The following is a 288,358-nucleotide window of genomic DNA, read 5'->3' as shown; positions in this document are numbered from 1 at the left end:
GATTTACTTGATGGCACTCCAGAGAAAACCCAAGATCACTGGCTCAGGTGTAGAGGGATCCTGAGGTGACTGGAGCAACAAGAAAGGGCTCTGTGGACCCCAAATCAACTCGAGATGAGAGCTTAGTCCTTGGCTTCGACTCAAGAGGAATACCAACGTTCCACAAGCACCTCAAGAGGAGGCTTCTCTCAGCTACAGGTATGTGAGAGGGACCCTGAATTTGTGGCCTCAAGTGAAATGGACACCGAGATGCTCTGACTCGAAGTAAGGCCGGATATCCCTGCAGTGAATTGAATGCCGGCTCGTCTTGCATCTTCCAAGACGAAGGGATGTCTGAATCCCCTGTGGAGAAGACAGAGAAAGACCTAGTCCTCCGCCTCATCGCGACCGGAGGCCTCACATCCTTTGAAAACTCGAGAGGTCTGCCGAGATCAATGCTTCCAAAGGAGACGATGCCTGACTCCTCTTGAAAATGGATAGAAGTCATAGGATCACTGTGGCACGTGGAAAGGGACACTGGGTCTCCCGACTCATGTGGAGACGCGTCCCAATTGCCATGCCAAGACTCGAGGAGAATCCCGAGGTGTCCCTCGCACCTAGGCAGGAGTCATGACGTTGCTGAACAAACACGTGTCTGGAAGGGCCCTACCCGTCGTAACTCGAGAATATACCCCAGGTTCCGGCCGCAACTCGAGAAAAACCATGAGACTTCCCCCTCGCCGCGAGATGAGACCCGATTTCCCCGCAGTGCGTGCAGAGCAATTCCGTGTTCCACATCAAACGTGAAAGGAGCCTTGATTTCCTTGATGGCACTCCAGAGAAAACCCAAGATCACTGTCTCAAGTCTAGAGGGATCCTGAGGTCACTGGAGCAACACGAAAGGGCTCCGTGGACCCCAAATCAACTCGAGATGAGAGCTTAGTCCCTGGCTTCGACTCAAGAGGAATACCAACTTTTCACAAGCAGCTCAACGGGAGGCTTCTCTCAGCAACAGGTATGTGAGTGGGACCCTGAGTTTGTGGCCTCAAGTGGAATGGACACCGAGATGCTCTGACTCGATGTAAGGCCAGATATCCCTGCAGTGAATTGAATGCCCGCTCGTCTTGCATCTCCCAAGACGAAGGGTTGTCTGAATCCCCTGTGGAGACCAGAGAAAGACCTAGTTCTCCGCCTCATCGCGACCGGAGGCCTCACATCCTTTGAAAACTCGAGAGGTCCGCGGAGATCAATGCTTCCAAAGGAGACGATGCCTGACTCCTCTTGAAAATGGATAGGAGTTCCAGGATCCCTGTGGAACTTGGAAAGGGACACTGGGTCTCCCGCCTCACGTGGAGACACGTCCCAATTGCCATGCCAAGACTCGAGGAGAATACCGCGGTGTCCCTCGCACCTAGGCAGGAGTCCTGACGTCGCTGAACAAACACGTGTCTGGAAGGGCCCTCCCCGTCGTAACTCGAGAATATACACCAGGTTCCTGCCGCAACTCGAAAAAAACCATGAGACTTCCCCCTTGACGCGAGATGAGGCCCAATTCGCCAGCACTGCGTGCAGAGCCATTCCGTGTTCCACATCAAACGTGAAAGGAGCCTTGATTTCCTTGATGGCACTCCAGAGAAAACCCAAGATCACTGTCTCAAGTCTAGAGGGATCCTGAGGTCACTGGAGCAACACGAAAGGGCTCCGTGGACCCCAAATCAACTCGAGATGAGAGCTTAGTCCCTGGCTTCGACTCAAGAGGAATACCAACTTTCCACAAGCACCTCAAGAGGAGGCTTCTCTCAGCTACAGGTATGTGAGAGGGACCCTGAGTTTGTGGCCTCAAGTGGAATGGACACCGAGATGCTCTGACTCGAAGTTAGGCCGGATATTCCTGCAGTGAATTGAATGCAGGTTCGTCTTGCATCTCCCAAGACGAAGGGATGTCTGAATCCCCTGTGGAGACCACAGAGAAAGACCTAGTTCTCCGCCTCATCGAGATAGGAGGCCTCACATCCTTTGAAAACTCGAGAGGTCCGCGGAGATCAATGCTTCCAAAGGAGACGATGCCTGACTCCTCTTGAAAATGGATAGGAGTCCAAGGATCCCTGTGGCACGTGGAATGGGACCCTGGGTCTCCCGCCTCACGTGGAGACGCGTCCCAATTGCCATGCCAAGACTCGAGGAGATTCCCAAGGTGTCCCTCGCACCTAGGCAGGAGTCCTGACGTCGCTGAACAAACACGTGTCTGGAAGGGCCCTCCCCGTCGTAACTCGAGAATATACCCCAGGTTCCGGCCGCAACTCGAGGAAAACCATGAGACTTCCCCCTCGCCGCGAGATGAGGCCCGATTCCCCTGCACTGCGTGCAGAGCCATTCCGTGTTCCACATCAAACGTGAAAGGAGCCTTGATTTCCTTGATGGCACTCCAGAGAAAACCCAAGATCACTGTCTCAAGTCTAGAGGGATCCTGAGGTCACTGTAGCAACACGAAAGGGCTCCGTGGAACCCAAATCAACTCGAGATGAGAGCTTAGTCCCTGGCTTCGACTCAAGAGGAATACCAACTTTCCAAAAGCACCTCAAAAGGAGGCTTCTCTCAGCTACAGGTATGTGAGAGGGACCCTGAGTTTGTGGCCTCAAGTGCAATGGACACCGAGATGCTCTGACTCGAAGTAAGGCCAGATATCCCTGCAGTGAATTGAATGCAGGCTCGTCTTGCATCTCCCAAGACGAAGGGATGTCTGAATCCCCTGTGGAGACGACAGAGAAAGACCGAGTTCTCCGAATCATCGCGAGCGGGGGCCTCACATCCTTTGAAAACTCGAGAGGTCCGCGGAGAACAATGCTTCCAAAGGAGACGATGCCTGACTCCTCTTGAAAATGAATAGGAGTCCCAGGATCCCTGTGGCACGTGGAAAGGGACCCTGGGTCTCCCGCCTCACGTGGAGACGCGTCCCAATTGCCATGCCAAGACTCGAGGAGAATCCCGCGGTGTCCCTCGCACCTAGGCAGGAGTCCTGACGTCGCTGAACAAACACGTGTCTGGAAGGGCCCTCCCCGTCGTAACTCGAGAATATACCCCAGGTTCCGGCCGCAACTCGAAAAAAAACATGAGACTTCCCCCTCGATGAGAGATGAGGCCCAATTCCCCAGCACTGCGCGCAGAGCCATTCCGTGTTCCACATCAAACGTGAAAGGAGCCTTGATTTCCTTGATGGCACTCCAGAGAAAACCCAAGATCACTGTCTCAAGTCTAGAGGGATCCTGAGGTCACTGTAGCAACACGAAAGGGCTCCGTGGAACCCAAATCAACTCGAGATGAGAGCTTAGTCCCTGGCTTCGACTCAAGAGGAATACCAACTTTCCACAAGCACCTCAAGAGGAGGCTTCTCTCAGCTACAGGTATGTGAGAGGGACCCTGAGTTTGTGGCCTCAAGTGGAATGGACACCGAGATGCTCTGACTCGAAGTAAGGCCGGATATCCCTGCAGTGAACTGAATGCAGGCTCGTCTTGCATCTCCCAAGACGAAGGGTTGTCTGAATCCCCTGTGGAGACCAAAGAGAAAGACCTAATCCCCCACCTCAAAGCAGCCGGAGGCCTCATATCTTTTGAAAACTCGAGAGGTCCGCGGATATCAATACTTCCGAAGGAGACGATGCCTGACTCCTCTTGAAAATGGATAGGAGTCCCAGGATCCCTGTGGCACGTGGAAAGGGACCCTGGGTCTCCCGCCTCACGTGGAGACGGGTCCCAATTGCCATGCCAAGACTCGAGGAGAATCCCGAGGTGTCCCTCGCACCTAGGCAGGAGTCTTGACGTCGCTGAACAAACACGTGTCTGGAAGGGCCCTCCCCGTCGTAACTCGAGAATATACCCCAGGTTCCGGCCGCAACTCGAAAAAAAACATGAGACTTCCCCCTCGACGCGAGATGAGGCCCAATTCCCCTGCACTGCGTGCAGAGCCATTCCGTGTTCCACATCAAACGTGAAAGGAGCCTTGATTTCCCTGATGGCACTCCAGAGAAAACCCAAGATCACTGTCTCAAGTCTAGAGGGATCCTGAGGTCACTGGAGCAACACGAAAGGGCTCCGTGGACCCCAAATCAACTCGAGATGAGAGCTTAGTCCCTGGCTTCGACTCAAGAGGAATACCAAGTTTCCACAAGCACCTCAAGAGGAGCCTTCTCTCAGCTATAGGTATGTGAGAGGGACCCTGAGTTTGTGGCCTCAAGTGGAATGGACACCGAGATGCTCTGACTCGAAGTAAGGCCGGATATCCCTGCAGTGAATTGAATGCAGGCTCGTCTTGCATCTCCCAAGACGAAGGGATGTCTGAATCCCCTGTGGAGACCACAGAGAAAGACCTAGTCCTCCGCCTCATCGCGACCGGAGGCCTCACATCCTTTGAAAATTCGAGAGGTCCACGGAGATCAATGCTTCCAAAGGAGACGATGCCTGACTCCTCTTGAAAATGGATAGGAGTCCCAGGATCCCTGTGGCACGTGGAAAAGGACCCTGGGTCTCCCGCCTCACGTGGAGATGCATCCCAATTGCCATGCCAAGACTCGAGGAGAATCCCGAGGTGTCCCTCGCACCTAGGCAGGAGTCCTGACGTCGCTGAACAAACACGTGTCTGGAAGGGCCCTCCCCGTCGTAACTCAAGAATATACCCCAGGTTCCGGCCGCAACTCGAAAAAAAACATGAGACTTCCCCCTCGACGCGAGATGAGGCCCAATTCCCCTGCACTGCGTGCAGAGCCATTCCGTGTTCCACATCAAACGTGAAAGGAGCCTTGATTTCCTTGATGGCACTCCAGAGAAAACCCAAGATCACTGTCTCAAGTCTAGAGGGATCCTGAGGTCACTGGAGCAACACGAAAGGTCTCCATGGACCCCAAATCAACTCGAGATGAGAGCTTAGTCCCTGGCTTCGACTCAAGACGAATACCAAGTTTCCACAAGCACCTGAAGAGGAGCCTTCTCTCAGCTACAGGTATGTGAGAGGGACCCTGAGTTTGTGGCCTCAAGTGGAATGGACACCGAGATGCTCTGACTCGAAGTAAGGCCGGATATCCCTGCAGTGAATTGAATACAGGCTCGTCTTGCATCTCCCAAGACGAAGGGATGTCTGAATCCCCGGTGGAGACGACAGAGAAAGACCTAGTCCTCCGCCTCATCGCGACCGGAGGCCTCACATCCTTTGAAAATTCGAGAGGTCCACGGAGATCAATGCTTCCAAAGGAGACGATGCCTGACTCCTCTTGAAAATGGATAGGAGTCCCAGGATCCCTGTGGCACGTGGAAAGGGACCCTGGGTCACCCGCCTCACGTGGAGACGCGTCCCAATTGCCATGCCAAGACTCGAGGAGAATCCGAGGTGTCACTCGCACCTAGGCAGGAGTCCTGACGTCGCTGAACAAACACGAGTCTGGAAGGGCCCTCCCCGTCGTAACTCGAGAATATACCCCAGGTTCCGGCCGCAACTCGAGAAAAACCATGAGACTTCCCCTTCGCCGCCAGATGAGGCCCGATTCACCTGCACTGCGTGCAGAGCAATTCCGTGTTCCACATCAAACGTGTAAGGAGCCTTGATTTCCTTGATGGCACTCCAGAGAAAACCCAAGATCACTGTCTCAAGTCCACAGGGATCCTGAGGTCACTGGAGCAACACGAAAGGGCTTCGTGGACCCCAAATCAACTCGAGATGAGAGCTTAGTCCCTGGCTTCGACTCAAGAGGAATACCAACTTTCCACAAGCACCTCAAGAGGAGGCTTCTCTCAGCTACATGTATGTGAGAGGGACCCTGAGTTTGTGGCCTCAAGTGGAATGAACACCGAGATGCTCTGACTCGAAGTAAGGCCGGATATCCCTGCAGTGAATTGAATGCAGGCTCGTCTTGCATCTCCCAAGACGAAGGGTTGTCTGAATCCCCTGTGAAGAACACAGAGAAAGACCTAGTCCTCCTCCTCAACGCGACCGAGGCCTCACATCCTTTGAAAACTCGAGAGGTCCGCGGAGATCAATGCTTCCAAAGGAGACGATGCCTGACTCCTCTTGAAAATGGATAGGAGTCCCAGGATCCCTGTGGCACGTGGAAAGGGACCCTGGGTCTCCCGCCTCACGTGGAGACGCGTCCCAATTGACATGCCAAGACTCGAGGAGAATCCCGAGGTGTCCCTCGCACCTAGGCAGGAGTCCTGACGTCGCTGAACAAACACGTGTCTGGAAGGTCCCTCCCCGTCGTAACTCGAGAATATACCCCAGGTTCCGGCCACAACTCGAGAAAAACCATGAGATTTACCCCTCGCAGTGAGATGTGTCCCGATTCCCCTGCCCTGCGTGCAGAGCAATTTTGTATTCCACATCAAAAATGAAAGGAGACTTGATTTCCTTGATGGCACTCCAGAGAAAACCCAAGATCACTGTCTCAAGTCTAGAGGGATCCTGAGGTCACTGGAGCAACACGAAAGGGCTCAGTGGACCCCAAATCAACTCGAGATGAGAGCTTAGTCCCTGGCTTCGACTCAAGAGGAATACCAACTTTCCATAAGCACCTCAAGAGGAGGCTTCCGTCAGCAACAGGTATGTGAGAGGGACCCTGAGTTTGTGGCCTCAAGTGGAATGGACACCGAGATGCTCTGACTCGAAGTAAGGCCGGATATCCCTGCAGTGAATTGAATGCAGGCTCGTCTTGCATCTCCCAAGACGAAGGGATGTCTGAATCCCCTGTGGAGACCACAGAGAAAGACCTAGTCCTCCCCTCAACGCGAACGGAGGCCTCACATCCTTTGAAAACTCGAGACGTCCGCGGAGATCAATGCTTCCAAAGGAGACGATGCCTGACTCCTCTTGAAAATGGATAGTAGTCCCAGGATCCCTGTGGCACGTCGAAAGGGACCCTGGGTCTCCCGCCTCACGTGGAGACGCGTCCCAATTGCCATGCCAAGACTCGAGGAGAATCCCGAGGTGTCCCTCGCACCTAGGCAGGAGTCCTGACGTCGCTGAACAAACACGTGTCTGGAAGGGCCCTCCCCGTCGTAACTCGAGAATATACCCCAGGTTCCGGCCGCAACTCGAGAAAAACCATGAGACTTCCCCCTCGTCACGAGATGAGGCCCGATTCCCCTGCACTGCGTGCAGAGCAATTCCGTGTTCCACATCAAACGTGAAAAGAGCCTTGATTTCCTTGATGGCCCTCCAGAGAAAACCCAAGATCACTGTCTCAAGTCTAGAGGGATCCTGAGGTCACTGGAACAACAGTAAAGGGCTCTGTGGACCCTAAATCAACTCGAGATGAGAGCTTAGTCCCTGGCTTCGTCTCAAGAGGAATACCAACTTTCCACAAGCACCTCAACTGGAGGCTTCTCTCAGCTACAGGTATGTGAGAGGGACCCTGAGTTTGTGGCCTCAAGTGGAATGGACACCGAGATGCTCTGACTCGAAGTAAGGCCGGATATCCCTGCAGTGAATTGAATGCAGGCTCGTCTTGCATCTCCCAAGACGAAGGGATGTCTGAATCCGCTGTGGAGACCACAGAGAAAGACCTAGTCCTCCGCCTCAAGGCGACCGGAGGCCTCACATCCTTTGAAAACTCGAGAGGTCCGGGGAGATCAATGCTTCCAAAGGAGATGATGCCTGACTCCTCTTGCAAATGGATAGGAGTCCCAGGATCCCTGAGGCACGTGGAAAGGGAACCTGGGTCTCGCGCCTCTCGTGGAGACGCGTCCCAATTGCCATGCCAAGACTAGAGGAGAATCCTGAGGTGTCCCTGGCACCTAGGCAGGAGTCCTGATGCCGCTGAACAAACACGTGTATGGAAGCGCCCTCCCCGTCGTAACTCGAGAATGTACCCCAGGTTCCGGCCCAACTCGAGAAAAACCATGAGAATTCCCCCTCGCCGCGAGATGAGCCCCGGTCCCCCTGCACTGCGTGCAGAGCAATTCCGTGTTCCACATCAAACGTGAAAGGAGCCTTGATTTCCTTGATGGCACTCCAGAGAAAACCCAAAGTCACTGTCTCTAGACTAGATGGATCCTGAGGTCACTGGAGCAACACGAAAGGGCTCCGTGGACCCCAAATCATCTCGAGATGAGAGCTTAGTCCCTGGCTTCGACTCAAGAGGAATACCAACTTTCCACAAGCACCTCAAGAGGAGGCTTCTCTCAGCTACAGGTATGTGAGAGGGACCCTGAGTTTGTCGCCTCAAGTCGAATGGACACCGAGATGCTCTGACTCAAAGTAAGGCCGGATATCCCTGCAGTGAATTGAATGCAGGCTCGTCTTGCATCTCGCAAGACGAAGGGATGTCTGAGTCCCCTGTGGAGACCACAGAGAAAGACCTAATTCTCAGCCTCATCGCGACCGGAGGCCTCACATCCTTTGAAAACTCGAGAGGTCTGCGGAGATCAATGCTTCCAAAGGAGACGATGATTGACTCCTCTTGAAAATGGATAGGAGTCCCAGGATCCCTGAGACACGTGGAAAGGGACCCTGGGTCTCCCGCCTCACGTGGAGACGCCTCCCAATTGCCATGCCAAGACTCGAGGAGAATCCCGAGGTGTCCCTCGCACCTAGGCAGGAGTCCTGACGTCGCTGAACAAACACGTGTCTGGAAGGGACCTCCCCGTCGTAACACTAGAATATACCCCAGGTTCCGGCCGCAACTCGAGAAAAACCATGAGACTTCCCCCTCGCCGCGAGATGAGGCCCGAATCCCCTGCACTGCGTGCAGAGCAATTCCGTGTTCCACATCAAACGTGAAAGGAGCCTTGATTTCCTTGATGGCACTCCAGAGAAATCCCAAGATCACTATCTCAAGTCTAGAGGGATCCTGAGGTCACTGGATCAACACGAAAAGGCTCCGTGGACCCCAAATCAACTCGAGATTATAGCTTAGTCCCTGGCTTCGACTCAAGAGGAATACCAACTTTCCACAAGCACCTCAAGAGGAGGCTTCTCTCAGCTACAGGTATGTGAGAGGGACCCTGAGTTTGTGGCCTCAAGTGGAATGGACACCGAGATGCTCTGACTCGAAGTAAGGCCGGATATCCCTGCAGTGAATTGAATGCAGGCTCGTCTTGCATCTCCCAAGACGAAGGGATGTCTGATTCCCCTGTGGAGACAACAGAGAAAGACCTAGTCCTCCGCCTCAACGCGACCGGAGGCCTCACATCCTTTGAAAACTCGAGAGGTCCGCGGAGATCAATGCTTCGAAAGTAGACGATGCCTGACTCCTCTTGAAAATAGATAGGAGTCCCAGGATCCCTGTGGCACGTTGAAAGGAACACTGGGTCTCCCGCCACACGTGGAGACGCGTCCCAATTGCCATGCCAAGACTCGAGGAGCATCCCGAGTTGTCCCTCGTACCTAGGCAGGAGTGTTGACGTCGCTGAACAAACACGTGTCTGGAAGGGCCCTCCCCGTCGTAACTCGAGAATACACCCCAGGTTCCGGCCACAACTCGAGAAAAACCATGAGACTTCCCCCTTGCCGTGAGATGAGGCCCAATTCCCCTGCACTGCGTGCAGAGCAATTCCGTGTTCCACATCAAACCTGAAAGGAGCCTTGATTTCCTTGATGGCACTCCAGAGAAAACCCAAGATCACTGTCTCAAGTCTAGAGGGATCCTGAGGTCACTGGAGCAACACGAAAGGGCTCCGTGGACCCCAAATCAACTCGAGATGAGAGCTTAGTCCCTGGCTTCGACTCAAGAGGAATACCAACTTTCCACAAGCACCTCAAGAGGAGGCTTCTCTCAGGTACAGGTATATTTGAGGGACCCCGAGTTTGTGGCCTCAAGTGGAATGGACACCGAGATGCTCTGACTCGAAGTAAGGCCGGATATCCCTGCAGTGAATTGAATGCAGGCTCGTCTTGCTTCTCCCAAGACGAAGGGATGTCTGAATCCCCTGTGGAGACCACAGAGAAAGACTTAGTCCTCCGCCTCATCGCGCCAGAGGCCTCACATCCTTTGAAAACTCGAGAGGTATGCAGAGATCAATGCTTCCAAAGGAGCCGATGCCCGACTCCTCTTGAAAATGGATAGGAGTCCCAGGATCCCTGTGGCACGTGGAAAGGGACCCTGGGTCGCACCCCTGACATGGAGTCGCGTCCCAATTGCCATGCCCAGACTCGAGGAGAATCCCGAGGTGTCCCTCGCACCTAGGCAGGAGTCCTGTCGTCGCTGAACAAACACGTGTCTGGAAGGGCCCTCCCCATCGTAACTTGAGAATATACCCCAGGTTCCGGCCGCAACTAGAGAAAAACCATGAGACTTCCCCCTCGCCGCGACATGAGGACCGATTCTCCCGCACTGCGTGCAGAGCAATTCCGTGTTCCACATCAAACGTGAAAGGAGCCTTGATTTCCTTGATGGCATTACAGAGAACACCCATGATCACTGTCTCAAGTCTAGAGGGATCCTGAGGTCACTGGAGCAACACGAAAGGGCTCCGTGGACCCCAAATCAACTCGAGATGAGAGCTTAGTCCCTGGCTTCGACTCAAGAGGAATAGCAACTTTCCACAAGCACCTCAAGAGGAGGCTTCTCTCAGCTACAGGTATATTTGAGGGACCCTGAGTTTGTGGCCTCAAGTGGAATGGACACCGAGATGCTCTGACTTGAAGTAAGGCCGGATATCCCTGCAGTGAATTGAATGCAGGCTCGTCTTGCATCTCCCAAGACGAAGGGTTGTCTGAATCCCCTGTGGAGACCACAGAGAAAGACCTAGTCCTCCACCTCAACGGAACCGGAGGCCTCATATCCTTTGAAAACTCGAGAGGTCCGCGGAGATCAATACTTCTGAAGGAGACGATGCCTGACCCCTCTTGAAAATGGATAGGAGTCCAAGGATCCCTGTGGCACGTGGAAAGGGACCCTGGGTCTCCCGCCTCACGTGGAGAAGCGTCCCAATTGCCATGCCAAGACTCGAGGAGAATCCCGAGGTGTCCCTCGCACCTAGGCAGGAGTCCTGACGTCGCTGAACAAACACGTGTCTGGAAGGGCCCTCCCCGTCGTAACTCGAGAATATACCCCAGGTTCCGGCCGCAACTCGAGAAAAACCATGAGACTTCCACCTCGCCGCAAGTTGAGGCCCGATTCCCCTGCACTGCATGCAGAGCAATTCCGTGTTCCACATCAAACGTGAAAGGAGCCTTGATTTCCTTGATGGCACTCCAGAGAAAACCCAAGATCACTGTCTCAAGTCTAGAGGGATCCTGAGGTCACGGGAGCAACACGAAAGGGCTCCATGAACCCCAAATCAACTCGAGATGAGAGCTTAGTCCCTGGCTTCGACTCAAGAGGAATAAAAACTTTCCACAAGCACCTCAATAGGAGGCTTCTCTCAGCTACAGGTATGTGAGAGGGCCCCTGAGTTTGTGGCCTCAAGTGGAAAGGACACCGAGGTGCTCTGACTCGAAGTAAGGCCGGATATCCCTGCAGTGAATTGAATGCAGGCTCGTCTTGCATCTCCCAAGACGAAGGGATGTCTGAATCCCCTGTGGAGACCACAGAGAAAGACCGAGTTCTTCGCCTCATGGCGACCGGAGGCCTCACATCCTTTGAAAACTCGAGAGGTAAGGGGAGATCAATGCTTCCAAAGGAGAAGATGCCTGACTACTCTTGAAAATGGATAGGAGTCCCAGGATCCCTGTGGCACGTGGAAAAGGACCCTGGGTCTCCCGCCTCACGTGGAGAAGCGTCCCAATTGCCATGCCAAGACTCGAGGAGAATCCCTAGGTGTCCCTCGCACCTAGGCAGGAGTCCTGACGTCGCTGAACAAACACGTGTCTGGAAGGGCCCTCCCCATCGTAACTCGAGAATATACCCCAGGTTCCGCCCGAAACTCGAGAAGAACCATGAAACTTCCCCCTCGCCGCGAGATGAGGCCCGATTCACCTGCACTGCGTGCAGAGCAATTCCGTTTTCCACATCAAACGTGAAAGGAGCCTTGATTTCCTTGATGGCACTCCAGAGAAAACCCAAGATCACTGTCTCAAGTCTAGAGGGATCCTGAGGTCACTGGAGCAACACGAAAGGGCTCCGTGGACCCCAAATCAACTCGAGATGAGAGCTTAGTCCCTGGCTTCGACTCAAGAGGAATACCAACTTTCCACAAGCACCTCAAGAGGAGGCTTCTCTCAGTTACAGGTATGTGAGAGGGAACCTGAGTTTGTGGCCTCAAGTGGAATGGACACCGAGATGCTCTGACTCGAAGTAAGCCGAATATCCCTGCAGTGAATTGAATGCAGGCTCGTCTTACATCTCCCAAGAAGAAGGGATGTCTGAATCCCCTGTGGAGACCACAGAAAAAGACCGAGTTCTCCGCCTCATCGCGACCAGATGCCTCACATCCTTTGAAAATTCGAGAGGTCCGCGGAGATCAATGCTTCCAAGGGAGACGATGCCTGACTCCTCTTGAAAATGGATAGGAGTCCCAGGATCCCTGTGGCACGTGGAAAGGGACACTGGGTCTCCCGCCTGACATGGAGTCGCGTCCCAATTGCCATGCCAAGACTTGAGGAGAATCCCGAGGTGTCCCTCGCACCTAGGCAGGAGTCCTGACGTCGCTGAAGAAACACGTGTCTGGAAGGGACCTCCCCGTCGTAACTCGAGAATATACCCCAGGTTCCGGCCGCAATTCGTGAAAAACCATGAGATTTCCCCCTCGCCGCGAGATGAGGCCCGATTCTCCTGCACTGCATGCAGAGCAATTCCGTGTTCCACATCAAACGTGAAAGGAGCCTTGATTTCCTTGATGGCACTCCAGAGAAAACCCAAGATCACTGTCTCAAGTCTAGAGGGATCCTGAGGTCACTGGAGCAACACGAAAGGGTTCCATGGACCCCAAATCAACTCGAGATGAGAGCTTAGTCCCTGGCTTCGACTCAAGAGGAATACCAACTTTCCACAAGCACCTCAAGAGGAGGCTTCTCTCAGCTACAGGTATATTTGAGGGACCCTGAGTTTGTGGCCTCAAGTGGAATGGACACCGAGATGCTCTGACTTGAAGTAAGGCCGGATATCCCTGCAGTGAATTGAATGCAGGCTCGTCTTGCATCTCCCAAGACGAAGGGATGTCTGAATCCCCTGTGGAGACCACAGAGAATGTCCTAGTCCTCCACCTCAACGGAACCGGAGGCCTCATATCCTTTGAAAACTCGAGAGGTCCGCGGAGATCAATACTTCTGAAGGAGACGATGCCTGACCCCTCTTGAAAATGGATAGGAGTCCAAGGATCCCTGTGGCACGTGGAAAGGGACCCTGGGTCTCCCGCCTCACGTGGAGACGCGTCCCAATTGCCATGCCAAGACTCGAGGAGAATCCCGAGGTGTCCCTCGCACCTAGGCAGGAGTCCTGACGTCGCTGAACAAACACGTGTCTGGAAGGGCCCTCCCCGTCGTAACTCGAGAATATACCCCAGGTTCCGTCCGCAACTCGAGAAAAACCATGAGACTTCCCCCTCGCCGCAAGTTGAGGCCCGATTCCCCTGCACTGCATGCAGAGCAATTCCGTGTTCCACATCAAACGTGAAAGGAGCATTGATTTCCTTGATGGCACTCCAGAGAAAACCCAAGATCACTGTCTCAAGTCTAGAGGGATCCTGAGGTCACTGGAGCAACACGAATGGGCTCCATGAACCCCAAATCAACTCGAGATGAGAGCTTAGTACCTGGCTTCGACTCAAGAGGAATAAAAACTTTCCACAAGCACCTCAATAGGAGGCTTCTCTCAGCTACAGGTATGTGAGAGGGCCCCTGAGTTTGTGGCCTCAAGTGGAAAGGACACCGAGGTGCTCTGACTCGAAGTAAGGCCGGATATCCCTGCAGTGAATTGAATGCAGGCTCGTCTTGCATCTCCCAAGACGAAGGGATGTCTGAATCCCCTGTGGAGACCAAAGAGAAAGACCGAGTTCTCCGCCTCATGGCGACCGGAGGCCTCACATCCTTTGAAAACTCGAGAGGTAAGGGGAGATCGATGCTTCCAAAGGAGAAGATGCCTGACTACTCTTGAAAATGGATAGGAGTCCCAGGATCCCTGTGGCAGGTGGAAAGGGACCCTGGGTCTCCCGCCTCACGTGGAGAAGCGTCCCAATTGCCATGCCAAGACTCGAGGAGAATCCCTAGGTGTCCCTCGCACCTAGGCAGGAGTCCTGACGTCGCTGAACAAACACGTGTCTGGAAGGGCCCTCCCCATCGTAACTCGAGAATATACCCCAGGTTCCGCCCGAAACTCGAGAAAAACCATGAAACTTCCCCCTCGCCGCGAGATGAGGCCCGATTCCCCTGCACTGCGTGCAGAGCAATTCCGATTTCCACATCAAACGTGAAAGGAGCCTTGATTTCCTTGATGGCACTCCAGAGAAAACCCAAGTTCACTGTCTCAAGTCTAGAGGGATCCTGAGGTCACTGGAGCAACACGAAAGGGCTCCGTGGACCCCAAATCAACTCGAGATGAGATCTTAGTCCCTGGCTTCGACTCAAGGGGAATACCAACTTTCCACAAGCACCTCAAGAGGAGGCTTCTCTCAGCTACAGGTATATTTGAGGGACCCCGAGTTTGTGGCCTCAAGTGGAATGGACACCGAGATGCTCTGACTCGAAGTAAGGCCGGATATCCCTGCAGTGAATTGAATGCAGGCTCGTCTTTCATCTCCCAAGAGGAAGGGATGTCTGAATCCCCTGTGGAGACCACAGAGAAAGACTTAGTCCTCCGCCTCATCGCGACCTGAGGCCTCACATCCTTTGAAAACTCGAGAGGTCTGCAGAGATCAATGCTTCCAAAGGAGCCGATGCCCGACTCCTCTTGAAAATGGATAGGAGTCCCAGGATCCCTGTGGCACTTGGAAAGGGACCCTGGGTCTCCCACCTAACGTTGAGACGCGTCCCAATTGCCATGCCAAGACTCGAGGAGAATCCCTAGGTGCCCCTCGCACCTAGGCAGGAGTCCTGACATCGCTGAACAAACACGTGTCTGGAAGGGCCCTCCCCGTCGTAACTCGAGAATATACACCAGGTTCGGGCCGCAACTCGAGAAAAACCATGAGATTTCCCCCTCGCCGCGAGTTGAGGCCCGATTCCCCTGCACTGCGTGCAGAGCAATTCCGTGTTCCACATCAAACGTGAAAGGAGCCTTGATTTCCTTGATGGCACTCCAGAGAAAACCCAAGAACACTGTCTCAAGTCTAGAGGGATCCTGAGGTCACTGGAGCAACACGAAAGTGCTCCGTGGACCCCAAATCAACACGAGATGAGAGCTTAGTTCCTGGCTTAGACTCAAGAGGAATACCAACTTTCCACAAGCACCACAGGAGGAGGCTTCTCTCAACTACAGGTATGTGAGAGGGCCCCTGAGTTTGTGGCCTCAAGTGGAATGGACACCGAGATGTTCTGACTCATAGTAAGGCTGGATATCCCAACAGTGAATTGAATGCAGGCTCGTCTTGCATCTCCCAAGACGAAGGGATGTCTGAATCCCCTGTGGAGACCACAGAGAAAGACCGAGTTCTCCGCCTCATCGCGACCGGAGGCCTCACATCCTTTGAAATCTCGAGAGGTCCGCGGAGATCAATGCTTCCAAAGGAGAAGATGCCTGACCCTTCTTGAAAATGGATAGGAGTCCCAGGATCCCTGTGGCACGTGAAAAGGGACCCTGGGTCTCCCGCCTCACGTGGAGACGCGTCCCAATTGCCATGCCAAGACTCGAGGAGAATCCCGAGGTGTCCCTCGCACCTAGGCAGGAGTCCTGACGTCGCTGAACAAACACTTTTCTGGAAGGGCCTTCCCCGTCGTAACTTGAGAATATACCCAAGGTTCCGGCCACAGCTCGAGAAAAACCATGAGACTTCCCCCTCGCCGCGAGATGAGGCCCGATTCCCCTGCACTGCGTGCAGAGCAATTCCGTTTTCCACATCAAACGTGAAAGGAGCCTTGATTTCCTTGATGGCACTCCAGAGAAAACCCAAGTTCATTGTCTCAAGTCTAGAGGGATCCTGAGGTCACTGGAGCAACACGAAAGGGCTCCGTGGACTCCAAATCAACTCGAGATGAGAGCTTAGTTCCTGGCTTTGACTCAAGAGGAATACCAACTTTCCACAAGCACCTCAAGAGGAGGCTTCTCTCAGTTATAGGTATGTGAGAGGGACCCTGATTTTGTGGCCTCAAGTGGAATGGACACCGAGATGCTCTGACTCGATGTAAGGCCGGATATCCCTGCAGTGAATTGAATGCAGGCTCGTCTTGCATCTCCCAAGACGAAGGGTTGTCTGAATCCCCAGTGGAGACCACAGAGAAAGACTTAGTCCTCCGCCTCATCGCGACCGGAGGCCTCACATCCTTTGAAAACTCGAGAGGTCCGCGGAGATCAATGCTTCCAAAGGAGACGATGCCTGACTCCTCTTGAAAATGGATAGGAGTCCCAGGATCCCTGTGGCACGTGGAAAGGGACCCTGGGTCTCCCGCCTCACGTGGAGATGGGTCCAAATTGCCATGCCAAGACTCGCGGAGAATCCCGAGGTGTCCCTCGCACCTAGGCAGGAGTCCTGACGTCGCTGAACAAACACTTGTCTGGAAGGGCCCTCCCCGTCGTAACTTGAGAATATACCCAAGGTTCCGGCCGCAACTCGAGAAAAACCATGAGACTTCCCCCTCGCCGCGAGATGAGGCCCGATTCCCCTGCACTGCGTGCAGAGCAATTCCGTTTTCCACATCAAACGTGAAAGGAGCCTTGATTTCCTTGATGGCACTCCAGAGAAAACCCAAGTTCATTGTCTCAAGTCTAGAGGGATCCTGAGGTCACTGGAGCAACACGAAAGGGCTCCGTGGACCCCAAATCAACTCGAGATGAGAGCTTAGTTCCTGGCTTTGACTCAAGAGGAATACCAACTTTCCACAAGCACCTCAAGAGGAGGCTTCTCTCAGTTACAGGTATGTGAGAGGGACCCTGATTTTGTGGCCTCAAGTGGAATGGACACCGAGATGCTCTGACTCGATGTAAGGCCGGATATCCCTGCAGTGAATTGAATGCAGGCTCGTCTTGCATCTCCCAAGACGAAGGGTTGTCTGAATCCCCAGTGGAGACCACAGAGAAAGACTTAGTCCTCCGCCTCATCGCGACCGGAGGCCTCACATCCTTTGAAAACTCGAGAGGTCCGCGGAGATCAATGCTTCCAAAGGAGACGATGCCTGACTCCTCTTGAAAATGGATAGGAGTCCCAGGATCACTGTGGCACGTCGAAAGGGACCCTGGGTCTCCCGCCTCACGTGGAGATGGGTCCAAATTGCCATGCCAAGACTCGCGGAGAATCCCGAGGTGTCCCTCGCACCTAGGCAGGAGTCCTGACGTCGCTGAACAAACAAGTGTCTGGAAGGGCCCTCCCCGTCGTAACTCGAGAATATACCCCAGGTTCCGGCCGCAACTCGAGAAAAACCATGAGACTTCCCCTTCGCCGCAAGATGAGGCCCAATTACCCTGCACTGCGTGCAGAGCAATTCCGTGTTCCACATCAAACGTGAAAGAAGCCTTGATTTCCTTGATGGCACTCCAGAGAAAACCCAAGATCACTGTCTCAATTCTAGAGGGATCCTGAGGTCACTGGAGCAACATGAAATGGCTCCGTGGACCCCAAATCAACTCGAGATGAGAGCTTAGTCCCTGGCTTCGACTCAAGAGGAATACCAACTTTCCACAAGCACCTCAAGAGGAGGCTTCTCTCAACTACAGGTATGTGAGAGGGACCCTGAGTTTGTTGCCTCAAGTGGAATGGACACCGAAATGCTCTGACTCGAAGTAAGGCCGGATATCCCTTCAGTGAATTGAATGCAGGCTCGTCTTGCATCTCCCAAGACGAAGGGATGTCTGAATCCGCTGTGGAGACCACAGAGAAAGACCGAGTTCTCCGCCTCATCGCGACCGGAGGCCTCACATCCTTTGAAAACTCGAGAGGTCCGCGGAGATCAATGCTTCCAAAGGAGACGATGCCTGACTCCTCTTGAATGTGGATAGGAGTCCCAGGATCACTGTGACACGTGGAAAGGGACCCTGGGTCTCCCGCCTCACGTGGAGAAGCGTCCCAATTGCCATGCCAAGACTCGAGGAGAATCCCGAGGTGTCCCTCGCACCTAGGCAGGAGTCCTGACGTCGCTGAACAAACACGTGTCTGGAAGGGCCCTCCCCGTCGTAACTCGAGAATATACCCCAGGTTTCGGCCGCAACTTGAGAAAAACCATGAGACATCCCCCTTGCCGCGAGATGAGACCCGATTCCCCTCCACTGCGTGCAGAGCAATTCCGTGTTCCTCATCAAACGTGAAAGGAGCCTTGATTTCCTTGATGGCACTCCAGAGAAAACCCAAGATCACTGTCTCAAGTCTAGAGGGATCCTGAGGTCACTGGAGCAACACGAAATGGCTCCGTGGACCCCAAATCAACTCGAGATGAGAGCTTAGTCCCTGGCTTCGACTCAAGAGGAATATCAACTTTCCACAAGCACCTCAAGAGGAGGCTTCTCTCAGCTACAGGTATGTGAGATGGACCCTGAGTTTGTGGCCTCAAGTGGAATGGACACCGAGATGCTCTGACTCGAAGTAAGGCCGGATATCCCTGCAGTGAATTGAATGCAGGCTCTTCTTGCATCTCCCAAGACGAAGGGTTGTCTGAATCCCCTGTGGAGACCACAGAGAAAGACCTCGTTCACCGCCTCATCGAGACCGGAGGCCTCACATCCTTTGAAAACTCGAGAGGTCTGCGGAGATCAATGCTTCCAAAGGAGAAGATGCCTGACTCTTCTTGGAAATGGATAGGATTCCCAGGATCCCTGTGGCACGTGGAAAGGGACCCTGGGTCTCCCGCCTCACTTGGAGACGCGTCCCAATTGCCATGCCAAGACTCAAGGAGAATCCTGAGGTGTCCCTCGCACCTAGGCAGGAGTCCTGACGTCGCTGAACACACACGTGTCTGGAAGGGCCCTCCCCGTCGTAACTCGAGAATATACCCCAGGTTTCGGCCGCAACTTGAGAAAAACCATGAGACATCCCCCTTGCCGCGAGATGAGACCCGATTCCCCTCCACTGCGTGCAGAGCAATTCCGTGTTCCACATCAAACGTGAAAGGAGCCTTGATTTCCTTGATGGCACTCCAGAAAAAACCCAAGATCACTGTCTCAAGTCTAGAGGGATCCCGAGGTCACTGGAGCAACACGAAAGGGCTCCGTGGACCCCAAATCAACTCGAGATGAGAGCTTATTCCCTGGCTTCGACTCAACAGGAACCCCAACTTTCCACAAGCACCTCAAGAGGAGGCTTCTCTCAGCTACAGGTATGTGAGACGGACCCTGAGTTTGTGGCCTCAAGTGGAATGGACACCGAGATGCTCTGATTCGAAGTAAGGCCGGATATCCCTGCAGTGAAGTGAATGCAGGCTCGTCTTGCATCTCCTAAGACGAAGGGATGTCTGAATCCCCTGTGGAGACGACAGAGAAAGACCTAGTCCTCCGCCTCATCGCGACCGGAGGCCTCACATCCTTTGAAAACTCGAGAGGTCCGCGGAGATCAATGCTTCCAAAGGAGACGATGCCTGACTCCTCTTGAAAATGGATAGGAGTCCCAGGATCCCTGTGGCACGTTGAAAGGGACCCTGGGTCTCCCGCCTCACGTGGAGACGCGTCCCAATTGCCATGCCAAGACTCGAGGAGAATCCCGAGGTGTCCCTCGCACCTAGGCAGGAGTCCTGACGTCGCTGAACAAACACGTGTCTGGAAGGGCCCTCTCCGTCGTAACTCGAGAATATACCCCAGGTTCCGTCCGCAACTCGAGAAAAACCATGAGACTTCCCCCTCGCCGCGAGATGAGGCCCGATTCCCCTGCACTGCGTGCAGAGCAATTCCGTTTTCCACATCAAACGTGAAAGGAGCCTTGATTTCCTTGATGGCACTCCAGAGAAAACCCAAGATCACTGTCTCAAGTCTAGAGGGATCCTGAGGTCACTGGAGCAACTCGAAATGGCTCTGTGGACCCCAAATCAACTCGAGATGAGAGCTTAGTCCCTGGCTTCCACTCAAGAGGAATACCAACTTTTCACAAGCACCTCAAGAGGAGGCTTCTCTCAGCTACATGTATGTGAGAGGGACCCTGAGTTTGTGGCCTCAAGTGGAATGGACACCGAGATGCTCTGCCTCGAAATAAGGCCGGATATCCCTGCAGTGGATTGAATGCAGGCTCGTCTTGCATCTCCCAAGACGAAGGGATGTCTGAATCCCCTGTGGAGACCACAGAGAAAGACCTAGTTCTCCGCCTCATCGCGACCGGAGGCCTCACATCCTTTGAAAACTCGAGAGGTCCGCGGAGATCAATGCTTCCAAAGGAGACGATGCCTGACTCCTCTTTAAAATGGATAGGAGTCCCAGGATCCCTGTGGCACGTGGAAAGGGACCCTCGGTCTCCCGCCTCACGTGGAGACGGGTCCAAATTTCCATGCCAAGACTCGAGGAAAATCCCGAGGTGTCCCTCGCACCTAGGCAGGAGTCCTGACGTCGCTGAACAAACACGTGTCTGGAAGGGCCCTCACCGTTGTAACTCGAGAATATACCCCAGGTTCCGGCCGCAACTCGAGAAAAACCATGAGACTTCCCCCTCGCCGCGAGATGAGGCCCGATTCCCCTGCACTGCGTGCAGAGCAATTCCGTTTTCCACATCAAACGTGAAAGGAGCCTTGATTTCCTTGATGGCACTCCAGAGAAAACCCAAGTTCACTGTCTCAAGTCTAGAGGGATCCTGAGGTCACTGGAGCAACACGAAAGGGCTCCGTGAACCCCAAATCAACTCGAGATGAGAGCTTAGTCCCTGGCTTCGACTCAAGAGGAATACCAACTTTCCACAAGCACCTCAAGAGGAGGCTTCTCTCACCTACAGATATGTGAGAGGGACCCTGAGTTTGTAGCCTCAAGTGGAATGGACACCGAGATGCTCTGACTCGAAGTAAGGCCGGATATCCCTGCAGTGAATTGAATGCAGGCTCGTCCTGCATCTCCCAAGACGAAGGGTAGACTGAATCCCCTGTGGAGACCACAGAGAAAGACCTCCTTCTCCGCCTCATCGAGACCAGAGGCCTCACATCCTTTGAAAACTCGAGAGGTCGGCGGAGATCAATGCTTCCAAAGGAGAAGATGCCTGACTCCTCTTGAAAATGGATAGGAGTCCCAGGATCACTGTGGCACGTGGAAAGGGACCCTGGGTCTCCCGCCTCACGTGGAGAAGCGTCCCAATTGCCATGCCAAGACTCGAGGAGAATCCCGAGGTGTCCCTCGCACCTAGGCAGGAGTCCTGACGTCGCTGAACAAACACGTGTCTGGAAGGGCCCTCCCCGTCGTAACTCGAGAATATACCCCAGGTTTTGGCCGCAACTTGAGAAAAACCATGAGACATCCCCCTTGCCGCGAGATGAGACCCGATTCCCCTCCACTGCGTGCAGAGCAATTCCGTGTTCCTCATCAAACGTGAAAGGAGCCTTGATTTCCTTGATGGCACTCCAGAGAAAACCCAAGATCACTGTCTCAAGTCTAGAGGGATCCTGAGGTCACTGGAGCAACACGAAAGGGCTCCGTGGACCCCAAATCAACTCGAGATGAGAGCTTAGTCCCTGGCTTCGACTCAAGAGGAATATCAACTTTCCACAAGCACCTCAAGAGGAGGCTTCTCTCAGCTACAGGTATGTGAGAGGGACCCTGAGTTTGTGGCCTCAAGTGGAATGGACACCGAGATGCTCTGACTCGAAGTAAGGCCGGATATCCCTGCAGTGAATTGAATGCAGGCTCTTCTTGCATCTCCCAAGACGAAGGGTTGTCTGAATCCCCTGTGGAGACCACAGAGAAAGACCTCGTTCACCGCCTCATCGAGACCGGAGGCCTCACATCTTTTGAAAACTCGAGAGGTCCGCGGAGATCAATGCTTCCAAAGGAGAAGATGCCTGACTCTTCTTGGAAATGGATAGGATTCCCAGGATCCCTGTGGCACGTGGAAAGGGACCCTGGGTCTCCCGCCTCACTTGGAGACGCGTCCCAATTGCCATGCCAAGACTCAAGGAGAATCCCGAGGTGTCCCTCGCACCTAGGCAGGAGTCCTGACGTCGCTGAACAAACACGTGTCTGGAAGGGCCCTCCCCGTCGTAACTCGAGAATATACCCCAGGTTTCGGCCGCAACTTGAGAAAAACCATGAGACATCCCCCTTGCCGCGAGATGAGACCCGATTCCCCTCCACTGCGTGCAGAGCAATTCCGTGTTCCACATCAAACGTGAAAGGAGCCTTGATTTCCTTGATGGCACTCCAGAGAAAACCCAAGATCACTGTCTCAAGTCTAGAGGGATCCTGAGGTCACTGGAGCAACACGAAAGGGCTCCGTGGACCCCAAATCAACTCGAGATGAGAGCTTAGTCCCTGGCTTCGACTCAAGAGGAATACCAACATTCCACAAGCACCTCAAGAGGAGGCTTCTCTCAGCTACAGGTATGTGAGAGGGACCCTGAGTTTGTGGCCTCAAGTGGAATGGACACCGAGATGCTCTGACTCGAAGTAATGCCGGATATCCCTGCAGTGAATTGAATGCAGGCTCGTCTTGCATCTCCCAAGACGAAGGGATGTCTGAATCCCCTGTGGAGACCACAGAGAAAGACCTAGTTCTCCGCCTCATCGTGACCAGAGGCCTCACATCCTTTGAATACTCGAGAGGTCCGCGGAGATCAATGCTTCCAAAGGAGACGATGCGTGACTCCTCTTGAAAATGGATAGGAGTCCCAGGATCCCTGTGGCACGTGGAAAGGGACCCTGGGTCTCCCGCCTCATGTGGAGACGCGTCCCAATTGCCATGCCAAGACTCGAGGAGAATCCCGAGTTGTCCCTCGCACCTAGGCAGGAGTCCTGATGTCGCTGAAAAAACACGTGTCTGGAAGGGCCCTCCCCGTCGTTACTCGAGAATATACCCCTGGTTCCGGCCGCAACTCGAGAAATACCATGAGACTTCCCCCTCGCCGCTGGATGAGGCCCGATTCCCCTGCACTGCGTGCAGACAAATTCCGTGCTCCACATCAAACGTGAAAGGAGCCTTGATTTCCTTAATGGCACTCCAGAGAAAACCCAAGATCACTGTCTCAAGTCTAGAGGGATCCTGAGGTCACTGTAGCAACACGAAAGGGCTCCGTGGACCCCAAATCAACTCGAGATGAGAGCTTAGTCCCTGGCTTCGACTCAAGAGGAATACCAACTTTACACAAGCCCCTCAAGAGGAGGCTACTCTCAGCTAATGGTATGTGAGAGGGACCCTGAGTTTGTCGCCTCAAGTGGAATGGACACCGAAATGCTCTGACTCGAAGTAAGGCCAGATATCCCTGCAGTGATCTGAATGCAGGCTCGTCTTGCATCTCCCAAGACGAAGGGTTGTCTGAATCCCCTGTGGAGACCACAGAGAAAGACCTAGTCCTCCACCTCAACGCAACCGGAGGCCTCATATCCTTTGAAAACTCGAGAGGACCGCGGAGATCAATACTTCCGAAGGAGACGATGCCTGACGCCCCTAAAAATGGTTAGGAGTCCCAGGATCCCTGTGGCACGTGGAAAGGGACCCTGGGTCTCCCGCCTCACGTGGAGACGCGTCCCAATTGCCATGCCAAGACTCGAGGAGAATCCCGAGTTGTCCCTCGCACCTAGGCAGGAGTCCTGACGTCGCTGAACAAACACGTGTCTGGAAGGGCCCTCCCCGTCGTAACTCGAGAATATACCTCAGGTTCCGGCCGCAACTCGAGAAAAACCATGAGACTTCACCCTCGCCGCTGGATGAGGCCCGATTCCCCTGCACTGCGTGCAGAGCAATTCCGTGTTCCACATCAAACGTGAAAGGAGCCTTGATTTCCTTGATGCCACTCCAGAGAAAACCCAAGAACACTGTCTCAAGTCTAGAGGGATCCTGAGGTCACTGGAGCAACACAAAAGGGCTCCGTGGACCCCAAATCAACTCGAGATGAGAGCTTAGTCCCTGGCTTAGACTCAAGAGGAATACCAACTTTCCACAAGAACCTCAAGAGAAGGCTTTTCTCAGCTCCAGGTATGTGAGAGGGACCCTGAGTTTGTGGCCTCAAGTGGAATGGACACCGAGATGCTCTGACTCGAAGTAAGACCAGATATCCCTGCAGTGAATTGAATGCAGGCTCGTCTTGCATCTCCCAAGACGAAGGGATGTCTGAATCCCCTGTGGAGACCACAGAGAAAGACCTAGTCCTCCGCCTCATCGCGACCGGAGGCCTCACATCCTTTGTAAACTCGAGAGGTCTGCAGATATCAATGCTTCCAAAGGAGACGATGCCTGACTCCTCTTGAAAATGTATAGGAGTCCCAGCATCACTGTGGCACGTGGAAAGGGACCGTGGGTCTCCCGCCTCACGTGGAGACGCGTCCCAATTTCCATGCCAAGACTTGAGGAGAGTCCCGAGGTGTCCCTCGCACCTAGGCAGGAGTCTTGACGTCGCTGAACAAACACGTGTCTGGAAGGGCCCTCCCCGTCGTAACTCGAGAATATACCTCAGGTTCCGGCCGCAACTCGAGAAAAACCATGAGACATCCCCCTCGCCGCGAGATGAGGCCCGATTCCCCTGCACTGCGTGCAGAGCAATTCCGTGTTCCACATCAAACGTGAAAGGAGCCTTGATTTCCTTGATGGCACTCCAGAGAAAACCCAAGATCACTGTGTCAAGTCTAGAGGGATCCTGAGGTCACCGGAGCAACACGAAAGGACTCCGTGGACCCCAAATCAACTGGAGATGAGAGATTAGTCCCTGGGTTCGACTCAAGAGGAATACGAACTTTCCACAAGCCCCTCAAGAGGAGGCTTCTCTCAGCTACAGGTATGTGAGAGGGACCCTGATTTTTTGGCATCAAGTGGAATGGACACCGAGATGCTCTGACTCGAAGTAAGGCCGGATATCCCTGCAGTGAATTGAAAGCAGGCTCATCTTGCATCTCCCAAGACAAAGGGATGTCTGATTCCCCTGTGCAGAACACAGAGAAAGACCTAGTCCTCCGCCTCAACGCGACCGGAGGCCTCACATCCTTTGAAAACTCGAGAGGTCTGCAGAGATCAGTGCTTCCAAAGGAGACGATGCCTGACTCCTCTTGAAAATGGATAGGAGTCCCAGGATCACTGTGGGACGTGGAAAGGGACCCTGGGTCTTCCTCCTCACGTGGAGACGCGTCGCAATTGCCATACCAAGACTCGAGGAGAATCCCGAGGTGTCCCTCGCACCTAGGCAGGAGTCCTCACGTCGCTGAACAAACCCGTGTCTGGAAGGGCCCTCCCCGTCGTAACTCGAGAATATACCCCAAGTTCCGGCCGCAACTTGAGAAAAACCATGAGACTTCCCCTTCCCGGCGAGATGAGGCCCGATTCCCCTGCACTGAGTGCAGACCAATTCCGTGTTCCACATCAAACGTGAAAGGAGCCTTGATTTCCTTAATGGCACTCCAGAGAAAACCGAAGATCACTGTCTCAAGTCTACAGGGATCCTGAGGTCACTGGACCAACACGAAAGGGATCCGTGGACCCCATATCAACTCGAGATGAGAGCTTAGTCCCTGGCTTCGACTCAAGAGGAATACCAACTTTCCACAAGCACCTCAAGAGGAGGCTTCTCTCAGCTACAGGTATGTGAGAGGGACCCTGATTTTGTGGCCTCAAGTGGAATGGACACCGACAAGCTCTGACTCGAACTAAGGCCGGATATCCCTGCAGTGAATTGAATGCAGGCTCGTCTTGCATCTCCCCAGACGAAGGGTTGTCTGAATCCCCTGTGGAGACGACAGAGAAAGACCTAGTCCTCCGCCTCAACGCGACCGGAGGCCTCACATCCTTTGAAAACTCGAGAGGTCCGCGGAGATCAATACTTCCGAAGGAGACGATGCCTGACTCCTCTTGAAAATGGATAGGAGCCCCAGGATTCCTGTGGCACGTGGAAAGGGACCCTGGGTCTCCGGCCTCACGTGGAGACGCGTCCCAATTGCCATGCCAAGACTCGAGGAGAATCCCGAGGTGTCCCTCGCACCTAGGCAGGAGTCCTGACGTCGGTGAACAAACACGTGTCTGGAAGGGCCCTCCCCGTCGTAACTCGAGAATATAACCCAGGTTCCGGCCGCAACTCGAGAAAAACCATGAGACTTTCCCCTCGCCGCGAGATGAGGCCCGATTCACCTGCCATGCGTGCAGAGCAATTCCGTGTTCCACATCAAACGTGAAAGGAGCCTTGATTTCCTTGATGGCACTCCAGAGAAAACCCAAGATCACTGTCTCAAGTCTAGAGGGATCCTGAGGTCACTGGAGCAACAGGAAAGGGCTCGGTGGACCCCAAATCAACTCGAGATGAGAGATTAGTCCCTGGCTTCAACTCAAGAGGAATACGAACTTTCCACAAGCCCCTCAAGAGGAGGCTTCTCTCAGCTACAGGTATGTGAGAGGGACCCTGAGTTTGTGGCCTCAAGGGAATGGACACCGAGATGCTCTGACTCGAAGTAAGGCCGGATATCCCTGCAGTGAATTGAATGCAGGCTCATCTTGCATCTCCCAAGACGAAGGGATGTCTGAATCCCCTGTGCAGAACACAGAGAAAGACCTAGTCCTCCGCCTCAACGCGACAGGAGGCCTCACATGCTTTGAAAACTCGAGAGGTCAGCGGAGTTCAATGCTTCCAAAGGAGACTATGCCTGACTCCTCTTGAAAATGGTTAGGAGTCCCAGGATCCCTGTGGTACGTGGAAAGGGACCCTGGGTCTCCCGCCTCACGTGGAGACGCTTCCCAATTGCCATGCCAAGACTCGAGGAGAATCCCGAGGTGTCCCTCGCACCTAGGCAGGAGTCCTGACGTCGCTGAACAAACACGTGTCTGGAAGGGCCCTCCCCGTCGTAACTCGAGAATATACCCAAGGTTCCGGCCGCAACTCGAGAAAAAACATGAGATTTCCCCCTCGCCGCGAGTTGAGGCCCGATTCCCCTGCACTGCATGCAGAGCAATTCGGTGTTCCACATCAAACGTGAAAGGAGCCTTGATTTCCTTGATGGCACTCCAGAGAAAACCCAAGATCACTGTCTCAAGTCTAGAGGGATCCTGAAGTCACTGGAGCAAAACGAAAGGGCTCCGTGGACCCCAAATCAACTCGAGATGAGAGCTTAGTCCCTGGCTTCGACTCAAGAGGAATACCAACTTTCCACAAGCACCTCAAGAGGAGGCTTCTCTCATCTACAGGTATGTCAGAGGGACTCTGAGTTTGTGGCCTCAAGTGGAATGAACACCGACATGCTCTGACTCGAACTAAGGCTGGATATCCCTGCAGTGAATTGAATGCAGGCTCGTCTTGCATCTCCCAAGACGAAGGGTTGTCTGAATCCCCTGTGGAGACCACAGAGAAAGACCTAGTCCTCCGCCTCAACGCGACCGGAGGCCTCACATCCTTTGAAAACTCGAGAGGTCCGCGGAGATCAATACTTCCGAAGGAGACGATGCCTGACTCCTCTTGAAAATGGATAGGAGTCCCAGGATCCCTGTGGCACGTGGAAAGGGACCCTGGGTCTCCCGCCTCACGTGGAGACGCGTCCCAATTGCCATGCCAAGACTCGAGGAGAATCCCGAGGTGTCCCTCGCACCTAGGCAGGAGTCCTGACGTCGCTGAACAAACACGTGTCTGCAAGGGCCCTCCCCGTCGTAACTCGAGAATATACCCCAGGTTCCGGCCGCAACTCGAGAAAAAACATGAGATTTCCCCCTCGCCGCAAGTTGAGGCCCGATTCTCCTGCACTGCATGCAGAGCAATTCTGTGTTCCACATCAAACGTGAAAGGAGCCTTGATTTCCTTGATGGCACTCCAGAGAAAACCCAAGATCACTGTCTCAAGTCTAGAGGGATCCTGAGGTCACTGGAGCAACACGAAAGGGCTCCGTGGACCCCAAATCAACTCGAGATGAGAGCTTAGTCCCTGGCTTCAACTCAAGAGGAATACGAACTTTCCACAAGCCCCTCAAGGAGAGGGTTCTCTCAGCTACAGGTATGTGAGAGGGACCCTGAGTTTGTGGCCTCAAGTGGAATGGACACCGAGATGCTCTGACTCGAAGTAAGGCCAGATATCCCTGCAGTGAATTGAATGCATGCTCGTCTTGCATCTCCCAAGACGAAGGGTTGTCTGAATCCCTTGTGGAACCCACAGACAAAGACCTAGTCCTCTGCCTCAACGCGACCGGAGGCCTCACATCTTTTGAAAACTCGAGAGGTCCGCGGAGATCAATACTTCCGAAGGAGACGATGCCTGACTCCTCTTGAAAATGGATAGGAGTCCCAGGATCCCTGTGGCACGAGGAAAGGGACCCTGGGTCTCCGGCCTCACGTGGAGACGCGTCCCAATTTCCATGCCAAGACTCCAGGAGAATCCCGAGGTGTCCCTCGTACCTAGGCAGGAGTCTTGACGTCGCTGAACAAACACGTGTCTGGAAGGGCCCTCCCCGTCGTAACTCGAGAATATACCCCAGGTTCTGGCCGCAACTCGAGAAAAACCATGAGACTTCCCCCTCGCCGCTAGATGAGGCCCGATTCCCCTGCACTGCGTGCAGAGCAATTCCGAGTTCCACATCAAACGTGAAAGGAGCCTTGATTTCCTTGATGGCATTCCAGAGAAAACCCAAGATCACTGTCTCAAGTCTAGAGGGATCCTGAGGTCACTGGAGCAACACGAAAGTTCTCCGTGGACCCCAAATAAACTCGAGATGAGAGCTTAGTCCCTGGCTTTGACTCAAGAGGAATACCAACTTTCCACAAGAACCTCAAGAGGAGGCTTCTCTCAGCTACAGGTATGTGAGAGGGACCCTGAGTTTGTGGCCTCAAGTGGAATGGACACCGAGATGCTCTGACTCGAAGTAAGGCCGGATATCCCTGCAGTGAATTGAATGCAGGCTCGTCTTGCATCTCCCAAGACGAAGGAATGTCTGAATCCGCTGTGGAGACCACAGAGAAATACCTAGTCCTCCGCCTCATCGCAACCGGAGGCCTCACATCCTTTGAAAACTTGAGAGGTCCGCGGAGATCAATGCTTCCAAAAGAGACGATGCCTGACTCCTCTTGAAAATGGATAGGAGGCCCAGGATCCCTGTGGCATGTGGAACGGGACCCTGGGTCTCCCGCCTCACGTGGAGACGCGTCCCCATTGCCATGCCAAGACTCGAGGAGAATCCCGAGGTGTCCCTCACACATAGGCAGGATTCCTGACGTCGCTGAACAAACACGTGTCTGGAAGGGCCCTCCCCGTCGTAACTCGAGAATATACCCCAGGTTCCGGCCGCAACTCGAGAAAAACCATGAGACTTCCCCCTCGCCACTGGATGAGGCCCGATTCCCCTGCAATGCGTGCAGAGCAATTCCGTGTTCCACATCAAACGTGAAAGGAGCCTTGATTTCCTTGATGGCACTCCAGAGAAAACCCAAGATCACTGTCTCAAGTCTAGAGGGATCCTGAGGTCACTGGAGCAACACGAAAGGGCTCCGTGGACCCCAAATCAACTCGAGATGAGAGCTTAGTCCCTGGCTTCGACTCAAGAGGAATACCAACTTTCCACAAGCACCTCAAGAGGAGGCTTCTCTCAGCTACAGGTATGTCAGAGGGACCCTGAGTTTGTGGCCTCAAGTGGAATGGACACCGAGATGCTCTGACTCGAAGTAAGGCCGGATATCCCTGCAGCGAATTGAATGCAGGCTCGTCTTGCATCTCCCAAGACGAAGGGATGTCTAAATCCCCTGTGGAACGACAGAGAAAGACCTAGTCCCCTGCCTAATCGCGACCGGAGGCCTCACATCGTTTGAAAACTCGAGAGGTCCGCGGAGATCAATGCTTCCAAAGGAGACGATGCCTGACTCCTCTTGAAAATGGATCGGAGTCCCAGGATCCCTGTGGCACGTGGAAAGGGACCCTGGGTCTCCCGCCTCACGTGGAGACGCGTCCAAATTGCCATGCCAAGACTCGAGGAGAATCCCGAGGTGTCCCTCGCACATAGGCAGGAGTCCTCACGTCGCTGAACAAACCTGTGTCTGGAAGTGCCCTCCCCGTCGTAACTCGAGAATATACCCCAGGTTCCGGCAGCAACTCTAGAAAAACCATGAGACTTCCCCATCGCCGCGAGATGAGGCCCGATTCCCCTGCACTGCATGCAGAGCAATTCCGTGTTCCACATCAAACGTGAAAGGAGCCTTGATTTCCTTGATGGCACTCCAGAGAAAACCCAAGATCACTGTCTCAAGTCTAGAGGGATCCTGAGGTCACTGGAGCAACACGAAAGTTCTCCGTGGACCCCAAATCAACTCGAGATGAGAGCTTAGTCCCTGGCTTCGACTCAAGTGGAATACCAACTTTCCACAAGCACCTCAAGAGGAGGCTTCTCTCAACTACAGTTATGTGAGAGGGACTCTGAGTTTGTGGCCTCAAGTGGAATGGACACCGAGATGCTCTGACTCGAAGTAAGGCCGGATATCCCTGCAGTGAATTGAATGCAGGCTCGTCTTGCATCTCCCAAGACGAAGGGATGTCTGAATCCGCTGTGGAGACGACAGAGAAAGACCTAGTCCTCCGCCTCATCGCGACCAGAGGCCTCACATCCTTTGAAAACTCGAGACGTCCGCGGAGATCAATGCTTCCAAAGTAGACGATGCCTGACTCCTCTTGAAAATGGATAGGAGTCCCAGGATCCCTGTGGCACGTGGAAAGGGACCCTGGGTCGCCCGCCTCACGTGGATACGCGTCCCAATTGCCATGAAAAGACTCGAGGAGAATCCCGAGGTGTCCCTCGCATCTAGGCAGGAGTCCTGACGTCGCTGAACAAACACGTGTCTGGAAGGGCCCTCCCCGTCGTAACTCGAGAATATACCCCAGGTTCCGGCAGCAACTCTAGAAAAACAATGAGACTTCCCCCTCGCCGCGAGATGAGGCCCGATTTCCCTGCACTGCGTGCAGAGCAATTCCGTGTTCCACATCAAACGTGAAAGGAGCCTTGATTTCCTTGATGGCACTCCAGAGAAAACCCAAGATCACTGTCTTAAGTCTAGAGGGATCCTGAGGTCACTGGAGCAACACGAAAGGGCTCCGTGGACCCCAAATCAACTCGAGATGAGAGCTTAGTCCCTGGCTTCGAATCAAGAGGAATACCAACTTTCCACAAGCACCTCAAGAGGAGGCTTCTCTCAGCTACAGGTATGTCAGAGGGACCCTGAGTTTGTGGCCTCAAGTGGAATGGACACCGAGATGCTCTGACTCGAAGTAAGGCCGGATATCCCTGCAGCGAATTGAATGCAGCCTCGTCTTGCATCTCCCAAGACGAAGGGATGTCTGAATCCCCTGTGGAACGACAGAGAAAGACCTAGTCCCCTGACTAATCGCGACCGGAGGCCTCACATCGTTTGAAAACTCGAGAGGTCCGCGGAGATCAATGCTTCCAAAGGAGACGATGCCTGACTCCTCTTGAAAATGGATCGGAGTCCCAGGATCCCTGTGGCACGTGGAAAGGGACCCTGGGTCTCCCGCCTCACGTGGAGACGCGTCCCAATTGACATGCCAAGACTCGAGGAGAATCCCGAGGTGTCCCTCGCACCTAGGCAGGAGTCCTCACGTCGCTGAACAAACCTGTGTCTGGAAGTGCCCTCCCCGTCGTAACTCGAGAATATACCCCAGGTTCCGGCAGCAACTCTAGAAAAACCATGAGACTTTCCCATCGCCGCGAGATGAGGCCCGATTCCTCTGCACTGCATGCAGAGCAATTCCGTGTTCCACATCAAACGTGAAAGGAGCCTTGATTTCCTTGATGGCACTCCAGAGAAAACCCAAGATCACTGTCTCAAGTCTAGAGGGATCCTGAGGTCACTGGAGCAACACGAAAGGGCTCCGTGGACCCCAAATCAACTCGAGATGAGAGCTTAGTCCCTGGCTTCGACTCAAGTGGAATACCAACTTTCCACAAGCACCTCAAGAGGAGGCTTCTCTCAACTACAGTTATGTGAGAGGGACTCTGAGTTTGTGGCCTCAAGTGGAATGGACACCGAGATGCTCTGACTCGAAGTAAGGCCGGATATCCCTGCAGTGAATTGAATGCAGGCTCGTCTTGCATCTCCCAAGACGAAGGGATGTCTGAATCCGCTGTGGAGACGACAGAGAAAGACCTAGTCCTCCGCCTCATCGCGACCAGAAGCCTCACATCCTTTGAAAACTCGAGACGTCCGCGGAGATCAATGCTTCCAAAGTAGACGATGCCTGACTCCTCTTGAAAATGGATAGGAGTCCCAGGATCACTGTGGCACGTGGAAAGGGACCCTGGGTCTCCCGCCTCACGTGGATACGCGTCCCAATTGCCATGAAAAGACTCGAGGAGAATCCCGAGGTGTCCCTCGCATCTAGGCAGGAGTCCTGACGTCGCTGAACAAACACGTGTCTGGAAGGGCCCTCCCCGTCGTAACTCGAGAATATACCCCAGGTTCCGGCCGCAACTCGAGAAAAACCATGAGACTTCCCCCTCGCCGCGAGATGAGGCCCGATTTCCCTGCACTGCGTGCAGAGCAATTCCGTGTTCCACATCAAACGTGAAAGGAGCCTTGATTTCCTTGATGGCACTCCAGAGAAAACCCAAGATCACTGTCTTAAGTCTAGAGGGATCCTGAGGTCACTGGAGCAACACGAAAGGGCTCCGTGGACCCCAAATCAACTCGAGATGAGAGCTTAGTCCCTGGCTTCGAATCAAGAGGAATACCAACTTTCCACAAGCACCTCAAGAGGAGGCTTCTCTCAGCTACAGGTATGTCAGAGGGACCCTGAGTTTGTGGCCTCAAATGGAATGGACACCGAGATGCTCTGACTCGAAGTAAGGCCGGATATCCCTGCAGCGAATTGAATGCAGGCTCGTCTTGCATCTCCCAAGACGAAGGGATGTCTGAATCCCCTGTGGAACGACAGAGAAAGACCTAGTCCCCTGCCTAATCGCGACCGGAGGCCTCACATCGTTTGAAAACTCGAGAGGTCCGCGGAGATCAATGCTTCCAAAGGAGACGATGCCTGACTCCTCTTGAAAATGGATAGGAGTCCCAGGATCCCTGTGGCACGTGGAAAGGGACCCTGGGTCTCCCGCCTCACGTGGAGACGCGTCCAAATTGCCATGCCAAGACTCGAGGAGAATCCCGAGGTGTCCCTCGCACCTAGGCAGGAGTCCTCACGTCGCTGAACAAACCTGTGTCTGGAAGTGCCCTCCCCGTCGTAACTCGAGAATATACCCCAGGTTCCGGCAGAAACTCTAGAACAACCATGAGACTTCCCAATCGCCGCGAGATGAGGCCCGATTCCCCTGCACTGCGTGCAGAGCAATTCCGAGTTCCACATCAAACGTAAAAGGAGCCTTGATTTCCTTGATGGCACTCCAGAGAAAACCCAAGATCACTGTCTCAAGTCTAGAGGGATCCTGAGGTCACTGGAGCAACACGAAAGTTCTCCGTGGACCCCAAATCAACTCGAGATGAGAGCTTAGTCCCTGGCTTCGACTCAAGTGGAATACCAACTTTCCACAAGCACCTCAAGAGGAGGCTTCTCTCAACTACAGGTATGTGAGAGGGACTCTGAATTTGTGGCCTCAAGTGGAATGGACACCGAGATGCTCTGACTCGAAGTAAGGCCGGATATCCCTGCAGTGAATTGAATGCAGGCTCGTCTTGCATCTCCCAAGACGAAGGGATGTCTGAATCCGCTGTGGAGACGACAGAGAAAGACCTAGTCCTCCGCCTCATCGCGACCAGAGGCCTCACATCCTTTGAAAACTCGAGACGTCCGCGGAGATCAATGCTTCCAAAGTAGACGATGCCTGACTCCTCTTGAAAATGGATAGGAGTCCCAGGATCCCTGTGGCACGTGGAAAGGGACCCTGGGTCTCCCGCCTCACGTGGATACGCGTCCCAATTGCCATGAAAAGACTCGAGGAGAATCCCGAAGTGTCCCTCGCATCTAGGCAGGAGTCCTGACGTCGCTGAACAAACACGTGTCTGGAAGGGCCCTCCCCGTCGTAACTCGAGAATATACCCCAAGTTCCGGCCACAACTCGAGAAAAACCATGAGACTTCCCCCTCGCCGCGAGATGAGGCCCGATTTCCCTGCACTGCGTGCAGAGCAATTCCGTGTTCCACATCAAACGTGAAAGGAGCCTTGATTTCCTTGATGGCACTCCAGAGAAAACCCAAGATCACTGTCTCAAGTCTAGACGGATCCTGAGGTCACTGGAGCAACACGAAAGGGCTCCGTGGACCCCAAATCAACTCGAGATGAGAGATTAGTCCCTGGCTTCAACTCAAGAGGAATACGAACTTTCCACAAGCACCTCAAGAGGAGGCTTCTCTCAGCTACAGGTATGTGAGAGGGACCCTGAGTTTGTGGCCTCAAGTGCAATGGACACCGAGATGCTCTGACTCGAAGTAAGGCCAGATATCCCTGCAGTGAATTGAATGCAGGCTCATCTTGCATCTGCCAAGACGAAGGGGTATCTGAATCCCCTGTGGAGACCACAGAGAAAGACCTAGTGCTCCGCCTCAACGCGACCGGAGGCCTCACATCCTTTGAAAACTCGAGAGGTCCGCGGAGATCAATGCTTCCAAAGGAGACGATGCCTGACTCCTCTTGAAAATGGATAGGAGTCCCAGGATCCCTGTGGCACGTGGAAAGGGACCCTGGGTCTCCCGCCTCACGTGGAGACGCGTCCCAATTGCCATGCCAAGACTCGAGGAGAATCCCGAGTTGTCCCTCGCACCTAGGCAGGAGTCCTGACGTCGCTGAACAAACACGTGTCTGGAAGGGCCCTCACCGTCGTAACTCGAGAATATACCTCAGGTTCTGGCCGCAACTCGAGAAAAACCATGAGACTTCACCCTCGCCGCTGGATGAGGCCCGATTCCCCTGCACTGCGTGCAGAGCAATTCCGTGTTCCACATCAAACGTGAAAGGAGCATTGATTTCCTTGATGCCACTCCAGAGAAAACCCAAGAAAACTGTCTCAAGTCTAGAGGGATCCTGAGGTCACTGGAGCAACACAAAAGGTCTCCGTGGACCCCAAATCAACTCGAGATGAGAGCTTCGTCCCTGGCTTTGACTCAAGAGGAATACCAACTTTCCACAAGAACCTCAAGAGGAGGCTTTTCTCAGCTACAGGTATGTGAGAGGGACCCTGAGTTTGTGGCCTCAAGTGGAATGGACACCGAGATGCTCTGACTCGAAGTAAGGCCGGATATCCCTGCAGCGAATTGAATGCAGGCTCGTCTTGCATCTCCCAAGACGCAGGGATGTCTGAATCCGCTGTGGAGACGACAGAGAAAGAACTAGTCTTATGCCTCATCGCGACCGGAGGCCTCACATCCTTTGAAAATTCGAGAGGTATGCGGAGATCAATGCTTCCAAAGGAGACGATGCCTGACTCCTCTTGAAAATGGATAGGAGTCCCAGGATCGCTGTGGCACGTGGAAAGGGACCCTGGGTCTCCAGCCTCACGTGGAGCCGCGTCCCAATTGCCATGCCAAGACTCGAGGAGAATCCCGAGGTGTCCCTCGCACCTAGGCAGGAGCCCTGACGTCGCTGAACAAACAAGTGTCTGGAAGGGCCCTCGCCGTCGTAACTCGAGAATATACCCCAGGTTCCGGCCGCAACTCGAGAAAAACCATGAGACTTCCCCATCGCCGCGAGATGAGGCCCGATTCCCCTGCCCTGCGTGCAGAGCAATTCCGTTTCCACATCAAAAATGAAAGGAGCCTTGATTTCCTTGATGACACTTCAGAGAAAACCCAAGATCACTGTCTCAAGTCTAGAGGGATCCTGAGGTCACTGGAGCAACACGAAAGGGCTCCGTGGACCCCAAAACAACTCGAGATGAGAGCTTAGTCCCTGGCTTCAAATCGAGAGGTATACCAACTTTCCACAAGCACCTCAAGAGGAGGCTACTCTCAGCTAATGGTATGTGAGAGGGACCCTGAGTTTGTGGCCTCAAGTGGAATGGACACCGAGATGCTCTGACTCGAAGTAAGACCAGATATCCCTGCAGTGAATTGAATGCAGGCTCGTCTTGCATCTCCCAAGACGAAGGAATGTCTGAATCCCCTGTGGAGACCACAGAGAAAGACCTAGTCCTCCGCCTCATCGCGACCGGAGGCCTCACATCCTTTGTAAACTCGAGAGGTCTGCAGATATCAATGCTTCCAAAGGAGACGATGCCTGACTCCTCTTGAAAATGTATAGGAGTCCCAGCATCACTGTGGCACGTGGAAAGGGACCGTGGGTCTCCCGCCTCACGTGGAGACGCGTCCCAATTGCCATGCCAAGACTTGAGGAGAATCCCGAGGTGTCCCTCGCACCTAGGCAGGAGTCCTGACGTCGCTGAACAAACACGTGTCTGGAAGGGCCCTCCCCGTCGTAACTCGAGAATATACCCCAGGTTCCGGCCGCAACTCGAGAAAAACCATGAGACTTCCCCCTCGCCGCGAGATGAGGCCCGATTCCCCTGCACTGCATGCAGAGCAATTCCGTGTTCCACATCAAACGTGAAAGGTGCCTTGATTTCCTTGATGGCACTCCAGAGAAAACCCAAGATCACTGTGTCAAGTCTAGAGGGATCCTGAGGTCACGGGAGCAACACGAAAGGGTTCCGTGGACCCCAAATCAACTGGAGATGAGAGATTAGTCCCTGGGTTCGACTCAAGAGGAATACGAACTTTCCACAAGCCCCTCAAGAGGAGGGTTCTCTCAGCTACAGGTATGTGAGAGGGACCCTGATTTTGTGGCATCAAGTGGAATGGACACCGAGATGCTCTGACTCGAAGTAAGGCCGGATATCCCTGCAGTGAATTGAAAGCAGGCTCATCTTGCATCTCCCAAGACAAAGGGATGTCTGAATCCCCTGTGCAGAACACAGAGAAAGACCTAGTCCTCCGCCTCAACGGGACCGGAGGCCTCACATCCTTTGAGAACTCGAGAGGTCTGCAGAGATCAGTGCTTCCAAAGGAGACGATGCCTGACTCCTCTTGAAAATGGATAGGAGTCCCAGGATCACTGTGGGACGTGGAAAGGGACACTGGGTCTCCAGCCTCACGTGGAGACGCGTCCCAATTGCCATACCAAGACTCGAGGAGAATCCCGAGGTGTCCCTCGCACCTAGGCAGGAGTCCTCACGTCGCTGAACAAACCCGTGTCTGGAAGGGGCCTCCCCGTCGTAACTCGAGAATATACCCCAGGTTCCGGCCGCAACTCGAGAAAAACCATGAGACTTCCCCTTCCCGGCGAGATGAGGCCCGATTCCCCTGCACTGAGTGCAGACCAATTCCGTGTTCCACATCAAACGTGAAAGGAGCCTTGATTTCCTTAATGGCACTCCAGAGAAAACCGAAGATCACTGTCTCAAGTCTACAGGGATCCTGAGGTCACTGGACCAACACGAAAGGGATCCGTGGACCCCAAATCAACTCGAGATGAGAGCTTAGTCCCTGGCTTCGACTCAAGAGGAATACCAACTTTCCACAAGCACCTCAAGAGGAGGCTTCTCTCAGCTACAGGTATGTGAGAGGGACCCTGAGTTTGTGGCCTCAAGTGGAATGGACACCGACAAGCTCTGACTCGAACTAAGGCCGGATATCCCTGCAGTGAATTGAATGCAGGCTCGTCTTGCATCTCCCCAGACGAAGGGTTGTCTGAATCCCCTGTGGAGACGACAGAGAAAGACCTAGTCCTCCGCCTCAACGCGACCAAAGGCCTCACATCCTTTGAAGACTCGAGAGGTCCCCGGAGATCAATGCTTCCAAAGGAGACGATGCCTGACTCCTCTTGAAAATGGATAGGAGCCCCAGGATCCCTGTGGCACGTGGAAAGGGACCCTGGGTCTCCGGCCTCACCTGGAGACGCGTCCCAATATCCATGCCAAGACTCCAGGAGAATCCCGAGGTGTCCCTCGCACCTAGGCAGGAGTCCTGACGTCACTGAACAAACACTTGTCTGGAAGGGCCCTCCCCATCGTAACTCGAGAATATACCCCAGGTTCCGGCCGCAATTCGAGAAAAACCATGAGATTTTCCCCTCGCCGCGAGTTGAGGCCCGATTCCCCTGCACTGCGTGCAGAGCAATTCCGTGTTCCACATCAAACGTGAAAGGAGCCTTGATTTCCTTGATGGCACTCCAGAGAAAACCCAAGATCACTGTCTCAAGTCTAGAGGGATCCTGAGGTCACTGGAGCAACATGAAAGGGCTCCGTATAACCCAAATCAACTCGAGATGAGAGCTTAGTCCCTGGCTTTGACTCAAGAGGAATACCAAATTTCCACAAGCAGCTCAAGAGGAGGCTTCTCTCAGCTACAGGTATGTGAGAGGGACCCTGAGTTTGTGGCTTCAAGTGCAATGGACTCCGAGATGCTCTGACTCGAAGTAAGGCCGGATATCCCTGCAGTGAATTGAATGCAGGCTCGTCTTGCATCTCCCAAGACGACGGGATGTCTGAATCCCCTGTGGAGACCACAGAAAAAGACCTAGTCCTCCGCCTCAACGCGACCGGAGGCCTCACATCCTTTGAAAACTCGAGAGGTCCGCGGAGATCAATGCTTCCAACGGAGAAGATGCCTGACGCCTCTTGAAAATGGATAGGAGTCCCAGGATCCCTGTGGCACGTGGAAAGGGACCCTGGGTCTCCCGCCTCACGTGGAGACGCGTCCCAATTGCCATGCCAAGACTCGAGGAGAATCCCGAGGTGTCCCTAGCACCTAGGCAGGAGTCCTGACGTCGCTGAACAAACACTTGTCTGGAAGGGCCCTCCCCGTCTTAACTCGAGAATATACCCCAGGTTCCGGCCGCAACTCGAGAAAAACCATGAGACTTCCCCCTCGCCGCGAGATGAGGCCCGATTCCCCTGCAATGCGTGCAGAGCAATTCCGTGTTCCACATCAAACGTGAAAGGAGCCTTGATTTCCTTGATGGCACTCCAGAGAAAAACCAAGATCACTGTCTCAAGTCTAGAGGGATCCTGAGGTCACTGTAGCAACACGAAAGGGCTCCGTGGACCCCAAATCAACTCGAAATGAGAGTTTAGTCCCTGGCTTCGACTCAAGAGGAATACCAACTTTCCACAAGCACCTCAAGAGGAGGCTTCTCTCAGCTACAGGTATATCAGAGGGACCCTGAGTTTGTGGCCTCAAGTGGAATGGACACCGAGATGCTCTGACTCGAAGTAAGGCCGGATATCCCTGCAGTGAATTGAATGCAGGCTCGTCTTGCATCTCCCAAGACGAAGGGATGTCTGAATCCCCTGTGGAGACCACAGAGAAAGACCTAGTTCTCCGCCTCATCGTGACCAGAGGCCTCACATCCTTTGAATACTCGAGAGGTCCGCGGAGATCAATATTTCCAAAGGAGACGATGCCTGACTCCTCTTGAAAATGGATAGGAGTCCCAGGATCCCTGTGGCACGTGGAAAGGGACCCTGGGTCTCCCGCCTCACGTGGAGACGCGTCCCAATTGCCATGCCAAGACTCTAGGAGAATCCCGAGGTGTCCCTCGCACCTAGGCATGAGTCCTGACGTGGCTGAACAAACACGTGTCTGGAAGGGCCCTCCCCGTCGTAACTCGAGAATATACCCCAGGTTCCGGCCGCAACTCGAGAAAAACCATGAGATTTCCCCCTCGCCGAGAGTTGAGGCCCGATTCTCCTGCACTGCGTGCAGAGCAATTCCGTGTTATACTTCAAACGTGAAAGGAGCCTTGATTTCCTTGATGGCACTACAGAGAAAACCCAAGATTACTGTCTCAAGTCTAGAGGGATCCTGAGGTCACTGGAACAACACGAAAGGGCTCTGTGGACCCCAAATCAACTCGAGATGAGAACTTTGTCCCTGGCTTAGACTCAAGAGGAATACCAACTTTCCACAAGCACCTCAAGAGGAGGCTTCTCTCAGCTACAGGTATGTGAGAGGGACCCTGAGTTTGTGGCCTCAAGTGGAATGGACACCGACAAGCTCTGACTCGAACTAAGGCCGGATATCCCTGCAGCGAATTGAATGCAGGCTCGTCTTGCATCTCCCAAGACGAAGGGATGTCTGAATCCCCTGTGGAGACCACAGAGAAAGACCTAGTCCTCCGCCTCAACGCGACCGGAGGCCTCACATCCTTTGAAAACTCGAGAGGTCCGCGGAGATCAATACTTCCGAAGGAGACGATGCCTGACTCCTCTTGAAATGGATAGGAGTCCCAGGATCCCTGTGGCACATGGAAAGGGACCCTGGGTCTCCCGCCTCACGTGGAGACGCGTCCCAATTGCCATGCCAAGACTCGAGGAGAATCCCGAGGTGTCCCTCGCACCTAGACAGGAGTCCTGACGTCGCTGAACAAACACGTGTCTGGAAGGGCCCTCCCCGTCGTAACTCGAGAATATACCCCAGGTTCCGGCCGCAACTCGAGAAAAACCATGAGATTTCCCCCTCGCCGAGAGTTGAGGCCCGATTCCCCTGCACTGCGTGCAGAGCAATTCCGTGTTACACTTCAAACGTGAAAGGAGCCTTGATTTCCTTGATGGCACTCCAGAGAAAACCCAAGATCACTGTCTCAAGTCTAGAGGGATCCTGAGGTCACTGGAGCAACACGAAAGGGCTCCGTGGACCCCAAATCAACACGAGTTGAGAACTTAGTCCCTGGCTTAGACTCAAGAGGAATACCAACTTTCCACAAGCACCTCAGAGGAGGCTTCTCTCAGCTACAGGTAAGTGAGAGGAACCCTGAGTTTGTGGCCTCAAGTGGAATGGACACCGAGATGCTCTGACTCGAAGTAAGGCCGGATATCCCTGCAGTGAATTGAATGCAGGCTCGTCTTGCATCTCCCAAGACGAAGGGATGTCTGAATCCCCTGTGGAGACCACAGAGAAAGACCTAGTCCTCCGCCTCATCGTGACCGGAGGCCTCACATCCTTTGAAAACTCGAGAGGTCCGCGGACATCAATGCTTCCAACGGAGAAGATGCCTGACGCCTCTTGAAAATGGATAGGAGTCCCAGGATCCCTGTGGCACGTGGAAAGGGACCCTGGGTCTCCCGCCTCACGTGGAGACGCGTCCCAATTGCCATGCCAAGACTCGAGGAGAATCCCGAGGTGTCCCTAGCACCTAGGCATGAGTCCTGACGTGGCTGAACAAACACGTGTCTGGAAGGGCCCTCCCCGTCGTATCTCGAGAATATACCCCAGGTTCCGGCCGCAACTCGAGAAAAACCATGAGATTTCCCCCTCGCCGAGAGTTGAGGCCCGATTCCCCTGCACTGCGTGCAGAGCAATTCCGTGTTACACTTCAAACGTGAAAGGAGCCTTGATTTCCTTGATGGCACTCCAGAGAAAACCCAAGATTACTGTCTCAAGTCTAGAGGGATCCTGAAGTCACTGGAGCAACACGAAAGGGCTCCGTGGACCCCAAATCAACTCGAGATGAGAACTTTGTCCCTGGCTTAGACTCAAGAGGAATACCAACTTTCCACAAGCACCTCAAGAGGAGGCTTCTCTCAGCTACAGGTATGTGAGAGGGACCCTGAGTTTGTGGCCTCAAGTGGAATGGACACCGAGATGCTCTGACTCGAAGTAAAGCCGGATATCCCTGCAGCGAATTGAATGCTGGCTCGTCTTGCATCTCACAAGACGAAGGGATGTCTGAATCTGCTGTGGAGACGACAGAGAAAGACCTAGTCTTCTGCCTCATCGCGACCGGAGGCCTCACATCCTTTGAAAATTGAAGAGATATGTGGAGATCAATGCTTCCAAAGGAGACGATGCTTGACTCCTCTTAAAAATGGATAGGAGTCCCAGGATCCCTGTGGCACGTGGAAAGGGACCCTGGGTCTCCCGCCTCACATGGAGACGCGTCCCAATTGCCATGCCAAGACTCGAGGAGAATCCCGAGGTGTCCCTCGCACCTAGGCAGGAGTCCTGACGTCGCTGAAGAAACACGTGTCTGGAAGGGCCCTCCCCGTCGTAACTCGAGAATATACCCCAGGTTCCGGCCGCAACTCGAGAAAAACCATGAGATTTCCCCCTCGCCGAGAGTTGAGGCCCGATTCCCCTGCACTGCGTGCAGAGCAATTCCGAGTTACACTTCAAACGTGAAAGTAGCCTTGATTTCCTTGATGGCACTCCAGAGAAAACCCAAGATCACTGTCTCAAGTCTAGAGGGATCCTGAGGTCACTGGAGCAACACGAAAGGGCTCCGTGGACCCCAAATCAACTCGAGATGAGAGCTTAGTCCCTGGCTTAGACTCAAGAGGAATACCAACTTTCCACAAGCACCTCAGAGGAGGCTTCTCTCAGCTACAGGTAAGTGAGAGGAACCCTGAGTTTGTGGCCTCAAGTGGAATGGACACCGAGATGCTCTGACTCGAAGTAAGGCCGGATATCCCTGCAGTGAATTGAATGCAGGCTCATCTTGCATCTCCCAAGACGAAGGGATGTCTGAATCCCCTGTGGAGACCACAGAGAAAGACCTAGTCCTCCGCCTCATCGTGACCGGAGGCCTCACATCCTTTGAAAACTCGAGAGGTCTGCAGAGATCAATGCTTCCAAAGGAGACGATGCCTGACTCCTCTTGAAAATGGATAGGAGTCCCAGGATCCCTGTGGCGCGTGGAAAGGGACCGTGAGTTTCCCGCCTCAGGTGGAGACGCGTCCCAATTGCCATACCAAGACTCGAGGAGAATCCGGAGGTGTCCCTCGCACCTAGGCAGGAGTGCTGACGTCTCTGAACAACCACGTGTCTGCAAGGGCCTTCCCCGTCGGAACTCGAAAATATACCCCAGGTTCCGGCCGCAACTCGAGAAAAACCAAGAGACTTCCCCCTCGCTGCGAGATGAGCCCCGATCCCCCTGCACTGCGTGCAGAGCAATTCCGTGTTCCACATCAAACGTGAAAGGAGCCTTGATTTCCTTGATGGCACTCCAGAGAAAACCCATGATCACTGTCTCAAGTCTAGAGGGATCCTGAGGTCACTGGAGCAACAAGAAAGGGCTCCGTGGACCCCAATTCAACTCGAGATGAGAGCTTAGTCCCTGGCTTCAACTCAAGAGAAATACCAAGTTTCCACAAGCACCTCAAGAGGAGGCTTCTCTCAGCTACAGGTATGTGAGAGATACCCTGAGTGTGTGGCCTCAAGTGGAATGGACACTGAGATGCTCTGACTCGAAGTAAGGCCGGATATCCCTGCAGTGAATTGAATGCAGGCTCGTCTTGCATCTCCCAAGACGAAGGGATGTCTGAATCCCCTGTGGAGACCACAGAGAAAGACCTAGTTCTCCGCCTCATCGCGACAGGAGGCGTCACATCCTTTGAAAACTCGACAAGAACACAGAGATCAATGCTTCCAAAGGATACGATGCCTGAATCCATTTGAAAATAGATAGGAGTCCCAGGATCCCTGTGGCACGTGGAAAGGGACACTGGGTCTCCCGCCTCACGTAGAGACGCGTCCCAATTGCCATGCCAAGACTCCAGGAGAATCCCGAGGTGTCCCTCGCACCTAGGCAGGAGTCTTGACGTCGCTGAACAAACACGTGTCTGGAAGGGCCCTCCCCGTCGTAACTCGAGAATATACCCCAGGTTCTGGCCGCAACTCGAGAAAAACCATGAGACTTCCCCCTCGCCGCTAGATGAGGCCCGATTCCCCTGCACTGCCTGCAGAGCAATTCCGAGTTCCACATCAAACGTGAAAGGAGCCTTGATTTCCTTGATGGCATTCCAGAGAAAACCCAAGATCACTGTCTCAAGTCTAGAGGGATCCTGAGGTCACTGGAGCAACACGAAAGTTCTCCGTGGACCCCAAATAAACTCGAGATGAGAGCTTAGTCCCTGGCTTTGACTCAAGAGGAATACCAACTTTCCACAAGAACCTCAAGAGGAGGCTTCTCTCAGCTACAGGTATGTGAGAGGGACCCTGAGTTTGTGGCCTCAAGTGGAATGGACACCGAGATGCTCTGACTCGAAGTAAGGCCGGATATCCCTGCAGTGAATTGAATGCAGGCTCGTCTTGCATCTCCCAAGACGAAGGAATGTCTGAATCCGCTGTGGAGACCACAGAGAAAGACCTAGTCCTCCGCCTCATCGCGACCGGAGGCCTCACATCCTTTGAAAACTTGAGAGGTCCGCGGAGATCAATGCTTCCAAAAGAGACGATGCCTGACTCCTCTTGAAAATGGATAGGAGGCCCAAGATCCCTGTGGCATGTGGAACGGGACCCTGGGTCTCCCGCCTCACGTGGAGACGCGTCCCCATTGCCATGCCAAGACTCGAGGAGAATCCCGAGGTGTCCCTCACACATAGGCAGGATTCCTGACGTCGCTGAACAAACACGTGTCTGGAAGGGCCCTCCCCGTCGTAACTCGAGAATATACCCCAGGTTCCGGCCGCAACTCGAGAAAAACCATGAGACTTCCCCCTCGCCGCTGGATGAGGCCCGATTCCCCTGCAATGCGTGCAGAGCAATTCCGTGTTCCACATCAAACGTGAAAGGAGCCTTGATTTCCTTGATGGCACTCCAGAGAAAACCCAAGATCACTGTCTCAAGTCTAGAGGGATCCTGAGGTCACTGGAGCAACACGAAAGGGCTCCGTGGACCCCAAATCAACTCGAGATGAGAGCTTAGTCCCTGGCTTCGACTCAAGAGGAATACCAACTTTCCACAAGCACCTCAAGAGGAGGCTTCTCTCAGCTACAGGTATGTCAGAGGGACCCTGAGTTTGTGGCCTCAAGTGGAATGGACACCGAGATGCTCTGACTCGAAGTAAGGCCGGATATCCCTGCAGCGAATTGAATGCAGGCTCGTCTTGCATCTCCCAAGACGAAGGGATGTCTAAATCCCCTGTGGAACGACAGAGAAAGACCTAGTCCCCTGCCTAATCGCGACCGGAGGCCTCACATCGTTTGAAAACTCGAGAGGTCCGCGGAGATCAATGCTTCCAAAGGAGACGATGCCTGACTCCTCTTGAAAATGGATCGGAGTCCCAGGATCCCTGTGGCACGTGGAAAGGGACCCTGGGTCTCCCGCCTCACGTGGAGATGCGTCCAAATTGCCATGCCAAGACTCGAGGAGAATCCCGAGGTGTCCCTCGCACATAGGCAGGAGTCCTCACGTCGCTGAACAAACCTGTGTCTGGAAGTGCCCTCCCCGTCGTAACTCGAGAATATACCCCAGGTTCCGGCAGCAACTCTAGAAAAACCATGAGACTTCCCCATCGCCGCGAGATGAGGCCCGATTCCCCTGCACTGCATGCAGAGCAATTCCGTGTTCCACATCAAACGTGAAAGGAGCCTTGATTTCCTTGATGGCACTCCAGAGAAAACCCAAGATCACTGTCTCAAGTCTAGAGGGATCCTGAGGTCACTGGAGCAACACGAAAGTTCTCCGTGGACCCCAAATCAACTCGAGATGAGAGCTTAGTCCCTGGCTTCGAATCAAGTGGAATACCAACTTTCCACAAGCACCTCAAGAGGAGGCTTCTCTCAACTACAGTTATGTGAGAGGGACTCTGAGTTTGTGGCCTCAAGTGGAATGGACACCGAGATGCTCTGACTCGAAGTAAGGCCGGATATCCCTGCAGTGAATTGAATGCAGGCTCGTCTTGCATCTCCCAAGACGAAGGGATGTCTGAATCCGCTGTGGAGACGACAGAGAAAGACCTAGTCCTCCGCCTCATCGCGACCAGAGGCCTCACATCCTTTGAAAACTCGAGACGTCCGCGGAGATCAATGCTTCCAAAGTAGACGATGCCTGACTCCTCTTGAAAATGGATAGGAGTCCCAGGATCCCTGTGGCACGTGGAAAGGGACCCTGGGTCTCCCGCCTCACGTGGATACGCGTCCCAATTGCCATGAAAAGACTCGAGGAGAATCCCGAGGTGTCCCTCGCATCTAGGCAGGAGTCCTGACGTCGCTGAACAAACACGTGTCTGGAAGGGCCCTCCCCGTCGTAACTCGAGAATATACCCCAGGTTCCGGCCGCAACTCGAGAAAAACAATGAGACTTCCCCCTCGCCGCGAGATGAGGCCCGATTTCCCTGCACTGCGTGCAGAGCAATTCCGTGTTCCACATCAAACGTGAAAGGAGCCTTGATTTCCTTGATGGCACTCCAGAGAAAACCCAAGATCACTGTCTTAAGTCTAGAGGGATCCTGAGGTCACTGGAGCAACACGAAAGGGCTCCGTGGACCCCAAATCAACTCGAGATGAGAGCTTAGTCCCTGGCTTCGAATCAAGAGGAATACCAACTTTCCACAAGCACCTCAAGAGGAGGCTTCTCTCAGCTACAGGTATGTCAGAGGGACCCTGAGTTTGTGGCCTCAAGTGGAATGGACACCGAGATGCTCTGACTCGAAGTAAGGCCGGATATCCCTGCAGCGAATTGAATGCAGGCTCGTCTTGCATCTCCCAAGACGAAGGGATGTCTGAATCCCCTGTGGAACGACAGAGAAAGACCTAGTCCCCTGCCTAATCGCGACCGGAGGCCTCACATCGTTTGAAAACTCGAGAGGTCCGCGGAGATCAATGCTTCCAAAGGAGACGATGCCTGACTCCTCTTGAAAATGGATAGGAGTCCCAGGATCCCTGTGGCACGTGGAAAGGGACCCTGGGACTCCCGCCTCACGTGGAGACGCGTCCAAATTGCCATGCCAAGACTCGAGGAGAATCCCGAGGTGTCCCTCGCACCTAGGCAGGAGTCCTCACGTCGCTGAACAAACCTGTGTCTGGAAGTGCCCTCCCCGTCGTAACTCGAGAATATACCCCAGGTTCCGGCAGAAACTCTAGAAAAACCATGAGACTTCCCAATCGCCGCGAGATGAGGCCCGATTCCCCTGCACTGCGTGCAGAGCAATTCCGAGTTCCACATCAAACGTAAAAGGAGCCTTGATTTCCTTGATGGCACTCCAGAGAAAACCCAAGATCACTGTCTCAAGTCTAGAGGGATCCTGAGGTCACTGGAGCAACACGAAAGTTCTCCGTGGACCCCAAATCAACTCGAGATGAGAGCTTAGTCCCTGGCTTCGACTCAAGTGGAATACCAACTTTCCACAAGCACCTCAAGAGGAGGCTTCTCTCAACTACAGGTATGTGAGAGGGACTCTGAATTTGTGGCCTCAAGTGGAATGGACACCGAGATGCTCTGACTCGAAGTAAGGCCGGATATCCCTGCAGTGAATTGAATGCAGGCTCGTCTTGCATCTCCCAAGACGAAGGGATGTCTGAATCCGCTGTGGAGACGACAGAGAAAGACCTAGTCCTCCGCCTCATCGCGACCAGAGGCCTCACATCCTTTGAAAACTCGAGACGTCCGCGGAGATCAATGCTTCCAAAGTAGACGATGCCTGACTCCTCTTGAAAATGGATAGGAGTCCCAGGATCCCTGTGGCACGTGGAAAGGGACCCTGGGTCTCCCGCCTCACGTGGATACGAGTCCCAATTGCCATGAAAAGACTCGAGGAGAATCCCGAAGTGTCCCTCGCATCTAGGCAGGAGTCCTGACGTCGCTGAACAAACACGTGTCTGGAAGGGCCCTCCCCGTCGTAACTCGAGAATATACCCCAGGTTCCGGCCACAACTCGAGAAAAACCATGAGACTTCCCCCTCGCCGCGAGATGAGGCCCGATTTCCCTGCACTGCGTGCAGAGCAATTCCGTGTTCCACATCAAACGTGAAAGGAGCCTTGATTTCCTTGATGGCACTCCAGAGAAAACCCAAGATCACTGTCTCAAGTCGAGAGGGATCCTGAGGTCACTGGAGCAACACGAAAGTTCTCCGTGGACCCCAAATCAACTCGAGATGAGAGATTAGTCCCTGGCTTCAACTCAAGAGGAATACGAACTTTCCACAAGCACCTCAAGAGGAGGCTTCTCTCAGCTACAGGTATGTGAGAGGGACCCTGAGTTTGTGGCCTCAAGTGCAATGGACACCGAGATGCTCTGACTCGAAGTAAGGCCAGATATCCCTGCAGTGAATTGAATGCAGGCTCATCTTGCATCTGCCAAGACGAAGGGGTATCTGAATCCCCTGTGGAGACCACAGAGAAAGACCTAGTGCTCCGCCTCAACGCGACCGGAGGCCTCACATCCTTTGAAAACTCGAGAGGTCCGCGGAGATCAATGCTTCCAAAGGAGACGATGCCTGACTCCTCTTGAAAATGGATAGGAGTCCCAGGATCCCTGTGGCACGTGGAAAGGGACCCTGGGTCTCCCGCCTCACGTGGAGACGCGTCCCAATTGCCATGCCAAGACTCGAGGAGAATCCCGAGTTGTCCCTCGCACCTAGGCAGGAGTCCTGACGTCGCTGAACAAACACGTGTCTGGAAGGGCCCTCACCGTCGTAACTCGAGAATATCCCTCAGGTTCTGGCCGCAACTCGAGAAAAACCATGAGACTTCACCCTCGCCGCTGGATGAGGCCCGATTCCCCTGCACTGCGTGCAGAGCAATTCCGTGTTCCACATCAAACGTGAAAGGAGCATTGATTTCCTTGATGCCACTCCAGAGAAAACCCAAGAAAACTGTCTCAAGTCTAGAGGGATCCTGAGGTCACTGGAGCAACACAAAAGGTCTCCGTGGACCCCAAATCAACTCGAGATGAGAGCTTCGTCCCTGGCTTTGACTCAAGAGGAATACCAACTTTCCACAAGAACCTCAAGAGGAGGCTTTTCTCAGCTACAGGTATGTGAGAGGGACCCTGAGTTTGTGGCCTCAAGTGGAATGGACACCGAGATGCTCTGACTCGAAGTAAGGCCGGATATCCCTGCAGCGAATTGAATGCAGGCTCGTCTTGCATCTCCCAAGACGAAGGGATGTCTGAATCCGCTGTGGAGACGACAGAGAAAGAACTAGTCTTCTGCCTCATCTCGACCGGAGGCCTCACATCCTTTGAAAATTCGAGAGGTATGCGGAGATCAATGCTTCCAAAGGAGACGATGCCTGACTCCTCTTGAAAATGGATAGGAGTCCCAGGATCGCTGTGGCACGTGGAAAGGGACCCTGGGTCTCCAGCCTCACGTGGAGCCGCGTCCCAATTGCCATGCCAAGACTCGAGGAGAATCCCGAGGTGTCCCTCGCACCTAGGCAGGAGCCCTGACGTCGCTGAACAAACAAGTGTCTGGAAGGGCCCTCGCCGTCGTAACTCGAGAATATACCCCAGGTTCCGGCCGCAACTCGAGAAAAACCATGAGACTTCCCCATCGCCGCGAGATGAGGCCCGATTCCCCTGCCCTGCGTGCAGAGCAATTCCGTTTCCACATCAAAAATGAAAGGAGCCTTGATTTCCTTGATGACACTCCAGAGAAAACCCAAGATCACTGTCTCAAGTCTAGAGGGATCCTGAGGTCACTGGAGCAACACGAAAGGGCTCCGTGGACCCCAAAACAACTCGAGATGAGAGCTTAGTCCCTGGCTTCAAATCGAGAGGTATACCAACTTTCCACAAGCACCTCAAGAGGAGGCTACTCTCAGCTAATGGTATGTGAGAGGGACCCTGAGTTTGTGGCCTCAAGTGGAATGGACACCGAGATGCTCTGACTCGAAGTAAGACCAGATATCCCTGCAGTGAATTGAATGCAGGCTCGTCTTGCATCTCCCAAGACGAAGGAATGTCTGAATCCCCTGTGGAGACCACAGAGAAAGACCTAGTCCTCCGCCTCATCGCGACCGGAGGCCTCACATCCTTTGTAAACTCGAGAGGTCTGCAGATATCAATGCTTCCAAAGGAGACGATGCCTGACTCCTCTTGAAAATGTATAGGAGTCCCAGCATCACTGTGGCACGTGGAAAGGGACCGAGGGTCTCCCGCCTCACGTGGAGACGCGTCCCAATTGCCATGCCAAGACTTGAGGAGAATCCCGAGGTGTCCCTCGCACCTAGGCAGGAGTCCTGACGTCGCTGAACAAACACGTGTCTGGAAGGGCCCTCCCCGTCGTAACTCGAGAATATACCCCAGGTTCCGGCCGCAACTCGAGAAAAACCATGAGACTTCCCCCTCGCCGCGAGATGAGGCCCGATTCCCCTGCACTGCATGCAGAGCAATTCCGTGTTCCACATCAAACGTGAAAGGTGCCTTGATTTCCTTGATGGCACTCCAGAGAAAACCCAAGATCACTGTGTCAAGTCTAGAGGGATCCTGAGGTCACCGGAGCAACACGAAAGGGTTCCGTGGACCCCAAATCAACTGGAGATGAGAGATTAGTCCCTGGGTTCGACTCAAGAGGAATACGAACTTTCCACAAGCCCCTCAAGAGGAGGGTTCTCTCAGCTACAGGTATGTGAGAGAGACCCTGATTTTGTGGCATCAAGTGGAATGGACACCGAGATGCTCTGACTCGAAGTAAGGCCGGATATCCCTGCAGTGAATTGAAAGCAGGCTCATCTTGCATCTCCCAAGACAAAGGGATGTCTGAATCCCCTGTGCAGAACACAGAGAAAGACCTAGTCCTCCGCCTCAACGGGACCGGAGGCCTCACATCCTTTGAGAACTCGAGAGGTCTGCAGAGATCAGTGCTTCCAAAGGAGACGATGCCTGACTCCTCTTGAAAATGGATAGGATTCCCAGGATCACTGTGGGACGTGGAAAGGGACACTGGGTCTCCAGCCTCACGTGGAGACGCGTCCCAATTGCCATACCAAGACTCGAGGAGAATCCCGAGGTGTCCCTCGCACCTAGGCAGGAGTCCTCACGTCGCTGAACAAACCCGTGTCTGGAAGGGCCCTCCCCGTCGTAACTCGAGAATATACCCCAGGTTCCGGCCGCAACTCGAGAAAAACCATGAGACTTCCCCTTCCCGGCGAGATGAGGCCCGATTCCCCTGCACTGAGTGCAGACCAATTCCGTGTTCCACATCAAACGTGAAAGGAGCCTTGATTTCCTTAATGGCACTCCAGAGAAAACCGAAGATCACTGTCTCAAGTCTACAGGGATCCTGAGGTCACTGGACCAACACGAAAGGGATCCGTGGACCCCAAATCAACTCGAGATGAGAGCTTAGTCCCTGGCTTCGACTCAAGAGGAATACCAACTTTCCACAAGCACCTCAAGAGGAGGCTTCTCTCAGCTACAGGTATATGAGAGGGACCCTGAGTTTGTGGCCTCAAGTGGAATGGACACCGACAAGCTCTGACTCGAACTAAGGCCGGATATCCCTGCAGTGAATTGAATGCAGGCTCGTCTTGCATCTCCCCAGACGAAGGGTTGTCTGAATCCCCTGTGGAGACGACAGAGAAAGACCTAGTCCTCCGCCTCAACGCGACCGGAGGCCTCACATCCTTTGAAAACTCGAGAGGTCCGCGGAGATCAATACTTCCGAAGGAGACGATGCCTGACTCCTCTTGAAAATGGATAGGAGCCCCAGGATCCCTGTGGCACGTGGAAAGGGACCCTGGGTCTCCGGCCTCACCTGGAGACGCGTCCCAATATCCATGCCAAGACTCCAGGAGAATCCCGAGGTGTCCCTCGCACCTAGGCAGGAGTCCTGACGTCACTGAACAAACACTTGTCTGGAAGGGCCCTCCCCATCGTAACTCGAGAATATACCCCAGGTTCCGGCCGCAATTCGAGAAAAACCATGAGATTTCCCCCTCGCCGCGAGTTGAGGCCCGATTCCCCTGCACTGCGTGCAGAGCAATTCCGTGTTCCACATCAAACGTGAAAGGAGCCTTGATTTCCTTGATGGCACTCCAGAGAAAACCCAAGATCACTGTCTCAAGTCTAGAGGGATCCTGAGGTCACTGGAGCAACATGAAAGGGCTCCGTATAACCCAAATCAACTCGAGATGAGAGCTTAGTCCCTGGCTTTGACTCAAGAGGAATACCAAATTTCCACAAGCAGCTCAAGAGGAGGCTTCTCTCAGCTACAGGTATGTGAGAGGGACCCTGAGTTTGTGGCTTCAAGTGCAATGGACTCCGAGATGCTCTGACTCGAAGTAAGGCCGGATATCCCTGCAGTGAATTGAATGCAGGCTCGTCTTGCATCTCCCAAGACGACGGGATGTCTGAATCCCCTGTGGAGACCACAGAAAAAGACCTAGTCCTCCGCCTCAACGCGACCGAAGGCCTCACATCCTTTGAAAACTCGAGAGGTCCGCGGAGATCAATGCTTCCAACGGAGAAGATGCCTGACGCCTCTTGAAAATGGATAGGAGTCCCAGGATCCCTGTGGCACGTGGAAAGGGACCCTGGGTCTCCCGCCTCACGTGGAGACGCGTCCCAATTGCCATGCCAAGACTCGAGGAGAATCCCGAGGTGTCCCTAGCACCTAGGCAGGAGTCCTGACGTCGCTGAACAAACACTTGTCTGGAAGGGCCCTCCCCGTCTTAACTCGAGAATATACCCCAGGTTCCGGCCGCAACTCGAGAAAAACCATGAGACTTCCCCCTCGCCGCGAGATGAGGCCCGATTCCCCTGCAATGCGTGCAGAGCAATTCCGTGTTCCACATCAAACGTGAAAGGAGCCTTGATTTCCTTGATGGCACTCCAGAGAAAAACCAAGATCACTGTCTCAAGTCTAGAGGGATCCTGAGGTCACTGTAGCAACACGAAAGGGCTCCGTGGACCCCAAATCAACTCGAAATGAGAGTTTAGTCCCTGGCTTCGACTCAAGAGGAATACCAACTTTCCACAAGCACCTCAAGAGGAGGCTTCTCTCAGCTACAGGTATATCAGAGGGACCCTGAGTTTGTGGCCTCAAGTGGAATGGACACCGAGATGCTCTGACTCGAAGTAAGGCCGGATATCCCTGCAGTGAATTGAATGCAGGCTCGTCTTGCATCTCCCAAGACGAAGGGATGTCTGAATCCCCTGTGGAGACCACAGAGAAAGACCTAGTCCTCCGCCTCATCGTGACCGGAGGCCTCACATCCTTTGAAAACTCGAGAGGTCTGCAGAGATCAATGCTTCCAAAGGAGACGATGCCTGACTCCTCTTGAAAATGGATAGGAGTCCCAGGATCCCTGTGGCACGTGGAAAGGGACCCTGGGTCTCCCGCCTCACGTGGAGACGCGTCCAAATTTCCATGCCAAGACTCGAGGAGAATCCCGAGGTGTCCCTCGCACCTAGGCCGGAGTCCTCACGTCGCTGAACAAACCCGTGTCTGGAAGGGCCCTCCCCGTCGTAACTCGAGAATATACCCCAGGTTCCGGCCGCAACTCGAGAAAAACCATGAGACTTCCCCATCGCCGAGAGATGAGGCCCGATTCCCCTGCACTGAGTGCAGATCAATTCTGTGTTCCACATCAAACGTGAAAGGAGCCTTGATTTCCTTGATGGCACCCCAGAGAAAACCCAAGATCACTGTCTCAAGTCTAGAGGGATCTTGAGGTCACTGTAGCAACACGAAAGGGCTCCATGGACCCCAATTGAACTCGAGATGAGAGCTTAGTCCCTTGCTTCGACTCAAGAGGAATACCAACTTTCCACAAGCACCTCAAGAGGAGGCTTCTCTCAGCTACAGGTATGTGAGAGGGACCCTGAGTTTGTGGCCTCAAGTGGAATGGACACCGAGATGCTCTGACTCGAAGTAAGGCCGGATATCCCTCCAGTGAATTGAATGCAGGCTCGTCTTGCATCTCCCAAGACGAAGGGATGTCTGAATCCCCTGTGGAGCCCACAGAGAAAGACCTAGTCCTCCGCCTCAACGCGACCGGAGGCCTCACATCCTTTGAAAACTCGAGAGGTCCGCGGAGATCAATACTTCCGAAGGAGACGATGCCTGACTCCTCTTGAAAATGGATAGGAGTCCCAGGATCCCTGTGGCACATGGAAAGGGACCCTGGGTCTCCCGCCTCACGTGGAGACGCGTCCCAATTGCCATGCCAAGACTCGAGGAGAATCCCGAGGTGTCCCTCGCACCTAGGCAGGAGTCCTGACGTCGCTGAACAAACACGTGTCTGGAAGGGCCCTCCCCGTCGTAACTCGAGAATATACCCCAGGTTCCGGCCGCAACTCGAGAAAAACCATGAGATTTCCCCCTCGCCGAGAGTTGAGGCCCGATTCCCCTGCACTGCGTGCAGAGCAATTCCGTGTTACACTTCAAACGTGAAAGGAGCCTTGATTTCCTTGATGGCACTCCAGAGAAAACCCAAGATCACTGTCTCAAGTCTAGAGGGATCCTGAGGTCACTGGAGCAACACGAAAGGGCTCCGTGGACCCCAAATCAACACGAGATGAGAACTTAGTCCCTGGCTTAGACTCAAGAGGAATACCAACTTTCCACAAGCACCTCAGAGGAGGCTTCTCTCAGCTACAGGTAAGTGAGAGGAACCCTGAGTTTGTGGCCTCAAGTGGAATGGACACCGAGATGCTCTGACTCGAACTAAGGCCGGATATCCCTGCAGTGAATTGAATGCAGGCTCGTCTTGCATCTCCCAAGACGAAGGGATGTCTGAATCCCCTGTGGAGACCACAGAGAAAGACCTAGTCCTCCGCCTCATCGTGACCGGAGGCCTCACATCCTTTGAAAACTCGAGAGGTCCGCGGACATCAATGCTTCCAACGGAGAAGATGCCTGACGCCTCTTGAAAATGGATAGGAGTCCCAGGATCCCTGTGGCACGTGGAAAGGGACCCTGGGTCTCCCGCCTCACGTGGAGACGCGTCCCAATTGCCATGCCAAGACTCGAGGAGAATCCCGAGGTGTCCCTAGCACCTAGGCATGAGTCCTGACGTGGCTGAACAAACACGTGTCTGGAAGGGCCCTCCCCGTCGTATCTCGAGAATATACCCCAGGTTCCGGCCGCAACTCGAGAAAAACCATGAGATTTCCCCCTCGCCGAGAGTTGAGGCCCGATTCCCCTGCACTGCGTGCAGAGCAATTCCGTGTTACACTTCAAACGTGAAAGGAGCCTTGATTTCCTTGATGGCACTCCAGAGAAAACCCAAGATTACTGTCTCAAGTCTAGAGGGATCCTGAAGTCACTGGAGCAACACGAAAGGGCTCCGTGGACCCCAAATCAACTCGAGATGAGAACTTTGTCCCTGGCTTAGACTCAAGAGGAATACCAACTTTCCACAAGCACCTCAAGAGGAGGCTTCTCTCAGCTACAGGTATGTGAGAGGGACCCTGAGTTTGTGGCCTCAAGTGGAATGGACACCGAGATGCTCTGACTCGAAGTAAAGCCGGATATCCCTGCAGCGAATTGAATGCTGGCTCGTCTTGCATCTCACAAGACGAAGGGATGTCTGAATCTGCTGTGGAGACGACAGAGAAAGACCTAGTCTTCTGCCTCATCGCGACCGGAGGCCTCACATCCTTTGAAAATTGAAGAGGTATGTGGAGATCAATGCTTCCAAAGGAGACGATGCTTGACTCCTCTTAAAAATGGATAGGAGTCCCAGGATCCCTGTGGCACGTGGAAAGGGACCCTGGGTCTCCCGCCTCACATGGAGACGCGTCCCAATTGCCATGCCAAGACTCGAGGAGAATCCCGAGGTGTCCCTCGCACCTAGGCAGGAGTCCTGACGTCGCTGAAGAAACACGGGTCTGGAAGGGCCCTCCCCGTCGTAACTCGAGAATATACCCCAGGTTCCGGCCGCAACTCGAGAAAAACCATGAGATTTCCCCCTCGCCGAGAGTTGAGGCCCGATTCCCCTGCACTGCGTGCAGAGCAATTCCGAGTTACACTTCAAACGTGAAAGTAGCCTTGATTTCCTTGATGGCACTCCAGAGAAAACCCAAGATCACTGTCTCAAGTCTAGAGGGATCCTGAGGTCACTGGAGCAACACGAAAGGGCTCCGAGGACCCCAAATCAACTCGAGATGAGAGCTTAGTCCCTGGCTTAGACTCAAGAGGAATACCAACTTTCCACAAGCACCTCAGAGGAGGCTTCTCTCAGCTACAGGTAAGTGAGAGGAACCCTGAGTTTGTGGCCTCAAGTGGAATGGACACCGAGATGCTCTGACTCGAAGTAAGGCCGGATATCCCTGCAGTGAATTGAATGCAGGCTCATCTTGCATCTCCCAAGACGAAGGGATGTCTGAATCCCCTGTGGAGACCACAGAGAAAGACCTAGTCCTCCGCCTCATCGTGACCGGAGGCCTCACATCCTTTGAAAACTCGAGAGGTCTGCAGAGATCAATGCTTCCAAAGGAGACGATGCCTGACTCCTCTTGAAAATGGATAGGAGACCCAGGATCCCTGTGGCGCGTGGAAAGGGACCGTGGGTTTCCCGCCTCAGGTGGAGACGCGTCCCAATTGCCATGCCAAGACTCGAGGAGAATCCCGAGGTGTCCCTCGCACCTAGGCAGGAGTGCTGACGTCTCTGAACAACCACGTGTCTGCAAGGGCCTTCCCCGTCGGAACTCGAAAATATACCCCAGGTTCCGGCCGCAACTCGAGAAAAACCAAGAGACTTCCCCCTCGCTGCGAGATGAGCCCCGATCCCCCTGCACTGCGTGCAGAGCAATTCCGTGTTCCACATCAAAGGTGAAAGGAGCCTTTATTCACTTGATGGCACTCCAGAGAAAACCCAAGATCACTGTCTCAAGTCTAGAGGGATCCTGAAGTCACTGGAGTAAAACGAAAGGGCTCCGTGGAACCCAAATCAACTCGAGATGAGAGCTTAGTCCCTGGCTTCGACTCAAGAGGAATACCAACTTTGCACAAGCACCTTAAGAGGAGGCTTCTCTCAGCTACAGGTATGTGAGAGGGACCCTGAGTTTGTGGCCTCAAGTGGAATGCACACCGAGATGCTCTGACTCGAAGTAAGGCCGGATATCCCTGCAGTGAGTTGAATGCAGGCTCGTCTTGCATCTTCCAAGACGAAGGGATGTCTGAATTCCCTGTGGAGACCACAGAGAAAGACCTTGTTGTCCCCCTCATCGCGACCGGAGGCCTCACATCCTTTGAAAACTCGAGAGGTCCGCGGAGATCAATGCTTCCAAAGGAGACGATGCCTGACTCCTCTTGAAAATGGATAGGAGTCCCAGGATCCCTGTGGCACGTTGAAAGGGACACTGGGTCTCCCGCCTCACGTAGAGACGCGTCCCAATTGCCATGCCAAGACTCGAGGAGAATCCCGAGGTGTCCCTCGCACAGAGGCAGGAGTCCCGACGTCGCTGAACAAACACGTGTCTGGAAGGGATCCTCCCCGTCGTAACTCGAGAATATACCCCAGGTTCCGGCCGCAACTCGAGAAAAACCATGAGACTTCCCCCGCGCCGCGACATGAGGCCCGATTCTCCTGCACTGCGTGCAGAGCAATTCCGTTTTCCACATCAAACATGAAAGGAGCCTTGATTTCCTAATGACACTCCAGAGAAAACACAAGATCACTGTCTCAAGTCTAGAGGGATCCTGAGGTCACTGGAGCAACACGAAAGGGCTCCGTGGACCCCAAATCAACTCGAGATGAGAGCTTAGTCCCTGGCTACAACTCAAGAGGAATACCAACTTTCCACAAGCACGTCTAGAGGAGGCTTCTCTCACCTACAGGTATGTGAGAGGGTCCCTGAGTTTGTGTCCTCAAGTGGAATGGACACCGAGATGCTCTGACTCGAAGTAAGGCCGGATATCCCTGCAGTGAATTGAATGCAGGTTCGTCTTGCATCTCCCAAGACGAAGGGATGTCTGAATCCCCTGTGGAGACCACAGAGAAAGTCCTAGTGCTCTGCCTCATCGCGACCGGAGGCCTCACATCCTTTGAAAACTCGAGATGTCTGCGGAGATCAATGCTTCCAAAGGAGACGATGCCTGACTCCTCTTGAAAATGGGTAGTAGTTCCAGGATCCCTTTGGCACGTGGAAAGGGACCCTGGGTCTCCCGCCTCACGTGGAGACGCGTTCCAATTGCAATGCCAAAACTCGAGGAGAATCCCGAGGTGTCCCTCGCACCTAGGCAGGCGTCCTGACGTCGCTGAACAAACTCGTGTCTGAAAGGGCCCTCCCCGTCGTAATTCGAGAATATACCCCAGGTTCCGGCCACAACTCGAGAAAAACCATGAGACTTCGCCCTCGCCGCGAGATGAGGCCCGATTCCCCTGCACTGCCTGCAGAGCAATTCCGTGTTCCACATTAAACGTGAAAGGAGCCTTGATTTCCTTGATGGCACTCCAGAGAAAACCCAAGATCACTGTCTCAAGTCTGGAGGGATCCTGAGGTCACTGGAGCAACACCAAAGGGCTCCGTGGACCCGAAATGAACTCGAGATGAGAGCTTAGTCCCTGGCTTCGACTCAAGAGGAATACCAACTTTCCACAAGCACCTCAAGAGGAGGCTTCTCTCAGCTACAGGTATGTGAGAGGGACCCTGAGTTTTTTGGCCTCAAGTGGAATGGACACTGAGATGCTCTGACTCGAAGTAAGGCCGGATATCCCTGCAGTGAATTGAATGCAGGCTCGTCTTGCATCTTCCAAGACGAAGGGATGTCTGAATCCCCTGTGGAGACCACAGAGATAGACCTAGTCCTCCGCCTCATCGCGTCCGGAGGACTCACATCCTTTGAAAACTCGAGAGGTCCACGGAGATCAATGCTTCCAAAGGAGACGATGCCTGACTCCTCCTGAAAATGGATAGGAGGCCCAGGATCCCTGTGGCACGTGGAATGGGATCGTGGGTCTCCCGTCTCACGTGGAGATGCGTCCCAATTGCCATGCCAAGACTCGAGGAGAATCCCGAGGTGTCCCTCGCACCTTGGCAGGAGTCCTGACGTCGCTGAACAAACACGTGTCTCGAAGGGCCCTCCCCATCGTAACTCGAGAATATACCCCAGGTTCCGGCCGCAACTCGAAAAAAACCATGAGACTTCCCCCTCGCCGCGAGATGAGGCCCGATTCCCCTGCACTGCGTGCAGAGCAATTCCGTGTTCCACATCAAACGTGAAGGGAGCCTTGATTTCCTTGATGGCACTCCAGAGAAAACCCAAAGTCACTGTCTCTAGACTAGAGGGATCCTGAGGTCACTGGAGCAACACGAAAAGGCTCCGTGGACCCCAAATCAACTCGAGATGAGAGCTTAGTCCCTGGCTTCGACTCAAGAGGAATACCAACTTTCCCCAAGCACCTCAAGAGGAGGCTTCTCTCAGCTACCGGTATGTGAGAGGGACCCTGAGTTTGTGGCCTCAAGTGGAATGTACACCGAGATGCTCTGACTCGAAGTAAGGCCGGATATCCCTGCAGTGAATTGAATGCAGGCTCGTCTTGCATCTCCCAAGACGAAGGGATGTCTGAATCCCCTGTGGAGTCCACAGAGAAAGAACTAGTCCTCCGCCTCATTGCGACTGGAGGCCTCACATCCTTTGAAAACTCGAGAGGTCTGCGGAGATCAATGCTTCCAAAGGAGACGATGCCTGACTCTTCTTGAAAATGGATAGGAGTCCCAGGATCCCTGTGGCACATGGAAAGGGACCCTGGGTCTCCCGCCTCACGTGGAGACGCGTCCCAATTGCCATGCCTAGACTCGAGGAGAATACCGAGGTGTCCCTCGCACCTAGGCAGGAGTCCTGACGTCGCTGAACAAACACGTGTCTGGAAGGGCCCTCCCCGTCGTAACTCGAGAATATACCCCACGTTTCGGCCGCAACTCGAATAAAACCATGAGACTTCCCCCTCACCGCGAGCTGAGGCCCGATTCCCCTGCCCTGCATGCAGAGCAATTCCGTGTTCGATATCAAAAGTGAAAGGAGCCTTGATTTCCTTGATGGCACTCCAGAGAAAACCGAAGATCACTGTCTCAAGTCTAGAGGGATCCTGAGATCACTGTAGCAACACGAAAGGGCTCCGTGGACCACAAATCAACTCGAGATGAGAGCTTAGTCCCTGGCTTCGACTCAAGAGGAATACCAACTTTCCACAAGCACCTCAAGAGGAGGCTTCTCTCAGCTACAGGTATGTGAGAGGGACCCTGAGTTTGTGGTCTCAAGTGGAATGGACACCGAGATGCTCTGACTCGAAGTAAGGCCGGATACCCCTTCAGTGAGTTGAATGCAGGCTCGTCTTGCATCTCCCAAGACGAAGGGATGTCTGAATCCCCTGTGGAGACGACAGAGAAAGAGCTAGTCCTCCACCTCATCGCGTCCGGAGGACTCACATCCTTTGAAAACTCGAGAGATCTGCAGAGATCAATGCTTCCAAAGTAGACGATGCCTGACTCCTCCTGAAAATGGATAGAAGTCCCAGGATCCCTGTGGCACCTGGAAAGGGATCCTGGGTCTCCCGCCTCACGAGGAGACGCGTCCCAATTGCCATGCCATGACTCGAGGAGAAATCGAGATGTCCCTCGAACCTAGGCAGGAGTCCTGACGTCGCTGAACAAACACGTGTCTGGAAGGGCCCTCCCCGTCGTAACTCGAGAATATACCCCAGGTTCAGGCCGCAACTTGAGAAAAACCATGAGACATCCCCCTTGCCACGAGATGAGGCCCGATTCCCCTGCACTGCGTGCAGAGCAATTCCGTGTTCCACATCAAACTTGAAAGGAGCCTTGATTTCCTTGATGGCACTCCAGAGAAAACCCAAGATCACTGTCTCAAGTCTAGAGGGATCCTGAGGTCACTGGAGCAACACGAAAGTTCTCCGTGGACCCCAAATCAACTCGAGATGAGAGCTTAGTCCCTGGCTTCGACTCAAGAGGAATACCAACTTTCCACAAGCACCTCAAGAGGAGGCTTCTCTCAGCTACAGGTAAGTGAGAGGGCCCCTGAGTTTGTGGCCTCAAGTGGAATGGACACCGAGATGCTCTGACTAGAAGTAAGGCCGGATATCCCTGCAGTGAATTGAATCCAGGCTCGTCTTGTATCTCCCAAGACGAAGGGATGTCTGAATCCCCTGTGGAGACCACAGAGAAAGACCTAATTCTCCGCCTCATCGCGACCGGAGGCCTCACATCCTTTGAAAACTCGAGAGGTCCGCGGAGATCAATGCTTCCAAAGGAGACGATGCCTGACTCCTCTTGAAAATGGATAGGAGTCCCAGGATCCCTGTGGCACGTGGAAAGTGAACCTGGGTCTCACGGCTCACGTGGAGCCGCGTCCCAATTGCCATGCCAAGACTCGAGGAGAATCCCGAGGTGTCCCTCGCACCTAGGCAGGAGTCCTGACATCGCTGAACAAATACGTGTCTGGAAGGGCCCTCCCCGTTGTAACTCGAGAATATACCCCAGGTTCCGGCCGCCACTCGAGAAAAACCATAGGACTTCCCCCTCGTCGCGAGATGAGGCCCGATTCCCCTGCACTGCGTGCAGAGCAATTTCGTGTTCCACATCAGACGTGAAAGGAGCCTTGATTCCTTGATGGCACTCCAGAGAAAACCCAAGATCACTGTCTCAAGTCTAGCGGGATCCTGAAGTCACTGGAGCAACACGAAAGCGCTCCGTGGACCCCAAATCAACTCGAGATGAGAGCTTAGTCCCTGGCTTCGACTCAAGGGGAATACCAACTTACCACAAGCACCTCAAGAGGAGGCTTCTCTCAGCTACAGATATGTGAGAGGGACCCTGAGTTTGTGGCCTCAAGTGGAATGGACACCGAGATGCTCTGACTCGAAGTAAGGCCGGATATCCCTGCAGTGTATTGAATGCAGGCTCGTCTATATCTCCGAAGACGAAGAAACGTCTGAATACCCTGTGGAGAGCACAGAGAAAGGCCTAGTCCTCCGCCTCAATGCGACCGGAGGCCTCACATCCTTTGAAAACTCGAGAGGTCCGCGGAGATCAATGCTTCCAAAAGAGACGATGCCTGACTTCTTTTTAAAATGGATAGGAGTCCCAGGATCCCTGTGGCACGTGGAAAGGGACCCTGGGTCTCCCGACTCACGTGGAGACGCGTCCCAAATGCCATGCCAAGACTCGAAGAGAATCCCGAGGTGTCCCTCGCACCTAGGCAGGAGTCCTGACATCGCTGAACAAACACGTGTCTGGAAGGGCCCTCCCCGTCGTAACTCGAGAATATACCCCAGGTTCCGGCCGCAACTCGAGAAAAACCATGACATTTCCCCCTCGCCGCGAGTTGAGGCCCGATTCCCCTGCACTGAGTGCAGACCAATTCCGTGTTCCACTTCAAACGTGAAAGGAGCCTTGATTTCCTTGATGGCACTCCAGAGAAAACCCAAGATCACTGTCTCAAGTCTAGAGAGATCCTGAGGTCACTGAAGCAACACAAAAGGGCTCCGTGGACCCCAAATCAACTCGAGATGAGAGCTTAGTCCCTGGCTTAGACTCAAGAGGAATACCACTTTCGACAAGCACCTCAAGAGCAGGCTTCTCTCAGCTACAGTTAAGTGAGAGGGACCCTGAGTTTGTGGCCTCAAGTGGAATGGACACCGAGATGCTCTGACTCGAAGTAAGGCCGGATATCCCTGCAGTGAATTGAATGCAGGCTCGTCTTGCATCTCCCAAGACGAAGGGATGTCTGAATCCCCTGTGCAGAACACAGAGAAAGACCTTGTCTTCCGACTCAACGCGAACGGAGGCCTCACATTCTTTGAAAACTCGAGAGGTCCGTGAAGATCAATGCTTCCAAATGAGACGATGCCTGACTCCTCTTGAAAATGGATAGGAGTCCCAGGATCCCTGTGGCACGTGGAAAGGGACCCTGGTTCTCCCGCCTCACGTGGAGACGCGTCCAAATTGCCATGCCAAGACTCGAGGAGAATCCCAAGGTGTCCCTCGCACCTAGCTAGGAGTCCTCACGTCGCTGAACAAACCCGTGTCTGGAAGGGCCCTTCCCGTCGTAACTCGAGAATATACCCCAGGTTCCGGCCGCAACTCGAGAAAAACCATGAGACTTCCCCCTCCCCGCGAGATGAGGCCCGATTCCCCTGCACTGAGTGCAGACCAATTCCGTGTTCCACATCAAACGTGAAAGGAGCCTTGATTTCCTTAATGGCACTCCAGAGAAAACCCAAGATCACTGTCTCAAGTCTAGAGGGATCCTGAGGTCACTGTAGCAACACGAAAGGGCTCCGTGGACCCAAATTCAACTCGAGATGAGAGCTTAGTCCCTGGCTTCGACTCAAGAGGCATACCAACTTTCCACAAGCACCTCAAGAGGAGGCTTCTCTCAGCTACAGGTATGTCAGAGGGACCCTGAGTTTGTGGCCTCAAGTGGAATGGACACCGAGATGCTCTGACTCGAAGTAAGGCCGGATATCCCTGCAGTGAATTGAATGCAGGCTCGTCTTGCATCTCCCAAGAGGAAGGGTTGTCTGAATTCCCTGTGGAGCCCACAGAGAAAGACCTAGTCCTTCGCCTCAACGCGACCAGAGGCCTCACATCCTTTGAAAACTCGAGAGGTCCGCGGAGATCAATACTTCCAAAGGAGACGATGCCTGACTCCTCTTGAAAATGGATAGGAGTCCCAGGATCCCTGTGGCAGTTGGAAAGGGAAACTGGGTCTCCCGCCTCACGTAGAGATGCGTCCCAATTGCCATGCCAAGACTCGAGGAGAATACCGAGGTGTCCCTCGCACCTAGGCAGGAGTCCTGACGTCGCTGAACAAACACGTGTCTGGAAGGGCCCTCCGCGTTGTAACTCGAGAATATACCCCAGGTTCCGGCCGCAACTTGAGAAAAACCATGAGGCTACCCCCTCGCCGCGAGATGAGGCCCGATTCCCCTGCACTGCGTGCAGAGCAATTCCGTGTTCCACATCAAACTTGAAAGGAGCCTTGATTTCCTTGATGGCACTCCAGAGAAAACCCAAGATCACTGTCTCAAGTCTAGAGGGATCTTGAGGTCACTGGAGCAACACCAAAGTGCGCCGGGTACCCCAAAACAACTGGAGATGAGAGATTCGTCCCTGGCTTCGACTCAAGAGGAATACCAACTTTCCACAAGCACCTCAATAGGAGGCTTCTCTCAGCTACAGGTATGTGAGAGGGACCCTGAGTTTGTGTCCTCAAGTGGAATGGACACCGAGATGCTCTGACTCGAAGTAAGGCCGGATATCCCTGCAGTGAATTGAATGCAGGTTCGTCTTGCATCTCCCAAGACGAAGGGATGTCTGAATCCCCTGTGGAGACCACAGAGAAAGTCCTAGTGCTCTGCCTCATCGCGACCGGAGGCCTCACATCCTTTGAAAACTCGAGATGTCTGCGGAGATCAATGCTTCCAAAGGAGACGATGCCTGACTCCTCTTGAAAATGGGTAGTAGTTCCAGGATCCCTTTGGCACGTGGAAAGGGACCCTGGGTCTCCCGCCTCACGTGGAGACGCGTTCCAATTGCAATGCCAAAACTCGAGGAGAATCCCGAGGTGTCCCTCGCACCTAGGCAGGCGTCCTGACGTCGCTGAACAAACTCGTGTCTGAAAGGGCCCTCCCCGTCGTAATTCGAGAATATACCCCAGGTTCCGGCCACAACTCGAGAAAAACCATGAGACTTCGCCCTCGCCGCGAGATGAGGCCCGATTCCCCTGCACTGCCTGCAGAGCAATTCCGTGTTCCACATTAAACGTGAAAGGAGCCTTGATTTCCTTGATGGCACTCCAGAGAAAACCCAAGATCACTGTCTCAAGTCTGGAGGGATCCTGAGGTCACTGGAGCAACACCAAAGGGCTCCGTGGACCCGAAATGAACTCGAGATGAGAGCTTAGTCCCTGGCTTCGACTCAAGAGGAATACCAACTTTCCACAAGCACCTCAAGAGGAGGCTTCTCTCAGCTACAGGTATGTGAGAGGGACCCTGAGTTTTTTGGCCTCAAGTGGAATGGACACTGAGATGCTCTGACTCGAAGTAAGGCCGGATATCCCTTCAGTGAATTGAATGCAGGCTCGTCTTGCATCTTCCAAGACGAAGGGATGTCTGAATCCCCTGTGGAGACCACAGAGATAGACCTAGTCCTCCGCCTCATCGCGTCCGGAGGACTCACATCCTTTGAAAACTCGAGAGGTCCACGGAGATCAATGCTTCCAAAGGAGACGATGCCTGACTCCTCCTGAAAATGGATAGGAGGCCCAGGATCCCTGTGGCACGTGGAATGGGATCGTGGGTCTCCCGTCTCACGTGGAGATGCGTCCCAATTGCCATGCCAAGACTCGAGGAGAATCCCGAGGTGTCCCTCGCACCTTGGCAGGAGTCCTGACGTCGCTGAACAAACACGTGTCTCGAAGGGCCCTCCCCATCGTAACTCGAGAATATACCCCAGGTTCCGGCCGCAACTCGAAAAAAACCATGAGACTTCCCCCTCGCCGCGAGATGAGGCCCGATTCCCCTGCACTGCGTGCAGAGCAATTCCGTGTTCCACATCAAACGTGAAGGGAGCCTTGATTTCCTTGATGGCACTCCAGAGAAAACCCAAAGTCACTGTCTCTAGACTAGAGGGATCCTGAGGTCACTGGAGCAACACGAAAAGGCTCCGTGGACCCCAAATCAACTCGAGATGAGAGCTTAGTCCCTGGCTTCGACTCAAGAGGAATACCAACTTTCCCCAAGCACCTCAAGAGGAGGCTTCTCTCAGCTACCGGTATGTGAGAGGGACCCTGAGTTTGTGGCCTCAAGTGGAATGTACACCGAGATGCTCTGACTCGAAGTAAGGCCGGATATCCCTGCAGTGAATTGAATGCAGGCTCGTCTTGCATCTCCCAAGACGAAGGGATGTCTGAATCCCCTGTGGAGTCCACAGAGAAAGAACTAGTCCTCCGCCTCATTGCGACTGGAGGCCTCACATCCTTTGAAAACTCGAGAGGTCTGCGGAGATCAATGCTTCCAAAGGAGACGATGCCTGACTCTTCTTGAAAATGGATAGGAGTCCCAGGATCCCTGTGGCACATGGAAAGGGACCCTGGGTCTCCCGCCTCACGTGGAGACGCGTCCCAATTGCCATGCCTAGACTCGAGGAGAATACCGAGGTGTCCCTCGCACCTAGGCAGGAGTCCTGACGTCGCTGAACAAACACGTGTCTGGAAGGGCCCTCCCCGTCGTAACTCGAGAATATACCCCACGTTTCGGCCGCAACTCGAATAAAACCATGAGACTTCCCCCTCACCGCGAGCTGAGGCCCGATTCCCCTGCCCTGCATGCAGAGCAATTCCGTGTTCGATATCAAAAGTGAAAGGAGCCTTGATTTCCTTGATGGCACTCCAGAGAAAACCGAAGATCACTGTCTCAAGTCTAGAGGGATCCTGAGATCACTGTAGCAACACGAAAGGGCTCCGTGGACCACAAATCAACTCGAGATGAGAGCTTAGTCCCTGGCTTCGACTCAAGAGGAATACCAACTTTCCACAAGCACCTCAAGAGGAGGCTTCTCTCAGCTACAGGTATGTGAGAGGGACCCTGAGTTTGTGGTCTCAAGTGGAATGGACACCGAGATGCTCTGACTCGAAGTAAGGCCGGATACCCCTTCAGTGAGTTGAATGCAGGCTCGTCTTGCATCTCCCAAGACGAAGGGATGTCTGAATCCCCTGTGGAGACGACAGAGAAAGAGCTAGTCCTCCACCTCATCGCGTCCGGAGGACTCACATCCTTTGAAAACTCGAGAGATCTGCAGAGATCAATGCTTCCAAAGTAGACGATGCCTGACTCCTCCTGAAAATGGATAGAAGTCCCAGGATCCCTGTGGCACCTGGAAAGGGATCCTGGGTCTCCCGCCTCACGAGGAGACGCGTCCCAATTGCCATGCCATGACTCGAGGAGAAATCGAGATGTCCCTCGAACCTAGGCAGGAGTCCTGACGTCGCTGAACAAACACGTGTCTGGAAGGGCCCTCCCCGTCGTAACTCGAGAATATACCCCAGGTTCAGGCCGCAACTTGAGAAAAACCATGAGACATCCCCCTTGCCACGAGATGAGGCCCGATTCCCCTGCACTGCGTGCAGAGCAATTCCGTGTTCCACATCAAACTTGAAAGGAGCCTTGATTTCCTTGATGGCACTCCAGAGAAAACCCAAGATCACTGTCTCAAGTCTAGAGGGATCCTGAGGTCACTGGAGCAACACGAAAGTTCTCCGTGGACCCCAAATCAACTCGAGATGAGAGCTTAGTCCCTGGCTTCGACTCAAGAGGAATACCAACTTTCCACAAGCACCTCAAGAGGAGGCTTCTCTCAGCTACAGGTAAGTGAGAGGGCCCCTGAGTTTGTGGCCTCAAGTGGAATGGACACCGAGATGCTCTGACTAGAAGTAAGGCCGGATATCCCTGCAGTGAATTGAATCCAGGCTCGTCTTGTATCTCCCAAGACGAAGGGATGTCTGAATCCCCTGTGGAGACCACAGAGAAAGACCTAATTCTCCGCCTCATCGCGACCGGAGGCCTCACATCCTTTGAAAACTCGAGAGGTCCGCGGAGATCAATGCTTCCAAAGGAGACGATGCCTGACTCCTCTTGAAAATGGATAGGAGTCCCAGGATCCCTGTGGCACGTGGAAAGTGAACCTGGGTCTCACGGCTCACGTGGAGCCGCGTCCCAATTGCCATGCCAAGACTCGAGGAGAATCCCGAGGTGTCCCTCGCACCTAGGCAGGAGTCCTGACATCGCTGAACAAATACGTGTCTGGAAGGGCCCTCCCCGTTGTAACTCGAGAATATACCCCAGGTTCCGGCCGCCACTCGAGAAAAACCATAGGACTTCCCCCTCGTCGCGAGATGAGGCCCGATTCCCCTGCACTGCGTGCAGAGCAATTTCGTGTTCCACATCAGACGTGAAAGGAGCCTTGATTCCTTGATGGCACTCCAGAGAAAACCCAAGATCACTGTCTCAAGTCTAGCGGGATCCTGAAGTCACTGGAGCAACACGAAAGCGCTCCGTGGACCCCAAATCAACTCGAGATGAGAGCTTAGTCCCTGGCTTCGACTCAAGAGGAATACCAACTTACCACAAGCACCTCAAGAGGAGGCTTCTCTCAGCTACAGATATGTGAGAGGGACCCTGAGTTTGTGGCCTCAAGTGGAATGGACACCGAGATGCTCTGACTCGAAGTAAGGCCGGATATCCCTGCAGTGTATTGAATGCAGGCTCGTCTATATCTCCGAAGACGAAGAAACGTCTGAATACCCTGTGGAGAGCACAGAGAAAGGCCTAGTCCTCCGCCTCAATGCGACCGGAGGCCTCACATCCTTTGAAAACTCGAGAGGTCCGCGGAGATCAATGCTTCCAAAAGAGACGATGCCTGACTTCTTTTTAAAATGGATAGGAGTCCCAGGATCCCTGTGGCACGTGGAAAGGGACCCTGGGTCTCCCGACTCACGTGGAGACGCGTCCCAAATGCCATGCCAAGACTCGAAGAGAATCCCGAGGTGTCCCTCGCACCTAGGCAGGAGTCCTGACATCGCTGAACAAACACGTGTCTGGAAGGGCCCTCCCCGTCGTAACTCGAGAATATACCCCAGGTTCCGGGCGCAACTCGAGAAAAACCATGACATTTCCCCCTCGCCGCGAGTTGAGGCCCGATTCCCCTGCACTGAGTGCAGACCAATTCCGTGTTCCACTTCAAACGTGAAAGGAGCCTTGATTTCCTTGATGGCACTCCAGAGAAAACCCAAGATCACTGTCTCAAGTCTAGAGAGATCCTGAGGTCACTGAAGCAACACAAAAGGGCTCCGTGGACCCCAAATCAACTCGAGATGAGAGCTTAGTCCCTGGCTTAGACTCAAGAGGAATACCACTTTCGACAAGCACCTCAAGAGCAGGCTTCTCTCAGCTACAGTTAAGTGAGAGGGACCCTGAGTTTGTGGCCTCAAGTGGAATGGACACCGAGATGCTCTGACTCGAAGTAAGGCCGGATATCCCTGCAGTGAATTGAATGCAGGCTCGTCTTGCATCTCCCAAGACGAAGGGATGTCTGAATCCCCTGTGCAGAACACAGAGAAAGACCTTGTCTTCCGACTCAACGCGAACGGAGGCCTCACATTCTTTGAAAACTCGAGAGGTCCGTGAAGATCAATGCTTCCAAATGAGACGATGCCTGACTCCTCTTGAAAATGGATAGGAGTCCCAGGATCCCTGTGGCACGTGGAAAGGGACCCTGGTTCTCCCGCCTCACGTGGAGACGCGTCCAAATTGCCATGCCAAGACTCGAGGAGAATCCCAAGGTGTCCCTCGCACCTAGCTAGGAGTCCTCACGTCGCTGAACAAACCCGTGTCTGGAAGGGCCCTTCCCGTCGTAACTCGAGAATATACCCCAGGTTCCGGCCGCAACTCGAGAAAAACCATGAGACTTCCCCCTCCCCGCGAGATGAGGCCCGATTCCCCTGCACTGAGTGCAGACCAATTCCGTGTTCCACATCAAACGTGAAAGGAGCCTTGATTTCCTTAATGGCACTCCAGAGAAAACCCAAGATCACTGTCTCAAGTCTAGAGGGATCCTGAGGTCACTGTAGCAACACGAAAGGGCTCCGTGGACCCCAATTCAACTCGAGATGAGAGCTTAGTCCCTGGCTTCGACTCAAGAGGCATACCAACTTTCCACAAGCACCTCAAGAGGAGGCTTCTCTCAGCTACAGGTATGTCAGAGGGACCCTGAGTTTGTGGCCTCAAGTGGAATGGACACCGAGATGCTCTGACTCGAAGTAAGGCCGGATATCCCTGCAGTGAATTGAATGCAGGCTCGTCTTGCATCTCCCAAGAGGAAGGGTTGTCTGAATTCCCTGTGGAGCCCACAGAGAAAGACCTATTCCTTCGCCTCAACGCGACCAGAGGCCTCACATCCTTTGAAAACTCGAGAGGTCCGCGGAGATCAATACTTCCAAAGGAGACGATGCCTGACTCCTCTTGAAAATGGATAGGAGTCCCAGGATCCCTGTGGCACGTGGAAAGGGACCCTGGGTCTCCCGCCTCACGTGGAGACGCGTCCCAATTGCCAGTCCAAGACTTGAGGAGAATCCCGAGGTGTCCCTCGCACCTAGGCAGGAGTCCTGACGTCGCTGAACAAACACGTGTCTGGAAGGGCCCTCCCCGTCGTAACTCGAGAATATTCCCCAGGTTCCGGCCGATACTCGAGAAAAACATGAGACTTCCCCCACGCCGCGAGATGAGGCCCGATTCCCCTGCAATGCGTGCAGAGCAATTCCGGGTTACACATCAAACGTGAAAGGAGCCTTGATTTCCTTGATGGCACTCCAGAGAAAACCCAAGATCACTGTCTCAAGTCTAGAGGGATCCTGAGGTCACCGGAGCAACACGAAAGGGCTCCGTGGACCCCAAATCAACTCGAGATGAGAGATTAGTCCCTGGCTTAAACTCAAGAGGAATACGAACTTTCCACAAGCCCCTCAAGAGGAGGCTTCTCTCAGATACAGGTATGTGAGAGGGAACCTGAGTTTGTGGCATCAAGTGGAATGGACACCGAGATGCTCTGACTCGAAGTAAGGCCGGATAGCCCTGCAGTGAATTGAAAGTAGGCTCATCATGCATCTCCCAAGACGAAGGGATGTCTGAAGCCCCTGTGCAGAACACAGAGAAAGACCTAGTCCTCCGCCTCAACGAGACCGGAGGCCTCACATCTTTTGAAAACTCGAGAGGTCTGCAGAGATCAATGCTTCCAAAGGAGACCATGCCTGACTCCTCTTGAAAATGGATAGGAGTCCCAGGATCCCTGTGGCACGTGGAAAGGGTCCCTGGGTCTCCCGCCTCACGTGGAGACGCGTCCCAATTGCCATGCCAAGACTCGAGGACAATCCCGAGGTGTCCCTCGCACCTAGGCAGGAGTCCTGACGTTGCTGAACAAACACGTGGATGGAAGGGCCCTCCCCATCGTAACTCGAGAATATACCCCAGGTTCCGGCCGCAACTCGAGAAAAACCATGAGACTTCCCACTCGCCGCGAGATGAGGCCCGATTCCCCTGCACTGCGTTCAGAGCAATTCCGTGTTCCACATCAAACGTGAAAGGAGCCTTGATTTCCTTGATGGCACTCCAGAGAAAACCCAAGATCACTGTCTCAAGTCTAGAGGGTTCCTGAGGTCACTGGAGCAACACGAAAGTTCTCCGTGGACCCCAAATCAACTCGAGATGAGAGCTTAGTCCCTGGCTTCGACTCAAGAGGAATACCAAGTTTCCACAAGCACCTCAAGAGGAGGCTTCTCACAGCTACATGGATGTGAGAGGTACCCTGAGTTTGTGGCCTCAAGTGGAATGGACACCGAGATGCTCTGACTCGAAGTAAGGCCGGATATCCCTGCAGTGAATTGAAAGCAGGCTCATCTTGCATCTCCCAAGACGAAGGGATGTCTGAATCCCCTGTGGAGACCACAGAGAAAGACCTAGTTCTCCGCCTCATCGCGAACGGAGGCCTCACATCCTTTGAAAACTCGAGAGGTCCGCGGAGATCAATGTTTCCAAAGGAGACGATGCCTGACTCTTCTTGAAAATGGTTAGCCGTCCCTGGATCCCTGTCCACATGGACGGGGACCCTGGGTATCCCGCTTCACGTGGAAACGCGTCCCAATTGCCATGCCAAGACTCGAAGAGAATCCCGAGGTGTCCCTCGCACCTAGGCAGGAGTCCTGACATCGCTGAACAAACACGTGTCTGGAAGGGCCCTCCCCATCGTAACTCGAGAATATACCCCAGATTCTGGCCGCAACTCGAGAAAAACCATGAGACTTCCCCCTCGCCACGAGATGAGGCCCGATCCCCTGCACTGCGTGCAGAGCAATTCCGAGTTCCACATCAAACGTGAAAGGAGCCTTGATTTCCTTGATGGCACTCCAGAGAAAACCCAAGATCACTGTCTCAAGTCTAGAGGGATCCTGAGGTCACTGGAGCAAAACGAAAAGGCTCCGTGGACCCCAAATCAACTCGAGATGAGAGCTTAGTCCCTGGCTTCGACTCAAGTGGATACCAACTTTCCACAAGCACCTCAAGAGGAGGCTTCTCTCAGCTACAGGTATGTGAGAGGGACCCTGAGTTTGTGGCCTCAAGTGGAATGGACACCGAGATGCTCTGACTCGAAGTAAGGCCGGATATCCCTGCAGTGAATTGAATGCAGGCTCGTCTTGCATCTCCCAAGACGAAGGGATGTCTGAATCCTCTGTGGAGACCACAGAGAAAAACCTAGTCCTCCCCCTCAACGCGAACGGAGGCCTCACATCCTTTGAAAACTCGAGAGGTCCGAGGAGATCAATGCTTCCCACGGAGACGATGCCTGACTTCTCTTGAATGTGGATAGGAGTCCCAGGATCCCTGTGGCACGTGGAAAGGGACCCTGGGTCTCCCGCCTCACGTGGAGACGCGTCCCAATTGCCATGCCAAGAGTCGAGGAGAATCCCGAGGTGTCCCTCGCACCTAGGCAGGAGTCCTGACGTCGCTGAACAAACACGTGTCTGGAAGGGCCCTCCCTGTCGTAACACGAGAATATACCCCAGGTTCCGCCCGCAACTCGAGAAAAACCATGAGACTTCCCCCTCGCCGCGAGATGAGGCCCGATTCCCCTGCACTGCATGCAGAGCAATTCCGTGCTCCACATCAAACGTGAAAGGAGCCTTGATTTCCTTGATGGCACTCCAGTGAAAACCCAAGGTCACTGTCTCAAGTCTAGAGGGATCCTGAGGTCATTGGAACAACATGAAAGGGCTCCGTGGACCCCATATCAACTCGAGATGAGAGCTTCGTCCCTGGCTTCGACTCAGGAGGAATACCAACTTTCCACAAGCACCACAAGAGGAGGCTTCTCTCAGCTACAGGTATGTGAGAGGGACCCTGAGTTTGTGGCCTCAAATGGAATGGACACAGAGATGCTCTGACTCGAAGTAAGGCCGGATATCCCTGCAGTGAATTGAATGCAGGCTCGTCTTGCATCTACCAAGACGAAGGGATGTCTGAATCCCAGTGGAGACCACAGAGAAAGACCTAGTTTTCCGCCTCATCGCGACCGGAGGCCTCACATCCTTTGAAAACTCGAGAGGACAGAGCAGATCAATGCTTCCCAAGGAGACGATGCCAGACTCCTCTTGAAAGTGGATAGGAGTCCCAGGATCCCTGTGGCACGTGGAAAGGGACCCTGGGTCTCCCGCCTCACGTGGAGACGCGTCCCAATTGCCATGCCAAGACTCGAGGAGAATCCCGAGATGTCCCTCGCACCTAGGCAGGATTCCTGACGTCGCTGAACAAACACGTGTCTGGAAGGGCCCTCCCCGTAGTACCTCGAGAATATACCACAGGTTCCGGCCGCAACTCGAGTAAAACCATGAGACTTCCCCCTCGCCGCGAGATGAGGCCCGATTCCCCTACACTGCGTGCAGAGCAATTCCGTGTTCCACATCAAACGTGAAAGGAGCCTTGATTTCCTTGATGGCACTCCAGAGAAAACCCAAGATCACTGTCTCAAGTCTAGAGGGATCCTGAGGTCACTGGAGCAACACGAAAGTTCTCTCTGGACCCCAAGTCAACTCGAGATGAGAGCTTAGTCCTTGGTTTCGACTCAAGAGGAACACCAACTTTCCACAAGCACCTCAAGAGGAGGCTTTTCTCAGCTACAGGTATGTGAGAGGGACCCTGAGTTTGTGGCCTCAAATGGAATGGACACCGAGATGCTCTGACTCGAAGTAAGGCCGGATATCCCTGCAGTGAATTGAATGCAGGCTCATCTTGCATCTCCCAAGACGAAGGGTTGTCTGAATCCCCTGTGGAGACCACAGAGAAAGACCTAGTCCTCCGCCTCATCGTGACCGGAGGCCTCACATCCTTTGAAAACTCGAGAGGTCCGCGGAGATCAATGCTTCCAAAGGAGACGATGCCTGACTCCTCTTGAAAATGGATAGGAGTCCCAGGATCCCTGTGGCACGTGGAAAGGGACCCTTGGTCTCCCGCCTCACGTGGAGACGCGTCCCAATTGCCATGGCAAGACTCGAGGAGAATCCCGAGGTGTCCCTCGCACCTAGGCAGGAGTCCTGACGTCGCTGAACAAACACGTGTCTGGAAGGGCCCTCCCCGTCGTAACTCGAGAATATACCCCAGGTTCCGGCCGCAACTCGAGAAAAACCATGAGACTTCCCCCTCGCCGCGAGATGAGGCCCGATTCCCCTGCACTGCGTGCAGAGCAATTCCGTGTTCCACATCAAACGTGAAAGGAGCCTTGATATCCTTGATGGCACTCCAGAGAAAACCCTAGATCACTGTCTCAAGTCTAGAGGGATCCTAAGGTCACTGGAGCAAAATGAAAGGGCTCCGTGGACCCCAAATGAACTCGAGATGAGAGCTTAGTCCTTGGCTTCGACTCAAGAGGAATACCAACTTTCCACAAGCACCTCAAGAGGAGGCTTCTCTCAGCTACAGGTATGTGAGAGGGACCCTGAGTTTGTGGCCTCAAGTGGAATGGACACCGAGATGCTCTGACTCGAAGTCAGGCCGGATATCCCTGCAGTGAAGAGAATGCAGGCTCGTCTTGCATCTCCCAAGACGAAGGGATGTCTGAATCCCCTGTGGAGACCACAGAGAAAGACCTAGTCCTCCGCTTCATCGTGACCGGAGGCCTCACATCCTTTGAAAACTCGAGAGGTCCGCGGAGATCAATGCTTCCAAAGGAGACGATGCCTGACTCCTCTTGAAAATGGATAGGAGTCCCAGGATCCCTGTGGCACGTGGAAAGGGACCCTTGGTCTCCCGCCTCACGTGGAGACGCGTCCCAATTGCCATGGCAAGACTCGAGGAGAATCCCGAGGTGTCCCTTGCACCTAGGCAGGAGTCCTGACGTCGCTGAACAAACACGTGTCTGGAAGGGCCCTCCCCGTCGTAACTCGAGAATATACCCCAGGTTCCGGCCGCAACTCGAGAAAAACCATGAGACTTCCCCCTCGCCGCGAGATGAGGCCCGATTCCCCTGCACTGCGTGCAGAGCAATTCCATGTTCCACATCAAACGTGAAAGGAGCCTTGATATCCTTGATGGCATTCCAGAGAAAACCCTAGATCACTGTCTCAAGTCTAGAGGGATCCTGAGGTCACTGGAGCAAAATGAAAGGGCTCCGTGGACCCCAAATGAACTCGAGATGAGAGCTTAGTCCTTGGCTTCGACTCAAGAGGAATACCAACTTTCCACAAGCACCTCAAGAGGAGGCTTCTCTCAGCTACAGGTATGTGAGAGGGACCCTGAGTTTGTGGCCTCAAGTGGAATGGACACCGAGATGCTCTGACTCGAAGTAAGGCCGGATATCCCTGCAGTGAATTGAATGCAGGCTCGTCTTGCATCTCCCAAGACGAAGGGATGTCTGAATCCCCTTTGGAGACCACAGAGAAACACCTAGTTCTCCGCCTCATCGCGACCGGAGGCCTCACATCCTTTGAAAACTCGAGAGGTCCGCTGAGATCAATGCTTCCAAAGGAGACAATGCCTGACTCCTCTTTAAAATGGATAGGAGTCCCAGGATCCCTGTGGCACGTGGAAAGGGACCCTTGGACACCCCCCTCACGTGGAGACGCGTCCCAATTGCCATGCCAAGACTGGAGGAGAATCCCGAAGGGTCCCTCGCACCTAGGCAGGAGTCCTGAGGTCGCTGAACAAACACGTGTCTGGATGGGCCCTCCCCGTCGTAACTCGAGAATATACCCCAGGTTCCGGCCGCAACTCGAGAAAAACCATGAGACTTCCCCCTCGCCGCGAGATGAGGCCCGATTCCCCTGCACTGCGTGCAGAGCAATTCCGTGTTCCACATCAAACGTGAAAGGAGCCTTTATTTCCTTGATGGGACTCCAGTGAAAACCCAAGATCACTGTCTCAAGTCTAGAGCGATCCTGAGGTCACTGGAACAACAAGAAAGGGCTCCGTGGACCCCAAATCAACTCGAGATGAGAGCTTAGTCCCTGGCTTCTACTCAAGAGGAATACCAACTTTCCACAAGCACCTCAAGAGGAGGCTTCTCTCAGCTACAGGTATGTGAGAGGGACCCTGAGTTTGTGGCCTCAAGTGGAATGGACACCGAGATGCTCTGACTCGAAGTAAGGCCGGATATCCCTGCAGTGAATTGAATGCAGTCTCGACTTGCATCTCCCAAGAGGAAGGGTTGTCTGAATCCCCTGTGGAGACCACGGAGAAAGACCTAGTCCTCCGCCTCAACGCGACCAGAGGCCTCACATCCTTTGAAAACTCGAGAGGTCCGCGGAGATCAATGCTTCCAAAGGAGACGATGCCTGACTCCTCTTGAAAATGGATAGGAGTCCCAGGATCCCTGTGGCACGTGGTAAGGGAACCTGGGTCTCCCGCCTCACGTGGAGACGCGTCCCAATTTGCCATGCCAAGACTCGAGGAGAATCTCGAGGTGTCCCTCGCACCTAGGCAGGAGTCCTGACGTCGCTGAACAAACACGTGTCTGCCAGGGCCCTCCCAGTCGTAACTCGAGAATATACCCCAGGTTCCGCCCGCTACTCGAGAAAAACCATGAGACTTCCCCCTCGCCGCGAGATGATGCCCGATTCCTCTGTGCTGCGTGCAGAGCAATTCGGTGTTCCACATCAAACGTGAAAGGAGCCTTGATTTCGTTGATGGCACTCCAGAGAAAACCCAAGATCTCTGTCTCAAGTCAAGAGGGATCCTGAGGTCACTGGAGCAACACGAAAGGGCTCCGTGGACCCCAAATCAACTCGAGATGATAGCTTAGTCCCTGGCTTCGACTCAAGAGGAATACCAACTTTCCACAAGCACCTCAAGAGGAGGCTTCTCTCAGCTACCGGTATGTGAGAGGGACCCTGAGTTTGTGGACTCAAGTGGAATGGACACCGAGATGCTCTGACTCGAAGTCAGGCCGGATATCCCTGCAGTGAATTGAATGCAGGTTAGTCTTGCATCTCCCAAGACGAAGGGATGTCTGAATCCCCTGTGGAGACCACAGAGAAAGACCTAGTCCTCCGCATCATCGCGACCGGAGGCCTCACATCCTTTGAAAACTCGAGAGGTCCACGGAGATCAATGCTTCCAAAGGAGACGATGCCTGGCTCCTCTTGAAAATGGATAGGAGTCCCAGGATCCCTGTGGCACGTGGAAAGGGACTCTTGGTCTCCCGCCTCACGTGGAGACGCGTCCCAATTGCCATGGCAAGACTCGAGGAGAATCCCGAGGTGTCCCTCGCACCTAGGCAGGAGTCCTGACGTCGCTGAACAAACACGTGTCTGGATGGGCCCTCCCCGTCGTAACTCGAGAATATACCCCAGGTTCCGGCCGCAACTCGAGAAAAACCATGAGACTTCACCCTCGCCGCGAGATGAGGCCCGATTCCCCTGCACTGCGTGCAGAGCAATTCCGTGTTCCACATCAAACGTGAAAGGAGCCTTGATTTCGTTGATGGCACTCCAGAGAAAACCCAAGATCACTGTCTCAAGCCTAGAGGGATCCTGAGGTCACTGGAACAATACGAAAGTTCTCGGTGGATCCCAAATCAACTCGAGATGATAGCTTAGTCCCTGGCTTCGACTCAATAGGAATACCAACTTTCCACAAACACCTCAAGAGGAGGCTTCTCTCAGCTACAGTTATGTGAGAGGGACCCTGAGTTTGTGGCCTCAAGTGGAATGGACACCGAGATGCTCTGACTCGAAGTCAGGCCGGATATCCCTGCAGTGAATTGAATGCAGGCTCGTCTTGCATCTCCCAAGACGAAGGGATGTCTGAATCCCCTGTGGAGACCACAGAGAAAGAACTAGTTCTCCGCCTCAACGCGACCAAAGGCCTCACATCCTTTGAAGACTCGAGAGGTCCCCGGAGATCAATGCTTCCAAAGGAGACAATGCCTGACTCCTCTTGAAAATGGATAGGAGTCCCAGGATCCCTGTGGCACGTGGAAAGGGACACTGGGTCTCCCGCCTCACGTGGAGACGCGTCCCAATTGCCATGCCAAGACTCGAGGAGAATCCCGAGGTGTTCCTCGCACCTAGGCAGGAGTCCTGACGACGCTGAACAAACACGTGTCTGGAAGGGCCCTCCGTGTCATAACTCGAGAATATACCCCAGGTTCCGGCCGCAACTCAAGAAAAACCATGAGACTTCCCCCTCACGGGGAGATGAGGCCCGATTCCCCTGCACTGCGTGCAGAGCAATTCCGTGTTCCACATCAAACGTGAAAGGAGCCTTGATATCCTTGATGGCACTCCAGAGAAAACCCTAGATCACTGTCTCACGTCTAGAGGGATCCTGAGGTCACTGGAGCAAAATGAAAGGGCTCCGTGGACCCCAAATGAACTCGAGATGAGAGCTTAGTCCTTGGCTTCGACTCAAGAGGAATACCAACTTTCCACAAGCACCTCAAGAGGAGGCTTCTCTCAGCTACAGGTATGTGAGAGGGACCCTGAGTTTGTGGCCTCAAGTGGAATGGACACCGAGATGCTCTGACTCGAAGTAAGGCCGGATATCCCTGCAGTGAATTGAATGCAGGCTCGTCTTGCATCTCCCAAGACGAAGGGATGTCTGAATCCCCTGTGGAGACCACAGAGAAAGACCTAGTTCTCCGCCTCAATGCGACCGGAGGCCTCACATCCTTTGAAAACTCGAGAGGTCCGCGAAGATCAATGCTTCCAAAGAAAACAATGCCTGACTCCTCTTGAAAATGGATAGGAGTCCCAGGATCCCTGTGGCACGTGGAAAGGGACTGTGGGTCACCCCCCTCACGTGGAGACGCGTCCCAATTGCCATGGCAAGACTCGAGGAGAATCCCGAGGTGTCCTTCGCACCTAGGCAGGAGTCCTGACGTCGCTGAACAAACACGTGTCTGGAAGGGCCCTCCCCGTCGTAACTCGAGAATATACCCCAGGTTCCGGCCGCAACTCGAGAAAAACCATGAGACTTCCCCCTCGTCGCGAGATGAGGCCCAATTCCCCTGCAGTGCGTGCAGAGCAATTCCGGGTTCCACATCAAACGTGAAAGGAGCCTTGATTTCCTTGTTGGCACTCCAGAGAAAACCCAAGATCACTGTCTCAAGTCTAGAGGGGTCCTGAGGTCACTGGAGCAACACGAAAGGGCTCTGTGGACCCCAAATCAACTCGAAATGAGAGCTTAGTCCCTGGCTTCGACTCAAGAGGAATACCAAGTTTCCACAAGCACCTCAAGAGGAGGCTTCTCTCAGCTACAGGTAGGTGAGAGGGACCCTGAGTTTGTGGCCTCAAGTGGAATGGACACCGAGATGCTCTGACTCGAAGTAAGGCCGGATATCCCTGCAGTGAATTGAATGCAGGCTCGTCTTGCATCTCCCAAGAGGAAGGGTTGTCTGAATCCCCTGTGGAGCCCACAGAGAAAGACCTAGTCCTTCGCCTCAACGCGACCAGAGGCCTCACATCCTTTGAAAACTCGAGAGGTCCGCGGAGATCAATACTTCCAAAGGAGACGATGCCTGACTCCTCTTGAAAATGGATAGGAGTCCCAGGATCCCTGTGGCACGTGGAAAGGGACCCTGGGTCTCCCGCCTCACGTGGAGACGCGTCCCAATTGCCAGTCCAAGACTTGAGGAGAATCCCGAGGTGTCCCTCGCACCTAGGCAGGAGTCCTGACGTCGCTGAACAAACACGTGTCTGGAAGGGCCCTCCCCGTCGTAACTCGAGAATATTCCCCAGGTTCCGGCCGCTACTCGAGAAAAACAATGAGACTTCCCCCACGCCGCGAGATGAGGCCCGATTCCCCTGCAATGCGTGCAGAGCAATTCCGGGTTACACATCAAACGTGAAAGGAGCCTTGATTTCCTTGATGGCACTCCAGAGAAAACCCAAGATCACTGTCTCAAGTCTAGAGGGATCCTGAGGTCACCGGAGCAACACGAAAGGGCTCCGTGGACCCCAAATCAACTCGAGATGAGAGATTAGTCCCTGGCTTCAACTCAAGAGGAATACGAACTTTCCACAAGCCCCTCAAGAGGAGGCTTCTCTCAGATACAGGTATGTGAGAGGGAACCTGAGTTTGTGGCATCAAGTGGAATGGACACCGAGATGCTCTGACTCGAAGTAAGGCCGGATAGCCCTGCAGTGAATTGAAAGTAGGCTCATCATGCATCTCCCAAGATGAAGGGATGTCTGAAGCCCCTGTGCAGAACACAGAGAAAGACCTAGTCCTCCGCCTCAACGAGACCGGAGGCCTCACATCTTTTGAAAACTCGAGAGGTCCGCGGCGATCAATGCTTCCAAAGGAGACGATGCATGACTCCTCTTGAAAATGGATAGGAGTCCCAGGATCCCTGTGGCACGTGGAAAGGGACCCTGGGTCTCCCGCCGCACCTGGAGACGCGTCCCAATTGCCATGCCAAGACTGGAGGAAAATCCCGAGGTGTCCCTCGCACCTAGGCAGGAGTCCTGACGTCGCTGAACAAACACGTGTCTGGAAGGGCCCTCCCCGTCGTAACTCGAGAATATACCCCAGTTTCCGGCCGCAACTCGAGAAAAACCATGAGACTTCCCCCTCGCCGCGAGATGAGGCCCGATTCCCCTGCACTGCGTGCAGAGCAATTCCGTGTTCCACATCAAACGTGAAAGGAGCCTTGATATCCTTGATGGCACTCCAGAGAAAACCCTAGATCACTGTCTCAAGTCTAGAGGGATCCTGAGGTCACTGGAGCAAAATGAAAGGGCTCCGTGGACCCCAAATGAACTCGAGATGAGAGCTTAGTCCTTGGCTTCGACTCAAGAGGAATACCAACTTTCCACAAGCACCTCAAGAGGAGGCTTCTCTCAGCTACAGGTATGTGAGAGGGACCCTGAGTTTGTGGCCTCAAGTGGAATGGACACCGAGATGCTCTGACTCGAAGTAAGGCTGGATATCCCTGCAGTGAATTGAATGCAGGCTCGTCTTGCATCTCCCAAGACGAAGGGATGTCTGAATCCCCTGTGGAGACCACAGAGAAAGACCTAGATTTCCGCCTCAATGCGACCGGAGGCCTCACATCCTTTGAAAACTCGAGAGGTCCGCGGAGATCAATGCTTCCAAAGGAAACAATGCCTGACTCCTCTTGAAAATGGATAGGAGTCCCAGGATCCCTGTGGCACGTGGAAAGGGACTGTGGGTCACCCCCCTCACGTGGAGACGCGTCCCAATTGCCATGCCAAGACTCGAGGAGAATCCCGAGGTGTCCTTCGCACCTAGGCAGGAGTCCTGACGTCGCTGAACAAACACGTGTCTGGAAGGGCCCTCCCCCTCGTAACTCGAGAATATACCCCAGGTTCCGGCCGCAACTCGAGAAAAACCATGAGACTTCCCCCTCGTCGCGAGATGAGGCCCAATTCCCCTGCAGTGCGTGCAGAGCAATTCCGGGTTCCACATCAAACGTGAAAGGAGCCTTGATTTCCTTGATGGCACTCCAGAGAAAACCCAAGATCACTGTCTCAAGTCTAGAGGGGTCCTGAGGTCACTGGAGCAACACGAAAGGGCTCTGTGGACCCCAAATCAACTCGAAATGAGAGCTTAGTCCCTGGCTTCGACTCAAGAGGAATACCAAGTTTCCACAAGCACCTCAAGAGGAGGCTTCTCTCAGCTACAGGTAGGTGAGAGGGACCCTGAGTTTGTGGCCTCAAGTGGAATGGACACCGAGATGCTCTGACTCGAAGTAAGGCCGGATATCCCTGCAGTGAATTGAATGCAGGCTCGTCTTGCATCTCCCAAGAGGAAGGGTTGTCTGAATTCCCTGTGGAGCCCACAGAGAAAGACCTAGTCCTTCGCCTCAACGCGACCAGAGGCCTCACATCCTTTGAAAACTCGAGAGGTCCGCGGAGATCAATACTTCCAAAGGAGACGATGCCTGACTCCTCTTGAAAATGGATAGGAGTCCCAGGATCCCTGTGGCACGTGGAAAGGGACCCTGGGTCTCCCGCCTCACGTGGAGACGCGTCCCAATTGCCAGTCCAAGACTTGAGGAGAATCCCGAGGTGTCCCTCGCACCTAGGCAGGAGTCCTGACGTCGCTGAACAAACACGTGTCTGGAAGGGCCCTCCCCGTCGTAACTCGAGAATATTCCCCAGGTTCCGGCCGCTACTCGAGAAAAACAATGAGACTTCCCCCACGCCGCGAGATGAGGCCCGATTCCCCTGCAATGCGTGCAGAGCAATTCCGGGTTACACATCAAACGTGAAAGGAGCCTTGATTTCCTTGATGGCACTCCAGAGAAAACCCAAGATCACTGTCTCAAGTCTAGAGGGATCCTGAGGTCACCGGAGCAACACGAAAGGGCTCCGTGGACCCCAAATCAACTCGAGATGAGAGATTAGTCCCTGGCTTCAACTCAAGAGGAATACGAACTTTCCACAAGCCCCTCAAGAGGAGGCTTCTCTCAGATACAGGTATGTGAGAGGGAACCTGAGTTTGTGGCATCAAGTGGAATGGACACCGAGATGCTCTGACTCGAAGTAAGGCCGGATAGCCCTGCAGTGAATTGAAAGTAGGCTCATCATGCATCTCCCAAGACGAAGGGATGTCTGAAGCCCCTGTGCAGAACACAGAGAAAGACCTAGTCCTCCGCCTCAACGAGACCGGAGGCCTCACATCTTTTGAAAACTCGAGAGGTCTGCAGAGATCAATGCTTCCAAAGGAGACGATGCCTGACTCCTCTTGAAAATGGATAGGAGTCCCAGGATCCCTGTGGCACGTGGAAAGGGTCCCTGGGTCTCCCGCCTCACGTGGAGACGCGTCCCAATTGCCATGCCAAGACTCGAGGACAATCCCGAGGTGTCCCTCGCACCTAGGCAGGAGTCCTGACGTCGCTGAACAAACACGTGGATGGAAGGGCCCTCCCCATCGTAACTCGAGAATATACCCCAGGTTCCGGCCGCAACTCGAGAAAAACCATGAGACTTCCCACTCGCCGCGAGATGAGGCCCGATTCCCCTGCACTGCGTTCAGAGCAATTCCGTGTTCCACATCAAACGTGAAAGGAGCCTTGATTTCCTTGATGGCACTCCAGAGAAAACCCAAGATCACTGTCTCAAGTCTAGAGGGTTCCTGAGGTCACTGGAGCAACACGAAAGTTCTCCGTGGACCCCAAATCAACTCGAGATGAGAGCTTAGTCCCTGGCTTCGACTCAAGAGGAATACCAAGTTTCCACAAGCACCTCAAGAGGAGGCTTCTCACAGCTACATGGATGTGAGAGGTACCCTGAGTTTGTGGCCTCAAGTGGAATGGACACCGAGATGCTCTGACTCGAAGTAAGGCCGGATATCCCTGCAGTGAATTGAAAGCAGGCTCATCTTGCATCTCCCAAGACGAAGGGATGTCTGAATCCCCTGTGGAGACCACAGAGAAAGACCTAGTTCTCCGCCTCATCGCGAACGGAGGCCTCACATCCTTTGAAAACTCGAGAGGTCCGCGGAGATCAATGTTTCCAAAGGAGACGATGCCTGACTCATCTTGAAAATGGTTAGCCGTCCCTGGATCCCTGTCCAAATGGACGGGGACCCTGGGTATCCCGCTTCACGTGGAAACGCGTCCCAATTGCCATGCCAAGACTCGAGGAGAATCCCGAGGTGTCCCTCGCACCTAGGCAGGAGTCCTGACATCGCTGAACAAACACGTGTCTGGAAGGGCCCTCCCCATCGTAACTCGAGAATATACCCCAGATTCTGGCCGCAACTCGAGAAAAACCATGAGACTTCCCCCTCGCCACGAGATGAGGCCCGATCCCCTGCACTGCGTGCAGAGCAATTCCGAGTTCCACATCAAACGTGAATGGAGCCTTGATTTCCTTGATGGCACTCCAGAGAAAACCCAAGATCACTGTCTCAAGTCTAGAGGGATCCTGAGGTCACTGGAGCAAAACGAAAAGGCTCCGTGGACCCCAAATCAACTCGAGATGAGAGCTTAGTCCCTGGCTTCGACTCAAGTGGATACCAACTTTCCACAAGCACCTCAAGAGGAGGCTTCTCTCAGCTACAGGTATGTGAGAGGGTCCCTGAGTTTGTGGCCTCAAGTGGAATGGACACCGAGATGCTCTGACTCGAAGTAAGGCCGGATATCCCTGCAGTGAATTGAATGCAGGCTCGTCTTGCATCTCCCAAGACGAAGGGATGTCTGAATCCTCTGTGGAGACCACAGAGAAAAACCTAGTCCTCCCCCTCAACGCGAACGGAGGCCTCACATCCTTTGAAAACTCGAGAGGTCCGAGGAGATCAATGCTTCCCACGGAGACGATGCCTGACTCCTCTTGAATGTGGATAGGAGTCCCAGGATCCCTGTGGCACGTGGAAAGGGACCCTGGGTCTCCCGCCTCACGTGGAGACGCGTCCCAATTGCCATGCCAAGACTCGAGGAGAATCCCGAGGTGTCCCTCGCACCTAGGCAGGAGTCCTGACGTCGCTGAACAAACACGTGTCTGGAAGGGCCATCCCTGTCGTAACACGAGAATATACCCCAGGTTCCGCCCGCAACTCGAGAAAAACCATGAGACTTCCCCCTCGCCGCGAGATGAGGCCCGATTCCCCTGCACTGCATGCAGAGCAATTCCGTGCTCCACATCAAACGTGAAAGGAGCCTTGATTTCCTTGATGGCACTCCAGAGAAAACCCAAGGTCACTGTCTCAAGTCTAGAGGGATCCTGAGGTCATTGGAACAACACGAAAGGGCTCCGTGGACCCCATATCAACTCGAGATGAGAGCTTAGTCCCTGGCTTCGACTCAGGAGGAATACCAACTTTCCACAAGCACCACAAGAGGAGGCTTCTCTCAGCTACAGGTATGTGAGAGGGACCCTGAGTTTGTGGCCTCAAATAGAATGGACACAGAGATGCTCTGACTCGAAGTAAGGCTGGATATCCCTGCAGTGAATTGAATCCAGGCTCGTCTTGCATCTACCAAGACGAAGGGATGTCTGAATCCCAGTGGAGACCACAGAGAAAGACCTAGTTTTCCGCCTCATCGCGACCGGAGGCCTCACATCCTTTGAAAACTCGAGAGGACAGAGCAGATCAATGCTTCCAAGGAGACGATGCCTGACTCCTCTTGAAAATGGATAGGAGTCCCAGGATCCCTGTGGCACGTGGAAAGGGACCCTTGGTCTCCCGCCTCACGGGGAGACGCGTCCCAATTGCCATGGCAAGACTCGAGGAGAATCCCGAGGTGTCCCTCGCACCTAGGCAGGAGTCCTGACGTCGCTGAACAAACACGTGTCTGGAAGGGCCCTCCCCGTCGTAACTCGAGAATATACCCCAGGTTCCGGCCGCAACTCGAGAAAAACCATGAGACTTCCCCCTCGCCGCGAGATGAGGCCCGATTCCCCTGCACTGCGTGCAGAGCAATTCCGTGTTCCACATCAAACGTGAAAGGAGCCTTGATATCCTTGATGGCACTCCAGAGAAAACCCTAGATCACTGTCTCAAGTCTAGAGGGATCCTAAGGTCACTGGAGCAAAATGAAAGGGCTCCGTGGACCCCAAATGAACTCGAGATGAGAGCTTAGTCCTTGGCTTCGACTCAAGAGGAATACCAACTTTCCACAAGCACCTCAAGAGGAGGCTTCTCTCAGCTACAGGTAGGTGAGAGGGACCCTGAGTTTGTGGCCTCAAGTGGAATGGACACCGAGATGCTCTGACTCGAAGTAAGGCCGGATATCCCTGCAGTGAATTGAATGCAGGCTCGTCTTGCATCTCCCAAGAGGAAGGGTTGTCTGAATTCCCTGTGGAGCCCACAGAGAAAGACCTAGTCCTTCGCCTCAACGCGACCAGAGGCCTCACATCCTTTGAAAACTCGAGAGGTCCGCGGAGATCAATACTTCCAAAGGAGACGATGCCTGACTCCTCTTGAAAATGGATAGGAGTCCCAGGATCCCTGTGGCACGTGGAAAGGGACCCTGGGTCTCCCGCCTCACGTGGAGACGCGTCCCAATTGCCAGTCCAAGACTTGAGGAGAATCCCGAGGTGTCCCTCGCACCTAGGCAGGAGTCCTGACGTCGCTGAACAAACACGTGTCTGGAAGGGCCCTCCCCGTCGTAACTCGAGAATATTCCCCAGGTTCCGGCCGCTACTCGAGAAAAACAATGAGACTTCCCCCACGCCGCGAGATGAGGCCCGATTCCCCTGCAATGCGTGCAGAGCAATTCCGGGTTACACATCAAACGTGAAAGGAGCCTTGATTTCCTTGATGGCACTCCAGAGAAAACCCAAGATCACTGTCTCAAGTCTAGAGGGATCCTGAGGTCACCGGAGCAACACGAAAGGGCTCCGTGGACCCCAAATCAACTCGAGATGAGAGATTAGTCCCTGGCTTAAACTCAAGAGGAATACGAACTTTCCACAAGCCCCTCAAGAGGAGGCTTCTGTCAGATACAGGTATGTGAGAGGGAACCTGAGTTTGTGGCATCAAGTGGAATGGACACCGAGATGCTCTGACTCGAAGTAAGGCCGGATAGCCCTGCAGTGAATTGAAAGTAGGCTCATCATGCATCTCCCAAGACGAAGGGATGGCTGAAGCCCCTGTGCAGAACACAGAGAAAGACCTAGTCCTCCGCCTCAACGAGACCGGAGGCCTCACATCTTTTGAAAACTCGAGAGGTCTGCAGAGATCAATGCTTCCAAAGGAGACGATGCCTGACTCCTCTTGAAAATGGATAGGAGTCCCAGGATCCCTGTGGCACGTGGAAAGGGTCCCTGGGTCTCCCGCCTCACGTGGAGACGCGTCCCAATTGCCATGCCAAGACTCGAGGACAATCCCGAGGTGTCCCTCGCACCTAGGCAGGAGTCCTGACGTCGCTGAACAAACACGTGGATGGAAGGGCCCTCCCCATCGTAACTCGAGAATATACCCCAGGTTCCGGCCGCAACTCGAGAAAAACCATGAGACTTCCCACTCGCCGCGAGATGAGGCCCGATTCCCCTGCACTGCGTTCAGAGCAATTCCGTGTTCCACATCAAACGTGAAAGGAGCCTTGATTTCCTTGATGGCACTCCAGAGAAAACCCAAGATCACTGTCTCAAGTCTAGAGGGTTCCTGAGGTCACTGGAGCAACACGAAAGTTCTCCGTGGACCCCAAATCAACTCGAGATGAGAGCTTAGTCCCTGGCTTCGACTCAAGAGGAATACCAAGTTTCCATAAGCACCTCAAGAGGAGGCTTCTCTCAGCTACAGGTATGTGAGAGGGACCCTGAGTTTGTGGCCTCAAGTGGAATGGACACCGAGATGCTCTGACTCGAAGTAAGGCCGGATATCCCTGCAGTGAATTGAAAGCAGGCTCATCTTGCATCTCCCAAGACGAAGGGATGTCTGAATCCCCTGTGGAGACCACAGAGAAAGACCTAGTTCTCCGCCTCATCGCGACCGGAGGCCTCACATCCTTTGAAAACTCGAGAGGTCCGCGGAGATCAATGTTTCCAAAGGAGACGATGCCTGACTCATCTTGAAAATGGTTAGCCGTCCCTGGATCCCTGTCCACATGGACGGGGACCCTGGGTATCCCGCTTCACGTGGAAACGCGTCCCAATTGCCATGCCAAGACTCGAGGAGAATCCCGAGGTGTCCCTCGCACCTAGGCAGGAGTCCTGACATCGCTGAACAAACACGTGTCTGGAAGGGCCCTCCCCATCGTAACTCGAGAATATACCCCAGATTCTGGCCGCAACTCGAGAAAAACCATGAGACTTCCCCCTCGCCACGAGATGAGGCCCGATCCCCTGCACTGCGTGCAGAGCAATTCCGAGTTCCACATCAAACGTGAAAGGAGCCTTGATTTCCTTGATGGCACTCCAGAGAAAACCCAAGATCACTGTCTCAAGTCTAGAGGGATCCTGAGGTCACTGGAGCAAAACGAAAAGGCTCCGTGGACCCCAAATCAACTCGAGATGAGAGCTTAGTCCCTGGCTTCGACTCAAGTGGATACCAACTTTCCACAAGCACCTCAAGAGGAGGCTTCTCTCAGCTACAGGTATGTGAGAGGGACCCTGAGTTTGTGGCCTCAAGTGGAATGGACACCGAGATGCTCTGACTCGAAGTAAGGCCGGATATCCCTGCAGTGAATTGAATGCAGGCTCGTCTTGCATCTCCCAAGACGAAGGGATGTCTGAATCCTCTGTGGAGACCACAGAGAAAAACCTAGTCCTCCCCCTCAACGCGAACGGAGGCCTCACATCCTTTGAAAACTCGAGAGGTCCGAGGAGATCAATGCTTCCCACGGAGACGATGCCTGACTCCTCTTGAATGTGGATAGGAGTCCCAGGATCCCTGTGGCACGTGGAAAGGGACCCTGGGTCTCCCGCCTCACGTGGAGACGCGTCCCAATTGCCATGCCAAGACTCGAGGAGAATCCCGAGGTGTCCCTCGCACCTAGGCAGGAGTCCTGACGTCGCTGAACAAACACGTGTCTGGAAGGGCCCTCCCCGTAGTACCTCGAGAATATACCACAGGTTCTGGCCGCAACTCGAGTAAAACCATGAGACTTCCCCCTCGCCGCGAGATGAGGCCCGATTCCCCTGCAGTGCGTGCAGAGCAATTCCGGGTTCCACATCAAACGTGAAAGGAGCCTTGATTTCCTTGATGGCACTCCAGAGAAAACCCAAGATCACTGTCTCAAGTCTAGAGGGGTCCTGAGGTCACTGGAGCAACACGAAAGGGCTCTGTGGACCCCAAATCAACTCGAAATGAGAGCTTAGTCCCTGGCTTCGACTCAAGAGGAATACCAAGTTTCCACAAGCACCTCAAGAGGAGGCTTCTCTCAGCTACAGGTAGGTGAGAGGGACCCTGAGTTTGTGGCCTCAAGTGGAATGGACACCGAGATGCTCTGACTCGAAGTAAGGCCGGATATCCCTGCAGTGAATTGAATGCAGTCTCGACTTGCATCTCCCAAGTGGAAGGGTTGTCTGAATCCCCTGTGGAGACCACGGAGAAAGACCTAGTCCTCCGCCTCAACGCGACCAGAGGCCTCACATCCTTTGAAAACTCGAGAGGTCCGCGGAGATCAATGCTTCCAAAGGAGACGATGCCTGACTCCTCTTGAAAATGGATAGGAGTCCCAGAATCCCTGTGGCACGTGGAAAGGGAACCTGGGTCTCCCGCCTCACGTGGAGACGCGTCCCAATTGCCATGCCAAGACTCGAGGAGAATCCCGAGGTGTCCCTCGCACCTAGGCAGGAGTCCTGACGTCGCTGAACAAACACGTGTCTGGAAGGGCCCTCCCCGTCGTAACTCGAGAATATACCCCAGGTTCCGGCCGCAACTCGAGAAAAAAAATGAGACTTCCCCCTCGTCGTGAGATGAGGCCCGATTCCCCTGCACTGCGTGCAGAGCAATTCCGTGTTCCACATCAAACGTGAAAGGAGCCTTGATTTCCTTAATGGCACTCCAGAGAAAACCCAAGATCACTGTCTCAAGTCTAGAGGGATCCTGAGGTCATTGGAGCAACACGAAAGGGCTCCGTGGACCCCAAATTAACTCGAGATGAGAGCTTAGTCCCTGGTTTCGACTCAAGAGGAATACCAACTTTCCACAAGCACCTCAAGAAGAGGCTTCTCTCAGCTACAGGTAGGTGAGAGGGACCCTGAGTTTGTGGCCTCAAGTGGAATGGACACCGAGATGCTCTGACTCGAAGTAAGGCCGGATATCCCTGCAGTGAAGTGAATGCAGGCTCCTCTTGCATCTCCCAAGACGAAGGGATGTCTGAATCCCCTGTGGAGACCACAGAGAAAGACCTAGTCCTCCGCATCATCGCGACCGGAGGCCTCACATCCTTTGAAAACTCGAGAGGTCCACGGAGATCAATGCTTCCAAAGGAGACGATGCCTGGCTCCTCTTGAAAATGGATAGGAGTCCCAGGATCCCTGTGGTACGTGGATAGGGACTCTTGGTCTCCCGCCTCACGTGGAGACGCGTCCCAATTGCCATGGCAAGACTCGAGGAGAATCCCGAGGTGTCCCTCGCACCTAGGCAGGAGTCCTGACGTCGCTGAACAAACACGTGTCTGGATGGGCCCTCCCCGTCGTAACTCGAGAATATACCCCAGGTTCCGGCCGCAACTCGAGAAAAACCATGAGACTTCCCCCTCGCCGCGAGATGAGGCCCGATTCCCCTTCACTGCGTGCAGAGCAATTCCGTGTTCCACATCAAACGTGAAAGGAGCCTTGATTTCGTTGATGGCACTCCAGAGAAAACCCAAGATCACTGTCTCAAGTCTAGAGGGATCCTGAGGTCACTGGAGCAATACGAAAGGTCTCCGTGGATCCCAAATCAACTCGAGATGATAGCTTAGTCCCTGGCTTCGACTCAATAGGAATACCAACTTTCCACAAACACCTCAAGAGGAGGCTTCTCTCAGCTACAGTTATGTGAGAGGGACCCTGAGTTTGTGGCCTCAAGTGGAATGGACACCGAGATGCTCTGACTCGAAGTCAGGCCGGATATCCCTGCAGTGAATTGAATGCAGGCTCGTCTTGCATCTCCCAAGTCGAAGGGATGTCTGAATCCCCTGTGGAGACCACAGAGAAAGAACTAGTTCTCCGCCTCAACGCGACCAAAGGCCTCACATCCTTTGAAAACTCGAGAGGTCCCCGGAGATCAATGCTTCCAAAGGAGACAATGCCTGACTCCTCTTGAAAATGGATAGGAGTCCCAGGATCCCTGTGGCACGTGGAAAGGGACACTGGGTCTCCCGCCTCACGTGGAGACGCGTCCCAATTGCCATGCCAAGACTCGAGGAGAATCCCGAGGTGTCCCTCGCACCTAGGCAGGAGTCCTGACGACGCTGAACAAACACGTGTCTGGAAGGGCCCTCCGTGTCGTAACTCGAGAATATACCCCAGGTTCCGGCCGCAACTCAAGAAAAACCATGAGACTTCCCCCTCACGGGGAGATGAGGCCCGATTCCCCTGCACTGCGTGCAGAGCAATTCCGTGTTCCACATCAAACGTGAAAGGAGCCTTGATTTCCTTGAAGGCACTCCAGAGAAACAAAAAGTCACTGTCTCAAGTCTAGAGGGATCCTGAGGCCACTGTAGCAGCATGAAAGGGCTCCGTGGACCGCAAATCAACTCGAGATGAGAGCTTAGTGTCTGGCTTCGACTCAAGAGGAATACCAACTTTCCACAAGCACCTCAAGAGGAGGCTTCTCTCAGCTACAGGTATGTGAGAGGGACCCTGAGTTTGTGGCCTCAAGTGGAATGGACACCGAGATGCTCTGACTCGAAGTAAGGCCGGATATCCCTGCAGTGAATTGAATGCAGGCTCGTCTTGCATCTCCCAAGACGAAGGGATGTCTGAATCCCCAGTGGAGACCACAGAGAAAGACCTAGTCCTCCGCCTCAACGCGAACGGAGGCCTCACGTCCTTTGAAAACTCGAGAGGTCCGCGGAGATCAATGCTTCCAAAGGAGACGATGTCTGACTCCTCTTGAAAATGGATAGGAGTCCCAGGATCCCTGTGGCACGTGGAAAGGGACCCTGGGTCTCCCGCCTCACGTGGAGACGTGTCCCAATTTCCATGCCAAGACTCGAGGAGAATCCCGAGGTGTCCCTCGCACCTAGGCAGGAGTCCTGACGTCGCTGAACAAACACGTGTCTGGAAGGGCCCTCCCCGTCGTAACTCGAGAATATACCCCAGGTTCCGGCCGAAACTCGAGAGAAACCATGAGACTTCCCCCTCGCCGAGTGATGAGGCCCGATACCCTAGCACTGCGTGCAGAGCAATTCCGTGTTCCACAACAAACGTGAAAGGAGCCTTGATTTGCTTGATGGCACTCCAGAGAAAACCCAAGATAACTGTCTCAAGTCTAGAGGGATCCGGAGGTCACTGGAGCAACACGAAATGGCTCCGTGGACCCGAAATCAACTCGAGATGAGAGCTTAGTCCCTGGCTTCGACTCAAGAGGAATACCAACTTTCGACAAGCACCTCAAGAGGAGGCTTCTCTCAGCTGCAGGTATGTGAGACGGACCCTGAGTTTGTGGCCTCAAGTGGAAGGGACACCGAGATGCTCTGACTCGAAGTAAGGCCGGATATCCCTGCAGTGAATTGAATGCAGGCTTGTCTTGCATCGCCCAAGACGAAGGGATGTCTTAATCCCCTGTGGAGACCACAGAGAAAGACCTTGTCCTCCGCCTCATCGCGACCGGAGGCCTCACATCCTTTGAAAACTCGGGAGGTCTGCGGATATCAATGCTTCCAAAGGAGACGATGCCCGACTCCTCTTGAAAATGGATAGAAGTCCCAGGATCCCTGTGGCACGTGGAAAGGGACCCTGGGTCTCCCGCCTCACGTGGAGACGCGTCCCAATTGCCATGCCAAGACTGGAGGAGAATCCCGAGGTGTCCCTCGCACCTAGGCAGGAGTCCTGACGTCGCTGAACAAACACGTGTCTGGAAGGGCCCTCCCCGTCGTAACTCGAGAATATACCCCAGGTTCCGGCCGCAACTCGAGAAAAACCATGAGACTTCCCCCTCGCCGCGAGATGAGGCCCGATTCCCCTGCACTGCGTGCAGAGCAATTCCGTGTTCCACATCAAACGTGAAAGGAGCCTTGATTTCGTTGATGGCACTCCAGAGAAAACCCAAGATCACTGTCTCAAGTCTAGAGGGATCCTGAGGTCACTGGAGCAGTACGAAAGGTCTCCGTGGATTCCCAAATCAACTCGAGATGATAGCTTAGTCCCTGGCTTCGACTCAATAGGAATACCAACTTTCCACAAACACCTCAAGAGGAGGCTTCTCTCAGCTACAGTTATGTGAGAGGGACCCTGAGTTTGTGGCCTCAAGTGGAATGGACACCGAGATGCTCTGACTCGAAGTCAGGCCGGATATCCCTGCAGTGAATTGAATGCAGGCTCGTCTTGCATCTCCCAAGTCGAAGGGATGTCTGAATCCCCTGTGGAGACCACAGAGAAAGAACTAGTTCTCCGCCTCAACGCGACCAAAGGCCTCACATCCTTTGAAAACTCGAGGGGACCCCGGAGATCAATGCTTCCAAAGGAGACAATGCCTGACTCCTCTTGAAAATGGATAGGAGTCCCAGGATCCCTGTGGCACGTGGAAAGGGACACTGGGTCTCCCGCCTCACGTGGAGACGCGTCCCAATTGCCATGCCAAGACTCGAGGAGAATCCCGAGGTGTCCCTCGCACCTAGGCAGGAGTCCTGACGACGCTGAACAAACACGTGTCTGGAAGGGCCCTCCGTGTCGTAACTCGAGAATATACCCCAGGTTCCGGCCGCAACTCAAGAAAAACCATGAGACTTCCCCCTCACGGGGAGATGAGGCCCGATTCCCCTGCACTGCGTGCAGAGCAATTCCGTGTTCCACATCAAACGTGAAAGGAGCCTTGATTTCCTTGAAGGCACTCCAGAGAAACAAAAAGTCACTGTCTCAAGTCTAGAGGGATCCTGAGGCCACTGTAGCAGCATGAAAGGGCTCCGTGGACCCCAAATCAACTCGAGATGAGAGCTTAGTGTCTGGCTTCGACTCAAGAGGAATACCAACTTTCCACAAGCACCTCAAGAGGAGGCTTCTCTCAGCTACAGGTATGTGAGAGGGACCCTGAGTTTGTGGCCTTAAGTGGAATGGACACCGAGATACTCTGACTCGAAGTAAGGCCGGATATCCCTGCAGTGAATTGAATGCAGGCTCGTCTTGCATCTCCCAAGACGAAGGGATGTCTGAATCCCTTGTGGAGATGACAGAGAAAGACGTAGTCCTCCGCCTCATCGCGACCGGAGGCCTCACATCCTTTGAAAACTCAAGAGGTCTGCGGAGATCAATGCTTCCAAAGGAGACGATGACTGACTCCTACTAAAAATGGATAGGAGTCCCAGGATTACTGTGGCACGTGGAAAGGGACCCTGGGTCTCCCGCCTCACGTGGAGACGCGTCCCAATTTCCATGCCAAGACTCGAGGAGAATCCCGAGGTGTCCCTCGCACCTAGGCAGGAGTCCTGACGTCGCTGAACAAACACGTGTCTGGAAGGGCCCTCCCCGTCGTAACTCGAGAATATACCCCAGGTTCCGGCCGAAACTCGAGAGAAACCATGAGACTTCCCCCTCGCCGAGAGATGAGGCCCGATACCCTAGCATTGCGTGCAGAGCAATTCCGTGTTCCACAACAAACGTGAAAGGAGCCTTGATTTGCTTGATGGCACTCCAGAGAAAACCCAAGATAACTGTCTCAAGTGTAGAGGGATCCGGAGGTCACTGGAGCAACACGAAAGGGCTCCGTGGACCCGAAATCAACTCGAGATGAGAGCTTAGTCCCTGGCTTCGACTCAAGAGGAATACCAACTTTCGACAAGCACCTCAAGAGGAGGCTTCTCTCAGCTGCAGGTATGTGAGACGGACCCTGAGTTTGTGGCCTCACGTGGAATGGACACCAAGATGCTCTGACTCGAAGTAAGGCCGGATATCCCTGCAGTGAATTGAATGCAGGCTTGTCTTGCATCGCCCAAGACTAAGGGATGTCTTAATCTCCTGTGGAGACCACAGAGAAAGACCTTGTCCTCCGCCTCATCGCGACCGGAGGCCTCACATCCTTTGAAAACTCGAGAGGTCCCCGGAGATCAATGCTTCCAAAGGAGACGATGCCTGACTCCTCTTGAAAATGGATAGAAGTCCCAGGATCACTGTGGCACGTGGAAAGGGACCCTGGGTCTCCCGCCTCACGTGGAGACGCGTCCCAATTGCCATGCCAAGACTCGAGGAGAATCCCGAGGTGTCCCTCGCACCTAGGCAGGAGTCCTGACGTCGCTGAACAAACACGTGTCTGGAAGGGCCCTCCCCGTCGTAACTCGAGAATATACCCCAGGTTCCGGCCCCAACTCGAGAAAAACCATGAGACTTCCCCCTCGCCGCGAGATGAGGCCCGATTCCCCTGCACTGCGTGCAGAGCAATTCCGTGTTCCACATCAAACGTGAAAGGAGCCTTGATTTCGTTGATGGCACTCCAGAGAAAACCCAAGATCACTGTCTCAAGTCTAGAGGGATCCTGAGGTCACTGGAGCAATACGAAAGGTCTCCGTGGATCCCAAATCAACTCGAGATGATAGCTTAGTCCCTGGCTTCGACTCAATAGGAATACCAACTTTCCACAAACACCTCAAGAGGAGGCTTCTCTCAGCTACAGTTATGTGAGAGGGACCCTGAGTTTGTGGCCTCAAGTGGAATGGACACCGAGATGCTCTGACTCGAAGTCAGGCCGGATATCCCTGCAGTGAATTGAATGCAGGCTCGTCTTGCATCTCCCAAGACGAAGGGATGTCTGAATCCCCTGTGGAGACCACAGAGAAAGAACTAGTTCTCCGCCTCAACGCGACCAAAGGCCTCACATCCTTTGAAAACTCGAGAGGTCCCCGGAGATCAATGCTTCCAAAGGAGACAATGCCTGACTCCTCTTGAAAATGGATAGGAGTCCCAGGATCCCTGTGGCACGTGGAAAGGGACACTGGGTCTCCCGCCTCACGTGGAGACGCGTCCCAATTGCCATGCCAAGACTCGAGGAGAATCCCGAGGTGTCCCTCGCACCTAGGCAGGAGTCCTGACGACGCTGAACAAACACGTGTCTGGAAGGGCCCTCCGTGTCGTAACTCGAGAATATACCCCAGGTTCCGGCCGCAACTCAAGAAAAACCATGAGACTTCCCCCTCACGGGGAGATGAGGCCCGATTCCCCTGCACTGCGTGCAGAGCAATTCCGTGTTCCACATCAAACGTGAAAGGAGCCTTGATTTCCTTGAAGGCACTCCAGAGAAACAAAAAGTCACTGTCTCAAGTCTAGAGGGATCCTGAGGCCACTGTAGCAGCATGAAAGGGCTCCGTGGACCCCAAATCAACTCGAGATGAGAGCTTAGTGTCTGGCTTCGACTCAAGAGGAATACCAACTGTCCACAAGCACCTCAAGAGGAGACTTCTCTCAGCTACAGGTATGTGAGAGGGACCCTGAGTTTGTGGCCTCAAGTGGAATGGACACCGAGATGCTCTGACTCGAAGTAAGGCCGGATATCCCTGCAGTGAATTGAATGCAGGCTCGTCTTGCATCTCCCAAGACGAAGGGATGTCTGAATCCCCAGTGGAGACCACAGAGAAAGACCTAGTCCTCCGCCTCAACGCGAACGGAGGCCTCACGTCCTTTGAAAACTTGAGAGGTCCGTGGAGATCAATGCTTCCAAAGGAGACGATGTCTGACTCCTCTTGAAAATGGATAGGAGTCCCAGGATCCCTGTGGCACGTGGAAAGGGACCCTGGGTCTCCCGCCTCACCTGGAGACGCGTCCCAATTGCCATGCCAAGACTGGAGGAAAATCCCGAGGTGTCCCTCGCACCTAGGCAGGAGTCCTGACGTCGCTGAACAAACACGTGTCTGGAAGGGCCCTCCCCGTCGTAACTCGAGAATATACCCCAGTTTCCGGCCGCAACTCGAGAAAAACCATGAGACTTCCCCCTCCCCGCGAGATGAGGCCCGATTTCCCTGCACTGCGTGCAGAGCAATTCCGTGTTCCACATCAAATGTGAAAGGAGCCTTGATATCCTTGATGGCACTCCAGAGAAAACCCTAGATCACTGTCTCAAGTCTAGAGGGATCCTGAGGTCACTGGAGCAAAATGAAAGGGCTCCGTGGACCCCAAATGAACTCGAGATGAGAGCTTAGTCCTTGGCTTCGACTCAAGAGGAATACCAACTTTCCACAAGCACCTCAAGAGGAGGCTTCTCTCAGCTACAGGTATGTGAGAGGGACCCTGAGATAGTGGCCTCAAGTGGAATGGACACCGAGATGCTCTGACTCGAAGTAAGGCCGGATATCCCTGCAGTGAATTGAATGCAGGCTCGTCTTGCATCTCCCAAGACGAAGGGATGTCTGAATCCCCTGTGGAGACCACAGAGAAAGACCTAGTTCTCCGCCTCATCGCGACCGGAGGCCTCACATCCTTTGAAAACTCGAGAGGTCCGCGGAGATCAATGCTTCCAAAGGAGACAATGCCTGACTCCTCTTTAAAATGGATAGGAGTCCCAGGATCCCTGTGGCACGTGGAAAGGGACCCTTGGACACCCCCCTCACGTGGAGAGGCGTCCCAATTGCCATGCCAAGACTGGAGGAGAATCCCGAAGTGTCCCTCGCACATAGGCAGGAGTCCTGAGGTCGCTGAACAAACCCGTGTCTGGAAGGCCCCTCCCGTCTTAACTCGAGAATATACCCAAGGTTCCGCCCGCTACTCGAGAAAAACCATGAGACGTCCCCCTCGCCGCGAGATGATGCCAGATTCCTCTGTGCTGCGTGCAGAGCAATTCCGTGTTCCACATCAAACGTGATAGGAGCCTTGATTTCGTTGATGGCACTCCAGAGAAAACCCAAGATCACTGTCTCAAGTCTAGAGGGATCCTGAGGTCACTGGAGCAACACGAAAGTTCTCCGTGGACCCCAAATCAACTCGAGATGAGAGGTTAGTCCCTGGCTTCGAGTCAAGAGGAATACCAACTTTCCACAAGCACCTCAAGAGGAGGCTTCTCTCAGCTACAGGTATGTGAGAGGGACCCTGAGTTTGGGCCTCAAGTGGAATGGACACCAAGATGCTCTGACTCAAAATCAGGCCGGATATCCCTGGAGTGAATTGAATGCAGGCTCATCTTGCATCTCCCAAGACGAAGGGATGTCTGAATCCCCTGTGGAGACCACAGAGAAAGACCTAGTTCTCCGCCTCAATGCGACCGGAGGCCTCACATCCTTTGAAAACTCGAGAGGTCCGCGGACATCAATGCTACCAAAGGAAACAATGCCTGACTCCTCTTGAAAATGGATAGGAGTCCCAGGATCCCTGTGGCACGTGGAAAGGGACCGTGGGTCACCACCCTCACGTGGAGACGCGTCCCAATTGCCATGCCAAGACTCGAGGAGAATCCCGAGGTGTCCTTCGCACCTATGCAGGAGTCCTGACGTCGCTGAACAAACACGTGTCTGGAAGGGCCCTCCCCGTCGTAACTCGAGAATATACCCCAGGTTCCGGCCGCAACTCGAGAAAAACCATGAGACTTCCCCCTCGTCGCGAGATGAGGCCCAATTCCCCTGCAGTGCGTGCAGAGAAATTCCGGGTTCCACATCAAACGTGAAAGGAGCCTTGATTTCCTTGATGGCACTCCAGAGAAAACCCAAGATCACTGTCTCAAGTCTAGAGGGGTCCTGAGGTCACTGGAGCAACACGAAAGGTCTCTGTGGACCCCAAATCAACTCGAGATGAGAGCTTAGTCCCTGGCTTCGACTCAAGAGGAATACCAAGTTTCCACAACACCTCAAGAGGAGGCTTCTCTCAGCTACAGGTATGTGAGAGGTACCCTGAGTTTGTGGCCTCAAGTGGAATGGACACCGAGATGCTCTGACTCGAAGTAAGGCCGGATATCCCTGCAGTGAATTGAATGCAGTCTCGACTTGCATCTCCCAAGAGGAAGGGTTGTCTGAATCCCCTGTGGAGACCACGGAGAAAGACCTAGTCCTCCGCCTCAACGCGACCAGAGGCCTCACATCCTTTGAAAACTCGAGAGGTCCGCGGAGATCAATGCTTCCAAAGGAGACGATGTCTGACTCCTCTTGAAAATGATTAGGATTCCCAGGATCCCTGTCCACATGGAAGGGGACCCCAGGTCTCCCGCTTCACGTGGAGACGCGTCCCAATTGCCATGCCAAGACTCGAGGAGAATCCCGAGGTGTCCCTCGCACCTAGGCAGGAGTCCTGACGTCGCTGAACAAACACGTGTCTGGAAGGGCCCTCCCCGTCGTAACTCGAGAATATACCCCAGGTTCCGGCCGCAACTCGAGAAAAAAAATGAGACTTCCCCCTCGCCGCGAGATGATGCCCGATTCCTCTGTGCTGCGTGCAGAGCAATTCCGTGTTCCACATCAAACGTGATAGGAGCCTTGATTTCGTTGATGGCACTCCAGAGAAAACCCAAGATCACTGTCTCAAGTCTAGAGGGATCCTGAGGTCACTGGAGCAAAACGAAAGGGCTCCGTGGACCCAAAATCAACTCGAGATGATAGCTTAGTCCCTGGCTTCGAGTCAAGAGGAATACCAACTTTCCACAAGCACCTCAAGAGGAGGCTTCTCTCAGCTACAGGTATGTGAGAGGGACCCTGAGTTTGTGGCCTCAAGTGGAATGGACACCGAGATGCTCTGACTCGAAATCAGGCCGGATATCCCTGGAGTGAATTGAATGCAGGCTCGTCTTGCATCTCCCAAGACGAAGGGATGTCTGAATCCCCTGTGGAGACCACAGAGAAAGACCTAGTTCTCCGCCTCAATGCGACCGGAGGCCTCACATCCTTTGAAAACTCGAGAGGTCCGCGGAGATCAATGCTTCCAAAGGAAACAATGCCTGACTCCTCTTGAAAATGGATAGGAGTCCCAGGATCCCTGTGGCACGTGGAAAGGGACCGTGGGTCACCCCCCTTCACGTGGAGACGCGTCCCAATTGCCATGCCAAGAATCAAGGAGAATCCCGAGGTGTCCTTCGCACCTAGGCAGGAGTCCTGACGTCGCTGAACAAACACGTGTCTGGAAGGGCCCTCCCCGTCGTAACTCGAGAATATACCCCAGGTTCCGGCCGCAACTCGAGAAAAACCATGAGACTTCCCCCTCGTCGCGAGATGAGGCCCAATTCCCCTGCAGTGCGTGCAGAGCAATTCCGGGTTCCACATCAAACGTGAAAGGAGCCTTGATTTCCTTGATGGCACTCCAGAGAAAACCCAAGTTCACTGTCTCAAGTCTAGAGGGGTCCTGAGGTCACTGGAGCAACACGAAAGGGCTCCGTGGACCCCAAATCAACTCGAGGTGAGAGCTTAGTCCCTGGCTTCGAGTCAAGAGGAATACCAACTTTCCACAAGCACCTCAAGAGGAGGCTTCTCTCAGCTACCGGTATGTGAGAGGGACCCTAAGTTTGTGGACTCAAGTGGAATGGACACCGAGATGCTCTGACTCGAAGTAAGGCCGGATATCCCTGCAGTGAATTGAATGCAGGCTAGTCTTGCATCTCCCAAGACGAAGGGATGTCTGAATCCCCTGTGGAGACCACAGCGAAAGACCTAGTTCTCCGCCTCATCGCGACCGGAGGCCTCACATCCTTTGAAAACTCGAGAGGTCCGCGGAGATCAATGCTTCCAAAGGAGACGATGCCTGACTCCTCTTGAAAATGATTAGGATTCCCAGGATTACTGTGGCACGTGGAAAGGGACCCTGGGTCTCCCGCCTCACGTGGAGACGCGTCCAAATTTCCATGCCAAGACTCGAGGAGAATCCCGAGGTGTCCCTCGCACCTAGGCAGGAGTCCTGACGTCGCTGAACAAACACGTGTCTGGAAGGGCCCTCCCCGTCGTAACTCGAGAATATACCCCAGGTTCCGGCCGAAACTCGAGAGAAACCATGAGACTTCCCCCTCGCCGAGAGATGAGGCCCGATACCCTAGCACTGCGTGCAGAGCAATTCCGTGTTCCACAACAAACGTGAAAGGAGCCTTGATTTGCTTGATGGCACTCCAGAGAAAACCCAAGATAACTGTCTCAAGTCTAGAGGGATCCGGAGGTCACTGGAGCAACACGAAAGGGCTCCGTGGACCCGGAATCAACTCGAGATGAGAGCTTAGTCCCTGCCTTCGAGTCAAGAGGAATACCAACTTTCGACAAGCACCTCAAGAGGAGGCTTCTCTCAGCTGCAGGTATGTGAGACGGACCCTGAGTTTGTGGCCTCATGTGGAATGGACACCAAGATGCTCTGACTCGAAGTAAGGCCGGATATCCCTGCAGTGAATTGAATGCAGGCTTGTCTTGCATCGCCCAAGACGAAGGGATGTCTTAATCCCCTGTGGAGACCACAGAGAAAGACCTTGTCCTCCGCCTCATCGCGACCGGAGGCCTCACATCCTTTGAAAACTCGGGAGGTCTGCGGAGATCAATGCTTCCAAAGGAGACGATGCCTGACTCCTCTTGAAAATGGATAGAAGTCCCAGGATCACTGTGGCACGTGGAAAGGGACCCTGGGTCTCCCGCCTCACGTGGAGACGCGTCCCAATTGCCTAGCCAAGACTCGAGGAGAATCCCGAGGTGTCCCTCGCACCTAGGCAGGAGTCCTGACGTCGCTGAACAAACACGTGTCTGGAAGGGCCCTCCCCGTCGTAACTCGAGAATATACCCCAGGTTCCGGCCGCAACTCGAAAGAAACCATGAGACTTCTCCCTCGCCGCGAGATGAGCCCCGATTCCCCTGACCTGCATGCAGAGCTATTCCGTATTCCACATCAAAAGTGAAAGGATCCTTGATTTCCTTGATGGCACTCCAGAGAAAACCCAAGATCACTGTCTCAAGTCTAGAGGGATCCTGAGGTCACTGTACCAACACGAAAAGGCTCCGTGGACCCCAAATCAACTCGAGATGAGAGCTTAGTCCCTGGCTTCGACTCAAGAGGAATACCAACTTTCCACAAGCACCTCAAGAGAAGGCTTCTCTCAGCTACAGTTAAGTGAGAGGGCCCCTGAGTTTGTGGCCACAAGTGGAATGGACACCGAGATGCTCTGACTCGAAGTAAGGCCGGATATCCCTGCAGTGAATTGAATGCAGGCTCGTCTTGCATCTCCCAAGACGAAGGGATGTCTGATTCCCCTGTGGAGACCACAGAGAAAGACCTAATTCTCCGCCTCATCCCGAGCGGAGGCCTCACATCCTTTGAAAACTCGAGAGGTCCGCGGAGATCAATGCTTCCAAAGGAGACGATGCCTGACTCCTCTTGAAAATGGCTAGGAGTCCCAGGATCACTGTGGCACGTCGAAAGGGACCCTGGGTCTCCCGCCTCATGTAGAGACGCGTCCCAATTGCCATGCCAAGACTCGAGGAGAATCCCGAGGTGTCCCTCGCACCTAGGCAGGAGTCCTGACGTTGCTGAACAAACACGTGTCTGGAAGGGCCCTCCCCGTCGTAACTCGAGAATATACCCCAGGTTCCGGCCGCAACTCGAGAAAAACCATGAGACTTCCCCCTCGCCGCGAGATGAGGCCGGATTCCCCTGCACTGCGTACAGAGCAATTCGGTTTTCCACATCAAACTTGAAAGGATCCTGGATTTCCTTGATGGCACTCCAGAGAAAACCCAAGATCACTGTCTCAAGTCTAGAGGGATCCTGAGGTCACTGTACCAACATGAAAGGGCTCCGTGGACCCCAAATCAACTCGAGATGAGAGCTTAGTCCCTGGCTTCGACTCAAGAGGAATACCAACTTTCCACAAGCACCTCAAGAGGAGGCTTCTCTCAGCTACATGTATGTGACAGGGACCCTGAATTTGTGGCTCAAGTGTAATGGACACCGAGATGTTCTGACTCGAAGTAAGGCCGGATATCCCTGCAGTGAATTGAATGCAGGCACGTCTTGCATCTCCCAAGACGAAGGGATGTCTGAATCCCCTGTGGAGACGACAGAGAAAGACCTAGTCCTCCGCCTCATCGCGACCGGAGGCCTCACATCCTTTGAAAATTCGAGAGGTCTGCGGAGATCAATGCTTCCAAAGGAGACGATGCCTGACTCCTCTTGAAAATGGATAGAAGTCCCAGGATCCCTGTGGCACGTGGAAAGGGACACTGGGTCTCCCGCCTCACGTGGAGACGCGTCCCAATTGCCATGCCAAGACTCGAGGAGAATCCCGAGGTGTCCCTCGCACCTAGGCAGGAGTCCTGACGTCGCTGAACAAACACGAGTCTGGAAGGGCCCTCCCCGTCGTAACTCGAGAATATACCCCAGGTTCCGGCCGCAACTCGAGATAAACCATGAGACTTCCCCCTCGCCGCGAGATAAGGCACGATTCCCCTGCATTGCGTGCAGAGCAATTCAGTGTTCCACATCAAACGTGAAAGGAGCCTTGATTTCCTTGCAGGCACTCCAGAGAAAACCCAAGATCACTGTCTCAAGTCTAGAGGGATCCTGAGGTCACTGGAGCAACACGAAAGGGCTCCGTGGACCCCAAATCAACTCGAGATGAGAGCTTAGTCCCTGGCTTCGACTCAAGAGGAATACCAACTTTCCACAAGCACCTCAAGAGGAGGCTTCTCTCAGCTACAGGTATGTGAGAGGGACCCTGAGTTTCTGGCCTCAAGTGGAATGGACACCGAGATGCTCTGACTCGAAGTAAGGCCGGATATCCCTGCAGTGAATTGAATGCAGGCTCGTCTTGCATCTCCCAAGACGAAGGGATGTCTGAATCCCCTGTGGAGACCACAGAGAAACACCTAGTCCTCCGGTTCATCGCGACCGGAGGCCTCACATCCTTTGAAAACTCGAGAGGTCCGCGGAGATCAATGCTTCCAAAGGAGACGATGCTTCACTCCTCTTGAAAATGGATAGGAGTCCCACGATCCCTGTGGCTCGTCGAAAGGGACCCTGGGTCTCCCGCCTCACGTGGAGAGGCGTCCCAATTGCCATGTCAAGACTCGAGGAGAATCCCGACGTGTCCCTCGCACCTAGGCATGAGTCCTGACGTCGCTGAACAAACACCTGTCTGGAAGGGCCCTCCCCGTCGTAACTCGAGAATATAACCCAGGTTCCGGCCCCAACTCGAGAAAAACCATGAGACTTCCCCCTCGCCGAGAGATGAGGCCCGAATCCCCTCCACTGGGTGCAGAGCAATTCAGTGTGCCACATCAAACGTGAAAGGAGCCTTGATTTCCTTGATGGCACTCCAGAGAAAACCCAAGATCACTGGCTCAAGTCTAGAGGGATCCTGAGGTCACTGTAGCAACACGAAAGGGCTCCGTGGACCCCAAATCAACTCGAGATGAGAGCTTAGTCCCTGGCTTCGACTCAAGAGGAATATCAACTTTCCACAAGCACCTCAAGAGGAGGCTTCTCTCAGCTACAGGTATGTGACAGGGACCCTGAGTTTGTGGCCTCAAGTGGAATGGACACCGAGATGCTCTGACTCGAAGTAAGGCCGGATATCCCTGCAGTGAATTGAATACAGGCTCGTCTTGCATCTCCCAAGACGAAGGGATGTCTGAATCCCCTGTGGAGACCACAGAGAAAGAACTAGTCCACCGCCTCAACGCGAACGGAGGCCTCACATCCTTTGAAAACTCGAGAGGTCCGAGGAGATCAATGCTTCCCAAGGAGACGATGCCTGACTCCTCTTGAAAGTGGATAGGAGTCCCAGGATCCCTGTGGCACGTGGAATGGAACCCTGGGTCTTTCGCCTCACATGGAGACGCGTCCCAATTACCATGCCAAGACTCGAGGAGAATCCCGAGGTGTCCCTCGCACCCAGGCAGGAGTCCTGACGTCGCTGAACAAACACGTGTCTGGAAGGGCCCTCCCCGTCGTAACTCGAGAATATACCCCAGGTTCCGGCCGCAACTCGAGAAAAACCATGAGACTTCCCCCTCGCCGCGAGATGAGGCCCGATTCCCCAGCACTGCCTGCAGAGCAATTCCGTGTTCCACATCAAACGTGAAAGGAGCCTTGATTTCCTTGATGGCACTCCAGAGAAAACCCAAAAGCACTGTCTCAAGTCTAGAGGGATCCTGAGGTCACTGGAGCAACACGAAAGGGCTCCGTGGACCCCAAGTCAACTCGAGATGAGAGCTTAGTCCTTGGTTTCGACTCAAGAGGAACACCAACTTTCCACAAGCACCTCAAGAGGATGCTTCTCTAAGCTACAGGTATGTGAGAGGGACCATGAGTTTGTGGCCTCAAGTGGAATGGACACCGAGATGCTCTGACTCGAAGTAAGGCCGGATATCCCAGCAGTGAATTGAATGCAGGCTCGTCTTGCATCTCCCAAGACGAAGAGTTGTCTGAATCACCTGTGGATACCATAGACAAAGACCTAGTCCTCCGCCTCAACGCGAACGGAGGCCTCACATCCTTTGAAAACTCTAGAGGTCCGCAGAGATCAATGCTTCCAAAGGAGACGATGCCTGACTCCTCTTGAAAATGGATAGGAGTCCCAGGATCCCTGTGGCACGTGGAAAGGGACACTGGGCCTCGCGCCTCACGTCGAGACTCGTCCCAAGTGCCATGCCAAGACTCGTTGAGAATCCCGAGGTGTCCCTCATACCTAGGCAGGAGTCCTGAAATCGCTGAACAAACACGTGTCTGGAAGGGCCGTCCCGTCGTAACTCGAGAATATACCCCAGGTTTCTGCCGCAACTCGAGAAAAACTATGAGACTTCCCCCTCGCCGCGAGATGAGGCCCGATTCCCCTGCACTGCGTGCAGAGCAATTCCGTGTTCCACATCAAACGAGAAAGGAGCCTTGATTTCCTTGATGGCACTCCAGAGAAAACCCAAGATCACTGTCTCAAGTCTAGAGGGATCCTGAGGTCACTGTAGCAACACGAAAGGGCTCCGTGGACCCCAAATCAACTCGAGATGAGACCTTAGTCCCTGGCTTCGACTCAAGAGGAATACCAACTTTCCACAAGCACCTCAAGAGGAGGCTACTCTCAGCTAATGGTATGTGAGAGGGACCCTGAGTTTGTCGCCTCAAGTGGAATGGACACCGAAATGCTCTGACTCGATGTAAGGCCGGATATCCCTGCAGTGAATTGAATGCAGGCTCGTCTTACATCTCCCAAGACGAAGGGATGTCTGAATCCCGTGTGGAGACCACAGAGAAAGACCTAGTTCTCAGCCTCATCGCGACCGGAGTCCTCACATGCTTTGAAAACTCGAGAGGTCTGCGGAGATCAATGCTTCCAAAGGAGACGATGCCTGACTCCTCAGGAAAATGGATAGGAGTCCCAGGATTCCTGTGGCACGTTGAAAGGGACCCTTTGGTCTCCTGCCTCACGTGGAGACGCATCCCAATTGCCATGCCAAGTCTTGAGGAAAATCTCGAGGTGTCCGTCGCACCTAGACAGGAGTCCTGACGTCCCTGAACAAACACGTGTCTAGAAGTGCCCTCCCCGTAGTAACTCGAAAATATACCCCAGGTTCCGGCCGCAACTCTAGAAAAACCATGAGACTTCCCCCTCGCCGCGAGATGAGGCCCGATTCCCCTGCACTGCGTGCAGAGCAATTTCGTGTTCCACATCACACGTGAAAGGAGCCTTGATTTCCTTGATGGTACTCCAGAGAAAACCCAAGATCACTGTCTCAAGTCTAGAGGGATCCTGAGGTCAATGTAGCAACACGAAAGGGCTCCGCGGACCCCAAATCAACTCGAGATGAGACCTTAGTCCCTGGCTTCGACTCAAGAGGAATACAAACTTTCCACAAGCACCTCAAGAGGAGGCTTCTCTCAGCTACAGCTATGTGAGAGGGTCCCTGAGATTGTGGCCTCAAGTGGAATCGACACCGAGATGCTCTGACTCGAAGTAAGGCCGGATATCCCTGCAGTGAATTGAATGCAGGCTCGTCTTCCATCTCACAAGACGAAGGGATGTCTGAATCCCCTGTGGAGACCACAGAGAAAGACCTAGTTCTCGGCCTCATCGCGACAGGAGGCCTCACATCCTTTGGAAATTCGAGAGGTCCGCGGAGATCAATCCTTCCAAAGGAGACGATGCCTGACTCCTCTTGAAAATGGATAGGAGTCCCAGGATCACTGTGGCACGTGGAAAGGGACACTGGGTCTCCCGCCTCACGTGGAGATGCGTCCCAATTGCCATGCCAAGACTTGAGGAGAATCCCAAGGTGTCCCTCGCACCTAGGCAGAAGTCCTGAAGTCGCTGAACAAACACGTGTCTGGAAGGGCCCTCCCGGTCGTAACTCGAGAATATACCCCAGGTTCCGGCCGCAACTCGAGAAAAACCATGAGACTTCCCCCTCGCCGCGATATGAGGCCCGATTCCCCTGCACTGCTAGCATAGCAATTCCGTGTTCCACATCAAATGTGAAAGGAGCCTTGATTTCCTTGACGGCACTCCAGACAAAACCCAAGATCACTGTCTCAAGTCTAGAGGGATCCTGAGGTAAATGTAGCAACAAGAAATGGCTCCGTGGACCCCAAATCAACTCGAGATGAGAGCTTAGTCCCTGGCTTCGACTCAAGGGGCATACCAACTTTCCACAAGCACCTCAAGAAGAGGCTTCTCTCAGCTACAGGTATATGAGACGGACCCTGAGTTTGTGGCCTCAAGTGGAATGGACACCGAGATGCTCTGACTCGAAGTAAGGCCGGATATCCCTACAGGGAATTGAATGCAGGCTCGTCTTGCATCTCTCAAGACGAAGGGATGTCTGAATCCCCTGTGGATACCACAGAGAAAGACCTAGTTCTCCGCCTCATCGCGACCGGCGGCCTCACATCCTTTGAAAACTCGAAAGGTCAGCGGAGATCAATGCTACCGAAGGAGATGATGCCTGACTCCTCTTGAAAATGGATAGGAGTCCCAGGATCCCTGTGGCACTTGGAAAGGGACACTGGGTCTCCCGCTTCACGTGGAGACGCCTCCCAATTGCCATGCCAAGACTCGAGGAGAATCCCGAGGTGTCCCTCGCACCTAGGCAGGAGTTCTGACGTCGCTGAACAAACACGTGTCTGGAAGGGCCCTCCCCATTGTAACTCGAGATATACCCCAGGTTCCGGCCGCAACTCGAGAAAAACCATGAGACTTCCCCCTCGCCGCGAGATGAGGCCCGATTCCCTTGCACTGCGTGCAGAGCAATTCCGTGTTCCACATCAAACGTGAAAGGAGCCTTGATTTCCTTGATGGCACTCGAGAGAAAACCCAAGATCACTGTCTCAAGTCTAGAGGGATTCTGAGGTCACTGTAGCAAAAGGAAAGGGCTCCGTGGACCCCAAATCAACTCGAGATGAGAGCTTAGTCCCTGGCTTTGACTCAAGAGGAATACCAAGTATCCACAAGCACCTCAAGAGGAGGCTTCTCTCAGCTACAGGTATGTGAGAGGGACCCTGAGTTTGTGGCCTCAAGTGGAATGGACACTGAGATGCTCTGACTCGAAGTAAGGCCGGATATCCCTGCAGTGAATTGAATGCAGGCTCGTCTTGCATCTCCCAAGACGAAGGGATGTCTGAATCCCCTGTGGAGACCACAGAGAAAGACCTAGTTCTCCGCCTCATCCCGACCGGAGGCCTCACATCCTTTGAAAATTCGAGAGGTCCGCGGAGACCAGTGCTTCCAAAGGAGACGATGCCCGACTCCTCTTGAAAATGGATAGGAGTCCCAGGATCACTGTGGCACTTGGAAAGGGACCCTGGGTCTCCCGCCTCACGTGGAGACGCGTCCAAATTGCCATGCCAAGACTCGAAGAGAATCCCGAGATGTCCCTCGTAACCTAGATAGGAGTCCTGACGTCACTGAACAAACACATGTCTGGAAGGGCCCTCCCGGTCGTAACTCGAGAATATACCCCAGGTTTCGGCCGCAACTCGAGAAAAACCATGAGACTTCCTGCTCGCAGCGAGATGAGGCCCGATTCCCCTGCACTGTGTGCAGAGCAATTCGGTGTTCCACATCAAACTTGAAAGGAGCCTTGAATTCCTTGATGGCACTCCAGAGAAAACTCAAGATCACTGTCTCAATTCAAGAGGGATCCTGAGGTCACTGGAGCAACACTAAAGGGCTCCGTGGACCCCAAATCAACTCGAGATGAGAGCTTAGTTTCTGGCTTCGACTAAAGAGGATTACCAACTTTCCACAAGCACCTCAAGAGGAGGCTTCTGTCAGCTACAGGTATGTGAGAGGGACCCTGAGTTTGTGGCCTCAAGTGGAATGGACACCGAGATGCTCTGTCTCGAAGTAAGGCCGGATATCCCAGCAGTGAATTGAATGCAGGCTCGTCTTGCATCTCCCAACACGAAGGGATGTCTGAATCCCCTGTGCAGACCACAGAGAAAGACCTAATTCTCCGCCTCATCGCGACAGGAGGCCTCACATCCTTTGAAAACTGGAGAGGTCCACGGAGATCAATGCTTCCAAAGGAGACGATGCCTGACTCCTCTTGAAAATGGATAGGAGTCCCAGGATCCCTGTAGCACGTGGAAAGGGACACTGGGTCTCCCGCCTCACGTGGAGACGCCTCCCAATTCCCATGCCAAGACTCGTGGAGAATCCCGAGGTGTCCCTCGCACCAAGGCCCGAGTCCTGATGTCGCTGACCAAACACGTGTCTGGAAGGGCCCTCCCTGTCGTAACTCGAGAATATACCCCAGGGTCCGTCTGCAACTCGAGAAAAGCCATGAGACTTCCCATTCGCCCCGAGATGAGGCCCGATTCCCCTGCACTGCGTGCAGGGCAATTCCGTGTTCCACATCAAATGTGAAAGGAGACTTGATTTCCTTGATGGCACTCAAAAGAAAACCCAAGATCACTGTCTCAAGTCTAGAGGGATACTGAGGTAACTGGAGCAACACGAAAATGCTCGGTGGACCGCAAATCAACTCGAGATGAGAGCTTAGTCCCTGGCTTCGACTCAAGAGGAATACCAACTTTCCACAAGCACCTCAAGAGGAGGCTACTCTCAGCTAATGGTATGTGAGAGGGACCCTGAGTTTGTCGCCTCAAGTGGAATGGACACCGAGATGCTCTGACTCGAAGTAAGGCCAGATATCCCTGCAGTGATTTGAATGCAGGCTCGTCTTGCATCTCCGAAGACGAAGGGATGTCTGAATCCCCTGTGGAGACCACAGAGAAAGACCTAGTTCTCCACCTCATCGCGACCGGAGGCCTCACATCCTTTGAAAACTCGAGAGGTCTGCGGAGATCAATGCTTCGAAAGGAGACGATGCCTGACGCCTCTTGAAAATGGATAGGAGTCCCAGGATCCCTGTGGCACGTGGAAAGGGACCCTGGGTCTCCCGCCTCACGTGGAGATGCGTCCCAATTGCCATGCCAAGACTTGAGGAGAATCCCGAGGTGTCCCTCGCACCTAGGCAGAAGTCCTGAAGTCGCTGAACAAACACGTGTCTGGAAGGGCCCTCCCTGTCGTAACTCGAGAATATACCCCAGGGTCCGTCCGCAACTCGAGAAAAACTATGAGACTTCCCCCTCGCCCCGAGATGAGGCCCGATTCCGAGCACTGCGTGCAGAGCAATTCCATGTTCCACATCAAATGTGAACGGAGCCTTGATTTCCTTGATGGCACTACAGAGAAAACCCAAGATCACTGTCTCAAGTCTAGAGGGATCCTGAGGTCACTGGAGCAACAAGAAAGGGCTCCGTGGACCCCAAATCAACTCGAGATGAGAGCTTAGTCCCTGGCTCCGACTCAAGAGGAATACCAACTTTCCACAAGCACCTCAAGAGGAGGCTTCTCTCAGCTACAGGTATGTGAGAGGGACCCTGTGTATGTTGCCTAAAGTGGAATCGACACCGAGATGCTCTGACTCGAAGTTAGGCCGGATATCCCTGCAGTGAATTGAATGCAGGCTCGTCTTGCATCTCCCAAGACGAAGGGTTGTCTGAATCCCCTGTGGAGACCACAGAGAAAGACCTAGTCCTCCGCATCAACGCGACCGGCGGCCTCACATCCTTTGAAAACTCGAGAGGTCCGCGGAGATCAATACTTCCAAAGGAGACGACGCCTGACTCCTCTTGAAAATGGATAGGAGTCCCAGGATCCCTGTGGCACGTGGAAAGGGACACTGGGTCTCCAGCCTCATGTGGAGACGTGTCCCAATTGCCATGCCAAAACTCGAGGAGAATCCCGAGGTGTCCCTCGCACCTAGGCAGGATTCCTGACTTCGCTGAACAAACACGTGTCTGGAAGGGCCCTCCCCGTCGTAACTCGAGAATATACCCCAGGTTCCGGCCGCAACTCGGAAAAACCATGAGACTTCCCCCTCGCCACTGGATGAGGCCCGATACCCCTGCACTGCGTGCATAGCAATTCCGTGTTCCACATCAAACGTGAAAGGAGCCTTGATTTCCTTGATGGAACTCCAGAGAAAACCCAAGATCACTGTCTCAAGTCTAGAGGGATCCTGAGGTCACTGGAGCAACAGGAAAGGGCTCCGTGGACCCCAAATCAACTCGAGATGAGAGCTTAGTCCCTGGCTTCTACTCAAGAGGAATACCAACTTTCCACAAGCACCTGAAGAGGAGGCTTCTCTCAGCTACAGGTATGTGAGCGGGACCCTGAGTTTGTGGCCTCAAGTGGAATAAACACTGAGATGCTCTGATTCGAAGTAAGGCCGGATATCCCTGCAGTGAATTGGATGCAGGCTCGTCTTGCATCTCCCAAGACGAAGGGTTGTCTGAATCCCCTGTGGAGACCACAGAGAAAGACCTAGTCCTCCGCCTAAACGCGACCGGAGGCCTCACATCCTTTGAAAACTCGAGAGGTCCGCGGAGATCAATGCTTCCAAAGAGACGATGCCTGACTCTTTTTGAAAATGGATAGGAGTCCCAGGATCCCTTTGGCACGTGGAAAGGGACCCTGGGTCTCCCGCCTCACGTGGAGACGTGTCCCAATTGCTATGCCAAGACTCGAGGAGAATCCCGAGGTGTCCCTCGCACCTAGGCAGGAGTCTTGACGTCGCTGAACAAACACGTGTCTGGAAGGTCCCTCCACGTCGTAACTCGAGAATATACCCCAGGTTCCGGCCGCAACTTGAGAAAAACCATGAGACATCCCCCTTGCCACGAGATGAGGCCCGATTCCCCTGCACTGCGTGCAGAGCAATTCCGTGTTCCACATCAAACGTGAAAGGAGCCTTGATTTCCTTGATGGCACTCCAGAGAAAACCCAAGATCACTGTCTCAAGTCTAGAGGGATCCTGAGGTCACTGGAGCAACACGAAAAGGCTCCGTGAACCCCAAATCAACTCGAGATGAGAGCTTTGTCCCTGGCTCGAATCAAGAAGAATACCAACTTTCCACAAGCACCTCAAGAGGAGGCTTCTCTCAGCTACAGGTAAGTGAGAGGGACCCTGAGTTTGTGGCCTCAAGTGGAATGGACACCGAGATGCTCTGACTCGAAGTAAGGCCAGATATCCCTGCAGTGAATTGAATGCAGGCTCGTCTTGCATCTCCCAAGACGAAGGGATGTCTGAATCCCCTGTGGAGACCACAGAGAAAGACCTAATTATCCGCCTCATCGCGAGCGGAGGCCTCACATCCATTGAAAACTCGAGAGGTCTGCGGAGATCTATGCTTCCAAAGGAGACGATGCCTGACTCCTCTTCAAAATGGAAAGGAGTCCCAGGATCCCTGTGGCATGTGGAAAGGGACCCTGGGTCGCCCGCCTCACGTGGATACGCGTCCCAATTGCCATGCCAAGACTCGAGGAGAATCCCGAGGTTTCCCTCGCACCTAGGCAGGAGTCTTGACGTCGCTGAACAAACACATGTCTGGAAGGGCCCTCCCCGTCGTAACTCGAGAATATACACCACGTTCTGGCCGCAACTCGAAAAACCATGAGACTTCCCCCTCACCGCGAGATGAGGCCCGATTCCCCTGCACTGCGTGCAGAGCAATTCCGTGTTCCACATCAAACGTGAAAGGAGCCTTGATTTCCTTGATGGCAGTCCAGAGAAAACCCAAGATCACTGTCTCAAGTCTAGAGGGATCCTGAGGTCACTGTAGCAACACGAAAGGGCTCCGTGGAACCCAAATCAACTCGAGATGAGAGCTTAGTCCCTGGCTTCGACTCAAGAGGAATACCAACTTTCCACAAGCACCTCAAGAGGAGGCTTCTCTCAGCTACAGGTATGTGAGAGGGACCCTGAGTTTGTGGCCTCAAGTGGAATGGACACCGAGATGCTCTGACTCGAAGTAAGGACGGATATCCCTGCAGTGAATTGAATGCAGGCTCCTCTTGCATCTCCCAAGACGAAGGGATGTCTGAATCCCCTGTTGAGACCACAGAGAAAGACCTAGTCCTCCGCCTCAACGCGACCGGAGGCCTCACATCCTTTGAAAACTCGAGAGGTCCGCGGAGATCAATGCTTCCAAAGGAGACGATTCCTGACTCCTCTTGAAAATGGATAGGAGTCCCAGGATCTCTGTGCCACGTGGAAAGGGACTCTGGGGCTCCCTACTTACCTGGAGACACGTCCCAATTGCCATGCCAAGACTCGAGGAGAATCCCGAGGTGTCCCTAGCACCTAGGCAGTAGTCTTGATGTCGCTTAACAAACACGTGTCTGGAACGGCCCTCCCCGTCTTAACTCAAGAATATACCCCAGGTTTGGGCCACAACTCGAGAAAAACCATGAGACTTCACACTCGCCACGACATGAGGCTAGATTCCACTGCAGTGCGTGCAGAGCAATTCCGTGTTCCACATCGAACGAGAAAGGAGCCTTTATTTCCTTGATGGCACTACAGAGAAAACCCAAGATCACTGTCTCAAGTCTAGAGGGATCCTGAGGTCACTGGAGCAACACGAAAGGGCTCCGTGGACCCCAAATCAACTCGAGATGAGAGCTTAGTCCCTGGCTTCGACTCAAGAGGAATACCAACTTTCCACAAGCACCTCAAGAGCAGGCTTCTCTCAGCTACAAGTATGTGAGAGGGACCCTCAGTTTGTGGCGTCAAGTGGAATGGACCCGAGATGCTCTAACTCGATGTAAGGCCGGATATCCCTGCAGTGAATTGAATGCAGGCTCGTCTTGCATCTCCCAAGACGAAGGGATGTCTGAATCCCCTGTGGAGACCACAGAGAAAGACCTAGTTCTCCGCCTCATCGCGACCGGAGGCCTCACATCCTTTGAGAACTCGAGAGGTCCGCGGAGATCAATGCTTCCAAAGGAGACGATGCCTGACTCCTCTTGAAAATGGATAGGAGTCCCAGGATTCCTGTGGCACGTGGAAAGGGACCCTGGGTCTTCCTCCTCACGTGGAGACGCGTCCCAATTGCCATGCCAAGACTCGAGGAGTATCCCGATTTGTCCCTTCCACCTAGGCAGGAGTCCTGACGTCGCTGAACAAACACGTGTCAGGAAGGGCCCTCCCCGTAGTAACTTGTGAATGTACCCCATGTTCCGGCCGCAACTCGAGAAAAACCATGAGACTTCCCCCTCGCCGTGAGATGAGGCCCGATTCCCCTGCACTGCGTGCAGAGCAATTCCGTGTTCCACATCAAACGTGAAAGGAGCCTTGATTTCCTTGATGGCACTCCAGAGAAAACCCAAGATCACTGACTCAGTCTAGAGGGATCCTGAGGTCACTAGAGCAACAGGAAAGGGCTCTGTGGACCCCAAATCAACTCGAGATGAGAGCTTAGTCCCTGGCTTCGACTCAAGAGGAATACCAACTTTCCACAAGCACCTCAAGAGGAGGCTTCTCTCTGCTACAGGTATGTGAGAGGGCCCCTGAGTTTGTGGCCTCAAGTGGAATGGACACCGAGATGCTCTGACTCGAAGTAAGGCCGGATATCCCTGCAGTGAATTGAGTGCAGGCTCGTCTTGCATCTCCCAAGACGAAGGGATGTCTGAATCCCCTGTGGAGACCACAAAGAAAGACCTAGTCCTCCGCCTCAACGCGACCGGAGGCCTCACATCCTATGAAAACTAGAGAGGTCCGCAGAGATCAGTGCTTCCAAAGGAGAAGATGCCTGACTCCTCTTGAAAATGGATAGGAGTCCCAGGATCCCTGTGGCACGTGGAAAGGGACCCTGGGTTTCCCGCCTCACGTGGAGATGCGTCCCAATTGCCTTGCCAAGAGTCGAGGAGAATCCCGAGGTGTCCCTCGCACCTAGGCAGGAGTCCTGACGTCGCTGAACAAACACGTGTCTGGAAGGGCCCTCCCCGTCGTAACTCGAGAATATACCTCAGGTTCCCGCCGCAACTCGAGAAAATCCATGAGACTTCCCCCTCGCCGCGACATGAGGCCCGATTCCCCTGCACTGCGTGCAGAGCAATTCCGTGTTCCACATCAAACGTGAAAGGAGCTTTGATTTCCTTGATGGCACTCCAGAGAAAACCCAAGATCACTGTCTCAAGTCTAGAGGGATCCTGAGGTCACTGTAGCAAAAGGAAAGGGCTCCGTGGACCCCAAATCAACTCGAGATGAGAGCTTAGTCCCTGACTTCGACTCAAGAGGAATACCAACTTTCCAGAAGCACCTGAAGAGGAGGCTTCTCTCAGCCACAGGTATGTGAGAAGGACCCTGAGTTTGTTGCCTCAAGTGGAATGGACACCGAGATGCTCTGTCTCGAAATAAGGCCAGATATCCCTGCAGTGAATTGAATGCAGGCTCGTCTTGCATCTCCCAAGACGAAGGGATGTCTGAATCCCCTGTGGAGACTACAGAGAAAGAAGTAGTTCTCCGCCTGATCGCGACCGCAGGCATCACATCCTTTGAAAGCTCGAGAGGTCCGCGGAGATCAAGGCTTCCAAAGGAGACGATGCCTGACTCCTCTTGAAAATGGATAGGAGTCCCAGGATCCCTGTGGCATTTGGAAAGGGACCCTGCGACTCCCGCCTCACGTGGAGACGCGTCCCAATTGCCATGCCAAGACTCGAGGAGAATGCCGAGATGTCCATCGCACCTAGGCAGGAGTCCTGACGTCGCTGAAAAAACACGTGAATGGAAGGGCCCTCCCCATCGTATCGAGAATATACCCCATGTTCCGGCCGCAACTCGAGAAAAACCATGAGACTTCCCTGTCGCCGCGAGATGAGGCCCGATTCCCCTGCACTGCCTGCAGAGCAATTCCGTGTTCCACATCAAACGTGAAGGGAGCCTTGATTTCCTTGATGGCACTCCAGAGAAAACCCAAGATCACTGTCTCAAGTCTAGAGGGATCCTGAGGTCACGGAGCAACACCAAAGGGCTCCGTGGACCCCAAATCAACTCGAGATGAGAGCTTAGTCCCTGGCTTCGATTCAAGAGAAATACCAACTTTCCATAAGCACCTCAAGAGGAGGCTTCTCTCAGCTACAGGTATGTGAGAGGGACCCTGAGTTTGTGGCCTCAAGTGGAATGGACACCGAGATGCTCTGACTCGAAGTAAGGCCGGATATCCCTGCAGTGAATTGAATGCAGGCTCGTCTTGCATCTCTCAAGATGAAGGGATGTCTGAATCCCCTGTGGAGACCACAGAGAAAGACCTAGTTCTCCCCCTCATCGTGACCGGAGGCTTCACATCCTTTGAAAATTCAAGAGGTCCCCAGAGATCAATGCTTCCAAAGGAGACGATTCCTGACTCCTGTTGAAAATGGATAGGAGTCCCAGGATCTCTGTGCCACGTGGAAAGGGACTCTGGTGCTCCCGCCTCACCTGGAGACGCGTCGCAATTGCCATGCCAAGACTCGAGGAGAATCCCGAGGTGTCCCTAGCACCTAGGCAGTAGTCTTGATGTCGCTTAACAAACACGTGTCTCTAACGGCCCTCCCCGTCTTAACTCAAGAATATACCCCAGGTTTGGGCCACAACTCGAGAAAAACCATGAGACTTCACACTCGCCACGACATGAGGCCAGATTCCACTGCACTGCGTGCAGAGCAATTCCGTGTTCCACATCGAACGAGAAAGGAGCCTTTATTTCCTTGATGGCACTCCAGAGAAAACCCAAGATCACTGTCTCAAGTCTAGAGGGATCCTGAGGTCACTGGAGCAACACAAAAGGGCTCCGTGGACACCAAATCAACTCGAGATGAGAGCTTAGTCCCTGGCTTCGACTTAAGAGGAATACCAACTTTCCGCAAGCACCTCAAGAAGAGGCTTCTCTCAGCTACATGTATGTGAGAGGTACCCTGAGTTTGTGGCCTCAAGTGGAATGGACACCGAGATGCTCTGACTCGAAGTAAGGCCGGATATCCCTGCAGTGAATTGAATACAAGGTCGTCTTGCATCTCCCAAGACGAAGGGATGTATGAATCCCCTGTGGAGACCACAGAGAAAGACCTAGTTCTCCGCATCATCGCGACCGTAGGCCTCACATCCTTTGAAAACTCGAGAGGTCTGCGGAGATCAATGCTTCCAAAGGAGAAGATGCCTGACTCCTCTTGAAAATGGATAGGAGTCCCAGGATCCCTGTGGCACGTGGAAAGGGACCCTGGGTCTCCCGCCTCACGTGGAGACGCGTCCCAATTGCCATGCCAAAATTCCAGGAGAATCCCGAGGTGTCCCTCGCACCTAGGCAGGAGTCCTGACGTCGCTGAACAAACACGTGTATGGAAGGGCCCTCCCCGTCGTAACTCGAGAATATACCCCAGGTTCCGGTCGCAACTCGAGAAAAACCATGAGACTTCCCCCTCGCCGCGAGATGAGGCCCGATTCCCCTGCACTGCATGCAGAGCAACTCCGTGTTCCACATAAAACGTGAAAGGAGCCTTGATTTCGTTGATGGCACTCCAGAGAAAACCCAAGATCACTGTCTCAAATCTACAGGGATCCTGAGGTCACTGGAGCAACACGAAAGGGCTCCGTGGACCCCAAATCAACTCGAGATGAGAGCTTAGTCCCTGGCTTCGACTCAAGAGGAATACCAACTTTCCACAAGCACCTCAAGAGGAGGCTTCTCTCAGCTACAGGTATGTGAGAGGGACCCTGAGTTTGTGGCCTCAAGTGGAATGGACACCGAGATGCTCTGACCTGAAGTAAGGCCGGATATCCCTGCAGTGAATTGAATGCAGGCTCGTCTTGCATCTCCCAAGACGAAGGGATGTCTGAATCCCCTGTTGAGACCACAGAGAAAGACCTAGTCCTCCGCCTCAACGCGACCGGAGGCCTCACATCCTTTGAAAACTCGAGAGGTCCGCGGAGATCAATGCTTCCAAAGGAGACGATTCCTGACTCCTCTTGAAAATGGATAGGAGTCCCAGGATCTCTGTGCCACGTGGAAAGGGACTCTGGGGCTCCCCACTTACCTGGAGACACGTCCCAATTGCCATGCCAAGACTCGAGGAGAATCCCGAGGTGTCCCTAGCACCGAGGCAGTAGTCTTGATGTCGCTTAACAAACACGTGTCTGGAACGGCCCTCCCCGTCTTAACTCAAGAATATACCCCAGGTTTGGGCCACAACTCGAGAAAAACCATGAGACTTCACACTCGCCACGACATGAGGCTAGATTCCACTGCAGTGCGTGCAGAGCAATTCCGTGTTCCACATCGAACGAGAAAGGAGCCTTTATTTCCTTGATGGCACTACAGAGAAAACCCAAGATCACTGTCTCAAGTCTAGAGGGATCCTGAGGTCACTGGAGCAACACGAAAGGGCTCCGTGGACCCCAAATCAACTCGAGATGATAGCTTAGTCCCTGGCTTCGACTCAAGAGGAATACCAACTTTCCACAAGCACCTCAAGAGCAGGCTTCTCTCAGCTACAAGAATGTGAGAGGGACCCTCAGTTTGTGGCGTCAAGTGGAATGGACCCGAGATGCTCTAACTCGATGTAAGGCCGGATATCCCTGCAGTGAATTGAATGCAGGCTCGTCTTGCATCTCCCAAGACGAAGGGATGTCTGAATCCCCTGTGGAGACCACAGAGAAAGACCTAGTTCTCCGCCTCATCGCGACCGGAGGCCTCACATCCTTTGAGAACTCGAGAGGTCCGCGGAGATCAATGCTTCCAAAGGAGACGATGCCTGACTCCTCTTGAAAATGGATAGGAGTCCCAGGATTCCTGTGGCACGTGGAAAGGGACCCTGGGTCTTCCTCCTCACGTGGAGACGCGTCCCAATTGCCATGCCAAGACTCGAGGAGTATCCCGATTTGTCCCTTCCACCTAGGCAGGAGTCCTGACGTCGCTGAACAAACACGTGTCAGGAAGGGCCCTCCCCGTAGTAACTTGTGAATGTACCCCATGTTCCGGCCGCAACTCGAGAAAAACCATGAGACTTCCCCCTCGCCGTGAGATGAGGCCCGATTCCCCTGCACTGCGTGCAGAGCAATTCCGTGTTCCACATCAAACGTGAAAGGAGCCTTGATTTCCTTGATGGCACTCCAGAGAAAACCCAAGATCACTGACTCAGTCTAGAGGGATCCTGAGGTCACTAGAGCAACAGGAAAGGGCTCTGTGGACCCCAAATCAACTCGAGATGAGAGCTTAGTCCCTGGCTTCGACTCAAGAGGAATACCAACTTTCCACAAGCACCTCAAGAGGAGGCTTCTCTCTGCTACAGGTATGTGAGAGGGCCCCTGAGTTTGTGGCCTCAAGTGGAATGGACACCGAGATGCTCTGACTCGAAGTAAGGCCGGATATCCCTGCAGTGAATTGAGTGCAGGCTCGTCTTGCATCTCCCAAGACGAAGGGATGTCTGAATCCCCTGTGGAGACCACAAAGAAAGACCTAGTCCTCCGCCTCAACGCGACCGGAGGCCTCACATCCTATGAAAACTAGAGAGGTCCGCAGAGATCAGTGCTTCCAAAGGAGAAGATGCCTGACTCCTCTTGAAAATGGATAGGAGTCCCAGGATCCCTGTGGCACGTGGAAAGGGACCCTGGGTTTCCCGCCTCACGTGGAGATGCGTCCCAATTGCCATGCCAAGAGTCGAGGAGAATCCCGAGGTGTCCCTCGCACCTAGGCAGGAGTCCTGACGTCGCTGAACAAACACGTGTCTGGAAGGGCCCTCCCCGTCGTAACTCGAGAATATACCTCAAGTTCCCGCCGCAACTCGAGAAAATCCATGAGACTTCCCCCTCGCCGCGACATGAGGCCCGATTCCCCTGCACTGCGTGCAGAGCAATTCCGTGTTCCACATCAAACGTGAAAGGAGCTTTGATTTCCTTGATGGCACTCCAGAGAAAACCCAAGATCACTGTCTCAAGTCTAGAGGGATCCTGAGGTCACTGTAGCAAAAGGAAAGGGCTCCGTGGACCCCAAATCAACTCGAGATGAGAGCTTAGTCCCTGACTTCGACTCAAGAGGAATACCAACTTTCCAGAAGCACCTGAAGAGGAGGCTTCTCTCAGCCACAGGTATGTGAGAAGGACCCTGAGTTTGTTGCCTCAAGTGGAATGGACACCGAGATGCTCTGTCTCGAAATAAGGCCAGATATCCCTGCAGTGAATTGAATGCAGGCTCGTCTTGCATCTCCCAAGACGAAGGGATGTCTGAATCCCCTGTGGAGACTACAGAGAAAGAAGTAGTTCTCCGCCTGATCGCGACCGCAGGCATCACATCCTTTGAAAGCTCGAGAGGTCCGCGGAGATCAAGGCTTCCAAAGGAGACGATGCCTGACTCCTCTTGAAAATGGATAGGAGTCCCAGGATCCCTGTGGCATTTGGAAAGGGACCCTGCGACTCCCGCCTCACGTGGAGACGCGTCCCAATTGCCATGCCAAGACTCGAGGAGAATGCCGAGATGTCCATCGCACCTAGGCAGGAGTCCTGACGTCGCTGAAAAAACACGTGAATGGAAGGGCCCTCCCCATCGTATCGAGAATATACCCCATGTTCCGGCCGCAACTCGAGAAAAACCATGAGACTTCCCTGTTGCCGCGAGATGAGGCCCGATTCCCCTGCACTGCCTGCAGAGCAATTCCGTGTTCCACATCAAACGTGAAGGGAGCCTTGATTTCCTTGATGGCACTCCAGAGAAAACCCAAGATCACTGTCTCAAGTCTAGAGGGATCCTGAGGTCACGGAGCAACACCAAAGGGCTCCGTGGACCCCAAATCAACTCGAGATGAGAGCTTAGTCCCTGGCTTCGATTCAAGAGAAATACCAACTTTCCATAAGCACCTCAAGAGGAGGCTTCTCTCAGCTACAGGTATGTGAGAGGGACCCTGAGTTTGTGGCCTCAAGTGGAATGGACACCGAGATGCTCTGACTCAAAGTAAGGCCGGATATCCCTGCAGTGAATTGAATGCAGGCTCGTCTTGCATCTCTCAAGATGAAGGGATGTCTGAATCAACTTTGGAGACCACAGAGAAAGACCTAGTTCTCCCCCTCATCGTGACCGGAGGCTTCACATCCTTTGAAAATTCAAGAGGTCCCCAGAGATCAGTGCTTCCAAAGGAGACGATGCCTGACTCCTGTTGAAAATGGATAGGAGTCCCAGGATCTCTGTGCCACGTGGAAAGGGACTCTGGTGCTCCCGCCTCACCTGGAGACGCGTCGCAATTGCCATGCCAAGACTCGAGGAGAATCCCGAGGTGTCCCTAGCACCTAGGCAGTAGTCTTGATGTCGCTTAACAAACACGTGTCTCTAACGGCCCTCCCCGTCTTAACTCAAGAATATACCCCAGGTTTGGGCCACAACTCGAGAAAAACCATGAGACTTCACACTCGCCACGACATGAGGCCAGATTCCACTGCACTGCGTGCAGAGCAATTCCGTGTTCCACATCGAACGAGAAAGGAGCCTTTATTTCCTTGATGGCACTCCAGAGAAAACCCAAAGTCACTGTCTCAAGTCTAGAGGGATCCTGAGGTCACTGGAGCAACACAAAAGGGCTCCGTGGACACCAAATCAACTCGAGATGAGAGCTTAGTCCCTGGCTTCGACTTAAGAGGAATACCAACTTTCCGCAAGCACCTCAAGAAGAGGCTTCTCTCAGCTACATGTATGTGAGAGGTACCCTGAGTTTGTGGCCTCAAGTGGAATGGACACCGAGATGCTCTGACTCGAAGTAAGGCCGGATATCCCTGCAGTGAATTGAATACAAGGTCGTCTTGCATCTCCCAAGACGAAGGGATGTATGAATCCCCTGTGGAGACCACAGAGAAAGACCTAGTTCTCCGCATCATCGCGACCGTAGGCCTGACATCCTTTGAAAACTCGAGAGGTCCGCGGAGATCAATGCTTCCAAAGGAGAAGATGCCTGACTCCTCTTGAAAATGGATAGGAGTCCCAGGATCCCTGTGGCACGTGGAAAGGGACCCTGGGTCTCCCGCCTCACGTGGAGACGCGTCCCAATTGCCATGCCAAAATTCCAGGAGAATCCCGAGGTGTCCCTCGCACCTAGGCAGGAGTCCTGACGTCGCTGAACAAACACGTGTATGGAAGGGCCCTCCCCGTCGTAACTCGAGAATATACCCCAGGTTCCGGTCGCAACTCGAGAAAAACCATGAGACTTCCCCCTCGCCGCGAGATGAGGCCCGATTCCCCTGCACTGCATGCAGAGCAACTCCGTGTTCCACATAAAACGTGAAAGGAGCCTTGATTTCCTTGATGGCACTCCAGAGAAAACCCAAGATCACTGTCTCAAGTCTAGAGGGATCCTGAGGTCACTGGAGCAACACGAAAGGGCTACGTGGACCCCAAATCAACTCGAGATGAGAGCTTAGTCCCTGGCTTCGACTCAAGAGGAATACCAACTTTCCACAAGCACCTCAAGAGGAGGCTTCTCTCAGCTACAGGTATGTGAGAGGGACCCTGAGTTTGTGGCCTCAAGTGGAATGGACACCGAGATGCTCTGACTCGAAGTTAGGCCGGATATCCCTGCAGTGAATTGAATGCAGGCTCGTCTTGCATCTCCCAAGACGAAGGGATGTCTGAATCCCCTGTGGAGACCACAGAGAAAGACCTAGTCCTCCGCCTCAATGCGACCGGAGGCCTCACATCCTTTGATAACTCGAGAGGTCTGCGGAGATCAATGCTTCCAAAGGAGACGATGCCTGACTCCTCTTGAAAATGGATAGGAGTCCCAGGATCCCTGTGGCACGTGGAAAGGGACCCTGGGTCTCCCGCCTCACGTGGAGACGCGTCCCAATTGCCATGCCAAGACTCGAGGAGAATCCCGAGGTGTCCCTCGCACCTAGGCAGGAGTCCTGACGACGCTGAACAAACACGTGTCCGGAAGGGCCCTCCGTGTCGTAACTCGAGAATATACCCCAGGTTCCGGCCGCAACTCAAAAAAACCATGAGACTTCCCCCTCGCGGCGAGATGAGGCCCGATTCCCCTGCACTGCGTGCAGAGCAATTCCGTGTTCCACATCAAACGTGAAAGGACCCTTGATTTCCTTGAAGGCACTCCAGAGAAAACAAAAAGTCACTGTCTCAAGTCTAGAGGGATCCTGAGGCCACTGTAGCAGCATGAAAGGGCTCCGTGGAACCCAAATCAACTCGAGATGAGAGCTTAGTGTCTGGCTTTGACTCAAGAGGAATACCAACTTTCCACAAGCACCTCAAGAGGAGGCTTCTCTCAGCTACAGGTATGTGAGAGGGACCCTGAGTTTGTGGCCTCAGGTGGAATGGACACTGAGATGCTCTGACTCGAAGTAAGGCCGGATATCCCTGCAGTGAATTGAATGCAGGCTCGTCTTGCATCTCCCAAGACGAAGGGATGTCTGAATCCCCTGTGGAGACCAAAGAGAAAGACCTAGTCCTCCGCCTCAACGCGACCGTAGGCCTCACATCCTTTGAAAACTCAAGAGGTCTGCGGAGATCAATGCTTCCAAAGGAGACGATACCTGACTTCTACTAAAAATGGATAGGAGTCCCAGGATTCCTGTGGCACGTGGAAAGGGACCCTGGGTCTCCCGCCTCACGTGGAGACGCGTCCCAATTTCCATGCCAAGACTCGAGGAGAATCCCGAGGTGTCCCTCGCACCTAGGCAGGAGTCCTGACGTCGCTGAACAAACACGTGTCTGGAAGGGCCCTCCCCGTCGTAACTCGAGAATATACCCCAGGTTCCGGCCGAAACTCGAGAGAAACCATGAGACTTCCCCCTCGCCGAGAGATGAGGCCCGATACCCTAGCACTGCATGCAGAGCAATTCCGTGTTCCACAACAAACGTGAAAGGAGCCTTGATTTCCTTGGTGGCCCTCCAGAAAAAACCCAAGATAACTGTCTCAAGTCTAGCGGGATCCTGAGGTCGTTGGAGCAACACGAAAGGGCTCCGTGGACCCGAAATCAAGTCGAGATGAGAGCTTAGTCCCTGGCTTCGACTCAAGAGGAATACCAATGTTCCACAAGCACCTCAAGAGGAGGCTTCTCTCAGCAACAGGTATGTGAGACGGACCCTGATTATGTGGTCTCAAGTGGAATGGACACCGAGATGCTCTGACTCGAAGTAAGGCCGGATATCCCTGCAGTGAATTGAATGCAGGCTTGTCTTGCATCGCCCAAGACGAAGGGATGTCTTAATCCCCTGTGGAGACCACAGAGAAAGACCTAGTCCTCCGCCTCAACGCGAGCGGAGGCCTCACATTCTTTGAAAACTCGAGAGGTCCACGGAGATCAATGCTTCCAAAGGAGACGATGCCTGACTCCTCTTGAAAATGGATAGGAGTCCCAGGATCCCTGTGGCACGTGGAAAGGGACCCTGGGTCTCCCGCCTCACGTGGAGACGCATCCCAATTGCCATGCCAAGACTCGAGGAGAATCCCGAGTTGTCCCTCGCACCTAGGCAGGAGTCCTGACGTCGCTGAACAAACACATGTCTGGAAGGGCCCTCCCCGTCGGAACTCAGGAATATACCCCAGGTTCCGGGCGCAACTCGAGAAAAACCATGAGACTTCCCCCTCGCCTCGAGATGAGGCATCATTCGCCTGCACTGCGTGCAGAGCAATTCGGTGTTCCACATCAAACGTGAAAGGAGCCTTGATTTCCTTGATGGCACTCCAGAGAAAACCCAAGATCACTGTCTCAAGTCTAGAGGGATCCTGAGGTCACTGTAGCAACATGAAGGGCTCCGTGGACCCCAAATCAACTCGAGATGAGAGCTTAGTCCCTGGCTTCGACTCAAGAGGAATACCAACTTTCCAGAAGCACCTCAAGGGGAGGCTTCTCTCAGGAACAGGTATGTGAGAGGGACCCAGAGTTTGTGTCTTCAAGTGGAATGGACACCAAGATGCTCTGTCTCGAAGTAAGGCCAGATATCCCTGCAGTGAATTGAATGCATGCTCGTCTTGCATCTCCCAAGACGAAGGGATGTCTGAATCCCCTGTGGAGACTACAGAGAAAGAAGTAGTTCTCCGCCTGATGGCGACCGGAGGCATCACATCCTTTGAAAGCTCGAGAGGTCCGCGGAGATCAAGGTTTCCAAAGGAGACGATGCCTGACTCCTCTTGAAAATGGATAGGAGTCCCAGGATCCCTGTGGCATTTGGAAAGGGACCCTGCGACTCCCGCCTCACGTGGAGACGCGTCCCAATTGCCATGTCAAGACTCGAGGAGAATGCCGAGGTGTCCATCGCACCTAGGCAGGAGTCCTGACGTCGCTGAAAAAACACGTGAATGGAAGGGCCCTCCCCATCGTATCGAGAATATACCCCATGTTCCGGCCGCAACTCGAGAAAAACCATGAGACTTCCCCCTCGCCGCGAGATGAGGCCCGATTCCCTTGCACTGCATGCAGAGCAATTCCGTGTTCCACATCAAACGTGAAGGGAGTCTTGATTTCCTTGATGGCACTCCAGAGAAAACCCAAGATCACTGTCTCAAGTCTAGAGGGATCCTGAGGTCACTGGAGCAACACCAAAGGGCTCCGTGGACCCCACATCAACTTGAGATGCGAGCATAGTCCCTGGCTTCGACTCAAGAGAAATACCAACTTTCCATAAGCACCTCAAGAGGAGGCTTCTCTCAGCTACAGGTATGTGAGAGGGACCCTGAGTTTGTGGCCTCAAGTGGAATGGACACCGAGATGCTCTGACTCGATGTAAGGCCGGATATCCCTGCAGTGAATTGAATGCAGGCTCGTCTTGCATCTCTCAAGATGAAGGGATGTCTGAATCAACTTTGGAGACAACAGAGAAAGACCTAGTTCTCCCCCTCATCGTGACCGGAGGCTTCACATCCTTTGAAAATTCAAGAGGTCCCCACAGATCAATGCTTCCAAAGGAGACGATTCCTGACTCCTCTTGAAAATGGATAGGAGTCCCAGGATCTCTGTGCCACGTGGAAAGGGACTCTGGGGCTCCCGCCTCACCTGGAGACACATCGCAATTGCCATGCCAAGACTCGAGGAGAATCCCGAGGTGTCCCTAGCACCTAGGCAGTAGTCTTGATGTCGCTTAACAAACACGTGTCTGGAACGGCCCTCCCCGTCTTAACTCAAGAATATACCCCAGGTTTGGGCCACAACTCGAGAAAAACCATGAGACTTCACACTCGCCACGACATGAGGCTAGATTCCACTGCAGTGCGTGCAGAGCAATTCCGTGTTCCACATCGAACGAGAAAGGAGCCTTTATTTCCTTGATGGCACTCCAGAGAAAACCCAACATCACTGTCTCAAGTCTAGAGGGATCCTGAGGTCACTGGAGCAACATGAAAGGGCTCCGTGTACCCCAAATCAACTCGAGATGAGAGCTTAGTCCCTGGCTTCGACTCAAGAGGAATACCAACTTTCCACAAGCACCTCAAGAGCAGGCTTCTCTCAGCTACAAGTATGTGAGAGGGACCCTGAGATTGTGGCGTCAAGTGGAATGGACCCGAGATGCTCTAACTCGATGTAAGGCCGGATATCCCTGCAGTGAATTGAATGCAGGCTCGTCTTGCATCTCCCAAGACGAAGGGATGTCTGAATCCCCTGTGGAGACCACAGAGAAAGACCTAGTTCTCCGCCTCATCGCGACCGGAGGCCTCACATCCTTTGAAAACTCGAGAGGTCCGCGGAGATCAATGCTTCCAAAGGTGACTATGCCTGACTCCTCTTGAAAATGGATAGGAGTCCCAGGATTCCTGTGGCACGTGGAAAGGGACCCTGGGTCTCACGCCTCACTTGGAGACGCATCCCAATTGCCATGCCAATACTCGAGGAGAATCCCGAGGTGTCCCTCGCACCTAGGCAGGAGTCCTGACGTCGCTGAACAAACACGTGTCTGGAATGGCCCCCGCTGTCGTAACTCGAGAATATACCCCAGGTTCCGGCCGCAACTCGAGAAAAACCATGAGACTTCCCCCTCGCCGCGAGATGAGGCCCGATTCCCGTGCACCGCGTGCAGAGCAATTCCGTGTTCCACATCAAACGTGAAATTAGCCTTGATTTCCTTGATGGCACTTCAGAGAAAACCCAAGATCACTGTCTCAAGTCTAGAGAGATCCTGAGGTCACTGAGGCTACAGGAAATGGCTCCATGAACCCCAAATCAACTCGAGATGAGAGCTTAGTCCCTGGCTTCGATTCAAGGGGAATACCAACTTTCCACAAGCACCTCAAGAGGAGGCTTCTCTCAGCTACAGGTATGTGAGAGGGCCCCTGAGTTTGTGGCCTCAAGTGGAATGGACACCGAGATGCTCTGACTCGAAGTAAGGCCGGATATCCCTGCAGTGAATTGAATGCAGGCTCGTCTTGCATCTCCCAAGACTAAGGGATGTCTGAATCCCCTGTGGAGACCACAAAGAAAGACCTAGTCCTCCGCCTCAACGCGACCGGAGGCCTCACATCCTTTGAAAACTAGAGAGGTCCGCAGAGATCAGTGCTTCCAAAGGAGAAGATGCCTGACTCCTCTTGAAAATGGATAGGAGTCCCAGGATCCCTGTGGCACGTGGAAAGGGACCCTGGGTTTCCCGCCTCACGTGGAGACGCGTCCCAATTGCCATGCCAAGAATCGAGGAGAATCCCGAGGTGTCCCTCGCACCTAGGCAGGAGTCCTCACGTTGCTGAACAAACACGTGTCTGGAAGGGCCCTCCCCGTCGTAACTCGACCATATACCTCAGGTTCCCGCCGCAACTCGAGAAAATCCATGAGACTTCCCCCTCGCCGCGACATGAGGCCCGATTCCCCTGCACTGCGTGCAGAGCAATTCCGTGTTCCACATCAAACGTGAAAGGAGCTTTGATTTCCTTGATGGCACTCCAGAGAAAACCCAAGATCACTGTCTCAAGTCTAGAGGGATCCTGAGGTCACTGTAGCTACACGAAAGGGCTCCGTGGACCCCAAATCAACTCGAGATGAGAGCTTAGTCCCTGACTTCGACTCAAGAGGAATACCAACTTTCCACAAGCACCTGAAGAGGAGGCTTCTCTCAGCCACAGGTATGTGAGAAGGACCCTGAGTTTGTGGCCTCAAGTGGAATGGACACCGAGATGCTCTGTCTCGAAATAAGGCCTGATATCCCTGCAGTGAATTGAATGCAGGCTCTTCTTGCATCTCCCAAGACGAAGGGATGTCTGAATCCCCTGTGGAGACTACAGAAAAAGAAGTAGTTCTCCGCCTGATCGCGACTGGAGGCATCACATCCTTTGAAAGCTCGAGAGGTCCGCGGAGATCAAAGCTTTCAAAGGAGACGATGCCTGACTCCTCTTGAAAATGGATAGGAGTCCCAGGATCCCTGTGGCATTTGGAAAGGGACCCTGCGACTCCCGCCTCACGTGGAGACGCGTCCCAATTGCCATGCCAAGACTCGAGGAGAATGCCGAGGTGTCCATCGCACCTAGGCAGGAGTCCTGACGTCGCTGAAAAAACACGTGAATGGAAGGGCCCTCCCCATCGTATCGAGAATATACCCCATGTTCTGGCCACAACTCGAGAAAAACCATGAGACTTCCCCCTGGCCTCGAGATGAGGCCCGATTCCCCTGCACTGCCTGCAGAGCAATTCCGTGTTCCACATCAAACGTGAAGGGAGCCTTGATTTCCTTGATGGCACTCCAGAGAAAACCCAAGATCACTGTCTCAAGTCTAGAGGGATCCTGAGGTCACTGGAGCAACACCAAAGGGCTCCGTGGACCCCAAATCAACTCGAGATGAGAGCTTAGTCCCTGGCTTCGATTCAAGAGAAATACCAACTTTCCATAAGCACCTCAAGAGGAGGCTTCTCTCAGCTACAGGTATGTGAGAGGGACCCTGAGTTTGTGGCCTCAAGTGGAATGGACACCGAGATGCTCTGACTCGATGTAAGGCCGGATATCCCTGCAGTGAATTGAATGCAGGCTCGTCTTGCATCTCTCAAGATGAAGGGATGTCTGAAACAACTTTGGAGACCACAGAGAAAGACCTAGTTCTCCCCCTCATCGCGACCGGAAGCCTCACATCCTTTGAAAATTCAAGAGGTCCCCAGAGATCAATGCTTCCAAAGGAGACGATGGCTGACTCCTCTTGAAAATGGATAGGAGTCCCAGGATCTCTGTGCCACGTGGAAAGGGGCTCTGGGGCTCCCGCCTCACCTGGAGCCGCGTCGCAATTGCCATGCCAAGACTCGAGGAGAATACCGAGGTGTCCCTAGCACCTAGGCAGTAGTCTTGATGTCGCTTAACAAACACGTGTCTCTAACGGCCCTCCCCGTCTTAACTCAAGAATATACCCCAGGTTTGGGCCACAACTCGAGAAAAACCATGAGACTTCACACTCGCCACGACATGAGGCCAGATTCCACTGCAGTGCGTGCAGAGCAATTCCGTGTTCCACATCAAACGAGAAAGGAGCCTTTATTTCCTTGATGGCATTCCAGAGAAAACCCAAGATCACTGTCTCATGTCTAGAGGGATCCTGAGGTCACTAGAGCAACAGGAAAGGGCTCTGTGGATCCCAAATCAACTCGAGATGAGAGCTTAGTGCCTGGCTTCGACTGAAGAGGAATACCAACTTTCCACAAGCACCTCAAGAGGAAGCTTCTCTCTGCTACAGGTATGTGAGAGGGCCCCTGAGTTTGTGGCCTCAAGTGGAATGGACACCGAGATGCTCTGACTCGAAGTAAGGCCGGATATCCCTGCAGTGAATTGAATGCAGGCTCGTCTTGCATCTCCCAAGACTAAGGGATGTCTGAATCCCCTGTGGAGACCACAAAGAAAGACCTAGTCCTCCGCCTCAACGCGACCGGAGGCCTCACATCCTTTGTAAACTCGAGAGGTCCGCGGAGATCAGTGCTTCCAAAGGAGAAGATGCCTGACTCCTCTTAAAAATGGATAGGAGTCCCAGGATCCCTGTGGCACGTGGAAAGGGACCCTGGGTCGCCCGCCTCACGTGGAGACGCGTCCCAATTGCCATGCCAAGAATCGAGGAGAATCCCGAGGTGTCCCTCGCACCTAGGCAGGAGTCCTGACGTCGCTGAACAAACACGTGTCTGGAAGGGCCCTCCCCGTCGTAATTTGAGAATATACCCCAGGTTCCGGGCGCAACTCGAGAAAAACCATGAGACTTCCCCCTCACCGCGAGATGAGGCCCGATTCCGCTACCCTGCGTGCAGAGCAATTCCGTATTCCACATCAAAATTGAAAGGAGCCTTGGTTTCCTTGATGGCACTCCAGAGAAAAGCCAAGATCACTGTCTCAAGTCTAGAGGGATCCTGAGGTCACTGTACCAACAAGAAAGGGCTCCGTGGACTGCAAATCAACTCGAGATGAGAGCTTAGTCCCTGGCTTCGACTCAAGAGGAATACCAACTTTCCAGAAGCACCTCAAGAGGAGGCTTCTCTCAGCTACAGGTATGTGAGAGGGACCCTGAGTGTGTGGCCTCAAGTGGAATGGACACCGAGATGCTCTGACTCGAAGTAAGGCCGGATATCCCTGCAGTGAATTGAATGCAGGCTCGTCTTTCATCTCCCAAGACGAAGGGATGTCTGAATCCCCTGTGGAGACCACAGAGAAAGACCTAGTTCTCCGCCTCATCGCGACCGGAGGTCTCACATCCTTTGATAACTCGAGAGGTCCGCGGAGATCAGTGCTTCCAAAGGGGACGATGCCTGACTCCTCTTGAAAATGGATAGGAGGCCCAGCATCACTGTGGCACGTGGAAAGGGACCCTGGGTCTCCTGCCTCACGTGGAGAGGCGTCACAGTTGCCATGCCAAGACTCGAGGAGAATACCGAGGTGTCCATCGCACCTAGGCAGGAGTCCTGACGTCGCTGAACAAACACGTGTCCGGAAGGGCCCTCCGCGTCGTAACTCGAGAATATACCGCAGTTTCCGGCCGCAACTCGAGAAAAACCATGAAACTTCCCCCTCGCCGCAAGATGAGGCCCGATTACCCTGCACTGCGTGCAGAGCAATTCCGTGTTCCACATCAAACGTGAAAGGAGCCTTGATTTCCTTGATGGCACTCCAGAGAAAACCCAAGATAACTGTCTCAAGTCTAGAGGGATACTGAGGTCACTGTGGAAACACGAAAGGGCTCCGTGGACCCCAATCAACTCGAGATGAGAGCTTAGTCCCTGCTTCGACTCAAGAGGCATACAAACTTTCCACAGGCACCTCAAGAGGTGGCTTCTTTCAGCTACAGGTATGTGAGAGGGACCCTGAGTTTGTGGCATCAAGTGGAATGGACACCGAGATGCTCTGACTCGAAGTAAGGCCGGATATCACTGCAGTGAATTGAATGCAGGCTCCTCTTGCATCTCCCAAGACGAAGGGATGTCTGAATACCCTGGGAAGACCACAGAGAAAGACCTAGTTATCCTCATCGCGACCGGAGTCCTCATATACTTTGAAAACTCGAGAGGTCCGCGGAGATCAGTGCTTCCAAAGGAGACGATGCCTGACTCCTCTTGAAAATGGATAGAGGTCCCAGGATCCCTGTGGCACGTGGAAAGGGACCCTGGGTCTCCCGCTTCACGTGGAGACGCGTTCCAATGGCGAAGCCAAGACTCGACGAGAATACCGAGGTGTCCTTCGCACCTAGGGAGGAGATCTCACGTCGCTGAACAAACCCGTGTCTGGAAGGGCCCTCCCCGTCGTAACTCGAGAATATACCCCAGGTTCCGGCCGCAACTCGAGAAAAACCATGAGACCTCCCCCTCGCCGCGACATGAGGCCCGATTCCCGTGCACTGCGTGCAGAGCAATTCCGTGTTCCACATCAAACGTGAAAGGTGTTTTGATTTCCTTGATGGCACTCCAGAGAAAACACAAGATCACTGTCTCAAGTCTAGAGGGATCCTGAGGTCATTGGAGCAACAAGAAAGGGCTCCGTGGACCACAAATCAACTCGAGATGAGAGCTTAGTCCCAAGCTTCGACTCAAGAGGAATACCAACTTTCCATAAGCACCTCAAGAGGAGTATTCTCTCAGCCACAGGTATGTGAAAAGGACCCTGAGTTTGTGGCCTCAAGTGGAATGGACACCGAGATGCTCTGACTCGAAGTAAGGCCGGATATCCCTGCAGTGAATTGAATGCAGGCTCGTCCTGCATCTCCCAAGACGAAGGGATGTCTGAATCCCCTGGGAAGAACACAGAGAAAGACCTAGTTCTTGGCCTCATCGCAACCGGAGTCCTCATATACTTTGAAAACTCGAGAGATCCGCGGAGATCAATACTTCCAAAGGAGACGATGCCTGACGCCTCTTGAAAATGGTTCGAGGTCCCAGGATCCCTGAGGCACGTGGAAAGGTAACCTGGGTCTCCCGCCTCACGTGGAGACGCGTCCCAATTGCCATGCCAAGACTCGAGGAGAATCCCGAGGTGTCCCTCGCACCTAGGCAGAAGTCCTGACGTCTCTGAACAAACACATGTCTGGAAGGGCCCTCCCCGTCTTAACTCGAGAATATACCCAAGGTTCTGGCCGCAACTCGAGAAAAACCATGAGACTTCGCCCTCGCCGCGAGATGAGGCCCGATTCCACTGCACTGCGTGCAGAGAAATTCGGTCTTCCACAGCAAACGTGAAAGGAGCCTTGATTTCCTTGATGGCACTCCAGAGAAAACCCAAGATCACTGTCTGAAGTCTAGAGGGATCCTGAGGTCACTGTAGCAACACGAAATTGCTCCGTGGTGCCCAAATCAACTCGAGATGAGAGCTCATTCCCTGGCGTCCACTCAAGAGAAATACCAACTTTCCACAAGCACCTCAGGAAGAGGCTTCTCTCAGAGACAGGTATGTGAGAGGGACCCTGAGTTTGTGGCCTCAAGTGGAATGGACACCGAGATGCTCTGACTCGAAGTAAGGCCGGATATCCCTGCAGTGAATTGAATGCAGGCTCGTCTTTCATCTCCCAAGAAGAAGGGATGTCTGAATCCCCTGTGGAGACCACAGAGAAAGACCTAGTTCTCCGCCTCATCGCGACCGGAGGTCTCACATTCTTTAAAAACTCGAGAGGTCCGCGGAGATCAATGCTTCCAAAGGGGACGATGCCTGACTCCTCTTGAAAATGGATAGGAGTCCCAGGATCCCTGTGGCACGTGGAAAAGGACCCTGGGTCTCCCTCCCCACGTGGAGATGGGTCCCAATTGCCATGACAAGACTCGAGGAGAATCCCGAGGTGTCCCTCGCACCTAGGCAGGAGTCCTGACGTCGCTGAACAAACACGTGTCTGGAAGGGCCCTCCCCGTAGTAACTCGCGATTATACCACAGGTTCCGGCCGCAACTCGAAAAAAACCATGAGACTTCCCCCTCGCCGCGAGATGAGGCCCGATTCCCCTGCACTGCGTGCAGAGCATTTCTGTGTTCCACATCAACCGTGAAAGGAGCCTTGATTTCCTTGATGGCACTCCAGAGAAAACCCAAGATCACTGTCTCAAGTCTAGAGGGATCCTGAGATCACTGGAGCAACACGAAAGTGCTCTGTGGACCCAAGTCAACTCGAGATGAGAGCTTAGTCCTTGGCTTCGAATCAAGAGGAACACCAACTTTCCACAAGCACCTCAAGTGGAGGCTTCTCTCAGCTACAGGTATGTGAGAGGGACCCTGAGTTTGTGGCCTCAAGTGGAATGGACACCGAGATGCTCTGACTCAAAATAAGGCCGGATATCCCTGAAGTGAATTGAATGCAGGCTCGTCTTGCATCTCCCAAGACGAAGGGTTGTCTGAATCCCCTGTGGAGACCACAGAGAAAGATCTAGTCCTCCGCCTCAACGCGAACGGAGGTCTCACATCCTTTGAAAACTCGAGAGGTCCCCGGAGATCAATGCTTCCAAAGGAGACGATGCCTGACTCCTCTTGAAAATGGATAGGAGTCCCAGGATCCCTGTGGCACGTGGAAAGGGACCCTGGGTCTCCCGCCTCACGTGGAGACGCGTCCCAATTGCCATGCCAAGACTCGAGGAGAATCCCGAGGTGTCCCTCGAACCTAGGCAGGAGTCCTGACGTCGCTGAACAAACACGTGTCTGGAAGGGCCCTCCCCGTCGTAACTCGAGAATATAACCCAGGTTCCGGCCGCAACTCGAGAAAAACCATGAGACTTCCCCCTCGCCGCGAGATGAGGCCCGATTCCCCTGCACTGCGTGCAGAGCAATTCCGTGTTCCACATCAAACGTGAAAGGAGCCTTGATTTCCTTGATGGCACTCCAGAGAAAACCCAAGATCACTGTCTCAAGTCTAGAGGGATCCTGAGGTCACTGGAGCAACACGAAAGGGCTCCGTGGACCCCAAATCAACTCGAGATGAGAGCTTAGTCCCTGGCTTCGACTCAAGAGGAATACCAACTTTCCACAAGCACCTCAAGAGGAGGCTTCTCTCAGCTACAGGTATGTGAGAGGGACCCTGAGTTTGTGGCCTCAAGTGGAATGGACACCGAGATGCTCTGACTCGAAGTAAGGCCGGATATCCCTGCAGTGAATTGAATGCAGGCTTGTCTTGCATCTCCCAAGACGAAGGGATGTCTGAATCCCCTGTGGAGACCACAGAGAAAGACCTAGTTCTCTGCCTCTTTGGGACCAGAGGCCTCATATCCTTTGAAAACTCGAGAGGTCCGCAGAGGTCAATGCTTCCAAAGGATACGATGCCTGACTCCTCTTGAAAATGGATAGGAGTTCCAGGATCCCTGTGGCACGTGGAAATGGTCTCTGGGTCTCCCGCCTCACGTGGAGATGCGTCCCAATTGGCATGCCAAGACTCGAGGAGAATCCCGAGGTGTCCCTCGCACCTAGGCAGGAGTCCTGACGTCGCTGAACAAACACATGTCTGGAAGGGCCCTCCCCGTCGGAACTCAGGAATATACCCCAGGTTCCGGGCGCAACTCGAGAAAAACCATGAGACTTCCCCCTCGCCTCGAGATGAGGCATGATTCGCCTGCACTGCGTGCAGAGCAATTCGGTGTTCCACATCAAACGTGAAAGGAGCCTTGATTTCCTTGATGGCACTCCAGAGAAAACCCAAGATCACTGTCTCAAGTCTAGAGGGATCCTGAGGTCACTGTAGCAACATGAAGGGCTCCGTGGACCCCAAATCAACTCGAGATGAGAGCTTAGTCCCTGGCTTCGACTCAAGAGGAATACCAACTTTCCAGAAGCACCTCAAGGGGAGGCTTCTCTCAGGAACAGGTATGTGAGAGGGACCCAGAGTTTGTGTCTTCAAGTGGAATGGACACCAAGATGCTCTGTCTCGAAGTAAGGCCAGATATCCCTGCAGTGAATTGAATGCATGCTCGTCTTGCATCTCCCAAGACGAAGGGATGTCTGAATCCCCTGTGGAGACTACAGAGAAAGAAGTAGTTCTCCGCCTGATGGCGACCGGAGGCATCACATCCTTTGAAAGCTCGAGAGGTCCGCGGAGATCAAGGTTTCCAAAGGAGACGATGCCTGACTCCTCTTGAAAATGGATAGGAGTCCCAGGATACCTGTGGCATTTGGAAAGGGACCCTGCGACTCCCGCCTCACGTGGAGACGCGTCCCAATTGCCATGTCAAGACTCGAGGAGAATGCCGAGGTGTCCATCGCACCTAGGCAGGAGTCCTGACGTCGCTGAAAAAACACGTGAATGGAAGGGCCCTCCCCATCGTATCGAGAATATACCCCATGTTCCGGCCGCAACTCGAGAAAAACCATGAGACTTCCCCCTCGCCGCGAGATGAGGCCCGATTCCCTTGCACTGCATGCAGAGCAATTCCGTGTTCCACATCAAACGTGAAGGGAGTCTTGATTTCCTTGATGGCACTCCAGAGAAAACCCAAGATCACTGTCTCAAGTCTAGAGGGATCCTGAGGTCACTGGAGCAACACCAAAGGGCTCCGTGGACCCCACATCAACTCGAGATGCGAGCATAGTCCCTGGCTTCGACTCAAGAGAAATACCAACTTTCCATAAGCACCTCAAGAGGAGGCTTCTCTCAGCTACAGGTATGTGAGAGGGACCCTGAGTTTGTGGCCTCAAGTGGAATGGACACCGAGATGCTCTGACTCGATGTAAGGCCGGATATCCCTGCAGTGAATTGAATGCAGGCTCGTCTTGCATCTCTCAAGATGAAGGGATGTCTGAATCAACTTTGGAGACAACAGAGAAAGACCTAGTTCTCCCCCTCATCGTGACCGGAGGCTTCACATCCTTTGAAAATTCAAGAGGTCCCCACAGATCAATGCTTCCAAAGGAGACGATTCCTGACTCCTCTTGAAAATGGATAGGAGTCCCAGGATCTCTGTGCCACGTGGAAAGGGACTCTGGGGCTCCCGCCTCACCTGGAGACACATCGCAATTGCCATGCCAAGACTCGAGGAGAATCCCGAGGTGTCCCTAGCACCTAGGCAGTAGTCTTGATGTCGCTTAACAAACACGTGTCTGGAACGGCCCTCCCCGTCTTAACTCAAGAATATACCCCAGGTTTGGGCCACAACTCGAGAAAAACCATGAGACTTCACACTCGCCACGACATGAGGCTAGATTCCACTGCAGTGCGTGCAGAGCAATTCCGTGTTCCACATCGAACGAGAAAGGAGCCTTTATTTCCTTGATGGCACTCCAGAGAAAACCCAACATCACTGTCTCAAGTCTAGAGGGATCCTGAGGTCACTGGAGCAACACGAAAGGGCTCCGTGTACCCCAAATCAACTCGAGATGAGAGCTTAGTCCCTGGCTTCGACTCAAGAGGAATACCAACTTTCCACAAGCACCTCAAGAGCAGGCTTCTCTCAGCTACAAGTATGTGAGAGGGACCCTGAGATTGTGGCGTCAAGTGGAATGGACCCGAGATGCTCTAACTCGATGTAAGGCCGGATATCCCTGCAGTGAATTGAATGCAGGCTCGTCTTGCATCTCCCAAGACGAAGGGATGTCTGAATCCCCTGTGGAGACCACAGAGAAAGACCTAGTTCTCCGCCTCATCGCGACCGGAGGCCTCACATCCTTTGAAAACTCGAGAGGTCCGCGGAGATCAATGCTTCCAAAGGTGACTATGCCTGACTCCTCTTGAAAATGGATAGGAGTCCCAGGATTCCTGTGGCACGTGGAAAGGGACCCTGGGTCTCACGCCTCACTTGGAGACGCATCCCAATTGCCATGCCAATACTCGAGGAGAATCCCGAGGTGTCCCTCGCACCTAGGCAGGAGTCCTGACGTCGCTGAACAAACACGTGTCTGGAATGGCCCCCGCTGTCGTAACTCGAGAATATACCCCAGGTTCCGGCCGCAACTCGAGAAAAACCATGAGACTTCCCCCTCGCCGCGAGATGAGGCCCGATTCCCGTGCACCGCGTGCAGAGCAATTCCGTGTTCCACATCAAACGTGAAATTAGCCTTGATTTCCTTGATGGCACTTCAGAGAAAACCCAAGATCACTGTCTCAAGTCTAGAGAGATCCTGAGGTCACTGAGGCTACAGGAAATGGCTCCATGAACCCCAAATCAACTCGAGATGAGAGCTTAGTCCCTGGCTTCGACTCAAGGGGAATACCAACTTTCCACAAGCACCTCAAGAGGAGGCTTCTCTCAGCTACAGGTATGTGAGAGGGACCCTGAAATTGTGGCCTCAAGTGGAATGGACACCGAGATGCTCTGACTCGATGTAAGGCCGGATATCCCTGCAGTGAATTGATGCAGGCTCGCCGTGCATCTCCCAAGACGAAGGGATGACTGAATCCCCTGTGGAGACCACAGAGAAAGACCTAGTTCTCCGCATCATCGCGACCGGAGGCCTCACATACTTTGAAAACTCGAGAGGTCCGCGGAGATCAATGCTTCCAAAGGAGACGATGCCTGACTCTTCTTGAAAATGGATAGGAGTCCCAGGATCCCTTTGGCACGTGGAAAGAGACACTGGGTCTTCCGCCTCATGTGGAGACTCGTCCCAATTGCCATGCCAAGACTCGAGGAGTATCCCGATTTGTCCCTCGCACCTAGGCAGGAGTCCTGACGTCGCTGAACAAACACGTGTCAGGAAGGGCCCTCCCCGTAGTAACTTGTGAATGTACCCCATGTTCCGGCCGCAACTCGAGAAAAACCATGAGACTTCCCCCTCGCCGTGAGATGAGGCCCGATTCCCCTGCACTGCGTGCAGAGCAATTCCGTGTTCCACATCAAACGTGAAAGGAGCCTTGATTTCCTTGATGGCACTCCAGAGAAAACCCAAGATCACTGACTCAGTCTAGAGGGATCCTGAGGTCACTAGAGCAACAGGAAAGGGCTCTGTGGACCCCAAATCAACTCGAGATGAGAGCTTAGTCCCTGGCTTCGACTCAAGAGGAATACCAACTTTCCTCAAGCACCTCAAGAGGAGGCTTCTCTCTGCTACAGGTATGTGAGAGGGCCCCTGAGTTTGTGGCCTCAAGTGGAATGGACACCGAGATGCTCTGACTCGAAGTAAGGCCGGATATCCCTGCAGTGAATTGAATGCAGGCTCGTCTTGCATCTCCCAAGACTAAGGGATGTCTGAATCCCCTGTGGAGACCACAAAGAAAGACCTAGTCCTCCGCCTCAACGCGACCGGAGGCCTCACATCCTTTGAAAACTAGAGAGGTCCGCAGAGATCAGTGCTTCCAAAGGAGAAGATGCCTGACTCCTCTTGAAAATGGATAGGAGTCCCAGGATCCCTGTGGCACGTGGAAAGGGACCCTGGGTTTCCCGCCTCACGTGGAGACGCGTCCCAATTGCCATGCCAAGAATCGAGGAGAATCCCGAGGTGTCCCTCGCACCTAGGCAGGAGTCCTCACGTTGCTGAACAAACACGTGTCTGGAAGGGCCCTCCCCGTCGTAACTCGACCATATACCTCAGGTTCCCGCCGCAACTCGAGAAAATCCATGAGACTTCCCCCTCGCCGCGACATGAGGCCCGATTCCCCTGCACTGCGTGCAGAGCAATTCCGTGTTCCACATCAAACGTGAAAGGAGCTTTGATTTCCTTGATGGCACTCCAGAGAAAACCCAAGATCACTGTCTCAAGTCTAGAGGGATCCTGAGGTCACTGTAGCTACACGAAAGGGCTCCGTGGACCCCAAATCAACTCGAGATGAGAGCTTAGTCCCTGACTTCGACTCAAGAGGAATACCAACTTTCCACAAGCACCTGAAGAGGAGGCTTCTCTCAGCCACAGGTATGTGAGAAGGACCCTGAGTTTGTGGCCTCAAGTGGAATGGACACCGAGATGCTCTGTCTCGAAATAAGGCCTGATATCCCTGCAGTGAATTGAATGCAGGCTCTTCTTGCATCTCCCAAGACGAAGGGATGTCTGAATCCCCTGTGGAGACTACAGAAAAAGAAGTAGTTCTCCGCCTGATCGCGACTGGAGGCATCACATCCTTTGAAAGCTCGAGAGGTCCGCGGAGATCAAAGCTTTCAAAGGAGACGATGCCTGACTCCTCTTGAAAATGGATAGGAGTCCCAGGATCCCTGTGGCATTTGGAAAGGGACCCTGCGACTCCCGCCTCACGTGGAGACGCGTCCCAATTGCCATGCCAAGACTCGAGGAGAATGCCGAGGTGTCCATCGCACCTAGGCAGGAGTCCTGACGTCGCTGAAAAAACACGTGAATGGAAGGGCCCTCCCCATCGTATCGAGAATATACCCCATGTTCTGGCCGCAACTCGAGAAAAACCATGAGACTTCCCCCTGGCCTCGAGATGAGGCCCGATTCCCCTGCACTGCCTGCAGAGCAATTCCGTGTTCCACATCAAACGTGAAGGGAGCCTTGATTTCCTTGATGGCACTCCAGAGAAAACCCAAGATCACTGTCTCAAGTCTAGAGGGATCCTGAGGTCACTGGAGCAACACCAAAGGGCTCCGTGGACCCCAAATCAACTCGAGATGAGAGCTTAGTCCCTGGCTTCGATTCAAGAGAAATACCAACTTTCCATAAGCACCTCAAGAGGAGGCTTCTCTCAGCTACAGGTATGTGAGAGGGACCCTGAGTTTGTGGCCTCAAGTGGAATGGACACCGAGATGCTCTGACTCGATGTAAGGCCGGATATCCCTGCAGTGAATTGAATGCAGGCTCGTCTTGCATCTCTCAAGATGAAGGGATGTCTGAAACAACTTTGGAGACCACAGAGAAAGACCTAGTTCTCCCCCTCATCGCGACCGGAGGCCTCACATCCTTTGAAAATTCAAGAGGTCCCCAGAGATCAATGCTTCCAAAGGAGACGATGGCTGACTCCTCTTGAAAATGGATAGGAGTCCCAGGATCTCTGTGCCACGTGGAAAGGGGCTCTGGGGCTCCCGCCTCACCTGGAGCCGCGTCGCAATTGCCATGCCAAGACTCGAGGAGAATACCGAGGTGTCCCTAGCACCTAGGCAGTAGTCTTGATGTCGCTTAACAAACACGTGTCTCTAACGGCCCTCCCCGTCTTAACTCAAGAATATACCCCAGGTTTGGGCCACAACTCGAGAAAAACCATGAGACTTCACACTCGCCACGACATGAGGCCAGATTCCACTGCAGTGCGTGCAGAGCAATTCCGTGTTCCACATCAAACGAGAAAGGAGCCTTTATTTCCTTGATGGCATTCCAGAGAAAACCCAAGATCACTGTCTCATGTCTAGAGGGATCCTGAGGTCACTAGAGCAACAGGAAAGGGCTCTGTGGATCCCAAATCAACTCGAGATGAGAGCTTAGTGCCTGGCTTCGACTGAAGAGGAATACCAACTTTCCACAAGCACCTCAAGAGGAAGCTTCTCTCTGCTACAGGTATGTGAGAGGGCCCCTGAGTTTGTGGCCTCAAGTGGAATGGACACCGAGATGCTCTGACTCGAAGTAAGGCCGGATATCCCTGCAGTGAATTGAATGCAGGCTCGTCTTGCATCTCCCAAGACGAAGGGATGTCTGAATCCCCTGTGGAGACCACAAAGAAAGACCTAGTCCTCCGCCTCAACGCGACCGGAGGCCTCACATCCTTTGTAAACTCGAGAGGTCCGCGGAGATCAGTGCTTCCAAAGGAGAAGATGCCTGACTCCTCTTAAAAATGGATAGGAGTCCCAGGATCCCTGTGGCACGTGGAAAGGGACCCTGGGTCGCCCGCCTCACGTGGAGACGCGTCCCAATTGCCATGCCAAGAATCGAGGAGAATCCCGAGGTGTCCCTCGCACCTAGGCAGGAGTCCTGACGTCGCTGAACAAACACGTGTCTGGAAGGGCCCTCCCCGTCGTAATTTGAGAATATACCCCAGGTTCCGGGCGTAACTCGAGAAAAACCATGAGACTTCCCCCTCACCGCGAGATGAGGCCCGATTCCGCTACCCTGCGTGCAGAGCAATTCCGTATTCCACATCAAAATTGAAAGGAGCCTTGGTTTCCTTGATGGCACTCCAGAGAAAAGCCAAGATCACTGTCTCAAGTCTAGAGGGATCCTGAGGTCACTGTACCAACAAGAAAGGGCTCCGTGGACTGCAAATCAACTCGAGATGAGAGCTTAGTCCCTGGCTTCGACTCAAGAGGAATACCAACTTTCCAGAAGCACCTCAAGAGGAGGCTTCTCTCAGCTACAGGTATGTGAGAGGGACCCTGAGTGTGTGGCCTCAAGTGGAATGGACACCGAGATGCTCTGACTCGAAGTAAGGCCGGATATCCCTGCAGTGAATTGAATGCAGGCTCGTCTTTCATCTCCCAAGACGAAGGGATGTCTGAATCCCCTGTGGAGACCACAGAGAAAGACCTAGTTCTCCGCCTCATCGCGACCGGAGGTCTCACATCCTTTGATAACTCGAGAGGTCCGCGGAGATCAGTGCTTCCAAAGGGGACGATGCCTGACTCCTCTTGAAAATGGATAGGAGGCCCAGCATCACTGTGGCACGTGGAAAGGGACCCTGGGTCTCCTGCCTCACGTGGAGAGGCGTCACAGTTGCCATGCCAAGACTCGAGGAGAATACCGAGGTGTCCATCGCACCTAGGCAGGAGTCCTGACGTCGCTGAACAAACACGTGTCCGGAAGGGCCCTCCGCGTCGTAACTCGAGAATATACCGCAGTTTCCGGCCGCAACTCGAGAAAAACCATGAAACTTCCCCCTCGCCGCAAGATGAGGCCCGATTACCCTGCACTGCGTGCAGAGCAATTCCGTGTTCCACATCAAACGTGAAAGGAGCCTTGATTTCCTTGATGGCACTCCAGAGAAAACCCAAGATAACTGTCTCAAGTCTAGAGGGATACTGAGGTCACTGTGGAAACACGAAAGGGCTCCGTGGACCCCAATCAACTCGAGATGAGAGCTTAGTCCCTGCTTCGACTCAAGAGGCATACAAACTTTCCACAGGCACCTCAAGAGGTGGCTTCTTTCAGCTACAGGTATGTGAGAGGGACCCTGAGTTTGTGGCATCAAGTGGAATGGACACCGAGATGCTCTGACTCGAAGTAAGGCCGGATATCACTGCAGTGAATTGAATGCAGGCTCCTCTTGCATCTCCCAAGACGAAGGGATGTCTGAATACCCTGGGAAGACCACAGAGAAAGACCTAGTTATCCTCATCGCGACCGGAGTCCTCATATACTTTGAAAACTCGAGAGGTCCGCGGAGATCAGTGCTTCCAAAGGAGACGATGCCTGACTCCTCTTGAAAATGGATAGAGGTCCCAGGATCCCTGTGGCACGTGGAAAGGGACCCTGGGTCTCCCGCTTCACGTGGAGACGCGTTCCAATGGCGATGCCAAGACTCGACGAGAATACCGAGGTGTCCTTCGCACCTAGGGAGGAGATCTCACGTCGCTGAACAAACCCGTGTCTGGAAGGGCCCTCCCCGTCGTAACTCGAGAATATACCCCAGGTTCCGGCCGCAACTCGAGAAAAACCATGAGACCTCCCCCTCGCCGCGACATGAGGCCCGATTCCCGTGCACTGCGTGCAGAGCAATTCCGTGTTCCACATCAAACGTGAAAGGTGTTTTGATTTCCTTGATGGCACTCCAGAGAAAACACAAGATCACTGTCTCAAGTCTAGAGGGATCCTGAGGTCATTGGAGCAACAAGAAAGGGCTCCGTGGACCACAAATCAACTCGAGATGAGAGCTTAGTCCCAAGCTTCGACTCAAGAGGAATACCAACTTTCCATAAGCACCTCAAGAGGAGTATTCTCTCAGCCACAGGTATGTGAAAAGGACCCTGAGTTTGTGGCCTCAAGTGGAATGGACACCGAGATGCTCTGACTCGAAGTAAGGCCGGATATCCCTGCAGTGAATTGAATGCAGGCTCGTCCTGCATCTCCCAAGACGAAGGGATGTCTGAATCCCCTGGGAAGAACACAGAGAAAGACCTAGTTCTTGGCCTCATCGCAACCGGAGTCCTCATATACTTTGAAAACTCGAGAGATCCGCGGAGATCAATACTTCCAAAGGAGACGATGCCTGACGCCTCTTGAAAATGGTTCGAGGTCCCAGGATCCCTGAGGCACGTGGAAAGGTAACCTGGGTCTCCCGCCTCACGTGGAGACGCGTCCCAATTGCCATGCCAAGACTCGAGGAGAATCCCGAGGTGTCCCTCGCACCTAGGCAGAAGTCCTGACGTCTCTGAACAAACACATGTCTGGAAGGGCCCTCCCCGTCTTAACTCGAGAATATACCCAAGGTTCTGGCCGCAACTCGAGAAAAACCATGAGACTTCGCCCTCGCCGCGAGATGAGGCCCGATTCCACTGCACTGCGTGCAGAGAAATTCGGTCTTCCACAGCAAACGTGAAAGGAGCCTTGATTTCCTTGATGGCACTCCAGAGAAAACCCAAGATCACTGTCTGAAGTCTAGAGGGATCCTGAGGTCACTGTAGCAACACGAAATTGCTCCGTGGTGCCCAAATCAACTCGAGATGAGAGCTCATTCCCTGGCGTCCACTCAAGAGAAATACCAACTTTCCACAAGCACCTCAGGAAGAGGCTTCTCTCAGAGACAGGTATGTGAGAGGGACCCTGAGTTTGTGGCCTCAAGTGGAATGGACACCGAGATGCTCTGACTCGAAGTAAGGCCGGATATCCCTGCAGTGAATTGAATGCAGGCTCGTCTTTCATCTCCCAAGAAGAAGGGATGTCTGAATCCCCTGTGGAGACCACAGAGAAAGACCTAGTTCTCCGCCTCATCGCGACCGGAGGTCTCACATTCTTTAAAAACTCGAGAGGTCCGCGGAGATCAATGCTTCCAAAGGGGACGATGCCTGACTCCTCTTGAAAATGGATAGGAGTCCCAGGATCCCTGTGGCACGTGGAAAAGGACCCTGGGTCTCCCTCCCCACGTGGAGATGGGTCCCAATTGCCATGACAAGACTCGAGGAGAATCCCGAGGTGTCCCTCGCACCTAGGCAGGAGTCCTGACGTCGCTGAACAAACACGTGTCTGGAAGGGCCCTCCCCGTAGTAACTCGCGATTATACCACAGGTTCCGGCCGCAACTCGAAAAAAACCATGAGACTTCCCCCTCGCCGCGAGATGAGGCCCGATTCCCCTGCACTGCGTGCAGAGCATTTCTGTGTTCCACATCAACCGTGAAAGGAGCCTTGATTTCCTTGATGGCACTCCAGAGAAAACCCAAGATCACTGTCTCAAGTCTAGAGGGATCCTGAGGTCACTGGAGCAACACGAAAGGGCTCCGTGGACCCCAAATCAACTCGAGATGAGAGCTTAGTCCCTGGCTTCGACTCAAGAGGAATACCAACTTTCCACAAGCACCTCAAGAGGAGGCTTCTCTCAGCTACAGGTATGTGAGAGGGACCCTGAGTTTGTGGCCTCAAGTGGAATGGACACCGAGATGCTCTGACTCGAAGTAAGGCCGGATATCCCTGCAGTGAATTGAATGCAGGCTTGTCTTGCATCTCCCAAGACGAAGGGATGTCTGAATCCCCTGTGGAGACCACAGAGAAAGACCTAGTTCTCTGCCTCTTTGGGACCAGAGGCCTCATATCCTTTGAAAACTCGAGAGGTCCGCAGAGGTCAATGCTTCCAAAGGATACGATGCCTGACTCCTCTTGAAAATGGATAGGAGTTCCAGGATCCCTGTGGCACGTGGAAATGGTCTCTGGGTCTCCCGCCTCACGTGGAGATGCGTCCCAATTGGCATGCCAAGACTCGAGGAGAATCCCGAGGTGTCCCTCGCACCTAGGTAGGAGTGCTGATGTCGGTGAACAAACACGTGTCTGGAAGGGCCCCCACCGTCGTAACTCGAGAATATACCCCAGATTCCGGCTACAACTCGAGAAAAACCATGAGACTTCCCCCTCGCCGCGAGATGAGGACCGATTCCCCTGCACTGTGTGCAGAACAATTCCGTGTACCACATCAAACGTGAAAGGAGCCTTGATTTCCTTGATGGCACACCAGATAAAACCCAAAATCACTGTCTCAAGTCTAGAGGGATCCTGAGGTCACTGTAGCAACACGAAAGGGCTCCGTGGACCCCAAATCAACTCGAGATGAGAGCTTAGTCCCTGGATTCGACTCAAGAGTCATACCAACTTTCCACAAGCACCTCAAGAGGAGGCTTCTCTCAGCTACAGGTATGTGAGAGGGACCCTGAGTTTGTGGCCTCAAGTGGAATGGACACCGAGAGGCTCTGACTCGAAGTAAGGCCAGATATCCCTGCAGTGAATTGAGTGCAGGCTCGTCTTGCATCTCCCAAGATGAAGGGATGTCTGAATCCCCTGTGGAGACCACAGAGAAAGAACTAGTTCTCCGCCTCTTTGCGACCGGAGGCCTCAGATCCTTTGAAAACTCGAGAGGTCCACGGAGATCAATGCTTCCAAAGGAGACGATGCCTGACTCCTCTTGAAAATGGATAGGAGTCCCAGGATCCCTGTGGCCGGTGGAAAGGGGCCCTTGGTCTCCCGCCTCACGTGGAGACGCGTCCCAATTGCCATGGCAAGACTCGAGGAGAATCCCGATGTGTCCCTCGCACCTAGGCAGGAGTTCTGACGTTGCTGAACAAACACGTGTCTGGAAGGGCCCTCCCCGTCGTAACTCGAGAATATACCCCATGTTCCGGCTGCAACTCGAGAAAAACCATGAGACTTCCCCCTCGCCGCGAGATGAGGCCCGATTCCCCTGCACTGTGTGCAGAGCAATTCCGTGTTCCACATCAAACGTGAAAGGAGCCTTGATTTCCTTGATGGCACTCCAGAGAAAACCCAAGATCACTGTCTGAAGTCTAGAGGGATCCTGAGGTCACTGTAGCAACATGAAAGGGCTCCGTGGACACCAAATCAACTCGAGATGAGAGCTTAGGCCCTGGCTTCGACTCAAGAGGAATACCACGTTTCCATAAGCACCTCAAGAGGAGGCTTCTCTCAGCTACACGTATGTGAGTGGGACCCGCAGTTTGTGGCCTCAAGTGGAATGGACACCGAGATGCTCTGACTCGAAGTAAGGCCGGATATCCCTGCAGTGAATTGAATGCAGGCTCGTCTTGCATCTCCCAAGACGAAGGGATGTCTGAATCCCCTGTGGAGACCACAGAGAAAGACCTAGTCCTCCGCCTCATCGAGACCGTAGGCCTCACATCCTTTGAAAACTCGAGAGGTCCGCGGAGATCAATGCTTCCAAAGGAGAAGATGCCTGACTCCTCTTGAAAATGGATAGGAGTCCCAGGATCCCTGTGGCACGTGGAAAGGGACCCTGGGTCTCCCGCCTCACGTGGAGACGCGTCCCAATTGCCATGCCAAAATTCCAGGAGAATCCCGAGGTGTCCCTCGCACCTAGGCAGGAGTCCTGACGTCGCTGAACAAACACGTGTATGGAAGGGCCCTCCCCGTCGTAACTCGAGAATATACCCCAGGTTCCGGTCGCAACTCGAGAAAAACCATGAGACTTCCCCCTCGCCGCGAGATGAGGCCCGATTCCCCTGCACTGCATGCAGAGCAACTCCGTGTTCCACATAAAACGTGAAAGGAGCCTTGATTTCGTTGATGGCACTCCAGAGAAAACCCAAGATCACTGTCTCAAGTCTAGAGGGATCCTGAGGTCACTGGAGCAGCATGTAAGGGCTCCGTGGAACCCAAATCAACTCGAGATGAGAGCTTAGTGTCTGGCTTTGACTCAAGAGGAATACCAACTTTCCACAAGCACCTCAAGAGGAGGCTTCTCTCAGCAACAGGTATGTGAGAGGGACCCTGAGTTTGTGGCCTCAAGTGGAATGGACACTGAGATGCTCTGACTCGAAGTAAGGCCGGATATCCCTGCAGTGAATTGAATGCAGGCTCGTCTTGCATCTCCCAAGACGAAGGGATGTCTGAATCCCCTGTGGAGACCACAGAGAAAGACCTAGTCCTCCGCCTCAACGCGACCGTAGGCCTCACATCCTTTGAAAACTCAAGAGGTCTGCGGAGATCAATGCTTCCAAAGGAGACGATGCCTGACTTCTACTAAAAATGGATAGGAGTCCCAGGATTCCTGTGGCACGTGGAAAGGGACCCTGGGTCTCCCGCCTCACGTGGAGACGCGTCCCAATTTCCATGCCAAGACTCGAGGAGAATCCCGAGGTGTCCCTCGCACCTAGGCAGGAGTCCTGACGACGCTGAACAAACACGTGTCTGGAAGGGCCCTCCCCGTCATAACTCGAGAATATACCCCAGGTTCCGGCCGAAACTCGAGAGAAACCATGAGACTTCCCCCTCGCCGAGAGATGAGGCCCGATACCCTAGCACTGCGTGCAGAGCAATTCCGTGTTCCACAACAAACGTGAAAGGAGCCTTGATTTCCTTGATGGCCCTCCAGAAAAAACCCAAGATAACTGTCTCAAGTCTAGCGGGATCCTGAGGTCGTTGGAGCAACACGAAAGGGCTCCGTGGACCCGAAATCAAGTCGAGATGAGAGCTTAGTCCCTGGCTTCGACTCAAGAGGAATACCAACGTTCCACAAGCACCTCAAGAGGAGGCTTCTCTCAGCAACAGGTATGTGAGACGGACCCTGATTATGTGGTCTCAAGTGGAATGGACACCGAGATGCTCTGACTCGAAGTAAGGCCGGATATCCCTGCAGTGAATTGAATGCAGGCTTGTCTTGCATCGCCCAAGACGAAGGGATGTCTTAATCCCCTGTGGAGACCACAGAGAAAGACCTAGTCCTCCGCCTCAACGCGAGCGGAGGCCTCACATTCTTTGAAAACTCGAGAGGTCCACGGAGATCAATGCTTCCAAAGGAGACGATGCCTGACTACTCTTGAAAATGGATAGGAGTCCCAGGATCCCTGTGGCACGTGGAAAGGGACCCTGGGTCTCCCGCCTCACGTGGAGACGCATCCCAATTGCCATGCCAAGACTCGAGGAGAATCCCGCGGTGTCCCTCGCACCTAGGCAGGAGTCCTGACGTCGCTGAACAAACACATGTCTGGAAGGGCCCTCCCCGTCGGAACTCAGGAATATACCCCAGGTTCCGGGCGCAACTCGAGAAAAACCATGAGACTTCCCCCTCGCCGCGAGATGAGGCATGATTCGCCTGCACTGCGTGCAGAGCAATTCGGTGTTCCACATCAAACGTGAAAGGAGCCTTGATTTCCTTGATGGCACTCCAGAGAAAACCCAAGATCACTGTCTCAAGTCTAGAGGGATCCTGAGGTCACTGTAGCAACACGAAGGGCTCCGTGGACCCCAAATCAACTCGAGATGAGAGCTTAGTCCCTGGCTTCGACTCAAGAGGAATACCAACTTTCCAGAAGCACCTCAAGGGGAGGCTTCTCTCAGGAACAGGTATGTGAGAGGGACCCAGAGTTTGTGTCTTCAAGTGGAATGGACACCAAGATGCTCTGTCTCGAAGTAAGGCCAGATATCCCTGCAGTGAATTGAATGCATGCTCGTCTTGCATCTCCCAAGACGAAGGGATGTCTGAATCCCCTGTGGAGACTACAGAGAAAGAAGTAGTTCTCCGCCTGATGGCGACCGGAGGCATCACATCCTTTGAAAGCTCGAGAGGTCCGCGGAGATCAAGGTTTCCAAAGGAGACGATGCCTGACTCCTCTTGAAAATGGATAGGAGTCCCAGGATACCTGTGGCATTTGGAAAGGGACCCTGCGACTCCCGCCTCACGTGGAGACGCGTCCCAATTGCCATGTCAAGACTCGAGGAGAATGCCGAGGTGTCCATCGCACCTAGGCAGGAGTCCTGACGTCGCTGAAAAAACACGTGAATGGAAGGGCCCTCCCCATCGTATCGAGAATATACCCCATGTTCCGGCCGCAACTCGAGAAAAACCATGAGACTTCCCCCTCGCCGCGAGATGAGGCCCGATTCCCCTGCACTGCATGCAGAGCAATTCCGTGTTCCACATCAAACGTGAAGGGAGTCTTGATTTCCTAGATGGCACTCCAGAGAAAACCCAAGATCACTGTCTCAAGTCTAGAGGGATCCTGAGGTCACTGGAGCAACACCAAAGGGCTCCGTGGACCCCAAATCAACTCGAGATGCGAGCATAGTCCCTGGCTTCGACTCAAGAGAAATACCAACTTTCCATAAGCACCTCGAGAGGAGGCTTCTCTCAGCTACAGGTAAGTGAGAGGGACCCTGAGTTTGTGGCCTCAAGTGGAATGGACACCGAGATGCTCTGACTCGATGTAAGGCCGGATATCCCTGCAGTGAATTGAATGCAGGCTCGTCTTGCATCTCTCAAGATGAAGGGATGTCTGAATCAACTTTGGAGACCACAGAGAAAGACCTAGTTCTCCCCCTCATCGTGACCGGAGGCTTCACATCCTTTGAAAATTCAAGAGGTCCCCACAGATCAATGCTTCCAAAGGAGACGATTCCTGACTCCTCTTGAAAATGGATAGGAGTCCCAGGATCTCTGTGCCACGTGGAAAGGGACTCTGGGGCTCCCGCCTCACCTGGAGACACGTCGCAATTGCCATGCCAAGACTCGAGGAGAATCCCGAGGTGTCCCTAGCACCTAGGCAGTAGTCTTGATGTCGCTTAACAAACACGTGTCTGGAACGGCCCTCCCCGTCTTAACTCAAAAATATACCCCAGGTTTGGGCCACAACTCGAGAAAAACCATGAGACTTCACACTCGCCATGACATGAGGCTAGATTCCACTGCAGTGCGTGCAGAGCAATTCCGTGTTCCACATCGAACGAGAAAGGAGCCTTTATTTCCTTGATGGCACTCCAGAGAAAACCCAAGATCACTGTCTCAAGTCTAGAGGGATCCTGAGGTCACTGGAGCAACACGAAAGGGCTCCGTGGACCCCAAATCAACTCGAGATGATAGCTTAGTCCCTGGCTTCGACTCAAGAGGAATACCAACTTTCCACAAGCACCTCAAGAGCAGGCTTCTCTCAGCTACAAGTATGTGAGAGGGACCCTGAGTTTGTGGCGTCAAGTGGAATGGACCCGAGATGCTCTAACTCGATGTAAGGCCGGATATCCCTGCAGTGAATTGAATGCAGGCTCGTCTTGCATCTCCCAAGACGAAGGGATGTCTGAATCCCCTGTGGAGACCACAGAGAAAGACCTAGTTCTCCGCCTCATCGCGACCGGAGGCCTCACATCCTTTGAAAACTCGAGAGGTCCGCGGAGATCAATGCTTCCAAAGGTGACTATGCCTGACTCCTCTTGAAAATGGATAGGAGTCCCAGGATTCCTGTGGCACGTGGAAAGGGACCCTGGGTCTACCGCCTCACTTGGAGACGCATCCCAATTGCCATGCCAATACTCGAGGAGAATCCCGAGGTGTCCCTCGCACCTAGGCAGGAGTCCTGACGTCGCTGAACAAACACGTGTCTGGAATGGCCCTCGCTGTCGTAACTCGAGAATATACCCCAGGTTCCGGCCGCAACTCGAGAAAAACCATGAGACTTCCCCCTCGCCGCGAGATGAGGCCCGATTCCCGTGCACCGCGTGCAGAGCAATTCCGTGTTCCACATCAAACGTGAAATTAGCCTTGATTTCCTTGATGGCACTTCAGAGAAAACCCAAGATCACTGTCTCAAGTCTAGAGAGATCCTGAGGTCACTGAGGCTACAGGAAAGGGCTCCATGAACCCCAAATCAACTCGAGATGAGAGCTTAGTCCCTGGCTTCGACTCAAGGGGAATACCAACTTTCCACAAGCACCTCAAGAGGAGGCTTCTCTCAGCTACAGGTATGTGAGAGGGACCCTGAAATTGTGGCCTCAAGTGGAATGGACACCGAGATGCTCTGACTCGATGTAAGGCCGGATATCCCTGCAGTGAATTGATGCAGGCTCGCCGTGCATCTCCCAAGACGAAGGGATGACTGAATCCCCTGTGGAGAACACAGAGAAAGACCTAGTTCTCCGCATCATCGCGACCGGAGGCCTCACATACTTTGAAAACTCGAGAGGTCCGCGGAGATCAATGCTTCCAAAGGAGACGATGCCTGACTCTTCTTGAAAATGGATAGGAGTCCCAGGATCCCTTTGGCACGTGGAAAGAGACACTGGGTCTTCCGCCTCACGTGGAGACTCGTCCCAATTGCCATGCCAAGACTCGAGGAGTATCCCGATTTGTCCCTCGCACCTAGGCAGGAGTCCTGACGTCGCTGAACAAACACGTGTCAGGAAGGGCCCTCTCCGTAGTAACTTGTGAATGTACCCCATGTTCCGGCCGCAACTCGAGAAAAACCATGAGACTTCCCCCTCGCCGTGAGATGAGGCCCGATTCCCCTGCACTGCGTGCAGAGCAATTCCGTGTTCCCCATAAAACGTGAAAGGAGCCTTGATTTCCTTGATGGCACTCCAGAGAAAACCCAAGATCACTGACTCAGTCTAGAGGGATTCTGAGGTCACTAGAGCAACAGGAAAGGGCTCTGTGGACCCCAAATCAACTCGAGATGAGAGCTTAGTCCCTGGCTTCGACTCAAGAGGAATACCAACTTTCCTCAAGCACCTCAAGAGGAGGCTTCTCTCTGCTACAGGTATGTGAGAGGGCCCCTGAGTTTGTGGCCTCAAGTGGAATGGACACCGAGATGCTCTGACTCGAAGTAAGGCCGGATATCCCTGCAGTGAATTGAATGCAGGCTCGTCTTGCATCTCCCAAGACGAAGGGATGTCTGAATCCCCTGTGGAGACCACAAAGAAAGACCTAGTCCTCCGCCTCAACGCGACCGGAGGCCTCACATCCTTTGAAAACTAGAGAGGTCCGCAGAGATCAGTGCTTCCAAAGGAGAAGATGCCTGACTCCTCTTGAAAATGGATAGGAGTCCCAGGATCCCTGTGGCACGTGGAAAGGGACCCTGGGTTTCCCGCCTCACGTGGAGACGCGTCCCAATTGCCATGCCAAGAATCGAGGAGAATCCCGAGGTGTCCCTCGCACCTAGGCAGGAGTCCTCACGTTGCTGAACAAACACGTGTCTGGAAGGGCCCTCCCCGTCGTAACTCGACCATATACCTCAGGTTCCCGCCGCAACTCGAGAAAATCCATGAGACTTCCCCCTCGCCGCGACATGAGGCCCGATTCCCCTGCACTGCGTGCAGAGCAATTCCGTGTTCCACATCAAACGTGAAAGGAGCTTTGATTTCCTTGATGGCACTCCAGAGAAAACCCAAGATCACTGTCTCAAGTCTAGAGGGATCCTGAGGTCACTGTAGCTACACGAAAGGGCTCCGTGGACCCCAAATCAACTCGAGATGAGAGCTTAGTCCCTGACTTCGACTCAAGAGGAATACCAACTTTCCACAAGCACCTGAAGAGGAGGCTTCTCTCAGCCACAGGTATGTGAGAAGGACCCTGAGTTTGTGGCCTCAAGTGGAATGGACACCGAGATGCTCTGTCTCGAAATAAGGCCTGATATCCCTGCAGTGAATTGAATGCAGGCTCTTCTTGCATCTCCCAAGACGAAGGGATGTCTGAATCCCCTGTGGAGACTACAGAAAAAGAAGTAGTTCTCCGCCTGATCGCGACTGGAGGCATCACATCCTTTGAAAGCTCGAGAGGTCCGCGGAGATCAAGGCTTTCAAAGGAGACGATGCCTGACTCCTCTTGAAAATGGATAGGAGTCCCAGGATCCCTGTGGCATTTGGAAAGGGACCCTGCGACTCCCGCCTCACGTGGAGACGCGTCCCAATTGCCATGCCAAGACTCGAGGAGAATGCCGAGGTGTCCATCGCACCTAGGCAGGAGTCCTGACGTCGCTGAAAAAACACGTGAATGGAAGGGCCCTCCGCATCGTATCGAGAATATACCCCATGTTCTGGCCGCAACTCGAGAAAAACCATGAGACTTCCCCCTCGCCTCGAGATGAGGCCCGATTCCCCTGCACTGCCTGCAGAGCAATTCCGTGTTCCACATCAAACGTGAAGGGAGCCTTGATTTCCTTGATGGCACTCCAGAGAAAACCCAAGATCACTGTCTCAAGTCTAGAGGGATCCTGAGGTCACTGGAGCAACACCAAAGGGCTCCGTGGACCCCAAATCAACTCGAGATGAGAGCTTAGTGCCTGGCTTCGACTGAAGAGGAATACCAACTTTCCACAAGCACCTCAAGAGGAAGCTTCTCTCTGCTACAGGTATGTGAGAGGGCCCCTGAGTTTGTGGCCTCAAGTGGAATGGACACCGAGATGCTCTGACTCGAAGTAAGGCCGGATATCCCTGCAGTGAATTGAATGCAGGCTCGTCTTGCATCTCCCAAGACGGAGGGATGTCTGAATCCCCTGTGGAGACCACAAAGAAAGACCTAGTCCTCCGCCTCAACGCGACCGGAGGCCTCACATCCTTTGTAAACTCGAGAGGTCCGCGGAGATCAGTGCTTCCAAAGGAGAAGATGCCTGACTCCTCTTAAAAATGGATAGGAGTCCCAGGATCCCTGTGGCACGTGGAAAGGGACCCTGGGTCGCCCGCCTCACGTGGAGACGCGTCCCAATTGCCATGCCAAGAATCGAGGAGAATCCCGAGGTGTCCCTCGCACCTAGGCAGGAGTCCTGACGTCGCTGAACAAACACGTGTCTGGAAGGGCCCTCCCCGTCGTAATTTGAGAATATACTCCAGGTTCCGGGCGCAACTCGAGAAAAACCATGAGACTTCCCCCTCACCGCGAGATGAGGCCCGATTCCGCTGCCCTGCGTGCAGAGCAATTCCGTATTCCACATCAAAATTGAAAGGAGCCTTGGTTTCCTTGATGGCACTCCAGAGAAAACCCAAGATCACTGTCTCAAGTCTAGAGGGATCCTGAGGTCACTGTACCAACACGAAAGGGCTCCGTGGACCCCAAATCAACTCGAGATGAGAGCTTAGTCCCTGGATTCGACTCAAGAGTCATACCAACTTTCCACAAGCACCTCAAGAGGAGGCTTCTCTCAGCTACAGGTATGTGAGAGGGACCCTGAGTTTGTGGCCTCAAGTGGAATGGACACCGAGAGGCTCTGACTCGAAGTAAGGCCAGATATCCCTGCAGTGAATTGAGTGCAGGCTCGTCTTGCATCTCCCAAGATGAAGGGATGTCTGAATCCCCTGTGGAGACCACAGAGAAAGAACTAGTTCTCCGCCTCTTTGCGACCGGAGGCCTCAGATCCTTTGAAAACTCGAGAGGTCCACGGAGATCAATGCTTCCAAAGGAGACGATGCCTGACTCCTCTTGAAAATGGATAGGAGTCCCAGGATCCCTGTGGCCGGTGGAAAGGGGCCCTTGGTCTCCCGCCTCACGTGGAGACGCGTCCCAATTGCCATGGCAAGACTCGAGGAGAATCCCGATGTGTCCCTCGCACCTAGGCAGGAGTTCTGACGTTGCTGAACAAACACGTGTCTGGAAGGGCCCTCCCCGTCGTAACTCGAGAATATACCCCATGTTCCGGCTGCAACTCGAGAAAAACCATGAGACTTCCCCCTCGCCGCGAGATGAGGCCCGATTCCCCTGCACTGTGTGCAGAGCAATTCCGTGTTCCACATCAAACGTGAAAGGAGCCTTGATTTCCTTGATGGCACTCCAGAGAAAACCCAAGATCACTGTCTGAAGTCTAGAGGGATCCTGAGGTCACTGTAGCAACATGAAAGGGCTCCGTGGACACCAAATCAACTCGAGATGAGAGCTTAGGCCCTGGCTTCGACTCAAGAGGAATACCACGTTTCCATAAGCACCTCAAGAGGAGGCTTCTCTCAGCTACAGGTATGTGAGTGGGACCCGCAGTTTGTGGCCTCAAGTGGAATGGACACCGAGATGCTCTGACTCGAAGTAAGGCCGGATATCCCTGCAGTGAATTGAATGCAGGCTCGTCTTGCATCTCCCAAGACGAAGGGATGTCTGAATCCCCTGTGGAGACCACAGAGAAAGACCTAGTCCTCCGCCTCATCGAGACCGTAGGCCTCACATCCTTTGAAAACTCGAGAGGTCCGCGGAGATCAATGCTTCCAAAGGAGAAGATGCCTGACTCCTCTTGAAAATGGATAGGAGTCCCAGGATCCCTGTGGCACGTGGAAAGGGACCCTGGGTCTCCCGCCTCACGTGGAGACGCGTCCCAATTGCCATGCCAAAATTCCAGGAGAATCCCGAGGTGTCCCTCGCACCTAGGCAGGAGTCCTGACGTCGCTGAACAAACACGTGTATGGAAGGGCCCTCCCCGTCGTAACTCGAGAATATACCCCAGGTTCCGGTCGCAACTCGAGAAAAACCATGAGACTTCCCCCTCGCCGCGAGATGAGGCCCGATTCCCCTGCACTGCATGCAGAGCAACTCCGTGTTCCACATAAAACGTGAAAGGAGCCTTGATTTCGTTGATGGCACTCCAGAGAAAACCCAAGATCACTGTCTCAAGTCTAGAGGGATCCTGAGGTCACTGGAGCAGCATGTAAGGGCTCCGTGGAACCCAAATCAACTCGAGATGAGAGCTTAGTGTCTGGCTTTGACTCAAGAGGAATACCAACTTTCCACAAGCACCTCAAGAGGAGGCTTCTCTCAGCTACAGGTATGTGAGAGGGACCCTGAGTTTGTGGCCTCAAGTGGAATGGACACTGAGATGCTCTGACTCGAAGTAAGGCCGGATATCCCTGCAGTGAATTGAATGCAGGCTCGTCTTGCATCTCCCAAGACGAAGGGATGTCTGAATCCCCTGTGGAGACCACAGAGAAAGACCTAGTCCTCCGCCTCAACGCGACCGTAGGCCTCACATCCTTTGAAAACTCAAGAGGTCTGCGGAGATCAATGCTTCCAAAGGAGACGATGCCTGACTTCTACTAAAAATGGATAGGAGTCCCAGGATTCCTGTGGCACGTGGAAAGGGACCCTGGGTCTCCCGCCTCACGTGGAGACGCGTCCCAATTTCCATGCCAAGACTCGAGGAGAATCCCGAGGTGTCCCTCGCACCTAGGCAGGAGTCCTGACGACGCTGAACAAACACGTGTCTGGAAGGGCCCTCCCCGTCGTAACTCGAGAATATACCCCAGGTTCCGGCCGAAACTCGAGAGAAACCATGAGACTTCCCCCTCGCCGAGAGATGAGGCCCGATACCCTAGCACTGCGTGCAGAGCAATTCCGTGTTCCACAACAAACGTGAAAGGAGCCTTGATTTCCTTGATGGCCCTCCAGAAAAAACCCAAGATAACTGTCTCAAGTCTAGCGGGATCCTGAGGTCGTTGGAGCAACACGAAAGGGCTCCGTGGACCCGAAATCAAGTCGAGATGAGAGCTTAGTCCCTGGCTTCGACTCAAGAGGAATACCAACGTTCCACAAGCACCTCAAGAGGAGGCTTCTCTCAGCAACAGGTATGTGAGACGGACCCTGATTATGTGGTCTCAAGTGGAATGGACACCGAGATGCTCTGACTCGAAGTAAGGCCGGATATCCCTGCAGTGAATTGAATGCAGGCTTGTCTTGCATCGCCCAAGACGAAGGGATGTCTTAATCCCCTGTGGAGACCACAGAGAAAGACCTAGTCCTCCGCCTCAACGCGAGCGGAGGCCTCACATTCTTTGAAAACTCGAGAGGTCCACGGAGATCAATGCTTCCAAAGGAGACGATGCCTGACTACTCTTGAAAATGGATAGGAGTCCCAGGATCCCTGTGGCACGTGGAAAGGGACCCTGGGTCTCCCGCCTCACGTGGAGACGCATCCCAATTGCCATGCCAAGACTCGAGGAGAATCCCGCGGTGTCCCTCGCACCTAGGCAGGAGTCCTGACGTCGCTGAACAAACACATGTCTGGAAGGGCCCTCCCCGTCGGAACTCAGGAATATACCCCAGGTTCCGGGCGCAACTCGAGAAAAACCATGAGACTTCCCCCTCGCCGCGAGATGAGGCATGATTCGCCTGCACTGCGTGCAGAGCAATTCGGTGTTCCACATCAAACGTGAAAGGAGCCTTGATTTCCTTGATGGCACTCCAGAGAAAACCCAAGATCACTGTCTCAAGTCTAGAGGGATCCTGAGGTCACTGTAGCAACACGAAGGGCTCCGTGGACCCCAAATCAACTCGAGATGAGAGCTTAGTCCCTGGCTTCGACTCAAGAGGAATACCAACTTTCCAGAAGCACCTCAAGGGGAGGCTTCTCTCAGGAACAGGTATGTGAGAGGGACCCAGAGTTTGTGTCTTCAAGTGGAATGGACACCAAGATGCTCTGTCTCGAAGTAAGGCCAGATATCCCTGCAGTGAATTGAATGCATGCTCGTCTTGCATCTCCCAAGACGAAGGGATGTCTGAATCCCCTGTGGAGACTACAGAGAAAGAAGTAGTTCTCCGCCTGATGGCGACCGGAGGCATCACATCCTTTGAAAGCTCGAGAGGTCCGCGGAGATCAAGGTTTCCAAAGGAGACGATGCCTGACTCCTCTTGAAAATGGATAGGAGTCCCAGGATACCTGTGGCATTTGGAAAGGGACCCTGCGACTCCCGCCTCACGTGGAGACGCGTCCCAATTGCCATGTCAAGACTCGAGGAGAATGCCGAGGTGTCCATCGCACCTAGGCAGGAGTCCTGACGTCGCTGAAAAAACACGTGAATGGAAGGGCCCTCCCCATCGTATCGAGAATATACCCCATGTTCCGGCCGCAACTCGAGAAAAACCATGAGACTTCCCCCTCGCCGCGAGATGAGGCCCGATTCCCCTGCACTGCATGCAGAGCAATTCCGTGTTCCACATCAAACGTGAAGGGAGTCTTGATTTCCTAGATGGCACTCCAGAGAAAACCCAAGATCACTGTCTCAAGTCTAGAGGGATCCTGAGGTCACTGGAGCAACACCAAAGGGCTCCGTGGACCCCAAATCAACTCGAGATGCGAGCATAGTCCCTGGCTTCGACTCAAGAGAAATACCAACTTTCCATAAGCACCTCGAGAGGAGGCTTCTCTCAGCTACAGGTAAGTGAGAGGGACCCTGAGTTTGTGGCCTCAAGTGGAATGGACACCGAGATGCTCTGACTCGATGTAAGGCCGGATATCCCTGCAGTGAATTGAATGCAGGCTCGTCTTGCATCTCTCAAGATGAAGGGATGTCTGAATCAACTTTGGAGACCACAGAGAAAGACCTAGTTCTCCCCCTCATCGTGACCGGAGGCTTCACATCCTTTGAAAATTCAAGAGGTCCCCACAGATCAATGCTTCCAAAGGAGACGATTCCTGACTCCTCTTGAAAATGGATAGGAGTCCCAGGATCTCTGTGCCACGTGGAAAGGGACTCTGGGGCTCCCGCCTCACCTGGAGACACGTCGCAATTGCCATGCCAAGACTCGAGGAGAATCCCGAGGTGTCCCTAGCACCTAGGCAGTAGTCTTGATGTCGCTTAACAAACACGTGTCTGGAACGGCCCTCCCCGTCTTAACTCAAAAATATACCCCAGGTTTGGGCCACAACTCGAGAAAAACCATGAGACTTCACACTCGCCATGACATGAGGCTAGATTCCACTGCAGTGCGTGCAGAGCAATTCCGTGTTCCACATCGAACGAGAAAGGAGCCTTTATTTCCTTGATGGCACTCCAGAGAAAACCCAAGATCACTGTCTCAAGTCTAGAGGGATCCTGAGGTCACTGGAGCAACACGAAAGGGCTCCGTGGACCCCAAATCAACTCGAGATGATAGCTTAGTCCCTGGCTTCGACTCAAGAGGAATACCAACTTTCCACAAGCACCTCAAGAGCAGGCTTCTCTCAGCTACAAGTATGTGAGAGGGACCCTGAGTTTGTGGCGTCAAGTGGAATGGACCCGAGATGCTCTAACTCGATGTAAGGCCGGATATCCCTGCAGTGAATTGAATGCAGGCTCGTCTTGCATCTCCCAAGACGAAGGGATGTCTGAATCCCCTGTGGAGACCACAGAGAAAGACCTAGTTCTCCGCCTCATCGCGACCGGAGGCCTCACATCCTTTGAAAACTCGAGAGGTCCGCGGAGATCAATGCTTCCAAAGGTGACTATGCCTGACTCCTCTTGAAAATGGATAGGAGTCCCAGGATTCCTGTGGCACGTGGAAAGGGACCCTGGGTCTACCGCCTCACTTGGAGACGCATCCCAATTGCCATGCCAATACTCGAGGAGAATCCCGAGGTGTCCCTCGCACCTAGGCAGGAGTCCTGACGTCGCTGAACAAACACGTGTCTGGAATGGCCCTCGCTGTCGTAACTCGAGAATATACCCCAGGTTCCGGCCGCAACTCGAGAAAAACCATGAGACTTCCCCCTCGCCGCGAGATGAGGCCCGATTCCCGTGCACCGCGTGCAGAGCAATTCCGTGTTCCACATCAAACGTGAAATTAGCCTTGATTTCCTTGATGGCACTTCAGAGAAAACCCAAGATCACTGTCTCAAGTCTAGAGAGATCCTGAGGTCACTGAGGCTACAGGAAAGGGCTCCATGAACCCCAAATCAACTCGAGATGAGAGCTTAGTCCCTGGCTTCGACTCAAGGGGAATACCAACTTTCCACAAGCACCTCAAGAGGAGGCTTCTCTCAGCTACAGGTATGTGAGAGGGACCCTGAAATTGTGGCCTCAAGTGGAATGGACACCGAGATGCTCTGACTCGATGTAAGGCCGGATATCCCTGCAGTGAATTGATGCAGGCTCGCCGTGCATCTCCCAAGACGAAGGGATGACTGAATCCCCTGTGGAGAACACAGAGAAAGACCTAGTTCTCCGCATCATCGCGACCGGAGGCCTCACATACTTTGAAAACTCGAGAGGTCCGCGGAGATCAATGCTTCCAAAGGAGACGATGCCTGACTCTTCTTGAAAATGGATAGGAGTCCCAGGATCCCTTTGGCACGTGGAAAGAGACACTGGGTCTTCCGCCTCACGTGGAGACTCGTCCCAATTGCCATGCCAAGACTCGAGGAGTATCCCGATTTGTCCCTCGCACCTAGGCAGGAGTCCTGACGTCGCTGAACAAACACGTGTCAGGAAGGGCCCTCTCCGTAGTAACTTGTGAATGTACCCCATGTTCCGGCCGCAACTCGAGAAAAACCATGAGACTTCCCCCTCGCCGTGAGATGAGGCCCGATTCCCCTGCACTGCGTGCAGAGCAATTCCGTGTTCCCCATAAAACGTGAAAGGAGCCTTGATTTCCTTGATGGCACTCCAGAGAAAACCCAAGATCACTGACTCAGTCTAGAGGGATTCTGAGGTCACTAGAGCAACAGGAAAGGGCTCTGTGGACCCCAAATCAACTCGAGATGAGAGCTTAGTCCCTGGCTTCGACTCAAGAGGAATACCAACTTTCCTCAAGCACCTCAAGAGGAGGCTTCTCTCTGCTACAGGTATGTGAGAGGGCCCCTGAGTTTGTGGCCTCAAGTGGAATGGACACCGAGATGCTCTGACTCGAAGTAAGGCCGGATATCCCTGCAGTGAATTGAATGCAGGCTCGTCTTGCATCTCCCAAGACGAAGGGATGTCTGAATCCCCTGTGGAGACCACAAAGAAAGACCTAGTCCTCCGCCTCAACGCGACCGGAGGCCTCACATCCTTTGAAAACTAGAGAGGTCCGCAGAGATCAGTGCTTCCAAAGGAGAAGATGCCTGACTCCTCTTGAAAATGGATAGGAGTCCCAGGATCCCTGTGGCACGTGGAAAGGGACCCTGGGTTTCCCGCCTCACGTGGAGACGCGTCCCAATTGCCATGCCAAGAATCGAGGAGAATCCCGAGGTGTCCCTCGCACCTAGGCAGGAGTCCTCACGTTGCTGAACAAACACGTGTCTGGAAGGGCCCTCCCCGTCGTAACTCGACCATATACCTCAGGTTCCCGCCGCAACTCGAGAAAATCCATGAGACTTCCCCCTCGCCGCGACATGAGGCCCGATTCCCCTGCACTGCGTGCAGAGCAATTCCGTGTTCCACATCAAACGTGAAAGGAGCTTTGATTTCCTTGATGGCACTCCAGAGAAAACCCAAGATCACTGTCTCAAGTCTAGAGGGATCCTGAGGTCACTGTAGCTACACGAAAGGGCTCCGTGGACCCCAAATCAACTCGAGATGAGAGCTTAGTCCCTGACTTCGACTCAAGAGGAATACCAACTTTCCACAAGCACCTGAAGAGGAGGCTTCTCTCAGCCACAGGTATGTGAGAAGGACCCTGAGTTTGTGGCCTCAAGTGGAATGGACACCGAGATGCTCTGTCTCGAAATAAGGCCTGATATCCCTGCAGTGAATTGAATGCAGGCTCTTCTTGCATCTCCCAAGACGAAGGGATGTCTGAATCCCCTGTGGAGACTACAGAAAAAGAAGTAGTTCTCCGCCTGATCGCGACTGGAGGCATCACATCCTTTGAAAGCTCGAGAGGTCCGCGGAGATCAAGGCTTTCAAAGGAGACGATGCCTGACTCCTCTTGAAAATGGATAGGAGTCCCAGGATCCCTGTGGCATTTGGAAAGGGACCCTGCGACTCCCGCCTCACGTGGAGACGCGTCCCAATTGCCATGCCAAGACTCGAGGAGAATGCCGAGGTGTCCATCGCACCTAGGCAGGAGTCCTGACGTCGCTGAAAAAACACGTGAATGGAAGGGCCCTCCCCATCGTATCGAGAATATACCCCATGTTCTGGCCGCAACTCGAGAAAAACCATGAGACTTCCCCCTCGCCTCGAGATGAGGCCCGATTCCCCTGCACTGCCTGCAGAGCAATTCCGTGTTCCACATCAAACGTGAAGGGAGCCTTGATTTCCTTGATGGCACTCCAGAGAAAACCCAAGATCACTGTCTCAAGTCTAGAGGGATCCTGAGGTCACTGGAGCAACACCAAAGGGCTCCGTGGACCCCAAATCAACTCGAGATGAGAGCTTAGTGCCTGGCTTCGACTGAAGAGGAATACCAACTTTCCACAAGCACCTCAAGAGGAAGCTTCTCTCTGCTACAGGTATGTGAGAGGGCCCCTGAGTTTGTGGCCTCAAGTGGAATGGACACCGAGATGCTCTGACTCGAAGTAAGGCCGGATATCCCTGCAGTGAATTGAATGCAGGCTCGTCTTGCATCTCCCAAGACTAAGGGATGTCTGAATCCCCTGTGGAGACCACAAAGAAAGACCTAGTCCTCCGCCTCAACGCGACCGGAGGCCTCACATCCTTTGTAAACTCGAGAGGTCCGCGGAGATCAGTGCTTCCAAAGGAGAAGATGCCTGACTCCTCTTAAAAATGGATAGGAGTCCCAGGATCCCTGTGGCACGTGGAAAGGGACCCTGGGTCGCCCGCCTCACGTGGAGACGCGTCCCAATTGCCATGCCAAGAATCGAGGAGAATCCCGAGGTGTCCCTCGCACCTAGGCAGGAGTCCTGACGTCGCTGAACAAACACGTGTCTGGAAGGGCCCTCCCCGTCGTAATTTGAGAATATACTCCAGGTTCCGGGCGCAACTCGAGAAAAACCATGAGACTTCCCCCTCACCGCGAGATGAGGCCCGATTCCGCTGCCCTGCGTGCAGAGCAATTCCGTATTCCACATCAAAATTGAAAGGAGCCTTGGTTTCCTTGATGGCACTCCAGAGAAAACCCAAGATCACTGTCTCAAGTCTAGAGGGATCCTGAGGTCACTGTACCAACACGAAAGGGCTCCGTGGACTGCAAATCAACTCGAGATGAGAGCTTAGTCCCTGGCTTCGACTCAAGAGGAATACCAACTTTCCACAAGCACCTCAAGAGGAGGCTTCTCTCAGCTACAGGTATGTGAGAGGGACCCTGAGTGTGTGGCCTCAAGTGGAATGGACACCGAGATGCTCTGACTCGAAGTAAGGCCGGATATCCCTGCAGTGAATTGAATGCAGGCTCGTCTTTCATCTCCCAAGACGAAGGGATGTCTGAATCCCCTGTGGAGACCACAGAGAAAGACCTAGTTCTCCGCCTCATCGCGACCGGAGGTCTCACATCCTTTGATAACTCGAGAGGTCCGCGGAGATCAGTGCTTCCAAAGGGGACTATGCCTGACTCCTCTTGAAAATGGATAGGAGGCCCAGCATCACTGTGGCACGTGGAAAGGGACCCTGGGTCTCCCGCCTCACGTGGAGAGGCGTCACAATTGTCATGCCAAGACTCGAGGAGAATACCGAGGTGTCCATCGCACCTAGGCAGGAGTCCTGACGTCGCTGAACAAACACGTGTCCGGAAGGGCCCTCCGCGTCGTAACTCGAGAATATACCGCAGTTTCCGACCGCAACTCGAGAAAAACCATGAAACTTCCCCCTCGCCGCAAGATGAGGCCCGATTACCCTGCACTGCGTGCAGAGCAATTCCGTGTTCCACATCAAACGTGAAAGGAGCCTTGATTTCCTTGATGGCACTCCAGAGAAAACCCAAGATAACTGTCTCAAGTCTAGAGGGATACTGAGGTCACTGTGGAAACACGAAAGGGCTCCGTGGACCCCAATCAACTCGAGATGAGAGCTTAGTCCCTGCTTCGACTCAAGAGGCATACAAACTTTCCACAGGCACCTCAAGAGGTGGCTTCTTTCAGCTACAGGTATGTGAGAGGGACCCTGAGTTTGTGGCATCAAGTGGAATGGACACCGAGATGCTCTGACTCGAAGTAAGGCCGGATATCATTGCAGTGAATTGAATGCAGGCTCCTCTTGCATCTCCCAAGACGAAGGGATGTCTGAATACCCTGGGAAGACCACAGAGAAAGACCTAGTTATCCTCATCGCGACCGGAGTCCTCATATCCTTTGAAAACTCGAGAGGTCCGCGGAGATCAGTGCTTCCAAAGGAGACGATGCCTGACTCCTCTTGAAAATGGATAGAGGTCCCAGGATCCCTGTGGCACGTGGAAAGGGACCCTGGGTCTCCCGCTTCACGTGGAGACGCGTTCCAATGGCGATGCCAAGACTCGACGAGAATACCGAGGTGTCCTTCGCACCTAGGGAGGAGATCTCACGTCGCTGAACAAACCCGTGTCTGGAAGGGCCCTCCCCGTCGTAACTCGAGAATATACCCCAGGTTCCGGCCGCAACTCGAGAAAAACCATGAGACCTCCCCCTCGCCGCGACATGAGGCCCGATTCCCGTGCACTGCGTGCAGAGCAATTCCGTGTTCCACATCAAACGTGAAAGGTGTTTTGATTTCCTTGATGGCACTCCAGAGAAAACACAAGATCACTGTCTCAAGTCTAGAGGGATCCTGAGGTCATTGGAGCAACAAGAAAGGGCTCCGTGGACCACAAATCAACTCGAGATGAGAGCTTAGTCCCTAGCTTCGACTCAAGAGGAATACCAACTTTCCATAAGCACCTCAAGAGGAGTATTCTCTCAGCCACAGGTATGTGAAAAGGACCCTGAGTTTGTGGCCTCAAGTGGAATGGACACCGAGATGCTCTGACTCGAAGTAAGGCCGGATATCCCTGCAGTGAATTGAATGCAGGCTCGTCCTGCATCTCCCAAGACGAAGGGATGTCTGAATCCCCTGGGAAGAACACAGAGAAAGACCTAGTTCTTGGCCTCATCGCAACCGGAGTCCTCATATACTTTGAAAACTCGAGAGATCCGCGGAGATCAATACTTCCAAAGGAGACGATGCCTGACTCCTCTTGAAAATGGTTCGAGGTCCCAGGATCCCTGAGGCACGTGGAAAGGGAACCTGGGTCTCCCGCCTCACGTGGAGACGCGTCCCAATTGCCATGCCAAGACTCGAGGAGAATCCCGAGGTGTCCCTCGCACCTAGGCAGAAGTCCTGACGTCTCTGAACAAACACATGTCTGGAAGGGCCCTCCCCGTCTTAACTCGAGAATATACCCAAGGTTCTGGCCACAACTCGAGAAAAACCATGAGACTTCGCCCTCGCCGCGAGATGAAGCCCGATTCCACTGCACTGCGTGCAGAGAAATTCGGTCTTCCACAGCAAACGTGAAAGGAGCCTTGATTTCCTTGATGGCACTCCAGAGAAAACCCAAGATCACTGTCTGAAGTCTAGAGGGATCCTGAGGTCACTGTAGCAAACGAAATTGCTCCGTGGTGCCCAAATCAACTCGAGATGAGAGCTCATTCCCTGGCGTCCACTCAAGAGAAATACCAACTTTCCACAAGCACCTCAGGAAGAGGCTTCTCTCAGAGACAGGTATGTGAGAGGGACCCTGAGTTTGTGGCCTCAAGTGGAATGGACACCGAGATGCTCTGACTCGAAGTAAGGCCGGATATCCCTGCAGTGAATTGAATGCAGGCTCGTCTTTCATCTCCCAAGAAGAAGGGATGTCTGAATCCCCTGTGGAGACCACAGAGAAAGACCTAGTTCTCTGCCTCATCGCGACCGGAGGTCTCACATTCTTTAAAAACTCGAGAGGTCCGCGGAGATCAATGGTTCCAAAGGGGACGATGCCTGACTCCTCTTGAAAATGGATAGGAGTCCCAGGATCCCTGTGGCACGTGGAAAAGGAACCTGGGTCTCCCTCCCCACGTGGAGATGGGTCCCAATTGCCATGACAAGACTCGAGGAGAATCCCGAGGTGTCCCTCGCACCTAGGCAGGAGTCCTGACGTCGCTGAACAAACACGTGTCTGGAAGGGCCCTCCCCGTAGTAACTCGCGATTATACCACAGGTTCCGGCCGCAACTCGAAAAAAACCATGAGACTTCCCCCTCGCCGCGAGATGAGGCCCGATTCCCCTGCACTGCGTGCAGAGCATTTCTGTGTTACACATCAACCGTGAAAGGAGCCTTGATTTCCTTGATGGCACTCCAGAGAAAACCCAAGATCACTGTCTCAAGTCTAGAGGGATCCTGAGATCACTGGAGCAACACGAAAGTGCTCTGTGGACCCAAGTCAACTCGAGATGAGAGCTTAGTCCTTGGCTTCGAATCAAGAGGAACACCAACTTTCCACAAGCACCTCAAGTGGAGGCTTCTCTCAGCTACAGGTATGTGAGAGGGACCCTGAGTTTGTGGCCTCAAGTGGAATGGACACCGAGATGCTCTGACTCAAAATAAGGCCGGATATCCCTGAAGTGAATTGAATGCAGGCTCGTCTTGCATCTCCCAAGACGAAGGGTTGTCTGAATCCCCTGTGGAGACCACAGAGAAAGATCTAGTCCTCCGCCTCAACGCGAACGGAGGTCTCACATCCTTTGAAAACTCGAGAGGTCCGCGGAGATCAATGCTTCCAAAGGAGACGATGCCTGACTCCTCTTGAAAATGGATAGGAGTCCCAGGATCCCTGTGGCACGTGGAAAGGGACCCTGGGTCTCCCGCCTCACGTGGAGACGCGTCCCAATTGCCATGGCAAGACTCGAGGAGAATCCCGAGGTGTCCCTCGAACCTAGGCAGGAGTCCTGACGTCGCTGAACAAACACGTGTCTGGAAGGGCCCTCCCCGTCGTAACTCGAGAATATAACCCAGGTTCCGGCCGCAACTCGAGAAAAACCATGAGACTTCCCCCTCGCCACGAGATGAGGCCCGATTCCCCTGCACTGCGTGCAGAGCAATTCCGTGTTCCACATCAAACGTGAAAGGAGCCTTGATTTCCTTGATGGCACTGCAGAGAAAACCCAAGATCACTGTCTCAAGTCTAGAGGGATCCTGAGGTCACTGGAGCAACACGAAAGGGCTCCGTGGACCCCAAATCAACTCGAGATGAGAGCTTAGTCCCTGGCTTCGACTCAAGAGGAATACCAACTTTCCACAAGCACCTCAAGAGGAGGCTTCTCTCAGCTACAGGTATGTGAGAGGGACCCTGAGTTTGTGGCCTCAAGTGGAATGGACACCGAGATGCTCTGACTCGAAGTAAGGCCGGATATCCCTGCAGTGAATTGAATGCAGGCTTGTCTTGCATCTCCCAAGACGAAGGGATGTCTGAATCCCCTGTGGAGACCACAGAGAAAGACCTAGTTCTCTGCCTCTTTGGGACCAGAGGCCTCATATCCTTTGAAAACACGAGAGGTCCGCAGAGGTCAATGCTTCCAAAGGAGACGATGCCTGACTCCTCTTGAAAATGGATAGGAGTTCCAGGATCCCTGTGGCACGTGGAAAGGGTCCCTGGGTCTCCCGCCTCACGTGGAGATGCGTCCCAATTGGCATGCCAAGACTCGAGGAGAATCCCGAGGTGTCCCTCGCACCTAGGTAGGAGTGCTGATGTCGGTGAACAAACACGTGTCTGGAAGGGCCCCCACCGTCGTAACTCGAGAACATGCCCCAGGTTCCGGCCACAACCCGAGAAAACCATGAGACTTCCCCATCGCCGCGAGATGAGGCCCGATTCCCCTGCACTGCATGCAGAGCAATTCCGTCTTCCACATCAAACGTGAAAGGAGCCTTGATTTCCTTGATGGCACTCCAGAGAAAACCCAGGTTCACTGTCTCAAGTCTAGAGGGATCCTGAGGTCACTGGAGCAACACGAAAGGGCTCCGGGAACCCAAATCAACTCGAGATGAGAGCTTTTCCCTGGCTTCAACTCAAGAGGAATACCAACTTTCCACAAGCACCTCAAGAGGAGGCTTTTCTCAGCTACAGGTATGTGAGAGGGACCCTGAGTTTGTGGCCTCAAGTGGAATGGACACCGAGATGCTCTGACTTGAAGTAAGGCCGGATATCCCTGCAGTGAATTGAATGCAGGCTCGTCTTGCATCTCCCAAGACGAAGGGATGTCTGAATCCCCTGTGGAGACCAAAGAGAAAGACCTAGTCCTCCGCCTCAACGCGAACGGAGGCCTCACATCCTTTGAAAACTCGAGAGGTCCGATCAGATCAATGCTTCCAAAGGAGTCGATGCCTGACTCCTCTTCCAAATGGATAGAAGTCCCAGGATCCCTGTGGCACGTGGAAAGGGACACTGGGTCTCGCGCCTCACGGGGAGCCGCGTCCCAATTGCCATGCCAAGACTCGAGGAGAATCCCGAGGTGTCCCTCGCACCTAGGCAGGAGTCCTGACGTCGCTGAACAAACACGTGTCTGGAAGGGCCCTCCCCGTCGTAACTCGAGAATATACCCCAGGTTCCGGCCGCAACTCGAGAAAAACAATGACATTTCCCCCTCGTCGCGAGATGAGCCCCGATTCCCCTGCACTGCGTGCAGAGCAATTCCGTGTTCCCCATAAAACGTGAAAGGAGCCTTGATTTCCTTGATGGCACTCCAGAGAAAACCCAAGATCACTGTCTCAAGTCTAGAGGGATCCTGAGGTCACTGGAGCAACACGAAAGGGCTCCGTGGACCCCAAATCAACTCGAGATGAGAGCTTAGTCCCTGGCTTCGACTCAAGAGGAATACCAACTTTCCACAAGCACCTCAAGAGGAGGCTTCTCTCAGCTACAGGTAGGTGAGAGGGACCCTGAGTTTGTGGCCTCAAGTGGAATGGACAGCGAGATGCTCTGACTCGAAGTAAGGCCGGATATCCCTGCAGTGAATTGAATGCAGGCTCGTCTTGCATCTCCCAAGACGAAGGGATGTCTGAATCCCCTGTGGAGACCACAGAGAAAGACCTAGTCCTCCGCCTCAACGCGACCGGAGGCCTGACATCCTTTGAAAACTCGAGAGGTCCGCGGAGATCAATGCTTCCAAAGGAGACGATGCCTGACGTCTCTTGAAAATGGATAGGAGTCCCAGGATCCCTGTGGCACGTGGAAAGGTACCCTGGTTCTCCCGCCTCATGTGGAGACGCGTCCCAATTGCCATGCCAAGACTCGAGGAGAATCCCGAGGTGTCCCTGGCAGCTAGGCAGGAGTCCTGACATCGCTGAACAAACATGTGTCTCGAAGGGCCCTCCCCGTCGTAACTCGAGAATATACCCCAGGTTCTGGCCGCAACTCGAGAAAAACCAGAGGACTTCCCCCTCGCCGCGAGATGAGGCCCGATTCCCCTGCACTGCGTGCAGAGCCATTCCGTGTTCCACATGAAACGTGAAATGAGCCTTGATTTCCTTGTTGGCACTCCAGAGAAAACCCAAGATCACTGTCTGAAGTCTAGAGGGATCCTGAGGTCACTGGAGCAACACCAAAGGGCTCCGTGGACCCCAAATCAACTCGAGATGAGAGCTTAGTCCTTGGCTTCAACTCAAGTGGAATACCAACTTTCCAAAAGCACCTCAAGAGGAGGCTTCTCTCAGCTACAGGTATGTGAGAGGGACCCTGAGTTTGTGGCCTCAAGTGGAATGGACACCGAGATGCTCTGACTCGAAGTAAGGCCGGATATCCCTGCAGTGAATTGAATGCAGGCTCGTCTTGCATCTCCCAAGACGAAGGGATGTCTGAATCCCCTGTGGAGGCCACAGAGAAAGACCTAGTCCTCCGCCTCAACGCTATCGGAGGCCTCACATCCTTTGAGAACTCGAGAGGTCCGCGGAGATCAATGCTTCCAAAGGAGACGATGCCTGACTCCTCTTGAAAATGGATAGGAGTTCCAGGATCCCTGTGGCACCTGGAAAGGGATCCTGGGTCTCCCGCCTCACGTGGAGACGCGTCCCAATTGCCATGCCAAGACTCGAGGAGAAATCGAGATGTCCCTCGAACCTAGGCAGGAGTCCTGACGTCGCTGAACAAACACGTGTCTGGAAGGGCCCTCCCCGTCGTAACTCGAGAATATACCACAGGTTCCGGCCGCAACTCCAGAAAAACCATGAGACTTCCCCCTCGTCGCGAGATGAGGCCCGATTCCCCTGCACTGCGTGCAGAGCAATTCCGTGTTCCACATCAAACGTGAAAGGAGCCTTGATTTCCTTGATGGCACTCCAGAGAAAACCCAAGATCACTGTCTCAAGTCTAGAGGGATCCTGAAGTCACTGGAGCAACACGAAAGCGCTCCGTGGACCCCAAATCAACTCGAGATGAGAGCTTAGTCCCTGGCTTCGACTCAGGAGGAATACCAACTTTCCACAAGCACCTCAAGAGGAGGCTTCTCTCAGCTACAGATATGTGAGAGGGACCCTGAGTTTGTGGCCTCAAGTGGAATGGACACCGAGATGCTCTGACTCGAAGTAAGGCTGGATATCCCTGCAGTGAAATGAATGCAGGCTCGTCTACATCTCCCAAGACGAAGAAACGTCTGAATACCCTGTGGAGACCACAGAGAAAGGCCTAGTCCTCCGCCTCAATGCGACCGGAGGCCTCACATCCTTTGAAAACTCGAGAGGTCCGCGGAGATCAATGCTTCCAAAAGAGACGATGCCTGACTTCTCTTTAAAATGGATAGGAGTCCCAGGATCCCTGTGGCACGTGGAAAGGGACCCTGGGTCTCCCGACTCACGTGGAGACGCGTCCCAAATGCCATGCCAAGACTCGAGGAGAATCCCGAGGTGTCCCTCGCACCTAGGCAGGAGTCCTGACGTCGCTGAACAAACACATGTCTGGAAGGGCCCTCCCCATCGTAACTCGAGAACATGCCCCAGGTTCCGGCCACAACTCGAGAAAACCAAGAGACTTCCCCATCGCCGCGAGATGAGGCCCGATTCCCCTGCACTGCATGCAGAGCAATTCCGTCTTCCACATGAAACGTGAAAGGAGCCTTGATTTCCTTGATGGCACTCGAGAGAAAACCCAGGTTCACTGTCTCAAGTCTAGAGGGATCCTGAGGTCACTGGAGCAACACGAAAGGGCTCCGGGAACCCAAATCAACTCGAGATGAGAGCTTTTCCCTGGCTTCAACTCAAGAGGAATACCAACTTTCCACAAGCACCTCAAGAGGAGGCTTTTCTCAGCTACAGGTATGTGAGAGGGACCCTGAGTTTGTGGCCTCAAGTGGAATGGACACCGAGATGCTCTGACTTGAAGTAAGGCCGGATATCCCTGCAGTGAATTGAATGCAGGCTCGTCTTGTATCTCCCAAGACGAAGGGATGTCTGAATCCCCTGTGGAGACCAAAGAGAAAGACCTAGTCCTCCGCCTCAACGCGAACGGAGGCCTCACATCCTTTGAAAACTCGAGAGGTCCGATCAGATCAATGCTTCCAAAGGAGTCGATGGCTGACTCCTCTTGCAAATGGATAGAAGTCCCAGGATCCCTGTGGCACGTGGAAAGGGACACTGGGTCTCGCGCCTCACGGGGAGCCGCGTCCCAATTGCCATGCCAAGACTCGAGGAGAATCCCGAGGTGTCCCTCGCACCTAGGCAGGAGTCCTGACGTCGCTGAACAAACACGTGTCTGGAAGGGCCCTCCCCATCGTAACTCGAGAACATGCCCCAGGTTCCGGCCACAACTCGAGAAAACGAAGAGACTTCCCCCTCGCCGCGAGATGAGGCCCGATTCCCCTGCACTGCATGCAGAGCAATTCCGTCTTCCACATCAAACGTGAAAGGAGCCTTGATTTCCTTGATGGCACTCCAGAGAAAACCCAGGTTCACTGTCTCAAGTCTAGAGGGATCCTGAGGTCACTGGAGCAACACGAAAGGGCTCCGGGAACCCAAATCAACTCGAGATGAGAGCTTTTCCCTGGCTTCAACTCAAGAGGAATACCAACTTTCCACAAGCACCTCAAGAGGAGGCTTTTCTCAGCTACAGGTATGTGAGAGGGACCCTGAGTTTGTGGCCTCAAGTGGAATGGACACCGAGATGCTCTGACTTGAAGTAAGGCCGGATATCCCTGCAGTGAATTGAATGCAGGCTCGTCTTGCATCTCCCAAGACGAAGGGATGTCTGAATCCCCTGTGGAGACCAAAGAGAAAGACCTAGTCCTCCGCCTCAACGCGAACGGAGGCCTCACATCCTTTGAAAACTCGAGAGGTCCGATCAGATCAATGCTTCCAAAGGAGTCGATGCCTGACTCCTCTTGCAAATGGATAGAAGTCCCAGGATCCCTGTTGCACGTGGAAAGGGACACTGGGTCTCGCGCCTCACGGGGAGCCGCGTCCCAATTGCCATGCCAAGACTCGAGGAGAATCCCGAGGTGTCCCTCGCACCTAGGCAGGAGTCCTGACGTCGCTGAACAAACACGTGTCTGGAAGGGCCCTCCCCGTCGTAACTCGAGAATATACCCAAGGTTCCGGCCGCAACTCGAGAAAAACAATGACATTTCCCCCTCGTCGCGAGATGAGCCCCGATTCCCCTGCACTGCGTGCAGAGCAATTCCGTGTTCCACATGAAACGTGAAAGGAGCCTTGATTTCCTTGATGGCACCCCAGAGAAAACCCAAGATCACTGTCTGAAGTCTAGAGGGATCCTGAGGTCACTGGAGCAACACGAAAGGCTCCGTGGACCCCAATTCAACTCGAGATGAGAGCTTAGTCCTTGGCTTCAACTCAAGTGGAATACCATCTTTCCTAAAGCACCTCAAGAGGAGGCTTCTCTCAGCTACAGGTATGTGAGAGGGACCCTGAGTTTGTGGCCTCAAGTGGAATGGACACCGAGATTGTCTGACTCGAAGTAAGGCCGGATATCCCTGCAGTGAATTGAATGCAGGCTTGTCTTGCATCTCCCAAGACGAAGGGATGTCTGAATCCCCTGTGGAGACCACAGAGAAAGACCTAGTTCTCCGCCTCAACGCTATCGGAGGCCTCACATCCTTTGAGAACTCGAGAGGTCCGCGGAGATCAATGCTTCCAAAGGAGACGATGCCTGACTCCTCTTGAAAATGGATAGGAGTACCAGGATCCCTGTGGCACCTGGAAAGGATCCTGGGTCTCCCGCCTCACGTGGAGACGCGTCCCAATTGCCATGCCAAGACTCGAGGAGAAATCGAGATGTCCCTCGAACCTAGGCAGGAGTCCTGACGTCGCTGAACAAACACGTGTCTGGAAGGGCCCTCCCCGTCGTAACTCGAGAATATACCCCAGGTTCCGGCCGCAACTTGAGAAAAACCATGAGACATCCCCCTTGCCACGAGATGAGGCCCGATTCCCCTGCACTGCGTGCAGAGCAATTCCGTGTTCCACATCAAACTTGAAAGGAGCCTTGATTTCCTTGATGGCACTCCAGAGAAAACCCAAGATCACTGTCTCAAGTCTAGAGGGATCCTGAGGTCACTGTACCAACACGAAAGGGCTCCGTGGACCCCAAATCAACTCGAGATGAGAGCTTAGTCCCTGGCTTCGACTCAAGAGGAATACCAACTTTCCACAAGCACCTCAAGAGGAGGCTTCTCTCAGCTACAGGTAAGTGAGAGGGCCCCTGAGTTTGTGGCCTCAAGTGGAATGGACACCGAGATGCTCTGACTCGAAGTAAGGCCGGATATCCCTGCAGTGAATTGAATGCAGGCTCGGCTTGTATCTCCCAAGACGAAGGGATGTCTGAATCCCCTGTGGAGACCACAGAGAAAGACCTAATTCTCCGCCTCATCGCGACCGGAGGCCTCACATCCTTTGAAAACTCGAGAGGTCCGCGGAGATCAATGCTTCCAAAGGAGACGATGCCTGACTCCTCTTGAAAATGGATAGGAGTCCCAGGATCCCTGTGGCACGTGGAAAGTGAACCTGGGTCTCACGCCTCACGTGGAGCCGCGTCCCAATTGCCATGCCAAGACTCGAGGAGAATCCCGAGGTGTCCTTCGCACCTAGGCAGGAGTCCTGACATCGCTGAACAAACATGTGTCTCGAAGGGCCCTCCCCGTCGTAACTCGAGAATATACCCCAGGTTCGGGCCGCAACTCGAGAAAAACCAGAGGACTTCCCCCTCGCCGCGAGATGAGGCCCGATTCCCCTGCACTCCGTGCAGAGCAATTCCGTGTTCCACATCAAACGTGAAAGGAGCCTTGATTTCCTTGTTGGCACTCCAGAGAAAACCCAAGATCACTGTCTGAAGTCTAGAGGGATCCTGAGGTCAATGGAGCAACAAGAAAGGTCTCCGTGGACCCCAAATCAACTTGAGATGAGAGCTTAGTCCTTGGCTTCAACTCAAGTGGAATACCAACTTTCCAAAAGCACCTCAAGAGGAGGCTTCTCTCAGCTACAGGTATGTGAGAGGGACCCTGAGTTTGTGGCCTCAAGTGGAATGGACACCGAGATGCTCTGACTCGAAGTAAGGCCGGATATCCCTGCAGTGAATTGAATGCAGGCTCGTCTTGCATCTCCCAAGACGAAGGGATGTCTGAATCCCCTGTGGAGGCCATAGAGAAAGAAATAGTCCTCCGCCTCAACGCTATCGGAGGCCTCACATCCTTTGAGAACTCGAGAGGTCCGCGGAGATCAATGCTTCCAAAGGAGACGATGCCTGACTCCTCTTGAAAATGGATAGGAGTACCAGGATCCCTGTGGCACCTGGAAAGGGATCGTGGGTCTCCCGCCTCACGTGGAGACGCGTCCCAATTGCCATGCCAAGACTCGAGGAGAAATCGAGATGTCCCTCGAACCTAGGCAGGAGTCCTGACGTCGCTGAACAAACACGTGTCTGGAAGGGCCCTCCCCGTCGTAACTCGAGAATATACCCCAGGTTCCGGCCGCAACTTGAGAAAAACCATGAGACATCCCCCTTGCCACGAGATGAGGCCCGATTCCCCTGCACTGCGTGCAGAGCAATTCCGTGTTCCACATCAAACTTGAAAGGAGCCTTGATTTCCTTGATGGCACTCCAGAGAAAACCCAAGATCACTGTCTCAAGTCTAGAGGGATCCTGAGGTCACTGTACCAACACGAAAGGGCTCCGTGGACCCCAAATCAACTCGAGATGAGAGCTTAGTCCCTGGCTTCGACTCAAGAGGAATACCAACTTTCCACAAGCACCTCAAGAGGAGGCTTCTCTCAGCTACAGGTAAGTGAGAGGGCCCCTGAGTTTGTGGCCTCAAGTGGAATGGACACCGAGATGCTCTGACTCGAAGTAAGGCCGGATATCCCTGCAGTGAATTGAATGCAGGCTCGTCTTGTATCTCCCAAGACGAAGGGATGTCTGAATCCCCTGTGGAGACCACAGAGAAAGGCCTAGTCCTCCGCATCAATGCGACCGGAGGCCTCACATCCTTTGAAAACTCGAGAGGTCCGCGGAGATCAAAGCTTCCAAAGGAGACGATGCCTGACTCCTCTTGAAAATGGATAGGAGTCCCAGGATCCCTGTGGCACGTGGAAAGTGAACCTGGGTCTCACGCCTCACGTGGAGCCGCGTCCCAATTGCCATGCCAAGACTCGAGGAGAATCCCGAGGTGTCCCTCGCACCTAGGCAGGAGTCCTGACGTCGCTGAACAAACACGTGTCTGGAAGGGCCCTCCCCGTCGTAACTCGAGAATATACCCCAGGTTCCGGCCGCAACTCGAGAAAAACCATGAGAATTCCCCCTCGTCGCGAGATGAGGCACGATTCCCCTGCACTGCATGCAGAGCAATTCCGTGTTCCACATCAAACGTGAAAGGAGCCTTGATTTCCTTGATGGCACTCCAGAGAAAACCCAAGATCACTGTCTCAAGTCTAGAGGGATCCTGAAGTCACTGGAGCAACACGAAAGCGCTCCGTGGACCCCAAATCAACTCGAGATGAGAGCTTAGTCCCTGGCTTCGACTCAGGAGGAATACCAACTTTCCACAAGCACCTCAAGAGGAGGCTTCTCTCAGCTACAGATATGTGAGAGGGACCCTGAGTTTGTGGCCTCAAGTGGAATGGACACCGAGATGCTCTGACTCGAAGTAAGGCTGGATATCCCTGCAGTGAATTGAATGCAGGCTCGTCTACATCTCCCAAGACGAAGAAACGTCTGAATACCCTGTGGAGACCACAGAGAAAGGCCTAGTCCTCCGCCTCAATGCGACCGGAGGCCTCACATCCTTTGAAAACTCGAGAGGTCCGCGGAGATCAATGCTTCCAAAAGAGACGATGCCTGACTTCTCTTTAAAATGGATAGGAGTCCCAGGATCCCTGTGGCACGTGGAAAGGGACCCTGGGTCTCCTGACTCACGTGGAGACGCGTCCCAATTGCCATGCCAAGACTCGAGGAGAATCCCGAGGTGTCCCTCGCACCTAGGCAGGAGTCCTGACGTCGCTGAACAAACACGTGTCTGGAAGGGCCCTCCCCATCGTAACTCGAGAACATGCCCCAGGTTCCGGCCACAACTCGAGAAAACCATGAGACTTCCCCCTCGCCGCGAGATGAGGCCCGATTCCCCTGCACTGCATGCAGAGCAATTCCGTCTTCCACATCAAACGTGAAAGGAGCCTTGATTTCCTTGATGGCACTCCAGAGAAAACCCAGGGTCACTGTCTCAAGTCTAGAGGGATCCTGAGGTCACTGGAGCAACACGAAAGGGCTCCGGGAACCCAAATCAACTCGAGATGAGAGCTTTTCCCTGGCTTCAACTCAAGAGGAATACCAACTTTCCACAAGCACCTCAAGAGGAGGCTTTTCTCAGCTACAGGTATGTGAGAGGGACCCTGAGTTTGTGGCCTCAAGTGGAATGTACACCGAGATGCTCTGACTTGAAGTAAGGCCGGATATCCCTGCAGTGAATTGAATGCAGGCTCGTCTTGCATCTCCCAAGACGAAGGGATGTCTGAATCCCCTGTGGAGACCAAAGAGAAAGACCTAGTCCTCCGCCTCAACGCGAAAGGAGGCCTCACATCCTTTGAAAACTCGAGAGGTCCGATCAGATCAATGCTTCCAAAGGAGTCGATGCCTGACTCCTCTTGCAAATGGATAGAAGTCCCAGGATCCCTGTGGCACGTGGAAAGGGACACTGGGTCTCGCGCCTCACGGGGAGCCGCGTCCCAATTGCCATGCCAAGACTCGAGGAGAATCCCGAGGTGTCCCTCGCACCTAGGCAGGAGTCCTGACGTCGCTGAACAAACACGTGTCTGGAAGGGCCCTCCCCGTCGTAACTCGAGAATATACCCCAGGTTCCGGCCGCAACTCGAGAAAAACAATGACATTTCCCCCTCGTCGCGAGATGAGCCCCGATTCCCCTGCACTGCGTGCAGAGCAATTCCGTGTTCCCCATAAAACGTGAAAGGAGCCTTGATTTCCTTGATGGCACTCCAGAGAAAACCCAAGATCACTGTCTCAAGTCTAGAGGGATCCTGAGGTCACTGGAGCAACACGAAAGGGCTCTGTGGACCCCAAATCAACTCGAGATGAGAGCTTAGTCCCTGGCTTCGACTCAAGAGGAATACCAACTTTCCACAAGCACCTCAAGAGGAGGCTTCTCTCAGCTACAGGTAGGTGAGAGGGACCCTGAGTTTGTGGCCTCAAGTGGAATGGACAGCGAGATGCTCTGACTCAAAGTAAGGCCGGATATCCCTGCAGTGAATTGAATGCAGGCTCGTCTTGCATCTCCCAAGACGAAGGGATGTCTGAATCCCCTGTGGAGACCACAGAGAAAGACCTAGTCCTCCGCCTCAACGCGACCGGAGGCCTGACATCCTTTGAAAACTCGAGAGGTCCGCGGAGATCAATGCTTCCAAAGGAGACGATGCCTGACGTCTCTTGAAAATAGATAGGAGTCCCAGGATCCCTGTGGCACGTGGAAAGGGACCCTGGGTCTCCCGCCTCACGTGGAGACGCGTCCCAATTGCCATGCCAAGATTCGAGGAGAATCCCGAGGTGTCCTTCACACCTAGGCAGGAGTCCTGACATCGCTGAACAAACATGTGTCTCGAAGGGCCCTCCCCGTCGTAACTCGAGAATATGCCCCAGGTTTTGGCCGCAACTCGAGAAAAACCAGAGGACTTCCCCCTCGCCGCGAGATGAGGCCCGATTCCCCTGCACTCCGTGCAGAGCAATTCCGTGTTCCACATCAAACGTGAAAGGAGCCTTGATTTCCTTGTTGGCACTCCAGAGAAAACCCAAGATCACTGTCTGAAGTCTAGAGGGATCCTGAGGTCAATGGAGCAACACGAAAGGTCTCCGTGGACCCCAAATCAACTCGAGATGAGAGCTTAGTCCTTGGCTTCAACTCAAGTGGAATACCAACTTTCCAAAAGCACCTCAAGAGGAGGCTTCTCTCAGCTACAGGTATGTGAGAGGGACCCTGAGTTTGTGGCCTCAAGTGGAATGGACACCGAGATGCTCTGACTCGAAGTAAGGCCGGATATCCCTGCAGTGAATTGAATGCAGGCTCGTCTTGCATCTCCCAAGACGAAGGGATGTCTGAATCCCCTGTGGAGGCCACAGAGAAAGACCTAGTTCTCCGCCTCAACGCTATCGGAGGCCTCACATCCTTTGAGAACTCGAGAGGTCTGCGGAGATCAATGCTTCCAAAGGAGACGATGCCTGACTCCTCTTGAAAATGGATAGGAGTACCAGGATCCCTGTGGCACCTGGAAAGGGATCCTGGGTCTCCCGCCTCACGTGGAGACGCGTCCCAATTGCCATGCCAAGACTCGAGGAGAAATCGAGATGTCCCTCGAACCTAGGCAGGAGTCCTGACGTCGCTGAACAAACACGTGTCTGGAAGGGCCCTCCCGGTCGTAACTCGAGAATATACCCCAGGTTCCGGCCGCAACTTGAGAAAAACCATGAGACATCCCCCTTGCCACGAGATGAGGCCCGATTCCCCTGCACTGCGTGCAGAGCAATTCCGTGTTCCACATCAAACTTGAAAGGAGCCTTGATTTCCTTGATGGCACTCCAGAGAAAACCCAAGATCACTGTCTCAAGTCTAGAGGGATCCTGAGGTCACTGTAACAACACGAAAGGGCTCCGTGGACCCCAAATCAACTCGAGATGAGAGCTTAGTCCCTGGCTTCGACTCAAGAGGAATACCAACTTTCCACAAGCACCTCAAGAGGAGGCTTCTCTCAGCTACAGGTAAGTGAGAGGGCCCCTGAGTTTGTGGCCTCAAGTGGAATGGACACCGAGATGCTCTGACTTGAAGTAAGGCCGGATATCCCTGCAGTGAATTGAATGCAGGCTCGTCTTGTATCTCCCAAGACGAAGGGATGTCTGAATCCCCTGTGGAGACCACAGAGAAAGACCTAATTCTCCGCCTCATCGCGACCGGAGGCCTCACATCCTTTGAAAACTCGAGAGGTCCGCGGAGATCAATGCTTCCAAAGGAGACGATGCCTGACTCCTCTTGAAAATGGATAGGAGTCCCAGGATCCCTGTGGCACGTGGAAAGTGAACCTGGGTCTCACGCCTCACGTGGAGCCGCGTCCCAATTGCCATGCCAAGACTCGAGGAGAATCCCGAGGTGTCCCTCGCACCTAGGCAGGAGTCCTGACGTCGCTGAACAAACACGTGTCTGGAAGGGCCCTCCCCGTCGTAACTCGAGAATATACCCCAGGTTCCGGCCGCAACTCGAGAAAAACCATGAGAATTCCCCCTCGTCGCGAGATGAGGCACGATTCCCCTGCACTGCATGCAGAGCAATTCCGTGTTCCACATCAAACGTGAAAGGAGCCTTGATTTCCTTGATGGCACTCCAGAGAAAACCCAAGATCACTGTCTCAAGTCTAGAGGGATCCTGAAGTCACTGGAGCAACACGAAAGCGCTCCGTGGACACCAAATCAACTCGAGATGAGAGCTTAGTCCCTGGCTTCGACTCAGGAGGAATACCAACTTTCCACAAGCACCTCAAGAGGAGGCTTCTCTCAGCTACAGATATGTGAGAGGGACCCTGAGTTTGTGGCCTCAAGTGGAATGGACACCGAGATTCTCTGACTCGAAGTAAGGCTGGATATCCCTGCAGTGAATTGAATGCAGGCTCGTCTACATCTCCCAAGACGAAGAAACGTCTGAATACCCTGTGGAGACCACAGAGAAAGGCCTAGTCCTCCGCCTCAATGCGACCGGAGGCCTCACATCCTTTGAAAACTCGAGAGGTCCGCGGAGATCAATGCTTCCAAAAGAGACGATGCCTGACTTCTCTTTAAAATGGATAGGAGTCCCAGGATCCCTGTGGCACGTGGAAAGGGACCCTGGGTCTCCCGACTCACGTGGAGACGCGTCCCAATTGCCATGCCAAGACTCGAGGAGAATCCCGAGGTGTCCCTCGCACCTAGGCAGGAGTCCTGACGTCGCTGAACAAACACGTGTCTGGAAGGGCCCTCCCCATCGTAACTCGAGAACATGCCCCAGGTTCCGGCCACAACTCGAGAAAACCATGAGACTTCCCCCTCGCCGCGAGATGAGGCCCGATTCCCCTGCACTGCATGCAGAGCAATTCCGTCTTCCACATCAAACGTGAAAGGAGCCTTGATTTCCTTGATGGCACTCCAGAGAAAACCCAGGGTCACTGTCTCAAGTCTAGAGGGATCCTGAGGTCACTGGAGCAACACGAAAGGGCTCCGGGAACCCAAATCAACTCGAGATGAGAGCTTTTCCCTGGCTTCAACTCAAGAGGAATACCAACTTTCCACAAGCACCTCAAGAGGAGGCTTTTCTCAGCTACAGGTATGTGAGAGGGACCCTGAGTTTGTGGCCTCAAGTGGAATGTACACCGAGATGCTCTGACTTGAAGTAAGGCCGGATATCCCTGCAGTGAATTGAATGCAGGCTCGTCTTGCATCTCCCAAGACGAAGGGATGTCTGAATCCCCTGTGGAGACCAAAGAGAAAGACCTAGTCCTCCGCCTCAACGCGAACGGAGGCCTCACATCCTTTGAAAACTCGAGAGGTCCGATCAGATCAATGCTTCCAAAGGAGTCGATGCCTGACTCCTCTTGCAAATGGATAGAAGTCCCAGGATCCCTGTGGCACGTGGAAAGGGACACTGGGTCTCGCGCCTCACGGGGAGCCGCGTCCCAATTGCCATGCCAAGACTCGAGGAGAATCCCGAGGTGTCCCTCGCACCTAGGCAGGAGTCCTGACGTCGCTGAACAAACACGTGTCTGGAAGGGCCCTCCCCGTCGTAACTCGAGAATATACCCCAGGTTCCGGCCGCAACTCGAGAAAAACAATGACATTTCCCCCTCGTCGCGAGATGAGCCCCGATTCCCCTGCACTGCGTGCAGAGCAATTCCGTGTTCCCCATAAAACGTGAAAGGAGCCTTGATTTCCTTGATGGCACTCCAGAGAAAACCCAAGATCACTGTCTCAAGTCTAGAGGGATCCTGAGGTCACTGGAGCAACACGAAAGGGCTCTGTGGACCCCAAATCAACTCGAGATGAGAGCTTAGTCCCTGGCTTCGACTCAAGAGGAATACCAACTTTCCACAAGCACCTCAAGAGGAGGCTTCTCTCAGCTACAGGTAGGTGAGAGGGACCCTGAGTTTGTGGCCTCAAGTGGAATGGACAGCGAGATGCTCTGACTCAAAGTAAGGCCGGATATCCCTGCAGTGAATTGAATGCAGGCTCGTCTTGCATCTCCCAAGACGAAGGGATGTCTGAATCCCCTGTGGAGACCACAGAGAAAGACCTAGTCCTCCGCCTCAACGCGACCGGAGGCCTGACATCCTTTGAAAACTCGAGAGGTCCGCGGAGATCAATGCTTCCAAAGGAGACGATGCCTGACGTCTCTTGAAAATAGATAGGAGTCCCAGGATCCCTGTGGCACGTGGAAAGGGACCCTGGGTCTCCCGCCTCACGTGGAGACGCGTCCCAATTGCCATGCCAAGATTCGAGGAGAATCCCGAGGTGTCCTTCACACCTAGGCAGGAGTCCTGACATCGCTGAACAAACATGTGTCTCGAAGGGCCCTCCCCGTCGTAACTCGAGAATATGCCCCAGGTTTTGGCCGCAACTCGAGAAAAACCAGAGGACTTCCCCCTCGCCGCGAGATGAGGCCCGATTCCCCTGCACTCCGTGCAGAGCAATTCCGTGTTCCACATCAAACGTGAAAGGAGCCTTGATTTCCTTGTTGGCACTCCAGAGAAAACCCAAGATCACTGTCTGAAGTCTAGAGGGATCCTGAGGTCAATGGAGCAACACGAAAGGTCTCCGTGGACCCCAAATCAACTCGAGATGAGAGCTTAGTCCTTGGCTTCAACTCAAGTGGAATACCAACTTTCCAAAAGCACCTCAAGAGGAGGCTTCTCTCAGCTACAGGTATGTGAGAGGGACCCTGAGTTTGTGGCCTCAAGTGGAATGGACACCGAGATGCTCTGACTCGAAGTAAGGCCGGATATCCCTGCAGTGAATTGAATGCAGGCTCGTCTTGCATCTCCCAAGACGAAGGGATGTCTGAATCCCCTGTGGAGGCCACAGAGAAAGACCTAGTTCTCCGCCTCAACGCTATCGGAGGCCTCACATCCTTTGAGAACTCGAGAGGTCTGCGGAGATCAATCCTTCCAAAGGAGACGATGCCTGACTCCTCTTGAAAATGGATAGGAGTACCAGGATCCCTGTGGCACCTGGAAAGGGATCCTGGGTCTCCCGCCTCACGTGGAGACGCGTCCCAATTGCCATGCCAAGACTCGAGGAGAAATCGAGATGTCCCTCGAACCTAGGCAGGAGTCCTGACGTCGCTGAACAAACACGTGTCTGGAAGGGCCCTCCCGGTCGTAACTCGAGAATATACCCCAGGTTCCGGCCGCAACTTGAGAAAAACCATGAGACATCCCCCTTGCCACGAGATGAGGCCCGATTCCCCTGCACTGCGTGCAGAGCAATTCCGTGTTCCACATCAAACTTGAAAGGAGCCTTGATTTCCTTGATGGCACTCCAGAGAAAACCCAAGATCACTGTCTCAAGTCTAGAGGGATCCTGAGGTCACTGTAACAACACGAAAGGGCTCCGTGGACCCCAAATCAACTCGAGATGAGAGCTTAGTCCCTGGCTTCGACTCAAGAGGAATACCAACTTTCCACAAGCACCTCAAGAGGAGGCTTCTCTCAGCTACAGGTAAGTGAGAGGGCCCCTGAGTTTGTGGCCTCAAGTGGAATGGACACCGAGATGCTCTGACTTGAAGTAAGGCCGGATATCCCTGCAGTGAATTGAATGCAGGCTCGTCTTGTATCTCCCAAGACGAAGGGATGTCTGAATCCCCTGTGGAGACCACAGAGAAAGACCTAATTCTCCGCCTCATCGCGACCGGAGGCCTCACATCCTTTGAAAACTCGAGAGGTCCGCGGAGATCAATGCTTCCAAAGGAGACGATGCCTGACTCCTCTTGAAAATGGATAGGAGTCCCAGGATCCCTGTGGCACGTGGAAAGTGAACCTGGGTCTCACGCCTCACGTGGAGCCGCGTCCCAATTGCCATGCCAAGACTCGAGGAGAATCCCGAGGTGTCCCTCGCACCTAGGCAGGAGTCCTGACGTCGCTGAACAAACACGTGTCTGGAAGGGCCCTCCCCGTCGTAACTCGAGAATATACCCCAGGTTCCGGCCGCAACTCGAGAAAAACCATGAGAATTCCCCCTCGTCGCGAGATGAGGCACGATTCCCCTGCACTGCATGCAGAGCAATTCCGTGTTCCACATCAAACGTGAAAGGAGCCTTGATTTCCTTGATGGCACTCCAGAGAAAACCCAAGATCACTGTCTCAAGTCTAGAGGGATCCTGAAGTCACTGGAGCAACACGAAAGCGCTCCGTGGACCCCAAATCAACTCGAGATGAGAGCTTAGTCCCTGGCTTCGACTCAGGAGGAATACCAACTTTCCACAAGCACCTCAAGAGGAGGCTTCTCTCAGCTACAGATATGTGAGAGGGACCCTGAGTTTGTGGCCTCAAGTGGAATGGACACCGAGATTCTCTGACTCGAAGTAAGGCTGGATATCCCTGCAGTGAATTGAATGCAGGCTCGTCTACATCTCCCAAGACGAAGAAACGTCTGAATACCCTGTGGAGACCACAGAGAAAGGCCTAGTCCTCCGCCTCAATGCGACCGGAGGCCTCACATCCTTTGAAAACTCGAGAGGTCCGCGGAGATCAATGCTTCCAAAAGAGACGATGCCTGACTTCTCTTTAAAATGGATAGGAGTCCCAGGATCCCTGTGGCACGTGGAAAGGGACCCTGGGTCTCCCGACTCACGTGGAGACGCGTCCCAATTGCCATGCCAAGACTCGAGGAGAATCCCGAGGTGTCCCTCGCACCTAGGCAGGAGTCCTGACGTCGCTGAACAAACACGTGTCTGGAAGGGCCCTCCCCATCGTAACTCGAGAACATGCCCCAGGTTCCGGCCACAACTCGAGAAAACCATGAGACTTCCCCATCGCCGCGAGATGAGGCCCGATTCCCCTGCACTGCATGCAGAGCAATTCCGTCTTCCACATCAAACGTGAAAGGAGCCTTGATTTCCTTGATGGCACTCCAGAGAAAACCCAGGTTCACTGTCTCAAGTCTAGAGGGATCCTGAGGTCACTGGAGCAACACGAAAGGGCTCCGGGAACCCAAATCAACTCGAGATGAGAGCTTTTCCCTGGCTTCAACTCAAGAGGAATACCAACTTTCCACAAGCACCTCAAGAGGAGGCTTTTCTCAGCTACAGGTATGTGAGAGGGACCCTGTGTTTGTGGCCTCAAGTGGAATGGACACCGAGATGCTCTGACTTGAAGTAAGGACGGATATCCCTGCAGTGAATTGAATGCAGGCTCGTCTTGCATCTCCCAAGACGAAGGGATGTCTGAATCCCCTGTGGAGACCAAAGAGAAGACCTAGTCCTCCGCCTCAACGCGAACGGAGGCCTCACATCCTTTGAAAACTCGAGAGGTCCGATCAGATCAATGCTTCCAAAGGAGTCGATGCCTGACTCCTCTTGCAAATGGATAGAAGTCCCAGGATCCCTGTGGCACGTGGAAAGGGACACTGGGTCTCGCGCCTCACGGGGAGCCGCGTCCCAATTGCCATGCCAAGACTCGAGGAGAATCCCGAGGTGTCCCTCGCACCTAGGCAGGAGTCCTGACGTCGCTGAACAAACACGTGTCTGGAAGGGCCCTCCCCGTCGTAACTCGAGAATATACCCCAGGTTCCGGCCGCAACTCGAGAAAAACAATGACATTTCCCCCTCGTCGCGAGATGAGCACCGATTCCCCTGCACTGCGTGCAGAGCAATTCCGTGTTCCCCATAAAACGTGAAAGGAGCCTTGATTTCCTTGATGGCACTCCAGAGAAAACCCAAGATCACTGTCTCAAGTCTAGAGGGATCCTGAGGTCACTGGAGCAACACGAAAGGGCTCTGTGGACCCCAAATCAACTCGAGATGAGAGCTTAGTCCCTGGCTTCGACTCAAGAGGAATACCAACTTTCCACAAGCACCTCAAGAGGAGGCTTCTCTCAGCTACAGGTAGGTGCGAGGGACCCTGAGTTTGTGGCCTCAAGTGGAATGGACAGCGAGATGCTCTGACTCAAAGTAAGGCCGGATATCCCTGCAGTGAATTGAATGCAGGCTCGTCTTGCATCTCCCAAGACGAAGGGATGTCTGAATCCCCTGTGGAGACCACAGAGAAAGACCTAGTCCTCCGCCTCAACGCGACCGGAGGCCTCACATCCTTTGAAAACTCGAGAGGTCCGCGGAGATCAATGCTTCCAAAGGAGACGATGCCTGACGTCTCTTGAAAATAGATAGGAGTCCCAGGATCCCTGTGGCACGTGGAAAGGTACCCTGGTTCACCCGCCTCACGTGGAGACGCGTCCCAATTGCCATGCCAAGACTCGAGGAGAATCCCGAGGTGTCCTTCGCACCTAGGCAGGAGTCCTGACATCGCTGAACAAACATGTGTCTCGAAGGGCCCTCCCCGTCGTAACTCGAGAATATACCCCAGGTTCCGGCCGCAACTCGAGAAAAACCATGAGACTTCCCCCTCGCCGCGAGATGAGGCCCGATTCCCCTGCACTGCGTGCAGAGCAATTCCGTGTTCCACATCAAACGTGAAAGGAGCCTTGATTTCCTTGTTGGCACTCCAGAGAAAACCTAAGATCACTGTCTGAAGTCTAGAGGGATCCTGAGGTCACTGGAGCAACACGAAAGGGCTCCGTGGACCCCAAATCAACTCGAGATGAGAGCTTAGTCCCTGGCTTCGACTCAAGTGGAATACCAACTTTCCAAAAGCACCTCAAGAGGAGGCTTCTCTCAGCTACAGGTATGTGAGAGGGACCCTGAAATTGTGGCCTCAAGTGGAATGGACACCGAGATGCTCTGACTCGAAGTAAGGCCGGATATCCCTGCAGTGAATTGAATGCAGGCTCGTCTTGCATCTCCCAAGACGAAGGGATGTCTGAATCCCCTGTGGAGACCAAAGAGAAAGACCTAGTCCTCCGCCTCATCGCGACCGGAGGCCTCACATCCTTTGAAAACTCGAGAGGTCCGCGGAGATCAATGCTTCCAAAGGAGACGATGCCTGACTCCTCTTGAAAATGGATAGGAGTCCCAGGATCCCTGTGGCACGTGGAAAGTGAACCTGGATCTCACGCCTCACGTGGAGACGCGTCCCAATTGCCATGCCAAGACTCGAGGAGAATCCCGAGGTGTCCCTCGCACCTAGGCAGGATTCCTGACGTCGCTGAACAAATACGTGTCTGGAAGGGCCCTCCCCGTCGTAACTCGAGAATATACCCCAGGTTCCGGCCGCAACTCGAGAAAAACCATGAGACTTCCCCCTCGCCGCGAGATGAGGCCCGATTCCCGTGCACTGCGTGCAGAGCAATTCCGTGTTCCACATCAAACGTGAAAGGAGCCTTGATTTCCTTGATGGCACTCCAGAGAAAACCCAGGTTCACTGTCTCAAGTCTAGAGGGATCCTGAGGTCACTGGAGCAATACGAAAGGGCTCCGTGGACCCCAAATCAACTCGAGATGAGAGCTTAGTCCCTGGCTCCGACTCAAGAGGAATACCAACTTTCCACAAGCACCTCAAGAGTAGGCTTCTCTCAGCTACAGTTATGTGAGAGGGACCCTGTGTATGTTGCCTCAAGTGGAATCGACACCGAGATGCTCTGACTCGAAGTTAGGCCGGATATCCCTGCAGTGAATTGAATGCAGGCTCGTCTTGCATCTCCCAAGACGAAGGGTTGTCTGAATCCCCTGTGGAGACCACAGAGAAAGACCTAGTCCTCCGCCTCAACGCGACCGGAGGCCTCACATCCTTTGAAAACTCGAGAGGTCCGCGGAGATCAATGCTTCCAAAGTAGACGATGCCTGACTCCTCTTGAAAATGGATAGGAGTCCCAGGATCCCTGTGGCACGTGGAAAGGGACCCTGGGTCTCCAGCCTCATGTGGAGACGTGTCCCAATTGCCATGCCAAAACTCGAGGAGAATCCCGAGGTGTCCCTCGCACCTAGGCAGGATTCCTGACTTTGCTGAACAAACACGTGTCTGGAAGGGCCCTCCCCGTCGTAACTCGAGAATATACCCCAGGTTCCGGCCGCAACTCGGAAAAACCATGAGACTTCCCCCTCGCCACTGGATGAGGCCCGATACCCCTGCACTGCGTGCATAGCAATTCCGTGTTCCACATCAAACGTGAAAGGAGCCTTGATTTCCTTGATGGAACTCCAGAGAAAACCCAAGATCACTGTCTCAAGTCTAGAGGGATCCTGAGGTCACTGGAGCAACACGAAAAGGCTCCGTGGACCCCAAATCAACTCGAGATGAGAGCTTAGTCCCTGGCTCGAATCAAGAGGAATACCACCTTTCCACAAGCACCTCAAGAGGAGGCTTCTCTCAGCTACAGGTAAGTGAGAGGGACCCTGAGTTTGTGGCCTCAAGTGGAATGGACACCGAGATGCTCTGACTCGAAGTAAGGCCAGATATCCCTGCAGTGAATTGAATGCAGGCTCGTCTTGCATCTCCCAAGACGAAGGGATGTCTGAATCCCCTGTGGAGAAAACAGAGAAAGACCTAATTATCCGCCTCATCGCGAGCGGAGGCCTCACATCCTTTGAAAACTCGAGAGGTCTGCGGAGATCAATGCTTCCAAAGGAGACGATGCCTGACTCCTCTTCAAAATGGAAAGGAGTCCCAGGATCCCTGTGGCATGTGGAAAGGGACCCTGGGTCTCCCGCCTCACGTGGATACGCGTCCCAATTGCCATGCCAAGACTCGAGGAGAATCCCGAGGTTTCCCTCGCACCTAGGCAGGAGTCTTGACGTCGCTGAACAAACACATGTCTGGAAGGGCCCTCCGCGTCGTAACTCGAGAATATACACCACGTTCTGGCCGCAACTCGAAAAATCATGAGACTTCCCCCTCACCGCGTGATGAGGCCCGATTCCCCTGCACTGCGTGCAGAGCAATTCCGTGTTCCACATCAAACGTGAAAGGAGCCTTGATTTCCTTGATGGCAGTCCAGAGAAAACCCAAGATCACTGTGTCAAGTCTAGAGGGATCCTGAGGTCACTGTAGCAACACGAAAGGGCTCCGTGGAACCCAAATCAACTCGAGATGAGAGCTTAGTCCCTGGCTTCGACTCAAGAGGAATACCAACTTTCCACAAGCACCTCAAGAGGAGGCTTCTCTCAGCTACAGGTATGTGAGAGGGACCCTGAGTTTGTGGCCTCAAGTGGAATGGACACCGAGATGCTCTGACTCGAAGTAAGGCCGGATATCCCTGCAGTGAATTGAATGCAGGCTCGTCTTGTATCTCCGAAGATGAAGGGATGTCTGAATCCCCTGTGGAGACCACAGAGAAAGACCTAGTTCTCCGCCTCATCGCGACCGGAGGCCTCACATACTTTGAAACTAGAGAGGTCCGCAGAGATCAGTGCTTCCAAAGGAAACGATGCCTGACTCCTCTTGAAAATGGATAGGAGTCTCAGGATCCCTGTGGCACGTGGAAAGGGACCCTGGGTCTCCCGCCTCACGTGGAGACGCGTCCCAATTGCCATTCCAGGATTCGAGGAGAATACCGAGGTGTCCCTAGCACCTAGACAGGAGTCCTGACGTCGCTGAACAAACACGTGTCTGGAAGGGCCCTCCCCGTCGTAACTCGAGAATATACCCCAGGTTCCGGTCGCAACTCGAGAAAAACCATGAGACTTCCCCCTCGCCGCGAGATGAGGCCCGATTCCCCTGCACTGCGTGCAGAGCAACTCCTTGTTCCACATAAAAGGTGAAAGGAGCCTTGATTTCGTTGATGGCACTCCAGAGAAAACCCAAGATCACTGTCTCAAATCTACAGGGATCCTGAGGTCACTGGAGCAACACGAAAGGGCTCCCTGGACCCCAAATCAACTCGAGATGAGAGCTTAGTCCCTGGCTTCGACTCAAGAGGAATACCAACTTTCCACAAGCACCTCAAGAGGAGGCTTCTCTCAGCTACAGGTATGTGAGAGGGACCCTGAATTTGTGGCCTCAAGTGGAATGGACACCGAGATGCTCTGACCTGAAGTAAGGCCGGATATCCCTGCAGTGAATTGAATGCAGGCTCGTCTTGCATCTCCCAAGACGAAGGGATGTCTGAATCCCCTGTTGAGACCACAGAGAAAGACCTAGTCCTCCGCCTCAACGCGACCGGAGGCCTCACATCCTTTGAAAACTCGAGAGGTCCGCGGAGATCAATGCTTCCAAAGGAGACGATTCCTGACTCCTCTTGAAAATGGATAGGAGTCCCAGGATCTCTGTGCCACGTGGAAAGGGACTCTGGGGCTCCCTACTTACCTGGAGACACGTCCCAATTGCCATGCCAAGACTCGAGGAGAATCCCGAGGTGTCCCAAGCACCTAGGCAGTAGTCTTGATGTCGCTTAACAAACACGTGTCTGGAACGGGCCTCCCCGTCTTAACTTAAGAATATACCCCAGGTTTGGGCCACAACTCGAGAAAAACCATGAGACTTCACACTCGCCACGACATGAGGCTAGATTCCACTGCAGTGCGTGCAGAGCAATTCCGTGTTCCACATCGAACGAGAAAGGAGCCTTTATTTCCTTGATGGCACTACAGAGAAAACCCAAGATCACTGTCTCAAGTCTAGAGGGATCCTGAGGTCACTGGAGCAACACGAAAGGGCTCCGTGGACCCCAAATCAACTCGAGATGAGAGCTTAGTCCCTGGCTTCGACTCAAGAGGAATACCAACTTTCCACAAGCACCTCAAGAGCAGGCTTCTCTCAGCTACAAGTATGTGAGAGGGACCCTCAGTTTGTGGCGTCAAGTGGAATGGACCCGAGATGCTCTAACTCGATGTAAGGCCGGATATCCCTGTAGTGAATTGAATGCAGGCTCGTCTTGCATCTCCCAAGACGAAGGGATGTCTGAATCCCCTGTGGAGACCACAGAGAAAGACCTAGTTCTCCGCCTCATCGCGACCGGAGGCTTCACATCCTTTGAGAACTCGAGAGGTCCGCGGAGATCAATGCTTCCAAAGGAGACGATGCCTGACTCCTCTTGAAAATGGATAGGAGTCCCAGGATTCCTGTGGCACGTGGAAAGGGACCCTGGGTCTTCCTCCTCACGTGGAGACGCGTCCCAATTGCCATGCCAAGACTCGAGCAGTATCCCGATTTGTCCCTTCCACCTAGGCAGGAGTCCTGACGTCGCTGAACAAACACGTGTCAGGAAGGGCCCTCCCCGTAGTAACTTGTGAATGTACCCCATGTTCCGGCCGCAACTCGAGAAAAACCATGAGACTTCCCCCTCGCCGTGAGATGAGGCCCGATTCCCCTGCACTGCGTGCAGAGCAATTCCGTGTTCCACATCAAACGTGAAAGGAGCCTTGATTTCCTTGATGGCACTCCAGAGAAAACCCAAGATCACTGACTCAGTCTAGAGGGATCCTGAGGTCACTAGAGCAACAGGAAAGGGCTCTGTGGACCCCAAATCAACTCGAGATGAGAGCTTAGTCCCTGGCTTCGACTCAAGAGGAATACCAACTTTCCACAAGCACCTCAAGAGGAGGCTTCTCTCTGCTACAGGTATGTGAGAGGGCCCCTGAGTTTGTGGCCTCAAGTGGAATGGACACCGAGATGCTCTGACTCGAAGTAAGGCCGGATATCCCTGCAGTGAATTGAGTGCAGGCTCGTCTTGCATCTCCCAAGACGAAGGGATGTCTGAATCCCCTGTGGAGACCACAAAGAAAGACCTAGTCCTCCGCCTCAACGCGACCGGAGGCCTCACATCCTATGAAAACTAGAGAGGTCCGCAGAGATGAGTGCTTCCAAAGGAGAAGATGCCTGACTCCTCTTGAAAATGGATAGGAGTCCCAGGATCCCTGTGGCATTTGGAAAGGGACCCTGCGACTCCCGCCTCACGTGGAGACGCGTCCCAATTGCCATGCCAAGACTCGAGGAGAATGCCGAGATGTCCATCGCACCTAGGCAGGAGTCCTGACGTCGCTGAAAAAACACGTGAATGGAAGGGCCCTCCCCATCGTATCGAGAATATACCCCATGTCCCGGCCGCAACTCGAGAAAAACCATGAGACTTCCCTGTCGCCGCGAGATGAGGCCCGATTCCCCTGCACTGCCTGCAGAGCAATTCCGTGTTCCACATCAAACGTGAAGGGAGCCTTGATTTCCTTGATGGCACTCCAGAGAAAACCCAAGATCACTGTCTCAAGTCTAGAGGGATCCTGAGGTCACGGAGCAACACCAAAGGGCTCCGTGGACCCCAAATCAACTCGAGATGAGAGCTTAGTCCCTGGCTTCGATTCAAGAGAAATACCAACTTTCCATAAGCACCTCAAGAGGAGGCTTCTCTCAACTACAGGTATGTGAGAGGGACCCTGAGTTTGTGGCCTCAAGTGGAATGGACACCGAGATGCTCTGACTCGATGTAAGGCCGGATATCCCTGCAGTGAATTGAATGCAGGCTCGTCTTGCATCTCTCAAGATGAAGGGATGTCTGAAACAACTTTGGAGACCACAGAGAAAGACCTAGTTCTCCGCCTCATCGCGACCGGAGGCTTCACATCCTTTGAAAATTCAAGAGGTCCCCCGAGATCAATGCTTCCAAAGGAGACGATTCCTGACTCCTGTTGAAAATGGATAGGAGTCCCAGGATCTCTGTGCCACGTGGAAAGGGACTCTGGTGCTCCCGCCTCACCTGGAGACGCGTCGCAATTGCCATGCCAAGACTCGAGGAGAATCCCGAGGTGTCCCTAGCACCTAGGCAGTAGTCTTGATGTCGCTTAACAAACACGTGTCTCTAACGGCCCTCCCCGTCTTAACTCAAGAATATACCCCAGGTTTGGGCCACAACTCGAGAAAAACCATGAGACTTCACACTCGCCACGACATGAGGCCAGATTCCACTGCACTGCGCGCAGAGCAATTCCGTGTTCCACATCGAACGAGAAAGGAGCCTTTATTTCCTTGATGGCACTCCAGAGAAAACCCAAAGTCACTGTCTCAAGTCTAGAGGGATCCTGAGGTCACTGGAGCAACACAAAAGGGCTCCGTGGACACCAAATCAACTCAAGATGAGAGCTTAGTCCCTGGCTTCGACTTAAGAGGAATACCAACTTTCCGCAAGCACCTCAAGAAGAGGCTTCTCTCAGCTACATGTATGTGAGAGGTACCCTGAGTTTGTGGCCTCAAGTGGAATGGACACCGAGATGCTCTGACTCGAAGTAAGGCCGGATATCCCTGCAGTGAATTGAATACAAGGTCGTCTTGCATCTCCCAAGACGAAGGGATGTATGAATCCCCTGTGGAGACCACAGAGAAAGACCTAGTTCTCCGCATCATCGCGACCATAGGCCTCACATCCTTTGAAAACTCGAGAGGTCCGCGGAGATCAATGCTTCCAAAGGAGAAGATGCCTGACTCCTCTTGAAAATGGATAGGAGTCCCAGGATCCCTGTGGCACGTGGAAAGGGACCCTGGGTCTCCCGCCTCACGTGGAGACGCGTCCCAATTGCAATGCCAAAATTCCAGGAGAATCCCGAGGTGTCCCTCGCACCTAGGCAGGAGTCCTGACGTCGCTGAACAAACACGTGTATGGAAGGGCCCTCCCCGTCGTAACTCGAGAATATACCCCAGGTTCCGGTCGCAACTCGAGAAAAACCATGAGACTTCCCCCTCGCCGCGAGATGAGGCCCGATTCCCCTGCACTGCATGCAAAGCAACTCCGTGTTCCACATAAAACGTGAAAGGAGCCTTGATTTCGTTGATGGCACTCCAGAGAAAACCCAAGATCACTGTCTCAAATCTACAGGGATCCTGAGGTCACTGGAGCAACACGAAAGGGCTCCGTGGACCCCAAATCAACTCGAGATGAGAGCTTAGTCCCTGGCTTCGACTCAAGAGGAATACCAACTTTCCACAAGCACCTCAAGAGGAGGCTTCTCTCAGCTACAGGTATGTGAGAGGGACCCTGAGTTTGTGGCCTCAAGTGGAATGGACACCGAGATGCTCTGACCTGAAGTAAGGCCGGATATCCCTGCAGTGAATTGAATGCAGGCTCGTCTTGCATCTCCCAAGACGAAGGGATGTCTGAATCCCCTGTTGAGACCACAGAGAAAGACCTAGTCCTCCGCCTCAACGCGACCGGAGGCCTCACATCCTTTGAAAACTCGAGAGGTCCGCGGAGATCAATGCTTCCAAAGGAGACGATTCCTGACTCCTCTTGAAAATGGATAGGAGTCCCAGGATCTCTGTGCCACGTGGAAAGGGACTCTGGGGCTCCCTACTTACCTGGAGACACGTCCCAATTGCCATGCCAAGACTCGAGGAGAATCCCGAGGTGTCCCTAGCACCTAGGCAGTAGTCTTGATGTCGCTTAACAAACACGTGTCTGGAACGGCCCTCCCCGTCTTAACTCAAGAATATACCCCAGGTTTGGGCCACAACTCGAGAAAAACCATGAGACTTCACACTCGCCACGACATGAGGCTAGATTCCACTGCAGTGCGTGCAGAGCAATTCCGTGTTCCACATCGAACGAGAAAGGAGCCTTTATTTCCTTGATGGCACTACAGAGAAAACCCAAGATCACTGTCTCAAGTCTAGAGGGATCCTGAGGTCACTGGAGCAACACGAAAGGGCTCCGTGGACCCCAAATCAACTCGAGATGAGAGCTTAGTCCCTGGCTTCGACTCAAGAGGAATACCAACTTTCCACAAGCACCTCAAGAGCAGGCTTCTCTCAGCTACAAGTATGTGAGAGGGACCCTCAGTTTGTGGCGTCAAGTGGAATGGACCTGAGATGCTCTAACTCGATGTAAGGCCGGATATCCCTGTAGTGAATTGAATGCAGGCTCGTCTTGCATCTCCCAAGACGAAGGGATGTCTGAATCCCCTGTGGAGACCACAGAGAAAGACCTAGTTCTCCGCCTCATCGCGACCGGAGGCCTCACATCCTTTGAGAACTCGAGGGGTCCGCGGAGATCAATGCTTCCAAAGGAGACGATGCCTGACTCCTCTTGAAAATGGATAGGAGTCCCAGGATTCCTGTGGCACGTGGAAAGGGACCCTGGGTCTTCCTCCTCACGTGGAGACGCGTCCCAATTGCCATGCCAAGACTCGAGGAGTATCCCGATTTGTCCCTTCCACCTAGGCAGGAGTCCTGACGTCGCTGAACAAACACGTGTCAGGAAGGGCCCTCCCCGTAGTAACTTGTGAATGTACCCCATTTTCCGGCCGCAACTCGAGAAAAACCATGAGACTTCCCCCTCGCCGTGAGATGAGGCCCGATTCCCCTGCACTGCGTGCAGAGCAATTCCGTGTTCCACATCAAACGTGAAAGGAGCCTTGATTTCCTTGATGGCACTCCAGAGAAAACCCAAGATCACTGACTCAGTCTAGAGGGATCCTGAGGTCACTGTAGCAACACGAAGGGCTCCGTGGACCCCAAATCAACTCGAGATGAGAGCTTAGTCCCTGGCTTCGACTCAAGAGGAGTACCAACTTTCCAGAAGCACCTCAAGGGGAGGCTTCTCTCAGGAGCAGGTATGTGAGAGGGACCCAGAGTTTGTGTCTTCAAGTGGAATGGACACCAAGATGCTCTGTCTCGAAGTAAGGCCAGATATCCCTGCAGTGAATTGAATGCATGCTCGTCTTGCATCTCCCAAGACGAAGGGATGTCTGAATCCCCTTTGGAGACTACAGAGAAAGAAGTAGTTCTCCGCCTGATGGCGACCGGAGGCATCACATCCTTTGAAAGCTCGAGAGGTCCGCGGAGATCAAGGTTTCCAAAGGAGACGATGCCTGACTCCTCTTGAAAATGGATAGGAGTCCCAGGATACCTGTGGCATTTGGAAAGGGACCCTGCGACTCCCGCCTCACGTGGAGACGCGTCCCAATTGCCATGTCAAGACTCGAGGAGAATGCCGAGGTGTCCATCGCACCTAGGCAGGAGTCCTGACGTCGCTGAAAAAACACGTGAATGGAAGGGCCCTCCCCATCGTATCGAGAATATACCCCATGTTCCGGCCGCAACTCGAGAAAAACCATGAGACTTCCCCCTCTCCGCGAGATGAGGCCCGATTCCCCTGCACTGCATGCAGAGCAATTCCGTGTTCCACATCAAACGTGAAGGGAGTCTTGATTTCCTTGATGGCACTCCAGAGAAAACCCAAGATCACTGTCTCAAGTCTAGAGGGATCCTGAGGTCACTGGAGCAACACCAAAGGGCTCCGTGGACCCCAAATCAACTCGAGATGCGAGCATAGTCCCTGGCTTCGACTCAAGAGAAATACCAACTTTCCATAAGCACCTCAAGAGGAGGCTTCTCTCAGCTACAGGTATGTGAGAGGGACCCTGAGTTTGTGGCCTCAAGTGGAATGGACACCGAGATGCTCTGACTCGATGTAAGGCCGGATATCCCTGCAGTGAATTGAATGCAGGCTCGTCTTGCATCTCTCAAGATGAAGGGATGTCTGAATCAACTTTGGAGACCACAGAGAAAGACCTAGTTCTCCCCCTCATCGTGACCGGAGGCTTCACATCCTTTGAAAATTCCAGAGGTCCCCACAGATCAATGCTTCCAAAGGAGACGATTCCTGACTCCTCTTGAAAATGGATAGGAGTCCCAGGATCTCTGTGCCACGTGGAAAGGGACTCTGGGGCTCCCGCCTCACCTGGAGACACGTCGCAATTGCCATGCCAAGACTCGAGGAGAATCCCGAGGTGTCCCTAGCACCTAGGCAGTAGTCTTGATGTCGCTTAACAAACACGTGTCTGGAACGGCCCTCCCCGTCTTAACTCAAGAATATACCCCAGGTTTGGGCCACAACTCGAGAAAAACCATGAGACTTCAAACTCGCCACGACATGAGGCTAGATTCCACTGCAGTGCGTGCAGAGCAATTCCGTGTTCCACATCGAACGAGAAAGGAGCCTTTATTTCCTTGATGGCACTCCAGAGAAAACCCAAGATCACTGTCTCAAGTCTAGAGGGATCCTGAGGTCACTGGAGCAACACGAAAGGGCTCCGTGTACCCCAAATCAACTCGAGATGAGAGCTTAGTCCCTGGCTTCGACTCAAGAGGAATACCAACTTTCCACAAGCACCTCAAGAGCAGGCTTCTCTCAGCTACAAGTATGTGAGAGGGACCCTGAGTTTGTGGCGTCAAGTGGAATGGACCCGAGATGCTCTAACTCGGTGTAAGGCCGGATATCCCTGCAGTGAATTGAATGCAGGCTCGTCGTGCATCTCCCAAGACGAAGGGATGTCTGAATCCCCTGTGGAGACCACAGAGAAAGACCTAGTTCTCCGCCTCATCGCGACCGGAGGCCTCACATCCTTTGAAAACTCGAGAGGTCCGCGGAGATCAATGCTTCCAAAGGTGACTATGCCTGACTCCTCTTGAAAATGGATAGGAGTCCCAGGATTCCTGTGGCACGTGGAAAGGGACCCTGGGTCTCCCGCCTCACTTGGAGACGCATCCCAATTGCCATGCCAATACTCGAGGAGAATCCCGAGGTGTCCCTCGTACCTAGGCAGGAGTCCTGACGTCGCTGAACAAACACGTGTCTGGAATGGCCCTCGCTGTCGTAACTCGAGAATATACCCCAGGTTCCGGCCGCAACTCGAGAAAAACCATGAGACTTCCCCCTCGCCGCGAGATGAGGCCCGATTCCCGTGCACCGCGTGCAGAGCAATTCCGTGTTTCACATCAAACGTGAAATTAGCCTTGATTTCCTTGATGGCACTTCAGAGAAAACCCAAGATCACTGTCTCAAGTCTAGAGAGATCCTGAGGTCACTGAGGCTACAGGAAAGGGCTCCATGAACCCCAAATCAACTCGAGATGAGAGCTTAGTCCCTGGCTTCGACTCAAGGGGAATACCAACTTTCCACAAGCACCTCAAGAGGAGGCTCCTCTCAGCTACAGGTATGTGAGAGGGACCCTGAAATTGTGGCCTCAAGTGGAATGGACACCGAGATGCTCTGACTCGATGTAAGGCCGGATATCCCTGCAGTGAATTGAATGCAGGCTCGCCGTGCATCTCCCAAGACGAAGGGATGACTGAATCCCCTGTGGAGACCACAGAGAAAGACCTAGTTCTCCGCATCATCGCGACCGGAGGCCTCACATCCTTTGAAAACTCGAGAGGTCCGCGGAGATCAATGCTTCCAAAGGAGACGATGCCTGACTCTTCTTGAAAATGGATAGGAGTCCCAGGATCCCTTTGGCACGTGGAAAGAGACACTGGGTCTTCCGCCTCACGTGGAGATTCGTCCCAATTGCCATGCCAAGACTCGAGGAGTATCCCGATTTGTCCCTCGCACCTAGGCAGGAGTCCTGACGTCGCTGAACAAACACGTGTCAGGAAGGGCCCTCCCCGTAGTAACTTGTGAATGTACCCCATGTTCCGGCCGCAACTCGAGAAAAACCATGAGACTTCCCCCTCGCCGTGAGATGAGGCCCGATTCCCCTGCACTGCGTGCAGAGCAATTCCGTGTTCCACATCAAACGTGAAAGGAGCCTTGATTTTCTTGATGGCACTCCAGAGAAAACCCAAGATCACTGACTCAGTCTAGAGGGATCCTGAGGTCACTAGAGCAACAGGAAAGGGCTCTGTGGACCCCAAATCAACTCGAGATGAGAGCTTAGTCCCTGGCTTCGACTCAAGAGGAATACCAACTTTCCTCAAGCACCTCAAGAGGAGGCTTCTCTCTGCTACAGGTATGTGAGAGGGCCCCTGAGTTTGTGGCCTCAAGTGGAATGGACACCGAGATGCTCTGACTCGAAGTAAGGCCGGATATCCCTGCAGTGAATTGAATGCAGGCTCGTCTTGCATCTCCCAAGACGGAGGGATGTCTGAATCCCCTGTGGAGACCACAAAGAAAGACCTAGTCCTCCGCCTCAACGCGACCGGAGGCCTCACATCCTTTGAAAACTAGAGAGGTCCGCAGAGATCAGTGCTTCCAAAGGAGAAGATGCCTGACTCCTCTTGAAAATGGATAGGAGTCCCAGGATCCCTGTGGCACGTGGAAAGGGACCCTGGGTTTCCCGCCTCACGTGGAGACGCGTCCCAATTGCCATGCCAAAAATCGAGGAGAATCCCGAGGTGTCCCTCGCACCTAGGCAGGAGTCCTCACGTTGCTGAACAAACACGTGTCTGGAAGGGCCCTCCCCGTCGTAACTCTACCATATACCTCAGGTTCCCGCCGCAACTCGAGAAAATCCATGAGACTTCCCCCTCGCCGCGACATGAGGCCCGATTCCCCTGCACTGCGTGCAGAGCAATTCCGTGTTCCACATCAAACGTGAAAGGAGCTTTGATTTCCTTGATGGCACTCCAGAGAAAACCCAAGATCACTGTCTCAAGTCTAGAGGGATCCTGAGGTCACTGTAGCTACACGAAAGGGCTCCGTGGACTGCAAATCAACTCGAGATGAGAGCTTAGTCCCTGGCTTCGACTCAAGAGGAATACCAACTTTCCACAAGCACCTCAAGAGGAGGCTTCTCTCAGCTACAGGTATGTGAGAGGGACCCTGAGTGTGTGGCCTCAAGTGGAATGGACACCGAGATGCTCTGACTCGAAGTAAGGCCGGATATCCCTGCAGTGAATTGAATGCAGGCTCGTCTTTCATCTCCCAAGATGAAGGGATGTCTGAATCCCCTGTGGAGACCACAGAGAAAGACCTAGTTCTCCGCCTCATCGCGACCGGAGGTCTCACATCCTTTGAAAACTCGAGAGGTCCGCGGAGATCTGTGCTTCCAAAGGGGACGATGCCTGACTCCTCTTGAAAATGGATAGGAGGCCCAGGATCACTGTGGCACGTGGAAAGGGACCCTGGGTCTCCTGCCTCACGTGGAGAGGCGTCACAATTGCCATGCCAAGACTCGAGGAGAATACCGAGGTGTCCATCGCACCTAGGCAGGAGTCCTGACGTCGCTGAACAAACACGTGTCCGGAAGGGCCCTCCGAGTCCTAACTCGAGAATATACCGCAGTTTCCGGCCGCATCTCGAGAAAAACCATGAAACTTCCCCCTCGCCGCAAGATGAGGCCCGATTACCCTGCACTGCGTGCAGAGCAATTCCGTGTTCCACATCAAACGTGAAAGGAGCCTTGATTTCCTTGATGGCACTCCAGAGAAAACCCAAGATCACTGTCTCAAGTCTAGAGGGATCCTGAGGTCACTGGAGCAACATGAAAGGGCTCCGTGGACCCCAAATCAACTCGAGATGAGAGCTTAGTCCCTGGCTTCGACTCAAGAGGAATACCAACTTTCCTCAAGCACCTCAAGAGGAGGCTTCTCTCAGCTACAGGTAGGTGAGAGGGACCCTGAGTTTGTGGCCTCAAGTGGAATGGACAGCGAGATGCTCTGCCTCAAAGTAAGGCCGGATATCCCTGCAGTGAATTGAATGCAGGCTCGTCTTGCATCTCCCAAGACGAAGGGATGTCTGAATCCCCTGTGGAGACCACAGAGAAAGACCTAGTCCTCCGCCTCAACGCGACCGGAGGCCTCACATCCTTTGAAAACTCGAGAGGTCCGCGGAGATCAATGCTTCCAAAGGAGACGATGCCTGACGTCTCTTGAAAATAGATAGGAGTCCCAGGATCCCTGTGGCACGTGGAAAGGTACCCTGGTTCTCCCGCCTCACGTGGAGACGCGTCCCAATTGCCATGCCAAGACTCGAGGAGAATCCCGAGGTGTCCTTCGCACCTAGGCAGGAGTCCTGACATCGCTGAACAAACATGTGTCTGGAAGGGCCCTCCCCGTCGTAACTCGAGAATATACCCCAGGTTCCGGCCGCAACTCGAGAAAAACCATAGGACTTCCCCCTCGCCGCGAGATGAGGCCCGATTCCCCTGCACTGCGTGCAGAGCAATTCCGTGTTCCACATCAAACGTGAAAGGAGCCTTGATTTCCTTGTTGGCACTCCAGAGAAAACCCAAGATCACTGTCTGAAGTCTAGAGGGATCCTGAGGTCACTGGAGCAACACGAAAGGGCTCCGTGGACCCCAAATCAACTCGAGATGAGAGCTTAGTCCCTGGCTTCGACTCAAGTGGAATACCAACTTTCCAAAAGCACCTCAAGAGGAGGCTTCTCTCAGCTACAGGTATGTGAGAGGGACCCTGAGTTTGTGGCCTCAAGTGGAATGGACACCGAGATGCTCTGACTCGAAGTAAGGCCGGATATCCCTGCAGTGAATTGAATGCAGGCTCGTCTTGCATCTCCCAAGACGAAGGGATGTCTGAATCCCCTGTGGAGACCAAAGAGAAAGACCTAGTCCTCCGCCTCAACGCGAACGGAGGCCTCACATCCTTTGAAAACTCGAGAGGTCCGATCAGATCAATGCTTCCAAAGGAGTCGATGCCTGACTCCTCTTGCAAATGGATAGAAGTCCCACGATCCCTGTGGCACGTGGAAAGGGACACTGGGTCTCGCGCCTCACGGGGAGCCGCGTCCCAATTGCCATGCCAAGACTCGAGGAGAATCCCGAGGTGTCCCTCGCACCTAGGCAGGAGTCCTGACGTCGCTGAACAAACACGTGTCTGGAAGGGCCTTCCCCGTCGTAACTCGAGAATATACCCCAGGTTCCGGCCGCAACTCGAGAAAAACAATAACATTTCCCCCTCGTCGCGAGATGAGCCCCGATTCACCTGCACTGCGTGCAGAGCAATTCCGTGTTCCCCATAAAACGTGAAAGGAGCCTTGATTTCCTTGATGGCACTTCAGAGAAAACCCAAGATCACTGTCTCAAGTCTAGAGGGATCCTGAGGTCACTGGAGCACCACGAAAGGGCTCTGTGGACCCCAAATCAACTCGAGATGAGAGCTTAGTCCCTGGCTTCGACTCAAGAGGAATACCAACTTTCCACAAGCACCTCAAGAGGAGGCTTCTCTCAGCTACAGGTAGGTGAGAGGGACCCTGAGTTTGTGGCCTCAAGTGGAATGGACAGCGAGATGCTCTGACTCGAAGTAAGGCTGGATATCCCTGCAGTGAATTGAATGCAGGCTCGTCTTGCATCTCCCAAGACGAAGGGATGCCTGAATCCCCTGTGGAGACCACAGAGAAAGACCTAGTTCTCCGCCTCAACGCTATCGGAGGCCTCACATCCTTTGAGAACTCGAGAGGTCCGCGGAGATCAATGCTTACAAAGGAGACGATGCCTGACTCCTCTTGAAAATGGATAGGAGTACCAGGATCCCTGTGGCACCTGGAAAGGGATCTTGGGTCTCCCGCCTCACGTGGAGACGCGTCCCAATTGCCATGCCAAGACTCGAGGAGAAATCGAGATGTCCCTCGAACCTAGGCAGGAGTCCTGACGTCGCTGAACAAACACGTGTCTGGAAGGGCCTTCCCCGTCGTAAGTCGAGAATATACCCCAGGTTCCAGCCGCAACTTGAGAAAAACCATGAGACATCCCCCTTGCCACGAGATGAGGCCCGAATCCCCTGCACTGCGTGCAGAGCAATTCCGTGTTCCACATCAAACTTGAAAGGAGCCTTGATTTCCTTGATGGCACTCCAGAGAAAACCCAAGATCACTGTCTCAAGTCTAGAGGGATCCTGAGGTCACTGTACCAACACGAAAGGGCTCCGTGGACCCCAAATCAACTCGAGATGAGAGCTTAGTCCCTGGCTTCGACTCAAGAGGAATACCAACTTTCCACAAGCACCTCAAGAGGAGGCTTCTCTCAGCTACAGGTAAGTGAGAGGGCCCCTGAGTTTGTGGCCTCAAGTGGAATGGACACCGAGATGCTCTGACTCGAAGTAAGGCCGGATATCCCTGCAGTGAATTGAATGCAGGCTCGTCTTGTATCTCCCAAGAAGAAGTGATGTCTGAATCCCCTGTGGATACCACAGAGAAAGACCTAATTCACCGCCTCATCGCGACCGGAGGCCTCACATCCTTTGAAAACTCGAGAGGTCCGCGGAGATCAATGCTTCCAAAGGAGACGATGCCTGACTCCTCTTGAAAATGGATAGGAGTCCCAGGATCCCTGTGGCACGTGGAAAGTGAACCTGGGTCTCACGCCTCACGTGGAGACGCGTCCCAAAGGCCATGCCAAGACTCGAGGAGAATCCCGAGGTGTCCCTCGCACCTAGGCAGGAGTCCTGACGTCGCTGAACAAATACGTGTCTGGAAGGGCCCTCCCCGTCGTAACTCGAGAATATACCCCAGGTTGCGTCCGCAACTCGAGAAAAACCATGAGACTTCCCCCTCGCCGCGAGATGAGGCCCGATTCCCGTGCACTGCGTGCAGAGCAATTCCGTGTTCCACATCAAACGTGAAAGGAGCCTTGATTTCCTTGATGGCACTCCAGAGAAAACCCAGGTTCACTGTCTCAAGTCTAGAGGGATCCTGAGGTCACTGGAGCAATACGAAAATGCTCCGGAAACCCAAATCAACTCGAGATGAGAGCTTTTCCCTGGCTTCAACTCAAGAGGAATACCAACTTTCCACAAGCACCTCTAGAGGAGGCTTTTCTCAGCTACAGGTATGTGAGAGGGACCCTGAGTTTGTGGCCTCAAGTGGAATGGACACCGAGATGCTCTTACTTGAAGTAAGGCCGGATATCCCTGCAGTGAATTGAATGCAGGCTCGTCTTGCATCTCCCAAGACGAAGGGATGTCTGAATCCCCTGTGGAGACCAAAGAGAAAGACCTAGTCCTCCGCCTCAACGCGAACGGAGGCCTCACATCCTTTGAAAACTCGAGAGGTCCGATCAGATCAATGCTTCCAAAGGAGTCGATGCCTGACTCCTCTTGCAAATGGATAGAAGTCCCAGGATCCCTGTGGCACGTGGAAAGGGACACTGGGTCTCGCGCCTCACGGGGAGCCGCGTCCCAATTGCCATGCCAAGACTCGAGGAGAATCCCGAGGTGTCCCTCGCACCTAGGCAGGAGTCCTGACGTCGCTGAAAAAACACGTGTCTGGAAGGGCCCTCCCCGTCGTAACTCGAGAATATACCCCTGGTTCCGGCCGCAACTCGAGAAAAACAATGACATTTCCCCCTCGTCGCGAGATGAGCCCCGATTCCCCTGCACTGCGTGCAGAGCAATTCCGTGTTCCCCATAAAACGTGAAAGGAGCCTTGATTTCCTTGATGGCACTCCAGAGAAAACCCAAGATCACTGTCTCAAGTCTAGAGGGATCCTGAGGTCACTGGAGCAACACGAAAGGGCTCTGTGGACCCCAAATCAACTCGAGATGAGAGCTTAGTCCCTGGCTTCGACTCAAGAGGAATACCAACTTTCCACAAGCACCTCAAGAGGAGGCTTCTCTCAGCTACAGGTAGGTGAGAGGGACCCTGAGTTTGTGGCCTCAAGTGGAATGGACAGCGAGATTCTCTGACTCGAAGTAAGGCCGGATATCCCTGCAGTGAATTGAATGCAGGCTCGTCTTGCATCTCCCAAGACGAAGGGATGTCTCAATCCCCTGTGGAGACCACAGAGAAAGACCTAGTCCTCCGCCTCAACGCGACCGGAGGCCTCACATCCTTTGAAAACTCGAGAGGTCCGCGGAGATCAATGCTTCCAAAGGAGACGATGCCTGACGTCTCTTGAAAATAGATAGGAGTCCCAGGATCCCTGTGGCACGTGGAAAGGTACCCTGGTTCTCCCGCCTCACGTGGAGACGCGTCCCAATTGCCATGCCAAGACTCGAGGAGAATCCCGAGGTGTCCTTCGCACCTAGGCAGGAGTCCTGACATCGCTGAACAAACATGTGTCTCGAAGGGCCCTCCCCGTCGTAACTCGAGAATATACCCCAGGTTCCGGCCACAACTCGAGAAAAACCATAGGAATTCCCCTCGCCGCGAGATGAGGCCCGATTCCCCTGCACTGCGTGCAGAGCAATTCCGTGTTCCACATCAAACGTGAAAGGAGCCTTGATTTCCTTGTTGGCACTCCAGAGAAAACCCAAGATCACTGTCTGAAGTCTAGAGGGATCCTGAGGTCACTGGAGCAACACGAAAGGGCTCCGTGGACCCCAAATCAACTCGAGATGAGAGCTTAGTCCCTGGCTTCGACTCAAGAGGAATACCAACTTTCCTCAAGCACCTCAAGAGGAGGCTTCTCTCAGCTACAGGTATGTGAGAGGGACCCTGAGTTTGTGACCTCAAGTGTAATGGACACCGAGATGCTCTGACTCGATGTAAGGCCGGATATCCCTGCAGTGAATTGAGTGCAGGCTATTCTTGCATCTCCCAAGAGGAAGGGTTGTCTGAATCCCCTGTGGAGACAAAAGAGGAAGACCTAGTCCTCCGCCTCAACGCGAACGGAGGCCTCACATCCTTTGTAAACTCGAGAGGTCTGCGGAGATCAATGCTTCCAAAGGAGACGATGCCTGACTCCTCTTGAAAATGGATAGGAGTCCCAGGATCCCTGTGCCACGTGGAAAGGGACCCTGGGTATCCCGCCTCACGTGGAGACGCGTCCCAATTTCCATGCCAAAATTCCAGGAGAATCCCGAGGTGTCCCTCGAACCTAGGCAGGTGTCCTGACGTCGCTGAAAAAACACGTGTCTGGAAGGGCCCTCCCCGTCGTAACTCGAGAATATACACCAGGTTCTGGCCGCAACGCGAGAAAAACAATGAGAATTCTCCCTCGCCTCGAGTGGAGGCCCGATTCCCCTGCACTGCGTGCAGAGCAATTCCGTGTTCCACATCAAACTTGAAAGCAGCCTTGATTTCCTTGATGGCACTCCAGAGAAAACCCAAGATCACTGTCTCAAGTCTAGAGGGATCCTGAGATCACTGGAGCAACACGAAAGGGCTCCGTGGACCCCAAATCAACTCGAGATGAGCGCTTAGTCTCTGGCTTCAACTCAAGAGGATTACCAAATTTCCACAAGAACCTCAAGAGGAGGCTTCTCTCAGCTGCAGGTATGTGAGAGGGACGCTGAGTTTGTGGCCTCAAGTGGAATGGACACCGAGATGCCCTGACTCGAAGTAAGGCCGGATATCCCTGCAGTGAATTGAATGCAGGCTCGTCTTGCATCTCCCAAGACGAAGGGATGTCTGAATCCCCTGTGGAGACCACAGAGAAAGACCTAGTTCTCCGCCTCATCGCGACCGGAGGCCTCACATCCTTTGAAAACTCGAGAGGTCCGCGGAGATCAATGCTTCCAAAGGAGACGATGCCTGACTCCTCTTGAAAATGGATAGGAGTCCCAGGATCCCTGTGGCACGTGGAAAGGGACCCTGGGTCCCCCGCCTCACGTGGAGACGCGTACCAATTGCCATGCCAAGACTCGAGGAGAATCCCGAGGTGTCCCTGGCCCCTAGGCCCGAGTCCTGACGTCGCTGAACAAACACGAGTCTGGAAGGGCCCTCCCCGTCGTAACTCGAGAATATACCCCAGGGTCCGTCCGCAACTCGAGAAAAACTATGAGACTTCCCCCTCGCCCCGAGATGAGGCCCGATTCCGAGCACTGCGTGCAGAGCAATTCCATGTTCCACATCAAATGTGATCGGAGCCTTGATTTCCTTGATGGCACTACAGAGAAAACCCAAGATCACTGTCTCAAGTCTAGAGGGATCCTGAGGTCACTGGAGCAACAAGAAAGGGCTCCGTGGACCCCAAATCAACTCGAGATGAGAGCTTAGTCCCTGGCTCCGACTCAAGAGGAATACCAACTTTCCACAAGCACCTCAAGAGGAGGCTTCTCTCAGCTACAGTTATGTGAGAGGGACCCTGTGTATGTTGCCTCAAGTGGAATCGACACCGAGATGCTCTGACTCGAAGTTAGGCCGGATATCCCTGCAGTGAATTGAATGCAGGCTCGTCTTGCATCTCCCAAGACGAAGGGTTGTCTGAATCCCCTGTGGAGACCACAGAGAAAGACCTAGTCCTCCGCCTCAACGCGACCGGAGGCCTCACATCCTTTGAAAACTCGAGAGGTCCGCGGAGATCAATACTTCCAAAGGAGACGATGCCTGACTCCTCTTGAAAATGGATAGGAGTCCCAGGATCCCTGTGGCACGTGGAAAGGGACCCTGGGTCTCCAGCCTCATGTGGAGACGTGTCCCAATTGCCATGCCAAAACTCGAGGAGAATCCCGAGGTGTCCCTCGCACCTAGGCAGGATTCCTGACTTCGCTGAACAAACACGTGTCTGGAAGGGCCCTCAACGTCGTAACTCGAGAATATACCCCAGGTTCCGGCCGCAACTCGGAAAAACCATGAGACTTCCCCCTCGCCACTGGATGAGGCCCGATACCCCTGCACTGCGTGCATAGCAATTCCGTGTTCCACATCAAACGTGAAAGGAGCCTTGATTTCCTTGATGGAACTCCAGAGAAAACCCAAGATCACTGTCTCAAGTCTAGAGGGATCCTGAGGTCACTGGAGCAACAGGAAGGGGCTCCGTGGACCCCAAATCAACTCGAGATGAGAGCTTAGTCCCTGGCTTCTACTCAAGAGGAATACCAACTTTCCACAAGCACCTGAAGAGGAGGCTTCTCTCAGCTACAGGTATGTGAGCGGGACCCTGAGTTTGTGGCATCAAGTGGAATGGACACTGAGATGCTCTGACTCGAAGTAAGGCCGGATATCCCTGCAGTGAATTGAATGCAGGCTAGTCTTGCATCTCCCAAGACGAAGGGATGTCTGAATCCCCAGTGGAGACCACAGAGAAAGACCTAGTCCCCCGCCTCAACGCGACCGGAGGCATCACATCCTTTGAAAACTCGAGAGGTCCGCGGAGATCAATGCTTCCAAAGGAGACGATGCCTGACTCCTCTTGAAAATGGATAGGAGTCCCAGGATCCTGTGGCACGTGGAAAGGGACCCTGGGTCGCCCGCCTCACGTGGAGACGCGTCCCAATTGCCATGCCAAGACTCGAGGAGAATCCCGAGGTGTCCCTCGCACCTAGGCAGGATTCCTGACGTCGCTGAACAAACACGTGTCTGGAATGGCCCTCCCCGTCGTAACTCGAGAATATACCCCAGGTTCCGGCCGCAACTGGAGAAAAACCATGAGACTTCCCCCTCGCCGCGAGATGAGGCCCGATTCCCCTGCACTGCGTGCATAGCAATTCCGTGTTCCACATCAAACGTGAAAGGAGCCTTGATTTCCTTGATGGCACTCCAGAGAAAACCCAAGATCACTGTCTCAAGTCTAGAGGGATCCTGAGGTCACTGGAGCAACAGCAAAGGGCTCCGAGGACCCCAAATCAACTCGAGATGAGAGCTTAGTCCCTGGCTTCGACTCAAGAGGAATACCAACTTTCCACAAGCACCTCAACAGGAGGCTTCTCTCAGCTACAGGTATGTGAGAGGGACCGTGAGTTTGCGGCCTCAAATGGAATGGACACCGAGATGCTCTGATTCGAAGTAAGGCCGGATATCCCTGCAGTGAATTGGATGCAGGCTCGTCTTGCATCTCCCAAGACGAAGGGTTGTCTGAATCCCCTGTGGAGACCACAGAGAAAGACCTAGTCCTCCGCCTAAACGCGACCGGAGGCCTCACATCTTTGAAAACTCGAGAGGTCCGCGGAGATCAATGCTTCCAAAGGAGACGATGCCTGACTCTTCTTGAAAATGGATAGGAGTCCCAGGATCCCTTTGGCACGTGGAAAGGGACCCTGGGTCTCCCGCCTCACGTGGAGACGTGTCCCAATTGCCATGCCAAGACTCGGGGAGAATCCCGAGGTGTCCCTCGCACCTAGGCAGGAGTCTTGACGTCGCTGAACAAACACGTGTCTGAAAGGTCCCTCCCCGTCGTAACTCGAGAATATACCCCACGTTCCGGCCGCAACTTGAGAAAAACCATGAGACATCCCCCTTGCCACGAGATGAGGCCCGATTCCCCTGCACTGCGTGCAGAGCAATTCCGTGTTCCACATCAAACGTGAAAGGAGCCTTGATTTCCTTGATGGAACTCCAGAGAAAACCCAAGATCACTCTCTCAAGTCTAGAGGGATCCTGAGGTCACTGGAGCAACAGGAAAGGGCTCCGTGGACCCCAAATCAACTCGAGATGAGAGCTTAGTCCCTGGCTTCGACTCAAGAGGAATACCAAGTTTCCACAATCACCTGAAGAGGAGGCTTCTCTCAGCTACAGGTATGTGAGCGGGACCCTGAGTTTGTGGCATCAAGTGGATGGACACTGAGATGCTCTGACTCGAAGTAAGGCCGGATATCCCTGCAGTGAATTGAATGCAGGCTCGTCTTGCATCTCCCAAGACGAAGGGATGTCTGAATCCCCAGTGGAGACCACAGAGAAAGACCTAGTCCTCCGCCTCAACGCGACCGGAGGCATCACATCCTTTGAAAACTCGAGAGGTCCGCGGAGATCAATGCTTCCAAAGGAGACGATGCCTGACTCCTCTTAAAAATGGATAGGAGTCCCAGGATCCTGTGGCACGTGGAAAGGGACCCTGGGTCGCCCGCCTCATGTGGAGACGCGTCCCAATTGCCATGCCAAGACTCGAGGAGAATCCCGAGGTGTCCCTCGCACCTAGGCAGGATTCCTGACGTCGCTGAACAAACACGTGTCTGGAATGGCCCTCCCCGTCGTAACTCGAGAATATACCCCAGGTTCCGGCCGCAACTCGAGAAAAACCATGAGACTTCCCCCTCGCCGCGAGATGAGGCCCGATTCCCCTGCACTGCGTGCATAGCAATTCCGTGTTCCACATCAAACGTGAAAGGAGCCTTGATTTCCTTGATGGCACTCCAGAGAAAACCCAAGATCACTGTCTCAAGTCTAGAGGGATCCTGAGGTCACTGGAGCAACAGCAAAGGGCTCCGAGGACCCCAAATCAACTCGAGATGAGAGCTTAGTCCCTGGCTTCGACTCAAGAGGAATACCAACTTTCCACAAGCACCTCAAGAGGAGGCTTCTCTCAGCTACAGGTATGTGAGAGGGACCCTGAGTTTGCGGCCTCAAATGGAATGGACACCGAGATGCTCTGATTCGAAGTAAGGCCGGATATCCCTGCAGTGAATTGGATGCAGGCTCGTCTTGCATCTCCCAAGACGAAGGGTTGTCTGAATCCCCTGTGGAGACCACAGAGAAAGACCTAGTCCTCCGCCTAAACGCGACCGGAGGCCTCACATCCTTTGAAAACTCGAGAGGTCCGCGGAGATCAATGCTTCCAAAGGAGACGATGCCTGACTCTTCTTGAAAATGGATAGGAGTCCCAGGATCCCTTTGGCACGTGGAAAGGGACCCTGGGTCTCCCGCCTCACGTGGAGACGTGTCCCAATTGCCATGCCAAGACTCGGGGAGAATCCCGAGGTGTCCCTCGCACCTAGGCAGGAGTCTTGACGTCGCTGAACAAACACGTGTCTGGAAGGTCCCTCCCCGTCGTAATTCGAGAATATACCCCAGGTTCCGGCCGCAACTTGAGAAAAACCATGAGACATCCCCCTTGCCACGAGATGAGGCCCGATTCCCCTGCACTGCGTGCAGAGCAATTCCGTGTTCCACATCAAACGTGAAAGGAGCCTTGATTTCCTTGATGGAACTCCAGAGAAAACCCAAGATCACTGTCTCAAGTCTAGAGGGATCCTGAGGTCACTGGAGCAACAGGAAAGGGCTCCGTGGACCCCAAATCAACTCGAGATGAGAGCTTAGTCCCTGGCTTCTACTCAAGAGGAATACCAACTTTCCACAAGCACCTGAAGAGGAGGCTTCTCTCAGCTACAGGTATGTGAGCGGGACCCTGAGTTTGTGGCATCAAGTGGAATGGACACTGAGATGCTCTGACTCGAAGTAAGGCCGGATATCCCTGCAGTGAATTGAATGCAGGCTCGTCTTGCATCTCCCAAGACGAAGGGATGTCTGAATCCCCAGTGGAGACCACAGAGAAAGACCTAGTCCTCCGCCTCAACGCGACCGGAGGCATCACATCCTTTGAAAACTCGAGAGGACCGCGGAGATCAATGCTTCCAAAGGAGACGATGCCTGACTCCTCTTGAAAATGGATAGGAGTCCCAGGATCCTGTGGCACGTGGCAAGGGACCCTGGGTCGCCCGCCTCACGTGGAGACGCGTCCCAATTGCCATGCCAAGACTCGAGGAGAATCCCGAGGTGTCCCTCGCACCTAGGCAGGATTCCTGACGTCGCTGAACAAACACGTGTCTGGAATGGCCCTCCCCGTCGTAACTCGAGAATATACCCCAGGTTCTGGCCGCAACTCGAGAAAAACCATGAGACTTCCCCCTCGCCGCGAGATGAGGCCCGATTCCCCTGCACTGCGTGCATAGCAATTCCGTGTTCCACATCAAACGTGAAAGGAGCCTTGATTTCCTTGATGGCACTCCAGAGAAAACCCAAGATCACTGTCTCAAGTCTAGAGGGATCCTGAGGTCACTGGAGCAACAGCAAAGGGCTCCGAGTACCCCAAATCAACTCGAGATGAGAGCTTAGTCCCTGGCTTCGACTCAAGAGGAATACTAACTTTCCACAAGCACCTCAACAGGAGGCTTCTCTCAGCTACAGGTATGTGAGAGGGACCCTGAGTTTGCGGCCTCAAATGGAATGGACACCGAGATGCTCTGATTCGAAGTAAGGCCGGATATCCCTGCAGTGAATTGGATGCAGGCTCGTCTTGCATCTCCCAAGACGAAGGGTTGTCTGAATCCCCTGTGGAGACCACAGAGAAAGACCTAGTCCTCCGCCTAAACGCGACCGGAGGCCTCACATCCATTGAAAACTCGAGAGGTCCGCGGAGATCAATGCTTCCAAAGGAGAAGATGCCTGACTCTTCTTGAAAATGGATAGGAGTCCCAGGATCCCTTTGGCACGTGGAAAGGGACCCTGGGTCTCCCGCCTCACGTGGAGACGTGTCCCAATTGCCATGCCAAGACTCGAGGAGAATCCCGAGGTGTCCCTCGCACCTAGGCAGGAGTCTTGACGTCGCTGAACAAACACGTGTCTGGAAGGTCCCTCCCCGTCGTAACTCGAGAATATACCCCAGGTTCCGGCCGCAACTTGAGAAAAACCATGAGACATCCCCCTTGCCACGAGATGAGGCCCGATTCCCCTGCACTGCGTGCAGAGCAATTCCGTGTTCCACATCAAACGTGAAAGGAGCCTTGATTTCCTTGATGGCACTCCAGAGAAAACCCAAGATCACTGTCTCAAGTCTAGAGGGATCCTGAGGTCACTGGAGCAACACGAAAAGGCTCCGTGGACCCCAAATCAACTCGAGATGAGAGCTTAGTCCCTGGCTCGAATCAAGAGGAATACCAACTTTCCACAAGCACCTCAAGAGGAGGCTTCTCTCAGCTACAGGTAAGTGAGAGGGACCCTGAGTTTGTGGCCTCAAGTGGAATGGACACCGAGATGCTCTGACTCGAAGTAAGGCCAGATATCCCTGCAGTGAATTGAATGCAGGCTCGTCTTGCATCTCCCAAGACGAAGGGATGTCTGAATCCACTGTGGAGACCACAGAGAAAGACCTAATTATCCGCCTCATCGCGAGCGGAGGCCTCACATCCTTTGAAAACTCGAGAGGTCTGCGGAGATCAATGCTTCCAAAGGAGACGATGCCTGACTCCTCTTCAAAATGGAAAGGAGTCCCAGGATCCCTGTGGCATGTGGAAAGGGACCCTGGGTCTCCCGCCTCACGTGGATACGCGTCCCAATTGCCATGCCAAGACTCGAGGAGAATTCCGAGGTTTCCCTCGCACCTAGGCAGGAGTCTTGACGTCGCTGAACAAACACATGTCTGGAAGGGCCCTCCCCGTCGTAACTCGAGAATATACACCACGTTCTGGCCGCAACTCGAAAAACCATGAGACTTCCCCCTCACCGCGAGATGAGGCCCGATTCCCCTGCACTGCGTGCAGAGCAATTCCGTGTTCCACATCAAACGTGAAAGGAGCCTTGATTTCCTTGATGGCAGTCCAGAGAAAACCCAAGATCACTGTGTCAAGTCTAGAGGGATCCTGAGGTCACTGTAGCAACACGAAAGGGCTCCGTGGAACCCAAATCAACTCGAGATGAGAGCTTAGTCCCTGGCTTCGACTCAAGAGGAATACCAACTTTCCACAAGCACCTCAAGAGGAGGCTTCTCTCAGCTACAGGTATGTGAGAGGGACCCTGAGTTTGTGGCCTCAAGTGGAATGGACACCGAGATGCTCTGACTCGAAGTAAGGCCGGATATCCCTGCAGTGAATTGAATGCAGGCTCGTCTTGTATCTCCGAAGACGAAGGGATGTCTGAATCCCCTGTGGAGACCACAGAGAAAGACCTAGTTCTCCGCCTCATCGCGACCGGAGGCCTCACATACTTTGAAACTAGAGAGGTCCGCAGAGATCAATGCTTCCAAAGGAAACGATGCCTGACTCCTCTTGAAAATGGATAGGAGTCTCAGGATCCCTGTGGCCCGTGGAAAGGGACCCTGGGTCTCCCGCCTCACGTGGAGACGCGTCCCAATTGCCATTCCAGGATTCGAGGAGAATACCGAGGTGTCCCTAGCACCTAGACAGGAGTCCTGACGTCGCTGAACAAACACGTGTCTGGAAGGGCCCTCCCCGTCGTAACTCGAGAATATACCCAAGGTTCCAGTCGCAACTCGAGAAAAACCATGAGACTTCCCCCTCGCCGCGAGATGAGGCCCGATTCCCCTGCACTGCGTGCAGAGCAACTCCTTGTTCCACATAAAAGGTGAAAGGAGCCTTGATTTCGTTGATGGCACTCCAGAGAAAACCCAAGATCACTGTCTCAAATCTACAGGGATCCTGAGGTCACTGGAGCAACACGAAAGGGCTCCCTGGACCCCAAATCAACTCGAGATGAGAGCTTAGTCCCTGGCTTCGACTCAAGAGGAATACCAACTTTCCACAAGCACCTCAAGAGGAGGCTTCTCTCAGCTACAGGTATGTGAGAGGGACCCTGAGTTTGTGGCCTCAAGTGGAATGGACACCGAGATGCTCTGACCTGAAGTAAGGCCGGATATCCCTGCAGTGAATTGAATGCAGGCTCGTCTTGCATCTCCCAAGACGAAGGGATGTCTGAATCCCCTGTTGAGACCACAGAGAAAGACCTAGTCCTCCGCCTCAACGCGACCGGAGGCCTCACATCCTTTGAAAACTCGAGAGGTCCGCGGAGATCAATGCTTCCAAAGGAGACGATTCCTGACTCCTCTTGAAAATGGATAGGAGTCCCAGGATCTCTGTGCCACGTGGAAAGGGACTCTGGGGCTCCCTACTTACCTGGAGACACGTCCCAATTGCCATGCCAAGACTCGAGGAGAATCCCGAGGTGTCCCTAGCACCTAGGCAGTAGTCTTGATGTCGCTTAACAAACACGTGTCTGGAACGGCCCTCCCCGTCTTAACTCAAGAATATACCCCAGGTTTGGGCCACAACTCGAGAAAAACCATGAGACTTCACACTCGCCACGACATGAGGCTAGATTCCACTGCAGTGCGTGCAGAGCAATTCCGTGTTCCACATCGAACGAGAAAGGAGCCTTTATTTCCTTGATGGCACTACAGAGAAAACCCAAGATCACTGTCTCAAGTCTAGAGGGATCCTGAGGTCACTGGAGCAACACGAAAGGGCTCCGTGGACCCCAAATCAACTCGAGATGAGAGCTTAGTCCCTGGCTTCGACTCAAGAGGAATACCAACTTTCCACAAGCACCTCAAGAGCAGGCTTCTCTCAGCTACAAGTATGTGAGAGGGACCCTCAGTTTGTGGCGTCAAGTGGAATGGACCCGAGATGCTCTAACTCGATGTAAGGCCGGATATCCCTGCAGTGAATTGAATGCAGGCTCGTCTTGCATCTCCCAAGACGAAGGGATGTCTGAATCCCCTGTGGAGACCACAGAGAAAGACCTAGTTCTCCGGCTCATCGCGACCGGAGGCCTCACATCCTTTGAGAACTCGAGAGGTCCGCGGAGATCAATGCTTCCAAAGGAGACGATGCCTGACTCCTCTTGAAAATGGATAGGAGTCACAGGATTCCTGTGGCACGTGGAAAGGGACCCTGGGTCTTCCTCCTCACGTGGAGACGCGTCCCAATTGCCATGCCAAGACTCGAGGAGTATCCCGATTTGTCCCTTCCACCTAGGCAGGAGTCCTGACGTCGCTGAACAAACACGTGTCAGGAAGGGCCCTCCCCGTAGTAACTTGTGAATGTACCCCATGTTCCGGCCGCAACTCGAGAAAAACCATGAGACTTCCCCCTCGCCGTGAGATGAGGCCCGATTCCCCTGCACTGCGTGCAGAGCAATTCCGTGTTCCACATCAAACGTGAAAGGAGCCTTGATTTCCTTGATGGCACTCCAGAGAAAACCCAAGATCACTGACTCAGTCTAGAGGGATCCTGAGGTCACTAGAGCAACAGGAAAGGGCTCTGTGGACCCCAAATCAACTCGAGATGAGAGCTTAGTCCCTGGCTTCGACTCAAGAGGAATACCAACTTTCCACAAGCACCTCAAGAGGAGGCTTCTCTCTGCTACAGGTATGTGAGAGGGCCCCTGAGTTTGTGGCCTCAAGTGGAATGGACACCGAGATGCTCTGACTCGAAGTAAGGCCGGATATCCCTGCAGTGAATTGAGTGCAGGCTCGTCTTGCATCTCCCAAGACGAAGGGATGTCTGAATCCCCTGTGGAGACCACAAAGAAAGACCTAGTCCTCCGCCTCAACGCGACCGGAGGCCTCACATCCTATGAAAACTAGAGAGGTCCGCAGAGATCAGTGCTTCCAAAGGAGAAGATGCCTGACTCCTCTTGAAAATGGATAGGAGTCCCAGGATCCCTGTGGCACGTGGAAAGGGACCCTGGGTTTCCCGCCTCACGTGGAGATGCGTCCCAATTGCCATGCCAAGAATCGAGGAGAATCCCGAGGTGTCCCTCGCACCTAGGCAGGAGTCCTGACGTCGCTGAACAAACACGTGTCTGGAAGGGCCCTCCCCGTCGTAACTCGAGAATATACCTCAGGTTCCCGCCGCAACTCGAGAAAATCCATGAGACTTCCCCCTCGCCGCGACATGAGGCCCGATTCCCCTGCACTGCGTGCAGAGCAATTCCGTGTTCCACATCAAACGTGAAAGGAGCTTTGATTTCCTTGATGGCACTCCAGAGAAAACCCAAGATCACTGTCTCAAGTCTAGAGGGATCCTGAGGTCACTGTAGCAAAAGGAAAGGGCTCCGTGGACCCCAAATCAACTCGAGATGAGAGCTTAGTCCCTGACTTCGACTCAAGAGGAATACCAACTTTCCAGAAGCACCTGAAGAGGAGGCTTCTCTCAGCCACAGGTATGTGAGAAGGACCCTGAGTTTGTTGCCTCAAGTGGAATGGACACCGAGATGCTCTGTCTCGAAATAAGGCCAGATATCCCTGCAGTGAATTGAATGCAGGCTCGTCTTGCATCTCCCAAGACGAAGGGATGTCTGAATCCCCTGTGGAGACTACAGAGAAAGAAGTAGTTCTCCGCCTGATCGCGACCGCAGGCATCACATCCTTTGAAAGCTCGAGAGGTCCGCGGAGATCAAGGCTTCCAAAGGAGACGATGCCTGACTCCTCTTGAAAATGGATAGGAGTCCCAGGATCCCTGTGGCATTTGGAAAGGGACCCTGCGACTCCCGCCTCACGTGGAGACGCGTCCCAATTGCCATGCCAAGACTCGAGGAGAATGCCGAGATGTCAATCGCACCTAGGCAGGAGTCCTGACGTCGCTGAAAAAACACGTGAATGGAAGGGCCCTCCCCATCGTATCGAGAATATACCCCATGTTCCGGCCGCAACTCGAGAAAAACCATGAGACTTCCCTGTCGCCGCGAGATGAGGCCCGATTCCCCTGCACTGCCTGCAGAGCAATTCCGTGTTCCACATCAAACGTGAAGGGAGCCTTGATTTCCTTGATGGCACTCCAGAGAAAACCCAAGATCACTGTCTCAAGTCTAGAGGGATCCTGAGGTCACGGAGCAACACCAAAGGGCTCCGTGGACCCCAAATCAACTCGAGATGAGAGCTTAGTCCCTGGCTTCGATTCAAGAGAAATACCAACTTTCCATAAGCACCTCAAGAGGAGGCTTCTCTCAGCTACAGGTATGTGAGAGGGACCCTGAATTTGTGGCCTCAAGTGGAATGGACACCGAGATGCTCTGACTCGAAGTAAGGCCGGATATCCCTGCAGTGAATTGAATGCAGGCTCGTCTTGCATCTCTCAAGATGAAGGGATGTCTGAATCAACTTTGGAGACCACAGAGAAAGACCTAGTTCTCCCCCTCATCGTGACCGGAGGCTTCACATCCTTTGAAAATTCAAGAGGTCCCCAGAGATCAATGCTTCCAAAGGAGACGATTCCTGACTCCTGTTGAAAATGGATAGGAGTCCCAGGATCTCTGTGCCACGTGGAAAGGGACTCTGGTGCTCCCGCCTCACCTGGAGTCGCGTCGCAATTGCCATGCCAAGACTCGAGGAGAATCCCGAGGTGTCCCTAGCACCTAGGCAGTAGTCTTGATGTCGCTTAACAAACACGTGTCTCTAACGGCCCTCCCCGTCTTAACTCAAGAATATACCCCAGGTTTGGGCCACAACTCGAGAAAAACCATGAGACTTCACACTCGCCACGACATGAGGCCAGATTCCACTGCACTGCGTGCAGAGCAATTCCGTGTTCCACATCGAACGAGAAAGGAGCCTTTATTTCCTTGATGGCACTCCAGAGAAAACCCAAAGTCACTGTCTCAAGTCTAGAGGGATCCTGAGGTCACTGGAGCAACATAAAAGGGCTCCGTGGACACCAAATCAACTCGAGATGAGAGCTTAGTCCCTGGCTTCGACTTAAGAGGAATACCAACTTTCCGCAAGCCCCTCAAGAAGAGGCTTCTCTCAGCTACATGTATGTGAGAGGTACCCTGAGTTTGTGGCCTCAAGTGGAATGGACACCGAGATACTCTGACTCGAAGTAAGGCCGGATATCCCTGCAGTGAATTGAATACAAGGTCGTCTTGCATCTCCCAAGACGAAGGGATGTATGAATCCCCTGTGGAGACCACAGAGAAAGACCTAGTTCTCCGCATCATCGCGACCATAGGCCTCACATCCTTTGAAAACTCGAGAGGTCCGCGGAGATCAATGCTTCCAAAGGAGAAGATGCCTGACTCCTCTTGAAAATGGATAGGAGTCCCAGGATCCCTGTGGCACGTGGAAAGGGACCCTGGGTCTCCCGCCTCACGTGGAGACGCGTCCCAATTGCCATGCCAAAATTCCAGGAGAATCCCGAGGTGTCCCTCGCACCTAGGCAGGAGTACTGACGTCGCTGAACAAACACGTGTATGGAAGGGCCCTCCCCGTCGTAACTCGAGAATATACCCCAGGTTCCGGTCGCAACTCGAGAAAAACCATGAGACTTCCCCCTCGCCGCGAGATGAGGCCCGATTCCCCTGCACTGCATGCAGAGCAACTCCGTGTTCCACATAAAACGTGAAAGGAGCCTTGATTTCGTTGATGGCACTCCAGAGAAAACCCAAGATCACTGTCTCAAATCTACAGGGATCCTGAGGTCACTGGAGCAACACGAAAGGGCTCCGTGGACCCCAAATCAACTCGAGATGAGAGCTTAGTCCCTGGCTTCGACTCAAGAGGAATACCAACTTTCCACAAGCACCTCAAGAGGAGGCTTCTCTCAGCTACAGGTATGTGAGAGGGACCCTGAGTTTGTGGCCTCAAGTGGAATGGACACCGAGATGCTCTGACCTGAAGTAAGGCCGGATATCCCTGCAGTGAATTGAATGCAGGCTCGTCTTGCATCTCCCAAGACGAAGGGATGTCTGAATCCCCTGTTGAGACCACAGAGAAAGACCTAGTCCTCCGCCTCAACGCGACCGGAGGCCTCACATCCTTTGAAAACTCGAGAGGTCCGCGGAGATCAATGCTTCCAAAGGAGACGATTCCTGACTCCTCTTGAAAATGGATAGGAGTCCCAGGATCTCTGTGCCACGTGGAAAGGGACTCTGGGGCTCCCTACTTACCTGGAGACACGTCCCAATTGCCATGCCAAGACTCGAGGAGAATCCCGAGGTGTCCCTAGCACCGAGGCAGTAGTCTTGATGTCGCTTAACAAACACGTGTCTGGAACGGCCCTCCCCGTCTTAACTCAAGAATATACCCCAGGTTTGGGCCACAACTCGAGAAAAACCATGAGACTTCACACTCGCCACGACATGAGGCTAGATTCCACTGCAGTGCGTGCAGAGCAATTCCGTGTTCCACATCGAACGAGAAAGGAGCCTTTATTTCCTTGATGGCACTACAGAGAAAACCCAAGATCACTGTCTCAAGTCTAGAGGGATCCTGAGGTCACTGGAGCAACACGAAAGGGCTCCGTGGACCCCAAATCAACTCGAGATGATAGCTTAGTCCCTGGCTTCGACTCAAGAGGAATACCAACTTTCCACAAGCACCTCAAGAGCAGGCTTCTCTCAGCTACAAGTATGTGAGAGGGACCCTCAGTTTGTGGCGTCAAGTGGAATGGACCCGAGATGCTCTAACTCGATGTAAGGCCGGATATCCCTGCAGTGAATTGAATGCAGGCTCGTCTTGCATCTCCCAAGACGAAGGGATGTCTGAATCCCCTGTGGAGACCACAGAGAAAGACCTAGTTCTCCGCCTCATCGCGACCGGAGGCCTCACATCCTTTGAGAACTCGAGAGGTCCGCGGAGATCAATGCTTCCAAAGGAGACGATGCCTGACTCCTCTTGAAAATGGATAGGAGTCCCAGGATTCCTGTGGCACGTGGAAAGGGACCCTGGGTCTTCCTCCTCACGTGGAGACGCGTCCCAATTGCCATGCCAAGACTCGAGGAGTATCCCGATTTGTCCCTTCCACCTAGGCAGGAGTCCTGACGTCGCTGAACAAACACGTGTCAGGAAGGGCCCTCCCCGTAGTAACTTGTGAATGTACCCCATGTTCCGGCCGCAACTCGAGAAAAACCATGAGACTTCCCCCTCGCCGTGAGATGAGGCCCGATTCCCCTGCACTGCGTGCAGAGCAATTCCGTGTTCCACATCAAACGTGAAAGGAGCCTTGATTTCCTTGATGGCACTCCAGAGAAAACCCAAGATCACTGACTCAGTCTAGAGGGATCCTGAGGTCACTAGAGCAACAGGAAAGGGCTCTGTGGACCCCAAATCAACTCGAGATGAGAGCTTAGTCCCTGGCTTCGACTCAAGAGGAATACCAACTTTCCACAAGCACCTCAAGAGGAGGCTTCTCTCTGCTACAGGTATGTGAGAGGGCCCCTGAGTTTGTGGCCTCAAGTGGAATGGACACCGAGATGCTCTGACTCGAAGTAAGGCCGGATATCCCTGCAGTGAATTGAATGCAGGCTCGTCTTGCATCTCCCAAGACGAAGGGATGTCTGAATCCCCTGTGGAGACCACAGAGAAAGACCTAGTCCTCCGCCTCAACGCGACCGGAGGCCTCACATCCTTTGATAACTCGAGAGGTCTGCGGAGATCAATGCTTCCAAAGGAGACGATGCCTGACTCCTCTTGAAAATGGATAGGAGTCCCAGGATCCCTGTGGCACGTGGAAAGGGACCCTGGGTCTCCCGCCTCACGTGGAGACGCGTCCCAATTGCCATGCCAAGACTCGAGGAGAATCCCGAGGTGTCCCTCGCACCTAGGCAGGAGTCCTGACGACGCTGAACAAACACGTGTCCGGAAGGGCCCTCCGTGTCGTAACTCGAGAATATACCCCAGGTTCCGGCCGCAACTCAAAAAAACCATGAGACTTCCCCCTCGCGGCGAGATGAGGCCCGATTCCCCTGCACTGCGTGCAGAGCAATTCCGTGTTCCACATCAAACGTGAAAGGACCCTTGATTTCCTTGAAGGCACTCCAGAGAAAACAAAAAGTCACTGTCTCAAGTCTAGAGGGATCCTGAGGCCACTGTAGCAGCATGAAAGGGCTCCGTGGAACCCAAATCAACTCGAGATGAGAGCTTAGTGTCTGGCTTTGACTCAAGAGGAATACCAACTTTCCACAAGCACCTCAAGAGGAGGCTTCTCTCAGCTACAGGTATGTGAGAGGGACCCTGAGTTTGTGGCCTCAGGTGGAATGGACACTGAGATGCTCTGACTCGAAGTAAGGCCGGATATCCCTGCAGTGAATTGAATGCAGGCTCGTCTTGCATCTCCCAAGACGAAGGGATGTCTGAATCCCCTGTGGAGACCAAAGAGAAAGACCTAGTCCTCCGCCTCAACGCGACCGTAGGCCTCACATCCTTTGAAAACTCAAGAGGTCTGCGGAGATCAATGCTTCCAAAGGAGACGATACCTGACTTCTACTAAAAATGGATAGGAGTCCCAGGATTCCTGTGGCACGTGGAAAGGGACCCTGGGTCTCCCGCCTCACGTGGAGACGCGTCCCAATTTCCATGCCAAGACTCGAGGAGAATCCCGAGGTGTCCCTCGCACCTAGGCAGGAGTCCTGACGTCGCTGAACAAACAAGTGTCTGGAAGGGCCCTCCCCGTCGTAACTCGAGAATATACCCCAGGTTCCGGCCGAAACTCGAGAGAAACCATGAGACTTCCCCCTCGCCGAGAGATGAGGCCCGATACCCTAGCACTGCATGCAGAGCAATTCCGTGTTCCACAACAAACGTGAAAGGAGCCTTGATTTCCTTGGTGGCCCTCCAGAAAAAACCCAAGATAACTGTCTCAAGTCTAGCGGGATCCTGAGGTCGTTGGAGCAACACGAAAGGGCTCCGTGGACCCGAAATCAAGTCGAGATGAGAGCTTAGTCCCTGGCTTCGACTCAAGAGGAATACCAATGTTCCACAAGCACCTCAAGAGGAGGCTTCTCTCAGCAACAGGTATGTGAGACGGACCCTGATTATGTGGTCTCAAGTGGAATGGACACCGAGATGCTCTGACTCGAAGTAAGGCCGGATATCCCTGCAGTGAATTGAATGCAGGCTTGTCTTGCATCGCCCAAGACGAAGGGATGTCTTAATCCCCTGTGGAGACCACAGAGAAAGACCTAGTCCTCCGCCTCAACGCGAGCGGAGGCCTCACATTCTTTGAAAACTCGAGAGGTCCACGGAGATCAATGCTTCCAAAGGAGACGATGCCTGACTCCTCTTGAAAATGGATAGGAGTCCCAGGATCCCTGTGGCACGTGGAAAGGGACCCTGGGTCTCCCGCCTCACGTGGAGACGCATCCCAATTGGCATGCCAAGACTCGAGGAGAATCCCGAGGTGTCCCTCGCACCTAGGCAGGAGTCCTGACGTCGCTGAACAAACACATGTCTGGAAGGGCCCTCCCCGTCGGAACTCAGGAATATACCCCAGGTTCCGGGCGCAACTCGAGAAAAACCATGAGACTTCCCCCTCGCCTCGAGATGAGGCATGATTCGCCTGCACTGCGTGCAGAGCAATTCGGTGTTCCACATCAAACGTGAAAGGAGCCTTGATTTCCTTGATGGCACTCCAGAGAAAACCCAAGATCACTGTCTCAAGTCTAGAGGGATCCTGAGGTCACTGTAGCAACATGAAGGGCTCCGTGGACCCCAAATCAACTCGAGATGAGAGCTTAGTCCCTGGCTTCGACTCAAGAGGAATACCAACTTTCCAGAAGCACCTCAAGGGGAGGCTTCTCTCAGGAACAGGTATGTGAGAGGGACCCAGAGTTTGTGTCTTCAAGTGGAATGGACACCAAGATGCTCTGTCTCGAAGTAAGGCCAGATATCCCTGCAGTGAATTGAATGCATGCTCGTCTTGCATCTCCCAAGACGAAGGGATGTCTGAATCCCCTGTGGAGACTACAGAGAAAGAAGTAGTTCTCCGCCTGATGGCGACCGGAGGCATCACATCCTTTGAAAGCTCGAGAGGTCCGCGGAGATCAAGGTTTCCAAAGGAGACGATGCCTGACTCCTCTTGAAAATGGATAGGAGTCCCAGGATCCCTGTGGCATTTGGAAAGGGACCCTGCGACTCCCGCCTCACGTGGAGACGCGTCCCAATTGCCATGTCAAGACTCGAGGAGAATGCCGAGGTGTCCATCGCACCTAGGCAGGAGTCCTGACGTCGCTGAAAAAACACGTGAATGGAAGGGCCCTCCCCATCGTATCGAGAATATACCCCATGTTCCGGCCGCAACTCGAGAAAAACCATGAGACTTCCCCCTCGCCGCGAGATGAGGCCCGATTCCCTTGCACTGCATGCAGAGCAATTCCGTGTTCCACATCAAACGTGAAGGGAGTCTTGATTTCCTTGATGGCACTCCAGAGAAAACCCAAGATCACTGTCTCAAGTCTAGAGGGATCCTGAGGTCACTGGAGCAACACCAAAGGGCTCCGTGGACCCCACATCAACTTGAGATGCGAGCATAGTCCCTGGCTTCGACTCAAGAGAAATACCAACTTTCCATAAGCACCTCAAGAGGAGGCTTCTCTCAGCTACAGGTATGTGAGAGGGACCCTGAGTTTGTGGCCTCAAGTGGAATGGACACCGAGATGCTCTGACTCGATGTAAGGCCGGATATCCCTGCAGTGAATTGAATGCAGGCTCGTCTTGCATCTCTCAAGATGAAGGGATGTCTGAATCAACTTTGGAGACAACAGAGAAAGACCTAGTTCTCCCCCTCATCGTGACCGGAGGCTTCACATCCTTTGAAAATTCAAGAGGTCCCCACAGATCAATGCTTCCAAAGGAGACGATTCCTGACTCCTCTTGAAAATGGATAGGAGTCCCAGGATCTCTGTGCCACGTGGAAAGGGACTCTGGGGCTCCCGCCTCACCTGGAGACACATCGCAATTGCCATGCCAAGACTCGAGGAGAATCCCGAGGTGTCCCTAGCACCTAGGCAGTAGTCTTGATGTCGCTTAACAAACACGTGTCTGGAACGGCCCTCCCCGTCTTAACTCAAGAATATACCCCAGGTTTGGGCCACAACTCGAGAAAAACCATGAGACTTCACACTCGCCACGACATGAGGCTAGATTCCACTGCAGTGCGTGCAGAGCAATTCCGTGTTCCACATCGAACGAGAAAGGAGCCTTTATTTCCTTGATGGCACTCCAGAGAAAACCCAACATCACTGTCTCAAGTCTAGAGGGATCCTGAGGTCACTGGAGCAACATGAAAGGGCTCCGTGTACCCCAAATCAACTCGAGATGAGAGCTTAGTCCCTGGCTTCGACTCAAGAGGAATACCAACTTTCCACAAGCACCTCAAGAGCAGGCTTCTCTCAGCTACAAGTATGTGAGAGGGACCCTGAGATTGTGGCGTCAAGTGGAATGGACCCGAGATGCTCTAACTCGATGTAAGGCCGGATATCCCTGCAGTGAATTGAATGCAGGCTCGTCTTGCATCTCCCAAGACGAAGGGATGTCTGAATCCCCTGTGGAGACCACAGAGAAAGACCTAGTTCTCCGCCTCATCGCGACCGGAGGCCTCACATCCTTTGAAAACTCGAGAGGTCAGCGGAGATCAATGCTTCCAAAGGTGACTATGCCTGACTCCTCTTGAAAATGGATAGGAGTCCCAGGATTCCTGTGGCACGTGGAAAGGGACCCTGGGTCTCACGCCTCACTTGGAGACGCATCCCAATTGCCATGCCAATACTCGAGGAGAATCCCGAGGTGTCCCTCGCACCTAGGCAGGAGTCCTGACGTCGCTGAACAAACACGTGTCTGGAATGGCCCCCGCTGTCGTAACTCGAGAATATACCCCAGGTTCCGGCCGCAACTCGAGAAAAACCATGAGACTTCCCCCTCGCCGCGAGATGAGGCCCGATTCCCGTGCACCGCGTGCAGAGCAATTCCGTGTTCCACATCAAACGTGAAATTAGCCTTGATTTCCTTGATGGCGCTTCAGAGAAAACCCAAGATCACTGTCTCAAGTCTAGAGAGATCCTGAGGTCACTGAGGCTACAGGAAATGGCTCCATGAACCCCAAATCAACTCGAGATGAGAGCTTAGTCCCTGGCTTCGACTCAAGGGGAATACCAACTTTCCACAAGCACCTCAAGAGGAGGCTTCTCTCAGCTACAGGTATGTGAGAGGGACCCTGAAATTGTGGCCTCAAGTGGAATGGACACCGAGATGCTCTGACTCGATGTAAGGCCGGATATCCCTGCAGTGAATTGATGCAGGCTCGCCGTGCATCTCCCAAGACGAAGGGATGACTGAATCCCCTGTGGAGACCACAGAGAAAGACCTAGTTCTCCGCATCATCGCGACCGGAGGCCTCACATACTTTGAAAACTCGAGAGGTCCGCGGAGATCAATGCTTCCAAAGGAGACGATGCCTGACTCTTCTTGAAAATGGATAGGAGTCCCAGGATCCCTTTGGCACGTGGAAAGAGACACTGGGTCTTCCGCCTCATGTGGAGACTCGTCCCAATTGCCATGCCAAGACTCGAGGAGTATCCCGATTTGTCCCTCGCACCTAGGCAGGAGTCCTGACGTCGCTGAACAAACACGTGTCAGGAAGGGCCCTCCCCGTAGTAACTTGTGAATGTACCCCATGTTCCGGCCGCAACTCGAGAAAAACCATGAGACTTCCCCCTCGCCGTGAGATGAGGCCCGATTCCCCTGCACTGCGTGCAGAGCAATTCCGTGTTCCACATCAAACGTGAAAGGAGCCTTGATTTCCTTGATGGCACTCCAGAGAAAACCCAAGATCACTGACTCAGTCTAGAGGGATCCTGAGGTCACTAGAGCAACAGGAAAGGGCTCTGTGGACCCTAAATCAACTCGAGATGAGAGCTTAGTCCCTGGCTTCGACTCAAGAGGAATACCAACTTTCCTCAAGCACCTCAAGAGGAGGCTTCTCTCTGCTACAGGTATGTGAGAGGGCCCCTGAGTTTGTGGCCTCAAGTGGAATGGACACCGAGATGCTCTGACTCGAAGTAAGGCCGGATATCCCTGCAGTGAATTGAATGCAGGCTCGTCTTGCATCTCCCAAGACTAAGGGATGTCTGAATCCCCTGTGGAGACCACAAAGAAAGACCTAGTCCTCCGCCTCAACGCGACCGGAGGCCTCACATCCTTTGAAAACTAGAGAGGTCCGCAGAGATCAGTGCTTCCAAAGGAGAAGATGCCTGACTCCTCTTGAAAATGGATAGGAGTCCCAGGATCCCTGTGGCACGTGGAAAGGGACCCTGGGTTTCCCGCCTCACGTGGAGACGCGTCCCAATTGCCATGCCAAGAATCGAGGAGAATCCCGAGGTGTCCCTCGCACCTAGGCAGGAGTCCTCACGTTGCTGAACAAACACGTGTCTGGAAGGGCCCTCCCCGTCGTAACTCGACCATATACCTCAGGTTCCCGCCGCAACTCGAGAAAATCCATGAGACTTCCCCCTCGCCGCGACATGAGGCCCGATTCCCCTGCACTGCGTGCAGAGCAATTCCGTGTTCCACATCAAACGTGAAAGGAGCTTTGATTTCCTTGATGGCACTCCAGAGAAAACCCAAGATCACTGTCTCAAGTCTAGAGGGATCCTGAGGTCACTGTAGCTACACGAAAGGGCTCCGTGGACCCCAAATCAACTCGAGATGAGAGCTTAGTCCCTGACTTCGACTCAAGAGGAATACCAACTTTCCACAAGCACCTCAAGAGGAGGCTTCTCTCAGCCACAGGTATGTGAGAAGGACCCTGAGTTTGTGGCCTCAAGTGGAATGGACACCGAGATGCTCTGTCTCGAAATAAGGCCTGATATCCCTGCAGTGAATTGAATGCAGGCTCTTCTTGCATCTCCCAAGACGAAGGGATGTCTGAATCCCCTGTGGAGACTACAGAAAAAGAAGTAGTTCTCCGCCTGATCGCGACTGGAGGCATCACATCCTTTGAAAGCTCGAGAGGGCCGCGGAGATCAAAGCTTTCAAAGGAGACGATGCCTGACTCCTCTTGAAAATGGATAGGAGTCCCAGGATCCCTGTGGCATTTGGAAAGGGACCCTGCGACTCCCGCCTCACGTGGAGACGCGTCCCAATTGCCATGCCAAGACTCGAGGAGAATGCCGAGGTGTCCATCGCACCTAGGCAGGAGTCCTGACGTCGCTGAAAAAACACGTGAATGGAAGGGCCCTCCCCATCGTATCGAGAATATACCCCATGTTCTGGCCGCAACTCGAGAAAAACCATGAGACTTCCCCCTGGCCTCGAGATGAGGCCCGATTCCCCTGCACTGCCTGCAGAGCAATTCCGTGTTCCACATCAAACGTGAAGGGAGCCTTGATTTCCTTGATGGCACTCCAGAGAAAACCCAAGATCACTGTCTCAAGTCTAGAGGGATCCTGAGGTCACTGGAGCAACACCAAAGGGCTCCGTGGACCCCAAATCAACTCGAGATGAGAGCTTAGTCCCTGGCTTCGATTCAAGAGAAATACAAACTTTCCATAAGCACCTCAAGAGGAGGCTTCTCTCAGCTACAGGTATGTGAGAGGGACCCTGAGTTTGTGGCCTCAAGTGGAATGGACACCGAGATGCTCTGACTCGATGTAAGGCCGGATATCCCTGCAGTGAATTGAATGCAGGCTCGTCTTGCATCTCTCAAGATGAAGGGATGTCTGAAACAACTTTGGAGACCACAGAGAAAGACCTAGTTCTCCCCCTCATCGCGACCGGAGGCCTCACATCCTTTGAAAATTCAAGAGGTCCCCAGAGATCAATGCTTCCAAAGGAGACGATGGCTGACTCCTCTTGAAAATGGATAGGAGTCCCAGGATCTCTGTGCCACGTGGAAAGGGGCTCTGGGGCTCCCGCCTCACCTGGAGCCGCGTCGCAATTGCCATGCCAAGACTCGAGGAGAATACCGAGGTGTCCCTAGCACCTAGGCAGTAGTCTTGATGTCGCTTAACAAACACGTGTCTCTAACGGCCCTCCCCGTCTTAACTCAAGAATATACCCCAGGTTTGGGCCACAACTCGAGAAAAACCATGAGACTTCACACTCGCCACGACATGAGGCCAGATTCCACTGCAGTGCGTGCAGAGCAATTCCGTGTTCCACATCAAACGAGAAAGGAGCCTTTATTTCCTTGATGGCATTCCAGAGAAAACCCAAGATCACTGTCTCATGTCTAGAGGGATCCTGAGGTCACTAGAGCAACAGGAAAGGGCTCTGTGGATCCCAAATCAACTCGAGATGAGAGCTTAGTGCCTGGCTTCGACTGAAGAGGAATACCAACTTTCCACAAGCACCTCAAGAGGAAGCTTCTCTCTGCTACAGGTATGTGAGAGGGCCCCTGAGTTTGTGGCCTCAAGTGGAATGGACACCGAGATGCTCTGACTCGAAGTAAGGCCGGATATCCCTGCAGTGAATTGAATGCAGGCTCGTCTTGCATCTCCCAAGACTAAGGGATGTCTGAATCCCCTGTGGAGACCACAAAGAAAGACCTAGTCCTCCGCCTCAACGCGACCGGAGGCCTCACATCCTTTGTAAACTCGAGAGGTCCGCGGAGATCAGTGCTTCCAAAGGAGAAGATGCCTGACTCCTCTTAAAAATGGATAGGAGTCCCAGGATCCCTGTGGCACGTGGAAAGGGACCCTGGGTCGCCCGCCTCACGTGGAGACGCGTCCCAATTGCCATGCCAAGAATCGAGGAGAATCCCGAGGTGTCCCTCGCACCTAGGCAGGAGTCCTGACGTCGCTGAACAAACACGTGTCTGGAAGGGCCCTCCCCGTCGTAATTTGAGAATATACCCCAGGTTCCGGGCGCAACTCGAGAAAAACCATGAGACTTCCCCCTCACCGCGAGATGAGGCCCGATTCCGCTACCCTGCGTGCAGAGCAATTCCGTATTCCACATCAAAATTGAAAGGAGCCTTGGTTTCCTTGATGGCACTCCAGAGAAAAGCCAAGATCACTGTCTCAAGTCTAGAGGGATCCTGAGGTCACTGTACCAATAAGAAAGGGCTCCGTGGACTGCAAATCAACTCGAGATGAGAGCTTAGTCCCTGGCTTCGACTCAAGAGGAATACCAACTTTCCAGAAGCACCTCAAGAGGAGGCTTCTCTCAGCTACAGGTATGTGAGAGGGACCCTGAGTGTGTGGCCTCAAGTGGAATGGACACCGAGATGCTCTGACTCGAAGTAAGGCCGGATATCCCTGCAGTGAATTGAATGCAGGCTCGTCTTTCATCTCCCAAGACGAAGGGATGTCTGAATCCCCTGTGGAGACCACAGAGAAAGACCTAGTTCTCCGCCTCATCGCGACCGGAGGTCTCACATCCTTTGATAACTCGAGAGGTCCGCGGAGATCAGTGCTTCCAAAGGGGACGATGCCTGACTCCTCTTGAAAATGGATAGGAGGCCCAGCATCACTGTGGCACGTGGAAAGGGACCCTGGGTCTCCTGCCTCACGTGGAGAGGCGTCACAGTTGCCATGCCAAGACTCGAGGAGAATACCGAGGTGTCCATCGCACCTAGGCAGGAGTCCTGACGTCGCTGAACAAACACGTGTCCGAAAGGGCCCTCCGCGTCGTAACTCGAGAATATACCGCAGTTTCCGGCCGCAACTCGAGAAAAACCATGAAACTTCCCCCTCGCCGCAAGATGAGGCCCGATTACCCTGCACTGCGTGCAGAGCAATTCCGTGTTCCACATCAAACGTGAAAGGAGCCTTGATTTCCTTGATGGCACTCCAGAGAAAACCCAAGATAACTGTCTCAAGTCTAGAGGGATACTGAGGTCACTGTGGAAACACGAAAGGGCTCCGTGGACCCCAATCAACTCGAGATGAGAGCTTAGTCCCTGCTTCGACTCAAGAGGCATACAAACTTTCCACAGGCACCTCAAGAGGTGGCTTCTTTCAGCTACAGGTATGTGAGAGGGACCCTGAGTTTGTGGCATCAAGTGGAATGGACACCGAGATGCTCTGACTCGAAGTAAGGCCGGATATCACTGCAGTGAATTGAATGCAGGCTCGTCTTGCATCTCCCAAGACGAAGGGATGTCTGAATACCCTGGGAAGACCACAGAGAAAGACCTAGTTATCCTCATCGCGACCGGAGTCCTCATATACTTTGAAAACTCGAGAGGTCCGCGGAGATCAGTGCTTCCAAAGGAGACGATGCCTGACTCCTCTTGAAAATGGATAGAGGTCCCAGGATCCCTGTGGCACGTGGAAAGGGACCCTGGGTCTCCCGCTTCACGTGGAGACGCGTTCCAATGGCGATGCCAAGACTCGACGAGAATACCGAGGTGTCCTTCGCACCTAGGGAGGAGATCTCACGTCGCTGAACAAACCCGTGTCTGGAAGGGCCCTCCCCGTCGTAACTCGAGAATATACCCCAGGTTCCGGCCGCAACTCGAGAAAAACCATGAGACCTCCCCCTCGCCGCGACATGAGGCCCGATTCCCGTGCACTGCGTGCAGAGCAATTCCGTGTTCCACATCAAACGTGAAAGGTGTTTTGATTTCCCTGATGGCACTCCAGAGAAAACACAAGATCACTGTCTCAAGTCTAGAGGGATCCTGAGGTCATTGGAGCAACAAGAAAGGGCTCCGTGGACCACAAATCAACTCGAGATGAGAGCTTAGTCCCAAGCTTCGACTCAAGAGGAATACCAACTTTCCATAAGCACCTCAAGAGGAGTATTCTCTCAGCCACAGGTATGTGAAAAGGACCCTGAGTTTGTGGCCTCAAGTGGAATGGACACCGAGATGCTCTGACTCGAAGTAAGGCCGGATATCCCTGCAGTGAATTGAATGCAGGCTCGTCCTGCATCTCCCAAGACGAAGGGATGTCTGAATCCCCTGGGAAGAACACAGAGAAAGACCTAGTTCTTGGCCTCATCGCAACCGGAGTCCTCATATACTTTGAAAACTCGAGAGATCCGCGGAGATCAATACTTCCAAAGGAGACGATGCCTGACGCCTCTTGAAAATGGTTCGAGGTCCCAGGATCCCTGAGGCACGTGGAAAGGTAACCTGGGTCTCCCGCCTCACGTGGAGACGCGTCCCAATTGCCATGCCAAGACTCGAGGAGAATCCCGAGGTGTCCCTCGCACCTAGGCAGAAGTCCTGACGTCTCTGAACAAACACATGTCTGGAAGGGCCCTCCCCGTCTTAACTCGAGAATATACCCAAGGTTCTGGCCGCAACTCGAGAAAAACCATGAGACTTCGCCCTCGCCGCGAGATGAGGCCCGATTCCACTGCACTGCGTGCAGAGAAATTCGGTCTTCCACAGCAAACGTGAAAGGAGCCTTGATTTCCTTGATGGCACTCCAGAGAAAACCCAAGATCACTGTCTGAAGTCTAGAGGGATCCTGAGGTCACTGTAGCAACACGAAATTGCTCCGTGGTGCCCAAATCAACTCGAGATGAGAGCTCATTCCCTGGCGTCCACTCAAGAGAAATACCAACTTTCCACAAGCACCTCAGGAAGAGGCTTCTCTCAGAGACAGGTATGTGAGAGGGACCCTGAGTTTGTGGCCTCAAGTGGAATGGACACCGAGATGCTCTGACTCGAAGTAAGGCCGGATATCCCTGCAGTGAATTGAATGCAGGCTCGTCTTTCATCTCCCAAGAAGAAGGGATGTCTGAATCCCCTGTGGAGACCACAGAGAAAGACCTAGTTCTCCGCCTCATCGCGACCGGAGGTCTCACATTCTTTAAAAACTCGAGAGGTCCGCGGAGATCAATGCTTCCAAAGGGGACGATGCCTGACTCCTCTTGAAAATGGATAGGAGTCCCAGGATCCCTGTGGCACGTGGAAAAGGACCCTGGGTCTCCCTCCCCACGTGGAGATGGGTCCCAATTGCCATGACAAGACTCGAGGAGAATCCCGAGGTGTCCCTCGCACCTAGGCAGGAGTCCTGACGTCGCTGAACAAACACGTGTCTGGAAGGGCCCTCCCCGTAGTAACTCGCGATTATACCACAGGTTCCGGCCGCAACTCGAAAAAAACCATGAGACTTCCCCCTCGCCGCGAGATGAGGCCCGATTCCCCTGCACTGCGTGCAGAGCATTTCTGTGTTCCACATCAACCGTGAAAGGAGCCTTGATTTCCTTGATGGCACTCCAGAGAAAACCCAAGATCACTGTCTCAAGTCTAGAGGGATCCTGAGATCACTGGAGCAACACGAAAGTGCTCTGTGGACCCAAGTCAACTCGAGATGAGAGCTTAGTCCTTGGCTTCGAATCAAGAGGAACACCAACTTTCCACAAGCACCTCAAGTGGAGGCTTCTCTCAGCTACAGGTATGTGAGAGGGACCCTGAGTTTGTGGCCTCAAGTGGAATGGACACCGAGATGCTCTGACTCAAAATAAGGCCGGATATCCCTGAAGTGAATTGAATGCAGGCTCGTCTTGCATCTCCCAAGACGAAGGGTTGTCTGAATCCCCTGTGGAGACCACAGAGAAAGATCTAGTCCTCCGCCTCAACGCGAACGGAGGTCTCACATCCTTTGAAAACTCGAGAGGTCCCCGGAGATCAATGCTTCCAAAGGAGACGATGCCTGACTCCTCTTGAAAATGGATAGGAGTCCCAGGATCCCTGTGGCACGTGGAAAGGGACCCTGGGTCTCCCGCCTCACGTGGAGACGCGTCCCAATTGCCATGCCAAGACTCGAGGAGAATCCCGAGGTGTCCCTCGAACCTAGGCAGGAGTCCTGACGTCGCTGAACAAACACGTGTCTGGAAGGGCCCTCCCCGTCGTAACTCGAGAATATAACCCAGGTTCCGGCCGCAACTCGAGAAAAACCATGAGACTTCCCCCTCGCCGCGAGATGAGGCCCGATTCCCCTGCACTGCGTGCAGAGCAATTCCGTGTTCCACATCAAACGTGAAAGGAGCCTTGATTTCCTTGATGGCACTCCAGAGAAAACCCAAGATCACTGTCTCAAGTCTAGAGGGATCCTGAGGTCACTGGAGCAACACGAAAGGGCTCCGTGGACCCCAAATCAACTCGAGATGAGAGCTTAGTCCCTGGCTTCGACTCAAGAGGAATACCAACTTTCCACAAGCACCTCAAGAGGAGGCTTCTCTCAGCTACAGGTATGTGAGAGGGACCCTGAGTTTGTGGCCTCAAGTGGAATGGACACCGAGATGCTCTGACTCGAAGTAAGGCCGGATATCCCTGCAGTGAATTGAATGCAGGCTTGTCTTGCATCTCCCAAGACGAAGGGATGTCTGAATCCCCTGTGGAGACCACAGAGAAAGACCTAGTTCTCTGCCTCTTTGGGACCAGAGGCCTCATATCCTTTGAAAACTCGAGAGGTCCGCAGAGGTCAATGCTTCCAAAGGATACGATGCCTGACTCCTCTTGAAAATGGATAGGAGTTCCAGGATCCCTGTGGCACGTGGAAATGGTCTCTGGGTCTCCCGCCTCACGTGGAGATGCGTCCCAATTGGCATGCCAAGACTCGAGGAGAATCCCGAGGTGTCCCTCGCACCTAGGCAGGAGTCCTGACGTCGCTGAACAAACACATGTCTGGAAGGGCCCTCCCCGTCGGAACTCAGGAATATACCCCAGGTTCCGGGCGCAACTCGAGAAAAACCATGAGACTTCCCCCTCGCCTCGAGATGAGGCATGATTCGCCTGCACTGCGTGCAGAGCAATTCGGTGTTCCACATCAAACGTGAAAGGAGCCTTGATTTCCTTGATGGCACTCCAGAGAAAACCCAAGATCACTGTCTCAAGTCTAGAGGGATCCTGAGGTCACTGTAGCAACATGAAGGGCTCCGTGGACCCCAAATCAACTCGAGATGAGAGCTTAGTCCCTGGCTTCGACTCAAGAGGAATACCAACTTTCCAGAAGCACCTCAAGGGGAGGCTTCTCTCAGGAACAGGTATGTGAGAGGGACCCAGAGTTTGTGTCTTCAAGTGGAATGGACACGAAGATGCTCTGTCTCGAAGTAAGGCCAGATATCCCTGCAGTGAATTGAATGCATGCTCGTCTTGCATCTCCCAAGACGAAGGGATGTCTGAATCCCCTGTGGAGACTACAGAGAAAGAAGTAGTTCTCCGCCTGATGGCGACCGGAGGCATCACATCCTTTGAAAACTCGAGAGGTCCGCGGAGATCAAGGTTTCCAAAGGAGACGATGCCTGACTCCTCTTGAAAATGGATAGGAGTCCCAGGATACCTGTGGCATTTGGAAAGGGACCCTGCGACTCCCGCCTCACGTGGAGACGCGTCCCAATTGCCATGTCAAGACTCGAGGAGAATGCCGAGGTGTCCATCGCACCTAGGCAGGAGTCCTGACGTCGCTGAAAAAACACGTGAATGGAAGGGCCCTCCCCATCGTATCGAGAATATACCCCATGTTCCGGCCGCAACTCGAGAAAAACCATGAGACTTCCCCCTCGCCGCGAGATGAGGCCCGATTCCCTTGCACTGCATGCAGAGCAATTCCGTGTTCCACATCAAACGTGAAGGGAGTCTTGATTTCCTTGATGGCACTCCAGAGAAAACCCAAGATCACTGTCTCAAGTCTAGAGGGATCCTGAGGTCACTGGAGCAACACCAAAGGGCTCCGTGGACCCCACATCAACTCGAGATGCGAGCATAGTCCCTGGCTTCGACTCAAGAGAAATACCAACTTTCCATAAGCACCTCAAGAGGAGGCTTCTCTCAGCTACAGGTATGTGAGAGGGACCCTGAGTTTGTGGCCTCAAGTGGAATGGACACCGAGATGCTCTGACTCGATGTAAGGCCGGATATCCCTGCAGTGAATTGAATGCAGGCTCGTCTTGCATCTCTCAAGATGAAGGGATGTCTGAATCAACTTTGGAGACAACAGAGAAAGACCTAGTTCTCCCCCTCATCGTGACCGGAGGCTTCACATCCTTTGAAAATTCAAGAGGTCCCCACAGATCAATGCTTCCAAAGGAGACGATTCCTGACTCCTCTTGAAAATGGATAGGAGTCCCAGGATCTCTGTGCCACGTGGAAAGGGACTCTGGGGCTCCCGCCTCACCTGGAGACACATCGCAATTGCCATGCCAAGACTCGAGGAGAATCCCGAGGTGTCCCTAGCACCTAGGCAGTAGTCTTGATGTCGCTTAACAAACACGTGTCTGGAACGGCCCTCCCCGTCTTAACGCAAGAATATACCCCAGGTTTGGGCCACAACTCGAGAAAAACCATGAGACTTCACACTCGCCACGACATGAGGCTAGATTCCACTGCAGTGCGTGCAGAGCAATTCCGTGTTCCACATCGAACGAGAAAGGAGCCTTTATTTCCTTGATGGCACTCCAGATAAAACCCAACATCACTGTCTCAAGTCTAGAGGGATCCTGAGGTCACTGGAGCAACATGAAAGGGCTCCGTGTACCCCAAATCAACTCGAGATGAGAGCTTAGTCCCTGGCTTCGACTCAAGAGGAATACCAACTTTCCACAAGCACCTCAAGAGCAGGCTTCTCTCAGCTACAAGTATGTGAGAGGGACCCTGAGATTGTGGCGTCAAGTGGAATGGACCCGAGATGCTCTAACTCGATGTAAGGCCGGATATCCCTGCAGTGAATTGAATGCAGGCTCGTCTTGCATCTCCCAAGACGAAGGGATGTCTGAATCCCCTGTGGAGACCACAGAGAAAGACCTAGTTCTCCGCCTCATCGCGACCGGAGGCCTCACATCCTTTGAAAACTCGAGAGGTCCGCGGAGATCAATACTTCCAAAGGTGACTATGCCTGACTCCTCTTGAAAATGGATAGGAGTCCCAGGATTCCTGTGGCACGTGGAAAGGGACCCTGGGTCTCACGCCTCACTTGGAGACGCATCCCAATTGCCATGCCAATACTCGAGGAGAATCCCGAGGTGTCCCTCGCACCTAGGCAGGAGTCCTGACGTCGCTGAACAAACACGTGTCTGGAATGGCCCCCGCTGTCGTAACTCGAGAATATACCCCAGGTTCCGGCCGCAACTCGAGAAAAACCATGAGACTTCCCCCTCGCCGCGAGATGAGGCCCGATTCCCGTGCACCGCGTGCAGAGCAATTCCGTGTTCCACATCAAACGTGAAATTAGCCTTGATTTCCTTGATGGCACTTCAGAGAAAACCCAAGATCACTGTCTCAAGTCTAGAGAGATCCTGAGGTCACTGAGGCTACAGGAAATGGCTCCATGAACCCCAAATCAACTCGAGATGAGAGCTTAGTCCCTGGCTTCGACTCAAGGGGAATACCAACTTTCCACAAGCACCTCAAGAGGAGGCTTCTCTCAGCTACAGGTATGTGAGAGGGACCCTGAAATTGTGGCCTCAAGTGGAATGGACACCGAGATGCTCTGACTCGATGTAAGGCCGGATATCCCTGCAGTGAATTGATGCAGGCTCGCCGTGCATCTCCCAAGACGAAGGGATGACTGAATCCCCTGTGGAGACCACAGAGAAAGACCTAGTTCTCCGCATCATCGCGACCGGAGGCCTCACATACTTTGAAAACTCGAGAGGTCCGCGGAGATCAATGCTTCCAAAGGAGACGATGCCTGACTCTTCTTGAAAATGGATAGGAGTCCCAGGATCCCTTTGGCACGTGGAAAGAGACACTGGGTCTTCCGCCTCATGTGGAGACTCGTCCCAATTGCCATGCCAAGACTCGAGGAGTATCCCGATTTGTCCCTCGCACCTAGGCAGGAGTCCTGACGTCGCTGAACAAACACGTGTCAGGAAGGGCCCTCCCCGTAGTAACTTGTGAATGTACCCCATGTTCCGGCCGCAACTCGAGAAAAACCATGAGACTTCCCCCTCGCCGTGAGATGAGGCCCGATTCCCCTGCACTGCGTGCAGAGCAATTCCGTGTTCCACATCAAACGTGAAAGGAGCCTTGATTTCCTTGATGGCACTCCAGAGAAAACCCAAGATCACTGACTCAGTCTAGAGGGATCCTGAGGTCACTAGAGCAACAGGAAAGGGCTCTGTGGACCCCAAATCAACTCGAGATGAGAGCTTAGTCCCTGGCTTCGACTCAAGAGGAATACCAACTTTCCTCAAGCACCTCAAGAGGAGGCTTCTCTCTGCTACAGGTATGTGAGAGGGCCCCTGAGTTTGTGGCCTCAAGTGGAATGGACACCGAGATGCTCTGACTCGAAGTAAGGCCGGATATCCCTGCAGTGAATTGAATGCAGGCTCGTCTTGCATCTCCCAAGACTAAGGGATGTCTGAATCCCCTGTGGAGACCACAAAGAAAGACCTAGTCCTCCGCCTCAACGCGACCGGAGGCCTCACATCCTTTGAAAACTAGAGAGGTCCGCAGAGATCAGTGCTTCCAAAGGAGAAGATGCCTGACTCCTCTTGAAAATGGATAGGAGTCCCAGGATCCCTGTGGCACGTGGAAAGGGACCCTGGGTTTCCCGCCTCACGTGGAGACGCGTCCCAATTGCCATGCCAAGAATCGAGGAGAATCCCGAGGTGTCCCTCGCACCTAGGCAGGAGTCCTCACGTTGCTGAACAAACACGTGTCTGGAAGGGCCCTCCCCGTCGTAACTCGACCATATACCTCAGGTTCCCGCCGCAACTCGAGAAAATCCATGAGACTTCCCCCTCGCCGCGACATGAGGCCCGATTCCCCTGCACTGCGTGCAGAGCAATTCCGTGTTCCACATCAAACGTGAAAGGAGCTTTGATTTCCTTGATGGCACTCCAGAGAAAACCCAAGATCACTGTCTCAAGTCTAGAGGGATCCTGAGGTCACTGTAGCTACACGAAAGGGCTCCGTGGACCCCAAATCAACTCGAGATGAGAGCTTAGTCCCTGACTTCGACTCAAGAGGAATACCAACTTTCCACAAGCACCTGAAGAGGAGGCTTCTCTCAGCCACAGGTATGTGAGAAGGACCCTGAGTTTGTGGCCTCAAGTGGAATGGACACCGAGATGCTCTGTCTCGAAATAAGGCCTGATATCCCTGCAGTGAATTGAATGCAGGCTCTTCTTGCATCTCCCAAGACGAAGGGATGTCTGAATCCCCTGTGGAGACTACAGAAAAAGAAGTAGTTCTCCGCCTGATCGCGACTGGAGGCATCACATCCTTTGAAAGCTCGAGAGGTCCGCGGAGATCAAAGCTTTCAAAGGAGACGATGCCTGACTCCTCTTGAAAATGGATAGGAGTCCCAGGATCCCTGTGGCATTTGGAAAGGGACCCTGCGACTCCCGCCTCACGTGGAGACGCGTCCCAATTGCCATGCCAAGACTCGAGGAGAATGCCGAGGTGTCCATCGCACCTAGGCAGGAGTCCTGACGTCGCTGAAAAAACACGTGAATGGAAGGGCCCTCCCCATCGTATCGAGAATATACCCCATGTTCTGGCCGCAACTCGAGAAAAACCATGAGACTTCCCCCTGGCCTCGAGATGAGGCCCGATTCCCCTGCACTGCCTGCAGAGCAATTCCGTGTTCCACATCAAACGTGAAGGGAGCCTTGATTTCCTTGATGGCACTCCAGAGAAAACCCAAGATCACTGTCTCAAGTCTAGAGGGATCCTGAGGTCACTGGAGCAACACCAAAGGGCTCCGTGGACCCCAAATCAACTCGAGATGAGAGCTTAGTCCCTGGCTTCGATTCAAGAGAAATACCAACTTTCCATAAGCACCTCAAGAGGAGGCTTCTCTCAGCTACAGGTATGTGAGAGGGACCCTGAGTTTGTGGCCTCAAGTGGAATGGACACCGAGATGCTCTGACTCGATGTAAGGCCGGATATCCCTGCAGTGAATTGAATGCAGGCTCGTCTTGCATCTCTCAAGATGAAGGGATGTCTGAAACAACTTTGGAGACCACAGAGAAAGACCTAGTTCTCCCCCTCATCGCGACCGGAGGCCTCACATCCTTTGAAAATTCAAGAGGTCCCCAGAGATCAATGCTTCCAAAGGAGACGATGGCTGACTCCTCTTGAAAATGGATAGGAGTCCCAGGATCTCTGTGCCACGTGGAAAGGGGCTCTGGGGCTCCCGCCTCACCTGGAGCCGCGTCGCAATTGCCATGCCAAGACTCGAGGAGAATACCGAGGTGTCCCTAGCACCTAGGCAGTAGTCTTGATGTCGCTTAACAAACACGTGTCTCTAACGGCCCTCCCCGTCTTAACTCAAGAATATACCCCAGGTTTGGGCCACAACTCGAGAAAAACCATGAGACTTCACACTCGCCACGACATGAGGCCAGATTCCACTGCAGTGCGTGCAGAGCAATTCCGTGTTCCACATCAAACGAGAAAGGAGCCTTTATTTCCTTGATGGCATTCCAGAGAAAACCCAAGATCACTGTCTCATGTCTAGAGGGATCCTGAGGTCACTAGAGCAACAGGAAAGGGCTCTGTGGATCCCAAATCAACTCGAGATGAGAGCTTAGTGCCTGGCTTCGACTGAAGAGGAATACCAACTTTCCACAAGCACCTCAAGAGGAAGCTTCTCTCTGCTACAGGTATGTGAGAGGGCCCCTGAGTTTGTGGCCTCAAGTGGAATGGACACCGAGATGCTCTGACTCGAAGTAAGGCCGGATATCCCTGCAGTGAATTGAATGCAGGCTCGTCTTGCATCTCCCAAGACTAAGGGATGTCTGAATCCCCTGTGGAGACCACAAAGAAAGACCTAGTCCTCCGCCTCAACGCGACCGGAGGCCTCACATCCTTTGTAAACTCGAGAGGTCCGCGGAGATCAGTGCTTCCAAAGGAGAAGATGCCTGACTCCTCTTAAAAATGGATAGGAGTCCCAGGATCCCTGTGGCACGTGGAAAGGGACCCTGGGTCGCCCGCCTCACGTGGAGACGCGTCCCAATTGCCATGCCAAGAATCGAGGAGAATCCCGAGGTGTCCCTCGCACCTAGGCAGGAGTCCTGACGTCGCTGAACAAACACGTGTCTGGAAGGGCCCTCCCCGTCGTAATTTGAGAATATACCCCAGGTTCCGGGCGCAACTCGAGAAAAACCATGAGACTTCCCCCTCACCGCGAGATGAGGCCCGATTCCGCTACCCTGCGTGCAGAGCAATTCCGTATTCCACATCAAAATTGAAAGGAGCCTTGGTTTCCTTGATGGCACTCCAGAGAAAAGCCAAGATCACTGTCTCAAGTCTAGAGGGATCCTGAGGTCACTGTACCAACAAGAAAGGGCTCCGTGGACTGCAAATCAACTCGAGATGAGAGCTTAGTCCCTGGCTTCGAGTCAAGAGGAATACCAACTTTCCAGAAGCACCTCAAGAGGAGGCTTCTCTCAGCTACAGGTATGTGAGAGGGACCCTGAGTGTGTGGCCTCAAGTGGAATGGACACCGAGATGCTCTGACTCGAAGTAAGGCCGGATATCCCTGCAGTGAATTGAATGCAGGCTCGTCTTTCATCTCCCAAGACGAAGGGATGTCTGAATCCCCTGTGGAGACCACAGAGAAAGACCTAGTTTTCCGCCTCATCGCGACCGGAGGTCTCACATCCTTTGATAACTCGAGAGGTCCGCGGAGATCAGTGCTTCCAAAGGGGACGATGCCTGACTCCTCTTGAAAATGGATAGGAGGCCCAGCATCACTGTGGCACGTGGAAAGGGACCCTGGGTCTCCTGCCTCACGTGGAGAGGCGTCACAGTTGCCATGCCAAGACTCGAGGAGAATACCGAGGTGTCCATCGCACCTAGGCAGGAGTCCTGACGTCGCTGAACAAACACGTGTCCGGAAGGGCCCTCCGCGTCGTAACTCGAGAATATACCGCAGTTTCCGGCCGCAACTCGAGAAAAACCATGAAACTTCCCCCTCGCCGCAAGATGAGGCCCGATTACCCTGCACTGCGTGCAGAGCAATTCCGTGTTCCACATCAAACGTGAAAGGAGCCTTGATTTCCTTGATGGCACTCCAGAGAAAACCCAAGATAACTGTCTCAAGTCTAGAGGGATACTGAGGTCACTGTGGAAACACGAAAGGGCTCCGTGGACCCCAATCAACTCGAGATGAGAGCTTAGTCCCTGCTTCGACTCAAGAGGCATACAAACTTTCCACAGGCACCTCAAGAGGTGGCTTCTTTCAGCTACAGGTATGTGAGAGGGACCCTGAGTTTGTGGCATCAAGTGGAATGGACACCGAGATGCTCTGACTCGAAGTAAGGCCGGATATCACTGCAGTGAATTGAATGCAGGCTCCTCTTGCATCTCCCAAGACGAAGGGATGTCTGAATACCCTGGGAAGACCACAGAGAAAGACCTAGTTATCCTCATCGCGACCGGAGTCCTCATATACTTTGAAAACTCGAGAGGTCCGCGGAGATCAGTGCTTCCAAAGGAGACGATGCCTGACTCCTCTTGAAAATGGATAGAGGTCCCAGGATCCCTGTGGCACGTGGAAAGGGACCCTGGGTCTCCCGCTTCACGTGGAGACGCGTTCCAATGGCGATGCCAAGACTCGACGAGAATACCGAGGTGTCCTTCGCACCTAGGGAGGAGATCTCACGTCGCTGAACAAACCCGTGTCTGGAAGGGCCCTCCCCGTCGTAACTCGAGAATATACCCCAGGTTCCGGCCGCAACTCGAGAAAAACCATGAGACCTCCCCCTCGCCGCGACATGAGGCCCGATTCCCGTGCACTGCGTGCAGAGCAATTCCGTGTTCCACATCAAACGTGAAAGGTGTTTTGATTTCCTTGATGGCACTCCAGAGAAAACACAAGATCACTGTCTCAAGTCTAGAGGGATCCTGAGGTCATTGGAGCAACAAGAAAGGGCTCCGTGGACCACAAATCAACTCGAGATGAGAGCTTAGTCCCAAGCTTCGACTCAAGAGGAATACCAACTTTCCATAAGCACCTCAAGAGGAGTATTCTCTCAGCCACAGGTATGTGAAAAGGACCCTGAGTTTGTGGCCTCAAGTGGAATGGACACCGAGATGCTCTGACTCGAAGTAAGGCCGGATATCCCTGCAGTGAATTGAATGCAGGCTCGTCCTGCATCTCCCAAGACGAAGGGATGTCTGAATCCCCTGGGAAGAACACAGAGAAAGACCTAGTTCTTGGCCTCATCGCAACCGGAGTCCTCATATACTTTGAAAACTCGAGAGATCCGCGGAGATCAATACTTCCAAAGGAGACGATGCCTGACGCCTCTTGAAAATGGTTCGAGGTCCCAGGATCCCTGAGGCACGTGGAAAGGTAACCTGGGTCTCCCGCCTCACGTGGAGACGCGTCCCAATTGCCATGCCAAGACTCGAGGAGAATCCCGAGGTGTCCCTCGCACCTAGGCAGAAGTCCTGACGTCTCTGAACAAACACATGTCTGGAAGGGCCCTCCCCGTCTTAACTCGAGAATATACCCAAGGTTCTGGCCGCAACTCGAGAAAAACCATGAGACTTCGCACTCGCCGCGAGATGAGGCCCGATTCCACTGCACTGCGTGCAGAGAAATTCGGTCTTCCACAGCAAACGTGAAAGGAGCCTTGATTTCCTTGATGGCACTCCAGAGAAAACCCAAGATCACTGTCTGAAGTCTAGAGGGATCCTGAGGTCACTGTAGCAACACGAAATTTCTCCGTGGTGCCCAAATCAACTCGAGATGAGAGCTCATTCCCTGGCGTCCACTCAAGAGAAATACCAACTTTCCACAAGCACCTCAGGAAGAGGCTTCTCTCAGAGACAGGTATGTGAGAGGGACCCTGAGTTTGTGGCCTCAAGTGGAATGGACACCGAGATGCTCTGACTCGAAGTAAGGCCGGATATCCCTGCAGTGAATTGAATGCAGGCTCGTCTTTCATCTCCCAAGAAGAAGGGATGTCTGAATCCCCTGTGGAGACCACAGAGAAAGACCTAGTTCTCCGCCTCATCGCGACCGGAGGTCTCACATTCTTTAAAAACTCGAGAGGTCCGCGGAGATCAATGCTTCCAAAGGAGACGATGCCTGACTCCTCTTGAAAATGGATAGGAGTCCCAGGATCCCTGTGGCACGTGGAAAAGGACCCTGGGTCTCCCTCCCCACGTGGAGATGGGTCCCAATTGCCATGACAAGACTCGAGGAGAATCCCGAGGTGTCCCTCGCACCTAGGCAGGAGTCCTGACGTCGCTGAACAAACACGTGTCTGGAAGGGCCCTCCCCGTAGTAACTCGCGATTATACCACAGGTTCCGGCCGCAACTCGAAAAAAACCATGAGACTTCCCCCTCGCCGCGAGATGAGGCCCGATTCCCCTGCACTGCGTGCAGAGCATTTCTGTGTTCCACATCAACCGTGAAAGGAGCCTTGATTTCCTTGATGGCACTCCAGAGAAAACCCAAGATCACTGTCTCAAGTCTAGAGGGATCCTGAGATCACTGGAGCAACACGAAAGTGCTCTGTGGACCCAAGTCAACTCGAGATGAGAGCTTAGTCCTTGGCTTCGAATCAAGAGGAACACCAACTTTCCACAAGCACCTCAAGTGGAGGCTTCTCTCAGCTACAGGTATGTGAGAGGGACCCTGAGTTTGTGGCCTCAAGTGGAATGGACACCGAGATGCTCTGACTCAAAATAAGGCCGGATATCCCTGAAGTGAATTGAATGCAGGCTCGTCTTGCATCTCCCAAGACGAAGGGTTGTCTGAATCCCCTGTGGAGACCACAGAGAAAGATCTAGTCCTCCGCCTCAACGCGAACGGAGGTCTCACATCCTTTGAAAACTCGAGAGGTCCCCGGAGATCAATGCTTCCAAAGGAGACGATGCCTGACTCCTCTTGAAAATGGATAGGAGTCCCAGGATCCCTGTGGCACGTGGAAAGGGACCCTGGGTCTCCCGCCTCACGTGGAGACGCGTCCCAATTGCCATGCCAAGACTCGAGGAGAATCCCGAGGTGTCCCTCGAACCTAGGCAGGAGTCCTGACGTCGCTGAACAAACACGTGTCTGGAAGGGCCCTCCCCGTCGTAACTCGAGAATATAACCCAGGTTCCGGCCGCAACTCGAGAAAAACCATGAGACTTCCCCCTCGCCGCGAGATGAGGCCCGATTCCCCTGCACTGCGTGCAGAGCAATTCCGTGTTCCACATCAAACGTGAAAGGAGCCTTGATTTCCTTGATGGCACTCCAGAGAAAACCCAAGATCACTGTCTCAAGTCTAGAGGGATCCTGAGGTCACTGGAGCAACACGAAAGGGCTCCGTGGACCCCAAATCAACTCGAGATGAGAGCTTAGTCCCTGGCTTCGACTCAAGAGGAATACCAACTTTCCACAAGCACCTCAAGAGGAGGCTTCTCTCAGCTACAGGTATGTGAGAGGGACCCTGAGTTTGTGGCCTCAAGTGGAATGGACACCGAGATGCTCTGACTCGAAGTAAGGCCGGATATCCCTGCAGTGAATTGAATGCAGGCTTGTCTTGCATCTCCCAAGACGAAGGGATGTCTGAATCCCCTGTGGAGACCACAGAGAAAGACCTAGTTCTCTGCCTCTTTGGGACCAGAGGCCTCATATCCTTTGAAAACTCGAGAGGTCCGCAGAGGTCAATGCTTCCAAAGGATACGATGCCTGACTCCTCTTGAAAATGGATAGGAGTTCCAGGATCCCTGTGGCACGTGGAAATGGTCTCTGGGTCTCCCGCCTCACGTGGAGATGCGTCCCAATTGGCATGCCAAGACTCGAGGAGAATCCCGAGGTGTCCCTCGCACCTAGGTAGGAGTGCTGATGTCGGTGAACAAACACGTGTCTGGAAGGGCCCCCACCGTCGTAACTCGAGAATATACCCCAGATTCCGGCTACAACTCGAGAAAAACCATGAGACTTCCCCCTCGCCGCGAGATGAGGACCGATTCCCCTGCACTGTGTGCAGAACAATTCCGTGTACCACATCAAACGTGAAAGGAGCCTTGATTTCCTTGATGGCACACCAGATAAAACCCAAAATCACTGTCTCAAGTCTAGAGGGATCCTGAGGTCACTGTAGCAACACGAAAGGGCTCCGTGGACCCCAAATCAACTCGAGATGAGAGCTTAGTCCCTGGATTCGACTCAAGAGTCATACCAACTTTCCACAAGCACCTCAAGAGGAGGCTTCTCTCAGCTACAGGTATGTGAGAGGGACCCTGAGTTTGTGGCCTCAAGTGGAATGGACACCGAGAGGCTCTGACTCGAAGTAAGGCCAGATATCCCTGCAGTGAATTGAGTGCAGGCTCGTCTTGCATCTCCCAAGATGAAGGGATGTCTGAATCCCCTGTGGAGACCACAGAGAAAGAACTAGTTCTCCGCCTCTTTGCGACCGGAGGCCTCAGATCCTTTGAAAACTCGAGAGGTCCACGGAGATCAATGCTTCCAAAGGAGACGATGCCTGACTCCTCTTGAAAATGGATAGGAGTCCCAGGATCCCTGTGGCCGGTGGAAAGGGGCCCTTGGTCTCCCGCCTCACGTGGAGACGCGTCCCAATTGCCATGGCAAGACTCGAGGAGAATTCCGATGTGTCCCTCGCACCTAGGCAGGAGTTCTGACGTTGCTGAACAAACACGTGTCTGGAAGGGCCCTCCCCGTCGTAACTCGAGAATATACCCCATGTTCCGGCTGCAACTCGAGAAAAACCATGAGACTTCCCCCTCGCCGCGAGATGAGGCCCGATTCCCCTGCACTGTGTGCAGAGCAATTCCGTGTTCCACATCAAACGTGAAAGGAGCCTTGATTTCCTTGATGGCACTCCAGAGAAAACCCAAGATCACTGTCTGAAGTCTAGAGGGATCCTGAGGTCACTGTAGCAACATGAAAGGGCTCCGTGGACACCAAATCAACTCGAGATGAGAGCTTAGGCCCTGGCTTCGACTCAAGAGGAATACCACGTTTCCATAAGCACCTCAAGAGGAGGCTTCTCTCAGCTACAGGTATGTGAGTGGGACCCGCAGTTTGTGGCCTCAAGTGGAATGGACACCGAGATGCTCTGACTCGAAGTAAGGCCGGATATCCCTGCAGTGAATTGAATGCAGGCTCGTCTTGCATCTCCCAAGACGAAGGGATGTCTGAATCCCCTGTGGAGACCACAGAGAAAGACCTAGTCCTCCGCCTCATCGAGACCGTAGGCCTCACATCCTTTGAAAACTCGAGAGGTCCGCGGAGATCAATGCTTCCAAAGGAGAAGATGCCTGACTCCTCTTGAAAATGGATAGGAGTCCCAGGATCCCTGTGGCACGTGGAAAGGGACCCTGGGTCTCCCGCCTCACGTGGAGACGCGTCCCAATTGCCATGCCAAAATTCCAGGAGAATCCCGAGGTGTCCCTCGCACCTAGGCAGGAGTCCTGACGTCGCTGAACAAACACGTGTATGGAAGGGCCCTCCCCGTCGTAACTCGAGAATATACCCCAGGTTCCGGTCGCAACTCGAGAAAAACCATGAGACTTCCCCCTCGCCGCGAGATGAGGCCCGATTCCCCTGCACTGCATGCAGAGCAACTCCGTGTTCCACATAAAACGTGAAAGGAGCCTTGATTTCGTTGATGGCACTCCAGAGAAAACCCAAGATCACTGTCTCAAGTCTAGAGGGATCCTGAGGTCACTGGAGCAACACGAAAGGGCTCCGTGGACCCCAAATCAACTCGAGATGAGAGCTTAGTCCCTGGCTTCGACTCAAGAGGAATACCAACTTTCCACAAGCACCTCAAGAGGAGGCTTCTCTCAGCTACAGGTATGTGAGAGGGACCCTGAGTTTGTGGCCTCAAGTGGAATGGACACCGAGATGCTCTGACTCGAAGTAAGGCCGGATATCCCTGCAGTGAATTGAATGCAGGCTCGTCTTGCATCTCCCAAGACGAAGGGATGTCTGAATCCCCTGTGGAGACCACAGAGAAAGACCTAGTCCTCCGCCTCATCGAGACCGGAGGCCTCACATCCTTTGATAACTCGAGAGGTCTGCGGAGATCAATGCTTCCAAAGGAGACGATGCCTGACTCCTCTTGAAAATGGATAGGAGTCCCAGGATCCCTGTGGCACGTGGAAAGGGATCCTGGGTCTCCCGCCTCACGTGGAGACGCGTCCCAATTGCCATGCCAAGACTCGAGGAGAATCCCGAGGTGTCCCTCGCACCTAGGCAGGAGTCCTGACGACGCTGAACAAACACGTGTCCGGAAGGGCCCTCCGTGTCGTAACTCGAGAATATACCCCAGGTTCCGGCCGCAACTCAAAAAAACCATGAGACTTCCCCCTCGCGGCGAGATGAGGCCCGATTCCCCTGCACTGCGTGCAGAGCAATTCCGTGTTCCACATCAAACGTGAAAGGACCCTTGATTTCCTTGAAGGCACTCCAGAGAAAACAAAAAGTCACTGTCTCAAGTCTAGAGGGATCCTGAGGCCACTGTAGCAGCATGTAAGGGCTCCGTGGAACCCAAATCAACTCGAGATGAGAGCTTAGTGTCTGGCTTTGACTCAAGAGGAATACCAACTTTCCACAAGCACCTCAAGAGGAGGCTTCTCTCAGCTACAGGTATGTGAGAGGGACCCTGAGTTTGTGGCCTCAAGTGGAATGGACACTGAGATGCTCTGACTCGAAGTAAGGCCGGATATCCCTGCAGTGAATTGAATGCAGGCTCGTCTTGCATCTCCCAAGACGAAGGGATGTCTGAATCCCCTGTGGAGACCACAGAGAAAGACCTAGTCCTCCGCCTCAACGCGACCGTAGGCCTCACATCCTTTGAAAACTCAAGAGGTCTGCGGAGATCAATGCTTCCAAAGGAGACGATGCCTGACTTCTACTAAAAATGGATAGGAGTCCCAGGATTCCTGTGGCACGTGGAAAGGGACCCTGGGTCTCCCGCCTCACGTGGAGACGCGTCCCAATTTCCATGCCAAGACTCGAGGAGAATCCCGAGGTGTCCCTCGCACCTAGGCAGGAGTCCTGACGACGCTGAACAAACACGTGTCTGGAAGGGCCCTCCCCGTCGTAACTCGAGAATATACCCCAGGTTCCGGCCGAAACTCGAGAGAAACCATGAGACTTCCCCCTCGCCGAGAGATGAGGCCCGATACCCTAGCACTGCGTGCAGAGCAATTCCGTGTTCCACAACAAACGTGAAAGGAGCCTTGATTTCCTTGATGGCCCTCCAGAAAAAACCCAAGATAACTGTCTCAAGTCTAGCGGGATCCTGAGGTCGTTGGAGCAACACGAAAGGGCTCCGTGGACCCGAAATCAAGTCGAGATGAGAGCTTAGTCCCTGGCTTCGACTCAAGAGGAATACCAACGTTCCACAAGCACCTCAAGAGGAGGCTTCTCTCAGCAACAGGTATGTGAGACGGACCCTGATTATGTGGTCTCAAGTGGAATGGACACCGAGATGCTCTGACTCGAAGTAAGGCCGGATATCCCTGCAGTGAATTGAATGCAGGCTTGTCTTGCATCGCCCAAGACGAAGGGATGTCTTAATCCCCTGTGGAGACCACAGAGAAAGACCTAGTCCTCCGCCTCAACGCGAGCGGAGGCCTCACATTCTTTGAAAACTCGAGAGGTCCACGGAGATCAATGCTTCCAAAGGAGACGATGCCTGACTCCTCTTGAAAATGGATAGGAGTCCCAGGATCCCTGTGGCACGTGGAAAGGGACCCTGGGTCTCCCGCCTCACGTGGAGACGCATCCCAATTGCCATGCCAAGACTCGAGGAGAATCCCGCGGTGTCCCTCGCACCTAGGCAGGAGTCCTGACGTCGCTGAACAAACACATGTCTGGAAGGGCCCTCCCCGTCGGAACTCAGGAATATACCCCAGGTTCCGGGCGCAACTCGAGAAAAACCATGAGACTTCCCCCTCGCCGCGAGATGAGGCATGATTCGCCTGCACTGCGTGCAGAGCAATTCGGTGTTCCACATCAAACGTGAAAGGAGCCTTGATTTCCTTGATGGCACTCCAGAGAAAACCCAAGATCACTGTCTCAAGTCTAGAGGGATCCTGAGGTCACTGTAGCAACACGAAGGGCTCCGTGGACCCCAAATCAACTCGAGATGAGAGCTTAGTCCCTGGCTTCGACTCAAGAGGAATACCAACTTTCCAGAAGCACCTCAAGGGGAGGCTTCTCTCAGGAACAGGTATGTGAGAGGGACCCAGAGTTTGTGTCTTCAAGTGGAATGGACACCAAGATGCTCTGTCTCGAAGTAAGGCCAGATATCCCTGCAGTGAATTGAATGCATGCTCGTCTTGCATCTCCCAAGACGAAGGGATGTCTGAATCCCCTGTGGAGACTACAGAGAAAGAAGTAGTTCTCCGCCTGATGGCGACCGGAGGCATCACATCCTTTGAAAGCTCGAGAGGTCCGCGGAGATCAAGGTTTCCAAAGGAGACGATGCCTGACTCCTCTTGAAAATTGATAGGAGTCCCAGGATACCTGTGGCATTTGGAAAGGGACCCTGCGACTCCCGCCTCACGTGGAGACGCGTCCCAATTGCCATGTCAAGACTCGAGGAGAATGCCGAGGTGTCCATCGCACCTAGGCAGGAGTCCTGACGTCGCTGAAAAAACACGTGAATGGAAGGGCCCTCCCCATCGTATCGAGAATATACCCCATGTTCCGGCCGCAACTCGAGAAAAACCATGAGACTTCCCCCTCGCCGCGAGATGAGGCCCGATTCCCCTGCACTGCATGCAGAGCAATTCCGTGTTCCACATCAAACGTGAAGGGAGTCTTGATTTCCTAGATGGCACTCCAGAGAAAACCCAAGATCACTGTCTCAAGTCTAGAGGGATCCTGAGGTCACTGGAGCAACACCAAAGGGCTCCGTGGACCCCAAATCAACTCGAGATGCGAGCATAGTCCCTGGCTTCGACTCAAGAGAAATACCAACTTTCCATAAGCACCTCAAGAGGAGGCTTCTCTCAGCTACAGGTAAGTGAGAGGGACCCTGAGTTTGTGGCCTCAAGTGGAATGGACACCGAGATGCTCTGACTCGATGTAAGGCCGGATATCCCTGCAGTGAATTGAATGCAGGCTCGTCTTGCATCTCTCAAGATGAAGGGATGTCTGAATCAACTTTGGAGACCACAGAGAAAGACCTAGTTCTCCCCCTCATCGTGACCGGAGGCTTCACATCCTTTGAAAATTCAAGAGGTCCCCACAGATCAATGCTTCCAAAGGAGACGATTCCTGACTCCTCTTGAAAATGGATAGGAGTCCCAGGATCTCTGTGCCACGTGGAAAGGGACTCTGGGGCTCCCGCCTCACCTGGAGACACGTCGCAATTGCCATGCCAAGACTCGAGGAGAATCCCGAGGTGTCCCTAGCACCTAGGCAGTAGTCTTGATGTCGCTTAACAAACACGTGTCTGGAACGGCCCTCCCCGTCTTAACTCAAAAATATACCCCAGGTTTGGGCCACAACTCGAGAAAAACCATGAGACTTCACACTCGCCATGACATGAGGCTAGATTCCACTGCAGTGCGTGCAGAGCAATTCCGTGTTCCACATCGAACGAGAAAGGAGCCTTTATTTCCTTGATGGCACTCCAGAGAAAACCCAAGATCACTGTCTCAAGTCTAGAGGGATCCTGAGGTCACTGGAGCAACACGAAAGGGCTCCGTGGACCCCAAATCAACTCGAGATGAGAGCTTAGTCCCTGGCTTCGACTCAAGAGGAATACCAACTTTCCACAAGCACCTCAAGAGCAGGCTTCTCTCAGCTACAAGTATGTGAGAGGGACCCTGAGTTTGTGGCGTCAAGTGGAATGGACCCGAGATGCTCTAACTCGATGTAAGGCCGGATATCCCTGCAGTGAATTGAATGCAGGCTCGTCTTGCATCTCCCAAGACGAAGGGATGTCTGAATCCCCTGTGGAGACCACAGAGAAAGACCTAGTTCTCCGCCTCATCGCGACCGGAGGCCTCACATCCTTTGAAAACTCGAGAGGTCCGCGGAGATCAATGCTTCCAAAGGTGACTATGCCTGACTCCTCTTGAAAATGGATAGGAGTCCCAGGATTCCTGTGGCACGTGGAAAGGGACCCTGGGTCTACCGCCTCACTTGGAGACGCATCCCAATTGCCATGCCAATACTCGAGGAGAATCCCGAGGTGTCCCTCGCACCTAGGCAGGAGTCCTGACGTCGCTGAACAAACACGTGTCTGGAATGGCCCTCGCTGTCGTAACTCGAGAATATACCCCAGGTTCCGGCCGCAACTCGAGAAAAACCATGAGACTTCCCCCTCGCCGCGAGATGAGGCCCGATTCCCGTGCACCGCGTGCAGAGCAATTCCGTGTTCCACATCAAACGTGAAATTAGCCTTGATTTCCTTGATGGCACTTCAGAGAAAACCCAAGATCACTGTCTCAAGTCTAGAGAGATCCTGAGGTCACTGAGGCTACAGGAAAGGGCTCCATGAACCCCAAATCAACTCGAGATGAGAGCTTAGTCCCTGGCTTCGACTCAAGGGGAATACCAACTTTCCACAAGCACCTCAAGAGGAGGCTTCTCTCAGCTACAGGTATGTGAGAGGGACCCTGAAATTGTGGCCTCAAGTGGAATGGACACCGAGATGCTCTGACTCGATGTAAGGCCGGATATCCCTGCAGTGAATTGATGCAGGCTCGCCGTGCATCTCCCAAGACGAAGGGATGACTGAATCCCCTGTGGAGAACACAGAGAAAGACCTAGTTCTCCGCATCATCGCGACCGGAGGCCTCACATCCTTTGAAAACTCGAGAGGTCCGCGGAGATCAATGCTTCCAAAGGAGACGATGCCTGACTCTTCTTGAAAATGGATAGGAGTCCCAGGATCCCTTTGGCATGTGGAAAGAGACACTGGGTCTTCCGCCTCACGTGGAGACTCGTCCCAATTGCCATGCCAAGACTCGAGGAGTATCCCGATTTGTCCCTCGCACCTAGGCAGGAGTCCTGACGTCGCTGAACAAACACGTGTCAGGAAGGGCCCTCTCCGTAGTAACTTGTGAATGTACCCCATGTTCCGGCCGCAACTCGAGAAAAACCATGAGACTTCCCCCTCGCCGTGAGATGAGGCCCGATTCCCCTGCACTGCGTGCAGAGCAATTCCGTGTTCCCCATAAAACGTGAAAGGAGCCTTGATTTCCTTGATGGCACTCCAGAGAAAACCCAAGATCACTGACTCAGTCTAGAGGGATCCTGAGGTCACTAGAGCAACAGGAAAGGGCTCTGTGGACCCCAAATCAACTCGAGATGAGAGCTTAGTCCCTGGCTTCGACTCAAGAGGAATACCAACTTTCCTCAAGCACCTCAAGAGGAGGCTTCTCTCTGCTACAGGTATGTGAGAGGGCCCCTGAGTTTGTGGCCTCAAGTGGAATGGACACCGAGATGCTCTGACTCGAAGTAAGGCCGGATATCCCTGCAGTGAATTGAATGCAGGCTCGTCTTGCATCTCCCAAGACGAAGGGATGTCTGAATCCCCTGTGGAGACCACAAAGAAAGACCTAGTCCTCCGCCTCAACGCGACCGGAGGCCTCACATCCTTTGAAAACTAGAGAGGTCCGCAGAGATCAGTGCTTCCAAAGGAGAAGATGCCTGACTCCTCTTGAAAATGGATAGGAGTCCCAGGATCCCTGTGGCACGTGGAAAGGGACCCTGGGTTTCCCGCCTCACGTGGAGACGCGTCCCAATTGCCATGCCAAAAATCGAGGAGAATCCCGAGGTGTCCCTCGCACCTAGGCAGGAGTCCTCACGTTGCTGAACAAACACGTGTCTGGAAGGGCCCTCCCCGTCGTAACTCTACCATATACCTCAGGTTCCCGCCGCAACTCGAGAAAATCCATGAGACTTCCCCCTCGCCGCGACATGAGGCCCGATTCCCCTGCACTGCGTGCAGAGCAATTCCGTGTTCCACATCAAACGTGAAAGGAGCTTTGATTTCCTTGATGGCACTCCAGAGAAAACCCAAGATCACTGTCTCAAGTCTAGAGGGATCCTGAGGTCACTGTAGCTACACGAAAGGGCTCCGTGGACCCCAAATCAACTCGAGATGAGAGCTTAGTCCCTGACTTCGACTCAAGAGGAATACCAACTTTCCACAAGCACCTCAAGAGGAGGCTTCTCTCAGCTACAGGTATGTGAGAGGGACCCTGAGTGTGTGGCCTCAAGTGGAATGGACACCGAGATGCTCTGACTCGAAGTAAGGCCGGATATCCCTGCAGTGAATTGAATGCAGGCTCGTCTTTCATCTCCCAAGATGAAGGGATGTCTGAATCCCCTGTGGAGACCACAGAGAAAGACCTAGTTCTCCGCCTCATCGCGACCGGAGGTCTCACATCCTTTGAAAACTCGAGAGGTCCGCGGAGATCTGTGCTTCCAAAGGGGACGATGCCTGACTCCTCTTGAAAATGGATAGGAGGCCCAGGATCACTGTGGCACGTGGAAAGGGACCCTGGGTCTCCTGCCTCACGTGGAGAGGCGTCACAATTGCCATGCCAAGACTCGAGGAGAATACCGAGGTGTCCATCGCACCTAGGCAGGAGTCCTGACGTCGCTGAACAAACACGTGTCCGGAAGGGCCCTCCGCGTCCTAACTCGAGAATATACCGCAGTTTCCGGCCGCAACTCGAGAAAAACCATGAAACTTCCCCCTCGCCGCAAGATGAGGCCCGATTACCCTGCACTGCGTGCAGAGCAATTCCGTGTTCCACATCAAACCTGAAAGGAGCCTTGATTTCCTTGATGGCACTCCAGAGAAAACCCAAGATCACTGTCTCAAGTCTAGAGGGATCCTGAGGTCACTGGAGCAACATGAAAGGGCTCCGTGGACCCCAAATCAACTCGAGATGAGAGCTTAGTCCCTGGCTTCGACTCAAGAGGAATACCAACTTTCCTCAAGCACCTCAAGAGGAGGCTTCTCTCAGCTACAGGTAGGTGAGAGGGACCCTGAGTTTGTGGCCTCAAGTGGAATGGACAGCGAGATGCTCTGCCTCAAAGTAAGGCCGGATATCCCTGCAGTGAATTGAATGCAGGCTCGTCTTGCATCTCCCAAGACGAAGGGATGTCTGAATCCCCTGTGGAGACCACAGAGAAAGACCTAGTCCTCCGCCTCAACGCGACCGGAGGCCTCACATCCTTTGAAAACTCGAGAGGTCCGCGGAGATCAATGCTTCCAAAGGAGACGATGCCTGACGTCTCTTGAAAATAGATAGGAGTCCCAGGATCCCTGTGGCACGTGGAAAGGTACCCTGGTTCTCCCGCCTCACGTGGAGACGCGTCCCAATTGCCATGCCAAGACTCGAGGAGAATCCCGAGGTGTCCTTCGCACCTAGGCAGGAGTCCTGACATCGCTGAACAAACATGTGTCTGGAAGGGCCCTCCCCGTCGTAACTCGAGAATATACCCCAGGTTCCGGCCGCAACTCGAGAAAAACCATAGGACTTCCCCCTCGCCGCGAGATGAGGCCCGATTCCCCTGCACTGCGTGCAGAGCAATTCCGTGTTCCACATCAAACGTGAAAGGAGCCTTGATTTCCTTGTTGGCACTCCAGAGAAAACCCAAGATCACTGTCTGAAGTCTAGAGGGATCCTGAGGTCACTGGAGCAACACGAAAGGGCTCCGTGGACCCCAAATCAACTCGAGATGAGAGCTTAGTCCCTGGCTTCGACTCAAGTGGAATACCAACTTTCCAAAAGCACCTCAAGAGGAGGCTTCTCTCAGCTACAGGTATGTGAGAGGGACCCTGAGTTTGTGGCCTCAAGTGGAATGGACACCGAGATGCTCTGACTCGAAGTAAGGCCGGATATCCCTGCAGTGAATTGAATGCAGGCTCGTCTTGCATCTCCCAAGACGAAGGGATGTCTGAATCCCCTGTGGAGACCAAAGAGAAAGACCTAGTCCTCCGCCTCAACGCGAACGGAGGCCTCACATCCTTTGAAAACTCGAGAGGTCCGATCAGATCAATGCTTCCAAAGGAGTCGATGCCTGACTCCTCTTGCAAATGGATAGAAGTCCCAGGATCCCTGTGGCACGTGGAAAGGGACACTGGGTCTCGCGCCTCACGGGGAGCCGCGTCCCAATTGCCATGCCAAGACTCGAGGAGAATCCCGAGGTGTCCCTCGCACCTAGGCAGGAGTCCTGACGTCGCTGAACAAACACGTGTCTGGAAGGGCCTTCCCCGTCGTAACTCGAGAATATACCCCAGGTTCCGGCCGCAACTCGAGAAAAACAATAACATTTCCCCCTCGTCGCGAGATGAGCCCCGATTCACCTGCACTGCGTGCAGAGCAATTCCGTGTTCCCCATAAAACGTGAAAGGAGCCTTGATTTCCTTGATGGCACTTCAGAGAAAACACAAGATCACTGTCTCAAGTCTAGAGGGATCCTGAGGTCACTGGAGCACCACGAAAGGGCTCTGTGGACCCCAAATCAACTCGAGATGAGAGCTTAGTCCCTGGCTTCGACTCAAGAGGAATACCAACTTTCCACAAGCACCTCAAGAGGAGGCTTCTCTCAGCTACAGGTAGGTGAGAGGGACCCTGAGTTTGTGGCCTCAAGTGGAATGGACAGCGAGATGCTCTGACTCGAAGTAAGGCTGGATATCCCTGCAGTGAATTGAATGCAGGCTCGTCTTGCATCTCCCAAGACGAAGGGATGCCTGAATCCCCTGTGGAGACCACAGAGAAAGACCTAGTTCTCCGCCTCCACGCTATCGGAGGCCTCACATCCTTTGAGAACTCGAGAGGTCCGATCAGATCAATGCTTCCAAAGGAGTCGATGCCTGACTCCTCTTGCAAATGGATAGAAGTCCCAGGATCCCTGTGGCACGTGGAAAGGGACACTGGGTCTCGCGCCTCACGGGGAGCCGCGTCCCAATTGCCATGCCAAGACTCGAGGAGAATCCCGAGGTGTCCCTCGCACCTAGGCAGGAGTCCTGACGTCGCTGAAAAAACACGTGTCTGGAAGGGCCCTCCCCGTCGTAACTCGAGAATATACCCCTGGTTCCGGCCGCAACTCGAGAAAAACAATGACATTTCCCCCTCGTCGCGAGATGAGCCCCGATTCCCCTGCACTGCGTGCAGAGCAATTCCGTGTTCCCCATAAAACGTGAAAGGAGCCTTGATTTCCTTGATGGCACTCCAGAGAAAACCCAAGATCACTGTCTCAAGTCTAGAGGGATCCTGAGGTCACTGGAGCAACACGAAAGGGCTCTGTGGACCCCAAATCAACTCGAGATGAGAGCTTAGTCCCTGGCTTCGACTCAAGAGGAATACCAACTTTCCACAAGCACCTCAAGAGGAGGCTTCTCTCAGCTACAGGTAGGTGAGAGGGACCCTGAGTTTGTGGCCTCAAGTGGAATGGACAGCGAGATTCTCTGACTCGAAGTAAGGCCGGATATCCCTGCAGTGAATTGAATGCAGGCTCGTCTTGCATCTCCCAAGACGAAGGGATGTCTCAATCCCCTGTGGAGACCACAGAGAAAGACCTAGTCCTCCGCCTCAACGCGAACGGAGGCCTCACATCCTTTGAAAACTCGAGAGGTCCGCGGAGATCAATGCTTCCAAAGGAGACGATGCCTGACGTCTCTTGAAAATAGATAGGAGTCCCAGGATCCCTGTGGCACGTGGAAAGGTACCCTGGTTCTCCCGCCTCACGTGGAGACGCGTCCCAATTGCCATGCCAAGACTCGAGGAGAATCCCGAGGTGTCCTTCGCACCTAGGCAGGAGTCCTGACATCGCTGAACAAACATGTGTCTCGAAGGGCCCTCCCCGTCGTAACTCGAGAATATACCCCAGGTTCCGGCCACAACTCGAGAAAAACCATAGGAATTCCCCTCGCCGCGAGATGAGGCCCGATTCCCCTGCACTGCGTGCAGAGCAATTCCGTGTTCCACATGAAACGTGAAAGGAGCCTTGATTTCCTTGTTGGCACTCCAGAGAAAACCCAAGATCACTGTCTGAAGTCTAGAGGGATCCTGAGGTCACTGGAGCAACACGAAAGGGCTCCGTGGACCCCAAATCAACTCGAGATGAGAGCTTAGTCCCTGGCTTCGACTCAAGAGGAATACCAACTTTCCTCAAGCACCTCAAGAGGAGGCTTCTCTCAGCTACAGGTATGTGAGAGGGACCCTGAGTTTGTGACCTCAAGTGTAATGGACACCGAGATGCTCTGACTCGATGTAAGGCCGGATATCCCTGCAGTGAATTGAGTGCAGGCTATTCTTGCATCTCCCAAGAGGAAGGGTTGTCTGAATCCCCTGTGGAGACAAAAGAGGAAGACCTAGTCCTCCGCCTCAACGCGAACGGAGGCCTCACATCCTTTGTAAACTCGAGAGGTCTGCGGAGATCAATGCTTCCAAAGGAGACGATGCCTGACTCCTCTTGAAAATGGATAGGAGTCCCAGGATCCCTGTGCCACGTGGAAAGGGACCCTGGGTATCCCGCCTCACGTGGAGACGCGTCCCAATTTCCATGCCAAAATTCCAGGAGAATCCCGAGGTGTCCCTCGAACCTAGGCAGGTGTCCTGACGTCGCTGAAAAAACACGTGTCTGGAAGGGCCCTCCCCGTCGTAACTCGAGAATATACACCAGGTTCTGGCCGCAACGCGAGAAAAACAATGAGAATTCTCCCTCGCCTCGAGTGGAGGCCCGATTCCCCTGCACTGCGTGCAGAGCAATTCCGTGTTCCACATCAAACTTGAAAGCAGCCTTGATTTCCTTGATGGCACTCCAGAGAAAACCCAAGATCACTGTCTCAAGTCTAGAGGGATCCTGAGATCACTGGAGCAACACGAAAGGGCTCCGTGGACCCCAAATCAACTCGAGATGAGCGCTTAGTCTCTGGCTTCAACTCAAGAGGATTACCAAATTTCCACAAGAACCTCAAGAGGAGGCTTCTCTCAGCTGCAGGTATGTGAGAGGGACGCTGAGTTTGTGGCCTCAAGTGGAATGGACACCGAGATGCCCTGACTCGAAGTAAGGCCGGATATCCCTGCAGTGAATTGAATGCAGGCTCGTCTTGCATCTCCCAAGACGAAGGGATGTCTGAATCCCCTGTGGAGACCACAGAGAAAGACCTAGTTCTCCGCCTCATCGCGACCGGAGGCCTCACATCCTTTGAAAACTCGAGAGGTCCGCGGAGATCAATGCTTCCAAAGGAGACGATGCCTGACTCCTCTTGAAAATGGATAGGAGTCCCAGGATCCCTGTGGCACGTGGAAAGGGACCCTGGGTCCCCCGCCTCACGTGGAGACGCGTACCAATTGCCATGCCAAGACTCGAGGAGAATCCCGAAGTGTCCCTGGCCCCTAGGCCCGAGTCCTGACGTCGCTGAACAAACACGAGTCTGGAAGGGCCCTCCCCGTCGTAACTCGAGAATATACCCCAGGGTCCGTCCGCAACTCGAGAAAAACTATGAGACTTCCCCCTCGCCCCGAGATGAGGCCCGATTCCGAGCACTGCGTGCAGAGCAATTCCATGTTCCACATCAAATGTGATCGGAGCCTTGATTTCCTTGATGGCACTACAGAGAAAACCCAAGATCACTGTCTCAAGTCTAGAGGGATCCTGAGGTCACTGGAGCAACAAGAAAGGGCTCCGTGGACCCCAAATCAACTCGAGATGAGAGCTTAGTCCCTGGCTCCGACTCAAGAGGAATACCAACTTTCCACAAGCACCTCAAGAGGAGGCTTCTCTCAGCTACAGTTATGTGAGAGGGACCCTGTGTATGTTGCCTCAAGTGGAATCGACACCGAGATGCTCTGACTCGAAGTTAGGCCGGATATCCCTGCAGTGAATTGAATGCAGGCTCGTCTTGCATCTCCCAAGACGAAGGGTTGTCTGAATCCCCTGTGGAGACCACAGAGAAAGACCTAGTCCTCCGCCTCAACGCGACCGGAGGCCTCACATCCTTTGAAAACTCGAGAGGTCCGCGGAGATCAATACTTCCAAAGGAGACGATGCCTGACTCCTCTTGAAAATGGATAGGAGTCCCAGGATCCCTTTGGCACGTGGAAAGGGACCCTGGGTCTCCAGCCTCATGTGGAGACGTGTCCCAATTGCCATGCCAAAACTCGAGGAGAATCCCGAGGTGTCCCTCGCACCTAGGCAGGATTCCTGACTTCGCTGAACAAACACGTGTCTGGAAGGGCCCTCAACGTCGTAACTCGAGAATATACCCCAGGTTCCGGCCGCAACTCGGAAAAACCATGAGACTTCCCCCTCGCCACTGGATGAGGCCCGATACCCCTGCACTGCGTGCATAGCAATTCCGTGTTCCACATCAAACGTGAAAGGAGCCTTGATTTCCTTGATGGAACTCCAGAGAAAACCCAAGATCACTGTCTCAAGTCTAGAGGGATCCTGAGGTCACTGGAGCAACAGGAAGGGGCTCCGTGGACCCCAAATCAACTAGAGATGAGAGCTTAGTCCCTGGCTTCTACTCAAGAGGAATACCAACTTTCCACAAGCACCTGAAGAGGAGGCTTCTCTCAGCTACAGGTATGTGAGCGGGACCCTGAGTTTGTGGCATCAAGTGGAATGGACACTGAGATGCTCTGACTCGAAGTAAGGCCGGATATCCCTGCAGTGAATTGAATGCAGGCTAGTCTTGCATCTCCCAAGACGAAGGGATGTCTGAATCCCCAGTGGAGACCACAGAGAAAGACCTAGTCCCCCGCCTCAACGCGACCGGAGGCATCACATCCTTTGAAAACTCGAGAGGTCCGCGGAGATCAATGCTTCCAAAGGAGACGATGCCTGACTCCTCTTGAAAATGGATAGGAGTCCCAGGATCCTGTGGCACGTGGAAAGGGACCCTGGGTCGCCCGCCTCACGTGGAGACGCGTCCCAATTGCCATGCCAAGACTCGAGGAGAATCCCGAGGTGTCCCTCGCACCTAGGCAGGATTCCTGACGTCGCTGAACAAACACGTGTCTGGAATGGCCCTCCCCGTCGTAACTCGAGAATATACCCCAGGTTCCGGCCGCAACTGGAGAAAAACCATGAGACTTCCCCCTCGCCGCGAGATGAGGCCCGATTCCCCTGCACTGCGTGCATAGCAATTCCGTGTTCCACATCAAACGTGAAAGGAGCCTTGATTTCCTTGATGGCACTCCAGAGAAAACCCAAGATCACTGTCTCAAGTCTAGAGGGATCCTGAGGTCACTGGAGCAACAGCAAAGGGCTCCGAGGACCCCAAATCAACTCGAGATGAGAGCTTAGTCCCTGGCTTCGACTCAAGAGGAATACCAACTTTCCACAAGCACCTCAACAGGAGGCTTCTCTCAGCTACAGGTATGTGAGAGGGACCGTGAGTTTGCGGCCTCAAATGGAATGGACACCGAGATGCTCTGATTCGAAGTAAGGCCGGATATCCCTGCAGTGAATTGGATGCAGGCTCGTCTTGCATCTCCCAAGACGAAGGGTTGTCTGAATCCCCTGTGGAGACCACAGAGAAAGACCTAGTCCTCCGCCTAAACGCGACCGGAGGCCTCACATCCTTTGAAAACTCGAGAGGTCCGCGGAGATCAATGCTTCCAAAGGAGACGATGCCTGACTCTTCTTGAAAATGGATAGGAGTCCCAGGATCCCTTTGGCACGTGGAAAGGGACCCTGGGTCTCCCGCCTCACGTGGAGACGTGTCCCAATTGCCATGCCAAGACTCGGGGAGAATCCCGAGGTGTCCCTCGCACCTAGGCAGGAGTCTTGACGTCGCTGAACAAACACGTGTCTGAAAGGTCCCTCCCCGTCGTAACTCGAGAATATACCCCACGTTCCGGCCGCAACTTGAGAAAAACCATGAGACATCCCCCTTGCCACGAGATGAGGCCCGATTCCCCTGCACTGCGTGCAGAGCAATTCCGTGTTCCACATCAAACGTGAAAGGAGCCTTGATTTCCTTGATGGAACTCCAGAGAAAACCCAAGATCACTCTCTCAAGTCTAGAGGGATCCTGAGGTCACTGGAGCAACAGGAAAGGGCTCCGTGGACCCCAAATCAACTCGAGATGAGAGCTTAGTCCCTGGCTTCGACTCAAGAGGAATACCAAGTTTCCACAATCACCTGAAGAGGAGGCTTCTCTCAGCTACAGGTATGTGAGCGGGACCCTGAGTTTGTGGCATCAAGTGGATGGACACTGAGATGCTCTGACTCGAAGTAAGGCCGGATATCCCTGCAGTGAATTGAATGCAGGCTCGTCTTGCATCTCCCAAGACGAAGGGATGTCTGAATCCCCAGTGGAGACCACAGAGAAAGACCTAGTCCTCCGCCTCAACGCGACCGGAGGCATCACATCCTTTGAAAACTCGAGAGGTCCGCGGAGATCAATGCTTCCAAAGGAGACGATGCCTGACTCCTCTTGAAAATGGATAGGAGTCCCAGGATCCTGTGGCACGTGGAAAGGGACCCTGGGTCGCCCGCCTCATGTGGAGACGCGTCCCAATTGCCATGCCAAGACTCGAGGAGAATCCCGAGGTGTCCCTCGCACCTAGGCAGGATTCCTGACATCGCTGAACAAACACGTGTCTGGAATGGCCCTCCCCGTCGTAACTCGAGAATATACCCCAGGTTCCGGCCGCAACTCGAGAAAAACCATGAGACTTCCCCCTCGCCGCGAGATGAGGCCCGATTCCCCTGCACTGCGTGCATAGCAATTCCGTGTTCCACATCAAACTTGAAAGCAGCCTTGATTTCCTTGATGGCACTCCAGAGAAAACCCAAGATCACTGTCTCAAGTCTAGAGGGATCCTGAGATCACTGGAGCAACACGAAAGGGCTCCGTGGACCCCAAATCAACTCGAGATGAGCGCTTAGTCTCTGGCTTCAACTCAAGAGGATTACCAAATTTCCACAAGAACCTCAAGAGGAGGCTTCTCTCAGCTGCAGGTATGTGAGAGGGACGCTGAGTTTGTGGCCTCAAGTGGAATGGACACCGAGATGCCCTGACTCGAAGTAAGGCCGGATATCCCTGCAGTGAATTGAATGCAGGCTCGTCTTGCATCTCCCAAGACGAAGGGATGTCTGAATCCCCTGTGGAGACCACAGAGAAAGACCTAGTTCTCCGCCTCATCGCGACCGGAGGCCTCACATCCTTTGAAAACTCGAGAGGTCCGCGGAGATCAATGCTTCCAAAGGAGACGATGCCTGACTCCTCTTGAAAATGGATAGGAGTCCCAGGATCCCTGTGGCACGTGGAAAGGGACCCTGGGTCCCCCGCCTCACGTGGAGACGCGTACCAATTGCCATGCCAAGACTCGAGGAGAATCCCGAGGTGTCCCTGGCCCCTAGGCCCGAGTCCTGACGTCGCTGAACAAACACGAGTCTGGAAGGGCCCTCCCCGTCGTAACTCGAGAATATACCCCAGGGTCCGTCCGCAACTCGAGAAAAACTATGAGACTTCCCCCTCGCCCCGAGATGAGGCCCGATTCCGAGCACTGCGTGCAGAGCAATTCCATGTTCCACATCAAATGTGATCGGAGCCTTGATTTCCTTGATGGCACTACAGAGAAAACCCAAGATCACTGTCTCAAGTCTAGAGGGATCCTGAGGTCACTGGAGCAACAAGAAAGGGCTCCGTGGACCCCAAATCAACTCGAGATGAGAGCTTAGTCCCTGGCTCCGACTCAAGAGGAATACCAACTTTCCACAAGCACCTCAAGAGGAGGCTTCTCTCAGCTACAGTTATGTGAGAGGGACCCTGTGTATGTTGCCTCAAGTGGAATCGACACCGAGATGCTCTGACTCGAAGTTAGGCCGGATATCCCTGCAGTGAATTGAATGCAGGCTCGTCTTGCATCTCCCAAGACGAAGGGTTGTCTGAATCCCCTGTGGAGACCACAGAGAAAGACCTAGTCCTCCGCCTCAACGCGACCGGAGGCCTCACATCCTTTGAAAACTCGAGAGGTCCGCGGAGATCAATACTTCCAAAGGAGACGATGCCTGACTCCTCTTGAAAATGGATAGGAGTCCCAGGATCCCTTTGGCACGTGGAAAGGGACCCTGGGTCTCCAGCCTCATGTGGAGACGTGTCCCAATTGCCATGCCAAAACTCGAGGAGAATCCCGAGGTGTCCCTCGCACCTAGGCAGGATTCCTGACTTCGCTGAACAAACACGTGTCTGGAAGGGCCCTCAACGTCGTAACTCGAGAATATACCCCAGGTTCCGGCCGCAACTCGGAAAAACCATGAGACTTCCCCCTCGCCACTGGATGAGGCCCGATACCCCTGCACTGCGTGCATAGCAATTCCGTGTTCCACATCAAACGTGAAAGGAGCCTTGATTTCCTTGATGGAACTCCAGAGAAAACCCAAGATCACTGTCTCAAGTCTAGAGGGATCCTGAGGTCACTGGAGCAACAGGAAGGGGCTCCGTGGACCCCAAATCAACTCGAGATGAGAGCTTAGTCCCTGGCTTCTACTCAAGAGGAATACCAACTTTCCACAAGCACCTGAAGAGGAGGCTTCTCTCAGCTACAGGTATGTGAGCGGGACCCTGAGTTTGTGGCATCAAGTGGAATGGACACTGAGATGCTCTGACTCGAAGTAAGGCCGGATATCCCTGCAGTGAATTGAATGCAGGCTAGTCTTGCATCTCCCAAGACGAAGGGATGTCTGAATCCCCAGTGGAGACCACAGAGAAAGACCTAGTCCCCCGCCTCAACGCGACCGGAGGCATCACATCCTTTGAAAACTCGAGAGGTCCGCGGAGATCAATGCTTCCAAAGGAGACGATGCCTGACTCCTCTTGAAAATGGATAGGAGTCCCAGGATCCTGTGGCACGTGGAAAGGGACCCTGGGTCGCCCGCCTCACGTGGAGACGCGTCCCAATTGCCATGCCAAGACTCGAGGAGAATCCCGAGGTGTCCCTCGCACCTAGGCAGGATTCCTGACGTCGCTGAACAAACACGTGTCTGGAATGGCCCTCCCCGTCGTAACTCGAGAATATACCCCAGGTTCCGGCCGCAACTGGAGAAAAACCATGAGACTTCCCCCTCGCCGCGAGATGAGGCCCGATTCCCCTGCACTGCGTGCATAGCAATTCCGTGTTCCACATCAAACGTGAAAGGAGCCTTGATTTCCTTGATGGCACTCCAGAGAAAACCCAAGATCACTGTCTCAAGTCTAGAGGGATCCTGAGGTCACTGGAGCAACAGCAAAGGGCTCCGAGGACCCCAAATCAACTCGAGATGAGAGCTTAGTCCCTGGCTTCGACTCAAGAGGAATACCAACTTTCCACAAGCACCTCAAGAGGAGGCTTCTCTCAGCTACAGGTATGTGAGAGGGACCCTGAGTTTGCGGCCTCAAATGGAATGGACACCGAGATGCTCTGATTCGAAGTAAGGCCGGATATCCCTGCAGTGAATTGGATGCAGGCTCGTCTTGCATCTCCCAAGACGAAGGGTTGTCTGAATCCCCTGTGGAGACCACAGAGATAGACCTAGTCCTCCGCCTAAACGCGACCGGAGGCCTCACATCCTTTGAAAACTCGAGAGGTCCGCGGAGATCAATGCTTCCAAAGGAGACGATGCCTGACTCTTCTTGAAAATGGATAGGAGTCCCAGGATCCCTTTGGCACGTGGAAAGGGACCCTGGGTCTCCCGCCTCACGTGGAGACGTGTCCCAATTGCCATGCCAAGACTCGAGGAGAATCCCGAGGTGTCCCTCGCACCTAGGCAGGAGTCTTGACGTCGCTGAACAAACACGTGTCTGGAAGGTCCCTCCCCGTCGTAATTCGAGAATATACCCCAGGTTCCGGCCGCAACTTGAGAAAAACCATGAGACATCCCCCTTGCCACGAGATGAGGCCCGATTCCCCTGCACTGCGTGCAGAGCAATTCCGTGTTCCACATCAAACGTGAAAGGAGCCTTGATTTCCTTGATGGAACTCCAGAGAAAACCCAAGATCACTGTCTCAAGTCTAGAGGGATCCTGAGGTCACTGGAGCAACAGGAAAGGGCTCCGTGGACCCCAAATCAACTCGAGATGAGAGCTTAGTCCCTGGCTTCTACTCAAGAGGAATACCAACTTTCCACAAGCACCTGAAGAGGAGGCTTCTCTCAGCTACAGGTATGTGAGCGGGACCCTGAGTTTGTGGCATCAAGTGGAATGGACACTGAGATGCTCTGACTCGAAGTAAGGCCGGATATCCCTGCAGTGAATAGAATGCAGGCTCGTCTTGCATCTCCCAAGACGAAGGGATGTCTGAATCCCCAGTGGAGACCACAGAGAAAGACCTAGTCCTCCGCCTCAACGCGACCGGAGGCATCACATCCTTTGAAAACTCGAGAGGACCGCGGAGATCAATGCTTCCAAAGGAGACGATGCCTGACTCCTCTTGAAAATGGATAGGAGTCCCAGGATCCTGTGGCACGTGGAAAGGGACCCTGGGTCGCCCGCCTCACGTGGAGACGCGTCCCAATTGCCATGCCAAGACTCGAGGAGAATCCCGAGGTGTCCCTCGCACCTAGGCAGGATTCCTGACGTCGCTGAACAAACACGTGTCTGGAATGGCCCTCCCCGTCGTAACTCGAGAATATACCCCAGGTTCCGGCCGCAACTCGAGAAAAACCATGAGACTTCCCCCTCGCCGCGAGATGAGGCCCGATTCCCCTGCACTGCGTGCATAGCAATTCCGTGTTCCACATCAAACGTGAAAGGAGCCTTGATTTCCTTGATGGCACTCCAGAGAAAACCCAAGATCACTGTCTCAAGTCTAGAGGGATCCTGAGGTCACTGGAGCAACAGCAAAGGGCTCCGAGTACCCCAAATCAACTCGAGATGAGAGCTTAGTCCCTGGCTTCGACTCAAGAGGAATACTAACTTTCCACAAGCACCTCAACAGGAGGCTTCTCTCAGCTACAGGTATGTGAGAGGGACCCTGAGTTTGCGGCCTCAAATGGAATGGACACCGAGATGCTCTGATTCGAAGTAAGGCCGGATATCCCTGCAGTGAATTGGATGCAGGCTCGTCTTGCATCTCCCAAGACGAAGGGTTGTCTGAATCCCCTGTGGAGACCACAGAGAAAGACCTAGTCCTCCGCCTAAACGCGACCGGAGGCCTCACATCCATTGAAAACTCGAGAGGTCCGCGGAGATCAATGCTTCCAAAGGAGAAGATGCCTGACTCTTCTTGAAAATGGATAGGAGTCCCAGGATCCCTTTGGCACGTGGAAAGGGACCCTGGGTCTCCCGCCTCACGTGGAGACGTGTCCCAATTGCCATGCCAAGACTCGAGGAGAATCCCGAGGTGTCCCTCGCACCTAGGCAGGAGTCTTGACGTCGCTGAACAAACACGTGTCTGGAAGGTCCCTCCCCGTCGTAACTCGAGAATATACCCCAGGTTCCGGCCGCAACTTGAGAAAAACCATGAGACATCCCCCTTGCCACGAGATGAGGCCCGATTCCCCTGCACTGCGTGCAGAGCAATTCCGTGTTCCACATCAAACGTGAAAGGAGCCTTGATTTCCTTGATGGCACTCCAGAGAAAACCCAAGATCACTGTCTCAAGTCTAGAGGGATCCTGAGGTCACTGGAGCAACAGGAAAAGGCTCCGTGGACCCCAAATCAACTCGAGATGAGAGCTTAGTCCCTGGCTCGAATCAAGAGGAATACCAACTTTCCACAAGCACCTCAAGAGGAGGCTTCTCTCAGCTACAGGTAAGTGAGAGGGACCCTGAGTTTGTGGCCTCAAGTGGAATGGACACCGAGATGCTCTGACTCGAAGTAAGGCCAGATATCCCTGCAGTGAATTGAATGCAGGCTCGTCTTGCATCTCCCAAGACGAAGGGATGTCTGAATCCACTGTGGAGACCACAGAGAAAGACCTAATTATCCGCCTCATCGCGAGCGGAGGCCTCACATCCTTTGAAAACTCGAGAGGTCTGCGGAGATCAATGCTTCCAAAGGAGACGATGCCTGACTCCTCTTCAAAATGGAAAGGAGTCCCAGGATCCCTGTGGCATGTGGAAAGGGACCCTGGGTCTCCCGCCTCACGTGGATACGCGTCCCAATTGCCATGCCAAGACTCGAGGAGAATCCCGAGGTTTCCCTCGCACCTAGGCAGGAGTCTTGACGTCGCTGAACAAACACATGTCTGGAAGGGCCCTCCCCGTCGTAACTCGAGAATATACACCACGTTCTGGCCGCAACTCGAAAAACCATGAGACTTCCCCCTCACCGCGAGATGAGGCCCGATTCCCCTGCACTGCGTGCAGAGCAATTCCGTGTTCCACATCAAACGTGAAAGGAGCCTTGATTTCCTTGATGGCAGTCCAGAGAAAACCCAAGATCACTGTGTCAAGTCTAGAGGGATCCTGAGGTCACTGTAGCAACACGAAAGGGCTCCGTGGAACCCAAATCAACTCGAGATGAGAGCTTAGTCCCTGGCTTCGACTCAAGAGGAATACCAACTTTCCACAAGCACCTCAAGAGGAGGCTTCTCTCAGCTACAGGTATGTGAGAGGGACCCTGAGTTTGTGGCCTCAAGTGGAATGGACACCGAGATGCTCTGACTCGAAGTAAGGCCGGATATCCCTGCAGTGAATTGAATGCAGGCTCGTCTTGTATCTCCGAAGACGAAGGGATGTCTGAATCCCCTGTGGAGACCACAGAGAAAGACCTAGTTCTCCGCCTCATCGCGACCGGAGGCCTCACATACTTTGAAACTAGAGAGGTCCGCAGAGATCAATGCTTCCAAAGGAAACGATGCCTGACTCCTCTTGAAAATGGATAGGAGTCTCAGGATCCCTGTGGCACGTGGAAAGGGACCCTGGGTCTCCCGCCTCACGTGGAGACGCGTCCCAATTGCCATTCCAGGATTCGAGGAGAATACCGAGGTGTCCCTAGCACCTAGACAGGAGTCCTGACGTCGCTGAACAAACACGTGTCTGGAAGGGCCCTCCCCGTCGTAACTCGAGAATATACCCAAGGTTCCAGTCGCAACTCGAGAAAAACCATGAGACTTCCCCCTCGCCGCGAGATGAGGCCCGATTCCCCTGCACTGCGTGCAGAGCAACTCCTTGTTCCACATAAAAGGTGAAAGGAGCCTTGATTTCGTTGATGGCACTCCAGAGAAAACCCAAGATCACTGTCTCAAATCTACAGGGATCCTGAGGTCACTGGAGCAACACGAAAGGGCTCCCTGGACCCCAAATCAACTCGAGATGAGAGCTTAGTCCCTGGCTTCGACTCAAGAGGAATACCAACTTTCCACAAGCACCTCAAGAGGAGGCTTCTCTCAGCTACAGGTATGTGAGAGGGACCCTGAGTTTGTGGCCTCAAGTGGAATGGACACCGAGATGCTCTGACCTGAAGTAAGGCCGGATATCCCTGCAGTGAATTGAATGCAGGCTCGTCTTGCATCTCCCAAGATGAAGGGATGTCTGAATCCCCTGTTGAGACCACAGAGAAAGACCTAGTCCTCCGCCTCAACGCGACCGGAGGCCTCACATCCTTTGAAAACTCGAGAGGTCCGCGGAGATCAATGCTTCCAAAGGAGACGATTCCTGACTCCTCTTGAAAATGGATAGGAGTCCCAGGATCTCTGTGCCACGTGGAAAGGGACTCTGGGGCTCCCTACTTACCTGGAGACACGTCCCAATTGCCATGCCAAGACTCGAGGAGAATCCCGAGGTGTCCCTAGCACCTAGGCAGTAGTCTTGATGTCGCTTAACAAACACGTGTCTGGAACGGCCCTCCCCGTCTTAACTCAAGAATATACCCCAGGTTTGGGCCACAACTCGAGAAAAACCATGAGACTTCACACTCGCCACGACATGAGGCTAGATTCCACTGCAGTGCGTGCAGAGCAATTCCGTGTTCCACATCGAACGAGAAAGGAGCCTTTATTTCCTTGATGGCACTACAGAGAAAACCCAAGATCACTGTCTCAAGTCTAGAGGGATCCTGAGGTCACTGGAGCAACACGAAAGGGCTCCGTGGACCCCAAATCAACTCGAGATGAGAGCTTAGTCCCTGGCTTCGACTCAAGAGGAATACCAACTTTCCACAAGCACCTCAAGAGCAGGCTTCTCTCAGCTACAAGTATGTGAGAGGGACCCTCAGTTTGTGGCGTCAAGTGGAATGGACCCGAGATGCTCTAACTCGATGTAAGGCCGGATATCCCTGCAGTGAATTGAATGCAGGCTCGTCTTGCATCTCCCAAGACGAAGGGATGTCTGAATCCCCTGTGGAGACCACAGAGAAAGACCTAGTTCTCCGGCTCATCGCGACCGGAGGCCTCACATCCTTTGAGAACTCGAGAGGTCCGCGGAGATCAATGCTTCCAAAGGAGACGATGCCTGACTCCTCTTGAAAATGGATAGGAGTCCCAGGATTCCTGTGGCACGTGGAAAGGGACCCTGGGTCTTCCTCCTCACGTGGAGACGAGTCCCAATTGCCATGCCAAGACTCGAGGATTATCCCGATTTGTCCCTTCCACCTAGGCAGGAGTCCTGACGTCGCTGAACAAACACGTGTCAGGAAGGGCCCTCCCCGTAGTAACTTGTGAATGTACCCCATGTTCCGGCCGCAACTCGAGAAAAACCATGAGACTTCCCCCTCGCCGTGAGATGAGGCCCGATTCCCCTGCACTGCGTGCAGAGCAATTCCGTGTTCCACATCAAACGTGAAAGGAGCCTTGATTTCCTTGATGGCACTCCAGAGAAAACCCAAGATCACTGACTCAGTCTAGAGGGATCCTGAGGTCACTAGAGCAACAGGAAAGGGCTCTGTGGACCCCAAATCAACTCGAGATGAGAGCTTAGTCCCTGGCTTCGACTCAAGAGGAATACCAACTTTCCACAAGCACCTCAAGAGGAGGCTTCTCTCTGCTACAGGTATGTGAGAGGGCCCCTGAGTTTGTGGCCTCAAGTGGAATGGACACCGAGATGCTCTGACTCGAAGTAAGGCCGGATATCCCTGCAGTGAATTGAGTGCAGGCTCGTCTTGCATCTCCCAAGACGAAGGGATGTCTGAATCCCCTGTGGAGACCACAAAGAAAGACCTAGTCCTCCGCCTCAACGCGACCGGAGGCCTCACATCCTATGAAAACTAGAGAGGTCCGCAGAGATCAGTGCTTCCAAAGGAGAAGATGCCTGACTCCTCTTGAAAATGGATAGGAGTCCCAGGATCCCTGTGGCACGTGGAAAGGGACCCTGGGTTTCCCGCCTCACGTGGAGATGCGTCCCAATTGCCATGCCAAGAATCGAGGAGAATCCCGAGGTGTCCCTCGCACCTAGGCAGGAGTCCTGACGTCGCTGAACAAACACGTGTCTGGAAGGGCCCTCCCCGTCGTAACTCGAGAATATACCTCAGGTTCCCGCCGCAACTCGAGAAAATCCATGAGACTTCCCCCTCGCCGCGACATGAGGCCCGATTCCCCTGCACTGCGTGCAGAGCAATTCCGTGTTCCACATCAAACGTGAAAGGAGCTTTGATTTCCTTGATGGCACTCCAGAGAAAACCCAAGATCACTGTCTCAAGTCTAGAGGGATCCTGAGGTCACTGTAGCAAAAGGAAAGGGCTCCGTGGACCCCAAATCAACTCGAGATGAGAGCTTAGTCCCTGACTTCGACTCAAGAGGAATACCAACTTTCCAGAAGCACCTGAAGAGGAGGCTTCTCTCAGCCACAGGTATGTGAGAAGGACCCTGAGTTTGTTGCCTCAAGTGGAATGGACACCGAGATGCTCTGTCTCGAAATAAGGCCAGATATCCCTGCAGTGAATTGAATGCAGGCTCGTCTTGCATCTCCCAAGACGAAGGGATGTCTGAATCCCCTGTGGAGACTACAGAGAAAGAAGTAGTTCTCCGCCTGATCGCGACCGCAGGCATCACATCCTTTGAAAGCTCGAGAGGTCCGCGGAGATCAAGGCTTCCAAAGGAGACGATGCCTGACTCCTCTTGAAAATGGATAGGAGTCCCAGGATCCCTGTGGCATTTGGAAAGGGACCCTGCGACTCCCGCCTCACGTGGAGACGCGTCCCAATTGCCATGCCAAGACTCGAGGAGAATGCCGAGATGTCAATCGCACCTAGGCAGGAGTCCTGACGTCGCTGAAAAAACACGTGAATGGAAGGGCCCTCCCCATCGTATCGAGAATATACCCCATGTTCCGGCCGCAACTCGAGAAAAACCATGAGACTTCCCTGTCGCCGCGAGATGAGGCCCGATTCCCCTGCACTGCCTGCAGAGCAATTCCGTGTTCCACATCAAACGTGAAGGGAGCCTTGATTTCCTTGATGGCACTCCAGAGAAAACCCAAGATCACTGTCTCAAGTCTAGAGGGATCCTGAGGTCACGGAGCAACACCAAAGGGCTCCGTGGACCCCAAATCAACTCGAGATGAGAGCTTAGTCCCTGGCTTCGATTCAAGAGAAATACCAACTTTCCATAAGCACCTCAAGAGGAGGCTTCTCTCAGCTACAGGTATGTGAGAGGGACCCTGAGTTTGTGGCCTCAAGTGGAATGGACACCGAGATGCTCTGACTCGAAGTAAGGCCGGATATCCCTGCAGTGAATTGAATGCAGGCTCGTCTTGCATCTCTCAAGATGAAGGGATGTCTGAATCAACTTTGGAGACCACAGAGAAAGACCTAGTTCTCCCCCTCATCGTGACCGGAGGCTTCACATCCTTTGAAAATTCAAGAGGTCCCCAGAGATCAATGCTTCCAAAGGAGACGATTCCTGACTCCTGTTGAAAATGGATAGGAGTCCCAGGATCTCTGTGCCACGTGGAAAGGGACTCTGGTGCTCCCGCCTCACCTGGAGTCGCGTCGCAATTGCCATGCCAAGACTCGAGGAGAATCCCGAGGTGTCCCTAGCACCTAGGCAGTAGTCTTGATGTCGCTTAACAAACACGTGTCTCTAACGGCCCTCCCCGTCTTAACTCAAGAATATACCCCAGGTTTGGGCCACAACTCGAGAAAAACCATGAGACTTCACACTCGCCACGACATGAGGCCAGATTCCACTGCACTGCGTGCAGAGCAATTCCGTGTTCCACATCGAACGAGAAAGGAGCCTTTATTTCCTTGATGGCACTCCAGAGAAAACCCAAAGTCACTGTCTCAAGTCTAGAGGGATCCTGAGGTCACTGGAGCAACACAAAAGGGCTCCGTGGACACCAAATCAACTCGAGATGAGAGCTTAGTCCCTGGCTTCGACTTAAGAGGAATACCAACTTTCCACAAGCCCCTCAAGAAGAGGCTTCTCTCAGCTACATGTATGTGAGAGGTACCCTGAGTTTGTGGCCTCAAGTGGAATGGACACCGAGATACTCTGACTCGAAGTAAGGCCGGATATCCCTGCAGTGAATTGAATACAAGGTCGTCTTGCATCTCCCAAGACGAAGGGATGTATGAATCCCCTGTGGAGACCACAGAGAAAGACCTAGTTCTCCGCATCATCGCGACCATAGGCCTCACATCCTTTGAAAACTCGAGAGGTCCGCGGAGATCAATGCTTCCAAAGGAGACGATGCCTGACTCCTCTTGAAAATGGATAGGAGTCCCAGGATCCCTGTGGCCCGTGGAAAGGGACCCTGGGTCTCCCGCCTCACGTGGAGACGCGTCCCAATTGCCATGCCAAAATTCCAGGAGAATCCCGAGGTGTCCCTCGCACCTAGGCAGGAGTACTGACGTCGCTGAACAAACACGTGTATGGAAGGGCCCTCCCCGTCGTAACTCGAGAATATACCCCAGGTTCCGGTCGCAACTCGAGAAAAACCATGAGACTTCCCCCTCGCCGCGAGATGAGGCCCGATTCCCCTGCACTGCATGCAGAGCAACTCCGTGTTCCACATAAAACGTGAAAGGAGCCTTGATTTCGTTGATGGCACTCCAGAGAAAACCCAAGATCACTGTCTCAAATCTACAGGGATCCTGAGGTCACTGGAGCAACACGAAAGGGCTCCGTGGACCCCAAATCAACTCGAGATGAGAGCTTAGTCCCTGGCTTCGACTCAAGAGGAATACCAACTTTCCACAAGCACCTCAAGAGGAGGCTTCTCTCAGCTACAGGTATGTGAGAGGGACCCTGAGTTTGTGGCCTCAAGTGGAATGGACACCGAGATGCTCTGACCTGAAGTAAGGCCGGATATCCCTGCAGTGAATTGAATGCAGGCTCGTCTTGCATCTCCCAAGACGAAGGGATGTCTGAATCCCCTGTTGAGACCACAGAGAAAGACCTAGTCCTCCGCCTCAACGCGACCGGAGGCCTCACATCCTTTGAAAACTCGAGAGGTCCGCGGAGATCAATGCTTCCAAAGGAGACGATTCCTGACTCCTCTTGAAAATGGATAGGAGTCCCAGGATCTCTGTGCCACGTGGAAAGGGACTCTGGGGCTCCCTACTTACCTGGAGACACGTCCCAATTGCCATGCCAAGACTCGAGGAGAATCCCGAGGTGTCCCTAGCACCTAGGCAGTAGTCTTGATGTCGCTTAACAAACACGTGTCTGGAACGGCCCTCCCCGTCTTAACTCAAGAATATACCCCAGGTTTGGGCCACAACTCGAGAAAAACCATGAGACTTCACACTCGCCACGACATGAGGCTAGATTCCACTGCAGTGCGTGCAGAGCAATTCCGTGTTCCACATCGAACGAGAAAGGAGCCTTTATTTCCTTGATGGCACTACAGAGAAAACCCAAGATCACTGTCTCAAGTCTAGAGGGATCCTGAGGTCACTGGAGCAACACGAAAGGGCTCCGTGGACCCCAAATCAACTCGAGATGAGAGCTTAGTCCCTGGCTTCGACTCAAGAGGAATACCAACTTTCCACAAGCACCTCAAGAGCAGGCTTCTCTCAGCTACAAGTATGTGAGAGGGACCCTCAGTTTGTGGCGTCAAGTGGAATGGACCCGAGATGCTCTAACTCGATGTAAGGCCGGATATCCCTGCAGTGAATTGAATGCAGGCTCGTCTTGCATCTCCCAAGACGAAGGGATGTCTGAATCCCCTGTGGAGACCACAGAGAAAGACCTAGTTCTCCGCCTCATCACGACCGGAGGCCTCACATCCTTTGAGAACTCGAGAGGTCCACGGAGATCAATGCTTCCAAAGGAGACGATGCCTGACTCCTCTTGAAAATGGATAGGAGTCCCAGGATTCCTGTGGCACGTGGAAAGGGACCCTGGGTCTTCCTCCTCACGTGGAGACGCGTCCCAATTGCCATGCCAAGACTCGAGGAGTATCCCGATTTGTCCCTTCCACCTAGGCAGGAGTCCTGACGTCGCTGAACAAACACGTGTCAGGAAGGGCCCTCCCCGTAGTAACTTGTGAATGTACCCCATGTTCCGGCCGCAACTCGAGAAAAACCATGAGACTTCCCCCTCGCCGTGAGATGAGGCCCGATTCCCCTGCACTGCGTGCAGAGCAATTCCGTGTTCCACATCAAACGTGAAAGGAGCCTTGATTTCCTTGATGGCACTCCAGAGAAAACCCAAGATCACTGACTCAGTCTAGAGGGATCCTGAGGTCACTAGAGCAACAGGAAAGGGCTCTGTGGACCCCAAATCAACTCGAGATGAGAGCTTAGTCCCTGGCTTCGACTCAAGAGGAATACCAACTTTCCACAAGCACCTCAAGAGGAGGCTTCTCTCTGCTACAGGTATGTGAGAGGGCCCCTGAGTTTGTGGCCTCAAGTGGAATGGACACCGAGATGCTCTGACTCGAAGTAAGGCCGGATATCCCTGCAGTGAATTGAGTGCAGGCTCGTCTTGCATCTCCCAAGACGAAGGGATGTCTGAATCCCCTGTGGAGACCACAAAGAAAGACCTAGTCCTCCGCCTCAACGCGACCGGAGGCCTCACATCCTATGAAAACTAGAGAGGTCCGCAGAGATCAGTGCTTCCAAAGGAGAAGATGCCTGACTCCTCTTGAAAATGGATAGGAGTCCCAGGATCCCTGTGGCACGTGGAAAGGGACCCTGGGTTTCCCGCCTCACGTGGAGATGCGTCCCAATTGCCATGCCAAGAATCGAGGAGAATCCCGAGGTGTCCCTCGCACCTAGGCAGGAGTCCTGACGTCGCTGAACAAACACGTGTCTGGAAGGGCCCTCCCCATCGTAACTCGAGAATATACCTCAGGTTCCCGCCGCAACTCGAGAAAATCCATGAGACTTCCCCCTCGCCGCGACATGAGGCCTGATTCCCCTGCACTGCGTGCAGAGCAATTCCGTGTTCCACATCAAACGTGAAAGGAGCTTTGATTTCCTTGATGGCACTCCAGAGAAAACCCAAGATCACTGTCTCAAGTCTAGAGGGATCCTGAGGTCACTGTAGCAAAAGGAAAGGGCTCCGTGGACCCCAAATCAACTCGAGATGAGAGCTTAGTCCCTGACTTCGACTCAAGAGGAATACCAACTTTCCAGAAGCACCTGAAGAGGAGGCTTCTCTCAGCTACAGGTATGTGAGAGGGACCCTGAGTTTGTGGCCTCAAGTGGAATGGACACCGAGATGCTCTGACTCGAAGTAAGGCCGGATATCCCTGCAGTGAATTGAATGCAGGCTCGTCTTGCATCTCCCAAGACGAAGGGATGTCTGAATCCCCTGTGGAGACTACAGAGAAAGAAGTAGTTCTCCGCCTGATCGCGACCGCAGGCATCACATCCTTTGAAAGCTCGAGAGGTCCGCGGAGATCAAGGCTTCCAAAGGAGACGATGCCTGACTCCTCTTGAAAATGGATAGGAGTCCCAGGATCCCTGTGGCATTTGGAAAGGGACCCTGCGACTCCCGCCTCACGTGGAGACGCGTCCCAATTGCCATGCCAAGACTCGAGGAGAATGCCGAGATGTCCATCGCACCTAGGCAGGAGTCCTGACGTCGCTGAAAAAACACGTGAATGGAAGGGCCCTCCCCGTCGTAACTCGAGAATATACCCCATGTTCCGGCCGCAACTCGAGAAAAACCATGAGACTTCCCTGTCGCCGCGAGATGAGGCCCGATTCCCCTGCACTGCCTGCAGAGCAATTCCGTGTTCCACATCAAACGTGAAGGGAGCCTTGATTTCCTTGATGGCACTCCAGAGAAAACCCAAGATCACTGTCTCAAGTCTAGAGGGATCCTGAGGTCACGGAGCAACACCAAAGGGCTCCGTGGACCCCAAATCAACTCGAGATGAGAGCTTAGTCCCTGGCTTCGATTCAAGAGAAATACCAACTTTCCATAAGCACCTCAAGAGGAGGCTTCTCTCAGCTACAGGTATGTGAGAGGGACCCTGAGTTTGTGGCCTCAAGTGGAATGGACACCGAGATGCTCTGACTCGAAGTAAGGCCGGATATCCCTGCAGTGAATTGAATGCAGGCTCGTCTTGCATCTCTCAAGATGAAGGGATGTCTGAATCAACTTTGGAGACCACAGAGAAAGACCTAGTTCTCCCCCTCATCGTGACCGGAGGCTTCACATCCTTTGAAAATTCAAGAGGTCCCCAGAGATCAATGCTTCCAAAGGAGACGATTCCTGACTCCTGTTGAAAATGGATAGGAGTCCCAGGATCTCTGTGCCACGTGGAAAGGGACTCTGGTGCTCCCGCCTCACCTGGAGACGCGTCGCAATTGCCATGCCAAGACTCGAGGAGAATCCCGAGGTGTCCCTAGCACCTAGGCAGTAGTCTTGATGTCGCTTAACAAACACGTGTCTCTAACGGCCCTCCCCGTCTTAACTCAAGAATATACCCCAGGTTTGGGCCACAACTCGAGAAAAACCATGAGACTTCACACTCGCCACGACATGAGGCCAGATTCCACTGCACTGCGTGCAGAGCAATTCCGTGTTCCACATCGAACGAGAAAGGAGCCTTTATTTCCTTGATGGCACTCCAGAGAAAACCCAAAGTCACTGTCTCAAGTCTAGAGGGATCCTGAGGTCACTGGAGCAACACAAAAGGGCTCCGTGGACACCAAATCAACTCGAGATGAGAGCTTAGTCCCTGGCTTCGACTTAAGAGGAATACCAACTTTCCACAAGCACCTCAAGAGGAGGCTTCTCTCAGCTACAGGTATGTGAGAGGGACCCTGAGTTTGTGGCCTCAAGTGGAATGGACACTGAGATGCTCTGACTCGAAGTAAGGCCGGATATCCCTGCAGTGAATTGAATGCAGGCTCGTCTTGCATCTCCCAAGACGAAGGGATGTCTGAATCCCCTGTGGAGACCAAAGAGAAAGACCTAGTCCTCCGCCTCAACGCGACCGTAGGCCTCACATCCTTTGAAAACTCAAGAGGTCTGCGGAGATCAATGCTTCCAAAGGAGACGATGCCTGACTTCTACTAAAAATGGATAGGAGTCCCAGGATTCCTGTGGCACGTGGAAAGGGACCCTGGGTCTCCCGCCTCACGTGGAGACGCGTCCCAATTTCCATGCCAAGACTCGAGGAGAATCCCGAGGTGTCCCTCGCACCTAGGCAGGAGTCCTGACGTCGCTGAACAAACACGTGTCTGGAAGGGCCCTCCCCGTTGTAACTCGAGAATATACCCCAGGTGCCGGCCGAAACTCGAGAGAAACCATGAGACTTCCCCCTCGCCGAGAGATGAGGCCCGATACCCTAGCACTGCGTGCAGAGCAATTCCGTGTTCCACAACAAACGTGAAAGGAGCCTTGATTTTCTTGATGGCCCTCCAGAAAAAACCCAAGATAACTGTCTCAAGTCTAGCGGGATCCTGAGGTCGTTGGAGCAACACGAAAGGGCTCCGTGGACCCGAAATCAAGTCGAGATGAGAGCTTAGTCCCTGGCTTCGACTCAAGAGGAATACCAACGTTCCACAAGCACCTCAAGAGGAGGCTTCTCTCAGCAACAGGTATGTGAGACGGACCCTGATTATGTGGTCTCAAGTGGAATGGACACCGAGATGCTCTGACTCGAAGTAAGGCCGGATATCCCTGCAGTGAATTGAATGCAGGCTTGTCTTGCATCGCCCAAGACGAAGGGATGTCTTAATCCCCTGTGGAGACCACAGAGAAAGACCTAGTCCTCCGCCTCAACGCGAGCGGAGGCCTCACATTCTTTGAAAACTCGAGAGGTCCACGGAGATCAATGCTTCCAAAGGAGACGATGCCTGACTCCTCTTGAAAATGGATAGGAGTCCCAGGATCCCTGTGGCACGTGGAAAGGGACCCTGGGTCTCCCGCCTCACGTGGAGACGCATCCCAATTGCCATGCCAAGACTCGAGGAGAATCCCGAGGTGTCCCTCGCACATAGGCAGGAGTCCTGACGTCGCTGAACAAACACATGTCTGGAAGGGCCCTCCCCGTCGGAACTCAGGAATATACCCCAGGTTCCGGGCGCAACTCGAGAAAAACCATGAGACTTCCCCCTCGCCTCGAGATGAGGCATGATTCGCCTGCACTGCGTGCAGAGCAATTCGGTGTTCCACATCAAACGTGAAAGGAGCCTTGATTTCCTTGATGGCACTCCAGAGAAAACCCAAGATCACTGTCTCAAGTCTAGAGGGATCCTGAGGTCACTGTAGCAACACGAAGGGCTCCGTGGACCCCAAATCAACTCGAGATGAGAGCTTAGTCCCTGGCTTCGACTCAAGAGGAATACCAACTTTCCAGAAGCACCTCAAGGGGAGGCTTCTCTCAGGAACAGGTATGTGAGAGGGACCCAGAGTTTGTGTCTTCAAGTGGAATGGACACCAAGATGCTCTGTCTCGAAGTAAGGCCAGATATCCATGCAGTGAATTGAATGCATGCTCGTCTTGCATCTCCCAAGACGAAGGGATGTCTGAATCCCCTGTGGAGACTACAGAGAAAGAAGTAGTTATCCGCCTGATGGCGACCGGAGGCATCACATCCTTTGAAAGCTCGAGAGGTCCGCGGAGATCAAGGTTTCCAAAGGAGACGATGCCTGACTCCTCTTGAAAATGGATAGGAGTCCCAGGATACCTGTGGCATTTGGAAAGGGACCCTGCGACTCCCGCCTCACGTGGAGACGCGTCCCAATTGCCATGTCAAGACTCGAGGAGAATGCCGAGGTGTCCATCGCACCTAGGCAGGAGTCCTGACGTCGCTGAAAAAACACGTGAATGGAAGGGCCCTCCCCATCGTATCGAGAATATACCCCATGTTCCGGCCGCAACTCGAGAAAAACCATGAGACTTCCCTGTCGCCGCGAGATGAGGCCCGATTCCCCTGCACTGCATGCAGAGCAATTCCGTGTTCCACATCAAACGTGAAGGGAGTCTTGATTTCCTTGATGGCACTCCAGAGAAAACCCAAGATCACTGTCTCAAGTCTAGAGGGATCCTGAGGTCACTGGAGCAACACCAAAGGGCTCCGTGGACCCCAAATCAACTCGAGATGCGAGCATAGTCCCTGGCTTCGACTCAAGAGAAATACCAACTTTCCATAAGCACCTCAAGAGGAGGCTTCTCTCAGCTACAGGTATGTGAGAGGGACCCTGAGTTTGTGGCCTCAAGTGGAATGGACACCGAGATGCTCTGTCTCGAAATAAGGCCAGATATCCCTGCAGTGAATTGAATGCAGGCTCGTCTTGCATCTCCCAAGACGAAGGGATGTCTGAATCCCCTGTGGAGACTACAGAGAAAGAAGTAGTTCTCCGCCTGATCGCGACCGCAGGCATCACATCCTTTGAAAGCTCGAGAGGTCCGCGGAGATCAAGGCTTCCAAAGGAGACGATGCCTGACTCCTCTTGAAAATGGATAGGAGTCCCAGGATCCCTGTGGCATTTGGAAAGGGACCCTGCGACTCCCGCCTCACGTGGAGACGCGTCCCAATTGCCATGCCAAGACTCGAGGAGAATGCCGAGATGTCAATCGCACCTAGGCAGGAGTCCTGACGTCGCTGAAAAAACACGTGAATGGAAGGGCCCTCCCCGTCGTAACTCGAGAATATACCCCATGTTCCGGCCGCAACTCGAGAAAAACCATGAGACTTCCCTGTCGCCGCGAGATGAGGCCCGATTCCCCTGCACTGCCTGCAGAGCAATTCCGTGTTCCACATCAAACGTGAAGGGAGCCTTGATTTCCTTGATGGCACTCCAGAGAAAACCCAAGATCACTGTCTCAAGTCTAGAGGGATCCTGAGGTCACGGAGCAACACCAAAGGGCTCCGTGGACCCCAAATCAACTCGAGATGAGAGCTTAGTCCCTGGCTTCGATTCAAGAGAAATACCAACTTTCCATAAGCACCTCAAGAGGAGGCTTCTCTCAGCTACAGGTATGTGAGAGGGACCCTGAGTTTGTGGCCTCAAGTGGAATGGACACCGAGATGCTCTGACTCGAAGTAAGGCCGGATATCCCTGCAGTGAATTGAATGCAGGCTCGTCTTGCATCTCTCAAGATGAAGGGATGTCTGAATCAACTTTGGAGACCACAGAGAAAGACCTAGTTCTCCCCCTCATCGTGACCGGAGGCTTCACATCCTTTGAAAATTCAAGAGGTCCCCAGAGATCAATGCTTCCAAAGGAGACGATTCCTGACTCCTGTTGAAAATGGATAGGAGTCCCAGGATCTCTGTGCCACGTGGAAAGGGACTCTGGTGCTCCCGCCTCACCTGGAGACGCGTCGCAATTGCCATGCCAAGACTCGAGGAGAATCCCGAGGTGTCCCTAGCACCTAGGCAGTAGTCTTGATGTCGCTTAACAAACACGTGTCTCTAACGGCCCTCCCCGTCTTAACTCAAGAATATACCCCAGGTTTGGGCCACAACTCGAGAAAAACCATGAGACTTCACACTCGCCACGACATGAGGCCAGATTCCACTGCACTGCGTGCAGAGCAATTCCGTGTTCCACATCGAACGAGAAAGGAGCCTTTATTTCCTTGATGGCACTCCAGAGAAAACCCAAAGTCACTGTCTCAAGTCTAGAGGGATCCTGAGGTCACTGGAGCAACACAAAAGGGCTCCGTGGACACCAAATCAACTCGAGATGAGAGCTTAGTCCCTGGCTTCGACTTAAGAGGAATACCAACTTTCCACAAGCACCTCAAGAGGAGGCTTCTCTCAGCTACAGGTATGTGAGAGGGACCCTGAGTTTGTGGCCTCAAGTGGAATGGACACTGAGATGCTCTGACTCGAAGTAAGGCCGGATATCCCTGCAGTGAATTGAATGCAGGCTCGTCTTGCATCTCCCAAGACGAAGGGATGTCTGAATCCCCTGTGGAGACCAAAGAGAAAGACCTAGTCCTCCGCCTCAACGCGACCGTAGGCCTCACATCCTTTGAAAACTCAAGAGGTCTGCGGAGATCAATGCTTCCAAAGGAGACGATGCCTGACTTCTACTAAAAATGGATAGGAGTCCCAGGATTCCTGTGGCACGTGGAAAGGGACCCTGGGTCTCCCGCCTCACGTGGAGACGCGTCCCAATTTCCATGCCAAGACTCGAGGAGAATCCCGAGGTGTCCCTCGCACCTAGGCAGGAGTCCTGACGTTGCTGAACAAACACGTGTCTGGAAGGGCCCTCCCCGTTGTAACTCGAGAATATACCCCAGGTGCCGGCCGAAACTCGAGAGAAACCATGAGACTTCCCCCTCGCCGAGAGATGAGGCCCGATACCCTAGCACTGCGTGCAGAGCAATTCCGTGTTCCACAACAAACGTGAAAGGAGCCTTGATTTTCTTGATGGCCCTCCAGAAAAAACCCAAGATAACTGTCTCAAGTCTAGCGGGATCCTGAGGTCGTTGGAGCAACACGAAAGGGCTCCGTGGACCCGAAATCAAGTCGAGATGAGAGCTTAGTCCCTGGCTTCGACTCAAGAGGAATACCAACGTTCCACAAGCACCTCAAGAGGAGGCTTCTCTCAGCAACAGGTATGTGAGACGGACCCTGATTATGTGGTCTCAAGTGGAATGGACACCGAGATGCTCTGACTCGAAGTAAGGCCGGATATCCCTGCAGTGAATTGAATGCAGGCTTGTCTTGCATCGCCCAAGACGAAGGGATGTCTTAATCCCCTGTGGAGACCACAGAGAAAGACCTAGTCCTCCGCCTCAACGCGAGCGGAGGCCTCACATTCTTTGAAAACTCGAGAGGTCCACGGAGATCAATGCTTCCAAAGGAGACGATGCCTGACTCCTCTTGAAAATGGATAGGAGTCCCAGGATCCCTGTGGCACGTGGAAAGGGACCCTGGGTCTCCCGCCTCACGTGGAGACGCATCCCAATTGCCATGCCAAGACTCGAGGAGAATCCCGAGGTGTCCCTCGCACCTAGGCAGGAGTCCTGACGTCGCTGAACAAACACATGTCTGGAAGGGCCCTCCCCGTCGGAACTCAGGAATATACCCCAGGTTCCGGGCGCAACTCGAGAAAAACCATGAGACTTCCCCCTCGCCTCGAGATGAGGCATGATTCGCCTGCACTGCGTGCAGAGCAATTCGGTGTTCCACATCAAACGTGAAAGGAGCCTTGATTTCCTTGATGGCACTCCAGAGAAAACCCAAGATCACTGTCTCAAGTCTAGAGGGATCCTGAGGTCACTGTAGCAACACGAAGGGCTCCGTGGACCCCAAATCAACTCGAGATGAGAGCTTAGTCCCTGGCTTCGACTCAAGAGGAATACCAACTTTCCAGAAGCACCTCAAGGGGAGGCTTCTCTCAGGAACAGGTATGTGAGAGGGACCCAGAGTTTGTGTCTTCAAGTGGAATGGACACCAAGATGCTCTGTCTCGAAGTAAGGCCAGATATCCATGCAGTGAATTGAATGCATGCTCGTCTTGCATCTCCCAAGACGAAGGGATGTCTGAATCCCCTGTGGAGACTACAGAGAAAGAAGTAGTTCTCCGCCTGATGGCGACCGGAGGCATCACATCCTTTGAAAGCTCGAGAGGTCCGCGGAGATCAAGGTTTCCAAAGGAGACGATGCCTGACTCCTCTTGAAAATGGATAGGAGTCCCAGGATACCTGTGGCATTTGGAAAGGGACCCTGCGACTCCCGCCTCACGTGGAGACGCGTCCCAATTGCCATGTCAAGACTCGAGGAGAATGCCGAGGTGTCCATCGCACCTAGGCAGGAGTCCTGACGTCGCTGAAAAAACACGTGAATGGAAGGGCCCTCCCCATCGTATCGAGAATATACCCCATGTTCCGGCCGCAACTCGAGAAAAACCATGAGACTTCCCTGTCGCCGCGAGATGAGGCCCGATTCCCCTGCACTGCATGCAGAGCAATTCCGTGTTCCACATCAAACGTGAAGGGAGTCTTGATTTCCTTGATGGCACTCCAGAGAAAACCCAAGATCACTGTCTCAAGTCTAGAGGGATCCTGAGGTCACTGGAGCAACACCAAAGGGCTCCGTGGACCCCAAATCAACTCGAGATGCGAGCATAGTCCCTGGCTTCGACTCAAGAGAAATACCAACTTTCCATAAGCACCTCAAGAGGAGGCTTCTCTCAGCTACAGGTATGTGAGAGGGACCCTGAGTTTGTGGCCTCAAGTGGAATGGACACCGAGATGCTCTGACTCGATGTAAGGCCGGATATCCCTGCAGTGAATTGAATGCAGGCTCGTCTTGCATCTCTCAAGATGAAGGGATGTCTGAATCAACTTTGGAGACCACAGAGAAAGACCTAGTTCTCCCCCTCATCGTGACCGGAGGCTTCACATCCTTTGAAAATTCAAGAGGTCCCCACAGATCAATGCTTCCAAAGGAGACGATGGCTGACTCCTCTTGAAAATGGATAGGAGTCCCAGGATCTCTGTGCCACGTGGAAAGGGACTCTGTGGCTCCCGCCTCACCTGGAGACACGTCGCAATTGCCATGCCAAGACTCGAGGAGAATCCCGAGGTGTCCCTCGCACCTAGGCAGGAGTCCTGACGTCGCTGAACAAAGACGTGTCTGGAATGGCCCTCGCTGTCGTAACTCGAGAATATACCCCAGGTTCCGGCCGCAACTCGAGAAAAACCATGAGACTTCCCCCTCGCCGCGAGATGAGGCCCGATTCCCGTGCACCGCGTGCAGAGCAATTCCGTGTTCCACATCAAACGTGAAATTAGCCTTGATTTCCTTGATGGCACTTCAGAGAAAACCCAAGATCACTGTCTCAAGTCTAGAGAGATCCTGAGGTCACTGAGGCTACAGGAAAGGGCTCCATGAACCACATATCAACTCGAGATGAGAGCTTAGTCCCTGGCTTCGACTCAAGGGGAATACCAACTTTCCACAAGCACCTCAAGAGGAGGCTTCTCTCAGCTACAGGTATGTGAGAGGGACCCTGAAATTGTGGCCTCAAGTGGAATGGACACCGAGATGCTCTGACTCGATGTAAGGCCGGATATCCCTGCAGTGAATTGAATGCAGGCTCGCCGTGCATCTCCCAAGACGAAGGGATGACTGAATCCCCTGTGGAGACCACAGAGAAAGACCTAGTTCTCCGCATCATCGCGACCGGAGGCCTCACATACTTTGAAAACTCGAGAGGTCCGCGGAGATCAATGCTTCCAAAGGAGACGATGCCTGACTCTTCTTGAAAATGGATAGGAGTCCCAGGATCCCTTTGACACGTGGAAAGAGACACTGGGTCTTCCGCCTCACGTGGAGATTCGTCCCAATTGCCATGCCAAGACTCGAGGAGTATCCCGATTTTTCTCTCGCACCTAGGCAGGAGTCCTGACGTCGCTGAACAAACACGTGTCAGGAAGGGCCCTCCCCGTAGTAACTTGTGAATGTACCCCATGTTCCGGCCGCAACTCGAGAAAAACCATGAGACTTCCCCCTCGCCGTGAGATGAGGCCCGATTCCCCTGCACTGCGTGCAGAGCAATTCCGTGTTCCACATCAAACGTGAAAGGAGCCTTGATTTTCTTGATGGCACTCCAGAGAAAACCCAAGATCACTGACTCAGTCTAGAAGGATCCTGAGGTCACTAGAGCAACAGGAAAGGGCTCTGTGGACCCCAAATCAACTCGAGATGAGAGCTTAGTCCCTGGCTTCGACTCAAGAGGAATACCAACTTTCCTCAAGCACCTCAAGAGGAGGCTTCTCTCTGCTACAGGTATGTGAGAGGGCCCCTGAGTTTGTGGCCTCAAGTGGAATGGACACCGAGATGCTCTGACTCGAAGTAAGGCCGGATATCCCTGCAGTGAATTGAATGCAGGCTCGTCTTGCATCTCCCAAGACGAAGGGATGTCTGAATCCCCTGTGGAGACCACAAAGAAAGACCTAGTCCTCCGCCTCAACGCGACCGGAGGCCTCACATCCTTTGAAAACTAGAGAGGTCCGCAGAGATCAGTGCTTCCAAAGGAGACGATGCCTGACTCCTCTTGAAAATGGATAGGAGTCCCAGGATCCCTGTGGCATTTGGAAAGGGACCCTGCGACTCCCGCCTCACGTGGAGACGCGTCCCAATTGCCATGCCAAGACTCGAGGAGAATGCCGAGGTGTCCATCGCACCTAGGCAGGAGTCCTGACGTCGCTGAAAAAACACGTGAATGGAAGGGCCCTCCCCATCGTATCGAGAATATACCCCATGTTCTGGCCGCAACTCGAGAAAAACCATGAGACTTCCCCCTCGCCTCGAGATGAGGCCCGATTCCCCTGCACTGCCTGCAGAGCAATTCCATGTTCCACATCAAACGTGAAGGGAGCCTTGATTTCCTTGATGGCACTCCAGAGAAAACCCAAGATCACTGTCTCAAGTCTAGAGGGATCCTGAGGTCACTGGAGCAACACCAAAGGGCTCCGTGGACCCCAAATCAACTCGAGATGAGAGCTTAGTCCCTGGCTTCGATTCAAGAGAAATACCAACTTTCCATAAGCACCTCAAGAGGAGGCTTCTCTCAGCTACAGGTATGTGAGAGGGACCCTGAGTTTGTGGCCTCAAGTGGAATGGACACCGAGATGCTCTGACTCGATGTAAGGCCGGATATCCCTGCAGTGAATTGAATGCAGGCTCGTCTTGCATCTCTCAAGATGAAGGGATGTCTGAAACAACTTTGGAGACCACAGAGAAAGACCTAATTCTCCCCCTCATCGTGACCGGAGGCCTCACATCCTTTGAAAATTCAAGAGGTCCCCAGAGATCAATGCTTCCAAAGGAGACGATGGCTGACTCCTCTTGAAAATGGATAGGAGTCCCAGGATCTCTGTGCCACGTGGAAAGGGGCTCTGGGGCTCCCGCCTCACCTGGAGCCGCGTCGCAATTGCCATGCCAAGACTCGAGGAGAATACCGAGGTGTCCCTAGCACCTAGGCAGTAGTCTTGATGTTGCTTAACAAACACGTGTCTCTAACGGCCCTCCCCGTCTTAACTCAAGAATATACCCCAGGTTTGGGCCACAACTCGAGAAAAACCATGAGACTTCACACTCGCCACGACATGAGGCCAGATTCCACTGCAGTGCGTGCAGAGCAATTCCGTGTTCCACATCAAACGAGAAAGGAGCCTTTATTTCCTTGATGGCATTCCAGAGAAAACCCAAGATCACTGTCTCATGTCTAGAGGGATCCTGAGGTCACTAGAGCAACAGGAAAGGGCTCTGTGGACCCCAAATCAACTCGAGATGAGAGCTTAGTGCCTGGCTTCGACTGAAGAGGAATACCAACTTTCCACAAGCACCTCAAGAGGAAGCTTCTCTCTGCTACAGGTATGTGAGAGGGCCCCTGAGTTTGTGGCCTCAAGTGGAATGGACACCGAGATGCTCTGACTCGAAGTAAGGCCGGATATCCCTGCAGTGAATTGAATGCAGGCTCGTCTTGCATCTCCCAAGACTAAGGGATGTCTGAATCCCCTGTGGAGACCACAAAGAAAGACCTAGTCCTCCGCCTCAACGCGACCGGAGGCCTCACATCCTTTGTAAACTCGAGAGGTCCGCGGAGATCAGTGCTTCCAAAGGAGAAGATGCCTGACTCCTCTTAAAAATGGATAGGAGTCCCAGGATCCCTGTGGCACATGGAAAGGGACCCTGGGTCGCCCGCCTCACGTGGAGACGCGTCCCAATTGCCATGCCAAGAATCGAGGAGAATCCCGAGGTGTCCCTCGCACCTAGGCAGGCGTCCTGACGTCGCTGAACAAACACGTGTCTGGAAGGGCCCTCCCCGTCGTAATTTGAGAATATACCCCAGGTTCCGGGCGCAACTCGAGAAAAACCATGAGACTTCCCCCTCACCGTGAGATGAGGCCCGATTCCCCTGCCCTGCGTGCAGAGCAATTCCGTATTCCACATCAAAATTGAAAGGAGCCTTGGTTTCCTTGATGGCACTCCAGAGAAAACCCAAGATCACTGTCTCAAGTCTAGAGGGATCCTGAGGTCACTGTACCAACACGAAAGGGCTCCGTGGACTGCAAATCAACTCGAGATGAGAGCTTAGTCCCTGGCTTCGACTCAAGAGGAATACCAACTTTCCACAAGCACCTCAAGAGGAGGCTTCTCTCAGCTACAGGTATGTGAGAGGGACCCTGAGTGTGTGGCCTCAAGTGGAATGGACACCGAGATGCTCTGACTCGAAGTAAGGCCGGATATCCCTGCAGTGAATTGAATGCAGGCTCGTCTTTCATCTCCCAAGACGAAGGGATGTCTGAATCCCCTGTGGAGACCACAGAGAAAGACCTAGTTCTCCGCCTCATCGCGACCGGAGGTCTCACATCCTTTGAAAACTCGAGAGGTCCGCGGAGATCAGTGCTTCCAAAGGGGACGATGCCTGACTCCTCTTGAAAATGGATAGGAGGCCCAGGATCACTGTGACACGTGGAAAGGGACCCTGGGTCTCCTGCCTCACGTGGAGAGGCGTCACAATTGCCATGCCAAGACTCGAGGAGAATACCGAGGTGTCCATCGCACCTAGGCAGGAGTCCTGACGTCGCTGAACAAACACGTGTCCGGAAGGGCCCTCCGCGTCGTAACTCGAGAATATACCGCAGTTTCCGGCCGCAACTCGAGAAAAACCATGAAACTTCCCCCTCGCCGCAAGATGAGGCCCGATTACCCTGCACTGCGTGCAGAGCAATTCCGTGTTCCACATCAAACGTGAAAGGAGCCTTGATTTCCTTGATGGCACTCCAGAGAAAACCCAAGATCACTGTCTCAAGTCTAGAGGGATCCTGAGGTCACTGGAGCAACATGAAAGGGCTCCGTGGACCCCAAATCAACTCGAGATGAGAGCTTAGTCCCTGGCTTCGACTCAAGAGGAATACCAACTTTCCTCAAGCACCTCAAGAGGAGGCTTCTCTCAGCTACAGGTAGGTGAGAGGGACCCTGAGTTTGTGGCCTCAAGTGGAATGGACAGCGAGATGCTCTGCCTCAAAGTAAGGCCGGATATCCCTGCAGTGAATTGAATGCAGGCTCGTCTTGCATCTCCCAAGACGAAGGGATGTCTGAATCCCCTGTGGAGACCACAGAGAAAGACCTAGTCCTCCGCCTCAACGCGACCGGAGGCCTCACATCCTTTGAAAACTCGAGAGGTCCGCGGAGATCAATGCTTCCAAAGGAGACGATGCCTGACGTCTCTTGGAAATAGATAGGAGTCCCAGGATCCCTGTGGCACGTGGAAAGGTACCCTGGTTCTCCCGCCTCACGTGGAGACGCGTCCCAATTGCCATGCCAAGACTCGAGGAGAATCCCGAGGTGTCCTTCGCACCTAGGCAGGAGTCCTGACATCGCTGAACAAACATTTGTCTCGAAGGGCCCTCCCCGTCGTAACTCGAGAATATACCCCAGGTTCCGGCCGCAACTCGAGAAAAACCATAGGACTTCCCCCTCGCCGCGAGATGAGGCCCGATTCCCGTGCACTGCGTGCAGAGCAATTCCGTGTTCCACATCAAACGTGAAAGGAGCCTTGATTTCCTTGTTGGCACTCCAGAGAAAACCCAAGATCACTGTCTGAAGTCTAGAGGGATCCTGAGGTCACTGGAGCAACACGAAAGGGCTCCGTGGACCCCAAATCAACTCGAGATGAGAGCTTAGTCCCTGGCTTCGACTCAAGTGGAATACCAACTTTATAAAAGCACCTCAAGAGGAGGCTTCTCTCAGCTACAGGTATGTGAGAGGGACCCTGAGTTTGTGGCCTCAAGTGGAATGGACACCGAGATGCTCTGACTCGAAGTAAGGCCGGATATATCTGCAGTGAATTGAATGCAGGCTCGTCTTGCATCTCCCAAGACGAAGGGATGTCTGAATCCCCTGTGGAGACCAAAGAGAAAGACCTAGTCCTCCGCCTCAACGCGAACGGAGGCCTCACATCCTTTGAAAACTCGAGAGGTCCGATCAGATCAATGCTTCCAAAGGAGTCGATGCCTGACTCCTCTTGCAAATGGATAGAAGTCCCAGGATCCCTGTGGCACGTGTAAAGGGACACTGGGTCTCGCGCCTCACGGGGAGCCGCATCCCAATTGCCATGCCAAGACTCGAGGAGAATCCCGAGGTGTCCCTCGCACCTAGGCAGGAGTCCTGACGTCGCTGAACAAACACGTGTCTGGAAGGGCCCTCCCCGTCGTAACTCGAGAATATACCCCAGGTTCCGGCCGCAACTCGAGAAAAACAATGACATTTCCCCCTCGTCGCGAGATGAGCCCCGATTCCCCTGCACTGCGTGCAGAGCAATTCCGTGTTCCCCATAAAACGTGAAAGGAGCCTTGATTTCCTTGATGGCACTCCAGAGAAAACCCAAGATCACTGTCTCAAGTCTAGAGGGATCCTGAGGTCACTGGAGCAACACGAAAGGGCTCTGTGGACCCCAAATCAACTCGAGATGAGAGCTTAGTCCCTGGCTTCGACTCAAGAGGAATACCAACTTTCCACAAGCACCTCAAGAGGAGGCTTCTCTCAGCTACAGGTAGGTGAGAGGGACCCTGAGTTTGTGGCCTCAAGTGGAATGGACAGCGAGATGCTCTGACTCGAAGTAAGGCCGGATATCCCTGCAGTGAATTGAATGCAGGCTCGTCTTGCATCTCCCAAGACGAAGGGATGTCTGAATCCCCTGTGGAGACCACAGAGAAAGACCTAGTCCTCCGCCTCAACGCTATCGGAGGCCTCACATCCTTTGAGAACTCGAGAGGTCCGCGGAGATCAATGCTTCCAAAGGAGACGAT

Source organism: Dama dama, chromosome 15 (genome assembly GCF_033118175.1).
Source record: "Dama dama isolate Ldn47 chromosome 15, ASM3311817v1, whole genome shotgun sequence".
In the NCBI taxonomy this organism is placed as follows: Eukaryota; Metazoa; Chordata; class Mammalia; order Artiodactyla; family Cervidae; genus Dama; species Dama dama.
This window is presented reverse-complemented; position numbering follows the sequence as displayed.